The sequence below is a fragment of the Salmo trutta genome, chromosome 27 (genome assembly GCF_901001165.1).
Source record: "Salmo trutta chromosome 27, fSalTru1.1, whole genome shotgun sequence".
Classification (NCBI taxonomy): Eukaryota; Metazoa; Chordata; class Actinopteri; order Salmoniformes; family Salmonidae; genus Salmo; species Salmo trutta.
Genome location: NC_042983.1, coordinates 4357568 through 4645925, shown reverse-complemented (window position 1 = coordinate 4645925; position 288358 = coordinate 4357568). Strand labels below are relative to the sequence as shown.

The following is a 288358-nucleotide window of genomic DNA, read 5'->3' as shown; positions in this document are numbered from 1 at the left end:
TCAGCAGCGATACCAACCCTAATTATGCCATTAGTGAAAAATCAGCCGAAATTGCGAACGCTGTCCAAAATCAACCATCAAACACAGGCTTTGTGACGGTTCTCTCCACTTTAGCACTTATGTATCGCCATCAAAGGTTGGCATCGATCCAATACCACAGTGCACAGCTGAAGCACGTGCAAGACATGGCTAACATGAGGGCACAGGTGGAGAGAACTGAGCAACTATTGACAAAAGCAGGAAATGGAAACATTCTGCTAGTCGAGGAACTGCGTTTGAAATCGGAAACAATTAAAAGTAATTGCAAATACTTATGACGATGAACGAGCACAAGCTCTTCAACAAAATCATATGCTACAGGAACAACTCGATTTAGCTAAAACTAAATACGATGATGTCCACGCCAAACTAGATAAATCTGAAGAGTTATCTACAAACAGGAGCGCTCAACTTGACAACATGCATGCTGTTTTGTTGAATGTTACTCAAAATAACACGGTGCTCCTCAAAGCGCTGCAGACCAAAGACGATCAGTTAATGAACACAGTGACAAAGTTGGATGATAAATCAGCAGAACTTATTGAAGTTGCTGACCAATTGAATGATGAGAGAACTCAGGTGATGAGGATGGAAATATTGATTTCTAAGCAAGCAGAGGAAATCTCATCACTGAATCTCTCGCTCCGTACTCGAGACCTCTATCTGCAAACCATGACAGATAAGTTTGAGACCGAAAGGAGCAGGTGTGACACTCACGTGTCCAAAATTGGTACTCTAAGCGCTCAAGTGGACTCTGCAATGCAGCAGAAGACCACCCTTAGGTACCATCTGGAGGAAATCCAGAATAGTCACGCTCTACAGCATGACTACCCATCCAAGCAACCGGAGTCCGGTACTCAAAGGAGTGAAGACGATAGGTTTCAGACATTGCATCCATCATGTGTCCCTCAGTCTTCTCCTCTTGGCCAACAAAGCCAAAGCTTGGCTTCTCCTCTTGGCCTTTCGGCCCCAATTTCTCCACAGGATGAAGCCAACCCTCTCCGCCCGCTTGGCGCGGAATACCTTGACAAACTCGTCAAGAATTTCCCCACCTTTGACCCCGTTCCAGGTCAGCCAAACGATACTGAGACGTTCCTAGCTGACATAGAGGACGCGTTGGATGGCTACCCGAACGCTACGGGTTCTGACAGGGTTTACCTGTTGAAGCGAACGTCGAATAGACACGTGACGAGGTTCATTCGCCTACAACAGCAACACGTGCTAAATGACTACGCTAAACTTGCCACAGCTTTGAAATTAGAATTCAGTGGTTCTGCGACTCGCAAACACGATAGCTCACTGGCTAACACGGTCAAACAAGCTCGAAACGAACACCCACAAGCTTTCTATCATAGGCTTCGTTCAGCTTACTTTGGCCTACTCACAGAAACAGGAATGGAAGAGCTGTTACCATTCAAACAAATGTTTCTGTCGAACATGTATCCCACCTTCATTACCTACTTGGGCCCTGCAGCCCACGTTGGCTTGCCTATCTTACAACTCAGAGAGCTTGCAAGCACAGCTTTTGAGGCATCAAAAGCTCGCAACGCTAAGAGCCCTGACCACTCGGTTTTGAAGTTTGACCAGGAGCACTCACTCCAGTTAGAGGGTGCATTATCAGGTATTGGAGCGTCGAGAGCTGACGCACAACAACAGTTTCTACCACGAAACCATGATTCCAATAACCGCCGCGGTCGAAATAACTGTAAAGTACGTCGCCTTCAAAACAACTACCGCTACAATCGACCTGTTCGCTACGTTCCTGTACCCAACCCACACAAAGTGTCAGAACACAAGGGTAACAAAGGGTTGAAGGACGATCAAAACGTAGACCAATGTTCTCCAGAAGTCCCACTACGGGAAGAACTAAAGCGAGAACAATTTGAGAAAAGGGTAAAAGATAAGTCACAAGGACTAGACGGGGAATTACCGGACACCAGGTCCGCAGGAATTAACACCCATAGCAAGGACGTTAAAGTTCAAATTTCTCCCGCTCTCATTCAAGACCCTATCCAGGGCCCGCTTGATCAAGAAACAAGCCCCCGGGCTCGGTCTATAGACTCCGATACAAAAGTTGCGAAGGTAAAGGTCAAACGCTTAGTTAAAGCCAAGCCCACTCAAAATCGGAAAAGTCAATCTGCTTCCATCTTGAACAGACATGGCACATCACGTCGTTGCGAACGACCACTCCACTTTGTGGGGAATATGTCCACTAACCACGAATCTAAACGGCCATACCTGGAAACAGTCCTGGAGGACTGCTTAGCTTGTCAGGCGCTAATTGATTCGGGTGCGACAATATCACTCATCTCTCAAACATTGTTTGATGAGCTCAAAAGGGCTTTGAAGCCAACTAAACGTTGGTTAAAAGTGGAACGATGCGACACTACACTTCGAGGGGTCACTCAGACTACCTCGCCTCTCACATTGAGAGTCATGCTGAAACTACACTTCCAGGACGTATCGCTCGTTCATCCTGTGTATGTTACCAGCCTCGAAACTGTAACCCTGCTACTTGGAGCAGACTTGATGGATCGGTTACTCCCATTGATGGATTGGAAAACCAACCAGGTATGGCCACAGGCCACAGTGCCTTCTCCACTGACCACACTGTCTTCCCCTAACGCTAGCTGCAACGCAGTCCTTCACGAGGGGTATCTGTCAAAAGCACCCCTTGGGAAAAAGACGTGTAGAAACCTCTTGGTGCAGAATCCGATCCAAGGAGATATTATGATATCTCGACACATTCCATCAGCCAATCTGATTGACCATTCTTTTCATGATTTCGAGCCAGCTGTCTCTGTGAATGAGCAACTTCCCTCCTTCTTGCAGTCGTGCAATACGGTAGTTGAGATGAACTTCTCTGGCCCTTCGAACACTTCCGCAAGCACTGCGGCCGTCTCAGCAAGAAAAACATTGATGTGCAGAGTACACTCTGCTTCCGATGATACACCTTCTGCTTTGTTGGGGACTGTCACCCCTTACAATGACACTAATGGCGTCAGTCCAGCAACTGACCCGATGACTCCCACTGGTGAAACACTTTGCGATATCACAGACCGATATCCTCGTCTCAGTTTGCAGGTACTGAAGAGGTTGCCACACGCGGAAGCGGTGGTGACTGACAGACCTCGACAGCCACTGAGGGTGTTGAAGCACAAACACCAGGAGATTTGGTTGAAAGGTTACAGCCATTCTCATAATAACGCGGCCACTGACAACTCGTACATAGGGTCCGACCTTCTCGTTTGCGCCTCGGACACCAACACCACCCACTGGTGGGGGGGTCCCGAGACACAAAGGGGGGGAATAGTAGCCCAGACCCATGATGAGCCTCATCGAGGCCGGTGGGGGGGTTGAGACTACGGACAACACCGTACGAGGCCGCCAGAGCATAAATCAAATCTAGTTGTAAACTCCCCTATGAGAACAGTGAGGAGCAGACAGGCCCCTAGACGGGGATTATCTTAGAACACATCTAAGATAGTACTGAGGTGTACCACACTGGTCGTAAAGGAAGTCCAGTGGACTTGTCCACCTCCAAAACAAATGGCAACAATAATCATTCCTTGCCATGTGTAGGTTCAACTACAATACAACTAGTAATATGCTCCAATCATGTGTTCCGGTAGATAATATTTCAGAATAAATCGGTAGGACAACTGGACCCCTTGAATACCAGTACCAATACCACAGTCAGTCCAGCAACACTCAGTAAGAGGATTAGTAACCTCACAAGTTAAATTGCTATTGATAATAGCGACATAGGAGTCACTCAGAGTGCAACACGGGGAAGGGAATCTCCATTGCACTCCTCCAATGGTTAACACATGCCACTAATAAATAGAACCCTCCGTTCAGGAGAAAAGTTATTAGAAGTCATGAACCATGATCACACCACGTACGACTGGTCTAATACTTAGAGTACTTCCGTCGTGAGGTTAGCTCCTCCGTGGATAACATAGCTATGAAATAGACTTCATACCTACCGCCACTACAATAGTGGAAGACACCGTGACTTGTAGAAAACTACTACAGACTCCCTTGACACCAATTCTGACTGACCTCCAGGCATTGACCTGAAAATTACCTGACTATGTCAGACTCATTCTGAACAAGTTGTAATCTGCCAGGATACTTGGTTATCTTCCCTTGACATGCGCGATTGTGTAAGCATAAACGCACATGCACAACGGAACATCCAATTAGGATTTATGCTAGGATCACTTAAGGGTCCAAACAAAATACCAGCCTTAGTAAAGTTGAACATTTACTTCTAGGCCTTTGACTCTACAGCACTCACCAGTTTTCTAACCAGAAGTCCATAGGTCATCCTGTAGACTGCCCAAAACTAGTGCCTCACAGCTGTAGACTTATCATATAGTTGTCAACTTAGGATAGTACCCTAAGCGCCACCCCGCAAATTAGGAAAGCCCTAGATATGACATTAGACAATGCCATGATAGGGTCATTTTGCCAAGACCATGGACGTAGATAGAATACAGTCCAATTAGATGATTAAGGTGGCATAACTATTTTGTTTTGTTTATGCTTTCATTAATTTTGTTTCATTTTCTTTGGCACATAGAAAGTGATAGAGCCATAAACAACTCCCCCATACAACCATCAGTTAGTGCCACAACGCCGCTCATTTGGGAGGAAATGTAATGATATATTTCATGAGTGTGTGTGCGTTGTTAACCTCTGCCTAAGTTACTGCCCAGATATTCCAGTCTGGACGACCAGACGACGGGTCCGGAACGGCGATCCCAACCCGGACATCCGCTGCCGAGTCATGGAACGGACATCTTCATTTGCAGAGACCCTACCCGGGTCGACCACCAGAGGGGGGACTGCAATAGCAACCACCAACTGGACATCTGCTGCCCAGCCTTGGAGCGGACTTCTTCATTTGCAGACACCCTACCCGGGTCGACCGCCAGATGGGGACCACAACGATGATCCACAACCAGGACAACCCACGTTCATTTTTATGTTGGTTTACAACATGCAGGTTAATCGCAAGATTGAACCCAACATGGGGGGACTGTCATGATGTTGGCCTGTGGGTAAGGTTTATGACCCCCCCATAAATACCTTCTCCCTTCCCCTCTCTCTCTGACCCAACTGAAGGACTGGAATAGCCTGTGTTAAATATAGAGAGTCTGGGAACATCAAACAAATAGGGAAAGGAACCATCTTTTGTTAATAAAACCAGTTGGAAATATGCTTGATAACGTAATGAGTATGTATGTCAGTTCATTGTTATCTGAGACATTATGATTGATGGCAGGACGATATAAACTGTACCGGAGAAAGTATACACCCTCTAGTTATCAGAGTCACATGGAATTGTTATGCAATTGAAATGTTTGATACTGAAATTGTTTGTTAGGAGATTAAATGTAATTTTAGCTTCCAAATGAGAGAATTGGGTTTTCATAGGGAAAGTGCCCTGCCGATCAGTGGCCAACCCTGTGAAGAGACATGGGGTTATAAACGATGAAACCCCTCCTTTCCCCCTCTCCTCTATATAAGTCTTTGACGAAAAGACAATTCGGGGTTCCAGTACGGGAGGACTGCAGCCTCTACGTTATATGGACAGACACATATCAAGAACAGAACTAAGCCAACCTCGGCGTGAGCTATGGTATGAACTGGTATGAACTTTGAGCTTATTCACTACAGAAGTGATACTTCCTAGCCGTTGAGTTAGCCGCTGCTAACGTGGGCTAGGAAAGGACGGACGACGGATCCAGTCTAACAACCAGACGAAGATACCACCACCATTGACATTCTTCCACTACACAACAGGAAGATCTGTTGGCCAACCACGGCCAGCATCTACGACCAATCTACCGAAGCGCAGCTCAGAGTAAATATTTATTGCATTTTCCTTTTCCAAATGGGCGGTAATTTAGAATGCATAAGATAATGTATTTACGATAGCATAGCTGCTGTTTCTGTGTTCCTAAATCTTCCCGCTCTTTCATTCAAGCCCAACCCCCTTTTCCTTTGTGTAACCAGCCATGATACAGGCTCAGTCCACCAGGACGTTTTCTGTATGACATCATATGAATTCTGTGTATTTGTAATTCTGTGTGATTAGTTAGGTATTTAGTAAATAAATAATTAAACCCAATTTTGTATTGCTGATTCAACTTGTTAGCCAGGGTTCGTGAAGATAACCAAGAATTTATAACTTTCATGATGAGATTGAAAATAAGATAAGATTGACTGCTATCGATGTAAAATATTACTAAGTATTTTAAGAGTTTATTCAGAAGATAACAGCTCTATAAACGTTATTCTGTGGTGCCCCGACTTTCTAGTTAATTACATTTACATGATTAGCTTAATCAGGTAATATTAATTACAGAGAAATAATTTTATAAGTTAGCATGTCATATCACTTAATCCGGCATAGCCAAAGACACGACATTACATTACAGCCTTCTTCTAAAATGTATTTTAAAAAATCCACCTAATCAATCTACACACAATACCCCAGAATGACAAAGTAAAAACAGGTTTTTAGACATTTTTGTAAATTTATAAAAGTAAAAAACTGAAATATCACATTTATGTAAGTATTCAGACCCTTCACGCAGTACTTTGTTGAGGAAACTTTGGCAGCGATTACGGCCTTGGAGTCTTCTTGGGTATGACACTACAAGCTGGGCACACCTGTATTTTGGGAGTTTATCCCATTCTTCTCTGCAGATCCTCTCAGGTTGGATGGGGAGCGTCGCTGCACAGCTATTTTCAGGTCTCTCCAGAGATGTATGATTGGATTCAAGTCCGGGCTCTGGCTGGGCCACTTGAGGACATTCAGAGAATTGTCCGGAAGCCATTCCTGCAATGTCTTTGCTGTGTGCTTAGGGTCGTTGTCCTGTTGGAAGGTGAACCTTTGCCCCAGTCTGTGCGCTCTGGAGCAGGTTTTCATCAAGGATCTCTCTGTTCATCTTTCCCTCGATCCTGACTAGTCTCCCAGTCCCTGCCAGCTGAAAAACATCCCCACAGCATAATGCTGCCACCACCATGTTTCACCGTTCACCGACTTGCCTAGTTAAATTAAATTAAGGTTAAATAAAAAATAAAAAACCGTATGGATGGTTCCAGATTTCCTCCAGAAGTGACGCTTGGCATTCGGGCCCAAGAGTTCAATCTTGGTTTCATCAGACCAGAGAATCTTGTTTCTCATGGTCAGAGTTCTTTAGGTGCCTTTTGGCAAACTCCAAGTGGGCTGTCATGTACCTTTTACTGAGGAGTGGCTTCCGTCTGACCACTCTACCATAAAGGCCTGATTGGTGGAGTGCAGCAGAGATGGTTGTCCTTCTGGAAGGTTCACCCATTTCAACAGAGGAACTGTAGAGCTCTGTCAGAGTGACAGTCGGGTTCTTTGTCACCTCCCTGACCAAGGCCCTTCTCCTCCGATTGCTCAGTTTGGCCATGCAGCCAGCTCTAGGAAGAGTCTTGGTGGTTCCAAATTGCTTCCATTTAAGAATGATGGAGGCCACCGTGTTCTCGGGGACCTTCAATGCTGCCAACATTTTTTGCCACTCCTCCCCAGATCTGTGCCTCGACACAATCCTGTCTCAGAGATCTACAAGACAATTCCTTCGCCCTCATGACTTGGTTTTGCTCTGACATGCACTGTCAACTGTGGGACCTTAAATAGACATGTGTGTGCCTTTCCATTTCATGTCCAATCATTTGAATCTGCCACAGGTGGACTCCAATGAAGTTGTAGAAACATCTCAAGGATGAACAATGGAAACAGGATGTACCTGAGCTCAATTTCGAGTTTCATAGCAAAGGGTCTGAATACTTATCTAAATAAGTTATTTCCGTTTTTATTTTTAATACATTTGCAAATATTTCTAAAAACCTGTTTTTGCTTTGTCATTATTATGTATTGTGTGTAGATTGATGAGGATATATCTATTTTTTTAAATCCATTTTAGAATAAGGCTATAACGTAATGAAATGTGGAAAAAGTCAAGGGGTCCGAATACTTTCCGAATGCACTGTATGTGTGTTGCAAATGGACAAGTACTGACAAGTACTGAAGGAGCCTGTCTCTGAGTGCAAGTACGATTCTATAAGAGTTGGATAGGAGCCATCTGTCTGGGATTAGAACATGCTTTGCAGTTGGACAGAAGCCATCTGTCTGGGTTATGATAAGGTCGTGGTTGAGTTACTGCCCACCAGTCTAGTTCCTGTGGGAAGATGGGAGATGGTCTTCAACGTCGAAGTTGGGGAGCGGAGTGAGAATAACAGGATGCAGAGAGAGGAACTGTAACTCAAGGAGGAAGAATAGCCATCCGGACCAGCCTGTGCAATCCTCCTGTGACATTTGCTACATGCACTGTATATAAAGAACTGTGTAACAGTATGCTATCCAGCTGAAGCATTCAGTTGGGAGAATACATCTGGTTTGATCTTTTATCAGTGTCCGTCTAGATCTGTACCTTGAGAAGAACCGAAGACCAACAACAATACATTGACTCATAATTACCAGGTTCCTAACATAACAAGCTGAACCCATTCAAAACTTAATAAGTAAGACAACACAACCCTATTTGTCTGCCCTTCAGAGACTCCTCTATTCAGGCACAATTAGCAGCCTGCTGAGCAATAACCACCAAGACCAACATCCATATATTTAGATATACTTAAATCATATCTTAATATATGATTCTGCCAAGGCCCAACCATTCTAAATCCCTCATTTTGAGGCAAGCATTTTGAGGCAAGCAAAGAGAAACTTCAAAAGATAAACATATCCAATACAAGAAATGTTTATTTAATAAAAAATATCTATTCATATTTTGACTCAGTATTTGATTAAATAAATGACTGGACATGTTAACTTTGAAAAACAGTTTTTTTCCTTCTAAAGTGATCCAAAATAGCCTAATTTTCTTTGACTGTGTTGAAAAAGGTTCTTTATTTGGTCTTAAATTATACATCAATCAATTCTGAATCCTCTGAAAGGGCTTTTATTTTGCAACAACAGAAAGCTGCAGGTTGTGTTTTCAAGTCTGACTGGGTGAAATCAGATGGCATTTGCCATACAATGTCTTGTGACAGACAGCCTGACGAACACAGACAGCAGCACTGATAAAACACACCTGCTGTGACAACAAAAGACCCCACTGATAGCAACCACACAAATAATGTCACTATGTGAAACACATTAATTTTCCTGACTAGATAAGAGAACCAGGCATTACACTGTCTGATTGAGTCCTAAATGGCACCCTATTCCTTACAATGCACTAAATGGCAAAAGTAGTGCACTTTATAGAGAATATGTAGCCATTTGAGACACACACTCTCACTCTGCTGCCTGTATTCATCTCCCTCCATTCCACTCCACTCACCCTGCCCCCTCCACTTTACGTTCCACTTACAAGTCCACTTTAAATTTCATACTACTTTTAGTGCACTATATAGGGGATAGGGTAACATTTGGGACTGCCCCAGTATCTGCACTATACATTCAGCTAAGATCGCATTGGAGACACAGGCCATGGTAGGGAGCATGAATCTGTGATCAGTGATGTAGAATAAAATACAACATTGATTTTGATGGGATTAAAACTAGCGTCTTAAACTGGACCTTAAGCAACTGATGTAGTATCCCACATGACACTCTCTGTCGCTCTGTTTCAGCAGACAAGACTACATTACTAGTTTGCTTTTCACTGGTCCTGTCCTTTTTCCTTAAAAACTTCTTTGGGATAGGGGGCGGTATTTTGACATCCGGATGAAAAGCATGCCCAAAGTAAAGGATATGCATATAATTGGTAGATTTGGATAGAAAACACCCTAATTTCTAAAAGTTAAAAAAAAATGTCTGTGTGTATAACAGAACTTATTTGGCAGGCGAAACCCCGAGGACAAACCATCCAGGAAAAAAAACATTTGAGTTCACTGTGTTTTCAATTGGATTTCTATGGTCAACTAGATTTGAGAGACCTGGTTGCAGTTCCTATAGCTTCCACTAGATGTCAACAGTCTTTAGAAAATGATTGATGTTTTTCCTTTGAGAAATGAAGAAGTACGGCTATTCAGAATGAGAGTCAAGCTAAGTGGACTGTTTTGTTTGGGGTGCGCGACCTGTAGCTCGCTCCACTTTGATTTTGTCCGCTATTGAACACAGTATATTCCGTCTTAAATTTGATCGATTATTTACGTTTTAGGATACCTAAGGATGGATTAGGAAAGTTGTTTAAAATGTTTGGACAAAGTTTACAGGTAACTTATTAGATCATTTGTAGTCATGTTGGGCGAGTTGGAACCGGTGTTTTTCTGAATCAAACGCGCCAAATAAATTGACATTTGGGGGATATAAAAAAGAAGTTTATCGAACAAAAGGACCATTTGTGATGTTTCTTGGACATATTGGAGTGCCAACAGAAGAAGATCCTCAAAGGTAAGGCATGAATTATATCATTATTTCTGACTTTTGTGTCGCCACCTGCCTAGTTGAAAATTATTGTTATGCATTTGTATGGTGGTGTGCTGTCCTCAGATAATCGCATGGTTTGCTTTCGCCGTAAAGCCTTTTTGAAATCTGACACCTTGGCTGGATTAACAAGAAGTTAAGCTTTATTTTGACATATTGCATGTGTATTTTCAAGAATGTTAAATATTTACAATTCTGTAGTTTGAATTTGGCGCCCTGCACTTTCACTGGATGTTGGTCAGGTGGGACGCTACCGTCCCACCTAGCCTAGAGAGGTTTTAACCTGTTGGGACTAGGGGGCAGTATTTGCACGGCCGGATAAAAAACGTACCCGATTTAAACTGGTTACTACTCTTGCCCAGAAATGAGAATATGCATATAATTAGTGGATTTGGATAGAAAACACCCAAAAGTTTCTAAAACTGTTTGAATGGTGTCTGTGAGTATAACAGAACTCATATGGCAGGCCAAAACCTGAGAAGATTCCATACAGGAAGTGCCCTGTCTGACAATTTGTTGTCCTTCTGTTGCATCTCTATCGAAAATACAGCATCTGTGCTGTAATGTGACATTTTCTAAGGCTTCCATTGGCTCTCAGAAGGCGCCAGAAAGTGGAATGGGGTGTCTGCGGTCTCTGGGCGAAGAACAGCAGGAGAATTTGGGAGTGGTCAGCCTGGGGACAGTGAGACTGAGAGGCGCATTCACAAGAATTCTAAATTTTTTTCTTTCAGCCTTTGAATGAATACAACGTCGCCCGGTTGGAATATTATCGCTATTTTACGAGAAAAATAGCATAAAAATTGATTTTAAACAGCGTTTGACATGCTTCAAAGTACAGTAATGGAATATTTTGAAATGTTTTGTCACGAAATGTGCTCGCGCGTCACCCTTAGGATAGTGACCTGAACGCACGAACAAAACGGAGCTATTTGAATATAACTATGGATTATTTGGAACCAAAACAACATTTGTTGTTGAAGTAGAAGTCCTGGGAGTGCTTTCTGACGAAGAACAGCAAAGGTAATCCAATTTTCTAATAGTAATTCTGAGTTTAGTGAGTCCCAAACTTGGTGGGTGTCAAAATAGCTAGCCGTGATGGCCGAGCTATGTACTCAGAATATTGCAAAATGTGCTTTCGCCGAAAAGCTATTTTAAAATCTGACACCGCGATTGCATAAATCCTCTTGCGACTCTCATCCCGTTAGCGGGATCATTTTCCAGCTAAAACTCCTAGCGACATTAGCATAACGAAATTCAATATATATATTTTTTCAAATATAGGACTGTCTCATATCGTTTTATAGATACACCTCTCTTGAATCGACCCTCGTCGTCCGATTTCAAAAAGGTTTTACAGGAAAAGCACAATATTAGATTATGTTAGAGGAGTACATGGTAAAAGTAGCATCATTTGAATTTTCCGACCAACCACATGCATCACAAATAACCAAAAAACAGCTAAATGCAGCACTAACCTTTTACAAACTTCATCAGATGACACACCTAGGACATCATGTTACACACAGCATGCATTCTTTTGTTCAATAAAGGTCATATTTCTATATAAAAACAGCATTTTACATCGGCGTCTGACGTTGGCTAACTATTTTCCCATAAAATGCGTCCCGGGAAACAGTGCTACAATTTCATAAATTACTATTCGAAAACGATTTTTTTATTTTATATTGTCAATCTAAGATTTATAGATGAATATCTCTTAAACACCCGTCATAACAGATTTTAAATTAACTTTACAGGGTAATCACACTTTGAGATAAAAGGGGATGCGATACTCAGAAAATGAGCTAGAAAACCTAGCTCGGCGCCATCTTGGAACAATCGCAAATCACATCTGATCTTGTATAATATTGTCAATAATCCCTCACCTTTAGTTGTCTTCATCAGAAAGCACTTCCAGGAATCCCAGGTCCACGACAAATGTATTTTCGGTCGAAAAAGTCCATCCTTTATGTTCCATTAGCTTGCTGTTGTTAGCGCGTCTGAAGGCTGTATCCAAATGTTGATCCGGACTTAGGTTACGAAAAATAACTTTTTTCCCTCCTTTAGGTTCGTTCAAACATGTCAAACGTTGTATAACATTAATCTTCAGGGCCTGTTTCAACGAGAGCCAATAAGATTCGAGTGGGACGATTGCAATGTGTTTCAAAACGTTTCCAAAGGTGGGGGTAGACACGGCCGCCGACGTCACAATGCTGATGGCCCTCCTACTGTGACCAATTGCCACATCGTCTCCTTCACTGAGTTTCGACAGTAGAAGGCTCAAAACACTTTGTAAAGACTGGGGACATCTAGTGGAAGCACTAGAAAGTGCTCAATGAACGATTTTTCACGTTGTGAATTACAGGGAAGGCTGTGAAGTCGAGTCCACAATTCAGAATCCCACTTCCTGTTTCAATCGGTCTCAGGGTTTTGACTGCCATATGAGTTCTGTTATACTCACAGACACCATTCAAACAGTTTTAGAAACTTTAGGGTGTTTTCTATTCATATAAAATAAGTATATGCATGTCCTAGCTTCTGAGTTTGATTAGTAGGCCGTTGAAAATGGGAACAAATGTTTTCCAAAATGCGCTGTGGCGCCCCCTATGGTAGGATATCCTCAAGAGGATAAAGGAGTTCTGTATCTATAATTCTTAAAATAATTGTTATGTATTTTGTGAACGTTTATCGTGAGTAATTTAGTAAATTCACCGGAAGTTTTCGCTGGGTATGCTAGTTCTGAACATCACATGCTAATGTAAAAAGCTGGTTTTTGATATAAATATGAACTTGATTGAACAAAACATGCATGTATTGTATAACATAATGTCCTAGGAGTGTCATCTGATGAAGATCATCAAAGGTTCGTGCTGCATTTAGCTGTGGTTTTGGTTTTTGTGACATATATGCTTGCTTTGAAAATGGCTGTGTGATTATTTTGGCAGGGTACTTTCCTGACATAATCTAATGTTTTGCTTTCGCTGTAAAGCCTTTTTGAAATCGGACAATGTGGTTAGATTAACGAGAGTCTTGTCTTTAAAATGGTGTAAAATAGTCATATGTTTGAGAAATTGAAGTTATAGCATTTCTGAGGTATTTGTATTTCGCGGCACGCGATTCCACTGGCTGTTGACTAGGGTGGGACGCTTGCTCGCCCAGACAGGTTAACAGACATGAATTGTCTCCCAAATGGCACACAATACCTTATGAGAGCACTACAGTTGACGAGGGCCTTTTATGGCTCCTGGTCAAAAGTAGTGCCCTTTTATAAAGAATATTGTGCCATTTGAGATGTAAAAAGAGCTTTTTGTGTGTTTATTAATGTCACATTATGGTGTATAGGAACTGGGCATCATTGCTACTACTACCCTGTGTCTTGGTTTCTTCTGTTTTATTCAGCTTCTCTATTTAGCATATGCACTATGGATAGGGACAGTGGCGACCCGTCATTCAGGGCACGTGGGGTTTTTGCCTGTTTTGCATGCTATTTTGGCATTAATATGTGTCACATATCAGTTAGCAAACAATGTAATTTTTTAAAATAACATTTTGTTAATATAGCTGCATACAAACCAGTGGCGGTTCTAGACCATTTCAACTGGGGTGGCCATACTATTAGAGGGGCCAGTTACATTAGATGTTATTGTTGTCATATCGTGTTCTTCACTGCATTGCAGGCATTAGCAGGCAAGAGACCATGTTCATAATCAACATCGTTGCCACTGTCTAAATGCAGGTGTTTCAGCCTAGCTCAGTGCTTTCTGTGGTGGTGGGGCAGCCAGCGGAAAATACGGAGTGTAGGGGTTGGTAATGTTCTCATGGGGACACTACATCACTGCAAAATCTACGGGTAGAGCTTAAAAATTAAAGCACTTTGGGTGCTGCCATAGAGTTACATTAGAAGTGTCCATCCAAGAAGGCTCAAGGTCATTGGCCACAGATACAATTATGTCAAATTACGTTATATCTACAGTAGCTTTGATTGGACTGATCATGTCGACATCATACTTTCAAAATATTAGCTAGCAAGCTACGACTGGGAAAATACATGTTCAATGGTCATCCAACTCGGAATTGCAAGTTGGGAACTCGGGCCTCATTCTAGAGCTCCGACCTGAAGATCACTGAAGTCATCAGGATTCAACCTTGTTTTTTTTCCCCGAGTTCCCAGTTGTCTTGATAGCACCGTAAATTCAGAGAATGCCAAACTTTGATGACAAAGACCGCTGCGCCACCTTCCTGTTGAAGTGAGCACAGCACAACAAGTTGAGTCCAAAAATGTCTTGTATGCTCCAGCTGCATAAATGATGTAATATTCCAGGGAGAAATATATACTGTAGCTAAGAAAGTAATACTAAGTGTATGTTGTGTAGTAAGCTGTCAATTTTCCCCTCATAATTTAGCCTACTGTTCTGACTTGGTGGTGCACATGTAGCCTATAGCCTGTTTTAGAGAAATGTAAGCATTTAATATTGTAAGAATTTTCACTGTCTGCTTATATGACCCCTTTATTTATATTACGGTTCTGACTTGGTGTATAGGGAGAATACTGTAATAAAGGTCCATGTTCTGAATTCTGTCGCTGTACATTTCAAAAGTGAAGAACAAATAGTTACATTGACTAGGTTCATCCTTGCTCGCTCATTAATGTATTAATCAAAATTACAGATTGCCTCTTATCCGCACGTCACCCCCTATGCCATCGTTTGTACATCTCAATTGTCAGTGGAAACTGGAAAAAAAATTTCAGCAAGTCAGCCATATGTTTTGCTAAAAGGCAGTAAATGAGGCTGAATGAACTGTTTTGCTGCCAGACAAGGCTCTACTGATAGCCAGGCGTAGAAGTGGTAAGGTGTTGGGACTCTTTATGCAGGCCCTAACAGTTTGTGGGCACCGTTTGTCACCATTATAGAGCAATTAATGTATTGTTTAATGTTGTGTTGTGTAGTGGCTTTGCTGGAATGCATTAAAAAAAAAGTTTGTTTTCCCCACCAAGATTTACATGCTAAAATCGCCACTTGATAGGGATATCAGTGTACACACACACACACACACGAGATTTGAGGTGGCAACCAATCTATCCCTGCTTCAAGGAGGCTGTCCCAGACACACAAACACACACACACAGCCTACCTTGACTGCCTCCATGTGTGAGAGTCTGTCAAACAGCATGTCGTTAACAGTCACTATCTGATCACCGACCCTCAATCCCTCGTTCTCAGCGAAAGATCCGGGTTCTACTAGCGACACATATATTCCCACATCGTGCTCGGAGCCTCCCCGGATGCTGAACCCTAAACCCTCATTGCTCTTTCTGCGTCTCAGTGTCACTTGGCGGATCTCTCCAAAAGCCTCCCCCTGGATGAAAGCCTGGGGAGCGGTCCCATCAGCAGTGGTGCTGAAACCATCCTTGCCGGGACACGCTCCTGGTGATGCATAACAAGAGAGATCATGAGGGTTCATACAGTGAGCAGTGGGAATTGGGACATGGTGGTTTGCAGCATTGCCTACTTCTCCTCCAGAGCTTTCGGGGTTGTTACCACTGTTTTGCGGTAGATGGTTCGTTTTAAGATATAGGCCCTCGGAAGTATACTGGTCAAACAACAGCTGGTCTGAGCGCGGAATGACCAACCGCAACATGGGGAGGAGTTGTCTTTTGTTTGGCGTGTTGAGGATTATTTTGAGAGTTTGAACTAAATCGAAGACGTTGCGCTTTGCATGGTAGATATTGAGACAGTGTATGAACTGTTCTCTCTCGAATTCTGTGAGCAGCAGGTTGAGCGCGTTGTGCAGCTTCCGAACGTTTGCTGACAGCGCGCGGCCACCCGACCCAGTTCCCGAGTTAGCCGTCGTTGAATTGAGTGAAACGCGCTCCAAATCACTGCTCATCATGCTACAGCTTTACCGTAAACAGCACACCCCAGTCAGATCATGCATTTGAAATACTGCTATAGAAGTCTCTCCGCTCCGAAAACACATGACCGCACAGTGATTCTTGGAGGAAGTCAGCTTTGAAAAGTGGCATCTTTCCAATAATGCCTGTCGGAAGCATCAAATAATAACAGCTCTCCATTGCCGCCGCATCTTCGATATTCACCTATTTATGGAGAGTCCGGTTTGTGTGAAGGTGCACGGTAGATCCGTAGATGATGGTGAGAAAATAATTGCTTCAAAAAGTTGGCAAAAATACTCGTGAAGCAGAGGAATATTTCTAGACTTGTCACAACAACAACAACTTTTATTCAACTGAATATGATCCTGGATAACAAAGAAGACGGACAAGATGCGCGCGCTCTTGCGCTACAAACACACGCTATCAAAACGTGGCACCTGAATGTGTTCTTCTGGGTTGTCTGGGAGCAAAATAGTTCGCAATTGGTCATCTTTGTAGCCTACCTATGTCATCATTTTCATTTTGGTCAATAATAATAAAGCTGGTTGTTTCTCGTTCGTTTCAGTGTCCCCTTCAATTGCAAGGTAGCTGGTCTTCCTCTATCGGGGAAGAATATTTCATATTGTTACTTAAAAGCTCCGCACTTGCTCATTCACTCAGATCTTTTCTGATTAGGAAATGACGCAGGTGTGTGCAGTATGCGTGTGTGTTGCTGAAAAACTGACAGAGGTTGCGAGGCGTTACACATCCACACATCCAGATGCTTGGCAATACGTGAGTTGTTCTCATTGAAGTAACGCACATAAATAATGGAAGTTTCCAGCTACAGTATCCCTACGCTCCAGTTCATTTACCTTACATAAGATAGTTCCATAATGTCCATGAGATCTACCCGGCAAGTGAGAGTGGCATCAAGAGTTCACTACGTAATTTCAATCACGTGTAGGCCTATGGACTAAATGCAGGGCTACATGTCCCCATTCAGTGTATTATAATACATCTCTGATAATTATATAATTTTTTAGGCCAATATTTGGGGCTCCTCTGTATCTGAAATCTGGTGGCTCTCTATTTGTAAGGAGCTAGATAACAGTAGGTTACTAAGCATTCAGCCGACTTTAAGACCATACAGCTGCATTAGCCAGGTCCCTACACAGACCTCATCTCATAGCTGCACACCTGACTATGGGCTAATTATAATCGTTATCTATTTTTAGGTCATTGTCTCCACCAGCAATAACACAGCAATAAGCCTTCTCTCTCCTATCCACATATTTCCTCATCCTGATGCACTCCATGGTATTTGCTATGGATAGAGTGAGCATGGAAGCTTTAACGCTAGAATCCTTAGAAAAATGCATTGAAAAATGAAAATATGCCAAGACTGTGCAAAGCTGTCATCAAGGCAAAGGGTGGCTACTTTGAACAATCTAAAATCTAAAATATATTTTGATTTGTTTAACACTTTTGTGCTTACTACATGATTCCATATGTGTTATTTCATAGTTTTGATGTCTTCACTATTATTCTACAATGTAGAAAATAGTAAAAATAAAGAAAAACCCTGGAATGAGTAGGTGTGTCCAAACTTTTGATTGGTTCTGTATATATACTGTCACGAATCCCACCGAAGGTGGCTCCCCTGCCTGCTCGAGCGGCGCTCGGCGGTCGTCGTCGCCGGCCTACTAGCCACCGCTGATCCCTTTTTCCTTTTCTGTTTGTTTAGTCTTATTGGTTGCACCTGTTCCCTATTGTGTTCTTGATTTGTGTTTATTTAAACCTGTTTAGCCCGCCCAGGTTTGTGCGGGATTACGTTTACTGTTGTGTTTATTTTGGATGTGCTGGTTTACGCCTTGTATTCGCTCTCCGGACTGTTTTGCCCGTTGTACTGGGTTGGTCATTTGTGTTACGCGCTCGTTGGTTTTGGCGTTGACCGTTTTGTGCCGGGAAGAATAAAGGTCGTTATACTTCACCTCTGCTCTCTGCGCCTGACTCTACCACCACTCCTCGTATCCCGTGACATATACGGTATATGGATAACATGGGCTCATGGTAGGCCTATCAAAACATGCGACACCAACACATGAAAAAGCGAGCAGGCGTATTGCAAATCTCACTGACTTTAGTAAGACCCAGAAAGCAAGAGCCAACAAAAACGGAAACCTAGAAAAAGTTTTTTTAAATGCTCCGGAGTTGCAACTGTTGGGAGGTAAGTAGCCTTTCCAGAAACGGTCAAGTAAGCAAATGTCTACAAAAACAGTAGCCAACAACATGTTATTTAAATGGTCCGGATTTGAGAATGTTGTTAATTAACCTATTACGAGACAAAAAAGCTGAACAGATAAATATAGGGTATTTAATTTACAGGAGGGGGGAATTGCATTGAATCTAAATATTAATGTCCAATGAGTTACCACCCATTAGGCTAGTCATAATAAATATGCTTTAGAATAGATTCATATCTCAATCATGTGCATATACTTTATTAAGGACAAATCGAACATAAACTCAGCAAAAAAAGAAACTTCCCCTTTTCAGGACCCTGTCTTTCAAAGATAATTTGTAAAAATCCAAATAACTTCACAGATCTTCATTGTAAAGCGTCTAAACACTGTTTCCCATGCTTGTTCAATGAACCATAAACAATTAATGAACATGCACCTGTGGAACAGCCTTTAAGACACTAACAGCTTATAGACAGTAGGCAATTAAGGTCACAGTTATGACAACTTAGGACACTAAAGAGGCCTTTCTACTGACTCTGAAAAACACCAAAAGAAAGATGCCCAGGGTCCCTGCTCATCTGCGGGAAAGTACCTTAGGCATGCTGCAAGGAGGCACGAGGACTGCAGATGTGGCCAGGGCAATGAATTGCAATGTCCATACTGTGAGACACTTAAGACAGTGCTACAAGGAGACAGGACAGACAGCTGATCGTCCTCGCAGTGGCAGACCACGTGTAACAACACCTGCACAGGATCGGTACATCCGAACATCACAGCTGCGGTACAGGCACAGGATGGCAATAACAACTGCCCCGAGTTACACCAGGAACGCACAATCCTTCCATCAGTGCTCAGACTGTCCGCAATAGGCTGAGAGAGGCTGGACTGAGGGCTTGTAGGCCTGTTGGAAGGCAGGTCCTCATCAGACATCACCGGCAACAACGTCGCCTATGGGCACAAACCCACCATCGATGGACCAGACAGGACTGGCAAAAAGGGCTTTTCACTGACAAGTCACTTTTGTCTCACCGGGGGGGTGGTCGGATTCACGTTTAACGTCAAAGGAATGAGCGTTACACCGAGGCCTGTACTCTGGAGCGGGATCAATTTGGAGGTGGAGGGTCCGTCATGGTCTGGGGTGGTGTGTCACAGCATCATCGGACTGAGCTTGTTGTCATTGCAGGCAATCTCAATGCTGTGTGTTACAGGAAAGACATCCTCCTCCCTCATGAGGTTCCCTTCCTGCAGGCTCATCCTGACATGACCCTCCAGCATGACAATGCCACCAGCCATACTGCTCGTTCTGTGCGTGATTCCCTGCAAGACAGGAATGTCAGTGTTCTGCCATGGCCAGCGAAGAGCCCGGATCTCAATCCCATTGAGCACGTCTGGGACCTGGTGGATCGGAGGGTGAGGGCTAGGGCCATTCCCCCCAGAAATGTCTGGGAACTTGCAGGTGCCTTGGTGGAAGAGTGGGGTAACATCTCACAGCAAGAACTGGCAAATCTGGTGCAGTCCATGAGGAGGAAATGCACTGCAGAACTTAATGCAGCTGGTGGCCACACTAGATACTGACTGTTACTTTTGATTTTGACTTCCCCCCTTTGTTCAGAGACACATTATTCAATTTCTGTTAGTCACATGTCTGTGGAACTTGTTCAGTTTATGTCTCAGTTGTGGAATCTTGTTATGTTCATACAAATATTTACACATGTTACGTTTGCTGAAAATAAACGTAGTTGACAGTGAGAGGACGTTTCTTTTTTTGCTGAGTTTAAGAATGATGTGTAATGGTGTAGGTTCCGTCCCTCTCTTCGCCCCAACCTGGGCTCGAACCAGGGACCCTTGCACACATCAACAACTGACACCCACGAAGCATCGTTACCCATCGCGCCACAAAAGCCGCGGCCTTTGCAACACAAGGGGAACAACCACTTCAGGTCTCAGAGCGAGTGACGTCACTGATTGAAACGCTATTAGCGCGCACCACTGCTAACTAACTAGCCATTTCACATCGGTTACAGATGCATGTTTCGGAGAGTGAATGTTTGTTTCGAAATCAGCACGGTGAAAAGAGCTGGAACTAAGGGTTGTCATTGTAAAACATGAGCTGACAATTATGCAGTGACGGGTGTTAAAGACTAGTGGCGACCCGTCCTTCAGGGGAAAAAACAAATTGGAATAAAGGATTTTATTTTTTACAAAATTGCCTGTTTTGCATGTTAGTGTGGCATTAATACGTGTCACATCAGTTAACAAACAATGTAAAAAATGTTTTTTTTAAATGCATCAGTTAATAAATCCACATACAAACATGGTCTCTTTAACTTTCTTGAGTAAGGCAGCTCCAAAATGCAGGTGTTTCAGCCTAGCTCAGTGATTTCTGTGGTGGTGGGGCAGCCAGCGAAAAATACAGAGCATAGGGGTTGGTAATGTTCTCTAGTTGTGCCATGATTGGCTCAGTGTTCTGTCACTCATGGGGACACTACGTCACCACAAAATCTACAGGGAGAGCAAGAAAGTTCGAGCCCTTTGTGTGCTGCCATAGATTTACATTATAAGTGCCCATCCAAGAAGGCTCAAGGTCATTGGCCACAGATAAAATGACGTCAAATCACGTTATACCTACCATACCTTTGATTGGACTGATCATGTCAACATCATACTTTCAAAATCTCAGCTAGCAAGCTAGACAAGCAGTCATGATCATGAATTAAGTCGACAATCTCTTTGTAAATCCTTTTCAATCCTTGTCAAATGAAGAGAAATTATAGATAAAACGTATCAAGCATTGGACATAAACATTACAAGTTGGAAAATGCTAATTCAACAATGAGTGGTTTGGAAGGGATCACTGCAAGCATTGCAAGCAATCACTAGCATGCTATTCAGTGGAGAGGGTGTGTGGTCCAAGTATGGGTTTAAGGGTCTCTTCTAAGCTTAAAAGGATAAACATTCACATGCAACACCATGGGCCAGAAAAGGTTGAATACATTGGCCAATCCAGCATGACTTATGCTATGTTGAAAGCATCATCAATCTAGAGAATGCCAGACTGATGACAAAATTTGCCCACAAGAAGGAACGCTGTGCCACCTTCCTGTTCAAGTGAGCACAGCACAACAAAGTGAGTCCAAAAATGTATTGTATGCTGCTGCATAAATGATGTAATATGCCAGGGAGATATGATATATAAAATGTATCAGTTTTAAAATGTAGCCTATTTCTGTTGATAATACTCAATTGATTTATTAGTGATAATTAATGTGATTGATTTAATAGAGATAAACAGGGAATTCATTTCAGGGGTGAAGTAGAAGAGGAGAAGGGGATTGTCTATCAGCAAAAATATCGATAGCCACGCTAGCTTCGCCCTCATGTGAGTGCTAGCAAGCAAGCAAGCATACTAGGTAGTGCTAGGTATCTATCAACAGCCAATCCAGTAGGGGCTGGAAGCTATAGTGAGCTTTGATTGGTTAATAGCGCTGTGATGTCACAGAGTATTGCTCTCCATGGTGCTGACACCTGGTCAGATCTCAGTCTCCAGTATCTATGCTGCAATAGTCTATGTGCCGGGGGGCTATGGTCAGTCTGTTATGTCTGGTGTAATTCTCCTGTCTTATCTGGTGTCCTGTGTGAATTTAAGTATGCTTCCTCTAATTCTCTCTCCTTCCCCTCCCAGAGGACCTGAGCCCTATGATCATGCCTCAGGACTACCTGGCCTGATGACTTCTGGCTGTCCCTAGTCCACCTGGTCGTGCTGCTGCTCCAGTTTCAACTGTTTGGCCTGCGGCTAGGGAACCCTGACCTGTTCACCGGATGTGCCACCTTGTCCCGGACCTGCTGTTTTTGACTCTCTCTACCACACCTGCTGTCTCGACCTCTGAATGCTCGGCTATGAAAAGCCAACTGACATTTACTCCTGAGGTACTGACCTGTTGCACCCTCTACAACCACTGTGATTATTATTTGACCCTGCTGATCATCTATGAACGTTTGAACATCTTGAAGAACAATCTGGCCTTAAATGGCCATGTACTCTTATAATCTCCACCCGGCACAGCCAGAAGAGGACTGATCACCCAGTCCTCTCTAGGATTTTCTAGGTTCCAGCCTTTCTAGGAAGTTTTTCCTAGCCACCGTGCTTCTACATCTGCATTGCTTGCTGTTTGGGGTTTTAGGCTGGGTTTCTGTATAGCACTTTGTGACCTCTGCTGATTTGATTGATTGATTGATTTCCCCTCCTCCACTGGTGGTGGTGCTAGCAGTTTTTCCCTTCCCCCAACTAGCTGCAGCCACGCAGATCAACTTCCCCAGCAACACTGGAAGAATGCCCAAAAGCTTCCCTGGCTCAATGTCATGATGACTTTGCTGCACGCACTCATGCGAGTAGAGAATGTCTAACTATCTAAAATGTCCATTAATTATATGAAAAATAATCATTCACATTTCCTGTTGCTGTAGAATTGTTTTCCTGCTGTGAGAAGCAGGGTCAATTCAAACTCTGTCATGGGTTCTCACTTAGCCCTGGGCTACTCTTTTGAAACTTTATGTCAGCGGGACTTATAGGTATCATAAATATCATTAGTATATGACTGACAACACACCGCCCTGTTGCCCAAAGAACCAATCTCAATAGATGTGGGGTTATGTCATAGACTGAGGTTAGGGTGCAATAGGGTTAAAGGTGCTTACCTGCAGAGGGTTGTTCTCTGTGGAGCAGCATTGCCTCTCACTGACCACAGCTGGAAGCCTCAGGCCAGGTTCTTGTACGAGTAGGCTACGACCCACTAACGACTCCAGAGCTTCCCTGTTGAGAAAATACAAGTATTTTGAATTGGAGCGTTTTTAACTCTGGCCTAGCTGTATTTTAGATCTGCTACCTGTGGAATCTCCACAGACTATTATCCAAAATCTATTTGAAATACTCATCCAAACAGGTGTTCTATCATCATCGCACTGACTCGTCTCGCAGATTAAGTTCAAAGCCTACACAGACCTAATCGGCTCAAATCCGCTTGCTAAAGTAAAATGATTCAATCATGGATTTTACGCCATAATAGACCAAATGCCCTGTGCACGCTCCCTGTGGTGGCACTAACCAGCTAGCTAGCTAGCCATTTCTACCGTATCTAGAGGCCAAGTGTTTGAAACTTTTGGCAGTAACCTACAGTAGACTATTGCATCAAACATTCTTAACATTCTTCTATATCTCTCTTGCTACATGGACTGGGAGACAGAATTATCTTTATCAGCTGTCACCAGGTCCGGTTCATTTTAAATTTATGGGGGGGCACAACTAGTATTACTTTGGAGCCATAATAACACAAGGTAAATTGGTCCTACTACTGTTCAAAATTGGTCCCACTACTGTACAAAAATGCATCCGAAATGTAGCCGTATACATCAACAACCGCCGTTTTATATAATAATACATGAAAGATATGCGCCCCCCCCTCATACTACATTCAAGTGTATCCGAAATGCAGCCATAGCTGCACTGGAATACCGGACCCCCCTGCAACCCACACAAGGCGTGGGGGGGGGGATGAGCTCTGAGTGCCCATGTGCCTGTCATCGATAATTTTTTATATTTAACAAATCATTTTGACAGTAACACTACGAAAAGTAAATGATCAATCTTTTTAATTTCCACATGTACTAGGAAGCTAAGTATTTCTTTCTAGGGCTTCAAGAATGTGACTGATCAAAGTGCCTCATGCCTTGAAAAATAAATCATTGAACTGATTGAAAGTAAGGGGATATCGGTGAACAAATGCCGTGGTCAAGGCTACGACGGCGCCAGTGCAATGAGTGGCTTACTCAGGTGTCTAAAAGCGCATATCAGACCAAGAGCCTAATGCTTAGTTCTTAGGTAGTTCTTTATGAGTTTTAGTTTAGAAAACAATCTCTCTGTAGATGTAACAGTTACAGGGATGGTTAAAAACTGCTTGATTACGGTAGAAACGGCAGGGAAACTGGGCAGAAGGGAGTGGTGATTCAAATACAGCAGCTCTGCAACATCTTTGTTTTTTCTTTATGATACTCTGATATTAATGTGTATTGATTGGTAAGAGCTAGATTTGTACTAGCTATGCTGAATGCTGATGATCATTAAAGTTTTTCTTCTCTTTTAGGTCTCACTGAGACTGGATTCCCCAAGAGACATGCTATTCAGCTGTCCATGATTGTCTGATCTTAGTGTATGTAGATCCAATTGAAATAGCACTGCTTCTAATAATATGTTTGTAAAGCAAAAAAACAACAACATTTAACTCGCCTTTTGTTCAGGTGCAAAACCCTTGTGTCCTGATTCAACAGACACCTCCCTTGGTGAGTCATGTTAAGTTTCTCCCCTTTCTCTCTTGCTCATTCTACCTGCCACTGACTCAAACTCACAAACATGCACAGTTGCAGAGAAGAGATTTGCCAATTAAACACATTTCTAACGATGTTTGTTGCAGGAATGATGACAGAAAACATTTTGAAAATATATGTTATTGTCTGTTTACTGTCCCTTTACACACACTTTAAAGAAACATTTCAACATTTCTCAACTTCATATTCATCATCTCCAGCACCACCCCAATGACATAATCTGTGTGCATCATGTGATTTTAACCAATTATGATTAGGCATTGCTTATGTTTTGTCTATTTATTGTCTACTAATTGGTTGATGAAATCAATGGAAACACTTACCTCCCTCGCTCTTTTTTTAGTACAAAACATAGAAATGTGCCATTTTCACATATGTTTATGTTGGGGTGATGCATTCTTAAACCCTTTCTTTGTTTAAGACTGCCAAGCTGTCCTCTGTCTGGTACAATGTCCTCAGGATTATGGAGAGAATATAACAACATGTATTAGGTTTAAGCAAAACTTTACCATTTAGAGATGAGTAAAAAAAAGTGTCATTATCTAACTACTAATTTCAGATTGATGACCAATTAATTAATGTCCCACTTCAATATGAAGGGACAGAGGAGCAAACATGCATTTGCTACCACTCGTGTGTGCTCCATTGTAGTTGGTAAGTAAATGTGAGCAGTTGAGACATTTGACATAGACAATTACACTTTTTTTGTACATTCTAACTGTTATTGATATTTTACTGTGCATTACTGTTTTGTGTGTCCTGCATGCCCACATTATGCCAATCGTTAATAAATGTTCTTCTCTTTTTATGCTTACAGTAAAGCCGTGTGTACACTACACGACTTTCAAAATCTTAACATTGCTGAGACTCTCACATTAAACAACCTTCTTTCCTGTAGTGTGTTTTATCTTGTTAACGTAGTGGTACACACACAAGATTCTTCACTAGGTCGTGATTAGATTTAACGTAGTTACGAGCTGTGGCTCAAAGCAGGCTCATAAACGTTTTCAGTCAGACATTCACGCTTATCAAATCAAATGTATTTATATAGCCCTTCTTACATCAGCTGATATCTCAAAGTGCTGTACAGAAACCCAGCCTAAAACCCCAAACAGCAAGCAATGCAGGTGTAGAAACCATACAGTTGAAATATCTAGCCAACATTTTGAATTGAATAACTGCTGGTGAACTTCAGAGTGGGAATGATTTGACACTTTGGCTTTGGTTAAAGGCAAGTACAAATGTGTACTAGTAGTAGTCATCGCTCCTGCTCGAGAGTCTACACATTCTGGGTGATGTGAAACAACCTCATCTCACTGGTTTCTTCTCTGGTGAGCTCTCCTTGGCTATTACTGATCACCGTTCTCATAACTTGTCGTTGCACATCTCACACGACAAGAGCACTGCAGATTTTCTGCCGATGAAATCGAACATGCTTGAAAATATCAGGACATCTGGGACTACTCAAAGACGAGATCGGCAGCCCTCAGATTGCATCTCTGACCCCGCTTACGTTAAATGAGCATAGGTGACGGCCGCGCGCCCTGAGTCTCCGATTTTTGTTCGGGACTGCTAAATCGATGGCCAAAATCGTGTAGTGTACACCTGGCTTAAGTGTCATGAAAGTGTTTCTGGGCCGCTTGAAAGTCCTAAAATATTCCCCTGAATGCTGTGATAGAAGAAGACACAAATTTTGTATATGAGCAAGTTGCTCTTTTTTAATGATATCTCTAAGCTATAACTGCCACAAACTTCTTCAACTAGTACCATGGAAATACTTTTAGCCAGCTGAGTCCACAAAGTTTCTTCAGGAATGTATTTTTCTAGTTTTCTTTTAAAATCTCTAAGTTATAAAGTTTTAATGTGCTGATTCTCTTCACTGCAGATCTGACCCATCACACCACTCTTCAAGAGGGCCACTACGCTCCAGATCACATTCTGTGCTCATAGGTCCTTGATGAGGATCTACCCCATCACACCACTCGTATTAATCATTAATCAAATAAAACAATGGGCCTTTATATACTCTGCATCCCAATAAGCTGTAGTCGGGTGGTCATTACCAGTTTATGATGAGGTCTTAACTATGACTAGTAGAACATAATATAGTGGTCAGAATTATGACCAGCTGGCCAGATAGATTTCACAATTATGGCCAACTGGTCGTTTGGTGATCAGAAAAATACGTTATATTCTGGTCGGTAAAAATACTTGATTTTTTGCTCTTGACAGTGCCCAGCCATTTTCGGATATCCATGCTGATCAAAGCTTAGCCAACTAGCTATAATTATTCAGTGCGCCGCTACCAAAACTTTACGAAGCTAGTAGCTGCTAGCTAGCCTATTATTAACTGTCGCTGTCTGGAAAAGTGAACAACTTTTTTTCCCTCTCAGTGAGAGAAAAAATATATCAATTTTACCCCTCCCTGGGATCCAATGAGCTTCTTAAACAAGGTCATGAAGACAGTACCTTGTGACATTGCATAGCTAGGTGCCCAATTAGAATGCATTTTTGGGTTTTATCTACTAAATATTACACTGTAAAAAATGACCTACGGGCTTAGTAAATATTGCAAAAAAAATCAATGATTTTTACTTAAAATAATAGGTTTCTGGTTTTACTTAGATTTTTGGATATAGTAATTTATGTGTTGTAAAATACTGGCATTTGCAAATAAAAATCCAAGGTAATATGCTACTAAATTTGAACGAATATTTCTAAGTAACAACCAACAATTTAAAAATATGATATTCAAATGATCATTATTATGTTGGACTGACACGCTAGATCAAGTTCTGAACTTAAATTGTGCTTGGAACAGCTCAACGGACCTCGTCTTGATCTTTCTCTTCTGGAATGGCCATGCAGCAGGTACGGACCAAATTATAACTTGGAATGTAGTTTGGAACTCTACACATAGTTGACGAAATTTCGACAATATTTGTGGAAAACTTTAATATTCTTCAAGTACGAAAATCTTTTAACTGGCAATATTGCCAGAGTACGTTATATATTTGCACGTTGATAGCTAGCTAGTTAACGGCCGTGATGTCTGTATAGTTAGCTAGTAGTGGGCATGCTACTAGCTAGTAAGTTAACAGTGCATTTACTTGCCTCAGCGCTGTTTCTATTTGTCATTTTTGTGTAAGTTTTATATTGACCGAAATAGCTATGTAACATATTAGCTACCTAGCTTACCAAAAAATGCATCGTCAGCAAACATTAGTAGAACTGAACACACGGTTCCCCTGCAATTTAATGTGAGGAACGAACAATACGTAGCTAGCTAACTACACCTAGCTATCTAGCTACACCTGTCCTTGCGCAAACCTTGTTCACTATCCACATGTTCAAGCCAGCACTGCAAACGTTGACCTTGTGCAGTAGTTATCTTGTCAATAATCTAACAGCCAATAATCTAGCTAAATGAAATAACTGGGCTGTCTAGTAAAATAGATAACAAGCAGCTCTTCCAAGTCACCTAGGATTGCGATGTTTCTGCTAGCTATCTAAAGCTGAAGTCATTCAAGTTTTATTTTCCTGACATTGTCATAGATTTTAATACAACTCCTCTTCTTTTGGTATAGCTATTCACGTATTTATACGTTTCTGAGTACTGGACAGACCACATTTTCCAGAATACATCGACAAGGTATGTAAATATATTCATATGTCTGTGTGTTGGCTTGTAGGGCCCTAAATCTCAGACGGAATCCAGAAATGTAAACAGAATACACAGGATATTTTTATTACAGTAACCCAACATTAGCGTGAATAATAGGTATTAGATATATCACCCAAATGGATTGAACACGTTAGGCAACAAAAAGTTAACACAGAATTCCGGAAAATAAAACGGCATTTGGGAAAAAAGAACAATGATTTCATAGTGCCCTATTAGTGTTTTACACAATGCGTTGTCGCCCAGGCAGGTATTGACAACGTGTGTCTTTTAGAATGAGATGGCATATGGGATGTGTAAGTAATAATGTTTTAAGCTTTTGTAGTGCTTATGTATACACAAAAAATAATAGATTTTTTATCTTAATTCCGTAGGGATCAGGCAGCACATGCAATGTAAGATCTGCAGTACTGCTGCATTCAAGTACAAATACGTGACAACCACAACATTGAGTGCTAAAATGGCAAAGACCTTCTCATATCGAAGACAAGATGTCGTTCAGGCCCTTCCTGTGAAGAACTTCAAAGAAAGATGGCTAGCCCTATTTGAGCCCACTCAGGTACAAAATACAGCCAAATGAAAATAGTCAATGTAGGTAAAACATTGATTTAAATATTTTGTTGTCTTGACCTAATATTCTAATCTACAATTCGATATGCATTAAAGATTAGTCTGAACATTCTCACTCTGCACAAGCCTTGGAAGGGGTTTCCCAATAGTATTCTGGCTCTCAGATTATCTTTTGTTCTTACATTGAGGGAAAAAAGTATTTGATCCCCTGCTGATTTTGTACGTTTGCCCACTGACAAAGAAATGATCAGTCTATCATTTTAATGGTAGGTTTATTTGAACAGTGAGAGACAGAATAACAACAAAAAATCCAAAACAACGCATGTCAGAAATGTTATAAATTTATTTTCATTTTAATGAGGGAAGTAACTATTTGACCCCTCTGCAAAACATGACTTAGTACTTGGTGGCAAAACCCTTGTTGGCAATCAGGTCAGACGTTTCTTGTAGTTGGCCACCAGGTTTGCACACATGTCAGGAGGGATTTTGTCCCACTCCTCTTTGCAGATCTTCTCCTAGTCATTAAGGTTTCGAGGCTGACGTTTGGCAACTCGAACCTTCAGCTCCCTCCACAGATTTTCTATGGGATTAAGGTCTGGAGACTGGCTAGGCCACTCCAGGACTTTAATGTGCTGCTTCTTGAGCCACTCCTTTGTTGCCTTGGCTGTGTGTTTTGGGTCATTGTCATGCTGGAATACCCATCCACGACCCATTTTCAATGCCCTGGCTGAGGGAAGGAGGTTCTCACCCAAGATTTGACGGTACATGGCCCCGTCCATCGTCCCTTTGATGCGGTGAAGTTGTCCCGTCTCCTTAGCAGAGAAACACCCCCAAAGCATAATGTTTTCACCTCCATGTTTGACGGTGGGGATGGTGTTCTTGGGGTCATAGGCAGCATTCCTCCTCTTCCAAACACGGCGAGTTGAGTTGATGCCAAAGAGCTCCATTTTGGTCTCATCTGACCACAACACTTTCACCCAGCTGTCCTCTGAATCATTCAGATGTTCATTGGCGAACTACAGACGGGCATGTATATGTGCTTTCTTGAGCAGGGGGACTTTGCGGGCGCTGCAGGATTTCAGTCCTTCACGGCGTAGTGTGTTACCAATTGTTTTCTTGGTGACTATGGTCCCAGCTGCCTTGAGATCATTGACAAGATCCTCCCGTGTAGTTCTGGGCTGATTCCTCACCATTCTCATGATCATTGCAACTCCACGAGGTGAGATCTTGCATGGAGCCCCAGGCCAAGGGATATTGACAGGTCTTTTGTGTTTCTTCCATTTGCGAATAATCGCACCAACTGTTGTCACCTTCTCACCAAGCTGCTTGGCGATGGTCTTGTAGCCCATTCCAGCCTTGTGTAGGTCTACAATCTTGTCCCTGACATCCTTGGACAGCTCTTTGGTCTTGGCCATGGTGGAGAGTTTGGAATCTGATTGATTGATTGCTTCTGTGGACAGGTGTCTTTTATACAGGTAACAAGCTGAGATTAGGAGCACTCCCTTTAAGATTGTGCTCCAAATCTCAGCTCGTTACCTGTATTTATACAGACACCTGGGAGCCAGAAATCTTTCTGATTGAGAGGGGGTCAAATACTTATTTCCCTCATTAAAATGCAAATCAATTTATAACATTTTTAACGTGCGTTTTTCTGGATTTTTGTTGTTGTTATTTTGTCTCTCGCTGTTCAAATAAACCTACCATTAAAATTATAGACTGATCATTTCTTTGTCAGTGGGCAAACGTACAAAATCAGCAGGGGATCAAATACTTTTTTCCCTCACTGTATCTGTTCAGAAGATGTTTTCTCTCTCTCTCGCTCATATTAAGGAAGAGTTCAGAAGAATTACAACTGTTGCTCTTGAGTCCACCTTTATGCAGAAGCTGGACAAATATACACCAAAACTATTGGACTTGTTTAAGTCAAAAGGAGGTGCTGTAAAGGCGGACAAGCAGAAAATATTTGAAGTTCTGTACAGGGTATGCACAGTAACACCTTCACAATAATATATAGGTTATACTGTATGTATTTAGTTGCCGGTATTAAATGCAATTATTTGTATAACATCATATTACAGTGCGACACCATCCAGGAAAGGAGACAGTGTGATCTGTGGCCTGATCATATACCTCAGCGAGAGGGTTGAAGACCTTATCACAGAATACAAGGTAAAGGTTTTTATTTTTGGATCCTTATTTATCTCAAAATTAGTTATCTTCCTTTCCCTCCTTTTTATTTTATCTTTATTTAACTAGGCAAGTCAGTCAAGTTGCACAGTTAATCTAGTAGCCTAGTCTGTTATTTCTTAATATTTTCACTCAGGATGCTGACGACACCATGATCCGAGAGGACCTCGTTCAGCATGTGATGAATGTGTTCACTGTGAAGGATCTGCACCAGAATATAGAGCATGGGATCTGCGTCGAAGGAGCAGAGGTGCTGGCTGGTATTCCCAGTGTTATACAGTCATGTACGTTGCTTATGGGCCTCATCTAAGGCATAACTTAAGGTACCCCAAAGAACTGAAATATACATTTGAGGTGTTCCAAAAAGTATTCTTGGAAGTTGAGGATCTCAGGACATCCCCACGGGTCCAAGCTCTAAAGATTAAGTTACTTGTTTTCAGAGATATCTAAATATATCTATGAGAACTCTCAAAGGACCACGCGCAAACTGTGGTCTAAACCCTACTCAGTAAGCTGAAGAGCTAGTTGCTAGGTGGTATAGGAGCTACAGTTTATATGATGCTCGTTGTCAGGTGAAGTCATAAGAGACATTGTCCATTCCTGTTTAAAAAACAGCTTTGTTTTAAAATTTACTCCATATGCACTAGTGGATATCTGAGATTATTTGTCAGGTGCAAGATATCTGGATGTAACTTTACCTAAGGAGGCAAGGTGGAGTTATACCCAGAATGCTTATACCTGTCAAAACAATATGCCCATATAGGCTTCACTAGTGCATGGGCTTCACTAGTGAGTCAGGTTTTTAAGGGATAATTTGCCATATATTTTGTAACAAATGTGCAATGTATGTTTTGAAAACCCATGGTTTGATTCATCTAAAACAGTTTGAATGAGGTTGTATTTGAGCTAAAGTTCATATTGTGCTTTGTGTAAAGTCTATTAAGACAAATCGTTAATTTCTGTTTCTGTTAAAATATTGCATTGTTGTTAAGGGGCACACAGACCACCAGAAAATTCTTGGCAAACTGTACATGATGTGAGGTCAAAGTGCTAATCCCAAACTATCACCTTAACTTTATGCAGTTGTGAAGATTTAAAATGATTTGTAGTCAGGTGCAAGCTATCTTGATGTAACTTTACCTAAGCAGGCAAGGTGTACCCAGAATGCTTACAGATTACAAAATACGAATGCCTAAGGAGTAGGGTTTAAGGGGCAATTTGAGATTGAAGTTTGAAGAAATTATAAAATCATAATTTATTTTATTCAAAATAAAGGTGTGGAAATTTGAAGTTGAACACTGTTGTTTCTTTTTGCATATTCCCTTGTATAGAAATAATCATTTTTAGTAAATTATCCCAAGGATATTGAGGTAACGATTTGCATCAGCTTTTTAAGTATAGTTGTGAGTATATATTTGAGTAGTAGGAACCCAATTTAAATACATTTTACTAACCTGAGTACCATAAGTAACTGAGCAAAAAACATTTGTAGATAAAACAGAATATCAATTACGATACGTACAATATTAGTTCTGTAACTGATTACATTAAGTATATCAAACGTATAACATTAGTTCTGGGACTTTAGGATTTTTAAGCAGGTCAAACAAAAAAAAAACTGTTCTGTACCTGATAAAATTTAAGTTGAATGAAAGGAATTTTTGAGATCCAGTTAGTTGTTTGCACTTCATATATTTGAGTTTGTAATACACTAAAAGCGAAGTATATTATCGGATCATTCTCCGGTATCATGCTTAATTACAACAACAGAAAATACACTTGGCGACAGAATATGGAGAGTGAACAGAGCACATCTTCAAGACCCAAAATGTATGAAATACGTAAATGAAAAAATAAAAACATTTACCAATACAAATGTAGACATAGAGGACAGAGAAGCCGACCCCAGTATCATTTGGGATGCTTTTAAGGCGTATGATAATCTGTAATTTGTGTAATTAAGTATGATACCGGAGAATAATCCGATATCACTATGTCGTGAATTTTTGGAAATAAAAATTAATTCTTGAATAGCTTTTCTTACTTTGAGAAAAAAGGAGTAGTCTTTTGTAGTTGGGAGAGTCCCCTTATTGATTAAATTGTGACAATAACATAATAACAAAGCTCATAAGCAATAGAAATAGTCACTAACAAATACAAGAACATGTTTTTAGTTTAATACAATACACTAAAAAACAAGATTTATCAATAATGGCTGATGATGCCGACGATTAATAGCCTTTTCTATTCAACGCTTTGGAAGCTTTCAACTTTCCAGCTAAAATAATACATTTCATGAAAATATTATATAAATATCCTAAAGCAAAAATATACACATAATGCATGATCTGATGAAATTGCTTTAGAAAAGGGCACAAGACAGGGATATCCTCTCTCCTGTTTTCACTGGCACTTGAACCGCTTGATTCAAGAAAGAATTAGACAGGACCCAAACGTAACAGTATTGGTAAACATGAATATAAATTAAACTTATTTGCAGATGATCTCCTAATAGACCTAACCAATATTTAAATCTCAATGCCGCCCTTAAAAATAAAATCTGAATACTCTCAAATCTCAGGATATAAAATTTAAGTGAAAGAAATATACAAATAATGGCAATAGGAAAAAGAATAACTCATGATCTACAGTAATCCTTTTAAGATAACTTAAACCATTACTTAACAATATGAACGCAGATCTAATTAAATCAAACAATCTTCCCATAAAACTTTCAGGTAGAATAAACCTCTTCAGAATGGCATGGCTCCCAAAGTTTATATATTTATTCTCGGTAATACAAATTACCCTACAAAGACATTATTTAAAAAGGTATACTTGGTCATAACCATCTTTTTATGGGCAAATAAAATTCATAGAATAAAAAGGAAAGTTTCATTACTTCCTAAGTCTGAGGGTTTCCAGACTTGGAATTGCATCAACTCGCCATCCAAGGCATTTACTTGCGATCTATACAGTACCAGTCAAAAGTTTGGACTCACCTACTCATTCAAGGGATTAATGCTTAACTGGAAACCACATATCCTGAGGCTGCATTTATTGTAGCTTGGGATTTTAACAAAGTACCGTAAATTCCGGACTATAAGCCACAACTTTTTTCCCAGGCTTTGAACCTCGCAGCTTAAACAATGACGCGGCTAATATATGGATTTTTCCCGCTTTCAATTTTTTTTCTTCCAAAAAAACATTCTATGACGTGCTCAGTTTTTTTTTTTCATTAGATCAATGAAATTGCCGAACGGGTTAAGGTCAAACAACTTTTTTGTTTACTGTTTAGATTAAATCGAGCGCTCTCAAACTTCCCATCATTTTGATTACGGTAGTCATTTTGTCACCCTCATCATGGCAAAGACACGGAGAAATGCATATGATGCAGCTTTCAAGTTGAAGGCGATTGATCTGGCTGTTGGAAAAGGAAATAGAGCTGCTGCACTGGAGCTTGGTCTTAATGAGTCGATGGTAAGACGTTGGAAACAGCAGCATGAGGAATTGACTCAGTACAAAAAGACAACTACCGGTAAAGCTTACTGCTAATTTTCTTTTTTGTTACAAGCCGTGTTTCGTTAAAGCCTGTGTAAAGTTCATTTGTTTCAATGTACCGGTAGGCACCTGTGGCTTATAGACATGTGCGGCTTATTTATGTTCAAAATAATACTTTTTTTTTAAAATTCAGTGGATGCGGCTTATATTCAGGTGCGCTCAATAGTCCGGAAATTACGGTAAATCTGAGGACTAGGCTGCCGAAATTCTACTAACATATTGACTGTCCTACTCGCGCTACTAAGACTCTCGACCATTGCTATTCAAACTTTCGGGATGCTTACAAGGCCCTCCCATGCCCTCCTTTCGGCAAATATGACCACGACGTCATCTTGCTCCTCCTGTCCTATAGGCAGAAACTTAAACAGGAAGTACCCATGCTTCGTACTATTCAACGCTGGTCTGACCAATCAGAATCCATGCTTCAGGATTGTTTTGATCACGTGGACTGGGATATGTTCCGGGTAGTGTGCGAAAATAATCTAGACACATACACGGATACGGTAACTGAGATCATAAGAAAGTGTATAGGAGATGTAGTACCCGCTGTGACTATTAAACCTACCCTAACCAGAAACCGTGGATAGATGGTAGCATTGAAAGCGCGATACACCACATTTTAACAATGGCAAGGCGACTGGTAATATGGCAGAATATAAACAGTGTAGTTATTCACTCTGCAAGACAATCAAACAAGCTAAACGTCAGTATAGAGAAAGTGGAGTCGCAATTCAACGGCTCAGACACAATATGTATGTGACAGGGACTACAGACAATCACGGACTACAAAAGGAAAACCAGCCAGGTCGCCGAGACCGACGTCTTGCTTCCGGACAGGCTAAACACATTCTTCACACGCTTTGAGGATAACACAGCACCACTGATGTGGCCCGCTACCAAGGACTGTGGGCTCCCCTTCTCTGCGGCAGACGTGAGTAAAACATTTAAACGTGTTAATCCTTGCAAGGCTGTCGGTCCAGACGGCATCCCTAGCTGCGTCCTCAGAGCATGCACAGACCAGCTGGCTGGCGTGTTTACGGGCATACTCAATCTCTCCCTATCCCAGTCTGCTGTCCCCACATGCTTCAAGATGGCCACCATTGTTCCTGTACCCAAGAAGGCAAAGTTAACTGAACTTAAAGACTATCGCCCCGTAGCACTCACCTCTGTCATCATGAAGTGCTTTGAGAAACTAGTCAAGGATCATATCACCTCCACCTTACCAGCCACCCTAGACCCACTTCAATTTGCTTACCGCCCCAATAGATCCACAGACGATGCAATTGCCATCACTCTGCACACTGCCCTATCCCATCTGGACAAGAGGAATACCTATGTAAGAATGCTGTTTATTGACAATAGTTCAGCATTCAACAGCATAGTACCCTCCAAGCTCATCATCAAGCTCAAGGCCCTGGGTCTGAACCCTGCCCTTTGCAACTGGGTCCTGGACTTCCTGATGGGCCGCCCACAGGTGGTGAAGGTAGGAAACATCATCTCCACTCCACTGATCGTTAACACTGGGACCTCACAAGGGTACGTGCTCAGCCCCCTCCTGTACTTCCTGTTCACCCATGACTGCATGGCCAAGCACGCCTCCCAACTCAATCATCAAGTCTGCAGACGACACAACAGTAGTCGGCTTGATTAGCAACGATGACGAGACAGTCTACAGGGAGGAGGTGAGGGCTCTGGGAGTGTGGTGCCTGGAAAACAACCTCTCACTCAACGTCAACAAAACAAAGGAGATGATCATGGACTTCAGGAAATAGCAGAGGGTGCACCCCCCTATCTGCAGTGGAGAAGGTGGAAAGCTTCAAGTTCCTTGGCGTACATATCACTGACAAACTGAAATGGATCACCCACACAGACAGTGTGGTGAAGAAGGAGCAACAGAGCCTCATCAACCTTAGGAGGCTAAGGAAATGTGGCTTGCCACCTAAAACCCTCACAAATGTTTACAGATGGACAATTGAAAGCATTCTGTCGGGCTGTTTCACCGCCTGGTACGGCAACTGTACCGCCTGCAACCGCAAGGCTCTCCAGGGGGTGGTGCCCAACGCATTACCGGGGACAAACTACCGGCCCTCCAGGATAGGACTGGGCGGTATACCGTATTTTATGATATACTGGTATTGATGCAGGGACCGGTTTGGGTTTTTACTTTTCCTTATATACCGGTATTTTGGTTTGTTAAATGTGATACGCCATGTGTAATTTCAATTTTTATAGTTTACTTCACTACTTGAGTCATCTCTCTCTGCTCTTTCTCTCCATGCCACTTTCCACACAGACCTAGCCACGCCTCCTGTCACTCAAGAAGGGAATTTGATGTTCCTCAACCACGAGACACTTGTGTTCAGTCTGCATGGTCAATGCAGCACATGCAACAATGTTGATGACAACAATGCTGTTTTCACTTTGCTTCTTAATATAAATCCACTAGCGTTCTATAATGGCACTATTAGTTTGTGTTTCTTACATCAGCAAACAGCTAGTTTGTCTTTTCTAAGCAAGTTGCCCTAAATCTTGTGAGATGCTATTTGTTAGCCGCTAATAGCTAGCTAGCTAATAAATGTACTGCGTAAGAGCAAACGCAGCTAGCTAATACAGCCTGATAATACTAGTGATGGTGTAGACCTAAATCAGCATGTTGTTTGTGCAACAGTATCTTCTAAATCAAAGAGGAATATGCAAAGCAAGAGAATATGTTAGCTACATGAAGTAGCTAAGAGAAAACATGGAATGTAGCCAAAGCATATAGGGCAGTGTTGCCAACTCCTCAGTAAGGAAAGTAGCTATTGGCTGTCCTAAAAGTCGCTAGAAGTTGCTAAATGATGTCATCACATAATTTGCATAATTGGCCATGTGCATGTAATTGTGATGGACTCTGTAGGAGAGAGGAATAACGTCGTGAGACAAAAAAATTGTAAAAAACACCCTAAATATGTTTAGAACTACAAATGAGCAAGCTGCAGAGAGTGGCACACCAGATACTTGATACCATACTCCTCCTTCAGCACTTTACCCCATTGTTAATCCCTGTCATAACAGAGGCATTGTCAGTCCCTATCCCCAGGAGTTTCTCTTTTTTAAGACAACACTTCTCGAGGAAAGCCACAACAGCACGGACTAAAGATTTGGCATCTCCTCCGTCCAACTCAACAAGCCCCAGAAATGTTGATACAACTGTCTGCTTGGTGTCACTAAAGTACCTTATCACAACCCCCAGGTACTTAGAAACACTTACATCCGTGGACTCACCGAGGAGGAGGCTGAAAGGCTGGTCACCCACATCTGCGACCAACATTTTCAGAAAGTATGGTGCTAGAACACCATTAATCATTTATGTGCACTTTGAAGTGGGTAGCAGCAGTGGAGTCTGAGAAAGCAGCTCTACATGCTTCTCCAATGTGATCACATGCCAGCATGGAACAGTGTTCAGCGATAGCTAATGCCATGGAGGCCTCAGCCTTTTTTGCAGAGACATTTTTTTTTAACCATAAATGGCAGCTTGTTTTGGGTGGAAGTATTATAAGGTCTGAGTATGTTTTTGAGTTGTCATGTGTTTTTTTACATCACTAAATTTGGCGTAGAAATCAGCCTTACAATACAGGCAGTATGCCCGTGTATCATCTCCAATAAACGGCTTCAACCAGCCTTTCAATTCAGAGTTTGATTCCCACTCCTTTCTGTATTTTTGAGTGTACAGTTTAGACGGAGACATGATGAGCTAGCGAGCTAGATGTTTGGCTTATGTCACAGAGAGGCACACACACACAGTGGACAAGGTGAGTAAGTGACTGAGGCTGTGAGAGTCAAATGCAGTGATTTATTTTAGACAAAGAATATTTTACATTTACATCCCGCCCTGAATGTAAGCCAGGGCGGGATCAGCCAGCGGCGGCTTCCTGCATGTGCGATTCATTTTCAGTCTGGACGCGGAGGGGTGACCATCTCCTGCTCTGACTGCAGCTGGGAGGGACTGCTGCGTAAGGACTGAACCACCTGTGAGTGCTTTGGGACGGGGTGGGGCCCACGGCAGCACCCGCTGCTCATTGAGAAGAATAAGAACGATACTTGCTTTCACGTCAGTATCCAATAACACCAGAAAAAGTCGCTAGATTTGTTGCTAGTCAATTTTTTTGAAATGTGTCCCTAGAGGGGTCTATAGGGTCCCCTAGGAAACATTTATCAACACTTCAGTTCCTATCATGTCACAATAACTCCTCCCTGCCATTTTAATTTGTTGTCATCTCAAACTACACTATTCAAAGTGCCCACTACTATATTCTAACTATAGAATTAGAATAGTCATTCTATTTCCATGATTCCAACATGGTTTTCGCAAGTCAAATCGCAATTGCAACATTTGGTTAAAAATAAGTCCTAGAATATTTGCCCATATCGTGCAGCCCTACATGGCAGTGTGGAAATACTTTAGTAAAAATATTTTCAGGTACTACTTAAGTAGTTTTTTTGATATCTGTACTCTACTATTTTCATTTTTGACAACTTTTACTTCACTACATTCCTAAGGAAAATACTGTACTTTTTACTCCATACATTTTTCCTGACACCTAAAAGTACTCGTTACATTTTGAATGCTTAGCAGAACAGGAAAATGGTCCAATTCACGCACTTGTCAAGAGAACATTCCTGGTCATCTACTGCCTCTGATCTGGAGGACTCACTAAACACAAATGCTTTGTTTGTAAATTATGTCTGAGTGTTGGAGTGTGCCCCTGGTTATCCATAAATAAATTTTAAAAAAATAAGAAAATGGTGCCATCTGGTTTGATTAATATAAGGAATTTGAAATTATTTATACTTTTACTTTTGATACTTACCGTAATTTCCGGATTATAAGCCGCAACTTTTTTCCCATGCTTTGAACCTCGCGGCTTAAACAATGACGCGGCTAATATATGGATTTTTCCCGCTTTCAAATTTTTTTTCTCCAAAAAAACACATTCTGTGACGTGCTCAGTTTTTTGGCGGCATGAAGCTTTCATTAGACCAATGAAATTGCCGAACGGGTTAAGGTCAAACAATTTTTTGTTTACTGTTTAGATTACGGTAGTCATTTTGTCACCCTCATCATGGCAAAGACACGGAGAAATGCATATGATGCAGCTTTCAAGTTGAAGGCGATTGATCTGGCTGTTGGAAAAGGAAATTGAGCTGCTGCACGGGAGCTTGGTCTTAATGAGTCGATGATAAGACGTTGGAAACAGCAGCGTGAGGAATTGACTCAGTGCAAAAAGACAACTAAAGCTTACTGCAAATTTTTTATTTTTTGTTACAAGCCGTGTTTCGTTAAAGCCTGTGTAAAGTTAATTTGTTTCAATGTACCGGTAGGCACCTGCGGCTTATTTATGTTAAAAAAATTAAATTAAATTCAGTGGGTGCGGCTTATATTCAGGTGCGCTCAATAGTCCGGAAATTTCGGTAAGTACATTTTATCAATTACATTTACTTTTGATACTTAAGTATATTTAAAACCAAATACTTTTAGATGTTTACTCAAGTAGTATTTTACTGGGTGACTTTTACTTGAGTCATTTTCTATTAACGTATCTTTACTTTTACTCAAGTATGACAATTGGGTACTTTTCCCACCACTGCAATTGAGTGCAGGAAATGCAGAAATGATAAAAGGGCTGAAATTTGTTTTGGTTGAAGTTGAAGTGAACAGTATAAAACAATCAGAATGGAGAAAGACTAATTGAAATCACTTAGAATGTATATGTTGCCACCCTAGGATCACTCACTACTCATAAAGCAAACGTAAAACCTTTATTATTCAAAAACTAAAAATACCGTCATACCGTCCAATTTTTTTTAAATATTGTGATATAATATTTTGGCCATATCGCCCAGCCCTACTCCAGGACACCTACACCACCCGATGTCACAGGAAGGCCAAAAAGATCATCAAGGACATCAACCACCCGAGCCACTGCCTGTTCACCCCGCTATCATCCAGAAGGTGAGGTCAGTACAGGTGCAACAAAGCTGGGACCGAGAGACTGAAAAACAGCTTCTATCTCAAGAACATCAGACTGTTAAACAGCCATCACTAGCACATTAGAGGCTGCTGCCTGTAGGCATAGACTAGGAATCATTGCCCACTTTAAGGAATGGAAGACTAGTCACTTTAATAATGTTTATGTATCTGGTATTACTCATCTCATATGTATATACTGTGTTCTATACTATTCTACGGTATCTTAGTCACTTAATAATGTTTACATATCTTGCATTACTCATCTGATATGTATACTGTATACTGTTTTTCTATACTATTCTACTGTATCTTAGTCCGTTCCGCTCTGACATCGCTCGTCCATATGTATATAGTCTTAATTCATTCCTACTTAGATTTTTGTGTATTGGGTATCTGTTGTGTAATTTTCTAGATATTACTTGTTAGATATTACTGCACTGTCGGAGCTAGAAGCACAAGCATTTAGCTTCACCCGCAATAACATCTGCTAATCACGTGTGACCAATACAATTTGATTTGATGCAGCACTCCATCACTCTCCTTCTTGGTCAAATAGCCCTTACACAGCCTGGAGGCCTCTTGGGTCATTGTCCTGTTGAAAAACAATTGATAGCCCCACTAAGCGCAAACCAGATGGGATGGTGTATCGCCACTAGCGGTTCTGGGGGGGCAGGGGGGGGGCCAGTGCCCCTGTGACAACAATTTTGGACCCCCTTGTGGCCCCCCTAAATGTGGAGTATGAAATCATTTTTACATAACTCATTTTTACTATCGTTCTTTTTTTACATCCGTTATTAGACAGTGGCAACGATGATGATTATGAACATGGTCTTTTGCCTGCTAATGCCTGCAATGCAGTTTAGAAAACGATATGACAACAATAACGTCTGTAACTGGCCACTCTAACAGTACAACTGGCCCCAGCTTGGCCCCCCCAGTTGAAATGGTCTAGAACCGCCACTGTGTATCGCTACAGAATGCTGTGGTAGCCATGCTGGTAAATGTGTCTTAGTGGTAGTAAGTGTGTCCTCCTCCATGCTTCACGGTGGGAACCACACGTGAGATCATCCGTTCACCTACTCTGCGTCTCACAAAGACACGGCGGTTGAACCAAAAATCTCAAATTTGGACTCATCAGACCAAAGGACAGATTTCCACCGGTCTAATGTCTATTGCTCGTGTTTCTTGGCCCAAGCAAGTCTCTTATTATTATTGGTGTCCTTTAGTAGTAGTTACTTTGCAGCAATTCGACCATGAAGGCCTGATTCACACAGTCTTCTCTGAACAGTTGATGTTCAGATGTGTCTCTTGAACTCTGTGAAGCATTTATTTGGGCTGCAATCTGAGCTGCAGTTAACTCTAATGAACCTATCCTCTGCAGCAGAGGTAACTCTGGGTCTTCCTTTCCTGTGGCGGTCCTCATGAGAGCCAATTTCATCATAGCGCTTGAAGGTTTTTGCGACTGTACTTTCAAAGTTCTTAATTTTCCGCATTGACTGACCTTCATGTCTTAAAGGAATGATGGACTGTCATTTCTCTTTGCTTATTTGAGCTGTTCTTGCCATAATATGGACTTGGTCTTTTACCAAATAGGGCTATCTTCTGTATACCACCCCTACCTTGTCACAACACAACTGATTGGCTCAAACGTATTAAAGAAGGAAATAAATTCCACAAATTAACTTTTAATAAGGCACACCTGTTAATTGAAATGCATTCCAGTTGACTACCTCATGAAGCTGGTTGAGAGAATGCCAGAGTGTGCAAAGCTGTCATCAAGGCAAAGGGTGGTTCTTTTGAAGAATCTAAAATATATTTTGATTTGTTTAACACTTTTTTGGTTACTACATGATTCCATATGTTTTATTTCATAGTTTTTATGTAATCAGTATTATTCTACAATGTAAAAAATAGTACAAATAAAGAAAAAACCCTTGAATGAGTAGGTGTGTCCAAACTTTCAACTGGTACTGTATATATATATTCTTTGCTAAACAGGTGGGGCTCAAAACAGGTGGGCTCTGGGATGCAGACAAGGTCCTCTGCCCTTATACATTTAATTCACACAGACTCAAGCTTCTATCTTTCTGCCAGTCCACAACCCTATTAAAAGAATATCATCATTAAAAGAATGTCCCAGGGGGGGACCCCACATACACCTCAAATATACATTAACACACAGAAACTGCAAATCCTCCATATAATTAAACTCATAGGCCTAATAGTACTGTAGAGCTCTTTTTACTTGCACACATTATAGCTGGGTCGCCCCATCCTGTCCCTAGGGGTCCACCACCCTGCAGTGCCCCAACTCAACACACCCCACTCAGCTTTAGGATCTTAGTGAAACATTCATTTATTGGTTTTGGGTGTGTTAGGCCAAGGCCAGAGTGAAAAGCAACAGGACAGCAGACCCCCAGGGTCAGGACTGAGCAGCCCAGCAGTTAGGGATTGCCTAAATAGGTATCTCCCCTGACATGGGCATGTTTTCAATACAGACTCCTTTACCTGTACTGTATTCCATATAAGGCATCCAGACCCTATGAAAGTTGCCCAGTATACTCATAATCTTGTAATAAATCAAATTTAGTGATACATAAACTTGACATTTCTGCCATCCATTGTGACATTGTTGGAGGATAACCAACCTTTTCTTAGCTGCTATAAATGCTTGGTTACACAGTTTCTTCAGACAACGGTCTCCAGTATCAACATTGCCAAGCAAACAAAAACAGAGAAGGGAGAATCTATAGACATGCTGAGATAAGAGAACATACTCTTTGCCAGAATTCAGCCAGCCTCCACAAGATCATAACATATACAAACATGTCCCATTTTTTGTTTTACACCTCCAGCAGAGTAACGAGACTTTTTTTTCCTTCAGTTTCACTGGCATATAGTACGTTCTATGGATGGTCTTAAACTGCAGTAATTTATGTCTGAGATGATATGAACATGACTGGGCATTCAAACATATCTGTGTCCATTCATCATCATCAATAGCTTATACCAGGTTTTCCTCACATTTTTGTTCTACATGTCTGAAAAATGCCTGCGGGTCGCGACAGAGATCATTGCGACGCGGTCTGCATCTTTCATGCTGCGGGCGGTCAGACAGACGTCTTTGGGATGGAAATATTTTTGTTGTCCCACAGATTATTTGGAAAGGGTCCGCTTTCTGCTTTGTATGCGTTAGCCAACCTATGGTATTAAAAACACATATTTATTCACACTCAGAATTCGCTGTTTTCAATTTAGGTAGCCTACCTCTCCTAGTTGGGCGTGAGTGTTCAAGTGCGCCTAGTAGGTGTGGTCTCGTTAAAATAGAGTAGGCTGCATACATGGGCGAAGAATCACGTGGTAGTTAACTTAAATTATGATTAGACTGTAGTTTACTACAGTGTCTAAGTAAATAGGCTTTTGATAATGGAAAGAAGTGGAGGGTGAGTCAAAGTGCAATATTGTTTTAAAATCATTGAGGAAAAAAGAAAAGGCACACAACACACGCATAGGTTAGACTACTATGTTAAGCGAGCGTTGAACCTTTTCATTTTCAATAAGTATTGATTATCCATTTATTTGTCTCTGTTTTGTAAATGGTAGACTATATCCTATAGGCCTATGCAAAATGTAGGAAGTGTCGCTGTCATAATTCTTGCTGCTTCAAGTTCAGTAGCCATACCTGTGAGATCAGGTGCGCGTGTGGTCTGAATTAAATAGAGTAGGCTATAGCCTATGCATGGGCGGAGAAGCACGGGGCAGTTATCTTCCCGAGGAAATGTACTTCCTAAATACTTTACTACATTGCCTAGAAATAGATCACCCATATTTCTCCATATAGCTCAAGAGAAAGTCTCTCCTACTCTGCTCTCTTCAAACTACATTTAGCATACTGACTGCCCAGTAATACAGATAGCCTAATATTATGGCAGCTACAGTACTAGCTAGCTAACATACACACTGAACTATGCTCAACTCTCCCGTGCCGGTCCAGCCAGCCTCCCAGAAGCTTTGCCTTCAGACAGCCTGTCAGCCCGCTCTGTGGTATCCAAGCGGTCCTAAATCCAGCTGGCTGAACACTCCAAACAGCCTACCTGACCACTCGGAGGCATGGTCCTAAAGCACACCATTGCCTCTTTTTGTATCACATTGCAAAGATAAAACTGGGGGGGGGCAAAAATGCAATTTCAGAATGTGGGGGGGACATGACCCCCCCCGTCCCCAGTGAAAGTTGCACCCCTGGTTGTGGGGGTCTCTTCTTCCCGATAGGCAAAACAGCTGGGGAAGATGCCAATGTAACCAGCACAGTGTCCCTCCAGCCACTCCTCGTTGACTGGTAGACAGAGGGAGGGGGGGGGGAATAGAGTAATTTGTCAGAACAGGAGGTTACGTACTTACTGTGCACTTAAAAAGCACAAGACTTCATAATTTCTCATGCTCCATTACCTTCACTGAGAATGTCAATAGAGTCTCCCTCACTGAACTCCAAGTCCTCTGGGCCGTCTGCTGCATAGTCATACAGTGCCACCATCTGGTAGAGAATGGTACGGTTGTCCAGGCGGTCCTCAGTCTGACACAGCGAGAGCAGAGGAACATACGGGTATATTAGTCACACAATCCATTGATGAATTTACATTCAAAATGGCCCTGTGCTACATACAGTATATTGTACTATTGATTATTCCAGAGGCATACACTATAGGTCTTTGTCCAAAATGGCACCCTATTCCCTATATACTGCAAAACTTTTTTCCTGAGCCCTGTGGATCTCACCTGGCACCACAGTGTGGTTCTGCCTGCCTCTGCCACCTCCAGCAGGGCCCTGAGCCCCTCCTCCCCATCCAGAGGCTTCAGCACCTGGGAGCCATGCTGCCTGTGTCTGGGGGGAGAGGAGAGAAGGAGAGGAAGAGGAAGGAGGGGAGAGGGAATGGGAGAAAGGAAGAGAGGGGGAGAGAGTGGCAAAGAGGGAGAGGAAGAGAGAGGAGGGGATAAAGTGGGCACACATGAGGGTGAGTGGTTATATTTTTAGTGCGGTAGCAGCACTTGTTAAAATTGAAGGTGACAGAAATGGGTTGGCAGGTCTGCAGTTACCTGAGGCGCAAGTGTGAGGCTGGCTGCCCCAATTTGTGTGCAATTCTCTCCTGTAGTTCATCGTACGGTGTGCCTAAAGGGACACTCAGAGCCACGGTGTATCTGTAATGCACCTTTACCACCACAGACCCAGCCTCTGCTCCCTGGGGTAAAGTGGGATCCTGTGAGAAAACATGTAAATTGTATGGCATGGGAAGTATCTGCACCAAAAAAAGTAAAACAAATTCTACAAAAAGCACTTTCTACATGATTGTATAGGAAACAAACATGAGTGAATGATCCTAAGGAAGCTTTCAGAATTTTTTTTTATCTCCTGACTGTATAACTGGATTGGCAGTTTTTGCCTGGACAGAAATGGAGAGAAGTCTAGTCTAGTCTAGAACACTCTCACTGAAACCTCTCTTTCCCCTAGCCAGCCAGTCAGGCATCTTATGGGAAAGTATAGCAGCCTTCACACGAGAAGTCCATTAAATTTTGGCACAGGCATCAGGGAGATTTTAAGAGGTAATTTCTTCTTATGAAACAAATTCAGGTCACTGACATGCTGAGTCATAAAATAACATATTTTTTTTATCTCCCTCCCCTAGGCATTCTATGGACTTAATCAGGGCACATCATCAGCATTCTACTCATTACACCACTACAACGCTTTATGAGTCGTAAAATGATTTTCTATTTATCCACAACTCCATCAGAATACTGTATATGTAAACCCAGCTGGAAGGAAGTATAGTATAAAATAGTTTGTGGGTGTCAAGTGATTACTCCTGTACACCTGCACATTGAATAAGGTGCTGGCACTGACCTGTATATACTTGCATTCTCATGCTTCTTTAACTCACATTGTAGTTGTTGTGCGTTTGAAAAAATATATATATTTCTGTTATTATCTTCATCATCACTGCTTTGTTGGGAAATAGCTTTCAAGGTAAGAATTTCCCTGTACTGTTTTACACCTCTTGTTTCCTGTGCAAATAAACGTTGAAACCTTGACCCTTCTTTGAATCACGCTGATAACCATTCTAGTTATCCTGTGAGACACGTACATATCCTGCGGTACAACCTGAGGACACCTGCTACCTTTAGAGGAATAAAACTGCATTATCGTAATCTTCATTTTATCTTTAAATGTATTATTTCGCTGGTGATTAACAGTTACAAACTCAGATACAAACACTGATTAAGTCAGGCCCTTTACTCACCAGTTCAGTGGGGCTGTCTACTGTGGATGTGTACTTGCGTAGCGGGGTGGAGCTGTTTGGTGAGTGGGTGGCAGAGGCATAGGATGGTGGTGGTGCCTGTCTAACTGGGCTCTCTGCAGATGAATTACAGTACAACATTAAAACACTCAGTGAAGAGGTTTTCAAAATGATCAAATTTATACCAGTAGTACTGTACATGGGCATGCCAGAATGACATAATTAAATTAACAACAAAAGGTGCTTTAGTTTAGATGGATGCTGGCCTGGCCTGGCTCTATCCCCTTGTCCTGTCCTCTGCCAGAGGGGTTAAATGAGTTGAGCCTACCCTGAGGAGATGCTATGGGGCCGGGCTGGTTCTGCGGGCGAGTGGGCGGTCTGAGGCCCGGTGGGAGGGGGATCCCACTGGGAATACTCTGTGGAGGACACATCAGAACAGGGTAGTCAAGGTAACAGATCTCTCTCTGTGCTTGCCATTACAGCAGTGAACTATCCAGATCGTCTGGGCTAATAATTGCTATTCCTTTTATGACACCTTTCTCCCTCATCGTTAAAATCCAAGGGAATTCAACAGGCCTGTCTGTCCTCTACATCTAGAAGCGTTAAGCAGATGCAACTTTAGTACATTGTGATACAGCAACTTTTTCCCTGACACATCACTTTTTCCCCACTAAGTCCTGGGGGGGGGGGTGCAGTGAAGAAAAAAAGCTCTGTTCAGCATTACTCTAAAACTGAAAATTGAAAAGTGTAAATGAAGCTGCTCCTAAATGTAGTGGCACATTTAGTTCACCTCTATAACAGACATTGTCTTTGTAAAATAATAGAAACACAAAGTCTTACTTTAATATTTCTTCTGCCTTTGTATTTCTTGACATCCACTGGGTCTAGCAGTGTCATGGGGACAAGTCCTTTCTAAAGGAAGAAAGAAATTCAAAATGAGAGATGAGTGGTAATCAAATATTGAAAGGCATAGATACACAATCATACAGAAAGAAGACAGGCCACAATAAAAGGAGTAGGTGCACTGGCGTTGAGGAAACCCCCGCAGTCCCTGTTGTCTCATTTATTTGTAAATGTTTTATAAATCATTTTGACATTTTTTCATTTCCACACGTAGCAAGCGAAGTGTTTGTGTTGTCCAGTCTAGATGGTAGTAGGTGAGGCAGACAATATAGTTGTCATGCATCTAGCTAGCCTATTTCTCGGCCGCCTCGGCCTTCTCACCTGATTGGCTATCGAATATCAAAAAAGTTAAGTGAATCAGGTCGGACTCGGGTGGAGAGTGAGTGCGTTGTTCAAGATGGATAAACAAAAGGCAAGATAGACCAAGTGGTGCACAAAAACGCTGTAAAAAAAATCTATCTTGTGCCAAATTACTGAAGATAAGCATCAGCAAAGCTACCACCTCGTCCTCAAATTACGAAACACCATCGCAGGTGGATGCTAGTAGGCCTAGTTATGCAGCAGCTAGCACTAGCAGCCTCCCAGTCCCGACAGAGCCCTCACTGCCCTGGCCTGGCAATGACAGTGGCCTTGCTCCTCCTCTTCTTCCTCCCCTCAAGAATAGTGACAGTTCCTCTAGTGATAGTCCCTCCTTCTCCTCCTCCTCTCCCAGAAAACCAAGCTGATGACTGCCAGAGACCCAGCGGCGCTCATGAGAGCAACCTCCATTCTGTGAACACTGGTAAGCCTACGAGTGATGTAACGGATAGCCCCGACAGCATGGAGTCCAAGTTCCAATGTGTAATATAAATAGTCTACCAGTTAAATACTGTATATAGCTATAGATAGGCTAGGCTATCAATTGCCAGACAGCTCTTGTGGGCAGCAGCGCCTCCTGTGGAATATGGAAGTATTGCATTGCAAAGTGCTTTGTAATTCAAGCATCATTGTTAGCTTCTACTATGAAGTAGCGGCCACTAGTTACAGGGGTCTTTCACCTGTCCATCGTGTATGACCGTGGCCAGTCCATCTCTTTCCATATCACTGAAGACAAACACCATGGCTCCCCCTGGCACCGTCAGCTGACCAGGGCCCCCGGATATGTAGGGGGTACGCAGACGCATGTAGCGAGAATCCCTATGGGGAGGCAAATACACCATTAGAAGTAAAGGGTAAACATGCACACTACCATGCTTTTCTCACTTGTAGTGCAGAGAGTGAAAAACCCAAAATAAACACACCCAATTTTACTTTTGGACACCATGTCACTCAATCCACCATATTAACAATGAACATCTTCTTTGGATTCAAATATCAGCTCTGAGCTTTTTCTATGATGTCCCTGATCATTTTTCTGTTCCAATGACATTCATTTAGGGAACATAATGAAATATCAGTGTGAATAATGTAACTTACTCCACTCTATCCACCTTGGGCTCGTAGTATCCAGGTTTCTGTTCAGAGGACAGAGTCACAGTCAGAGGGAGAGGCAGAAGGCATGGGCTTTGGGCTGTGTCCCAAATGGTACCCTATTCCCTTTATAGTGCACTACTTTGGGTGGGGCTTGGGGGGCAGAAAATAATAATAATAATGTGTACATTGCAAATTGACCACAACTAATCCCAAAAAGAGATTGTATTTGAAAATAATAATAATTTCATACCTTGATTACATTGAGACATACAGTATGTCTATTTTCTTATTTGTGGGAATACTCGGGAACAGATTTCCTAAAATAAAGTCGATTTCTGCTGAGCTACTGGTAATTTTACAGTCATTTTTTACCCAAAACTGTATTTTTTCAAATATTTGAGGGGATAAAAAAAAAACTGTTGCCGACCCCTGAAATAGTGTGTAATTTGGGATGCACAGAAGGTTCTGTGTAATTCCAATGCTATTCTAACAGCATTATTCAGCCTTACCTGAACCCTGAGAGGTTCAAATCCACCAAAGTCATCATTGGGAATCATAGAGGAAATGACCTGAAAGCACAGGAAAGGCCAATCTGTGATTAAATCTGATTCAATTGACACACACACACACACACACACACACACACACACACACACACACACACACACACACACACAGACAGACAGACAGACAGACAGACAGACAGACAGACAGACAGACAGACAGACAGACAGACAGACAGACAGACAGACAGAGAGAGAGAGAGAGAGAGAGAGAGAGAGAGAGAGAGAGAGAGAGAGGTGTGGATTTACTGTACCTTTGGTTTGCCCAGGAAGTCTCTCTCTCCCAGCTGTTCTATGTCCTGTTTCCTGGGGCGGAACACCTGCCCCTCTGGCACCAGAAGGACAGGCAGCACCTCTCCCCTCTGGGGATGGACACACACGCACGCATGCGCACACACAAAGAGAGAGAGAGAGAGAGAGAGAGTATCTCAGCACAAAGAGAAATGTAGCCATGTAGGACAGGACACCACACACCATCATGCCAATGTCAAAGGATTATGTGGGGATATAGCCAGGACTTTTTCCTGGTCATGTGACTTGATCAGTGAGAAACCACCTCTGGTCCTATGTGGGGAGATTCCGATGTCTTACGTGAATGTTTCTGATAGTGTACTTACAGAGATCATGTCTAAAGCCACCTCCATGTTCCCTCCTCGCCCCCCTCTTCCTTTCTCCTGGGAGGCTGAGATCAGGATGTCCCGGGCTTTGTCCAACTGGTCCAGTCTAGAGTGGGCAGCTGCTGTGTTATACAAGACCTGGACAACCATAGAGAAACTGTCACAAATGGCACCTTATTCCTTATATAGTGCACTAGAATCCCTATCTAGTGCACTATTTTTAACCAGAGCCCTATGTGCACTGGTCAAAAGTAATGCAGTATAGGAATAGGGTGCCATAATAACAAAATCAAATCAAACTTTATTTGTCACAACATAACAAGCCCTTAAGTAAGCATTTCATGGTAAGGTCTACACCTGTTGTATTCGGCACATGTGGCAAATAAAGTTTGATTTGATTTTGTTGTACACTCCATATGCTCACACAGACACGTAATACTCAACAACAGCCCATGAGAGAGCTAAATTATGCTGCAATTGAAAACTTAGGGGACGCCTCATCTCTTAACAAAAATATATAGATTTGTCTGGGTGCTACAGCCAATACGTAATTCAACTTGAATCAATAAAGGTCTCACAAATGTGGTTAATAAACCAAAAACAATAAACACATTTGTTCTAGCTGATAGATTTGGGGAAATAAATTCCTATGCAATTCCTATGTCAAGAATGCCTTCGCCTGACAGACAGACACATAGTTGGTTGCCCAGATTGAGACAAACACAGCCACAGGTGTACATGGGGTAGGAATGTGTAATATGTCTTATCTTTTATGAGAGGTATTTAATATTGTGTAACCTCAGAAACATTTCCCCCTTCCTTCATTGAGGCTTTGTCAAAGATCCCTACCAGGTGGTGTATCTGGCTTCTGAACTGCACAATGAAAGTGTTGACATATTGGAACTGGGGATATTCTCAGTCATGAATTTCTCAGTGTACATCCCAAATGGCACCCTATTTCCTATATAGTGCACTTCTTTTGACAAGAGCCCTATTATAACAGAATGTATGCCCTTTAAAGAGAATAGGGTTGCATTTGGGATGCAAACTTAATTCAAATATCTGACACCATTATATCTGACACTATATACATTTGGATTGTCATAGATCCATTTAGAATCTTGTTTAATCATACTTTACTCCACTACTGGTACATGGTGCACACATATAAGGTAAAAACTACACCTACACAGAGATCCTATTATATTAGAGTTCTAATACAGTATGTAATTATATGTACACCTATAAGACTGTGGTGTAAGTCTACACCTATAAGTTACAAGTCCACCTATAGGATCATGGTGTTGGTATGATACAAGTCCACCTATAGGATCATGGTGTTAGTATGATACAAGTCCACCTATAGGATAATGGTGTTGGTATGATACAAGTCCACCTATAGGATCATGGTGTTGGTATGATACAAGTCCACCTATAGGATCATGGTGTTGGTATGATACAAGTCCACCTATAGGATCATGGTGTTGGTATGATACAAGTCCACCTATAGGATCATGGTGTTGGTATGATACAAGTCCACCTATAGGATCATGGTGTTGGTATGATACAAGTCCACCTATAGGATCATGGTGTTAGTATGATACAAGTCCACCTATAGGATCATGGTGTTGGTATGATACAAGTCCACCTATAGGATCATGGTGTTGGTATGATACAAGTCCACCTATAGGATCACGGTGTTAGTATGATACAAGTCCACCTATATGATCACAGTGTTAGTATGATACAAGTGTACGCTTTTAAGAGCATGGTGTAAGTCTGTTGTACCTGCCAACTGTAGAGCTTGTAGCGTAGCCCCAGCTGTTTGTAATCAATGACCATGTTCCCTCTCATGTGTTTCTGAGATGAGATACAGTCATTCAGAGCCTCCTCCAGCCTGCACACATACCCACACACACGCAGGCACGCACCAGACCCACACACACGCAGGCACGCACCAGACACACACACACACACACACACACACACACACACACACACACACACACACACACACACACACACACACACACACACACACACACACACACACACACACACACACACACACACACAGCAGCAAGGAGATGTCGGATATAATGGCCATCAGCTAAATGTCTCTTGTAATCCAAAGAATGAATAAACAGTAATTTGCCTTCATAGGTTAATCAATGTCTAAAAACTGTACAGACTCAACCTGTTGTTTACTTTAATAAAAGACAGAACATCAGTAGACCGAAGAGGAACCATAATGTTGTACAGTGATCACTTACCTGCTAGCCATCATGAATGCTCCAGCTCTTTGGAAAAAGCCAACTGCAAGTCGCTCATCCTTTGCTATGGTCTGGTCTAGAGCCTTGGCAACACAGGGTGACAGATAAATATGACACACACACACGTGCACACCCATACACTCCAGATATTGATTAATCACTCTCCTCCAGACTGACCTGGATGGCAGGTTCCAGCTGCCCCAAGGCGAGGTGAGCGGAGGCGGTCAGAAACAGAGTCCGGGAGGTAGGTTCAGTGATCTGGTTGAGTTTAGACAGGGCTCCCTGCCAGTCTCTGGCATCCACTGCCTTTACCGCCTCATCCCACAACCGCAAAAACTCTGTGTACAACATCCTCCTCCTGTGATAGGAAGTTTAATATAAAGGACAAGTTATACCACAAAAAAGTTAGGACAAGTGGGAAGCAGAAGAATTGTATACACTGCAATTTTATAGAGAATCTGGTACATCCATTTTCACATTTTTAAATGATTGATATAGAGCCATTGTAGTTTATATCGCCTCTGTTGTTTTTCAAAACCCAGACAGCCTAATTAACCGATAACCTAGACAAGTCTGAGTGTAATGAAGAAAATAACAAGATTACTCAGAGAATTTAAGAAAGTTATTTATATTTTCAACATTTCATGTAGGCCTACAATGTAATAACTGGACTAACTGCTGTGGTAGCCTATAAGAAGGGGGGGGGATAACACAACAAATAAAATAATTAGCTGATCTTCATCATTAAACAACAACAACCAGCTCTGTGCTCACACTCAGCAAAAACAGCAGGGAGATTTTGATTGGGTGACTTTTAAAGAGTATGCCAGTCTTTCACATGTAATAATCAACCACATGCAAGCTAGAAGGACTTCCTTAAATATATCTTGCCTTTAAATATGTATTTAAATCATTGTTAAATATATTCCAAAAAATTGTTACTTACAGGTTCTCCCTCCAACACTTAAAACATAAACAAGAAGAGAATCCTATGGTCAGTTATAGGTTCCTGGTAAAGTATTCCACCTGAGCACCTTGAATCTCCCTCAAGATGGTAGTGAGAGCTGCATGCTTTGGTGACAGCAGTGAGTGAGCCACAACCCTGCTCTACAAGGAAGTCAGTCGCATTCCCCGGGGTGGGGAGGGGAGCAAGCAAACAGGGCATGGAATGCACCTGGGCTGTTTCTCAAATGGAACCCTATTCCCTAAATAGAGCACTACTCTTGACCAGGGTCCATAGGGCAAAAGTCAAAAGTAGTGTATTATATAGAGATTAGGGTGCGTGCCATTTGGGACAAACTCCAGGAGACAGTGACAATAGCAAGTACACAATAGCTTCAATAACAAAGTTTTACTGATTCACAAAGGGCGAGACTACAGTGGAAGGCACACACCCACTGAGGTTGACTTAGGTCATGGCTGATTCACACTTTTTTAAAACACACTCATTATGAAACAAGGACACATTCATTTACATTCCGTTTTTACCTGTCTACAGGAGGGGCTTGCTTTAAGCGCTCACCTTTCCAGTTGGCTTAACTGCTTTACAAGCTATGTTGTGATAAAGAACAGGTTCTGCCCATAGCTTTTTTTTATTTTTATTTCACCTTTATTTAACCAGGTAGGCCAGTTGAGAACAAGTTCTCATTTACAACTGTGACCTGGCCAAGATAAAGCAAAGCAGTGCGACACAAACAACAACAACAACACAGAGTTACACATAAACAAACGTAGTCAATAACACAAAAGAAAAGAAAAATAGAAAAATCTATGTAGGCTGGGTTTCTGTACAGCACTTTGAGATTTCAGCTGATATACGAAGGGCTATATAAATAAATTTGATTTGATTTGATGTACAGTGTGTGCAAATGTAGAAAAGTAGGGAGGTAGGCAATAAATGGGCCATAGAGGTGAAAATAATGACAATTTAGCATTAATACTAGAGTGATAGATGTGCAGATGATGATGGGGCGGCAGGGTAGCCTAGTGGTTAGAGCGTTGGGCTAGTAACCGAAAGGTTGCAAGTTCAAATCCCTGAGCTGACATGGTACAAATCCTGGATAAAACGTTCCACTGTAATAGTGAAGGTGGCAGTAGAAAATCTTAACAGTATATTTGACCTATCAAATCTCAAATATGAAAATGAACAACAATGACAAATGGTTTGATGAAGAATGTAAAGAAATTGAGAAACCAGTCCATCCAAAAACATAGAGACCTGGAAAATCTCAGTCTACCCCAAATTGGAAAACACTGAACAAACAACATGAAGAATTATTTATCCAAAATGGAGATGTATGGGTAAACCAGTTCTTCTATCTTTTTGGCTCTATAACAAAGAGCAAAAAATATATACATGATCAAATACAAATCTTATAATGAACTATTAAAGACTACCAGAACCCACTGAATTCTCCAATTACCTTTAATGAGCTACAGGACAAAATAAAAACCCTCCAACCCAAAAAGGCATGTGGTGTTGATGGTATTCTGAATGAAATGATCAAATATACAGACAACAAATTCCAATTGGCTATAATAAAACTCTTTAACATCATCCTTAGCTCTGGCATCTTCCCCAATATTTGGAACCAAGGACTGATCACCTCAATCCACAAAAGTGGAGACAAATTTGACCCCAATAATTACCGTGGGATATGCGTCAACAGCAACCTTGGGAAAATCCTCTCCATTATCATTAACAGCAGACTCGTACATTTCCTCAGTGAAAACAATGTACTGAGAAAATGTCAAATTGGCCTTTTTACCAAATTACCGTACAACAGACCATGTATTCACCCTGCACACCCTAATTGACAAACAAACAAACCAAAACAAAGGCAAAGTCTTCTCATGCTTTGTTGATTTCAAAAAAGGCTTCGACTCAACTTGGCATGAGGGTCTGCTATACAAATTTATGGAAAGTGGTGTTGGGGGTAAAACATATGACATTATAAAATCCATGTACACAAACAACAAGTGTGCGGTTAAAATAGGCAAAAAACACACAGATTTCTTCCCACAGGGCCGTGGGGTGAGACAGGGATGCAGCTTAAGTTCCACCCTATTCAACATATATATCAACTAATTGGCGCGGGCACTAGAAAAGTCTGCAGCACCCGGCCTCACCCTACTAGAATCTGAAGTCAAATGTCTACTGTTTGCTGATGATCTGGTGCTTCTGTCACCAACCAAGGAGGGCCTACAGCAGCACCTAGATATTCTGCACAGATTCTGCCAGACCAGACTTCAGACGGTCCTGTATATGTATTCTTAGAGCAGGGGGACCTTGCGGGCGCTGCAGGATTTCAGTCCTTCACGGCGTAGTGTGTTATCAATAGTTTTCTTGGTGACTATGGTCCCAGCTGCCTTGAGATCATTTATAAGATCCTCCCGTGTAGTTCTGGGCTGATTCCTCACCGTTCTCATGATCATTGCAACTCCACGAGGTGAGATCTTGCATGGAGCCCCAGGCCGAGGGATAGTGACAGTTCTTTTGTGTTTCTTCCATTTGCGAATAATCGCACCAACTGTTGTCACCTTCTCACCAAGCTGCTTGGCGATGGTCTTGTAGCCCATTCCAGCCTTGTGTAGGTCTACAATCTTGTCCCTGACATCCTTGGAGAGCTCTTTGGTCTTGGCCATGCTTCTGTGGACAGGTGTCTTTTTTACAGGTAACAAGCTGCGGTTAGGAGCACTCCCTTTAAGAGTGTGCTCCTAATCTCAGCTCGTTACCTGTATAAAAGACACCTGGGAGCCAGAAATCTTTCTGATTGAGAGGGTGTCAAATATTTAGTTCCCTCATTAAAATGCAAATCAATTTCTAACATTTTTGACATGTGTTTTTCTGGATATTTTTGTTGTTATTCTGTCTCTCACTGTTCAAATAAACCTACCATTAAAATTATAGACTGATCATTTCTTTGTCAGTGGGCAAACGTACAAAATCAGCAGGGGATCAAATACTTTTTTCCCCCACTGTATATATATATATATATATCTATCTATCCAGTATATGGCGTCTTATATTTTTCCATTCTATAATTTATTTAGTATTATTACTATTATTGTTTCACTCACTTCTCTTTGACCTACATTGTTGAAGCTTGGAGCATAAGCATTTCACTGTTCCCTGCAATTACAACTGCGACCCAGTGCATGTGACTAATAAACTCTGAGTTGTATTTGTATTTATTATGGATCCCCATAAGCTGCTGCCAAGGCAGGGGTCTGTCAAAATTAAGGCAGTTTTATAATTTTAAAAACATTACATTCATAACAGATTTCACAACACACTTAAGTATGCTCTCTCAGGCCCCTACTCCACTACCACATTTGTACAATACAAAATCCATGTGGGTATAGTGCGTACGTTATCGTGTGTGTATGCATGTGTCTGCCCCTATGTTTTTGTGTTTATTTCATAGCCACTGCTATTCTATAAGATGTACTTTAATCTGTTTTTTAAATCTGACTCTACTGCTTCCATCAGTTACCCAATGTAGAATAGAGTTCCATGTAGTCATGGCTCTATGTAGTACTGTGTGCTAGTAGTTTAAACAGACAGCTCGGTGCTTTCAACATGTCAATAACTCTCACAAATACAAGTAGTGATGAAGTCAATCTCTGCTCCACTTTGAGCCAGGAAAGAGTAACATGCAGATTATTAATGTTTGCTCTGTATACATCCAATGGCCAGACGTGCTGCCCTGTTCTGAGCCAATTGAAATTTACTAAGGGTTGGTAAAAAGCTGATTGGTCGGCTATTTGAGCTAGTAAAGGGAGCTTTACTATTCTTAGGTAGCGGAATGACTTTTGTTTCCCTCCAGGCTTGAGGGCACACACTTTCTAGTAGGCTTGAATTGAAGATATGGCAAATAGGAGTGGCAATATCATCCGCTATTATCCTCTAATTTTCCATCCAAGTTGTCAGACCCCGGTGGCTTGTCATTCTTGATAGATACCAATAATTTTTTCACTTCTTCCACACTCACTTTACGGAATTCAAAATTACAAATTTTCCATGGCTTATGTGTGTTCATATGATACCAGGAGTCGAATCCCGACTGAAGGCCCCCCCCCCCCCCCAAAAAAAAAACAATTGTTGTGACCCGCAGTCCTTATTTTACCCATTCTGGGTCGGGATTATGACCTGTGGTCCACCAGTTGAGAATGTGCTGTGACCTTGCCATAGAGCAGCCATAGGGGAAAATATATTCTTTATCACATTTAAAGAGTTGTAGCATACACCTGCAATTGACACAAACTTCCATGAAAGGATGGAGGCACTACAAGGACAGGAAGCAGTTGGTTTTCAGAAAGCAGTGAATGGTAAACACACATAATTAGCACTGCCGCGCTTCAGGTAAATTCAAAACCTTTATTGGTATTAACAAACTTGAGAAGTGATGTTTACAAGGCTTTTCATTTTCCACAGTTGAGGAATATACACATTCACATTAAGATGACCCAGCGTGACAGCTGAATTGTGTGAAACTAGATCAGATAGTTTGTGAGGACCTGCTCAGAGCAACAGTTGGTCGCAATGTGCTCCATAGCCCCCTCCCTTGGCACTAACCCATTGATGTCTGCGGATCTGAAGGCTTTGGAACGGTATAAGCAGTGTAGTGGTGCAGGGTCCACCTTACAGATCTGCAGACATCCAAGGGTCAGGTCCACATACTGGTTAGGACCAAGAGCGTAGCAGTAGGGAGCAAATTGGGACCAGCTGCAAGACAAGAGTTGGGCAAATAGAGGTGTAAGTACATGAGCAGACAATCACCAGACAAATACCAAGTCACTGTGATGATACTTAAATCAACAGAAGAGTCGTGTACGTGTCAGTGCTGTAGACAACATGCATCCTGAGATCTCACAGCAGCATAGGCTAATAAGTGCTTAAAGTGGTTTAACAGCAAAAATGGCAGTCTGTTTTAGCATTAGATATCCTGCAGCATAGTCTGGGCTGGCTAATGCTAGAACAGAATACCACCTCGGTTAGTAGTTTGTTTCACATCTAAAACAACACAAAAGCTTGTCGGTATGAAATGCATTGAGCACCTATGATTTTCTCTCTCAGGTCAATACTATCTCTGGGAGTTGAAACAAAACGTACTCCCCATTTCACGTAAACAAAGCACAGGATTCAAAAAGAATACTGCAACAGAAATGCTCTTAATGTAATAACGATTTGAATGACTGTAGCCCCGAGGGCTGTTGTGAGTACTGCAATGGTCCCGTGTGGCTCAGTTGGTAGAGCATGGTGTTTGCAACACCAGGGTTGTGGGTTCGATTCCCACGGGAGACCAGTACGGGGAAGAAAAAAAATGTATGAAATGTATGCATTCACTACTGTAAGTCGCTCTGGATAAGAGCGTCTGCTAAATGACAAAAAAAAATAAAAAAAGGCGAGGCTAGTCGGTTTAACAGAATGAAAGAATATATTGCATTGGTTGTTGGTACTGGACAGTACTGTATGAACACCCAGTGAACCATCCCAACTGCCAAAATGACGAAGACACCCAAGCACTGATCAAAGGTAAATCGTTAAAGAATGGCGCTGGAGGGGATGGCTGCGGTTTTACGTGCTCTTCAACAATTGTGCTATTTTGTGTGTTTTTTCACATTGCTTGTAACTTATTTTGTACATAATGTTGATGCTACCATGTCTTATGAATGAAAAGAGCTTCAGGATAAGAACAGCGATTACTCACCTCAAACTGGACTAATATTTTTTCTTTAATGAGTCTGACGAGAAGGATATAAAGCTGCTCTCAAGACAAAAGCCCAAATCCCTGTCATTCGCATGAAGAAAATAAAGAAATACAAGGGGCAGAGATCAGGGTGCCTTGTGAGAATTTGTAGGCGAGTGGATAACCCACCTCTACCATCATTCTATTGGCCAACATGAAATCACTGGAGAATAAACTGGATGAGCTCCGTTTGAGACTATCCTACCAACGTGACATTAAAAACTGTAATATCTTATATTTCACAGTCGTGGCTGAAAGAAGACACGGATAATATACAGTTGGCTGGGTTTTCCGTGCATCGGCAGGACAGAACAGCTACGTCCGTTAAGACAAGGGGTGGGGGTGTGTGACTATTTGTCAATAACAGCTGCTTCGCAATGTCTAATATTAAGGTCTCGAGGTATTGCTCGCCTGAGTTAGAGTACCTCATGATAAGCTGTAGGCCACACTACCAAGAAGGTTTTCATCTATATTTTCGTAGCCGTCTATTTACCACCACAAACCGACGTGGCACTAAGAAAATGCTGATCCAGAAGCGACGCTCCTAGTGGCCAGGGACTTTACTGCAGGCAAACTTAAATCCGTTTTACCTAATTTCTACCAGCATGTCACATGAGCAACCAAAAATGCTAGACGACCTTTACTCCACATACAGAGACGCGTACAAAGCTCTCCCTCGCCCTCCATTTGGCAAATCTGACCTTAATTTTATCCTCCTGACTCCTGCTTACAAGCAACAACTAAAGCAGGAAGTACCAGTGACTCGCTCAATACAGAAGTGGTCATATGACGCGGATGCTACGCTACAGAACTCTTTTGCTAGCACAGACTGGAACATGTTCTGGGATTCATCCAATGTAATTGAGGAGTATACCACCTCAGTCACCGGCTTCATCAATAAGTGCATTGACGACATCATTCCCACAGTGACCGTACTTACATATCCCAACCAGAAGCCATGGATTACAGGCAACATCCGCACCGAGCTAAAGGCTAGAGCTGCTGCTTTCAAGGAGTGGGACACTAATCCGGACGCTTATCAGAAATCCCGCGATGCCCTCTGACGAACCATCAAACAGGCAAAGCGTCAATACAGGACTAAGATTGAATCCTACTACACCGGCTCTGATGCTCGTCAGATGTGGCAGGGCTTGCAAACTATTATGGACTACAAAGGGAAACCCAGCCACGAGCTGCCCAGTGACGCTAGCCAACCAGACGGGCTAAATGCCTTTTATGGTCGCGTCAAGGCAATCAACACTGAAGCATGCATGAGAGCACCAGCTATTCCAGACGACTGTGTGATTATGCTCTCCGTAGCCGATGTGAGCAAGACATTTAAACAGGTCAACATTCACAAGGCCGCGGGGCCAGACGGATTACCATGACGTGTACTCCGAGCATGCGTGGACCAACTGGCAAGTGTCTTCACTGACATTTTCAACCTTTCTCTGACCGAGTCTGTAATACCTATACGTTTCAAGCAAACCACCATAGTCCCTGTGCACAAGAAAGCGAAGGTAACCTGCCTAAATGACTACCGCCCCGTAGCACTCACGATGGTAGCCATGAAGTGCTTTGAAAGGCTGGTCATGGCTCACCTCAACACAATCATCCCGGAAATCCTAGACCGACTCCAATTCGCATGCCGCTCCAACAGATCCACAGATGACACAATCTCAACCCACATTCCCCTTTCCCACCCGGACAAAAGGAACACCTATGTGAGAATGCTATTCATTGACTACAGCTTAGCGTTCAACAACATAGTGCCCTCAAAGCCCATCACTAAGTTAATAAGGACCCTGGGAGTAAACACCTCCCTCTGCAACTGGATCCTGGACTTCCTGACGGGCAGCCCTCAGGTGGTAAGGGTAGGTAACAACACAGCTGCCACGCTGATCCTTAACACGGGGGCACCTTAGGGGTGTGTGCTTAGTCCCCTCATGTACTCCCAGTTCATCCACGTTTGCGTGGCCAAACACGACTCCAACACCATCATTAAGTTTGCTGACGACACAACGGCTGTAGGCCTGATCACCGACAACGATGAGACAGCCTATAGGGAGGAGGGCAAGAGGCCTGGCAGTGTTGTGCCAGGACCACAACCTCTCCCTCAACGTGAGCAAGACAAACGAGATGATTGTGGACTCCAGGAAAAGGAGGACCGAGCACAACCCCCATTCACATCAACTGGGCTGTAGCGGAGTGGGTCGAGAGTTAAGTTCCTTGGTGTCCACATCACTAACAATCTAACATGGTCCAAACACACCAAGAAAGTTGTGAAGAGGGCATGACAATGCCTTTTCCACCCTCAGGAGACTGAAAAGATTTGGCATGGGTCCTCAGATCCTCAAAGGTTTCACAGCTGCACCGTCGAGAGCCTCCAGACCGGTTGCATCACCACCTGGTATGGCAACTGCTCGGCATCTGACCATAAGGCACTACAGAGGGTAGTGCATACAACCCAGTACATTGCTGGTGCCAAGCTTCCTACCATCCAGGACCTATTACACTAGGCAGTGTCAGAGGATGGCCCAACAAATTGTCAATGACTCCAGTCACCCAAGTCATTGACTGTTCTCTCTGCAACCGCACGGCAAGTGGTACCGGAGCACCAGGTCTAGGTCCAAAAGGCTCCTTAGTAGCTTCTACCCCCAAGCCATAAAACTGCTGATCAATTAATCAAATAGTCCACCAGGACTATTTACAGTGCATTCTCAACCTGTATACAGAAAGGCTGCCAATATAGTCTGTAGCCTCTATACAAATGCATTGAATATTCAACACTGCTACATTTTCTCAAGGTTTATCTATTTTGTAAAGAAATTGTATTTCAATAACTTGAAGGGCAGATTTCAGATTCTCGCAAATGTAATATTATTAATAAGAGCAAGTAACTATTTTTGCTTAACTATAAATACACACACAATTCAAGGAAATACTTCAAAAAACAACAACATCTAAATCATGTTCAAATATTGCATTTGACCAAACCATACTTATTGACGCTCTGTTCAATAAGCCACGTTACCATGGATTAGTTAAAGCCATAAAAGGAGTAGAGGTTTGGCCTCACAGTGGCATAGCTAGAAAAAACAACATCAGCCTCCCTGAGGACAGTCACATCAACAGCACATTTCAAATATTGAATACAAAAACTCAAAGCTTGCAAAACACACCTCCCATCAGCCATGTTCTTCTTATAGACGAAACTCAAAATTAAATTAAGGTTGCATCCCACCATTCCCTAATATAGTGCACTACTACACTGAACAAAAACAAAAAACACAACATGTACAGTGTTGGTCCCATGTTTCATGAGCTGAAATAAAAGATCCCAGAAATGTTCCGTATGCACAAAACACTTACTTCTTTGTGTGCACAAACTCGTTTACACGCGTTAGTGAGCATTTTATCCTTTGTCAAGATAATCCTGACAGGTGTGGAAATATCAAGAAGCTGATTAAACAGTATTATCATTACACAAGTGCACCTTGTGCTGTGGAAAATAAAAGGCCACTAAAATGTGTAGTTGTCTCACACAACACAATGCCAGAGATGTTTCAAATTTTGAGGAAGTGTGCAGTTGCCATGCTGACTGCAGGAATGTCCACCGGAGCCGTTGCCAGAGAATTGAATGTTAATTTCTCTAGCATAAGCTGCCTCCAAGGTTGTTTTAGAGAATTTCGCAGTACGTCCAACCGGCCTTACAACCACGTGTAGCCACGCCAGCCCAGGACCGCCACATCTGGGTTCTTCACCTGCGGAATCGTCAGAGGGGGGAGGAGTATATCTATCTATAATAAAGCCATTTTGTGGGGGAAATCTTATTCTGATTTTTACAAATTTTATTTAACCTTTGGCTGGGGCTGGCTCCCCAGTGGGTTGGTCTGGCTCCCAAGGCAAAGGGTGGCTACTTTGAAGAATAAAATATATTTTATTTGTCTAACACTTTTTTGGTTACTACATGATTCCATATGTGTTATTTCATAGTTTTGATGTCTTCACTATTATTTCTACAATGTAGAACATCGTAAAATAAAGAAAAACCCTTGAATGAGACGGTGTGTCCAAACTTTCGACTGGTACTGTATACATTTTAGGGAATGGGTTGCCATTTGGGATGGAGCCTAAAATAATCAGTCCTATTGATTCATCAAAAGCAGTACTAGCGCGTCTGAGTACTTACTTACTATAAATTATTGTAAAAATATATAGAATAAAGACATAGCCTTACTAACTCATTTCAATTCACACATTTCTGACACACTAATGAAATATATTTCTACAGGTCTTGCTATTGCACAGAAATGCACCATTATTATGGGTCAATCTTATGACAAGGCAAGTCATCACACAGTCAATAATAAGTGCATGATGTTTTGGTTAAACAGCTCACATGTAATTTACTCTCAAAAGAAAACTGGCCCACTATTCAACTATCAGTTTTACTTAGCTCAGTATACCACTGCATGTCAAATTTTTCAATGCATTGGCTTGTATGTTTATACTAAGATAGCTTGTTTCATTGCAGGAAGGAATGATTCAAGCATCAATTTCCCCTGAAACCTATCATATGTAGCCTGGTCCCAGATCTGTTTGTGCTCTTGCCAACTCCAACGCTCAGTGTCATTGTCTGCTATTGAAATCTTTGTAAAGGCCGCGTAAGCATCCAAACTGTGTAAAAAAAGATAAACAGGCCGGTTGCGCCCATTGTCACGTCCACCACCTAAGACACTTCTTGATCCAGAAAAACCCCTGCAATCAGTGACAGGAGTTGGTCTAATAGCACAAACAGACAGGCACTCAGACTAATCATACCGCCCATTGTCAGAAAATACGAGTACTATTGTTCCTGGTGTAGTGAGTTGTTTTAAGAGCATTGAGAACAGGCGCAGAATTAGAGCAACATGATAACATTCAGAGCACAATGACAACTAATTAATACATACAGTACCAGTCAAAAGTTTGGACACCTACTCATTCAAGGGTTTTCATTTTTACTATTTTCTACATTGTAGAATAACAGTGAAGACATCAAAACTATGAAATAACACATATGGAATCATGTAGTTGCCAAAAAAGTAGCCACCCTTTCCCTTGACAGCTTTGCACACTCTTGGCATTCTCTCAACCAGCTTCATGAGGTAGTCACCTGGAATGCATTTCAATGTGCCTTGATAAAAGTTAATTTCCGGAATTTCTTTCCTTCTTAATGCGTTTGATCAGTTGTGTTATGACAAGTTAAGGGTGGAATACAGAAGATAGCCCTATTTGGTGAAAGACCAAGTCCATAATATGGCAAGAACAGCTCAAACAAGCATTGCACTGACACAATGTCCATCATTACTTTAAGACATGAAGGTCAGTCAATACGGAACATTTCAAGAACTTTGAAAGTTTCTTCAAGTGCAGTCGCAAAAACCAAGCGCTATGATGTAACTGGCTCTCCCAACACAGGAAAGGAAGATCCAGAGTTACCTCTGCTGCAGAAGATAAGTTCATTAGAGTTACCTGCACGTCAGATTGCAGCACAAATAAATGATTCACAGAGTTCAAGTAACAGACACATCTCAACATCAACTGTTCAGAGGAGACTGCGTGAATCAGGCCTTCATGGTTGAATTGCTGCAAAGAAACCACGACTAAAGGACACCAATAACAGACTTGTTTGAGCCAAGAAACACAAGCAATGGACATTAGACCGGTGGAAATCTGTCCTTTGGTCTGATGAGTCCAAATTGGAGATTTTTGGTTCCAACCACTGTCTTTGCAAGATGCAGAGTAGGTGAACGAATGATCTCTGCATGTGTAGTTCCCATCTTGAAGCATGGAGGTGGTGTGATGGTGCTTTGCTGGTGACATGGTTGGTGATTTATTTAGAACTCAAGGCACACTTAACCAGCATGGCTACCACAGCATTCTGCAGCGATACACCATCCCATCTGGTTTGCGCTTAGTGGGACTATAATTTGTTTTTCAACAGGACAATGACCCAAAACACAACTCCAGGCTGTGTAAGGGCTATTTGACCATGAATATTGATGGAGTGATGCATCAGATGACCTGGCCTCCACAATCACCCAACCTCAACCCAATCGAGATGGTTTGGGATGAGTTGGATCGCAGAGTGAAGGACAAGCAGCCAACAACTGCTCAGCATGTAATGTAGAAAATAAAAAATATATAGAAAAACCCTTGAATGAGTAGGTGTCCAAACTTTTGACCTGGTACTGTGGGTCTCTAGATAGATATATATTTTTTTAAATCAAGACCATTACCAAGACAGACTTGACTTCAGACACCAAAAAGACAGCACATAATACACTTTTCTAAAAAGAAAGCAATTGAATAAATATTTGGGAGAAGGACAATGTCCTCCTTTACTTTCCCACTTCTTTGAGTAGTGTCACACTGTGACTCACAGCAGGCAGACCACTAGGCTCCCAAGGTTGAACACACAGAGAGAGATTGTGAGCAAAAGCAAAAGATAAAGTCAGTGTGTCTGACCACCCAAATCCACCTGTACCTCCACACTCTAAGTTCTGGACTTAATGTGATAAGCACAACCATTGCCATCACAGCAAGTGCATCCCAATACTTCCTACAAATCTAAAAGCATCAGATTTGTGGAGGCATGGACGAGAGGGAGTTTCAACCACATTTCTTAAACCAGTCATTTCCTTTTAAACCACAGAAGGGAAATTAACAAGTGCACAATTTAGAAGGAAGGAGAGGTTAACTGGAACATAGCCATAACCTGGGGTTTAATCATTCAGGAAGGGTGGAACGTTACACAACTTTATGATAGAAACACGTCATTTAGAACAGACGTTATTTGTCACAGAGAATAATCAAATCGGATCTGCTCTATACATTACATGTCTATCTACAACCTTTGGAACGTTTTGACGTTCTGAACAAACCCCTGGTTAGTACTGAACACTCATTTCATCATCACGCAACAGTTTGATGCATGTTCACTTGCAGTCTGACTTGTCTTCAACCAAATTATACAGACTGCCTGGAGTCATTCAACTCTCGCTAGAAACATTCACCTTTGAGGAAATGTAACAATTTAAGGAGACAAATTAAACTAATTGATATTTGAATATGGCAAAAAAGGAACGTTGTTGAAGAGTAAACATTGGTTTGATGCCTGATGGTCTTTTTTTGTATATGGAGAAATGTATCAAATAATTTTTTAAATGTAAAAAAAAAAAAAAAAATGTATTGTAATAATCATGTTAACATAGTTTTGTACAAGGTTATCTGTGGTATAAATAAATATGTATTTTACACCCCCCCCCCGGCTTTGACTTAAAGGCAAAAAAACAATACTTGTCACAGCCGTGTGCACACTCACACACACACACACACACACACACACACACACACACACACAGTCTCTACGTGCGGTTGAGTGTCTGGAAGATTCTGGAGATCTGCAGCATGACAGGCCCAGTCTCAGGGTCATTCATCCATTGGGTGCTGTTCAGAGGGTTCTCCAACATGTCCTCAAACGCTACACACAAACAGAAGGTTTAAGAGGGTTTTAGAGACTACACAACAATTCAATAAGTAGCCTCGTCTGAGCCAGAACAGCCCATAGGACTGAAGCATGTTTCTGTAGCGTGACGCTTGATGTACAGGTACACCCCCTCCCCTTATCCTCTGAGCTTTGTTATTTTTAACTGTACAATTACTTTTTCTCCAAACCTACCGAGCAGTGTTTTGGGATTGGTGAGGCCCAGCTGGACCACAGGGTTCTCCAGGATGGCCTGGAAGAGAGAACTGTTGATGTCGATGCCTTTATCCAAGTCCTCCGGAGACGGCTTCCTGTCCCCCAGCAGCCACTCGCACTGTGGGTTTAGATCGGTTAGTTAACTTCTCTTAAACTAGGACGGTCAATGGAGAACCAGTTCTTATTCCAAATGACAACATGGGTAATAGGTGTAAAATGCAGTCCATTCATAGACAGGAAGCAATGACTTATTTTTTTACTCAATAAGTGTGTGCTTCATGTTCTTTGATCCTTTATTCCTGTGTGGACAGTAAACCTACTGCAGCATCCTGTTGGTTGTTATTGACTCTCAGGGCATCGACCACCTCCTTCTCATCAAAGCCCATCTCCAATAACGCAATGACAGCCTGCAGAGACAAAGAACGATACGGAGTTAGTTTATCATTACACACTACACTGTCATTCTATAAAAGGACAAATAGTTTATCACAGTTTGAAGCCAACATTCAGTAAGAGAGTAGCAGACACAAATTTTACGACATTTTAGGTAAGCTAGCTAACAGCTATATACACAGTGTTCAAAACATTAGTAATTGCTCTTTCCAGGTGAAAGCTATGATCCCTTATTTATGTCACTTGTTAAATCCCCTTCAATCAGTTGATGGATTCTGTTAAAATGTAACATGTTTCATTTTAAACTATAGTTTGTTTGTATACTGTTTAGTGAATAATCATTAACAAGTGAGTATAAATGGAGTTCAGGCCATGAAACTGTGGGTATGCTAATTTGGAAAAGTTGACCTAATCAGATAAGAGGATATTGCCTAGGATCAGAGAGCAGGGTCAGGCCCAGGACAATAAAGATGGACGGGGTGTGATTCTGACATCTAGCTAAACAAAGAGAGGACCATGGACATTCCACAGTCCAGATATGGGATACTCATTGGGGTCATAAAATGTATAGCTGGGGTGGTGACTAAAAGGAGAGAAGAGTATAAGATGTGTTGTGAACTTTCTAAATGTATGCACTCAGCTGACGGCATCCCTGGTAATAAAATCTTTAAACTTCTCTTGAGCTTTTGGTCTCAATTCCAGGCTGCATCACATCCGGCTGTGATTGGGAGTCCCATAGGGCGGCGCACAATTGGCCCAGCGTCGTCCGGGTTTGGCCGGGGTAGGCCGTCATTGTAAATAAGAATTTGTTCTTAACTGACTTGCCTAGTTAAATAAAGGTTCCATACATTTTATTTTTAAACAATTCCTTATTGCAAAGAGGTTGCAATAGCAATGGAGAGGAGAGACAGGTTAAAGGATTTTTAAGCCTTTAGACAATTGAAACATGGATTGTGTATGTGTACATGTCAGAGGGTGAATGGGCAAGACAAAAGATTGAAGTGCCTTTGAACGGGGTATGGTAGTATGTGCCAGGCACACCATGTGCCAGCATCCCTGTGAAACGCTTTCTATATCTTGTAGAGTTGAGGCTGATGAATTGAGACTGTTCTGAGGGTAAATTGGTGTGCAACTCAATATTAGGAAGGTATCTTGCCTGGTCACAGATTTGTTTGTCGTCTTGCCAAAACCAGTCTAACATGTAACAGTTTTAGCTTGGTATATCCCAGGGCATTGGGACAGAAAGATCACTCACCCGTGAGTCGGGCCTGAACTCTCTTTTCCTTCGGATCCTCTTGAAGATCTCAGTGAGTTCGTCCTGCCTGGCGGCGGCATCTGTGTTGGTCTGGGAGAGGGTGCGGAGGAGGTTTGGAAATGAGGCGGAGATAGATGGGATCAGGGGTGGTGCTGTGGCTCCTACTGCTCCTGGGGTGTCCTGGCCGGGCAGGGTGGTGTCCACCGTGGGGTCGTCTACGTGCTCAATCAGCCACTCCATGGCCTGGGTCACTGACATGCTGCAGGAGAGGCAGTGAGGGAGGGGCATGGTTAAATTTGTTGTTTCAGACTCATCTGATCAGACTGGATTAACCTGTTGTGATGGATAGAATCACAGGCTAAGTGTCTAATTGATTCTTTATAGACTTCACTGATATGACCACTGACCAGTATCATTGACTCAGACTATACTCCAGGGCAGTTGTCCTTCCTCAGTGAATTTCTTTATATATTTTTTTATGTCAGACATTTATCCTTTATTGATAAAACTATACTAAATATAATCACGTCACCAAATAATTGATTATAACACACTATTCTGCAAATAAGTTCTACAGTAGCCTCAACAGCACTCTGTAGGGTAGCACCATGGTGTAGCTGGAAGACAGCTAGCTTCCATCCTCCTCTGGGTACAGAGGAGGATGGAAGCTAGGAGGCTCGTGGTTCTTACCTCCTTCCATAGACTTACACAGTAATTATGACAACTTTCAGAGGACTTCCTCCAACCTCAGAACTCTTGCAGCATGAACTGACATTTTGTCCACCCAATCAAAGGATCAGAGAATGAATCTAGTACTGAAAGCATAAACTACAGCTAGCTAGCACTAGTGTATAAAATGTGGTGAGTAGTTGGCTCAGAGAGAGAAAGACAATAGTTGAATAGTTAAATTAATTTCTTCCAAAAGCAAGAGAGAGTAATTTCTCTCTCACTTTGCTAGCAAATGCAGCTAGCTAGTTTAGCCTACTGAACACCCTGCTCAAACAGAGGGATGCTATGTTAGCTAGCTGGCTATGACTTTCCAACACATTTTACATTTACATTGAAGTCATTTAGCAGACGCTCTTATCCAGAGCGACTTACAAATTGGTGCATTCACCTTATGATATCCAGTGGAACAACCACTTTACAATAGTGCATCTAAATCTTTTTTTTTTTTGGGGGGGGGGGGGGGGTTAGAAGGATTACTTTATCCTATCCTAGGTATTCCTTAAAGAGGTGGGGTTTCAGGTGTCTCCGGAAGGTGGTGATTGACTCCACTGTCCTGGCGTCGTGAGGGAGCTTGTTCCACCATAGGGGTGCCAGATCAGTTAACAGTTTTGACTGGGCTGAGCGGGAACTGTGCTTCCTCAGAGGTAGGGGGGCCAGCAGGCCAGAGGTGGATGAACACAACACTGGAACTCAAGGTAAGCTTTTGGTTTTACAAATGTATTGTCACCAGGGTCGCCGGTGTAACTGCTTAGTGACTATACAGTACACTAACATTACTGCATGATTGTAGCGGGTTTACTAACGCGTTAGTTGTATTAGCTTTGCTGACTATGACGTTACTTTAGCTAATATGGTGACAATGATGTAGGCTGAGTGTAGCGGTTTGGCTTGGAAAGGTTTTTTCGTAGCTGATGTGTTGCACATTGAAGTACATAAGCGAAAGGGAAGAGGTGAGTGCATAGATGCGAGAAGGAATACAACGTGGCTGCTATGAAAGCGAACTGTGTTTATGTGTGATCAGGGGTGAATTTATTCTGCCGATTCTGTTAAAGATTTTTCTTAAAAAGGAAGCAAACGGAACAAAACGAGTATAAACATAGCTGAATTTGTCGATTAGAAACTCTCGTTTGCAACTGTTGGACTAATGATTACACCCTATATCAGCTAGATGCAGGCAAGAGTGTGCAAGGCAGTATTTAAATGACACTGTCTGTCCATGTGTCAAAAAAAAAAGTATCACTGTCTGTCACCCTAAATTTGGTGTCTCGCCCTGTGTGCACCTACGTTGTAAACTTTTATTCATAGGCTAGGTTGTAGCAACCTCATGATGGGTAAAGGGAAAATGTGCGTATCATGTGGCAGCCTAAACCTATCGCAGTTACATTGAACATGAATGTGAATGTCAACATGAATGTCATCCAATATGCTGTAATAGAAATAAGGCCATGCTCACAAAAAAAAATAAAAAAATCTTCCCTCATCTTAAACACTCCAGGTTTTTTTGTTTTGCATAGAAAAGTCTTGGGCGAACGGCCTAATCATTTGTTTAGGTCCAAACAGTGTTTTCAGGGGAGGGGGATTCATTTTTGGGATGGAAAAACGTTCTCGGTGTTGTTGGATATAGAAAAAAACAAACCAGTTAGTATCAAATATGTAAAAAAAAAAGATAATGGACCTATATTTTTAAATAACAAAATGAGAAATAAAAAAATCACTCAAATAAAAGCTAGACAAAAACAATGAATTCAGGAGTATTGGTTTTGTTATCATGTTTGAGCAAAAGAACACTGCATTAGCCATGGCAAAATGCATAAAAATTGCAGGTGGAAACATGCAGGAAAATAGCTAAATGTTCTCTCAGCTCCATAGCAGAATTGCAGAAAATTGGCTTACAAACGGCAAAAGTTCTCTCAGCTTCATGGTAAAATCTGCAGAATTGCAGGAAATAGCCCCGCGGCCAAGATGGGCGCCTCAAATGTTCTTGCCCAGGGCCTTGACCAAATACAGCTGGGCCAAGATAGCACTAACCATGGGCTGAGCATGCCCATTGCCACACCCCCACCACGCCCCTTTTTGATTCAGAAAAAACCCTGCACTCGTTGTGTCAGTGATTCTGATTATCTCATTTGACTTCAGGTGCTGATAAGTATTATTGATTGTGACTCACTGGTTGAGTCTGAGAGCTTTGATGGCTTTGCTCTCAGGGAAACCCATCTCAGTCAGCTGCTGAAGGGTCGTCTCATCCACCCGGTCCTCCTCCTCCTCATCCAGCATGGCTGACAAACCACACACACAATATTAGTGAATAATAGTTTAACTATAATAATACTTTATGCCATGGCATTGCTACTGATTGCCTTGAAGGGAATTCTAGAGCGTGCATTATTTAAGTGATAATGCCCGAGAAGCCGGTGTTTGAGATATATTGGCAAACCGTGCCAATATATCCTCCAAACACCGGCTTCTTTGGCATTATCACTTTTATACAACGGGTTACCAAAATAGACATTTTTATTTTGATTAATTTATTCATACTATTTAATCATTCCACAAGATATAGTACTGACACAAATCTAGGGTTGCTAGCCAAGCTGGCTGGTCGTTCGTTCTATCGGTTCGGTTGCCAGAGACGTGACCCAGTCATTTAGTCTTTTTGCTCTGTATCTACAGTTGAAGTCAGAAGTTAACATACACATTAGCGAAATAAATTTAAACTCAGTTTTTCACAATTCCTGACATTTAATCCTAGTAAAAATTCCCTGTCTTAGGTCAATTAGGATCACCACTTTATTTTAAGAATGTGAAATGTCAGAATAATAGTAGAGAGAATGATTTATTTATTTCATCACATTCCCAGTGGGTCAGAGGTTTACATACACTCAATTAGTATGTGGTAGCATTGCCTTTAAATTGTTTAACTTGGTCAAACGTTTCGGGTAGCCTTCCACAAGCTTCCCACAATAAGTTGGGTGAATTTTGGCCCATTCCTCCTGACAGAGCGGGTGTAACTAAGTCAGGTTTGTAGGCCCCCTGGCTAGCACACGCTTTTTCAGTTCTGCCCACACATTTTCTGTAGGATTGAGGTCAGGCCTTTGTGATGGCCACTCCAATACCTTGACTTTGTTGTCTTTAAGCCATTTTTCTATAACTTTGGAAGAATGCTTGGGGTCATTATCCATTTGGAAGACCCATTTGCGACCAAGCTTTAATTTCCTGACTGATGTCTGGAGATGTTGCTTCAATATATCCACATAATGTTCCTCCCTCATGATGCCATCTATTTTGTGAAGTGCACCAGTCTCTCCTGCAGCAAAGCACCCCCACAACATGATGCTGCCACCCCCGTGCTTCACGGTTGGGATGGTGTTCTTTGGCTTGCATGCCTCCCCCTTTTTCCTCCAAACATAACAATGGTCACTATGGCCAAACAGTTCTATTTTTGTTTCATCAGAGCAGAGGACATTTCTCCAAAAAGTACGATCTTTGTCCCCATGTGCAGTTGCAAACCATAGTCTGGCTTTTTTATGGCGGTTTTGGAGCAGTGGTTTCTTCCTTGCTGAGCGGCCTTTCAGGTTATCTGGATATAGGACTTTTTTACTGTGGATATAGATACTTTTGTACCTGTTTCCTCCAGCATCTTCACAAGGTCCTTTGCTGTTGTTCTGGAATTGATTTGCACTTTTCGCACCAAAGTATGTTCATCTCTAGGATACAGAATGCGTCTCCTTCCTGAGCGGTATGATGGCTGCGTGGTCCCGTGGTGTTTATACTTGCGTACTATTGTTTGTACAGAATTTACCTTCAGTTGTTTGGAAATAGCTCCCAAGGATGAACCAGACTTGTGGAGGCCTACCATTGTTTTTATGAGGTCTTGGCTGATTTCTTTTGATTTTCCCATGATGTCAAGCAAAGAGGCACTGAGTTTGAAGGTAGGCTTTGAAATACATCCACAGGTACACCTCCAATTGACTCAAATGAGGTCAATTAGCCTATGAGAAGCTTCTAAAGCCATGACATCATTTTCTGGGATTTTCCAAGCTGTTTAAAGGCACAGTCAACTTAGGATATGTAAACTTCTGACCCAATGGAATTGTGATACAGTGAATTATATGTGAAATAATCTGTCTGTAAACAATTGTTGGAAAAATTACTTGTGTCATGCACAAAGTAGATGTCCTAACCGACTTGCCAAAACTATAGTTTGTCAACAATAAAGTCGTGGAGCGGTTGAAAAATGAGTTTTAATGACTCCAACCTAAGTGTATGTAAACTTCCGACTTCAACTGTATTGGCGCAACCCAGTCGTTCGTTCTAAATGTTCCATTGCCATACTGGCTGGCAACGTTCTTATCCCTTGCTTGCTTGCTATTCAACTACGGCTAACTTACAGTCACGTCAAACAGTGCAGCCAGAATAACATCTGCATTTGCGTTTGTTTAAGCTGTTTTCTAGTGATAATTTTTGGGATACATCCATAACAATGAGCTAATGATGCGTGATTTCACCTGGCATAGAAAATGTACTCTCATCTGGACACTGTTGTTCAGAGGAGCTAGCCAACAACACAGCTAACACAATCACTTCAAACTGAGCTGGAAAAACTGCAAACTAGCTGCACTTCATTTAGCTTTACCTGTTTATTGACATTTCTTTGTACCCATAAAAATGTATGCTGATTCATGATTTCGACTGGCTGAGAAAAGCAGCCTGTCTGTCTCAAATTTGAATATTGAAATGTTGCAAATGTCAGAAAGCAAGATGTATACAAATCTCTGCTGATGAAAACTAAATGTTAGTCTAAAAGAAAGGTGAGATAATGTCTAGATCCTTTTTATAGTAGAGATCAAGTTTAGAAATTGCCTGGCTGGGCTGATGAGACAGTGGATTGCGCAGTCAGATGGAACAGATAGGCATTTTAACGGCATAGATTTAACCAGTGGTAACTTGTGGAATAGACTCTGACCTCAACACAGTTTTAACCAATCAGCATTCAGAATTAGACCCACCCGCTGTATACTTAAGCAATAAGGCACGAGGGGGTGTGGTATATGGCCAACATATCACTGCTAAGGGCTGTTCTTAGGCACGATGCCAACCCACAAAGCCCAGAGGTGCCTTATTGCTTTTATAAACTGGTTACCAACGTAATTAGAGCAGTAAAAATAAATGTTGTCATACCCGTGGTATACGGTCTGATATACCACGATTGTCAGCCAATTAGCATTCAGGGCTCGAACCACCCAGTTTATAATTCCCTATAATGCACAGTATAATTCAGTGGCTATGAAATTCATACTTACATGTTCTGTTTGAGCTGCTTTTGAAAGCAAAAGTTGATTTGAAAACATTATTGGCATTGTTGAATTAGATTTTCATAATAGCAAGCTAGGACTAATGCTTTGGCCATAGAAATCAGAATCAATCATACTGATTTATATGGGTTTGGTTAGCTGAGCTAGCAAGTCTATTTGTTTGGTTACAAAGGCAACTACTATAGATATCTAGTAAACTTGCTAGCTACTTCAGTGGATGTTGAACACATTTCTAGCATCAAATGTGTTAAATTATAGCCATGGTATAAAAAAAGGGATAATCAACTTGGGAGCTCTAATGCGTACTCTGGAAAATAATGCAACTCTGGAAGGTGAGTTCCACGTCGCACATTATTTTCCAGAGAATGTATAGCCACTAGTTGATTATCCCTTACATAATGCACTATTCTGTCACTCATACATAAGCTCAGTGACAATATGACTGTTACAGCTCCAACTTGTTGTTCATTAAAAACGGCAAGTGACCGTTGGGGCGGCAGGTAGCCTAGCGGTTAGAGCATTGGGCCAGGTTGCTAGATCGAATCCCCGAGCTGACAAGGTACAAATCTGTCGTTCTGCCCCTGAACAAGGCAGTTAACCCACTGTTCCTAGACCATCATTGTAAATAAGAATTTGTTCTTAACTGTCTTGCCTAGTTAAAAATAAACTAATGCAAAAACCAGCCTCTTACAGCAAGGCAGGTGCCAAAAACAATCTTTGATAATTAAATAATGTCTGCACTGTGCACACTGTACCATTGGCCTTTTTGAAGAGCTCCACGGCATCAGGGTTCAAGGCAAGAAGCTTCTGGGCCACTTCAATGAGAGAGACAAGGATTTTCCTGAGCTCCGTCTGAAACTGATGGAAAATGTACACACACACATAAACCAGAATGAATAACCTCTCTTTAAGAATGAGGTTCTTTGGGAATGAGGTCGGAACTTCCTGGTTAAATAAAAAATCTGGGATTTAGAACAGGCTTAATATGACCAAATTCACTCATTTGAATAAGTCTCTGATAAATTTGCAGGCCCATGCATTTTAGGACTATAGTTGAATTTCAGTACAATAGTCAGTGGAAAGCTCCTGCAGTGCCTTGAACTATGCATTCTGACAGGCTATTTACTGTATTGTGCTGTACTTACATCTCTGATGTTATGCTGGGTGACAGTGCGGTCTGTGTGGCGAGTGGACAGCCCGGCGGTGGCCTTCAGGATGGCATCTTTATCTGGAGCCTTGTTATCCTGCTTCTTCTGACAGACAAGGAGGAAACACACATTAAGATAGGAGGAAACAGTACAACTAGTTGGATGTAATATGTTTCTTGATGTGTTGTCCCTGTTTCTAGCAGTCTTAGCAATTCATTAAACATTTTTGTCTGATGATCAGTGCCTATTGAGTTTAAGTGCCGAGTTTGATAAGCCACAAACCAATACAATTAGGGAGAGTATTTAAATCTGTTGTTTGGCCTACCTTTTCCTCTGCAGTTATGTCAGCCATTTTCGGAGGGGGTGGCAGTGGTCTCTTCTTAATCAGTAAAAGAACATCTAAAACCAAAGGAAAACATTCACTTAATGGCATGTAGTAGCATTGATCATATTGGCTAATTGTTTGATTGGAAAATATAAACATTGAGACAACTTCAGACCTTTAAATCCATAGGAGTACCTTTATCTTTTAGACTTTCATCTGCAACCGTTTTAGTTTCTGTGAGGATCCTCTCCGTGGCAGCATGGACAAGTTTATGGTGTGTGATTGTTTTGGGGTCTTCGAGGCTTCCATGTACATACTGCAAAACAAGCAAACCCCCCCTCCCCAAATTATCCCACCGACAGTAACAAGTAGCAGTACTTTTACCCTAGTAATTATTTTACTGTTTTTTTTATTTAACCACGCAAATAATTGGTAATGGACAGGCTAGCTAGACCTATATCAATAGCTAAACCTATTTCTAAAGGTACCAATGATTTCTGCATTAGCTGGGTCTCTTACTGTTATCTCGCTCATCTAAACTTGTACTAGAAGGATGCAGTTCAGAAAGAGACTGGCACCCATATGGGGTAGGCTAGCTGCATGTGGGGCATCACACTGGCACTTACAGAAGAATCAAGTGTAAAAATGGGTAGCCCTAACTAGCAACAGTACAGTATAGTCTGTGGAACAAATAAGGGAAACTCAAAAGGCAGGAGCCTAGGAACATAAGTAACTTACATAGCTACAGCAATAGACACGAGCATTTGGGCTAGGCTAGCTATCACATTTTGCCAGGGAGCTCATGGGGTGCGCCTAGCCTGCAGGGATTCTAGGCTCGCTAACTTGTGAACCAACTTGCTAAATTATAAATAGCAGTGTCTACCCAGTTACTATAAATACGGAACGACTGACACCGACACTGACTATTTCAGCTAGGGCTGTAAACATCAGCGATACAGTTACACAATTACGTTACAATTTCACCCGAGCAAACACCAATCAATGAGCAAGTAGGAAAATAAACAAGCATACATGTTTCAAGCACTTCTCTTTGAGTTGTTCAATAGTGGTATCCTCTGTTACTTCTTCCAACCACTCTGTACCCTCCATAGTACAAATGTGGATTTTTAATATTTTTCCAGCGAATATCTTCTCTTCTTGCACAAACATAGCTGTAGCTTTGTGTGTAACTATCTAGCTAGCGAGCCAGTTCAGTGATGGCTACGTTAGTTTGCTAACATTAGCTGGCGCCTTCGAAAAACAGCGACAATAGTGCAAACACCTACACTTATGATTTTCAGACAGTTTGATCAGACTTCAATGCTATAGCAGTCGAGTGCTGTTAATTTCGCAAAGAAGAGTTGTTTATCTTTCTCCAAGAGCCGAGCCGCTAGCCAAGTATACTATTGTGTTGGTTATGATTAACCTTTGAACCTGGGCAACGTTTCTCCCTGTGCAAAATGGGAATTGGAGTTTTTTTGCGCTCAATTAGCTTAGCTGTGAATCCTAAAAGATACCACCAGAAGAGGGAGACAAAGCCTGCAGTGCCTGGGCCTACTACACAGAACATACATATAAATGCAACATTTAACAATTTCAAAGATTTGACTGAGTCACAGTTCATATAAGGAAATCAGTCAATAAAAAATAAAAAATGAGGCCCTAATCTATGGATTTCACATGAATGGGAAAACAGATATGTATCTGTTGGTTAAAGGTAGGGGCGTGGATCAGAAAACCAGTCAGCATACACACTGCTCAAAAAAATAAAGGGAACACTATAATAACACATCCTAGATCTGAATGAATGAAATAATCTTATTAAATACTTTTTTCTTTACATAGTTGAATGTGCTGACAACAAAATCACACAAAAATAATCAATGGAAGGTCTGGATTTGGAGTCACACTCAAAATTAAAGTGGAAAACCACACTACAGGCTGATCCAACTTTGATGTAATGTCCTTAAAACAAGTCAAAATGAGGCTCAGTAGTGTGTGTGGCCTCCACGTGCCTGTATGACCTCCCTACAATGCCTGGGCATGCTCCTGATGAGGTGGCGGATGGTCTCCTGAGGGATCTCCTCCCAGACCTGGACTAAAGCATCCGCCAACTCCTGGACAGTCTGTGGTGCAACGTGGCGTTGGTGGATGGAACGAGACATGATGTCCCAGATGTGCTCAATTGGATTCAGGTCTGGGGAACGGGCGGGCCAGTCCATAGCATCAATGCCTTCCTCTTGCAGGAACTGCTGACACACTCCAGCCACATGAGGTCTAGCATTGTCTTGCATTAGGAGGAACCCAGGGCCAACCGCACCAGCATTTGGTCTCACAAGGGGTCTGAGGATCTCATCTCGGTACCTAATGGCAGTCAGGCTACCTCTGGCGAGCACATGGAGGGCTGTGCGGCCCCCCAAAGAAATGCCACCCCACACCATGACTGACCCACCGCCAAACCGGTCATGTTGGAGGATGTTGCAGGCAGCAGAACGTTCTCCACGGCGTCTCCAGGCTCTGTCACGTCTGTCACATGTGCTCAGTGGGAACCTGCTTTCATCTGTGAAGAGCACAGGGCGCCAGTGGCGAATTTGCCAATCTTGGTGTTCTCTGGCAAATGCCAAACGTCCTGCACGGTGTTGGGCTGTAAGCACAACCCCCACCTGTGGACGTCGGGCCCTCATACCACCCTCATGGAGTCTGTTCCTGACCGTTTGAGCAGACACATGCACATTTGTGGCCTGCTGGAGGTCATTTTGCAGGGCTCTGGCAGTGCTTCTCCTGCTCCTCCTTGCACAAAGGCGGAGGTAGCGGTCCTGCTGCTGGGTTGTTGCCCTCCTACGGCCTCCTCCACATCTCCTGATGTACTGGCCTGTCTCCTGGTAGCACCTCCATGCTCTGGACACTACGCTGACAGACACAGCAAACCTTCTTGCCACAGCTCGCATTGATGTGCCATCCTGGATGAGCTGCACTACCTGAGCCACTTGTGTGGGTTGTAGACTCCGTCTCATGCTACCACTAGAGTGAAAGCACCGCCAGCATTCAAAAGTGACCAAAACATCAGCCAGGAAGCATAGGAACTGAGAAGTGTTCTGTGGTCCCCACCTGCAGAACCACTCCTTTATTGGGGGTGTCTTGCTAATTGCCTATAATTTCCACCTGTTGTCTATTCCATTTGCACAACAGCATGTGAAATGTATTGTCAATCAGTGTTGCTTCCTAAGTGGACAGTTTGATTTCACAGAAGTGTGACTGACTTGGAGTTACATTGTGTTGTTTAAGTGTTCCCTTTATTTTTTTGAGCAGTGTATATATATATATATATATTTTAAAAAATTGTTTGTTTTTGACCTTTATTTAACTAGGCAAGTCAGTTTAGAACAAATTCTTATTTACAATGAAGGCCTACCCCGACAAACCCTAACCCGGACGATGCTGAGCCAGTTGTGCGCTGCCCTAACGGACTCCCGATCACGGCTGGTTGTGATACAGCCCGGGATCAAAGCAGGGTCTGTAGTGATGCCTCTAGTACTGAGATGCAGTGCCTTAGACCGCTGCGCCACTCGGGAGCCCTAGTATATTGTGTGACCATCATTTGCCTCATGCATCTCCTTCGCATAGAGTTTATCAGGCTGTTGACTGTGGCCTGTGGAATGTTGTCCCACTCCTCTTCAGTGGCTTTGCGAAGTTGCTGGATATTGGCGGGAACTGGAACATGCTGTCGTACACGTCGATCCAGAGCATCCCAAACATGCTCAATGGGTGAGTATGTAGGCCATGGAAGAACTGGGACATTTTCAGCTTCCAGGAATTGTGTACAGATCCTTGTGACATGGGGCTGTGCATTATCATGCTGAAAGGTGAGGTGATGGCGGCATGACAATGGGCCTCAGGATCTCGTCACGGTATCTCTGTGCATTCAAATTGCCATCAATAAAATGCAATTGTGTTTGATGTCCGTAACTTATGCCTGCCCATACCATAACCCTACTGCCACTATGGGGCACTATGTTCACAATGTTGACATCAGCAAACTGCTCGCTCACATAATGCCATAGGATTCATCCATGAAGAGCACACTACTCCAGCGTGCCATTGGCCATCGAAGGTGAGCATTTGGCCACTGAAGCTGGTTTACGATGCCGAATTGTAGTCAGGTCAAAACCTTGGTGAGGATGATGAGCACGCAGATGAGCTTCCCTGAGACGTTTTCTGACCGTTTTCTGACGTTTTCTGACAGAAATTCTTCGTCTATTCAAACCCACAGTTTCATCAGCTGTCTCAGACAATCCCTGCAGCGGTCTCAGACGATCCTGCAGGTGAAGAAGCCGGATGTGGAGGTCTGAGCTGGCGTGGTTACACATGGTCAGCGGTTGTGAGGCCAGTTGGACGTACTGCCAAATTCTCTAAAACGACACTGGATGAGGCTTTTTGGTAGAGAAATTAACATTTAATTCGACGGGAACAGCTCTGGTGGACATTCCTGCAGTCAGCACGTCAACTGCACGCTCCCTCAAAACTTGAGACATCTGAGTAACAAAACTGCACATTTTAGAGTGGCTTTTTATTGTCCCCAGCACAAGGTGCACCTGTGCAATGATCATGCTGTTTAATCAGCTTCTTGATATGCCACACCTGTCAGGTAGATTGATTATCTTGGCAAAGATAAATGCTCACTAACAGGGATGTAAACATGGAACATGTTTGTGATTTTTGATTTCAGCTCATGAAATATGGGACGGACACTTTACATGTTGTGTTTTATATTTTTGTTCAGTATAAATATTGCCTTACTGAGGCATCCCATTTTTGCCACAGAAGGATCAGCCTTTCATGAGAAACACATTACAATTCAGATTCTACACACTTCACTACTTCCAGTATCCCCTTAACTTTTTTCTGTAGGCCAATATGTATTTCATAAACAGTGTAATGCATTGGGATGAATGGGCCATGGAAACACACTGGGTCCATACTTGCCAACATTAGAAAACATTTAAAGGTGCAATATGCAAAAATCGCTCCGCCATTTCCTGGTTTCTAAAATTTTACAGTTTAACTGACAAAATAAGTTGTGTATAAACAGTGTAGAGAATCATTGTACCATCTAAACCGGTGAAATATATTTTCAATAACCAAAAATATTTTATTTCCAGCTGGTGTACAAAACCGACATTAAAAGACTCAAAAACTAAACTTAAAGTCAATTCATGCTTGATCCGAAAATGTTGTCGGAGACTTGGTATGGAGGATGTGACGCAATTGCGGTGCCTCCGGAGGCATGCAGCGGCCAAATAAAACTCCTTACTGCATTACTGTGCACCTTTCAAATGTTGTAACAATGTGGAGGGCTCTGCATTGTTCCGCATTGACATGATTGGTTTATGGTAGGTGGGGGCAGTACATCCTGTATAAACACAAACTCACTCCCTTGACAACTTCCTTCACAATAGCTCTGCTCAGCTCAGCTAAGTGCAAGAAGTATGAAAGCCCTGATGTCTTCGGAGGCTGCATCGCAGTAAATGCTGTATGGCCACTTCAGACTGCTGATTGACCATGTAGAGCAGGGGTTCGTAACCCTTGTGTGGTCTTAACATTCTGTATACTCCCTTGTCCTGAGGGTAAAAAAAATGACCCGCCTTCACTCAACCCCTAAAATAAAGCAGCTTAATTGAATTTTAAACTACAAATCTATTTGCATGAAGAAACAACCTGTCATTCATCACAAACTTTGTGAATATCTGGGTTTTCCCTCTTCACAATGCAGAAAGACTGCATTTAATCAGTGGACACCACTCATTTTTATTATCACACACCTGTCATAATTGTTTTCTTTACTAAAGTAGAGGTTTATTATTATTGCTAAAGGTACTACATAGGTGTAAACATACATTTTTTTGCAAGAAATAACACTTGTATAGCCTAAGAAAGTAGCAGAAATGTGCAGAAAGTAGTTTTGAATGCATTTTATTGAAGGGAAACAACAGTCTTGAACTTTTTTGGCAACATAGTGATATATTCTTATATACTGTACAATGAGGAGTTCAACTACCAAATACTAGTCTTCTCCCATTTTTTAACCATTATACACCTTGTGGGTGGGGACAAACAACAACAATAAATAAGAATAAAATAACGTAATATATACAAAACAAAAATGTGAAGAACATCTAATTAGCTCTAATTAGCACATGTAGGACAGTATGCAAGTGTGTGTGCATGGACGTTGCAGGTGTATTTCTCACATGTGCAGCACATAGTATTTGTTTTACAGTCCTTCTTTGGGGGCAGAATTGGCATCTCCTACTCTTGCCTGCCCCAGCTGCAGCCTCAGGTGGATCAGGACAAGATTCAGCCCACTGAACAGCTTTCACAAGCGCTGCAGAGGCTGCTGTGTGGGGAAGGCGCTCCCTTCTTCGAATGTGTGGGGTTACAAGTGCCTTTCCCAGCTGCTCAAGGAAACCCTCCTCTTGTTCCACTTATCAGGCATCCAGGTAGGGTTGATCTTGTCATTTTATGAGGACACATCAATGATATTATGGAAGATGACCAGGGGCCAGCGGGCAGTCATCCTCCTGCAGCTGTAAGTTCCAATCACCTTGTCCAGGTTGTCCACGCCTCCTTTGTTGTGGTTGTAGTCCAGGATGACGGCTAGCTTCCTGTCCTCACGATTACTGGTCTCAGCCATTTTGTGCAGTGTGCTCAGGAGGACCACATTCTTGTTCCTGGTGAAGGCAAACTTTGATGAGAAGGCCTCTCTCCCCCTGGTTGCGAGGAGTGCACGGGGGGAGCTCAGGCTTGTTCTTTCTAACTGTGCCAACCATGGTGATCTTCCTCTTCAGGAGCTGCTGGCTGAGTTAATAAGAGGTGAAGAATTTGTCACACGTGACATTGTGCCCCCTAAATCCATCTGTCACATCAAGCACAACCCAGGACTGTCATCTGGTTCTTCTCCAGGCCTCCACCGGTCGGCTTCCCTGTGTAGACTTGCATCTTCCAAGCATAGCTGGATTGTGTGTCACAGGCCACCCATATCTTGATGCCATACGTTGCTGGCTTGCTCGGCATATACTGCCGGAAAGGATAGCGACCTTTTGACAAAAGAGATTACTATCAGTAATTAGTATCAGTGTCACAGAAAACAATCACATAAATCAATGATATTACAGCAATACATAATAAAATGAACAGTGAAAATCACTTACATTACAGATATGAAAATAGAAATGTACCTCTGAATGGAACCAGTTGCTGATTCACTGTTATTTCAGGCCCAGGGTTATAGAGGTATGGCAGACGCTCCAACCACTTCTCCCAGACCTCTCTTATGGCCGCCAGTTTGTCTCTCACATGTCTTGCAGGTTGTTACGGATACAGGTATCCTGTGTATGTATCCTGGGTGTGTATTTCTTTTCTGGTGACAATCATCATTCCCCAATCAGTCACCAATCAGTCAGTAATCAGAAGACACCTGCTCCTTTACCATAACCCTATCACATCCCTTTCCCTTGGTTTAAAAACCCAGTCAGTTGTTTTCTCTGATGCTCAATCTCTCTGTTACTCAATCTCTCTGAATCTCTCCTTCTCGCTTTGTATGCAGAGATCTCTCTTTTGTTTTACACCTACATGGCACATTTGTCCGGTACCTGTGAGTTTTGTTAAAGTGTTGACTGTTTGTTTGATGGTGGGAAAAGGGGGTACCAAGACCAGTCGCCCATGGGCCTACATTACACGCGTTGTAAAAAAGTGTCTAAATACACTAGTTAGAATTGGGCGGACCACCCACTGTATTTTTGGTTAGTTAGTTAGTTAGCTGTATTGAAGAAGGCTTAGGGGTGTTTTTGGATTATTGTTTATTTCCTTGGGTCCAGCTCAGCCCCTCTTCCCACACCCCATTACCGTGTGTTTAAAAATAAACCTACAGTGTTTGACGGTAGATTTAAGTTGTCTGTGGTTATTAGTTCTCACTGTTTCTCTTCACTATTATGATTTGCATGAGTTATGTTACAGGTCTCGTTTCCATCCCCCCCTAGACTGCAGGGCCAAAGGGATTCTTGACTCACGGTTATCAAATCGTAGCATTCTTGAGGAAGTGTGAAAGACTTTCAGTGGCATTGTGGCACAGAAAATCGCCCTTCCACTCTCTGCATCCCAGAGACTACATGTAGCCTAGCCTCGGGACCGATACACACCCTGTAAGATTAGCAGCCCTATGTAGGCACGCAGGTCAATCTCATCCATCCTTTTCCAGTTGTCTCCATATTTACAGAAACCCTCCAAATTTGTCATCTCCAGTATTTTTTCGATGGCTGGTGTGATGAACATGTAGAATGTTTTGGCGATGGCATGGGCAACTGCATGTCTTGTGGGCCCTGGGGTCATCCTTATGACATTTTGTCCTGCCATCTTGCCCTGGTTGTCATATGGTGACAAGGACAATGTTATTTTGATGTTCTTTGACAAATGTCTCTTTCAGCTTGGGGGATTTCTTCTTCATCTGAAGATGATGCATCGTGCTCTGGGTTGTATTCTTCCCCATCTTCTAATTCAGTTACCTCCTCCTCTTCTACACCATTGCTCACTTGTTCCTCCTGGACATCTGAAAAAATCTGATCTACGACCTGTTGGGCACTGAAACGGGCACTCATGGCTTCAGCAAAGCGAGAACTGGGGGGGACTGTCATCTGTAGTACCTTTATAGCCTCTGACTGCATTCCCCATTAGTAAACAATGCTTTCAAGAAATGTTTATTTAGTCTGAAATTGTATTTTGTCTGAAACTGCTTTTATTTTGTCTGTGAACTTGAGTCATGTGTTGGGTTGTGGAGGGGAGATGCTGCACATGCACAAGAAAGTTGTAATTTTCTGAGTTCAATCAGTAGCACCCAATCTCAATTTCTCATTGTGTGTGTCTTTGTGGTGTGTAAATGATTTTATAACTGCTGAGTCAAAAATGACCCTAAGATAATATTTGTACCCTGGTGGTGTACAGCTTTCATGGAAATATGAACAAATGCGATGTTTAACTTTATCTAATGTTGGGGTCACTCTAGGAAAAGTCATCCAATTTCAAGTTGAAAAAATATAATTTAGGGGGTTTTCTTTGCTGTTAAACATAGTGGTGGGTCATTTTTGACCCTTAAGACAACACAAGGGTTTTAAACTTTTCCTGGGACCCAAGCTTTGGAAAATATGCAATTATATTACGTCAATATCGATACATTTCATTGCCCTTATGCCTAAAACAAATGCAATATAGACATAATAATTAAATTAAATACCCATTAAAAACACTCTTACATATGGGGTGACAGGTAGCCTAGTGGTTAGAGCATTGGACTAGTAACTGAAAGGTTGCAAGATCGAATCCCCGTTCTGACAAGGTAAAAATCTGTCATTCTTCCCCTGAACAAGGCAGTTAACCCACTGTTCCTAGGCCGTCATTGAAAATAAGAATTTGTTCTTAACTGACTCGCCTAGTAAAATAAACATCTGTCTAGGTTGGAACTGTTGCTGTTAAAATACAATAAATCATTTTAATTCTGAACTGGAATAAACTGACTGATCACATCACACAGATGTGGACCAGAAAACACACACACAGTCATAATGTGGCTGGTTGAAGTTTTCAATAGGCATGTCTATTCTGGGCTCAGTTTTTGACAGTGCAGGTCATGCACAGCATTGAGACTGTTTCTGTACACATAAGCACAGTTGAAGTCGGAAGTTTACATACACTTAGGTTGGAGTCATTAAAACTTGTTTTTCAACCACTCTACAAATGTCTTGTTAACAAACTATAGTTTTGGCAAGTTGGTTAGGACATCTACTTTGTGCATAACACAGGTCATTTTTCCAACAATTGTTTAGACAGATTATTTCACTTATAATTCAGTGGGTCAGAAGTTTACATACACTAAGTTGACTGTGCCTTTAATCAGCTTGGAATATTCCAGAAAATTATGTCATGGCTTTAGAAGCTTCTGATAGGCTAATTGACAGCTTAAACAAACGCAAATGCAGCTGTTATTCTGGCTGCACTGTTTGACATGACTGTAAGTTAGCCGTAGTTGAATAGCTAGCAAGCAAGGGATAAGAACGTTGCCAGCCAGTATGGCAATGGAACATTTAGAACAAACGACTGGGTTGCGCCAATACAGTTGAAGTCGGAAGTTTACATACACTTAGGTTGGAGTCATTAAAACTCATTTTTCAACCGCTCCACAAATTTCTTGTTAACAAACTATAGTTTTGGCAAGTCGGTTAGGACATCTACTTTGTGCATGACACAAGTAATTTTTCCAACAATTGTTTACAGACGGATTATTTCACGTATAATTCACTGTATCACAATTCCCTTGGGTCAGAAGTTTACATACACTAAGTTGACTGTGCCTTTAAACAGCTTGAAAAATTCCAGAAAATGATGTCATGACTTTAGAAGCTTCTCATAGGCTAATTGACCTCATTTGAGTCAATTGGAAGTGTACCTGTGGATATATTTCAAGGCCTACCTTCAAACTCAGTGCCTCTTTGATTGACATCATGGGAAAATCAAAAGAAATCAGCCAAGACCCCAGGAAAAAATTGTAGACCTCCACAAGTCTGGTTCATCCTTGGGAGCAATTTCCAAACGCCTGAAGGTACCATGTTCATCTGTACAAACAATAGTACGCAAGTACAAACACCATGGGACCACGCAGCCGTCATACTGCTCAGGAAGGACACGCGTTCTGTCTCCTAGAGATGAACGTACTTTGGTGCGAAAAGTGCAAATCAATCCCAGAATAACAGCAAAGGACCTTGTGAAGATGCTGGGGGAAACAGGTACAAAAGTATCTATATCCACAGTAAAACGAGTCCTATATCGACATAACCTGAAAGGCTGCTCAGCAAGGAAGAAGCCACTGCTCCAAAACCGCATAAAAAAGCCAGACTACGGTTTGCAACTGCACATGGGGACAAAGATCGTACTTTTTGGAGAAATGTCCTCTGGTCTGATGAAACAAAAATAGAACTGTTTGGCCATAATGACCATCCTTATGTTTGGAGGAAAAAGGGGGAGGCTTACAAGCCGAATAACACTATCCCTATTGTGAAGCACGGGGGTGGCAACATCATGTTGTGGGGGTGCTTTGCTGCAGGAGGGACTGGTGCACTTCACAAAATAGATGGCATCATGAGGGAGGAAAATTATGTGGATATATTGAAGCAACATCTCAAGACGTCAGTCAGGAAGTGAAAGCTTGGTCGCAAATGGGTCTTCCAAATCGACAATGTCCCCGAGCATACTTCCAAAGATGTTGCAAAATGGCTTAAAGACAACAAAGTCAAGGTATTGGAGTGGCCAACACAAAGCCCTGACCTCAATCCTATAGAAATGTTGTGGGCAGAACTGAAAAAGCATGTGGGCGAGCAAGTAGGCCTACAAACCTGACTCAGTTACACCAGCTCTGTTAGGAGGAATGGGCCATAATTCACACAACTTATTGTGGGAAGCTTGTGGAAGGCTGCCCAAAATGTTTGACCCAAGATAAACAATTTAAAGGCAATGCTATCAAATACTAATTGAGTGTATGTAAACTTCTGACCCACTGGGAATGTGATGAAAGAAATAAAAGCTGAAATAAATCATTCTCTCTACTATTATTCTGACATGTCACATTCTTAAAATAAAGTGGTGATCCTAACTGACCTAAGACGGGGAATTGTTATTAGAATAAAATGTCAGGAATTGTGAAAAACTGAGTTTAAATGTATTTGGCTAAGGTGTATGTAACTTCCGACTTCAACTGTATGTGGTGCCAAACTGGATCAGAACATCTACTGCTTCCTCAGTCAGGCAGCAGACTGCTTCTTGTAGATTAGCAACCCAGAACTGTGTGAGTGTTTGCCTCAAAAAGCATCTTGCTTCAATCAGTTTATTCCAGTTAACAATACAATTATTACTTGTATTTTAACAGCAACAGTTCCAACCTAGACTTGTTTTCAACAATAATTTCTACAGTAAGATGTACAGTAGGCCTGATAATTTTTCATCATCTGCACTGTTATTAATGTCGCTAGCTCGCTTGCTTTGGCTAACGCTAGCTATTAGCTGTGTACAAGGCCAGGGAACTGTTTGAAAGAGAAACTCAAATCTACTACGAGAGATAATACTCCCTTATTTCACCTGTTTTAAAATGACAACAATGCCTCTCCGCTTTCGAAGCACTGTTTCCTGAAGCATTCTGCACTGTTTAGTAAGAACTCCCTGGGTTTACCGTCATGCTGTGGATGTTGTGTCATTTTAATTTGTTTGTTTTAAAACTCATTACTAGGCACTTCCCCGCACGAAACACATTGTGGGCGCCCCTCGTTATTTCTCAAAGTTTGTATGAAAGAGAAACTCATCGCTGTATTTGCGTTTCATGACTGCTGCTGAACGACAGCGCTGCAGCGTGTGTCGCGGAGTTAAGTTCAAGAAAACGGCAGAAAAACAGATCTGGTAAACCGCGAAACACACGGGCATCTCCCACTCGCACAGCTGCCAAACCGAGCAGAGATCGCTGCTAATCAGAGAGTGCACTGAACAGAGAGCGCAGTTACACTTGGCCAAATCAATTCCAGTAATTCATGAATTATTTATACATTTACTCTGACACCTCGCGACCCACTTTGGAATGACAGATCTGTAACTGTCATTTCTATGTGAATTTGGTCGTGTCTCCCCAAAAGTTACAGCTTTAAGTTAAACTTTTTTCTTCTCAAAATGTGCATCAGCCAATTAAAATCGTCAACGGTGGTCTATGAAAACCCCTGTGTTTTTCCCTCACTGTGGGGAAATTGTGAATAGCGACTTGGAGGAGGCCTATTGGCTGATGCAGAATTTGTTACGGGAAATAATACATGTTCAATGTGTTGTTAGAATATAGGGCTAAGTGTGCCAGGTTTAGGCTATCAGATGGTAAAAGCTAACATTTAGCGTTTTATCATGTGCAACTGCCAATTAAATGTTGTACGTGATCGAACCGCATGTCTATGGATCAAAACTGAGGGGATTCTATTAATGCCCCAGGCCTGCCCGGGTGAACAGGGTTACACTGAACCCAAACCGCCTGCGCGTGTGCGCCATCGTGCATTAATGTATTTTGTCCCCATACAACAAACGCGATCACACGACACGCAGGTTAAAATATCAAAACAAACTCTGAACCAATGACATTAATTTGGGGACAGGTCGAAAAGCATTAAACATTTATGGCAATTTAGCTTGCACTTGCGAGCTAATTTGTCCTGGGATATAAACATTAGGTTGTTATTTTACCTGAAATACACCAGGTCAACCGAATCGTTTCTAGTAGAGGTCGACCGATTATGATTTTTCAACGCAGATACCGATTATTGGAGGACCAAAAAAAGACGACCGATTAATCGGACGATTTTTATATATATATTTGTAATAATGACAATTACAACAATACTGAATGAACAATGAACACTTATTTTAACTTAATATAATACATTAATAAAATCAATTCAGTCTCAAATAAATAATGAAACATGTTCAATTTGGTTTAAATAATGCAAAAACAAAGTGATGGAGAAGAAAGTAAAAGTGCAATATGTGCCATGTAAAAAAAGCTAATGTTTAAGTTCCTTGCTCAGAACATGAAAACATATGAAAGCTGGTCGTTCCTTTTAACATGAGTCTTCAATATTCCCAGGTAAGAAGTTTTAGGTTGTAGTTATTATAGGACTATTTCTCTCTATACCATTTGTATTTCATATACCTTTGACTATTGGATGTTCTAATAGGTACTTTAGTATTGCCAGTCTAATCTAGGGAGTTGATAGGCTTGAAGTCATAAACAGCGCAATGCTTGAAGCATTGCGAAGAGCTGCTGGCAAACGCAGTGAAGTGCTGTTTGAATGAATGCTTACGAGCCTGCTGCTGCCTACCACCGCTCAGTTAGACTGCTCTATCAAATCATAGACTTAATTATAATATAATAACACACATAAATACGAGCCTTAGGTCATTAATATGGTCAAATCTGGAAACTATCATTTCGAAAACAAAACGTTTATTCTTTCAGTGAAATACGGAACCGTTCCGTATTTTATCTAACGGGTGGCATCCATAAGTCTAAATATTGCTGTTACATTGCACAACCTTGAAGGTTATGTCATAATTACCTACAATTCTGGCAAATTAGTTCGCAACGAGCCAGGCGGCCCAAATTGTTGCATATACCCTGACTCTGCGTGCAATGAACACAAGAGAAGTGACACAATTTCCCTAGTTTAATATTGCCTGCTAACATGAATTTCTTTTAACTAAATATGCAAGTTTAAAAATATATACTTCTGTGTATTGATTTTAAGAAAGGCATTGATGTTTATGGTTAGGTACATTCGTGCAACGATTGTGCTTTTTTTGCAAATGCTCTTTTGTTAAATCATCCCGTTTGGCGAAGTTGGCTGTCTTTGTTAGGAAGAAATAGTCTTCACACAGTTCGCAACGAGCCAGGCAGCCCAAACTGCTGCATATACCCTGACTCTGTTGCACAGAACGCAAGAGAAGTGACACAATTTCCCTAATTAAAAGAAATTCATGTTAGCAGGCAATATTAACTAAATATGCAGGTTTAAAAATATATACTTGTGTATTGATTTTAACGAAGGGGTTGATGTTTATGGTTAGGTACACATTGGTGCAACGACAGTGCTTTTTTCGCGAATGCGCTTGTTAAATCACCCGTTTGGTGAAGTAGGCTGTGATTCAATGAGAAATTAACAGGCACCGCATTGATTATATGCAACGTAGGACAAGCTAGATAAACTAGTAATATCATCAACCATGTGTAGTTAACTAGTGATTATGTTAAGATTCATTGGTTTTTATAAGATACGTTTAATGCTAGCTAGCACCTTACCTTGGCTCCTTGCTGCACTCGCATAACAGGTTGTCAGCCTGCAATGCAGTCTCCTCGTGGAGCGCAATGTAATCGGCCATGATCGGTGTCCAAAAATGACGATTACAGATTGTTATGAAAACTTGAAATCGGCCCTAATTAATCAGCCATTCCGATGAATTGGTCGACCTCTAGTTTCTAATCATCTCTCCTCCTTCCAGGCCTTTTCATCGTTTAACTTATATGGTGATTGGCATCTAAACTTTCATAGTATTACCATGACAACCGGCAACAGTTTGTCTTTCAATCACCCATGTGGGTATAACCAATGAGGAGATGGCACGTGGGTACCTGCTTCTATAAACCAATGAGGAGATGGGAGAGGCAGGACTTGTAGCGCGATCTGCGTCAGAAATAGGAATGACTTCTATTTGCCCTTGGCAACGCAGATGCTCGTTGACGCGTGCGAGCAGTGTAGGTGCAATAATTGAATAGCATAGATTCCTACATATATTTTGCGACGCGAGCGGTGTAGTCAGGGTATTGGCGTTGATTGCATTCATCTTGAAACCGGGCTGCCTCCCAGGGGTGAGCTGGGTCGCCTGGTAAAAGCCAACGGCAAAGTCATTTGAAAACAAAAGTGACATATGCCAAGCACGTGGAGGATTCAGTGTTTTCACATGCAAAAGTGTTAACCCTTATAAAAATGCATATATCGCTTTACCTGCCTTCCCAAAGAAAACTACTTTGAAAATTGTAACATATATTTAGAAAATGCATGTTTTGTGTTTCGGAACAGTTAATCAGGCTATTTTGTTGACATTATGGCCCAGTGATGCTCAATTTGTACCAGGCACTCCTCCTTCACCGCTTTTGCCCGGTGATGTGACGGGCCATAGCACGGTTTACCATGGTTCAGTGTAATTGAACTCGCTCACTATTTCATTTAAGCCACACGCCACGATTTTCCCCCGTCTTTATTTAACCAGGTAGACCAGTTGAGAACAAGTTCTCATTTAAAACTGCGACCTGGCCAAGATAAAGCAAAGCAGTGCAACAAAAACAACAACACAGAGTTACACATGGGATAAACAAACGTACAGTCAATAACACAATAGAAAAATCTATGTACAGTGTGTGCAAATGTAGTAAGATGTAGTAAGATTAGGGAGGTAGGGCAATAAATAGGCTATAGTGGCAAAATAATTACAAATTATCATTAACAGTGGAGTGATAGATGTGCAGATGATGTGCAAGTAGAGATACTGGGGTGCAAAAGAGAATAAATAAATAAATAACAATATGGGGATGAGGTAGTTGGGTGTGCTATTTACAGATGGGCTGCAAATAAAAGTGACTGAATGGCACTGCGTGTTCAGTCCGAAGTCTGCATTAGCCATATAGCATTTACTGTGATGATGTGACCTCTGCAATGTTCCCTAAAAAAATGTGGGCACTGAGCAAATTTCAGGTCTGCTGAGGGCAAACATTGTGAATATTCTGTGTAATTTCTAGCATGCGTTTACTGTGAACACTAAGGTTGTACCCGGTTTCAGTTTCAGACAGTGGTCAAGTTGGCTACTGTGTATGATCATAATGTAGGCCTACCAGAGTGGCCTACCATCAAAACAATGTATAAAATGCATTACATAACATTTGAACTGTTCTATTGTTCATCCTACAGTTGCAGCCAATCAACAAACAACACATGCAAAGTTGTATAGCGGCAGAATAAGATAGGGAGTGGGCAATTTTGTTAAGTTTTTCACTCACCACGTTTATTCCGAAAATATTCTGTCCTCACTCTGGTAGCCTATTGACAAACATTAAGAATAAGCTACGTGGTGAGTTGATGCCTATTCCTCAGCTAGTTAGCAAGGTGAATTGATCATGCTACTTTGTATGCATTGTATGTTGGCATCCTTGTTATTTACAAAGATTTGGAATAGATTCCTGTTGGAATGTTCCACAAATTATACCCACCCTTCTAAAAATGTACATGTCTTGTGCTCTTGTAAGAAGCAAATCACTCCCCCCCCCATTGCTGACAACACATTATTTATAACTGGGATAATAACTCACTAACTGGTAAAGGAAATTAACAAGATGTGCACATCTGGCTACATGCAGCTCTTACTTTGATCTCATTACAAGCACATCTACTAATGACAGCTCATGCTGTAAAAACAGTCCAGTTCAAAGTGAATGGCACAGATCCATATATGGCAATGGTCTATTTGCATATAGGCCTACTGCAGCTCTGATTGGTTATACCGCACTGGTTTGTGTCGAGTATGGGTTGAGTCCTGCCTGCCAATGCAATAGAATCCTACGATGCGTTCTGCCGACAACAAAATCTCTTGCATAGTTCGTTTTGTTTCTGTATGTTGCATCGAAAGTGGCTAATATTGCGTTGATTCGATCACAATTCCCACAGTAAAGGGAAACGTTGATAGTGTGAACTAAAGGGGGAAAACTAGAAAGTTCAGTGAAGTTCAATCTCGTGCTTCTCTGTGTAGGCAGTCCGGCAGCACTGCACTCCTGCGCACACACGCATGCAGATTAAAGGCGCTGAGTGGTCATTCCGGGGTCTGCATTGGCCTTGCAGCATTTAGGGTGATAAGACCTTTGCAGAAATCAGGTCATTCATACTTTTGTGCAGAGCTGTTGTGAACAAAATTGTCAAGGAAGTGAGTTTGTGTTTATGCAGGACCTCCCGCCCTCACCTACCGTCAACCAATCATGTCAATGCAGAGCCCTCCACATTCTTAAAAAAATTAAGAGGTGCACAGCGATTCTGTACGGAGCTCAATTTGGCCTCTGCATGCCTCCTGAAGCTCCGTAATTGCATCACACCATACATACGGCGCTTCCGACCACATTTTCAGATCAAGCATAAATTACCAGGAGTCATACTCGCTATACTGTGATCAAATAACATGGTATTTGTTACATCATTCGTAAACAACAGGTGTACTAATGCCGCGTTCAAAACAACTGGGAACTCTGAAATGTCCAACTTCAGTGCATTCAAGATAATGGTGCTTTTAAGATGCACACAACATTTCAGCTTTACACATAGTTCACTTTTATGATGCGTTCAAGAAAACTGAGAACTCTGAAAAATACGAGGTTGAATCATGACGTCAGTGATCATGAGGTCAGAGTTCTAGAAAGAGGCCTGAGTTCCTGAGTTGGAATTCCAAGTTGGATGACCATTCAAAATGTTAAAAATGTTGTGGGTCGGGGGCGACCGCTTATGTCGCCTATGCCTGGAACCGGCCCGGGTTCCACCTGAGCGAGTCTGACTCTGACCACAAGTCAGAGACCACTATGATGACCAAATGCGTTGGATGGATCCTTTTTTGGCTTGGCACCTAAAACCCTCACAAACTTTTGCAGATGCACAATTGAGAGCATCCTGTCGGGCTGTATTACCACTTGATACAGCAACTGCAGGGCTCTCCAGAGGGTGGTGTGGTCTGCCCAACGCATCACCATGGGCAAACTACCTGCCCTCCAGGACACCTACAGCACCCAATGTCACAGGAAGGCCAAAACGATCATCAAGGACAACAACCACCCGAGCCACTGCATGTTCACCCTGCTATCATCCAGAAGGCGAGGTCAGTACAGGTGTATCAAAGCTGGGACCGAGAGACTGAAAAACAGCTTCTATCTCAAGGCATGTTAAATAGTCATCACTAGCACATAGAGGCTGGCCACTTTAATAAATTAAACACTAGTCACTTTAATAATGTTTACATATCTTGCATTACTCATCTCATATGTATATACTGTATTTTATACTATTCTACTGTATCTTTTTTCTTTTTCTTTTTTTTCTTAGGGGTGGATCAGCTTTAATATTGCGGATAGATTGTTGCTTCCATCAATGTAATTGTCTGCATCATTTCCAATCTATTTAATCATTTCTGCCCTCCAAATTCATATTCATTATATAAATAGGCCCTTTCAATTTTGTCTGCCTTGCCATTCCAAATAAAATTTCATATTTTTTGCTCATAAAATTTAAAAAGCAGGTCGCTGCTGCTCTGACATTGCTCGTCCATATATGTATATATTCTTAATTCCATTCCTTACTTATATTTGTGTGTATTGAGTATACGTTGGGAAGTTGTTAGATATTACTTGTTAGATATTACTGCACTGTCAGAGATAGATAAACAAGCACTTCGCTACACCAGCAATAACATCTGCTAAACACGTGTATGTGACCAATAACATTTGATTTGATTTTGTCTTCTAAGGAGAATGTAATCCAAAAGTAACTGAAAGTAATCAGGTTATGATACTGAGTTTGGGGTAATCCAAAAGTTGTTACTGATTACAATTTGAGTGGTAACTAATAAATGTAGCTGATTACATTTAGAAAGTAACCTACCCAACCCTGTTCAATATACTATAATTGATTGATAAGTTGAAGGGTCATATAAAGTACTTATTAACAAATGCAGTTTATATTACACTGTTTCATTACATTTCCAGGGACTAATTTCAGAACATAACAAAAGTTGTTGGTATGGGCATACACACCATATACAGACCGTATTGCATACACATGGGCTGGGTCGTTCCTGATACTTTTTTTGCAAAAAAACATACAATGTATCATTGTTTCATATCTACCTTCATACGCCCTTCTTTGTCACTGAATGAATGGTTACTCTGAATCTCGGTTGGAGTGTTGCGTGATAGTTTCAGCATCCACGCAGGCGTAGTGATTACTGGTTACCTAGCTATGTATGTATTGCTAACCGACTGACTATTAGATTTGTATGGGAAAGCGCAGACACGGAGGTACACAAGGTGCTTATAGCGAATAAGTCAAATTCTTCGGCCTAAAATGAGCCATAAAATAGAAGGGATAAACGGTAAAACGCCGAATAATTAAATACTGTGTTCCGTAACCTCCGTACATTTATATCGGGCATTGGTAGTAAGTAAGCGCTCCTCGGGTTGCCGTGGCCGCAAATTTCTCAGGCCGCAAATTTGTTTTTTTTGTTGCTGGGGAGGAGACCGTTCGTTCACCTCGCTGCTGTTATGTGCTGCTTGGGCTTTGCTCGAGCAATTGCATAAGAACGTCCTAATGTTGAATCTATTATCCTGTCGGATCTAAAGGGTGCATTGAGGACACATCGCGGCTTTGAAGGTATATTGAAAATATTGTTTGATTTAGCTAGCGAATGTCCGCTTGATTCACCCAGTTGCTGTAACCTAGCGTAGATACTATCAGACAGGCTGTTGTTTTTAACCTCCTAGGTAGCTAACGTTAGCGTCTGTGTTGGCCAATGTGCTTTCTAACTTAGCTAGCAAAGCTATTTTGTAAAACATGTAACTTACGACACATTTAACATAACAGCCCACCCAGTTGTCAGCTCGCTAGTTAGCCACCTGTCCAAGGATGGGCGCCCAATGAAGCTACGCTAGGAAGCTAGCGTTAGTGGGTTAGTTAGCTGGCTACAGTAACCACTTAGCTAGCTAAGAACATTTCTTCAGTGACTAGCTAACATTAGCTAGTTAACGTATTGCACTCATGAAATCACTTGTCGTATGTTTGATGTAAAAAGGGCTTTATAAATACATTTGATTATAAGTACATGTGATTGAATTTGACTGTTTTATAGGATGGATATGGAATTGTGTGCTGGCGGGCACAGCACCCGAAGAAAGATGGATTCAGCTGGCGAAGGGACAGTGGAGGTTGTACCTTTGGAATTGTACGACTCTGCCAGAGCAAAAATAGACGCCAACCTACGGTGGCTGTTCGCCAAAGCCTATGGCATTGGTAAGTTATTACACACACACACACACAACATAGGCATTGAAAAGTTCCAAAATAGTCACCTGTCACACAGCGCAAATGTCTTGGTGCATGTAACGTTATACTGAAGAAAAATATAAAGGCAAAAGATTTTACTGAGTTACAGTTCATATAAGGAAATCAGTCAATTGAATAAATGAATTAGGCCCTAATCTATGGATTTCACATGACTGGGAATACAGATATACATATGTTGGTCCCAGATACCTGGGAAAAAAACTAGGGGCGTGGATCAGAATCTGGTGTGACCATTAGTTGCCTCATGCAGCGCGACACATCTGTCGCTTAGGGTTGATCAGGCTGTCAATTGTGGAATGTTGAACTCCTCTTCAATGGTTGTGCTTAGATATTGGTGGGAACTGGAACACGCTGTCACGTAGATTCAGAGCATCCCAAACATGCTCAACGAGTGACATGTCTGGTGAGTATGCAGGCCATGGAAGAACTGGGACATTTTCAGCTCCAGGAATTGTATACAGATCGTTGCGACATGGGGTCGTGCATTATCATGCTGAAACATGAAGTGATGACGGAAGATGAATGGCACGACAATGGGCCTCAGGATCTCATCCCGGTATCTATGTGCATTCAAATTGCCGGTTGGACCTACTGCCAAATTCTCTAAAACAACGTTGAAGGCGGCTTATGGTAGAGGAATGAACATTCAATTCTCAGGCAAGAGCTCTGGTGGACATTCCTGCAGTCAGCATGCCAATTGCAAACTCCCTCAACTTGATACATCTCTGGCATTGTGTGACAACATGTGCACATTTTAGTGGCCTTTTATTGTCCCCAGCACAAATCAAATCAAATTTATTCATATAGCCCTTCTTACATCAGCTGATATCTCAAAGTGCTGTACAGAAACCCAGCCTAAAACCCCAAACAGCAAGCAATGCAGGTGTAGAAGCACGGGTGCATCAGGTGCACCAGTGTAATGATCATGCTGTTTATCAGTTTCTTGATATGCCACACCGGTTAGGTGGTTTGATTATCTTGGCAAGGAAAAATGCTCACCAACAGGGATGTAAACAAATTTGTGCACAACATTTGAGAGAAATAAGCTTTTTGTGTGAATGGAACATTTCTGGGATCTTCTATTGGAGCTTTTTTAGTTAACCTTTAACTAGGCAAGTCGGTTAAGAACAAGTTCTTATTTACAATAACAGCCTACCCCTGCCAAACTCTTCCCTAACCCAGGTGATGCTGGGCCAATTGTGCACCGCCCTATGGGACTCCCGATCACGGCAGGTTGTGATACAGCCCGGGATCGAACCAGGGTCTGTAGTCACGCCTCTAGCACTGCGACGCAGTGCCATAGACCGCTGCGCCACTCGGGAGCCCAAGAATGACACATGGGACCTACACTTTACATGTTGTTTTAAAATTTTGTTCAGTATAATTTTCTTTTACTGTTCTCACTAAGGCACTTCTGGGTGTTTACCCTATATTTACATTTACATTTAAGTCATTTAGCAGACGCTCTATGAACCAAAATGTTATTGAGACGTGAGGTTTTTAATTACCAGAAAAACAGCACTGCCCTAGCCAGTGTCCATTGAACCTGGAATTGAAAGTAAGGATCAGCTGTCTTTATTCCTCATCTGCAAGGCTGGCAGAGTTGGGCCTAAATGTTGTTGGGCAGGAAACGTGTCTGTGTGTTTGTCCACACCCCAGGCTAACCGTTAGCAGTTAAGCTAGTATTAATGGGCCACGCCTGGAACAGACCTAGATAGTGGGATCCATTCAGAATGGTTCCCACCGTCTACATTTTCTGTTATTCATCAAAATGTGTGTGTGTGTGTTAAACTGGCTGCCCCCCCCCCCCCCCCCCCCCCCCCAGTATGACTTGGCAAATGATCTGCCTCCCCACTGACTCACCAGATTTTGCCATTCTGTTTTTGTGCAATGGCCTTTAGCAGCAGTGAGACGGGAGTCGCAGGAAGCTGATATATAAATCCACAGAATCTACTGTCAGACTGTCATCAGGTCATGGAAAATGCAGAACAAGACATTAGCCTTTCTCACTCTCTTGTGAAGATAGCTTGGCTCGTTTTAATGATGCTATATTTAGGTAAAGAACATAATTGACAAAAAACAGGCTACCTGGATCTAGTGCTAACTCCAACCGAACCCTCTTTTGACCCCAAGGCCAACCCACCCATCCCTTCAGACACAACGTCTGGGCTCTGCCTGGCCAGAGGGGAGCACGGACATTGGGGTGGCACTCCAGGCCTGGCTTACTGTTAGGGACCACTGTAGCAAGTGTTGACCTTTAGTATTACCCTTTTCCAGGTACCCAAGTTCTCTGAGATGTTGAGGGTAACCACTAGAGCAAGCAATAGTTCATGGGCGGCAGGTACCCCAGTGGTTAAGAGCGTTGGGCCAGTAACCGAAAGGTTGCTCGTTTGAATCCCAGAGCCGACTAGTTGAAAAATCTGTCTGTGTTCTTGAGCAGGTCACTAAACGCTAATTGCTCCTGTAAGTCGCAATGGTTAAGAGCGTCTGCTAAATGACACATGTACATTTGTCAAACTTCTTCATAGCAAAACAACCTAAATATTTTGACGCTTCTGGATTTCTAGTTGGTTGCATGATTCCTAATCTCGTTCCCCGACACTTCCGCCGAAAAGCACAAAGTCTTGTGGACCAACGTGTCAGACTTGGCCTTTGTTAGCCAAAACAGAGCCAGGATGCAGAGAGAACTTTGTCTGTGCATTCATGTGATATGAGTGACACACAAATTACTACAATTTCTATGGGCAAAAAAATGAAATAGAAACATTCGCTGACATGGGCTAGTTGACCTGGACATTTCTGACAAGTTATAAATAGCTCTCTAAGGTATGCAATGACTAACATGACAAGAGGAACTGATGGTGCACTACCCAATTTATAAATTGCACCTTGTGCATTCTACTATTACAACTTTCAATAGTAGTTTAAAGTTCCTTAAAAAGAAAAACCTGCGTGCCCCACAGATTGGGAACAACTGTCTTAAAGGACCAAAGAGTTCGGTCTGCTTTGTGTTTTCATTTCTGCCATGGGAAAAATATTGTGATACTGGTATCGTCAGTCCTAAAAGGCATCGGCTTACTCTACCAACCAATCATCTCCCACAACACCTTCCCCTGCACGCTAGCATACTACAAGCACAAAGCTACGCCTCAAACGTGTGATTCGCTGAAATGAAATGACAAATACTTTACTCAGTAGTTCAGTTCCACTAAGGCCAACTGAATGAGTGATTATCCCAGGCTTAGGCTCTATAAAATAAAATAGTTTTTGTCACATGTGCTGAATACAACAGGTGTAGACCTTACCGTAAAATGCTTACTTACAAGCCCTTAACCAACAATGTAGTTTTAAGAAGAGTCAAGAAAATATTTATTTACTAAATAAGCTAAAGTTAAAAAATAATAAGTAACACAATAAAATGACAATGAGGCTATATAGAGGGGTACTGGTACTGAGTCAATGTGCGGGGGTACAGGTTAGTTGAGGCTGTGCGTAATAGCTTGGGGAAGAGGTTACAAGATTTCAATGACTCACTTTTCTGTAGCTCATCAGTTACCCTCACCTCCAGTATTTACATTTGTTTGTTTGGGAGCATAATTGCATAGATACAGGTAGGAAATCCTTTAAAATAGCAATCAGGCCTAGCATTGTTATTGGAGGCCTGTGGCTGTGGTTACATGCAGAAGACATGCTAAGATGTTGTGGAGGAGCCAGAGCTAGGTCTGTCTATCAATAGTAGAGAACCTGTCATGTGTGAGACGTGTGACCTAATTTCACCGAAAGAGCACTTACTCTGGCCATGAATGTTTAATTGCTGAACAGTCATGTCAATGGAGTGTGTCGTCTGTGCCTGTTGTCATTGGAAGAACAGAATGGCTCCATCCATTGTTTTCATATTATGGCTTCTTTGGATTGCCGTTCATATTACCACTTCTGGCTTCAAGGGTCTATTTATTTTTGTATTAACTTACTGTTCAGGCCTTACTAATGCTGAGATCTATCACCTCCCTTAGTAATATATAAGCACCTGCGTCTTTGCAGTCTATTGTAGTATATCATAGCCTACATTGTTCTTATTTAGGCCTAGGTTCAATTTCATGATCCTACCCTTTAGATTTCTGCATTCATTGCTGTGATTTCATGATGTCACTCAGACTCGAGACTGCACAAAGAAAGCAAATTATCCTAGATTTAGTTTATAATGGTTATCTATATGGATGGTTTGAATGCTGTTCACCCATTTTTAAGGATGTTTTCCTGCTTACTCTCCTAAAAGCTCCCTGTGTTCTAACAGCTCCCTGTGGTCCCAGAGAGCTCAGAAACAGTAATTGGCTTTTGTCCTGATGACGAACTCTGCCTGGCACTCATCCTCCTCTCCACTCCTCTTCTCTCACTCTGAGGAGGCTCCCCACTGTCTGTCTGTCATCTGCTCTAAGGGCCCTGGCTAACAAAGCCATGCAGGCAAATCAAAGTTTATTTGTCACGTGCGCCGAATGCAACAGGTGTAGACCTTACAGTTCAATGCGTACTTAAAGGCCCTAACCAACAGTGCAACTTTTAAGTAAAAAATAGGTATTAGGTAAATGATAGATAAGTAAAGAAATAAAAACAACAGTGAAAATAGCAGTAGCTTGGCTATATACAGGCACCAGTTAGTCGGGCTAATTGACGCAAAATGTAGGTATAGTTAAAGTGACTATGCATATATGATAAACAGAGTAGCAGTAGTGTAAAAGAGGGGAGGGGGGACACACAAGGCAAATTACATGTTCAGGAGTCTTATAACTTGGTGGTAAAAGCTGTTGAGAAGCCTTTCGGTCCTAGACTTGATGCTCCGGTACCGCTTGTCATGCGGTTGTAGAGAGAACAGTCTATGACTGGGGTGGCTGGTGTCTTTGAGAAATTTTAGGGTCTTCCTCTGACACTGCCTGGTATAGAGGTCCTGGATGGCAGGCAGCTTAGCCCCAGTGATGTACTGGGCCGGACGCGCTACCCTCTGTAGTGCCTTGGGGTCAGAGGCCGAACAGTTGCCGTACCAGGCAGTGATGCAACCAGTCAGGATGCTCTCCATGGTGCAGCTGTAGAACTTTTTGAAGATCTGGTGAACCATGCCAAATCTTTTCAGTTTCCTGAGGGGGAATAGGCTTTGTCATTCCCTCTTCACGACTGTCTTGGTTTGTTTGGACCATTCTAGTTTGTTGGTGATGTGGACACCAAGGAACTTGAAGCTTTCAACCTGCTCCACTGCAGTCCCATCATTAAGAATGGGGGTGTGCTCGGTCCTCCTTTTCCTATAGTCCACGATCATCTCCTTTGACTTGATCACGTTGAGGGATAGGTTGTTATTCTGGCACCACCGAGCCAGGTCTCTGACCTCCCTATAGGCTGTCTCGTTGTTGATCAGGCCTACCACTGTCACTCAGTTGGTAGAGTATGGTGTTTGCAACGCCAGCATGGTGTGTGCAACTCCAGAGTTGTGGGTTCGATTCCCACGGGGGGCAAGTACAAAAAAAAAAAAAAATGCATGAAATGTATGCATTCACTACTGTAAGTCGCTCTGGATAAGAGCGTCTGCTAAATGACTAAAATGTAAAAAATGTAAAGATGGGCCTTGAAATACATCCACAGGTACACCTCCAATTGACTCATGAGGTCAATTAGCCTATGAGAAGCTTCTAAAGCCATGACATCATCTTCTGGAATTTTCCAAGCTGTTTAAAGGCACAGTCAACTTAGTGTATGTAAACTTCTGACCCACTGGAATTGTGATACAGTGAATTGTAAGTTAAATAATCTTTCTGTAAACAATTGTTCGAAAAATGACTTGTCTTGCACAAAGTAGATGTCCTAACCGACTTGCCAAAACTATAGTTTGTTAACAAGAAATTTGTGGAGTGGTTGAAAAACGAGTTTTAATGACTCCAACCTAAGTGTATGTAAACTTCCGACTTCAACTGTAAGTACATCATTGACTGGAGATTAACTAGGGGTAAAGCACTGTTTGTTAATGGAGAGAGTAGACTAAAACCTTGGTCTATGCTCAGGTGCAGCAGTAATCTTCTCCAAATGGGAGTAGCGTGTATTAGGCCTATTAGCTTTTTTTAGCCCTTGTTTTGCAACAGCCATTGTAGAGTAGGGATGCACCGATATAACATTTTTGGCCGATACCGATATTTACAATTTTAGCAGCCTTTTAAGCATTCTAGTAGAGTTAAATAGTTGAAACACACACACTGACCAAAAAGTTATTTGTTGGCATGTATGTATGTCCCCATTACCAGTAAAACAAATAAAAACCTATTTCTTTCACTTACTTGCTTTTTTGTTGTTCTTTTGTTCAGTCTCAACCAGGATTTCATCATACATGTCAAGCAGGGAAGTTTCAGCTCTGTCGGTCCGTGGCCTCTCTTCCTCGGTGCACACTGTCACTGTGTCCGTTTCCGTCTTATCCAGCTGTGTCTGTAACATTTCACGTAAACCCTGTTTCTTGTTTGCATCGAATTAGCGGGCCTTGTACCTAGCATCGAGCATGGTGGCGACACAGTAAAGAGGCTCAGAGAGAATGCCACCGACTCGCTTGTTCACAGCCTCTAGTAGAGAACTTTTCCAAGTTAACCCGACGGTCTGTTTGCATTTTTGTTGAGCAGGCGTTTCAATGCCATGACAGAGGGTATCACGTCTGCTGCAGACGCAGTTGAGCTTATTTTCTCCAGTCAGTTGTTCAAATGACGCTAGAAGTGTGTTCATGTTTCAAACATGTTCTCAAATGCCATTAAAATGGCAGCAGCGGTATGAGAACCAGCACATTCTTGAGCATGCAATACAGCTTTCCTCAGTACGAAATCCTCGTCGACCCGACCCACTGTGCTGTCAGACTCCGCGTGCTCATGGGGCTGACATCGCTGGTCCAAATGTCAGTTGTGACGCTAATAGCAGTGACGCCCATAGCAAGTAGCTCATGGATGTGCGTTTCAACAATACTGTGTAACTCCGGTAGGGCTACATCATCTGAAACACAGCGCCTACTTGGTAGTGTGTACTGGTGCTCGACCAGTTGGCGAAAGCCAACATCATCCACGACAGAGAATGGTTGATTGTCAAGGGCAATGAATTCCATTTTCTTGGCGTAAGGGATTTCGCCTCTGCGTTTTCTCGCTAAAATCTTTTCAAATGACTGCTTGACTTGAACTTGTTTAGTTGTTGGAAGTGCGCACTTAGAAATTTTCTGCTTTTGTTTTGTGTAGCGCTGTATTTTTCGTGGCGTCATTACGTCATCTACCTGCGTCAAAGTATGCACATCAGCTTTGATATCAGTTTTGCACGTCAGTGTTAAACTAGACATCGGGCCGATGTCGGCATTTTTAGCTAATATCAGCCGATTCCGATATACTTACCGATTTTTATTATTATTTTTTTAAATTTTATTTATTTATTTAATTTATTTTTTTATATTGTGCATCCCTATTGTAGAGTGTATTGGTCATGCTGCTGCACCGATGCTGGGCTGGCCCTATGAAAAATACTTCACAGGCAGGAGATGGGCTGCCTGCCCATCCCTGTCTAGTTGACAATTCAGCCTCTCCCACCAGAGATGCATCTTGGAAGGTGTGTGTGTGTGTGTGTGTGTGTGTGTGTGTGAGTGAGAGAGAGAGAGCGGGTGGCTGCGTCATGTGTGTTAGCATGCCTGTGTATCTGTTTCTCCCTGTGTAGTGTCTGTGCGCACGCATACTCGCGCCTGTGTGTTTGTATCCACCCCAGTGCCGACACAGACAGAACATGGCTGGCACAGCTCCTCACACCAGCGGCCAGCCATCCAGTCAGATTGCCACCCGTTGGGGCAAGCTGGTGTTCTGCTCTCCTGACTGGTCTGATGGTGATTGGGGGATGCACTACAGCTGGTCCTGGCAATGGAGCGAAAGGGTGTTTACAATGCAGAGCCCTCTCCCTGTCCCAGTAGTTGGCTATCCCAGCCCACTGTGCAGAGGGGGTAGGAGAGGGGAAGCTGCTGTCACACAGTATCAGCGTCTCCAGGGGGAAGTCAAACATGAAGACCCATTCGGGTCTCAGCCAGGCCCCTTTTGTTTTCACTCAATGCATTATATAAAGTGCAACACTCACACACATCTCTCTCGGAATGACCGACTGTTATACAATAACAGGATTATTATTGAATCTGTTTTAATGCCCAGACAGATACAGGAATCACACGTTGTTATTCAATCCCAGGTGTATTATCCATACATCCCTACTTCTCATAACAATATTGATATGGGCATTGAGCGCCTACTCACACTGTGTATTGCAGTAAAATCCAAATCAGATCAGACTAGATCAGACTATCTTACCTGCTGTGTTGTTGACTGGTTCAAGGAGACCTCTGCTTGCCTCAACCTGTATGTCTTCCTGTTAGTGTGGTCGGATGGGAGAATACTGACGATCCGATCCCTTCGGATCGGATTTAGGCTCTGCCTCTATGCAGTCAGTCAGTCATGACTGGAGCTGGGAGGGTGTCATAACACGCAGATGTAGGAGTTTAGATATGGAGATGGAGTTCTGTTAGCTCAGCCTCACAGCCACAACTGAGAGCGAGCTGTCTGAATAATGGAGTTCATCAGGGTTATTTTTGCCGTGAAGAACATAACACCTTCCTGAGAGTGTGTGCATGGGATGGTCACATGCAAGGGGCCGCTGTGGCTTTCTGTTTTAGGCCTCCGCTTTACTGCTTTAAGATTATGAAGACATGGATTGTATGCACGTTTCCTATTAGATGACCAGAGTATGACATCAACAGACATCAATTATCATGATCCGATTCCTATCCTTCAACACTGGAGTCATTTAGCCTAATATGGTGGGTTTTCAAGTCATTGCAAATGCAAAACAGACTAGGATAACTCCTAGATCCGTGTTTATTTTCCTCCTCTGTGGTGGAAACTGGAAAGGCTTTGTTGCAGACGAGAACAACCAGAGAACCCAACTCTGCTCTCATTAGTGTTACTGTAGCCCATCTGTTTCTGAGTGGAACTCCTGAGTGGAAATATAGGTCCCACGCCATGACTATATTTACACAGAGTAAACTGAGCCCTCTTGCAGAACAAATACACTACATGGCCAAAGGTATGTGGACAATTCATCTGAATGGTGTTAGATGGGGATGAGGTCAGGGCTCTGTGCAGGCCAGTCAAGTTCTTCCACACCGATCTCGACAAACCATTTTTGTATGGACCTTGCTTTGTGCCCGGGGGCATTGTCATGAGGAAACGGGAAAGGGCCTCTCCCAAACTGTTGCCACAAAGTTGGAAGCACAGAATCACCTAGAATGTAATTGTATGCTGTAGCATTAAGATTTCCTTTAACTGGAACTAAGGGGCCTAGCCCGAACCATGAAAAACAGCCCCTGACCATTATTCCTCTTCCACTAAACTTTACAGTTGGCACTATGCATTGGGGCAGGTAGCGTTCTCCTGGCATCCGCCAAACCCAGATTCGTCCTCCAGACTGCCAGATGGGGAAGCGTGATTCATCACTCCAGAGAACGCGTTTCCACTGCTCCAGAGTCCAATTGCAGCGAGCTTTACACCACTCCAGCTGATGCTTGGTGGTGATCCTAGGCTTATATGCAACTGCTCGGCCATGTAAACCCATTTCATGAACCTCCCGATGAACAGTTCCTGTGCTGACATTGCTTCCAGAGGCAGCTTGGAACTCGGTAGTGAGTGTTGCAACTGAGGAGAGAATTTTTTTTTTTACACGCTTCAGCACTCGGCGGTTCCGTTCTGTGAGCTTGTGGCCTTCCACTTTGTGGCTGAGCAGTTGTTGCTCCTAGACGTTTCCGCTTCACAATAACAGCACTTACAGTTTTACCGTTGCAGCTCTAGCAGGGCAGGAATTTGACGAACTGACTTGTTGGAAAGGTGGCATCCTATGACGGTGCCACGTTGAAAGTCACTGAGCTCCTCAGTAAGGCCATTCTACTGCCAATGTTTGTCTAAGGAGATTGCATGGCTGTGTGCTCGATTTTTTTTTTTAAATTTATTTAAAAAAAAATTTTTTTATACACCTGTCAGCAATGGGTGCGGCTGAAATAACCAAATCCACTAATTAAGGGGTGTCCACATACTTTTGGCCATGTGGTATATTTGTACACAGCGAGCAGTTGCTGTTGTCACATTCCCTTTCATTGTTGAAAGGTTTGATCTTCCCTAAGAAGCTTAATACTATAGAGACGCTTCTGGAGTTTTCAAAGTAAAAAGTTACGTTTCACATTTGGCTATACATGAGGCTCATGTGTATATAGCCCTATGCATCTTAGTCATCACAGCAGTGTTTCCCCTAGATTATTCCTGAAGTAGGCAAAGGGCCGCACGCACCAAAATATTCCATTGAAACCAATAGCAACCAAATATTTTCATGCAGGTTGCTATACAAATAGATTTAGGAATTTGAGCCAAACCAGTCTGTTACAACATAACTAACCACGTCTCTTCCCCTCCAGACCACATCCCAGAGGACCTGCGGGACCCATTCTACACAGACCAGTATGAGCAAGAGCACATCAAGCCCCCCGTCCTCCACCTACTGCTGTCCTGTGAGCTCTACTGCCGCGTGTGTGCCCTCATCCTAAAGACGGACCAGGCCGCCTCGCTGCAGTCACACCTGTCAGTTATCCAGGCCCTGAGCCGTAAAGGGATCTATGTCATGGAGAGTGATGACACACCTGTCACAGAGGCCGACCTCGCCTGTGTGCCCATCAAAATGGTGAGTGGTAGAGAATGGGTAGTGTGTGTGTGTGTAGGAAGGATGAAATAGGCCTACTGTTCAGAAGGTAATGGCAGCATCTCAATAGTCTTAAAGGTCGACTTTGGGCATGAAAAACAGTCCAACTCTGCCTCTTTTGGGATTTTCAAACAGAAATGGGGGGGGGGGGTGCCTTTGGTGGTTCATCGACGTGTCGTTCTAGTCATGCGCACCGCGACTGACGTAGTGCACAATAACTCTTCCAGTATGTGTTGATGTCATTTCTCAGGATTTATTTTTGGACGGGGTCTGTTGTGATCGGTAAGATATTGCACTTCTGAAGCCAAAAATCTCATGCATCCATTTTTTTAATTTTTTATATAATTACATTTCATGGTATAACGGTGCGTTTGTCAGTTATACAGTTTAAAGCTGTTATTTTTGCCCAAGATCGAGCTTTAAGTGGTTCAAGTATTTCTCATTGTCTCCTCTTCTTAATCTGCACTGAAAACATTGGAGAGAGAAAGGCAATATGGTGGATGCCTCACATGAGTACAGATTAAGGAAAAGAAGCGATTGAGATGCACCCAATGGCCTCTTCATCACAGACCAGGAGCGTCCTATTTGGGGCGTTGGGACTGATTTGGTAGGCGATCTATGGTGTTTGTGGGAGTCTTTGCCAGAAGCTGCTCATGATTTGTGGTCGAGAGAAGTTTTTAAAATGAATTAGCCCCTGTGCAAAAAAAACGGATATAAATCAAGTCAGAAAAGCACACACTGCCTTTCTGCTGGTGCAGTGTTGCCTTTTAACTGGCCAAGGATGAGCGAAGTCGAGAACCTCCGACTTCTGTTTGGTAAATCTTTGTGTAGGTACACTGCCCTTTTTATATAGACGTCAAGCTGGCCAAGGCAATGTGAGGGAGAGGGAAAGGAGTTTGGAAATGTTACAGGTGCCAGTATTGCCAGTATCAGTATCCCTTCCTGCTGTAGGCCTTCTCTTATCTCTTCTGATTTATCCAATGAAAGTAGCCATTGTTCTCTTCTCTCTATCAAACTATGGCATCTCTCTACAGCCCTAAGCCTCTAACACTGGAATACCTCATCTACTAGATCTGAGCAAACAGCTTTTAACCTCTAGTCTTGCCTTTGACCTCGTGTCTTTGTTGTTGACGATACTTTCTCATCATAACATTCCGGCTTACAGTAATTTACATGCTGTTCATTTGTTTGACCTATTAAATTACTTCCAGACCATTTGGCTGCTTCCTTATCTTTGGCTACCTTGGTGATTCAAATTTGTCTCCGATTCATGTCCATATAAAGTCATTTCCTATTCCTTGTACATTCACAACAAAGCTTTTGGCCCATTCTGCTTCTTTAGGTCATTGTGAAGTGAACACTGATTCAGTTGATCTCGTTGATAATAATTTTGGATGGAGAAAGGCTAGCAGGCCTCTCCATGGTGAGAGGAGAGTGCAGTGTTGAGTTAGGCCTAATATTAGCTAAATGACCCAGTGGGGTTCCTTCTGTCCTGCACGACCTTTTCCACTCTTCTGTAGTGTACCCTTGTTCCTAACATGGCCATTTTCCATGTTGACTAGTCAATATGGAAAGTCTGGTGCAGCAGTTGCATAATGATTGATTGAACATTTTAGCGCTCTATTCTGTCTCCACTAGCTCATGTAGCCTAGTTCTCATGAAGCACAAAGCTTCTCCTTTATGACTTTAAAATCTGTGACTGGTATTTTTTTTTTTGGGGGGGCTTGTACTTTGCTGAGGTCTCGATTTTTAATTCCTGAGATGGCACAGGAAGGTGAATGTTTTGACACGAGTCACCCTGCTGATGTCTATCAGGTCAGGAAACACAGCTTTGGACTACTGACCCATAGCAACATCTCCAACTAGCTTTGTGGAATGAACGCCACTTCCTCCATGCATGTAATGTTGAATTGAATACATTACACCAGTATTTCCTTTCATAAGAGATCCAATAATATGTCTCACTGAAAGCACTTAGAGTACCAACACCGGTGTTCGGCAGCGTTAAAACGTTCTACCCTGTCGTTGCCACGGAGACACGTTGTAGCTGAGGCAGCTTCGTACTGGTGCGTGATTAGTCAAGTGTGTGTGTGTCTCTAAGTCTAGGTTGGTAATCCAACCAAGGTGCTATGTAAGCAACCAGACACACATGCTTAGGAAAAGTCTGAAATCCTCCTGACCAGAGAGAACAGCTTGTCTTTGATAGACTAGGCAGGTCTGTGTAAGGGTTGAGAACCCCCCCTGGTTGCTGAGTTGGCAAGGAGGTGTTTCCATGGCAACACCAGTGTTCTTCCGCCACTCCTCATGTGCAGCCCCTGGGCTCTCGTGTGTGTGTGTGTGTGTGTGTGGAGGCTGAAGAAATTTGGCTTGGCCCCACAGACCCTCACTTCTACAGATTTACCATTTGAGAGCGTCACGACTGACATTCGGACCAGCGATGTCAGCCCCACGAGCGTGCGGAGTCTGACAGCACAGTGGGTCGACGAGGATTCCGTGCTGAGGAAAGCTGTATTGCATGCTCTAAGAAAATATCCGATATCGGTATCGGCCAAAAATGTCATATCGCTGCATCCCTAGCGATAACATCTGCAAATGTGTAAGCGACAATTCAAATTAGATTAGATAGAGAGCGATACCTGCTCAGTGCTCTGCTTCCTGTTTGACTCCTGCTGCCTAGCAGCTGGGGCTAATAAAACAGCAGTGCACTGTTTCCTGGGTCTACTCCAACAGGTTGGAGGAAATGCATTGTCTTTGTGAGGGGGAGAGAGACGGGAGACTTGAAAGTCAGCTTGGGGCAATATAACAGTAGTAGTCCATCCATACTCTCCTGGGTTCCTTTCTTTCAGACAGGTCTGGGGAAGGGGATTGTTGGTTTAATGTGTGTCTAGCGTATTCATTGTCTTCTAACACTAGCACATGACAGTTAGGCTATGCTGTTTATGCTAGTATTATGATTTGACTCAATATTTTTTTGTTTAGATACAGCGTCCTGAGGATGAATCCAACAACATTGTAGTTACTCCAAAATAATAAACTAATTGACAGGGAAAAGAAGGAAGCCTGTACAGAAATATTCCAAAACATACATCCTTTTTGCAACAAGGCACTAAAGTAGTACTGCACTTTTTGTTCTGAATACACAGTGTTATGTTTGGGGCAAATACAAAACATTACCGAGTACCACGCTCCATATTTCTAAATAAAATCAAATTTTATTTATAGAGCACATTTCAGACATGGAGTGCAACGCAATGTGCTTCACAGGAAAAAACAAATAATGAAAATAAAAACAAATGTACTACAAAATAATACAAAACTGAATGACAAAAAAAAGCTAAAAACGTGTGTTTAAAATCTCTTTTTAAATATGTCAACAGTTTCGGCCCCCCTCAGGTTCTCTGGCTGGGGCAGAATCTGATTCTTCAGAAGGGGTTTTGCCATAGCAATGTTTACTGCATTGAGGAAAGTGCCTGTGAACAGGGAGTAGTTAACACTAGCTTGCAATTCTTCAGAAATGCAATTAACTGTTTTGAAGAAGGTGGTGAGGACCGGGTCGAGAAGGCAGGTAGAAGGCTTCAATTGTGATATCACTTTCCTGAGAATGTCTGTGTCAACCAGAGAAAATCAATCAATAGTGCCTTTGCGTGGTATGCTAGGGCACATATAATCTAAGTTCTCATCTGGTCTTGATTGACTGATTCCCAGCCTAATGTTTATCTTCTCTGAAATAGGTTTGCGGGGCTAGGATTTATTAGGCCGACAATGGTCGATAAGAGTGCACTCAAATGATTCGGATTAACAGGGATCAAGTTTGAAAAATGAGCCCGTCTGGCATTTCGAATTGGCTTGTTATACAGTACCAGTCAAAGGTTTGGACAAACGTACTCATTCAAGGGTTTTTCTTTATAATTACTATTTTCTACATGGTAAAATAATAGTGAAGACATCAAAACTATGAAATAACACATATGGAATCATGTAGTAACCAAAAAATGTTAAACAAATTAAAATATATTTGAGATTCTTTAAAGTAGCCACTCTTTGCCTTGACGACTGCTTTGCACACGCTTGGCATTCTCTCAACCAGCTTCACCTGGAATGCCTTTCCAACAGTCTTGAAGGAGTTCCCACATATGCTGAGCACTTGTTGGCTGCTTTTCCTTCACTCTGCGGTCCCAACTCATCCCAAACCATCTCAATTGGGTTGAAGTCGAGTGATTGTGGAGGACAGGTCATCTGATGCACTTTCCCTTTTGGTAAAATAGCCCTTGCACAGCATGGATGTGTGTTGGGTCATTGTCCTGTTGAAAAATAAATGATGGGAACCACACTACTCGGCGTCTCAAAAAGACACGTTTGGAACCAAAAATCTCAAATTTGGACTCATCAGACCAAAGGAGAGATTGCCACCGGTCTAATATCCATTGATCGTGTTTCTTGGACCAAGCAAGTCTCTACTTATTGGTGTCCTTTAGTAGTGGTTTCTTTGCAGCAATTCGACCATGAAGGCCTGATTCACGGTCTCCTCTGAACAGTTGATGTGTCTGTTACTTGAACTCTGAAGCAGTTATTTGAGCTGCAATCTGAAGTGCAGTTAACTCTAATGAACTTATCCTCTGCAGCAGAGGTAACTCTGGGTCTTCCTTTCCTGTGGCAGTCCTCATGAGAGCCAGTTTCATCATAACGCTTGATGGTTTTTGCGACTGCACCTGAAGAAACTTTCAAAGTTCTTGACATTTTTTAAAGTAATCATGGACTGTTTCTCTCTGGTTATTTGAGCTGTTCTTGCCATAATGTGGACTTGGTCTTTTACCAAATAGGACAGTCTTCTATATTCCACCCCTACCCTCTCACAACACAACTGATTGGCTCAAATGCATTAAGAAATTCCACAAATTAACTTTTTAACAAGGCACACCTGTTAATTGAAGTGCATTCCAGGTGACTACCTCATGAAGATGTTTGAGAGAATGCCAAGTGTGCAAAGCCGTCATCAAGGCAAAGGGTGGCTACTTTGAAGAATCTAAAATATATTTTGATTACGGTAAGCACTTTTGGTTACTACATGATTTCATGATGTCTTCGCTGTTTTTCTACAATGTAGAAAATAGTAACAATAAAGAAAGACCCTTGAATGAGTTGGTGTGTCCAAACTGGTACTGTATATGCCAAGATGCTCTCTCAGAATATCATAATGGAAGTGCAACTTTGACTTTCTCCACTTCCGCTCTGCCTTTCTGCAATTTCTCTTGTAATTGATTAGTTTCCTCATTCATCCAAGGGGCTTTCTGTTTGGATGTGGCCTTTTTCAACTTTACCAGACAATGGCATCAATGGTTGCCCTTTTTAATTTGCTATTAAAGTTATCAACTAAATGATCACAAGAGGAAGGCAGAATAGGTGATGCTAATTGTTCATAAATCTGCAAGTTAGTGTGTTTTAATGTGTTCAGTATTACCCTGTGCTATGGTCAACAAGGTAGTAAAAAACACACAGTGGTGATCAGATAAAGCAACATCAACAATAGAGGATATGTCAATAGAAAGCCCCTTGGTAATAATCAGGTCCAGATTTTGGCTGCTGTTATTGGTGGGCCTAATAACATGTCGGATAATGTCCATAGAGCTCAAAAGATTAAGTAATTCAATGACCTTGGAGTCACTCTTTGTCAACATGAATATTAAATCGACCCTTAAGGACAATAGGTAATAGTAAAGAGATCAGTAAAGAAAGTGGGGCAGTGCATAATTATTTTCTTCTCTGTGCTAACAAGGGTGTGTTAAAAAATGTTTTTGTAGTCCTTCCTGGGTTTGGACTGCCTCGGGCAGGGGGGATGGAGGCTTCAAGCCAGGCTAGCCTGAACCTTGGCAACAGCAGATGGTGTCGGAAACCCCAGGAAGGTGGAGGATGGCCCAAGACCCTTCTGGGCTCCTGAGTGGCGCAACGGTCTAAGGCACTGCATATCAGTGCTAGCGGTGTCACTACAGAACCTGGTTCGATTTCAGGATGTATTACAACCGACCATGTTTGGGAGTCCCGTAGGACGGCGCACAAGCCGGGGTAGGCCGTCATTGTAAACAAGAATTTGTTCTTAACTGACTTGCCTAGTTAAATAAAAAATACAAGTAAAAGTCAGCGACCTGCTGAACTGTGGGATTGCGACAGATCAACCACGCCCGACTCATAAACATCTTTGCTATAGGAGGCATTTAATTCTAAGATTCGTTTTGCCTGGGTTACAGCAAGGTCAGTGTACTTAGAAAGCAGGTTATCCTTTTCTCGCAGCCGAGCAAACAGCCGGAGGATCTCTTCCCTAAGCTGCTTGCACGTGGCGCATTTAGGGCAAACAAATCTGTGTCCATTTCCAGTTCCACCTGATCCTTCATCTTGTGATTGTCATTTCTGCTCAGCGGTGGATACAAGCACCGGTTGGCTAGCACTGCTAGCGTTAGCCTGCTCCTTTTTCGTGATGGCTAGCAGCTAACTGCCAAGGACAGGCAAAATCCTAGACACTGGGAGATGAATTAACCTTTTCAGCAGGACATCCTATAACACAAGGCCAAATCTACACTGGAGTTGCTTACCAAGAAGACAGTGACTATTCCTGACTTACATCTGCTTGATGTAATTTTACAGCGCTTAAAGAGCTTTGAAAATAATTAAAGGCAAATATTGTACAAACCTGTTGTGCAAAGCTCTTAGAGACTTATCCAGCAAGACCCACAGCTGTAATCACTGCCAAAGGTGACTCTAATATGTATTAGCTCAGGGGTGTGAATACTTACAGTGCGTTCAGAACGTATTCAGACCCCTTGACTTTTTCCAGATTTTGTTACGGTACAGACTTATTCTGAAATGGATTAAATTTGTTTTTTTCCCTCATCAATCTACACCCAATACCCCATAATGACAAGGCGAAAGCAGTTTTTTGTTGTTGCAAATCTATAAAAAAAAAAAAAAAAAAAAACCCACCTTATTTACTTAACCTCTCTGGGCTAGCGTCCCACCTACTCAACAGCCAGTGGAATCCTGTGGCGCGTTATTCAAATACCTTAGAAATGCTATTACTTCAATTTCTCAAACATATGACTATTTTACAGCATTTTAAAGACAAGACTCTCGTTAATCTAACCACACTGTCCGATTTCAAAAAGGCTTTACAACGAAAGCAAAACATTACATTATGTCAGCAGAGTACCCAGCCATAAATAATCAGACACCCATTTTTCAAGCTAGCATATAATGTCACATAAACCCAAACCACAGCTAAATGCAGCACTAACCTTTGATGATCTTCATCAGATGACAATCTTAGGACATTATGTTATACAATACATGCATGTCTGTTCAATCAAGTTCATATTTATATCAAAAAACAGCTTTTTACATTAGCATGTGACTAGCATTCCCACCGAACACTTCCGGTGAATTTACTAAATTACTCACGATAAACGTTCACAAAAAGCATAACAATTATTTTAAGAATTATAGATACAGAACTCCTCTCTGCACTCTATGTCCGATTTTAAAATAGCTTTTCGGTGAAAGCACATTTTGCAGTATTCTAAGTAGATAGCCCGGCATCACAGGGCTAGCTATTTAGACACCCAGCAAGTTTAGCATTCACCAAAGTCAGATTTACTATAAGAAAAATGTTATTACCTTTGCTGTCTTCATCAGAATGCACTCCCAGGACTTCTACTTCAATAACAAATGTTGGTTTGGTCCCAAATAATCCATTGTTATATCCAAATAGCAGCGTTTTGTTCGTGCGTTCAAGACACTATCCGAAAGGGTAAATAAGGGTTACGAGCACGACGCATTTTGTGACACAAGAATTCTAAATATTCCATTACCGTACTTCGAAGCATGTCAACCGCTGTTTAAAATCAATTTTTATGCAATTTTTCTCGTAAAAAAGCGATAATATTCCGACCGGGAAATCGTTTTTTATTACAAAGAGAGTGCAAGTAAAAGCATGCTATCCCCTCATGCACGAGCCTCAGTCTGATGGCCCTCTGATAGAGCACTTGCCAAACGCGCTAGTGTGTTTCAGCCTGGGCCTTGAATTACGTCATTCAACTTTTTCCCGGGTTCTGAGAGCCTATGGGAGCCGTAGGAAGTGTCACGTCATGCCAGAGAGACCCTGTTTTTGTTAGAGATGATCAAGGAAGGCAAGAAATGGTCAGACAGGCCACTTCCTGTAAGGAATCTTCTCAGGTTTTGGCCTGCCAAATGAGTTCTGTTATACTCACAGACACCATTCAAACAGTTTTAGAAACTTTAGGGTGTTTTCTATCCAAAGCCAATAATTATATGCATATTCTAGTTACTGGGCAGGAGTAGTAACCAGATTAAATCGGGTACGTTTTTTATCCGGCCGTGCAAATACTGCCCCCTAGCCCCAACAGGTTAAGCATTCTCAGACCCTTTGTTATGACACTCGAAATTGAGCTCAGGTGCATGGTGTTTCCATTTACCATCCTTGATGTTTCTACAACTTGATTGGAGTCCGCCTGTTACATTCAATTGATTGTACATGATTTGGAAAGGCACAAACCTCTCTATATAAGGTCCCACAGTTGACAGTGCATGTCAGAGCCTCCCCCTTCTGGGGAAGGGTACAAAAACATTTCTGTCGCATTGAAGGTCCCAAAGAACACAGTGGCCTCCATCATTCTTAAATGGAAGAAGTTTGGAACCACCAAGACTCTTTCTAGAGCTGGCCGCCTGGCAAAACTGAGCAATCGGGGGAGAATGGCCCAAGAACCCGATGGTCACTCTGACAGAGCTCCAGAGTTCCTCTGTGGAGATGGGAGAACCTTCCAGAAGGACAACCATCTCTGCAGCACTCTACCAATCAAGCCTTTATGGTACTGTGGCCAGACGGAAGTCACTCCTCTGGGAAAAGGCACATGACAGCCCGCTTGGAGTTTGCCAAAAGGCACCTAAAGGACTCTGGCCATGAGAAACATTATTCTCTGGTCTAATGAAACCAAGATTGAACTCTTTGGCCTGAAAGCCAAGCGTCATGTCTGGAGGAAACCAGGCACTGCTCATCACCTGGCCAATACTATCCCTATGGTGAAGCATGGTGACTAGTCGGGATCGAGGGAAAGATGAACAGAGCAAAGTACAGAGATCCTTGATGGAAACCTACACCAGACCACTTAGGACCTCAGACAGGGGCGATGGTTTACCTTCCAACAGGACAATGACCCCAATCACACAGCCAAGGTAATGCAGGCATGGCTTCGGGACAAGTCTCTGAATGTCCTTGAGTGGCCCAGCCAGAGCCTGAACATCTCTGGAGAGACTTGAAAATAGCTGTGCAGCAACGCTCCCCATCCATCCTGACAGAGCTTGAGATGGTCTGCAGAGGGGAATGGGAGAAACTCCCCAAATACAGGTGTGCCAAGCTTGTATCATCATACCCAAGAACACTCGAGGCTGTAATCTCTGCCAAAGGTGCTTCAACAAAGTACTGAATAAAGGGTCAGAATACTTACAGTACCTGTCATAAGTTTGGACACCTACTCATTCCAGAGTTTTTCTTTTTTACATAGTAGAATAATAGTGAAGACATACAACTATTAAATAACACACACTACTAAAGGACACCAATAAGAAGAAGCGCAATGGACATTAGACCGGTGAAATCATCTGTCCTTTGGTCTGATGAGTCCAAATTTAAGATTGTTGGTTCCAACCGCCGTGTCTTTGAGACGCAGAGTAGGTGAACGCATGATCTCCGAATGTGTGTTTCCCACCGTGAAGCATGTGGGAGGAGGTGTGATGGTGTGGGGGTGTTTTTCTGGTGAAGCTGTCAGTGATTCATTTAGGATTCAAGACACACTTAACCAGCATGGCTACAACAGTATTCTGCAGCGATGAACCATCACATCTTGTTTGGGCTTAGTGGGACAATCATTTGTTTTTTAACAGGACAATGACCCAACACACCTCCAGGCTGTGTACGGGCTATTTGACCAAGAAGGAGAGTGATGGAGTGCTGCATCAGTTGACCTGGCCTCCACAAACACCTGACCTCAACCCAATTGAGATGGTTTGGGATGAGTTGGACTGCAGAGTGAAGGAAAAGCAGCCAACAAGTGCTCAGCATATGTGGGAACTCCTTCAAGACTGTTGGTAAAGCATTCCAGGTGAAGCTGGTTGATTGAATGTCAAAAGTGTGCAAAGCTGTCATCAAGGCAAAGGGTGGCTACTTTTGAAGAATCTCAAATATAAAATATATTTTGATTTAACACGTTTTTGGTTACTACGTGATTCCATATGTGCTATTTCATAGTTTTGATGTCTTCACTTTTATTCTTCCCTGGAATGAGTAGGTCTGTCCGAAGTTTTGACTGGTACTGTATATAAATGTGATATTTCAGTATATTTTTAATAAATGAACAAACATTTCTAAACCTGTTTTTGCTTTGTGCTATTGTGTGTAGATTGGGGTGTGTAACCGAACAAAATGTGGAAAAATGTAAGGGGTCTGAATACTTTCCGATGGCACTATGAACCACATTGACACATCCATCCCAAAGTGGGAGGTTAAAAATCTGGAGCATGTCTTTTAATTAGACTTATGTGCCCATGTCCCCAGATACCCCTGATTTTTGTTTTTCTGTGTCTCTGCCCCTCCACCCACCCATCCCCATCACATGACCATAATTTTTGCCGTGATGGACCTGCTCTTTGCCATCCCTGTCCCCTCACACAGAGTGCCCACAGTCGATGCCCTGAGTTTGGTGTGACGTGATTGTTGTTCTGGCTTGTCCTGCCCCCACACAATGCCAACATACCCATGATTGATCAATACCCTACTGTTTTCTGAACTGACCTATCCCATGATTGATCAATAACCTGGTGTTTTCGGAACTGACCTAGACCTATGTATCCCTCGCTCCCCCTCCATCTACCAGAGTTCCCACATGCCCCTACGATGACCTACCTTTACACAGTGTGTGTGTGTTTTCTGATCTAATCTGTGCCATCGTTTCCCTCCTCCAGAGTGCCCACATGCCGATGGTTGATGCCCTGATGATGGCCTACACGGTGGAGATGATCAGCATAGAGAAGGTGGTGGCCTGTGTTAAACGCTTCTCCACCTTCAGCGCCTCCAAGGAGCTGCCCTTTGACCTGGAGGACGCCATGGTATTCTGGATCAACAAGGTATGGTGGGGAATACACAAACATGTATTTTCCACACACACACACACACACACACACACACACAATATTATAAGAGTGTGTGTGTGTGTGTGTGTTAACATGCAGGTTCTTATTTTAGTTGTCTATTAGCAATTATTACCTAGAGACATTCAGAAAATAGCACTTTAAGAACTAAGAGTGAATGTTGCTTTTGTTGCAGGTGAACCTGAAGATGAGGGAGATCACAGAGAGAGAGCTTAAAGTCAAGCATCACCCGCTGGAGTCTCCCAATCACCAGAAGGTAAGGCTGGAGCAGCACAGTGCTCTCATGGCACTGCCATAGATAGAAGATGAGGAAACTGAAGCGCTAGAGCCAAAATGGCCCCCATGGAGCTTGCTGCTCTTGATGCATCATCAGTCTCTAGACTGCAGTCTATACATCCAGGACACATTACAAGAATAATTGCTGTTGTAAAACCAATTTATTTGTATTTATGCAGGTTAGTCTCATCGACATAACTTGGACCAGGTCTTTCTTGAAAAAGAGTTAACGTAGCTCTTCATCTCCTGCCATTTGGGGTTGAACCCTGATTGACCTCTGTTCTCTTAACCCTTAACCCGGAAGCAGATCCAATCCTGTCTGACCTTTGACCTTTCTGCTCCTATTCTTCCTGTCTGTCTCCTCCTCCCCCCCTCCCCTCTCTCCTGCTACTTGGATAGTCTCCCTCCAAATGGTATTGGAAACTAGTACCTGTAAGTTGGCTGCTAATAGTCCCCCCTCTCCTCCCTTTTGCACGCATAGTTCTGTGTCTATGTGCACACGCACCACACCACCCCACCATGGCTCATCCAAGCCCATTCTGTGCTGCTTGTAGCCAGTGGGAGAAGGCTGGTGTTTCTGGTTATTCCATTCTTTAGTTGAGAATATCACACACTTGTCTAGTCCGGTGGTTTTGGATATTTGGTGACACTGTTTATTTTGGGTGAACAATGTTTTTTGCCTTTCATTTCAAGCTGCTGCAAACTGTGGAGTCATAATGGCGTGTGGACAAGAGAGAAAGATGTGTGTGTGTGTGTGTGAGTGAGTGTGGAAAAACAGAAAATGTGTAAGTGTCTTGAGTGAGAGAGAGCCATGTATCCATCGCTCAGCCCTTGCTTTCCTTTGCTCATGTGCTGAGATATTGATGCCATTTCCACCTGTGCCCACAACCTTTACCATGCCCACCCCTCCTATGCTGCCTCTGTCTGCTGTACCCATGTGGTCTCTTCCTGGCCTCTCACGGTGTCTCTCTGCTCTGCCCACGGTCTCCTTCTTACACTGCTGTCTGTGCGACTCAGTCTGATTTCGTGCACGCCCTGGCCCACTGCACGCTGGAGCCAGAGGAGCTGGAGCTCGCCACAGTGGTAGTACACCTGCAGTAGTCCTCCTTACTGTAGATGTCCCTGCCTCCCTAGAGATCTGGAACCTTCTAGTAATCTTTTTCTCTGACTTGTCACTCTAGTTAGGCCTAGCCATGTAGAGTTAGCTACTTCCCAATTAAAGATTAGTGTGTTTTATGTTAGTTACACTTGAATAATTAGCCTCCACCACCCCCACCCTGAAGATTTGTATATTCAGATTGCAGGATGGGTTGTTTTATTTACTACTACTGTGGCCAAGTTGTGATTAGACTGGGAGGCCTATGGATTGTGATCCATTCAGTATCCCTTATCACAAATTCAGTCTGTAGTCCTTGCATTTGGTTGATGGTTGGAGTTTAGTTTGACTAATCATTAAGTTAATGTAGTAATGTGGTTCAGGCTGTTCAGCTAGTCCTGGCCATTAGACTACAGCATTGATGAATACAATAGGCTAGCTCAGGTTTTTGTTTTTACACCACACAGTTAGCCAGCAGAAGTGGGCCAGTGATTCCCATGTGACCCTCTTCTGTATGCTAGTGGCCTGGTTTGACTGTGGGGACAGTGACACCGCATTCACAGAGGGGTTTGTGAGGGTTGGTGGCAGACCAACCATAGCTCCATGTCACTGCTCTATGAAGGACCACTCCACCCATCTCCACCCTCACACAGACCGATTTGGGGCTTATTCAGGGAGTGCCACTGAATTAATTCCGATAGAAATGCATCGTCTAGACCGGACATGATTCTGTTTTATTCAATAGGGAACCGTGTCTGCCTTAGAAATGTAATGACAATCTACTCTTGTCATTATATTTCTATCTGCAACCTTATAAACATTGCCGTCCACTGAATAAGCCCTAGGCTGTATGGTAGGACTATAATAACTCAGAGGGGCTCAAGCCATAGAGATGGGCTGACTCTCTCCCTCCCCCTGGTGGTCAGGTGCGGTACCGCAGGGAGCACACGTCAGGGCGCCAGTTGCCCTTCTTCCCCCTACTGGAGGACCTGATGAGGGATGTGTGTGATGGAGCCGCACTCCTCACCGTGGTCCACTACTACTGCCCCAACCTCATGAAGCTTGACGGTAGGACATGGACGCCATCCCACTCAACAAACTTAGGCTAATCATTTAGATATGCTGAATTACTTTGTTGGTCAGAGGAAGCCTATGCCATTTGTTTCCCTGGTTAGGCCTAGTTAGAAGGCCTTGACTGAACTAAGCAATCACGAATGTCTTTCATCTGATTTATAATTGAAATAGACTATGGCAAACTAGTGTTGTTCTCTTACTGTAGTATGCCGAGTTGTGTAATCCTGTGCTCCTTCTATGTGATATCTTAGCAGCAGGTCTTTCAGCTCCATCCTGACCTTTTGACCTGTGTGTCTCCTATCAGATATATGCCTGAAGGAAGTGACCTCCATAGCTGACAGTCTGTATAACATCCAGCTGCTCAAGGAGTTTGCCAACGAGTATCTCAACAAGAGCTTTTACCTAACGATAGAAGATATGCTCTACTCTCCACTGGTGCTCAAGGTAAATATTCCATATATTAGTGTTTATGAGCTGTTGCACGTACCAAACTACTTCTGGGATTTGATACCATACAACAGTACTCTGCTAGCCCACAAAATATTGGTTGTTAGGGCGACAGTACTTAGTCTCTCACGGGGAAAGGCAATGCCATTGTGCGATGCTAAGCTAGCCACAGATCGCTGGCTGCCAGGGCGTTAGGTTTTATGTCTGTTGTCTAACATGGTCCCTATTCTCTCCCTGCAGCACAATGTGATGGTGTTCATTGCGGAGTTCTTCTGGTGGTTTGAGACGGTCAAGCCAGAGTTTGTCCAGCCCAGGACTGAGGAGTTCAAAGATGGTGAGCATCATCTGCTCTTCATCTGGTTCAGTTGGGGATTGGGTGGGTGTGTCTGCTGTAACCAATAAGCTTGATCTTGCATGGTAGCTACTTAGCTAGCAAGTTAGCAAGCCAAATGCATAGCTGGAGCACTGAGCCTGAGATCATATATTTGGCACATCTTAGATGGTGAACCTATATTTTTAATCAGTGGCGTAGCACGCACCCCCTGAGCTTCAGGGGGCCCCAAATCCTATATATTACGTTTTGACGATATTGAGAACTATACCATCGGTGTTTCAAAATACCCCAGTATACGGTGTACCGCCAAAGCCTAGTTGAGATATAGTGATGTACTGTGCAGTATGTTTTATTTGTATGAGCAGGGAGGGTAGTGCCAACTGGGTGGATCAACTAAAGCTGTTGAACCTGTAAGACAAGGTAGAACAGTATTAATGGTTTCTTACTTATAGAACATGATTTGGTTAAACTGAAGTGTCACTTGTCTTTTTACATTTTTTACTGTAGTTCCCACAATTTTTCATTGCACATTTGTAGGTAATCCCCTTGCAATTTACAATCGTCTGTTATGTATGATGACTTGCAGATTCTGCTGACCTTAACAGAAAACATTTAGACAGAACTTGACTGGGAATGAAAAATGAGCAGCTGCAGTTCAATGAGACAATTTACATTATTCTCCACTCCTTACCCACCCACCTCTGTTTTGATTGATGCCTCACCCCTCTCACAACAGCCCGAGCCATGGCTCAGCCGAAGAGTGCCCGCCCCTCAGTGCCCATCTCCAACGCCACCAAGCGTAGCTTCCAGGTGACCCCTGGCATCACCGAGGCCTCTCTGTCCGTCTCTGCCCAGAGCAGCCCTGATGTCTCCAACAGGTACTTCCTGCACCCTGCTGAAGACTCTGACCCTCTGTAAGTCTCTCCTTCCTCTTTCTCCACCCTTCTCATTTCATATTTCATCAACCTGTGTTTCCCATATAGAGATCTTGGAAAATATTACATTGTTTCCTCTCACCTTTCACATGCATTTGCTGGCCCTTCCAATGTTTGCACACACTTTCTCCTCCACTGTGTTTATCGATATTAGTTAATTTATGTTCCACAATCATTCCAGCCTTGAAGAAAACATGTTGCGTGAACATTGTGTATCGTGTTTGTTGGTTGATCAGTGAGAGGGTAAAAGATTAGGATTAATTAATGGGATTAAAGGGACAGTAGGTCGGGATAAACAACGACCATAGTGTCAACTGACTGGGTTGTTTATCCGTGTGGAGGGTGGGTGGTTATGGGGTGTCTCTTCCTGATGCCTGTTTACTTTTAGTACTCACTTTCACTCATTCTTAAAGGCCCAGTGCTGTCAAATAAATAATTTTCCTGTGTTTTATATATGTTTCCACACTGAGGTCGGAATAATACTGTGAAAGTTATGATAATGCCCTTTTAGTGTAAGAACTGTTTGAAAAGACAGCCTGAAATTTCAGCCTGTTTTGGTGGGATGGAGTTTTGGCCATCCATGGTGACATCACCATGTAGTAAATTAGTTGATAGACCAATAAGTGTTCCAAACCCCTCTGCTAATAACAGCTCATTTGAAGTTTTCCCCTCCCCATTCAGGCCACACCCAGACAGTCCTAGCAACATTTTTGCCTAAGAAATTGCACTTTAAGACATCTTTTGACCATTTAAAAAAAACAATCACAGTAAGGTACTTAATTGTTACCCAGAAATGATTTGATATTGAGATAAAACCGTTGCATTGGACCTTTAAAAATGCAAGCAATAAGAGACGGCTAAACCGATAATGTTCTAGGGAATGTGGGTCAATCTGCTTTACCGAAGGTGTAAGAGGGGCTAATCCCATAAACTGTCTGTGTACTTAAGACCTGAATGAATCACGTAAGGCCTCAATGAATTCACATAGTCTAGGAAAGGATATACAGTGCCTTTGGAAAGTATTCAGACCCCTTGACTTTTTCCACATTTTGTTATATTACAGCCTTATTCTAAATTTAGGAAAAAAACAATTTAATCAATCTACACACAATACCCCATAATAACAAAGCAAAAAACAGGTTTAGAAATGTTTGCAAATAATTACAAATAAAAAACTGAAATTACATTTACATAAGTATTCAGACCCTTTACTCAGTACTTTGTTGAAGCACCTTTGTCAGCGATTACAGCCTCAAGTATTCTTGGGTGTGACGCTACAAGCTTGGCACACCTATATTTGGGGAGTTTCTCCCATTCCTCTCTGCAGATCCTCTCAAGCTTTGTCAGGTTGGATGGGGAACATCACTGCATGCACAGGTATTTTCAGGTCTCTCCAGAGATATTAGATTGGGTTCAAGTCCGGGCTCTGGCTGGGTCACTCAAGGACATTCAGAGACTTGTCCCAAAGCCACTCCTGCGTTGTCTTGGCTGTGTGCTTCGGGTCGTTGTCCTGTTGGAAGGTGAACCTTCACCCCAATCTGAGGTCCCGAGCGCTCTGGAGAAGGTTTTCATTAAGGATCTCTCTGTACTTTGCTCCATTCATTGGCTTCCGTCTGGCCACTCTACCATAAGTGCCTGATTGGTGGAGTGCTGCGGAGATGGTTGTCCTTCTGGAAGATTTTCCCATCTCCACAGAAGAGCTCTGTCAGAGACCATCGGGTTCTTGGTCACCTCCCTGACCAAGGCCCTTCTCCCCCGATTGCTCAGTTTGGCCAGGCGGCCAGCTCTAAATCATGTCCAATCAATTGAATTTACCACAGGTGGACTCCAATTACGTTGTAGAAACATCTCAAGGATGATCAATGGAAACAGGATGCACCTGAGCTCAATTTCGAGTCTCATAGCAAAGGGTCTGAATACTTATGGCAATAAGGTATTTCTGTTTTTTCGATTTGTCATTATGGGGTATTGTGTGTAAATTGATGAGAAAAAATAAATATTTAATCAATTTTAGAATAAGTCTAACATAACAAAATGTGGAAAATGTCAAGAGATCTAAATACTTTCTGAATGCGCTGTAATCCTACAAAAATAGAATTTTAGCTGTACAGCAGCAGACAATATCCAAAGACTGACTAGGTAGGTAATCGAAAATGGTTTGTGTGCGTGTGATTCACAGTACTAAAGGAGGTCCTGCTGCAGCCTTCAGCACCTCCCACCCACTCCTCCCTCTGAGGCAGAGACAACAGAAGCAGCAACAGGGAGAGGATGGATCAGGTGAGGGTACCACACTACACAACACACCACAGTTACCATTTACCATAGAAGACTATCCAAAACCACCCATAGGCACATTTTAGAAATTACATTTATACTTTGGTTATACTGATGGCTTTTCTCTAGTTGTGTAGCTTTTGTTGTAGTGGAATAATACTACAGCGCACATTTCAATATCAGAGATGGCTTTTCTATTGTGTCTTATAGGTAGCTGTATGGTCAATGTTTTGTCTGTGTGGGTCTAGGAATTAGAAACCGCTCCAACTCCTTGGAGAACAGACAGCCACGAGGCTCAGTGCAGGCCTGGCCTGACAAGAGACAGAGGTATAGTATGACCATAACACCTTTCTTAATGAATAATGCATATGTGTATCAGAATCAGGAATCTCCGATTTTATTTTAACTCCAGAAAACCTGATTTCTCCCCCCCCCCAGGCCAATGTCAACTCTCAACCCGTACACGTTTGGTATCTCAGCCACCGACAGCGATGCTGATATAGCCTCTGGGGACAGTGTGAGTCTGGCCCGCTCCATCAGTAAAGACAGCCTGGCCTCTAACGTAGCCAACCTCACCCCCAAACACCAGGTTCTCACCCCCCAGGGCCACACCCTGATCGGACCCGCCCAGGTAGGCCGTGCCCCAGTCAGCCCAGCACCCCGCCGAGTCAACGGCCACGGCCTGCTGGGAAACGTCAACATGGAGGAGGAGCAGCTTGTGTCGGTGATGAGGACTGATGCGTCAACAGCTCTCCCCAGTCAGGGAGAGGCGATGCAGCCACCTGCTGGGGCCAGGCCCAAGGACAGCTTTTACTTAGAACCACTGATGCCTGCTGTGTTGAAATCGGCAAAAGAGAAGTCTGTATGCCTGAATAAGGAGGAGGAGAGTGGAGAGGTGGGTCGATCGTGGGGAGCGGGGTCTATCCGGAGAGTAGAGGGGGTGCCTGGACTCGCGGCGTCGGCCAGGAGGAAAATCCCCACCAGCCTAAATCGGACATCTACTCCCACTTCTAGTGGGGAGTTTGCCGTGTCTGCTGAAGCTTCAGTGGCTGGGCCACCCCAGGGCCAAGGAGCATGCAAAAACCTGGTCACCAGTAGTGTGGACCCCTCCTCCAGAGAGCCACCTGGGGGCTTCTACCTCCACTCTGACAGTGACAACCAGAATCCTGGTCAGGACCTGGAGCCAGACCTGGAAGAGGCTGATGAGGAGGACCTGGATGAAGCTCTCACCACCAAGGACCCAACCAGGCCTAGGAAGGCCTTCGACGAGGAGGAAGAGTCAGCCAAGCTGCAGGAGGACCTGAAGGAGAAAGAGGACAAGGATAAAGGGGATGATGGTGGTAGTGGACGCTCCAGCCCCTGTCTCAGCACCCACTCCCAGGCCAGCAGCCTGGCCAGCGGCAGCGTACGCATGACCAGCTTCGCTGAACGCAAGGCACAGCAGCGCTTTGGCAGCAACCATGACCTGCGACCCAGCGCATCCAGCTCCCAAAGGACGACTCCAGATGGCTCTGAGTGCAGCGGGCCCCTCTCTCTGCCCACCTCCTGGAGGCTGAAGAGGGACCAGAGCCCCTCCTCGCCTCAGGGGGGGCGGGGGGAGGGTGGCACCAACTTGCTGGCTTCTGAGCTGGTCCAGCTCCACATGCAGCTGGAGGAGAAGAGGAAGGCCATCGAGCACCAGAAGAAGAAGATGGAGGTGCTGTCAGCCAGACATAGGCAGAAGCTGGGCAAGGCTGCCTTTCTGCACATCGTCAAGAAGGGCAAGAGCGACACCCTGCCCCACCCGCTCAAACCAGACTACTACTCCAAAGAGGAGCTCAACGGGGACAAAGGGGGGAGCTCGAAAGATGACTCGTGCCTGGACGCACTGAGAGGGGCCAAAGAGACAGAGTCTGCCACCTCGCCAGTCCCAGATGCCTTAGAGACAGTGGAAAGGAAGTGCAGCGGTAGCCCCGGTCTGCTGCTGGACGAAGAACTGGACCTGAACGAATGTAACCGCTCCATTGAGATGCTGAATGACGCCATCGGCAGCATCCAGCAGCAGATGATGCAGCTGTCCCTCCAGCAGGACCTACTGATGAAACAGAATGTACAGTCCCCTCCCGGCCCACCTCCTCCCAACGACAAGACCAGCGGCTCTGAACCAAAGGCCCAATCTGCCGTCCACTTTGTGGAGATGGGCAGCGGCGCACCAACCACAGGTACCGCACCAACCAGGAAACCCCCCAAGCTGACCTCGGCCAGAGGCCCAAGGTCCAAGCCGTCTGAGCTGAAGCTGGTCAAGGAGCACGGGCGGCAGGGCCTTACCTCCAGCAGGGCAATCACCCCCACCCACAGCCTGGAGACCCTGCCCCACTTGAGGCAGTTCCCCGGGGGCAGGTCCCCCAGGGCAGACCCCCCTGACACCAGAACCCCCTCTGTTGGAGGAGAGACAATCGGTGTGCAGGACAAGCCTGGACGGAGTGCCACCTTTAGGCTCAACGATGAGGCTAACCTGCGCACAGTGGCCCGTATCGACCCGGTAAATGTCACCCCAGAAGTGTCCTTTGAGTGCCTGTCCAGTACCTTGAGGGAGGGGGAGCTGAATTCCTCGGACAGCTCGGGGAAGGAGAACGTCCCTTTGGAGGAGGTGTCATGGAGCAAAGCCCCCCTGATAGAGGTGGACCTGTCAGACCTGAAGGACACAGAGGAGATGGAGGGAGGCTGTGGTCAAAACAGCACCATGGATGGGGAAGACGGAGAACAGAAGTCTGGCCTGGGATTCTTCTTCAAGGTGTGTGTGTGTGGTTTTCTGTCAAAAATTTGCCGCTGGACAATGTGACTGGAAAGATTTTAATTTACCGGACATTTTAGAAATTTACCGGACATCCATATGCGTTCAGATCTGAGAGTAGAGAGAGAACGAAAACTCTTACTTGGCCAAATGATCCATATTTATGTCTCCTTAAAAACAGCCTATTACAAAAACACTAGGCTTTTCTGTTTCGATGTGTATCATATGCAAAACGCTGTAGCCTATTGTTTTTTATTTTTCTAAAATAATGATTGTCCACCTCTAAGATTTGAGCACTAAATGGATCAGGGCATTGCATGCGGCCTATTGGCTTAGCGGTCCACTGTATGATATTAATATTTAAAATATATAAAGGAAGAAAAGCTTAGGCCTAGTTCCAGAGAGATAGAGATATGCTTGCGGCATGCTACGACACCAACGTTAATTTCTTTATCCTTGTCAGATAGGCTACTGTGTCTGCAATAGAGATAAAGACGTACAGAAGGAGGCTAATTAGTTCATTTTTTTTATCTGAATATTTGTTATAAAGATGAGCATTTATATTGTTAGATTATAGGAGTAAATCTGGTAGGCCTAAAACATTCCTAACCTCAAGTTCAACTGTCGGACTCCGTTGGATTGCCGGTGCGCACTGCCTTCATATCATAGGCCTGCAGTAGCTAAAGCATAGCTTAATTTAGCCAATGAAAATGTCTCAACAGAATGAAACAAAACATGCTATATTGGCCATATATCACAAACCCCCGAAGTGCCTTAATGCTATTATAAACTGGTTACCAACGTAATTGGAGCAGTAAAAATAAATGTTTTGTCATACCCATGGTATATGGTTTGATATACCACAGTTTTCAGCCAATCAGCAGTCCAGTTTATAATAAGTGATATACAATAATAATGATCAAACCAATGATTATACATTCACCCAGGATGCAACTTTCCAGTGGAACTATTTTTGCCCTGTAATGTTAAAACAAAATCAGACAACCCTATAGTAGAATAGTTGACATATTTACCTAGTCGGGTTGTTGTGTTCTATGCGAGATAAATATTATTCTCTAGGCGCTTTCAAGTTGAGAGCCATAGGGAGGGAAACATGTATTCTGACAAGCAGTCAATGCACACATTTTTTTTTCCCCCCTCCAGCTTTAATTTTACTTCAATGAAAAAGGCCTCCATCTTCGCAATAACAGTAGCCTAGGCCAGGGGTAGGCAACTGGATTCAGCCACGGACCGTTTTTTTTTTTTTTTTTTTTTTTTTTTTTGGCCCAGCGGATGGTCGGGGGCAATTATAAAATTTGTAAGCTGCAAATTGACCATAACTAAGCCTAAAAATAGATTGTATTTGAAAATACAATTTGAGCAGATTTCCCAATTTATTTTGTTGCTAAATTATTGTGGGCCAAGGCTCCTCACTTGTTTTTTCTCTCAGCAGCAGGTGCAAGTAAGGCAAGGAGTGCGGGAATGGTGCTGTAGCACGAAATCACGGTGTATGATAGGTAGCCTAATTGGGGGATTGTTTTTCTCCCAGACATTTTGGCCGGCTACAATTTTATACTTTTTTTTTTATCGGCCAAAAGCCGGCAATTACCGGCTAACTGTGTGTGTGTCATAAAGTAGACAATATATAGGGCATATTCTCATCTTTTGGGGGGGCGAATGTCTAGGACAGGGAAAGGTATTATATCATTTTTATAGTACAATATTTTCCGGGAAGGAATAATATAAAATTCTACATTTTACTGAATAAATAAAGCAAGAGACGAGGGAAGAGACACAGGCAATTGTTTGTGGCATAAATCAAGTTTTATTGAATGTAATTGAGTAAGATGCTACTAGTAAGTGTGTTGTATTGTGCTACAGGATGAACAGAAGGCGGAGGATGAGCTGGCTAAGAAGAGGGCAGCGTTTCTCGTAAGGCAGCAGAAGAAGGCTGAGGATGCCCGGTTACGCAAACTACAGCTGGAGGCAGAGACCGAACAGAAGCGGGAAGAGTCCAGGTAACAAACATAACGTCTTTACAACCAAATCAAAACTATGTCTGCTAGATAAGACATAATGCTCAGGTAGGATAAGACTGTCTAAGCACTAGCTTAATAACCACCAAAACCCTCCCACAAAATCGTGTGTTACCGGTATAGTCACAATTTTTGCACACCTGTGTATTTGCTCTTTACACCTCAAATGTAGTGCGTACGGCCCAGTACATCACTGGGGCCAAGCTTTCTGCTATCCAGGACCTATATATACTAGGCAGTGTCAGAGGAAGGCCCCAAAAATTGTCAGACTCCAGTCACCCAAGTCATAGACTGTTCTTTCTGCTACCGCAAGGCAAGCGGTACCGGAGCACCAAGTCTAGGTCCAAAAAGCTCCTTAACAGCTTCTACCCCCAAGCCATAAGACTGCTGAACAATTAATCAAATGGCCACCTGGACTATTTGCGTTGACCCCCTACCTACATGTACAAATTACCTCGACTAACCTGTACCCCCGCACATTGACTCGGTACCGGTACCCCATGTATATAGCCTCTTTATTGTTACTTTTTATTTTATTTTTTACTTTAGTTTATATTGTAAATATTTTCTTAACCAACAAAGCAGTTCAAGAAATAGTTAAGGGCTTTTAAGTAACCATTTCACGGTAAGGTCTACACCTGTTGAATTCAGCGCATGTGAAAAATAACATTTGATTTGAAATGTTCATTCATCGAAAAACACAGAAAATGGCAATATTGTCCCTCCTCCGTCCTCTTCCGTGTTAAGTCTGTTCAAATGCTGCAGTTGTTGAGCCTGTGGTCTGTCTCTCCCCCTAGGCGGAAGGCGGAGGAGGACCGGATGAGGAAGGAGGAGGAGAAGGCCCGTAGGGAGCTGATCAAGGAGCAGTACCTGAGGAGGAAGCAGCAGGAGCTGATAGAGGAGCAGGGCCTTGGCACCCCAGCCAAGCCCAAGACCCCCAAGACCAAGCCTAAGAAACCCAGTCACCAGACTCACAGACCCAAGTCTGCGTTCAGCAGAGAGGAGTCCTCCAGCGACACCTTCTCTTCCAAGTGCTCTTCTTCTACACGTAAAAACCACCACACTTTTGTTCATCAGACTAGGCCAGGGGGTAATAACTCCTGTCCCAGAGGGCTACAGTGTGTGCAGGCTTTTGTTCCAGTCCTGCACTAATACATCTCATTCAGCTGCGCTGGGGGAAAAAAAACATGTTAACACTGTGGTTCTCTGGAACCAGGATTGGTTGACATCCTTGGTCCAGGTCAGTTTCATGTCTCCCAATTCCCTTTGAGAAAATATTGCAGATTTTGCAGTCATGCATTTCTGTGTTTGAGAATAGGAGTGTGATAGGAAGAGTTAGCTATACTAAGATGGAATCTATATTTTGGTTCTCGGTAGCTGACAACCTGAGCAGTGCCCAGTCAGGCTCCAGCCTGTCCCTGGCCTCCGCTGCCACCACTGAGGCGGACAGCGTTAACTCTGGAGGAGCAGGATCCCAACGGTAAGTGCCCCAAATATGTAGGTGGGTGCTTGTTTAAGAATTTTGGTTTGGGTGTAATTGATGTCAGTGTTATCTATCTCTGCCATTTTTAAACCTCTTTTTTTTTAATCATCTCTGCTCTGCTATCCGTTGCCAGTGGTGAGTCTGAGTTTTTCCCAGGCCTGAGTCGGAACGCCAGTCGGAACACTGAGAGAGACTGGGACAACGGCTCCACTGCATCTTCAATCAACTCCATGGCAGAATACACTGGTCAGTACACATGAAAATCAGTCTCTTGTCATACTGGGAAACAGTCTTTCCCATAATGTTCCAATAATATTCCCATAACACCCCTACAATGTTCCCATAAAACCATTGCTCTGCTCACGTTCTCCTCGTCTCTATTAATGTTAGCATTTAATGCTAAGACTTGTCGTTCCACTCTGTCCTCAGGTCCCAAGCTGTTCAAGGAGCCCAGTTCCAAGTCCAATAAGCCCATCATCTTCAACGCTATTTCTCACTGCTGCCTGGCTGGCAAGGTCAATGAGCCCCAAAAGAACACCCTCCTAGAGGTAAAGCTTTACCTAACTGTGAAATGCTATTAACGTGCACTCCAGAGCAAATGGTCACGCGCACACAGGTCAGCCATCATCTCACTGTTGTGACTTTTGGCTATGGATATTCAAGATAATTTACTGATTTCATTACTGGAATAATTGATCTAATTTAATTGATTTGGTTATCCTATCCAAATTAATCTGAGGGGCACCATTTAAGGGTTTTGATATATAAAGACCCCTTGAATTAACACTATCAGTAGTTATTAACCGTTATACCATTTAATCCTATATCAACAGTTGTCATAATCAACACTCAATTTACTATATTTTCATTCTGAACGGTCATCAAGCTCTGACTTAAAGAATCAAATTGCTCCTTAGGGACTTCAATGCAACAGATATACTTCAAAGTTGTATTGCTAGACTCAAATGGATTGAAACTAAGGTAGGTACAGTTGTCTTAAACCTCTCTAGGACAACAGCCAGTGAAATAGCAGAGCGCCAAATTCAAAACAACAAATGTCATAATTCAAATTTCTCACACATAAACGTATTATACACCATTTTAAAGATTATCTTCTCGTTAATCCAACCACAGTGTCCGATTTTCAAAAAGGCTTTACAGCGAAAGCATACCATTAGATTATGTTAGGACAGCACCTAGACAAGAAAAACCACACAGCCATTTTCCAAGCAAGGAGAGGCGTCACAAAAACCAGAAATACAGCTAAAATGAATCACTAACCTTTGATCTTCTTCAGATGGCACTCATAAGACTTCATGTTACACAATACATGTATGTTTTGCTCGATAAAGTTCATATTTATATCCAAAAACCCATTTTACATTGGCGTGTAATGTTCAGAAATGTTTTGCCTCCAAAACCCCCGATGAATGAGCACATCAATTTACAGAAATACTCATCATAAACGTTGATAAAAGATACAAGTGTTATGCATAGGATTATAGATGCTCTTCTCCTTAATGCAACCGCTGTGTCAGATTTCAAAAAAGCTTTACAGCGAAAGCAAACTTTGCAATAATCTGAGTACAGCGCTCAGACATCAAAACAAGCCATACAGATAACCGCCATTTTGGAGTCAACAGAAGTCAGAAATAACATTATAAATATTCCCTTACCTTTGATGATCTTCGTCGGAATGCACTCCCAGGGATTCCCAGTTCCACATAAATGTTAGTTTTGTTCGATAAAGTTCATCTTTATGTCCAAATACCTCCATTTTGTTCGCGCGTTTAATCCAGCACTCCAAATTCACTAAGCGCGCGAGTTTAGTCCAGACGAAAAGTCAAAATAGTTCCATTACAGTTCGTAGAAACATGTCAAACGATGTATAGAATCAATCTTTAGGATGTTTTTATCATAAATCTGCAATAATATTTCAACCGGACAATGCCATTGTCTTTAGAATTGAAAGGAAAGGCTGCTCGCTCTCACGGCTGCACGCATGTTTGAGCTCATGCCAATTTTCCAGACACATGACTGAATCAGCTCTTATTCTCTTCCCATTCAGAGTAGAAGCCTGAAACAAGGTTCCAAAGACTGTTGACATCTAGTGGAAGCCTTAGAAAGTGCAATATGACCCCACAGACACTGTATATTGGATAGACAATCACTTGAAAAACTACAAACCTCAGATTTCCCACTTCTTGGTTGGATTTTTTCTCAGGTTTTTGCCTGCCATATGAGTTCTGTTATACTCACAGACATCATTCAAAAGTTTTAGAAACTTCAGTGTGTTTTCTATCCAAATCTACTAATTATATGCATATTCTAGCTTTTGTGCCTGAGTAGCAGGCATTTTACTTTGGGCATGTTTTTCATCCAAGCTACTCAACACTGCCCCCCTTTCCTAGAGAAGTTAATATACACAAGATACAAATAGAATGCAGTACAATCATTGAAGTAGAAAACTACAGATTAGTTTCAGGCTTATGTACTCACAGGCAGATATGATAACACTTGAACAGGACTTTGGACAATTGGAGAAAAAAAATTTATTTGTGAAAACAGGAGAAGTGAAAGAGGCTACATCAGTAAAGTTTCACAGCCGTGAAACTATAGGCTCCCCAATCAGGGGTATACTGGCCCGGTTACAGGTTAACACCTGTTGTGGGCAGCGCTAGGACAGTATTGGTTATTAATTCAGACTAACAGTCTTACAATAATCAATTACTGTCATGTTTACACACACACCGTCACCCAATGGGAAATGAAATACTATGTATACATGTGTTTTAGCTGAGTGTCATCTGGTTCAGTTGGATTTCTGTTATAACCGAGATGAAAAAGGTCAGTAGTCCTGGCATTGGAGTTTGCAGCCGAAGAAGCTTCTTCCCTCATCGGAGCTCTTTCTTTCTCAGTCCTCAATTACATTCGGTCCAAAGAGATGACGTTTAAGGCACTAGGATGCAGTAGAATGTTTGTGTCCTCATTGGGAGAGCGAGAAACTCAGCAGGAGCAGAGTGTGTTCAGCCAAGTTCCTCTCAGGAGATGGCCACCTCTGTCAGAGTTGGATTGTGCAAGTCAAAGTTGCATTAGGTTCTCAAGGAGATGGATCATTACCTCTAAGGCGTGGCCGCACCTCATGAAGAGCTGATCTAATTTCTGTTTAGTACGTTTTTTAATTTATAGGGATAGTCGCGGAAGGTTGGCTCAAATGGTCGGATAGAGTGACGTGGGAACTCGTATCTCATAATTTTCACATGAGATAAACCTGAGATTTCCTCATAAGTGTTCACAGAATGTTAAAATGTGTTTATATAAGAAAAACTATCTCTTGGATGAAGTACATACAGTAGTCCCCCCCCCCCCAACACACAAAAAAATAGGCCATTCAGTCGTAAAGGGAGAGCAGTTTATTTTTCTTATAATAGCCTTTAAAGGGGCGCTGTCTAATACAGAACTGTAACTTTTGACCTGGAATGTGGTACTTAAGGATCTTTGTTCTCCGTCACCCACTCCGCCCCCCCCTTGTGGGCTCTTTGTCACAACATAGTCAAATTGCAAGGTAGGGATGTGAACCACGAAACTCAAGAGTTTTTAGTTCTTCTGTCCTATTTATCAGTAATTTAGTCCAGCCAAACCCCATGCTGTGGTAATGAGAACAGTAACATGTAGGTCACATTTAGTGGGCCAGAATGAGCTGCTCAGCTCAATATTATCCAGCTGTAGTACAGCATGTTCTTGTCCTAAACACATACTGATGTCCTGTTTTAAAGTGCTCTGAGTTTTCCTGACTACAACTTAAGTCTAGGGTTTTTGCGGGTCAATCAGGTGGTCAGGAAGGGAAAACTCCCGACCCTTCCCAGGTACATCACTGTACCTGGGGGTATCAAATTGCTTAAAATGTGAGACTGCTTCTCAAGATATTTGTCAGCCATACAAACTAACAATCCCCCCCCATCTCATCCCAGGAGCTGGAGAAAGTTGAGGCCCACCACCTGATGATCCTGTTCAGGGACGGGGGCTGCCAGTTCCGGGGAGTCTACTCCTTCTTCCCAGACACGGAGGAGATCCTCAAGCTGACTGGCACGGGCCCCAAGAGCATCAGCAAGAAGATGATTGACAAGCTCTATAAGTACAGCTCGGACCGCAAGCAGTTCACCGTCATCCCCGCCAAGACTGTGTCGGTCAGCATAGACGCCATCACCATCCACAACCACCTGTGGCAGGCCAAGAGAACCACTGTGCCAAAGAAGAGTGGGAAATAATCTGTGGAGGCCCTTGGAACTCTGGGGTTCCATTCCACTCTATGGTTGTCCTAGGTTCCATTCCACCCTGCTCTCCTGGATAAACTGCATTGATGTCCACAGCCAATAAACTCCCTCTATCAATCTGAAGGAGAGGCCACATGTATGGACAGACACGTGGCCCCTTCAGTTCACACTAATGTGGGGGCATGGATGGATGTATGCATCTGTGCTGGTGGCCTGCGAGTGGGATTGTCATCTGCATGAACCAATATGGAGGGTCCTCTTTGTCTGGATCTCAATGTATTCTGTTCAGGGTGTCCATCGATCAATTCATTCGGTTCTGTTTTTCTAAAGACTCTTAAGAGAAGCATGTGGCGTTTTTTTCATGTGGTGGATTTCTTTTTACTTGAAGTATTTATTGGTCTGGCACTGAATGGTTGAGCTCAGCTGCAGCGTACATACAGTAGTCCACACAACACTACCCCCCCCGCTCTTATTGGACTGGTTATGACCCTACGAACACCCCTCTTGCTCTTGTTGGAGGGGGTGGGTTGTTCAAAATTTCTCTACTGCAAAATCTGACCTGAAAGGACCTTGTGTCCCTTCAGGATTTAAAGGACCGTTCCGCTGCAACAAAACAATCTGCAGTCAAACAAACTAGAACTTATCTACCAGACAAGCATCGCCAACCTTGCCTCTCCAGTTATCTTTCTGTCCAATGTGCTGCTTTGATCTCCTGTTTGTTACCTGGGCTCCTCCCAGACCATCTGCTGGCCTTCTTCATGTGTCATAGTGGTACTGTCAACTGTCTATTTATTCAAACTTCAACCGCTTTTAAATGCATATCAGCCTGTTGTAGCACTGTCTATCTGGTGTGTAGGATTATGATGGTCGTTTTTAAACTACTCGTCTACTCGCCTTTTAACCCTCAAAAACGAGGGTGTGAAGACGGTGAATAATAGGCTTTGGTACTGTAGAAAAATGTCACGATGCTTATTTTTTTGTTTTTGTGTTACTATTTTTTTTTTATATTGAGCAGTGTGGTTGGTTATACGGCAATTGAGCTGATGTTATGTGTTTTTCATCATAACATACATGAATCTGTCTGACATACGTTAGCTAGTTAGAGCTAGTCGTGTTTCTCTTCACTGGGCACTACTATGTTCCTGTATAAAGGTGCACTCCACTCATGATCACGTTTCAAAGGCTTTTATCATGCAATGTAACCCCCCCCCCCCCCTCCCTTCTATTCCATGAGTGATCGGCTACCCACCAGGTGTGGGGTCCATTCCATTTCAATTCAGGAAGTAAACTATCATTTCAAGTCCATTGGAATTAAAATGTTGTCTTAGTTCCTAAATGAACTGAATTGACCCCAACCCTGCTACACACCCAGCTTTCTCCCCTCCCCTTCTACAGCCCTTTCCCCAGAGAGCTGCATGCTCTTGTTCTGAAGAGTGTGTGCGCCCTGCTGTAACCGGTTTGAATGACATTATTTCATATATTCATAATGGGTTACTCTGTGGGACTGTGGTCTATTTATTTACCTACCAACCAACATTAAAGAACATTCCTGAAAGGTGTCAACAAACACTGCCACCATTTTCCATTTTTCTCTGTCCAAGTGCTTATTATTAGATACCATATGTTGGCCTCAAGAACAACTAATAAGTGTTGCACGTGCACTTTACTTACTGAGTACAAAAAGTGGAATTCAACTTTAAACGGACATTTGAAACGTATTGCAAACAAACAGAACATGGTCGAGTTTTTAAAAAACTGAACTCCTGTACACTCCCAACAGACAAACACTACCCTTCCTGAACTTTAAACAAAACACTAAGATTTAACACTGAGCAGTCGATTTAAGAAGTCCTCGTTTCTTCACTACTACGGCTGTCTCCAAAAATACGTAGAATACTTGATTATAATTTGCTGCATTTGGTTTATTTTTTTAATATATATTTTCAATGTTAGTGTTTTTATGTTTACTAAAGATTGTATAGGCATTGATGACCATTTGTTGTTACTGTATGCAATTTCCATCCCTGTTCATTTTACTATTTCTTTCAGATCATACCATCTATTTATTTTAAACGGACGCACTGAAACTGAATAAAATTTTGAAGTTAATAAAACACATTTTCATCTTTTTTGTTCACATTGCTTGTTGAATACATTTGACTTAAAATACATGTTTCAGCCTACATCAACAGTTCAATTTATAGTTTGGCATTCATGTGCATGTTCACGACTATTCAGCCGCCTACAATACATATTTGCAGTATATTTTTGCATGCCCTGTTTTCACTCCCACACCAGTTACCTAGGGATGGATTATTGATGGCATCTTTCACTTAAATTGAATATCATGTAGATCTAAAGTTCTTCACCGGTGCTGGGCCAAAAATACTAAAAAGTGAAGTTAAACCCAGATCACAAGTAACCTACAAGGGTGTTAGTGAGATGTGCTGCTATCCCCCAAGCCTCCCTGGTGTTAACTGTCTCCTCCACCACCCAACTGGAACAGCGGTGCCCGGCATGCTTCGATGGCAGCAGGACTCATAACCATGGTAAACACCTACAGGCCTGCCATGGCAACGGACAGTTTATTCTCTGCAGGTGGCTCAGTGTCAGGTATTCTGTCACAAGATAATCTGTGACTTGCAGGTCCCATCTGAGAGACTAGTTCTAACTCTGTTCTGTGTCTGAAGAAAACTATTACAGAAGCAAACCAGATGCCTGTGCATTTGAGGCCACATTGAATTCATCATGAACGGTGAGTTCTTATTCCTTGTTTGGATGGTTGTCGCAGCCATGTATTTGTATTGAAGGTATGCTATGTGCTGAGGTTCCCTTACTGTTGCATATCCCACAGTGTCTGCTGCTGGCCTTTCTGTGTTGATGCTGTGTGGGGTTCTGGTCTCGGTGCGCTCTAACATTTGTACTCTGGAGGGTAAGATTTACATCTGTCAAGAGATCCCACAAAGTAAGTCCTTTAGAAACAAAGATATTTGATCACAAAACTAAACATTAATATGGATCTTTTGGCTCTCATCTATGGCATTTATATTGTATATTTGGGTCAATCTATTCTCTACTTTATGATCAACATTCTATAAAATACCTATGAACAAGACTTAACGCCACGACACACTTTTCTTTTTATTACCTCAGGTTACCCTGCTGGCCTGGCCTCTCTGGTGCTCTTTGTAAGTAATGTTGGAGCAATCAACCGTACTGTGTTCAGTAGTGACAACCTGGCCTCAATCACCCGCCTCACCATCAACAACGCTGGTATCACCGACATCGCATCCAGAGCTCTCTGGTTCTTCCGCAGCCTCAAAACCCTCAGCCTGGACCTCAACAACATCTCCCAGCTCAACCCAGCCTGGTTCAGCCAACCAGCCATCCTCCAAAACCTCACCCTTATTCAGAACCATATTGAGGTTGTAGAGGACTCCATGCTTAGTGGGTTAACTGGTCTAATTAGCCTAAACCTGACCAGGAATATGATCAAGAGCATTGCTCCTGGTAGTTTTAGCACCCAGACACATCTGGCCAGTTTGGACCTGTCTGGTAATAGGATCGTAACCATCAGTCCTGGTAATGTAGCATGATGTACTACATTACCCATAATGCACCATGTATGATATCCTGTTTTATCTTAGTAAAGAAGTTCCTGAAGCTAACAATGGTGTACTGTCTTATCAATACAGGTAGTTTCAGTGGACTCACTGGCCTAACTAGTCTAAACTTGGCCAGGAATAGGATCAAGACCATCAGTCCTGGCTGTTTTAGCACCCTGACCAGTCTGGCCTACTTGGATCTGTCTGATAACAGGCTGACCAGGGTTAACCCCCAGGACCTGCTCCCACTCTCCCCCGCCACACAGATCAGGCTGGATGGCAACCCCTGGGACTGCTCCTGTGGAGTGGAGGACTTTGTCATCTTCCTCAGAGGTAGCGTTTTCTAGTCATTTGTGGGTAGGGGTTATGGTGTGGTATAAGTACTGCAATGCTGTAAAGTGATCATATTTAGTGTATTTTTATTGCAAAAAGCTTCTTTAATTCAATTTTTTTTAAATCTACAAATGCTATGAAAATTGAAGTGAAACGAATGAATTGGGCTTGAGCCACCCACACATTGTGTTCGAGATGTCACTATTGTGTGTCCAGGTCTGCAGAATGCCTCTCTGCTGGAGAGGGAGATGGAAGTGACGTGTGCCAGCCCTTCAGCCCTGAGAGGCCAGCCTGTGTGGAACGTGTCCAAGTGTTTGATACCTAACCCACAGCCCCAAGAGAATACCCACATACAGCCCCCAGCCATGTCCATCACTGTCTCCACACTCATAGCAGTGATAGGTAGGTTCTGGAACAATGCTGTACAGTGTACACTACAAAGAAATCAAATAGAACACAATAGTATTGCCTATACATATCTATGGTACAGTACAGTATGTTAAGACTGGTTTTAGTCAATCTCAAAACGAACAATTTACACTTATGCTATCAGGCAAAATATGTATCGTGGTCCATTCTGCATATAACACAACAGAATCAAGTGTGGACATAGTCTTCACTAACTCTAACTTGTCTTGTCTTCCAGTGGTGCTGTGTATCCTGATATGTGTGGTCTGTGCCCTGGCTGTAGTCTGGAAGCGAAAACGTGAGACCAAACAGGTGAAGCCCAGTCTGGAGACAAAAGAGGAGGAGGAAGCCGCAGAGCAGCCAGACAGTTCCACCCTCCACAGACAGGTGGCTTCAATGTCTGACTGGGATCCAGAGCTTGCTGCAAGGATTTACAGATCTGGAGTCAGAGCCAAGTCTGCTGATGCTGTCCTCTCCACGTCCCAGTTCTGTAGAGCAGAGAGAGAAGCACACAGGGCGGTGGTGGACACTGAGAGAGAACTATACAGGACGGAAAGTGTGAGAGAGCGCCCGTTAAAAGAGATGAGGAACTCAGAGGAAGAGAAGAGCAAAGAGCCAGAAGATAATGAGTCCCAGGGGGTAGATAGAAACCTGACAGGAAAAGATGATATTAAGGGTGAAGTGAGTCAGGAAAATGAGAGAGATGATGATGGAACTGTGAATCTACAAGATGGCGGCCAAAACATAATCTGTGTATCCCAGGATTCAGAGACCATACCGTACCTGACCATCGGTGCTGACCCGGCCGAACCAAACCTTGAACGCCACAAAGGTCCAAGTCCACAGAAAGTCATGACAAGGATTTCCACTTGGCCCCCCACCTCAGCTCAGTGGCAGACCCACATCGCCATACAGAGAGAGGGGCTCTGTGTCTTCCCTGAGAATGACCCTGGCCAAGAGGTCGAAGGTGGAACAGAGAACCAATCACCTGACCAAGAGGTCAAACAGATCCAGTCACCTGACCCTGGTGAAACCAAGAACCAATCACCTGACCATGAGCAAGAGTTTAAAGATGAGACAGATAAACGTTCAGCTGATGTTTCTGTCAGTGTTCTGGAGTCTTCACCCCCAGAAGGGGACATGGGTGAGGAGAACTGCAGTACGTCTCCAGAGTATGATCCAGTCTCACTGGATGATACTGAACCAGAACCTCTCATTGAGACAAGCGAGACCCTGCCAGACCTGGTCGACACTTCCCTGTCTAGTAATGTCCTGACCCAGACTGAGACCAATCCTGGTCAAGAAAATCCTGAAGAATTGGATAACAAACCCACACAAATTATAAACAGGGCTGTACAGAGTGAAGGCAAATCGAACAGAAATGGGCTGCCAAAGAGAGCACAGAGAGCAGGCAGGAGCAGAGAGAGTACAGCGCATAGTGGAGCTCCCCCTAGTGGTGTCTCCCCCAGTGACGACAACCTGCTACTGGATAATGAATACGCCTATATTGACTTGCTGCACGAGGTGGTTCAGAACCAGGGCCGATGGACCAGAGAGAGGTGGAAACAGACTCACCTCAACAAAGCAGCAAGCAAGAGAAGCAAGCACCAGGGACATTAAACTACAGACTGTGGCTTTTATCGTTCAATATAGTCTTTTTTATATGATCTGGTGTTGTTTTATGTTTTTACTTGTCCTGTCTATTGGTGTATGTAGTGTTTTGAAAAGTGCTATACATAATAAAATGTATTATTAACTAATGTGTTTCTCCCCTTTCCTGTGGTGACAAAGGGTGATCAACCCCACCATTAGAAGTGTTTGAACAAACTACAGGAGTATTTTTCCATTTCAATGTTTCCGGCTGCATGCAGCATTTATTGTTCATAGTTTACATCATGGTAGAGAAGTACACATACTTCGGAATAAGAAAAAGTACAAAATGGATCAAACCTTTTTGACAATTAACTAAAAATATGATAAAGGTAAACAGAAGATTTTGTCTGGAGGACATGCATGGTCCCATATAAAGATATCAAATGATATGCTGACAAATAACAAGCGGGAGATGTGATACTTCACACAGTTCACCTAAATGTAGGAAAACATATCTGGTTTGGCAAGCTTTCTCTCAAAACATGCTTTTTTGTGTTTGCATGCCCCTTTCTATAATACAGTATGAACTTCAAAAACTAATTTTTTTACTGAACTTCTCCAATAAAGAGAATTCCCTTGGGGTTCTGTTTACATACAACAATGATGAGGGGGGAGGACACAAGAGGTGATGATCTGTAAACTGCCCTTCTGGGGGCCTGGCTAGTATGGAACATATTTTATCTACACATACATACAGTACTTCAATGGGAGTGGGGACACATTGCATTACATCCCAAAACACATCAAGGACTACTCCAGAGATCTTCAAACTGCAAAATAATGTAAAAGCCTGACTTGACCCACTTTTTTCCTATCTAACCTTTCCATCAACTTAATCTCATTCATGCAATCAGGCAATGCATGTTCAGAACTACTTCCCTATTACATTTTATAACAAACGAGCAGAAATGGCACATATCAAAATATATTCTGTTGTTTACAATGACAATGATCATTTAAAACTTTGCAAATGTACTTAACAAAGGCCTAGGGCTCTATTCAATCTTTACAGATTCCGCGATAGAAATGTAAAGGTAATTTCCGATTGAGCCGCCATATGCAGTGTTTACCGTGAATGCCGTCTCCGCTAAATTGGGAACAGCCAATGGCAATGTCCTCTTTAGGTATAATGCCAGAAGCTGCTTGTGGATTTGACAGCTCTAACAGTTCCACCTCTGACACCGAAAAACAACCGCTACGCAGATGTCGTCTAAAGCGGATCGGATTGAATACAGCCCTTAAAGTTGATATACTATATATATATATAACACTTCTGACTGTATGGAGACTGTGCGAATACTAAAGTATTTTATTGTACAGTTAAAGTTTCGGGTTAAAGGGTCATGCTATAATGCTCTATTAACAACCACAGAGCTTAGTGCAAAAATATTTCAAGTCCCATTTGTTTTCATTTTACTAATAATGACCAAAAGAACACTGAACCAAACAATGCGGATAAAAAATGTTTACAATGATATAACCACACATATTAGTCCAAGCAAACACTACCAGAAATTACAACAGATAAATAATTATTAAAATATATAAAGCACACACAATACTACATTTACTGTACAAGTGAAATGCCATATTGGAAGGCAGCTTGCAACACTGCACTCCAAGCCCAGGTACTGGCCATATTAACAGACTTGAAGTAATAGTTCACTCCAACTCATCTTAACATCAGATTACTTTTGATATCTGAAAACATGTTCATTTTGGAGTGAACTATCACTTTAACTATGCCTGTCTCTTATTGTGCAAAATAAGTACTTATAACAAGTGTTCATAACGTAGGGTTGCCACTGTAAACAGCTGTGAAAGATTATTAATTACAGTAGAACAAAGTCCTGTCAGAAATGTGGAATGATTGAGCATTGGCTTTCGTAGAACATTGACTGATACATAAAGAAGAACCAGAAACTGTATGGCACAAATAGAATGACGTAGGTGCATGGCGTAATTTATTAAGGTTCATCAATCCATTAAGTATTCTGTACTTTTTAATAACAAATAGCATGATATTCGCGAGAAAAAAAAAAAGATACAGAATGAGCAGTAAAAGATAGTGTTTAAAAAAATTGCTTATAAAAGTCTTCCCACTGGCCACATGCTGTTTTCACATAATTCCAGTGAAATTACGTTGAACCAACGTGGAATAGATGTTGAATTGATGTCTGGGCCCAGTGGGTTGTGCTCATAGGGAAAATAATAAGTTCTCATGTACTTTCATGATTGATGTGTATGAATACTGCCAGGAATTCTTGTTAAGGAATAACAATTTCTGTACATGACTTGATTTTGCAACTGATATTCACAGTCTACACACACACACATGCCAAGTGTGCTTGGTGTAGCTCGCAGGCGCGCCATTTGGGCAGAGTTTGCCCTTTTGACACCTTTCTATTGGTGCTAAAGTGCAAGCAAGCTCCACCCACCTAGTATGCCGATGAGCTAAATCAAACAAACCTCTAAATATTCAGAGCATCACATGACCTCCGACATAATCTGTCTCTCCTCTCCTTTGGTTGGTTACCAGTATGTTTCCATCGACTGGTGCATTGTTCATGGTCTATCTTTTGCAAAGAGGGCCATGTCTGAGTCTTTGTGTCTGATGCTCTCTAAGGGGTTAGGTTAGGTTAGGTAATGACGAGGCACTCTTCATGCATCCTCCCATAGCAGCTCAGGACACATGTCTCTCTGTAAGTCTGACACAGGGTGGAGGGGGATTGGAAGGTAAGGGTGGGCAAGGGCAGTGGGGATCTTCCCCTTGTATGGCACAAATAGAATGTATCGTGCAAAGGTGGTGAGACAAGGGGGCGAGAGGTCCGGGGGTGGTGAGGCGAGGGTGCCAGGGGGGGGCGAGGGGATTTCAGAGGTGGGTCTCATCCCTGGTCTCTGTGCCAAAGTCCTGCCTCGTCCGGCTGCCGCCACCGCCGCTCTGCCCCTGAGCCGCATCCTCGGGCACGTCGGGCCCCGCCAGCGGGTCGGACCGGATAATGTAGCTAGCGAGAGAGGAGGACAAAACCAACTCTCTTGGGTCACATCCAGATACTTATAGAACACACTACTAGATAACTGTACTGTCCTATACCCAGGCTAGTGACCAGTCGACACAGCTTGGTACAGTATAGTACCGATACTGTAAAGAAGAAGGGATGAAAAGAGAAGAGACGCCTCTCCTGCTGGTACTTACACAATGTCATTGAGCTCCAGCATGGTGTCTGGAGGGGGGTTGATGAGAACGTAGGACAGAGTGTTCTGGTGATCGTTCATCTCATCTGGAACAGAACAGATGCAGGAACAGCTCTTAGCAGCAGCTCTGGCTGTACCAGTACCTCAGAGTCACCAATTACACACAACATTAGACAACTAATGGTCCATTTAGAAAATGGAAGTATAGGATTCCCTGATCTTCAGTAAATAAATCATATACAGCAAGAGCCTTTTTAAGGGCCGTTCTGGCTGGACAAGGCTTATTTATATATATAGTAAGCCTACAAGTCCTGTATGATATAAGTCCTGTGTTCGTTTTCTTAATATCTATTCAAATACAGTATAATCAATGGTGTGTAACTGAATATCCCTTGACATGGGATACTTTGATGTCCTGTGCTTGTCTTGGAGTAGGATCAAGTTGCCCCTGGACACTGATCTAAGGTCAGTTTCCCCCTGATCTTAGACCTTTGCCTAGGGGGGGGCAACGTCTATTCAGAGTGAGTGTCTGTGAGTGAGAAGTGATTGTGTTTTACCTGTTTCGTGTGTATGAGTGAGAAACTGTGTACCTGGGACAGAATGAGGCTCAAGCTTGGGGGGTAAAGTGCATCTGCTTCTCCAAACCCACCTGTGTTTGCCCCTTATAATGCCAGGCGGGGTGGGTAGGAGAGAGAGAAGGTCTATCTGTTACTGACAGGGCATGGCTGGTACAGGGTAGCCCCATGCTGCCACAAGGCAAGCGCATCCCTCCATGCGCAGTTTAAGAAAGACATGCAGACACTGTCCGCATCGATTCACCTTCTGCGCATTCCACACGTCGGCCTGGTCACTCACGGCGACAGGTCACCATGGTTGCCATGCCAACGACACTCAGCCCCCATATAAAAATGTTGACACACCCACAAACACAACTAGAACATGCTCTTGCATCCAGCAGGGCAGACTCAACCAAACAAAGTGAGGCTCAACCAATCTTAAGAGTGAAGCAAAATACATTGGGTGTGTGGGATTAGAAGGGGTCCTAATATAGAGTCAATCTAGGATAGTCTTTCAGAGGGACTAAAATGTGATGAATATTTTGAAATCATATTGTATTTAGGCTAATACAATGCTAAATGTTTTTTCTGTTAGCAACCATTGTTATATTCTACAAGATTCTCAGTGTAGCTTGGGTTTGTTGATAGTAATGTACTGTTGACCTTCCCGAACAACACAGTCATAATGCTTTCTGCTCCACTCTGTCCCATACCGCTGCACTGTAGTGTATCCAACACTCTTCTGCCCTGCAGTAACTTGGTAGTCTGTCTGGCCGTCTCTCACCTTCCATCATCAGTCAATAATTCCTAGTTCACACAGGTTGTACAACTGATGTACAATGCATTTGAAACAACTGTTTGAACTAGGCCTAAGTCTCCCACTTCAGTCCACACAGCGCAGAGGACAGAGAGAATGAAAGACTGCTTGTCTGCCACCCACCACTGCCATCATCATTATCACACAGAGTCATGCAGCAGTGCTGTATGATTATGATTCTCCATCTAACCTGTTCTGGTCTCTTCTCTTAACGGATGCTCTGAAATTCCCTGCAACTCTAAGACAGTCAACACTGTTAACTCACAGGCTACTGTCGTACTTTCATTCAATAACACAACATTCTGACTGCCTATACTAACATACGGTAGCCTAGCTATTCAAAACAGGTACTAAACTACTAGTATGACATCGATCCATCCACTATGTATTGTAATGAATATGGTACCATCTTCACCGATCTCGCCTTTTAAAAGGGATGGTGGTATACCACCACTTGAGATGTCTTACAAAGTAGAATATTAGAAGCATATACAGTGCCTTCGTAAAGTATTCAGACCCCTCGACTTTTTCCACATTTTGTTACGTTACAGCCTTATTCTAAAATTGATTAAATTAAAAATAAATCCACAGCAATCTACACACACTACATTATGACAAAACAAAAACAGGTCTTTAGAAATTGTTGCAAAAAAAAAAAAAAAAAAAAAAAAACAGAAATACCTTATTTACATAAGTATTCTGACCCTTTTCTATGAGACTCGAAATTGAGCTCAGGTGCATCCTGTTTCCATTGATCATCCTTGAGAGGTTTCTACAACTTCATTGGAGTCCACCCGTGGTAAATTCAATTAATTGGACATGATTTGGAAAGGCACACACCTGTCTATATAAGGTCCCACAGTTGCATGTCAAAGCAAAAACCAAGCCATGAGGTCGAAAGAATTGTCCGCAGAGCTCCGAGACAGGATTGTGTCGAGGCACAGATCTGGGAAAGGGTACCAAAAAATGTCTGCGGCATTGAAGGTCCCCAAGAACACAGTGGCCACCATCATTCTTAAATGGTAGAAGTTTGGAATCACCAAGACTCTTCCTAGAGCTGGCCGGCCGGCCAAACTGTGCAATCGGGGTAGAAGGGCCTTAGTCAGGGAGGTGACCAAGAACCCAATGGTCACTCTGACAGAGCTCTAGAGTTCCTCTGAGGAGATGGGAGAACCTTCCAGAAGGACAACCATCTGTGCAACACTCCACCAATCAGGCCTTTATCGTAGAGTGGCCAGACGGATGCCACTCCTCAGTAAAAGGCACATGACAGCCTGTTTGGAGTTTGCCAAAAGGCACTTAAAGTCTCTTAGAACATGAGAAACAAGATTCTCTGATGGTCTGATGAAACCAAGATTGAACTCATGTCTGGAGGAAACCTAGCACCATCCCTACGGTGAAGCATGGAGGTGGCAGCATCATGCTGTGGGGGCGTTTTCCAGTGGTAGGGACTGGGAGATTAGTCAGGATCGAGGCAAAGATGAATGGAGCAAAGTACAGAGAGATCCTTGATGAAAAACCTGCTCCAGAGCGCTCAGGACCTCAGACTGGGGGCGAAGGTTCACCTTCCATCAGGACAACGACCCTATGCACCCAGGAGTGGCTTTGACAACCCAGGAGTGGCTTTGGGACAAGTGTCTGAATGTCCTTGAGTGGCCCAGCCAGAGCCCAGACTTGAACCCAATCTAACATCTCTGGAGAGACCTCAAAATAGCTCTACAGCAACGCTCCCCATCCAACCTGACAGAGCTTGAGAGGATCTGCAGAGAAGAATGGGAGAAACTCCCCAAATAGAGGTGTGCCAAGCTTGTGTAGCAGCATAACCAAGAAGACTCAAGGCTGTAATTGCTGCCAAAGGTGCTTCAACAAAGTACTGAGTAAAGAGTCTGAATACTTTTTGAAGGCACTGTATAATTTCCCTAACAACATTCTTCTCTGAGCAATGAGCATAGTTTTCAGGAAAGTAGCACTACACTTAAACATATAGAATGAAATTCTAATTTCACACCACTTGAAATATTTAAGAGATGGGAGTGATGACGAAATGAAATGTGTTGCATTGCATACCGTATGTGAACACTACTGTATGTGGGATTACCTTGTAAATATCCTAGATTTACTCGGTTCATGACATCACTCGCAGTAAGATTAGCAACATCTTCTACAAGACAGAAAATAAAAAGAGGAGAATGAAAAGATTAGGGAAGCAGCAAAAATGCAATTGCAGTTTTCAAAAGGGGATGCAAAAATGACCTAACATGCAAACAAATGTTTTTTTGAATTATTTCATAAATATTAGATCATTTATTATGTAAATATTTACAGTATTTGTCTCAATCATCCAATTTAAAATCACCAGTAAATAATTTAAGTATTTAATTCTTCAGTATTTTTTTATGCTTCTCTGGCAGTATTACGTAATAAGCATTTTCCCTCGACAGGGATTATATGAATGAGTCATCATAATGTTTTGGCATGAGGTATTGTATGCAGAATTATATAGGGAAATATTTTGGGTTTTGCAAAAGAAGGCGAAGGAAATTGAGGAGAGTGAAAAGAAGTGAGGGGAGGCAAAATGCAGTCTGAGGGGAGGCAAAATGCAGTCTGAGGGGAGGCAAAATGCAGTCTGAGGGGAGGCAAGATGCAGTCTGAGGGGAGGCAAAATGCAGTCTGAGGGGAGGCAAGATGCAGTCTGAGGGGAGGCAAGATGCAGTCTGAGGGGAGGCAAGATGCAGTCTGAGGGGAGGCAAGATGCAGTCTGAGGGGAGGCAAGATGCAGTCTGAGGGGAGGCAAAATGCAGTCTGAGGGGAGGCAAAATGCAGTCTGAGGGGAGGCAAAATGCAGTCTGAGGGGAGGCAAAATGCAGTCTGAGGGGAGGCAAAATGCAGTCTGAGGGGAGGCAAAATGCAGTCTGAGGGGAGGCAAAATGCAGTCTGCGATTAAATTCTTCATTATACTTCAGTTGTCCATCCATCCATAGGCTACAAGTCACATGAAGGTTTACGCACATTCATAAAGAGGTTATGCAGGTACATTATCACACTATGTAGAATAATGGAGAATAGTCCTCAATATTTACAGTAAGTTAGGCGTTGTGAGGTGTTTATATGGTTATTGGTGTTATGGTACTTCTTGTACACCCCTTTGAAATGGTGTTCAATGAAGTGAAGTGAATGGATGGACAGATTGCATGGTGAAAACAACAGTCAGAAGCTATGTAATACATCTTTAAAGAACTAACACAACTCAATAATATTACTATGATAGAATTTTCATCTGCTGAGATAATTAGTAATTGACAAACAATCAGATTTAACATACAGCAAAATATATCCCAAACATCTCCAACAATATATCCCAAACTAATCCCCCATCATTGTCATTCCATACAACACCAATTCCCAAACTATGACAGTTGACTAGTGTTGCAAAATTCCGGGAACGTTTAATAAATTCCATGGTTTTCCAGAAATCGGGAAAACCAGGGAATTTATTGAAAGTTCCCGGAATTTTGCAACCCTACAGGTGACACATAAGACCACCAAACTAAATATGACACAGCACCCTATAATGTCACTCAGTATTACCAGGGTGTCCTGTAACTTTCCACTCACCGTATCCGACAGTGGGTAAGCCTAGGTGCTTCATGCGGTTCTTGACCAGCTCAGACAGCTCCTGTCTCTCGGAGCGCCGGTACAAGTTGAGGCGCTGCTGGGAGATCCGCTCGGTGCGACTCGGTGGCTTGGTGTTCTTACGGCTCAGACGCCGTGCCCACTGGAGGCTCTTCTTCCTCAGCAACGGATGTTCTGATTGGTCGCTGGTGGTGGAGTTCCGCTGAGCTGTTTTCTCCTTCCACGACTCGCGACGATTGTTTCTCTGGTCGTCACCACCAGTGTTCTCTACGTTGATGGATACTTGAGACTAGGGGAGGGTGAAGGGTTAATACCAAATGAACTGTGTGGACAGTATGAGGATCCAATAGGATGTCTTGGTGACACTTTACATCAGTAATAGAAGCTCTAGATACGCATTTATAATGCATTATGAAGAAGCGCTTGACTGACAGCATTACTGAAGTGACAAACAAAACACAACGCATACTTTCATTTTGTTGTACTGCAAATATGAGCAGATAATGACAGTCATGTTATGTAAAATGTCAAGACAAGGATGTCATCTTAACTGTGGGTAACTAGGAAGGAGGATACTTGGACAGACCAACAAACAAAAACACACAATGATGGATGAAATAAAAAAACTTGCACAGAGTAGCAGTGGCAAAAGTAAATATAATTTACTTGACCAAGAATGTTTGTTTGTGAATGGTTGCACCAAATAGTTCAATGATGCATATAAAGCATAATTACAATGACTAGCAGCACAATTATAGCACAAATACACTGAGTGTACACTGAGTGTACTTTCCATGACAGACTGTCAAGGTGAATCCAGGTGAAAGCTATGATCCTTTATTGAGGTCACCTGTTAAATCCACTTCAGTCAATGTAGATGAAGGGGAGGAGACAGGATTTTTAAGCCTTGAGACAATTGAGACATGGATTGTGTATGTGTGCCATTCAGAGGGAGAATGGGCAGGACAAAAGATTTAAGTGCCTTTGAACGGGGTATGGTAGTAGGTGCCAGGCACACCGGTTTGAGTGTCAGGAATGGCAATGCTGCTGGGTTTTTCACGCTCAACAGTTTCCCGTGTGTATCAAGAATGGCCCACCACCCAAAGGACATCCAGCCAACGGCAGGCCAGTAGTCGAAAACGGGTAATTGATGAAAGAGGACAAAGAAGGCTGAGACAAATTGTGCAGAGCAACATACAGGCTACAGTTAGTCAACTGATGGTCCAGTACAACATTGGTGCCCAAAGACCCATAAAAGAATGCACAACTCGTAGTACCTTGACATGAATGGGGTATGGCAGCCAACGACCTTACAGAGTTCCACTTCTTTCAGCAAAAAAACAAGAAATTGAGGTTGCAGTGGGCTAAGGAACGAAAACACTGGACACTGGAAAAACATGCCTGGTCTGATGAATCCCGGGTCCTGCTGTTTCACGCTGATGGGAGGACTAGGGTATGGAGAAAACCACATGAGTACATGCATCCATCATGCAGCGTGTCAACATTGCAGGCTGGTGGTGGTGTGGGGAGAATTTTCATGGCACACAATGGTCCTCTTGAAAAAACTGCCGCAACATTTCAATTCCACATGATATCTGAACATCATTGCCAATAAGTTGCATCCCTTCATAGCAGCAGTGTACCCATCTGCAAATTGATTTTTTCAGCAGGATAATGCCCCATGCCACAAGGCTAGGATTGTCCAGGAATGGTTCTACGAACATGACAGTGAATTCAACTTACTACAGGGGCCTGCCCAGTCACCAGATCTCAATCCATATGAGCATCTGTGGGATGAGATGAAACAATCTATTCGGAGTAGAGATCCACTACCAGCTAACTTGGAATCAATATGGGCCAGCATCCCTGTGGAACGCTTTCGACATCTTGTAGAGTCCATGACCCAACAAACTAAGGCTGTTCTGAGGGCAAAATGGGGTGCAACACAATATTAGGAAGTTGTTCCTATTGTTTTATACACTCAGTAATCTATTGATGACTCAGAGGTGGCTTTGTTCAAATTATTATTTTTAGAATGCATCCTTCTTTCTTTCCATCCTTCCTTCCTTCCTTCAGCTAATCATTTATCATTCTGTGATTTGACAAGCTTTCGCTTGTCAAATCATTTACCTCAAGGAAGAAATTAAGAGAAAAAATAAATAGGGGAAGAAAGGAAGGAAGGAAAGAATAAAGTTAGGATGCCTCTCCAGACTATTTGAACAGGGACTGTCTCTATCTTGTCTTACCTCTGAGGAGGAGAACATGTGTGACTCTGTACGGTAGATGCCTATTGGAATCTCTGCACTGGAAGAACACAGCTTTTGGAATAACCTGCCATACGTCCTGATCCACAGGTCCTCCTCTGTCACCTTCATCTGGGAAGGAGGAGGGAGCACATTCAGTATACACATCACATGTATATAAGCATGCACACCCGCCCGCCCACGGGAGCAGGCACACGCACACGCACACACACACACACACACACACACACACAAAAAAAAAAGGAAGACCCAGTTGTGAGTTGACCTATGATGCCTCCCTCCCAGACGAACTCAATACCTTCTATGCTCGCTTCGAGGTAAACATCAATCCATGCATGAGGGCTCCCGCTGTTCCGGATCTTGCTCTCCGTGGCTGACATGAGAAAGACTTATAAACGGCTTAAAACTGGTAAGGCTGCAGAACCTGATGGAATACCAGGGCAAATCCTCAGAGCATGCGCAGATCAGGTGGCAAGCGTCTTCACCAACATTTTCAACCTTTCCTTGACCTTGTTGAAAAACGAGTTTTAATGACTCCAACCTAAGTATATGTAAACTTCCGACTTCAACTGTACAAATTACCTCAGCCTCCACCATATCCCTGCACATTGATATGGTACTGAACTGACCTTGAAAACACAGATGAAGTCGGAAGTTTACATACAATTAGGTTGGAGTCATTAAAACTCATTTTTTCAACCACTCCACACATTTCTTGTTAACAAACTATAGTTTTGGCAAGTCGGTTAGGAGATCTATTTTGTGCATGACAAGTAATTTTTCCAACAACTGTTTACCGACAGACTATTTCACTTATAATTCACTGTATCACAATTCCAGTGGGTCAGAAGTTTACATACACTAAGTTGACTGTGCCTTTAAAAGGCTTGGAAAATTCCAGAAAATGATGTCATGGCTATAGAAGGTTCTGATAGGCTAATATTACATAATTTGATTCAATTGGATGCATTTCAAGGCCTACCTTCAAACTCAGCGCCTCTTTGCTTGACATCATGGGAAAATCAAAAGAAATCAGCCAAGACCTCAGAAAAAAAATTGTAGACCTCCACAAGTCTGGTTCATCCTTAGGAGCAATTTCCAAATGCCTGAAGGTACCACGTTCATCTGTACAAACAATAGTAAGCAAGTATAAACACCATGGGACCACGCAGCCGTCATACCACTCAGGAAGGAGACGCGTTCTGTCTCCTAGAGATGAATGTACTTTGGTGCGAAAAGTGCAAATCAATCCCAGAACAACAGCAAAGGACCTTGTGAAGATGCTGGAGGAAACAGGTACAAAAGTATCTATATCCCACAGTAAAACAAGTCCTATATCGACATAACCTGAAAGGCCGCTCAGTAAGGAAGAAGCCACTGCTCCAAAACCGCCATAAAAAAGCCAGACTACGGTTTGCAACTGCACATGGGGATAAAGATCGTACTTTTTGGAGAAATGTCCACTGGTCTGATGAAACAAAAATAGAACTGTTAGCCCATAATGCCCATCGTTATGTTTGGAGGAAAAAGGGGGAGGCTTGCAAGCCGAAGAACACCATCCCAACTGTGAAGTACGGGGGTGGCAGCATCATGTTGTGGGGGTGCTTTGCTGCAGGAGGGACTTGTGCACTTCACAAAATAAATGGCATCATGAGGCATGAAAATTATGTGGATATATTGAAGCAACATCTCAAGACATCAGTCAGGAAGTTAAAGCTTGGTCGCAAATGGGTCTTCCAAATGGACAATGACCCCAAGCATACTTCCTAAGCTGTGGCAAAATGGCTTAAGGACAGCAAAGTCAAGGTATTGGAGTGGCCATCACAAAGCCCTGACCTCAATCCTATAGAAAATGTGTGGGCAGAACTGAAAAAGCATGTGCAAGCAAGGAGGCCTACAAACCTGACTGTTACACCAGCTCTGTCAGGTGGAATGGGCCAAAATTCACCCAACTTATTGTGGGAAGCTTGTGGAAGGCTACCCAAAACGTTTGACCCAAGTTAAACAATTTAAAGGCAATGCTACCAAATTCTAATTGAGTGTATGTCAACTTCTTACCCACTGGGAATGTGATGAAAGAAATAAAAGCTGAAATAAATAACTCTACTATTATTCTGACATTTCACATTCTTAAAATAAAGTGGTGATCCTAACTGACCTAAGACAGGGACTTTTAACTAGGATTAAATGTCAGGAATTGTGAAAAACTGAGTTTAAATGTATTTGGCTAAGGTGTATGTAAACTTCCGACTGCAACTGTAGCTTACATTCTTGTGTGTTTTTATGTTTATCTGACCTGTTGTTGCTTTTTTTAAAGATCCTATTCTTGACCCTATTTCATACATTTGATATTGAACTCTGCATTGCTGAGGAAGAGCTTGTAAGTAAGCATTTCCTGGTATGGTTTACATGTGTGCATGTGACAAATTAACTTGGATTTCATTTGAAACACACACACACACACACACACACACACACACACACACAAAACAGGTGTGCTGGAAATGTTTCTGCTTTTCTAATAACCAATTTCTATGTTCTTTATTTGTGGTTTTCTAATAACCAACTTCTGTGTTCATGCAAGTGACTGATTGAACGTGCCTGGGATAAATCCTCACGCTAGTATTTGCAATTTGGCAGTACGCCCAGACCCTTGTTTGGAGAACAATATCTCAGTTTCTAGGTCTCAGCTTGGAGAGGAAGAAGCCTCGTGAGGTATTGGTAGGCCACATTCACGAACCAGTATTGGTCGGTCACATGAACGAAGCAAACATTAATGCTGAATTAAATATGAATAATGAATATGCTAAATCATGCAAATATTACTTTCTGTGTAAGTATATAAGAGAACTAACGGGACTGCCCCGTTAGAACTAACGGGACTGTACATGTTGCATTGAGATGGTTGGAACCTCTCCAGCATGCTGATAATAAAGAATGATTAATTTAAGATCGACTTTGAGTGTCCCTGTGTAAGAACTTCCACGACAGATATCCATACTTACTGCACATAGGTAACCAGACCCTGGTGTGGTATCCAGGCCTAGTAAAAGTCTTGCTATGGGAATCATATAGTCCTTTACAAATGACTGTAAAAAAGCAAGAGAATGTATAAGCAAACAAGAGGAACCAGAGACTGAAAACACACTCGTGTAGTTCCAAAGAAAACACTATTGAGGAGAGGTGAGAAACTACTGAATATCATGGCGCTCAAAAATACTTTAGCTCTCTCTCTCTCTCTCTCTTCAAAGAGTGCAATATCAGATGATTTTCTCAGTAAGAACTGGAGTAAGATTATATCATACACTGATAAGCTCCACACACCCCTGTGAACAGAGTATTCCCTCAAGACACTGATCTAAGATCAGTTTTGCGGTTCTCCACCTAATAGTTAAGGGTTACAATTTAGAGAAGTTAAACTGATCATAGCCTAAGGGAGTGACTAAGTGATCAAACAGTCCACTCTGCTGGCTGAGAAGGTGATACACTGCAGATAAGCTCCCTAGCTACGTCTCAAATGGGACCCTGGTCAAAAGTAGTGCAGTATATAGGGAATAGGGTACTATTTGGGACTCCTAATATCCTAATACATTACATCTGGTAACCCACCTGGTAGAGCAGCGTATCCAGCATACTGATACTGAACACTCTGCCTGCAGCGAACGGCAGGCGGAACATGAAGGCCAGGTTGGAACCCTTATCACGCTCTATCTGTAGGGGGGAGAGGGAAGAGGAGGGGAGGGAGAGTGTGTGGGGGGAGGGGAAAGAGTTAGGAGAGGGAGGGGAAAGAGTTAGGAGAGAGAAAGAAAGAGTGTGCACATGAAATGTCACCAGCTGGCTTGCTAACCCAGCCCCAGGGCTCTATATCTTCATGTCTGAGTCTGTATAAGAGCGCACCTCCCACACGACATCCACAGACAGATAATAATTAGGGCTGAAGCCTGAGATCAAAAGATGGAGGAGTGACATGCCCCTGAACTGCTCTGCTCACCTTCTCTAGCTTGGAGAGAGCCAGGGAGTAGCAATCCTTAGCCCTGAACTGCATAAACCTCATGTTGGAGGGGTGGGTCAGCTCGGTGATGATACTGAGACTGGGGAACAGCCTGGACAAAATGGAGAGAGAGAAAGAGAGAGGTGGAGGAGAGAGGGAGAGAGTAGGGAGGGGGTGGAGGGAGGGAGAGAAAGAGACCGAGAGAGAGCGAGAGAAGAGGGAGGGAGCAAGAGGGAGAGAGAGCAGTAGGGAGGGGGTGGGAGGGAGAGAAATAGAGAGAGAGAAGAGACAGAGATTAAATTGGGCTCATGGGTAGGACCAACCTGGCAGTGATGCATAGTTTACATTTTAGGATGTTGAAGAAGAAAACCTTGCAGAGGTTTTCTACCCTGATAGATGCTGTTAAATATAGTTTCACCCAGGGTTTTAATAACTTTAGAGACTTTTCAGGGAAAAGCAACTACAGTGGCTTGCAAAAGTATTCACGCCCCTTGGCATTTTTCCTATTTTGTTGCCTTACAAGCTGGAATTAAAATAGATTTTTGGGGGGTTTGTTTGTATCATTTGATTTAAACAACATGCAAAATATTTTTATTGTGAAACAAACAAGAAATAAGACAAAAAAAACTGAAAACTTGAGCTGCATGACTATTCACCCCCCCAAAGTCAATACATTGTAGAGGCACCTTTAGCAGCAATTACAGCTGCAAGTCTCTTGGGGTATGTCTCTATAAGCTTGGCACATCTAGCCACTGAGATTTCTGCCCATTCTTCAAGGCAAAACTGCTCCGGCTCCTTCAAGTTGAATGGGTTCTGCTGGTGTACAGCAATCTTTAAGTCATACCACAGATTTTCAATTGGATTGAGGTCTGGGCTTTGACTAGGCCATTCCAAGACATTTAAATGTTTTCCCTTAAACCACTCAAGTGTTGCGTTAGCGTTATGCTTAGGGTCATTGTCCTGCTGGAAGGGGAGCCTCCATCCCAGTCTCAAATCTCTGGAAGACAAACAGGTTTCCCTCAAGAATTTCCCTGTATTTAGCGCCATCCATCATTCCTTCAATTCTGACCAGTTTCCCAGTCCCTGCCGATGAAAAACATCCCCATAGCATGATGCTGCCATCACCATGCTTAACTGTGGGTATGGTGTTCTCGGGGTGATGAGAGGTGTTGGGTTTGCGCCAGACATAGCGTTTTCCTTGATGGCCAAAAAGCTCAATTTTAGTCTCATCTGACCAGAGTACCTTCTTCCATATGTTTGGGGAGTCTCCCACATGCCTTTTGGCGAACACCAAATGTGTTTGCTTATTTTTTTCTTTAAGCAATGGATTTTTTTCTGGCCACTCCTCCGTAAAGCCCAGTTCTGTGGAGTGTCTGGCTTAAAGTGGTCCTATGGACAGATACTCCAATCTCTGCCGTTGTAACAGTCTTCTCCTTCATCTGACGATATGTTAAAATCACTGTCAGAAAAGGTGGACCAATACGCAGCGGGTTGCGTGTTCATCATGATGATTTATTAAATAAACGTGAACACGGAAAAACAAACAAAAAAGAGAACGACAGACCGACAGTTTTACAGGCTAAGTACATACATACAGCAGTGCAAAATCAACTACCCACAAAAACCCAAACCAAACACACACCTATATATAGGACTCTCAATCAGAGGCAACTAGAAACACCTGCCTCCAATTGAGAGTCCAACACCCAAACCTAAACATAGAAAAACTAAACTAGACAGAATGTAGAAATACATACAAAACACAAACCCTCTGCCACGTCCTGACCAAAACTAATACAATTAGTCCCTCTGCTGGTCAGGACGTGACAGTACCCCCCCCCCCCCAAAGGTGCAGACCCCGAATGCACCTAAAAGAAAAGACAAAAACCCCCAAACAACAAAAATATCCCCCTAAACTAAAGGGAGGGAAGGGAGGGTAGGGTGGCTGCCGTCAACGACGGCACTGTGCTACACCCCCCTCCCCAACCCACCTATATCGGAGGCGGCTCAGGTACGGGACGTGGACCCCGCTCCACCCTCGGCGTCGCCCACTTAGGTGGCGCCCCTGGCCGCGTCAGAGGACCGGTGGGCGACCCTGACTGCGCCCGGCTGGCGATCCTGGCTGCGCCCGGCTGGCGGGCGACACTTGCTGCGCTCGCCTGGCTGATGACCCTGGCGGCTTTGGCCTGGCTGGCGACTCTGGCGGCTCCAGACTGGCTGGCGGCTCTGGCGATTCCAGACTGGCTGGCGGCTCTGGCGACTCCAGACTGGCTGGCGGCTCCAGACTGGCTGGCGGCTCTGGCGACTCCAGACTGGCTGGCGGCTCCAGACTGGCTGGCGGCTCTGGCGACTCCAGACTGGCTGGCGGCTCCAGACTGGCTGGCGGCTCCAGACTGGCTGGCGGCTCTGGCGGCTCCAGACTGGCTGGCGGCTCCAGACTGGCTGGCGGCTCTGGCGGCTCCAGACTGGCTGGCGGCTCCAGACTGGCTGGCGGCTCTAGACTGGCTGGCGGCTCTGGCGGCTCCAGACTGGCTGGCGGCTCTGGCGGCTCCAGACTGGCGAGGCTGGGCTGACGCACTAGAAGCCTGATGCGTGGGGCTGGTACTGGACGTGCCAGCCTGGAGACACGTACCTCAAGGCTCGTGCATGTAGCGGGAAACACTGGACCGTAGAGGCGCACTGGCGGTCTTGAGCGCAGGACTGGCATCACCCCTACTGGCTGGATGTCCACTTTCCCCTGGCACATGAGGGGCGCTGGTACTGCACAGCCGTGGAGCTTTGCATCTCCTTCAGGGTTATCTTTGGTCTCTTTGTTGCCTCTCTGGTTAATACCCTCCTTGCCTGGTACGTGAGTTTTGGTGGGCGGCCTTCTCTTGGCAGGTTTGCTGTGGTGCCATATTCTTTCAATTTTTTTTATAATGGATTTAATGGTGCTCCGTGCGATGATCAAAGTTTCAGATTTTTTATTATAGCCCCACCCTGATCTGTAGTTCTCCACAACTTTGTCCCTGACTTGTTTGGAGAGCTCGTTGGTCTTCATAGGGCCTCTTGCTTGGTGGTGCCCCTTGCTTAGTGGTGTTGCACTCTGGGGCCTTTCAGAGCAGGTGTATATATACACACTGCGATCATGTGACAGATCATGTGGCACTTAGATTGCACACAGGTAGATTTTATTTAAAACTTCTTAGGGATAGGCGGTACGTCAACAGGACAGTTGTAAATCATATAGCGCCGTGTGTCATGATCGCAGATTTTAGAGAAACAACAAATGCCAGTACATATAAGTGTCTTATATCGTCTGAAAGCTTAAATTCTTGTTAATATAACTGCACTGTCCAATTTACAGTAGCTATTACTGCGAAAAAATGCCATGCTATTGTTTGAGGAGAGCTCAAAACAACAAAACACTTTTTTCACTGCGACAGATTCGATGAATTCACCTGTGTACTTACATTCTGAAATCTTGCTCTGATTTATCATCCCAAGGGTCCCAGAGATAACATGAAGTGTCATTTTGTTAGATAGAAATCCTTTTTCATATCCTAAAAAAGGTCCATATAGCATGCACGATTGATAAGAGAATTATCTAATAAAGGTAAATGAATCAATAAACCATGATGTATTAGTAGTCATACAGCATGGATAATGAATAATCAATGTAATGATCAATGTAGGGATCGATTAGTCTGATTAGTTCCGGAAAGTCCAGGAACCACTGGAGAGGGAAAGAAATGTGTGTATGCAATTAGTATAGAGAGATAGAGAGACAGATGGTCAAGGGAGTAAAAGCTTCAAAGAGTTCCTAACCTTCAGGGAAAAGAACAGGCTGAGCTCTGGATAGTGATAAACAGTGTGAGAAGTTTATGGGGGTTGCAGGTCACCAATGGATTGTGTGTAAATGCATGTGCGTAAGTAAGCAAGAACTATATAATGACTGTTTTGTTATCCTGACGCCAGAACGTTCTCTGAATAAAGCCACAGAAACCTTTTGCAGAAAGCTGAGTCCTTGCCTAATTATTTTAACCCATTGTCTTAGAAACCTTGGGCATTAGTCAAGGCGAATTGATTATTGATTATTATCATAAAGATATTAAATTCTTATAACAACGATTGATTTTGTATTTCCACTAGTTCAATTTGCAAAGAAAGGAATTTGTAAAGAAAGGAAGAAAGGAATTGTTTTTCTGTCAGTTCCATGCTTGCAAAACAAATGTCCCTCTTGGATAATAAGATTGTTGTTCATAATAAAGCTTTACTAGACTACTGCTTTACTAGTAGTCCACACAATAGTTTATTCAAAATGGAGAGCTAAAACTCTATGTGCAGTCGATAATTTAACATGGGAGAATGCCTCCCATACCATACCTGAACATGGTCTGTACGTTGACGATAGTCTTGGCATCTGCCATATAGTCCTCCTCAGCACTCATGGTGCTCTCCTTGTCCACCACCACCAGGTTATCGGCATAGATGATGCCACACTGTAGCAGATTGTCCAGGCTGCCACAGAGAGAGCAAAACACAAAATAAACGCATAATGAAAATCTGCCACAAAGAGAACCCAACACAATACACCATATTATGATATTCATGACTTTGAAATTTAGCAGCCTATAAAAGATGCACATGTGTAATTGATTTCACTTGATAATTGTAAATCCCTGGGATGTAATAATATGGTACGTCATAGAATGATATGTGCTTTATTGTTACCTGTCCGTGCATGATGTCATTTGAATAGAGAAGAGTAATTGTAATTCTGTGAGGAGGGGCATTATGTTTATAATGATTGAGTAATGAACACCTACTTATCTATGGTTCCGGCCATGAAGTAGACCATTGGGAAACAGCAGATGGCTTCTAGGAAGTGGTTGTCAGGCCTGCAAACAGGAAACACACATCAATAGGGACAGGACAACTGCAACCACATACAGATTAAATACAGGTAACTGCCAAAAATAAAGAAAACACCAACATAAAGTGTCTTAATAGGGAGTTGGGCCACCACAAGCCACTAGAACAGCTTAAATTAGACCTGCCATAAATTCTACAAGTGTCTGGAACTCTATCGGAGGGATGCAACACCATTCTTTCACAAGAAACTCCATAATTTGGATTTTTGCTAATGGTTGTGGAAAACACCGTCTCAGGCGCTGCTCCAGAATCTCCTATAAGTGTTTAATTGGGTTAAGATCTGGTGACTGACACACACACACTCTTTAAACCCCCTATGCTCCTTTGAATCCCCTTTTTCAAAGTCACTGAGATCGCTTCCTCTAGCCATGGTACCAAAAAGATTGGGCAACTGGGCATTTTTATACATGACCCTAATACCCTGACTACACCGCTCGCGTCGCGTGTGCGAGCGTTGCAAAATAAACGTAGAAATCTATGTTATTCAATTATTGCACCCACACTGCTCACGCGAGTCTGCGTTGCCAAGGGCTAAAATAAGTCCTTTCTATTTCTAACGCAGATCGCGCTGCAAGTCCTGCCTCTCCCATCTCCTCATTGGTTTATAGAAGGCAGGTACCCACGTGCCATCTCCTCATTGGTTATACCCACGTGGGTGATTGAAAGACGAACTGTGTTGCCGGTCATCATGGTAATGCTATGAACGTTTAGATGCCAATCACCATATAAGTTCAAAGATGAAAAAGCCTGAAAGGAGGAGAGATGACTAGAAACGATTCGGTTCACCGTTTTATGTGTGGATTAATTGTCGGAGTAGAGGACCTTGTGCATTTCAGGTAAAATAACAACTCAATGTTTATATCCCAGGACAAATTAGCTAGCAACAGCAAGCTAGCTAAATAGGACAAATTAGCTAGCAAGTGCAAGCTAGCTAAATTGCCATACATGTTTAATGCTTTTCGACCTGTCCCCAAATTAATGTAATTGTTTCATAATTACATAATGCCCTAAAATGCGTATGTAACAAACATGTATTATGTTAACTGTTTGCTCACTGGATTACAAAATACTGCTTCCTCCTAATTACTCAGGATATATGCAATATGGCCAATTAGACTGTTGCCATTATAAAAGCTGCCTACTGTATGAGGGGTTAAGTGGCATTTGGCTAGATAAACAGACAGTGTTAGTCTCTCTGCTTCAGACTCCTACCCATCTTTCCGATTTGGTCCTGCCGTACATACCTACACGTACGCTACGGTGTCGTGTCTTTGGCGTCATTAAAGGTGAATTTTATCAAATCAATTCTCTAATTATTATTACGTGATTAAACTAATCATGTAAATGTAATTAACTAGGAAGTCAGGGCACCACAGAAAATCTTCAGATTACAAAGTTAGAATTTTACAAATATAACTTCAGATATTTTAAAATCTGATCAATTAGTCTTCTATTAATGAACTATTCTTAACCTCACGTCAGTCTCATCTGAACGTCGAAAATTGTTGGTTATCTGCATGAACCCAGCCTTTACTATAAATCATCCATACACCAATTGGCTTAATCATTTATTTACTAACTAAATAATCACAGAAATGCATAAACAAACAAACACTAGATATTGGTTACTAACAAATGATAGGGAAGATTCCCTAGTGAGCTAAGCCGATATGACGGCTTGGTGGATAAAGGGAAGTGGGTGTGGACTGAAAAAGAAGCGGGAAAGACAAAAAGGGATCACTACACACAGTTGATAATTATATTAATTGAAATTCTAATCCGTTGCACATGAACGCTCACTCATTCGGGAATAATTGTAATCAATATATATTTACGCCCATGTGTCGTTGTGATCTTCTATGTTGAAATCCGGTCCGTCTGCTGGAGAGTTCAGAGTCTCTCTCGCTCTCTTTCTGTTTCCCTGAAGATCAAAGTCTTTCGTGGTTAGAATGGATACTTCAGAGTACCATTCAGAAATGTTCTCCTAGAATAGCTGTTTTGGCGGTTGTCGGTATTCTCGTCCCAGGTGTACATAATTTCTAGCTTCAGACTAGTAATTAGTATCCAAGATTTGCTCTTATTCTGTAGGGGTCGATAGACTCAGAGTTTAACCATTTCCAGCCATGTAGCCAATGCTCCACGTGGTATGGTTAGCAATTCAATAACTATTCACAATCACAGCTCACGCTGTGGGTTTGCTCAGTCTTGGTACTCAAACCTGTGCCACCTTAGCTTATACCGAGGTATGCGTGGTCTAAACTATTCGCAATCACAGCTCACGCTGTGGGTTTGCTTAGTCTGAAGAGAATTTTCTCTTGACGCCTGATCATGTCTGTGCTCACGGGGGCGGACCAATGGCTAATGGTTAGTTAAACTTTAAAGGGAATACAATTCTCTCACATTAAAAGGTTTAACATCACATAACTTCACAAACAGTTTCATCTTTACTCATTCATTTTATACAATAATTAGATGCAAGCCTCATAACTGAGGAACCTGTCTCTCCATACTGCATGGCCAGGGGGAGAGAGTCTCCGCCAGGAATTTACGACCTGAGATAACAGAACCTGGGTGTAGGAGAGAGTGAGAAGCCACGATCTATACCCAGAATGGGCCACATCATGACAACGGTCACAAGACGCAGGCCTCCTTATTGTCCTTAGAATTTCTAAGCAAACAGCTGGAGGCAGGGCTTTCTCCTATAGAGCTTCAATTTTATGGAATGGTCTGCCTATCCATGTGAGGAAGGCAGACTCGGTCTCGACCTTTAAGTCTTTATTTAAGACTCATCTCTTCAATAGGTCCTATGACTGAGTAGTCTGGCCCAGGGGTGTGAAGGTGAATGGAAAGGCCTGGAGCGACGAACCACCCTTGCTGTCTCTGCCTGGCCGGTTCCCCTCTCTCCACTGGGATTCTCTGCCTCTAACCCTATTACGGGAGCTGAGTCACTGGCTTACTGGTGCTCTTCCATGCCGTCCCTAGGAGGGGTGCGTCACTTGAGTGGGTTGAGTCACAGATGTGATCTTCCTGTTCGGGTTGGCACCCCCCCTCGGGTTTGTGCCGTGGGGGAGATCTTCGTGGGCTATACTCGGCCTGGTCTCTGGGTAGTAAGTTGGTGGTTGAAGATATCCCTCTAGTGCTGTGCTTTGGCAAAGTGGGTGGGGTTATATCCTGCCTGGTTTGCCCTGTCCGGGGGTATAGTCGGACGGGGCCACAGTGTCTCCCGATCCCTCATGTCTCAGCCTCCAGTAATTATGCTGCAATAGTTTGTGTGTCGGGGGGCTAGGGTCAGTCTTATATCTGGAGTATCTCTCCTGTCTTATCCGGTGTCCTGTGTGAATTTAAGTATGCTCCCTCTTTCTCTTCTCTCTGAGGACCAGAGCCCTAGGACCATGCCTCAGGACTACCTGGCCTGATGACTCCTTGCTGTCCCCAGTCCACCTGGTCGTGCTGCTGCTCCAGTTTCAACTGTTCTGCCTGCGGCTATGGAACCCTGACCTGTTCATCGGACGCGCTACTTTGTGCAGGACCTGCTGTCTCTTAACTCTGAATGATCAGCTATGAAAAGCCAACTGACATTTACTCCTGAGGTGCTGACCTGTTGCACCCTCTACAACCACAGTGATTATTATTATTTGACCCTGCTGGTCAACTATGAACGTTTGAACATCTTGGCCATGTACTGTTATAATCTCCACCCGGCAAAGACAGAAGAGGACTGGCCACCCCTCAGAGCCTGGTTCCTCTCTAGGTTTCTTCCTAGGTTCCTGCTTTTCTAGGGAGTTTTTCCTAGCCACCGTGCTTCTACATCTGCATTGCTTGCTGTTTGGGGTTTTAGGCTGGGTTTCTGTATAGCACTTTGTGACATCGGCTGATGTGAAAAGGGCTTTATAAATCAATTTGGTTGATTGATATTACCATAGACTAGGCCTGGGCGATAAAGCAATAATTAGAGGTAATTACATCGCTCAATAACGATATAAAAACGTTTAGATTAATTTTCGATAATGTCGATATAGAATAATTAGGTACAGCAGTCAATTTGACCTCTGCCGCAGCAGGAACATTCGGAGAGGTGACAAAATGCACGTGGAGAGGTATACGCCCACTAAAAACAACTTAGCACCTCGAGTGATGGAGTAGCCACTATTAACCACGGAAAATTAGTGATGTAGGCGAAAACAGTGGCAGTGATAGCCATGGAGCCATATGCCGAGTGTAGGGGAAAAGTTGTGGAACAGCTCAAGACAGATTTTACGTATTTTGCTACTACTACCGATCGTGGTCTAGTCGCACGTCAGAGCCTTATATTGGCCTCACTATCCACTATACTGACAAAGACTGGAATCTTCTAAATAAATGCCTTCAAACATCATACTTTCCCGACTACCACACAGGTGAAGCTATAGCAGAGGGGCTCATTGACGCTCTCGCCTCCTGGGGACTCAGTCAAGACAGACAGGTCTGCATTACAACAGATAGTGGTGCGAACGTGGTGAAGGCTGCTCAAATCAACAAATGGACCCGACTGCAATGTTTTGGACATTGTCTGCACTTGGCCATTGGTAAGTAACCTTGTCAATTGTGTATATTGAAGTGATTTTTTTTTTCATCAACTGATTAAGTTAAATATTACATTTGTACATAACTAAAAGGGATTATTGTGATTTGAACATTTTATTAAAATCTCTTGATTTCTCTTAGAGTGGGTAAGACAAGCGGGTGGCTCAAGCAATTGGAGTATGCGAGAAAGCGGTAGGTGCCTTTTCCTATTCGTGGAGAAAGCAGAGAGACCTGGCAGTTGCTCAAAAAGAACACAACCTACCCCAGCACAAGTTGGTGACAAGTCACCTACCAGGTGGGGATCACGTCAAAAGATGGTGCAAAGAGGGCTGGAGCAGGAGAACGCCATTTCACAGGTCTTGTCCAGTGACAAGAAGACCCGGCACTTAGCTCCCACCTATACAGATATAGATGTTCTTGAGTCCATCAACCAGGCATTGACCCCACTCCTAGAATTCACAGATGCTCTGTCTGGTGAGTCTTATGTCAGTGTGTCTTACCTGAAGCCAGTACTACACCTGTTCAATACAGAGGTCATGAAACCTGATGATGGTGAAACAGAGCTCACCCAAACCACCAAAACGATAGTCATGGACTATCTGAATGAGAAATATGATGACCTCCTGGACTTATCCTCGTTGGTCGACCCTCGGTTTAAAGCACATTACATCAAAGAGAAGGTGGGCCATCTCAGAGATGGTCAATGAGGGACATGAAAACACAAGCCCAGCATAGGGAGACATTGCTGCTTTTTCACCACAACTGACAGCTAAAAAGAGAGTCACTGGGCAGTTTTTTCAAAAAGCCATGCTCCACCACCACAAGTCTTACTGAAATCCAGCTGATAGAAAAGGAATTCAGCTGCTACCTTCAGTCTCCTGATGCTGACAGTGAAACCAATCCACTGAATTGGTGGAAGATCTACCCAAAAATACATTCCCAAAGTCAGCCACCTGGCAAAGCGCTACCTGTTCATTCCTGCGACCAGCTCCCCCTCAAAGCGTGTTTTTAGCACAGGTGGCAACATAGTGACCTGCCATAGGGCAACTTTAAAGCCAGAGACCGTAGACAGACTTGTCTTTCTTGCTTGTAACTTGTAAGACAACAACCCCAACTGTGAAGTGCCATTAAGCTAACAGTTCTAATACATAGACTTGCACTACTTTGTTTTAACTTTTTTATTTCTTGTTCATAACTTGTAAGGGTTTATAGCTTTAAAAAAAAGTGGAGTTAATGTTATTTGTGAGTTCTTCTACTTCTAAACATTAAAGCCTTCGGTTTGTTCAGGCAGGCTTGAGTCTGAAGCAAAAATGACCCTTTTAAACATTATTTTATAAAAATTGTGACAATTATCATTAAAGCTAGAGACAGTGGATAGACTGGTCTATCTTGCTTGTAACTTGTAAGACAACAACTACCCCAACTTCAACTGTGATGTGCCATTAAGCTAACAGTTATAATGCATATTGACTTGCACCATTTTATTTTTGGATTTCTTGCTCATGAAATGTTATTTGTGAGTTCTACTTCTGACAATAAATAAGAAACATTAAAGCTTTTGGTTTGTTCAGGCATTCTTGAGTCTGAAGCAGAAATTACCCTTTTAAACATGATTTGATTAATATCGTGATAATTACCATTATTGAATGAAATATATATATATATATATATATATATATATATATATATATATATATATATATATATATATATAGAGTAGGGCTGGGCGATATGGCATATATGTGTGTGTGTGTGTGTGTGTGTGTGTGTGTGTGTGTGTGTGTGTGTGTGTATGTATGTATGTATATATACACACACATATATATGCCATATCGCCCAGCCCTACTCTACCCTACCATAGACTGTATGTTATTACAGAGCAACATGGCTCTCTGTTTATCTACACAAATAAAACTTCACTGGAGAGTCTTTTGAAGTTATTGTAATGAAATCCCTACTGAATAATTAGTGGCAAAAACATTATACACTTACATGCGCACGCACACGCACACACCCGAAGGCTCCCCAAGTGCTCCATTAATCCAACAGAGGCACTGCCAGCAATGAATAATGCAGAAATCATTTCTCAACCTGCGTCACTAAAGTTAACCCCAGGCTGCTGCTGTATAATAACCCCTCTCTCGCTCTACTGAGGTAACACTGGCAATTCCTTAATGTACACTTCATTCATCTTCATGTAGCCAAACAATACATCTTGGTAACACTTTCTTTTAAAGTTACCATCTGTGTGTAATGTATTTTACTGCTATAATTAAGCAATAAGGCCTGAGGAGGTGTGGTACAGCATATGGCCAATATACCACAGCTAAGGGCTGTTCTTAGCACAACGCAACACGGAGTGCCTGGACACAGCCCTTAGTCATGGTATATTGGCCATATATCACACACCCTCGAGGGTATGTTTTGTCATACCCTTGGTATACGGTCTGATACACCACAGCTTTCAGCCAATCAGCATTCAAGGCTCGACCCACCCAGTTTCTAAGTAGTTTACCAACTGAATGTAATGCATTATGAAAAGAACATACAGTATATATATAAGCAGGAATACTGCGTTATGCATTTATAAAGGCTTTTATAAGATTCCATAAGTCATTACCAATGCTTACAGTCTTAAAATGCACTTTGAGTGTCCTATAAAGCACTATAAATACATTATAAACAGGTGGTTTCAAGGATGTGTTAGCTAAAACCCTTATAAAGAAGCAGAGTGATTTCTTACGGGTAGTCTAGTAGCAGTACAATAGGGTTGAGCTCTTTTCTGGGGCGGTAGTAAGCACGTAGAGGGACGATAAAGTTATAAAGGCCGTTCCCTGCCGTCTCCGCGGATACTATGATCAGCTTGTTCTTAAAACCATAGGCCTTGGCATCCTCAAAACTGTTGTGTCTGCAACCCTGGATATGAAAATGAAAAATATATTTTTTATTATGTTTAAAGGTTTATTGAAGGTTGAAGGTTTATTGAATAAATCCTAAGGCAACTTTTGTTTCCATAAACAAACTATTCCATAAACTATCCAGAGCGACTTAAATGTATGCATTCACTACTGTAAGTCGCTCTGGATAAGAGCGTCTGCTAAAATGTAAAATGTCAAAATGTCATTGTGTTGGCAATATACAATTATATTTTTCTGCTCTATTCTATTATTCAAAGCTACAAAGACTTTCTATTATATTATTCATACAGTCAACTTTACAAAAGAGGAGCCATACAATTGTTTAGACACGGCACAACACAACACAATAGGATACAATATAATTGTTTACTGTCTTTGGAATAGGATTATGTGGCTTAACAAGAGAATAAAAACAAGTTTGTTTTTGCACAGTAGGCCTCATGTCCTTGTCTCTACTTACCTTGTCCAGCCGAAGGCAGCAGAATGAGGCTTTCTGAGGTAGGAGATGGCACAGGGTTGGAGAGCTGCCAATGTATGGGGAGTTGGGAGGGTATCCTTTCACAAAGCTGAGGTAAAATAACAGCAAAAACACACATTCAGAGAAAGGCTTGAGAAGAGGCAATAGACCAAAAACTTTAGCAACAAGGCAATCGATTGAATAATCAAACTGTATTCGTCACATGCCTCGTAAACAACTTGGTGCATCCGTACTGCTTTTCGTGCGGTAGCACAGAGATCAGTCTATGACTTGGGTGGCTGGAGTCTTTGAAACATGTTTGTGCCTTCCTCTGACGTCGCCTAGTATAGAGGTCCTGGATGGCAGGGAGCTCGGCCCCAGTGATAAACTGGGTCTACCCTCTGTAGGTGTCCAAAATCTTTAATGGTACTGTATATATTCAAAGCGTTGTTGTATTGAAGGTTCACACAGAGGAGTGATGGATTGCTACATACAGTATTGAGACTGGGTGAGTGCATCCTTTTTCCAAAGGCTTGTCTATCACATGACCACGCAGGGGCACTGTAGAACAAAAAGCTCAATTTTAGTCTCATCTGACCAGAGTACCTTCTTCCATATGGTTGGGGAGTCTCCCACATGCCTTTTGGTTAACACCAAACGTGTTTGCTTATTTTTTTTCTTTAAGCAATGGCTTTTTTTTCTGGCCACTCTTCCGTAAAGCCCAGCTCTGTGGAGTGTATGGCTTAAAGTGGTCCTATGGACAGATACTCCAATCTCCGCTGTGGAGCTTTGCATCTCCTTCAGGGTTATCTTTGGTCTCTTTGTTGCCTCTCTGGTTAATGCCCTCCTTGCCTGGTATGTGAGTTTTGGTGGGCGGCCCTCTCTTGGCAGGTTTGCTGTGGTGCCATATTCTTTCAATTTTTTTATAATGGATTTAATGGTGCTCCGTGGGATGATCAAAGTTTCAGATATTTTTTTATAGCCCAACACTGATCTGTACTTCTCCACAACTTTGTCCCTGAACTGTTTGGAGAGCTCCTTGGTCTTCATGGTGCCGCTTGCTTGGTGGTGCCCCTTGCTTAGTGGTGTTGCAGACTCTGGGGCCTTTCAGAACAGGTGTATACATACTGTGATCATGTGACAGATCACGTGAGACTTAAATAAAGTCCACCTGTGTGCAATCTAACCAATTATGTGACTTCTGAAGGTAATTGGTTGCACCAGATCTTATTTAGGGGCTTCATCGCAAAGGGGGTATGTGTATGTATGTATGTATGTATGTATGTATGTATGTATGTATGTATGTATGTATATATATATATATATATATACACACACACACACGCACCACTTTTCAGTTTTTTATTTTTTAGACTTTTTTGAAACAAGTAATTTTTTTTTATTTCACCGCCAATTTGGACTATTTTGTGTATGTCCATTACATGAAATCCAAATAAAAATCGATTTAAATTACAGGTTGTAATGCAACAAAATAGGAAAAACGCCAAGGGGGGTGAATACTTTTGCAAGGCACTGTAAGTGACCGTTGAGAGGGTGTGAGGGGGGAAATGAACATAGGGGGAGTAGGGGGAGTAGCAGGGACTAGGTAGCTGACTAGTGATGGCTATTCAGCAGCCTGATGGTCTAAGGGTAGAAAATATTGGCCAGTCTTCCAATTTTTGTCATGATGCTCCTGTACTGCCCACGTCTGAGTGATTGAATAGGGGAGAACAGGGCATGGCTTGGGTGGCTGGGGTCCCTGATGATATTCTTGGCCTTCCTGCGACACCTGGTGTTGTAGGTGTCCTGTAGGGCAGGCAGTGTGCACCCAATGGTGCGTTTGGCTGCACGTATCACCCTCTGAAGCACCTTGCAGTGCGCGGTGGTGAAGTTGCCATACCAGGCTGTGATGCAGCCCAACAGTATGCTCTCGATGGTGCTCCTGTAGAACAGGATTCTCCCTCTCTCTCTTTTCCAGCCAGCAGTACATCCAGCACCACTCAAAGCATGGAAGCTAAACATGCACCATGCATGGAAGGCAGAGAGCATAAAAGAGCCTGGAGGCTAGGAGAGGCTAAATCATGTCTTGCTCTGTGAGAGGAGAGCGTGTAGTGGCCAAGACTGCCCTAAACTGCTGTCTGCTGAGTGGGGTTGTATGGGCTGAGACAAGCACTGTGACATTGCCAGACATTGCCAGTGACATTGCCAGAAGCACAGCCAGACACATGCAATATGTTCTGAGCAGTAGCAGTCTCTTGCCGCAGGATGCCATGGCAGAGAGTGTTATTTATGTAACTGTGGTCTAAGGGCTCAATGTTATGCACTGAAAGACAGAAAGAAAGGAAGAAAGGCATAGACAGAAAAAGAGAGAGAAAAAAATTCAGAAAACGAACGAACGAAAAAAGGAATCCAATAGTCTAGCCTACTCCAACACACAGATAGGATCTGAGTAATCTAGCCTACTCTAACACACATATAGGATCTGAGTAACTTGTCCTGTCTCAATCTATGAGTTATGAGTTGAGAAGGAGCCATATCAGGTGGAAAAGCATGCTACCTTTCATCAGACACATCCATCACCCACATGCCACCTCAGTACCTTAAGACATCACCACACAGGTTACTTGTCATTACCTACACATTCCAACTCAATCCTTTCAATCTCACACCCATGACCTTTGTGATATAAAGACAAATGAGCGTAATCCAAAGTCACCCGCTCTAACCCCCATCCATCCATCCCACTCACCTCCTCTCTCCTTCTGTCATTGAATGGATAGAGTAGATATGGTTCAACCTTGAGCTGAATGGACTATTACTTCTTGTAACCCTACAGAATATTTAAATAATGTTTCTAGGTACAGCCTAGTCATAATCCATCAAGTAGGAATTTACTGCAATCCACCAATCTATTCCCGACCCGCCAAAGAAACTCCTACACCCCTCCTCTGTGATTGGACACTCACTCTGACACCGACGAGCCCTCCTCGTCTGAGTGGTTGGTCTCGTCCTCTGATTGGTCACTGAGCAGGTCGCAGGGCAAAATGGAGGAGGAGTCAGCTATCTCCAGGACGGGGGCTATGCTGGGCCGTCTGCTCCCAGCCCCGTTCTCTGTAGGCAGGGTCAGCTTGCTGCAGTCCTCTGGGGGGTCCGCCGGGTTCTGGAGGTCCATGGCTACCGTCCCTGGAAAAGGTGGTAGAATGGAGGGTGAGACAATTATATGTATGTGGTGGTGCTGAGGTGTAAAAAGCCCTAGTGTTAGATAGATGGACTTCATTGTCAATGACATTGTCTATTTATTGATAACTGTTTGACTGTTTGCAAAACACTTTGGTGATACTTCCTATTAAAACACTATACATAGTGCATTTTAAGCACATGATGTTGCCTAGCGATGATACTCATGATTATTTTTATTATTGAAATTAACCCGCACAGCAGCCATGCTGTCATTACTTTTGGTTGAATTAGAAATCTTTGTCTTTTGTCCTTCCGCAAAGCGGCACACTCATCCATCAAACTCATATTTCCTCTCTACATTTAATTTTAGTGGACTTTAGTGGACTGTCTTCTACTCAACAATATCTGGGTCGTTCCACGAAATGGATGCCTTTGATATTTTAAGTAGAAATGATGCACCAATATTGAATATACATTTTATTTTAAAAGCATGTTATACTAAAATGAAGTGCACTTTACTATAGACCACATTCAATAAGAATTCAATCAGATGTTTTATATAATTAAAGGCTTGCTAAAGTGCAAAATTCAGCATTTTCAACCCACTTGATCCAAAAATGTCTCCAAGTTTCACCATCTATGCAAAGGCCTAGTTATTTTGCTGCTTTGATTCAGATTAGTGATGCATTTGTCTGTCCTTCATTTTAAAGTGAAACCAATTTACACCTTTAAAATAATGTACCATTCCTCCAAGATAAATTATTCACAGCAGGTGACATCATTTGGGTCTTCTGAACAGCATGGTGGAAAAGGAAGTCAGTCTTCTCTCTCTTTTTGGTCTATTTACAATTGTTCATGCTAGGAAAACTTAAATTTGATTATATTTTCATTATGTGTGGAACATACAGTATGTACAGTTGAAGTCGGAAGTTTACATACACTTAGGTTGGAGTTATTAAAACTCGTTTTTCAACCACTCCCCAAATTTCTTGTTAACAAACAATAGTTTTGGCAAGTCGGTTAGGACATCTACTTTGTGCATGACACAAGTCATTTTTCCAACAACTGTTTACCGACAGATTATTTCACTTATAATTCACTGTATCACAATTCCAGTGGGTCAGAAGTTTACATACACTAATTTGACTGTGCATTTAAACAGCTTGGAAAATCCCAGAAAATGATGTCATGGCTTTAGAAGTTTCTGATAGGCTAATTGACCTCATTTGAGTCAATTGGAGGTGTACCTGTGGATGTATTTCAAGGCCTACCTTCAAACTCAGTGCCTCTTTGCTTGACATCATGGGAAAACACAAGTCTGGTTCATCCTTGGGAGCAATTTCCAAACGCCTGAAGGTACCACATTCATCTGTACAAACAATAGTACCACGGGACCATGCAGCCGTCATACCGTTCAGGAAGGAGACACATTCTGTCTCCTAGAGATGAACGTACTTTGGTGCGAAAAGTGCAAATCAATCCCAGAACAACAGCAAAGGACCTTGTGAAGCTGCTGAGGGGAAACGGTACAAAAGTATCTATATCCGCAGTAAAACAAGTCCTATATCGACATAACCTGAAAGGCCGCTCAGCAACGAAGAAGACACTGCTCCAAAACCGCCATAAAAAAAGCCAGACTACGGTTTGCAACTGCACATGGGGATAAAGATCATACTTTTTGGAGAAATGTCATCTGGTCTGATGAAACAAAAATAGAACTGTTAGCCCATAATGACCATTGTTATATTTGCAGGAAAAAGGGGGAGGCTTGCAAGCCGAAGAACACCATCCCAACTGTGAAGCACATCGCTGCAGGAGGGACTGGTGCACTTCACAAAATAGATGGCATCATGAGGGAGGAAAATTATGTGGATATATTGAAGCAACATCTCAAGACATCAGTCCGGAAGTTAAAGCTTGGTTGCAAATGGGTCCAAGCATACTTCCAAAGTTGTGGAAAAATGGCTTAAGGACAACAAAGTCAAGGTATTGGAGTGGCCATCACAAAGCCCTGACTTCAATCCTGTAGAAAATTTGTGGGCAGAACTGAAAAAGCGTGTGCGAGCAAGGAGGCCTACAAACCTGACTCAGTTACACCAGCTCTGTCAGGAGGAATGGGACAAAATTCACCAAACTTATTGTGGGAAGCTTGTGGAAGGCTACCCGAAACATTTGACCCAAGTTTAAATTGTTTAAGGCAATGCTACCAAATACTAATTGAGTGTATGTAAACTTCTGACCCACTGAGAATGTGATGAAAGAAATAAAAGCTGAAATAAATCACTCTTATTATTCTGACATTTCATATTCTTAAAATAAAGTGGTGATCCTAACTGATCTAAGACAGGGAATTTTTACTATGATTAAATGTCAGGAATTTTGAAAAACCTGAGTTTAAATGTATTTGTCTAAGGTGTATGTAAACTTCAGACTTCAACGGTATAATTTCTTATTTCATTAACACTATGTGGTCACATGCTTTTCACCACATGAGGAGTAATGTCCGATCTTCACCTAAAACTAAACCCTGATATTGTCAACCCTGTCAGAGGCCCAACGGTAACTTTATCGGTGTGATATGTGAGTTTATTTGTACACGGGATGCTTAAACAATGAGAACATTTTGGATTTCTCTCAAACATGCTTTTAATAGTGAGAAAGTAACATAAGTGTCCGTAATAGGGTTGACAGACATTGTAGTACAAATGCAGATAAAAGACTCTTAGTTCATAGGATTTTTTATGCCTGAGATGGGAAACAGTGTTTTTATGTAGACTAAACCATCTTTGATGGACTAGACTATCTTTGATGGTTGTACAGTCATCTCAAATAAAACTGAAGGACCTCGGCGTTACTCTGGATCCTGATCTCTCTTTTGACCAACATATCAAGAATATTTCATGGACAGCTTATTTCCATCTTCGTAACAGTGTAAAAATAAGAAACTTTTTGTCCAAAAAGAACAATCTGGCGTTAAATGGTATTGTACTCTTATCTCCACCTGGCACAGCCAGAAGAGGACTGGCCACCTATCAGAGCCTGGTTCCTCTCTAGGTTTCTTCCCAGGTTCCGGCCTTTCTAGGACGTTTTTCCTAGCCATCGTGCTTCTAGATCTGTATTGCTTGCTGTTTGGGATTTCTGTATAGCACTTTGTGACATCTGCTGATGTAAAAAGGGCTTTATAAATAAATTTGATTGATTGATTGATCTTCCATGCAATTGAATGTTGAAAGGAGATATATTTTAAAGTTAATTTCTTAAAAGTTTGAATGTCCAAAAGGCACCCATTTCATGGAACGACCCATCTACACTGAACCATCTACCCTCCTTCTATAGAATTATAAAGTATCCGTCACAGCTGTGCTATACACTACCTTGACAAAAACAGTTGAATACAAAATTACTTCAATGCCGTGACTGAATGGATGGATGCCCTTGAGGTCATTGTCAGCATGGTAAATTACAAGTTCTAAAGCCATCCATTCAGAGCAGATGTGTCCACCTTTTGCATCTCATTTCTGAAAGGCTACAAATGCAAGCAAAACTTTATCTTGTTATAGTGGGGAGTAGCTTCATCACCTGACTTTAGGATTTTAAAGGCACTATGCTGAAAGTAAAGGAACCCTACAACACATGCAAAACCACATAGATGTGCTTATGTCAAAAGTATATGGACTGCATACTGTATGAAAAGTCATCCATTCGTATCACATACAACGTTTTGACAGGACAGTTAATGCTTATTTGAAAAACAGAACTAAAATGATGCAAAATGATGTGCAAAAACCTGTCAAGAAAACACTGATTAACAGCAAATACATTTACAGAACATATCAAGCTTTAAAAATCACAACAACAAAAGCAGAAATTACCCTACATAATACATAGCACAATGATATGGTAGCAACATGCACAAACTTACCATAAAAAGTGGCCTGATCAACTTTAACAAGTGATAGTAGAAAAAAAAAATATATAAAAAAAAAATCACAACATTTTAACATTCTGTCAGAAAGAGCACATGTTCTACTTCATAAAAAACATTTTTTCCATCTCAAGAGGTCGAATAAATAAATAACAAATACCATAGTAAGTGTCTATTAAGTTCCAAATAAGGTAACAAGGTTGAACGTAACAGGGTTGATGATTTCTTCGTAAATCATCCATAAATCCCCTTGTGACGGGGGAATGGAAGCTTGTTGTGCGGAACAAAGAGTGGCAAGCTTCACAATAAAAAAAATGTAAAAATTGGTATAACATTTCTAGCCCGTCTATCTATGGGTAACAGGGTTGACGTTATGCTCGACCCGCTCAGTATTCCACCACAAAACACCAGTAAATGGCCAAAAAGAGTAGAACCAACTCACCTGCTTGTACTCTATGATTTGACTATTAGATGTTCAATGTTTCTTTAGAAATAAATATTTAAAAATTCATAGTTTCACCATCTTAAAATAGAATTCAGTTCAAGTTACAGGGTTGACCTTAAAATGAGGGACGGACATAAATAAATCACTAATCGTGAAATAAATAATAATCTTCAGAAATTAACTTGTCAAAGCAACAAAATAACTAGGGCTTTACAATGATGGTGAAACTTCAATCAATTTTGAGATGAAGTGGGTTACAATCTTCCTAGAAGTGATACAGGGTTGACGGAGGGACATGTCAAAATGCTGAATTTTGGAACTTTAGCAAGCCTTTATTCATATAAAAACCTTAGATTTAAATCTTCATGTGGTTGTAATGGATTAAAATGTACTTTGTGCATCTTATCTTTGGTGTCATAAACAATATTAGGGTTCCTGTCTGTGTCTGGTCATGAGAGGAGGGGGAGGGCCCCTCCGAAGGAACTTCTGGCAGAACGGCCAGAATATGTGACCAGATTCTGGAAACTAGGCGTATGTCACAAGTCACCACTACACAGGAGAGCCGTTTGAACTTTATTTTTTTAAATCAAAATGCGTTTTTTTGCCAGAAATGCCTTCTCGAACATGTGAACTTTCATGTGCCTTAAGGTTAGGTTTAGGATTTAGGGTTAAGTTAGGTTTAGGATCTAGGGTTAGGTTAAGGTTAGGTATAGGATCTAGGGTTAGGTTATGGTTAGGATCTACGGTTAGCTTAAGGTTAGGTTTAGGATCTAGGGTTAGGTTAAAATTAGGTTTAGCCGTGGGAAGTAGGGGTGCTGAGGGTGCAGCACCCCCTCAATTTCTTTTTTTTTAATATATAAACTTCTTTGGGATAGGGGGCGGTATTTTGACATCCGGATAAAAAGCGTGCCCAAAGTAAACTGCCTGCTACTCAGGCACAGAAGCTAGGATATGCATATAATTGGATAGAAAACACTCTAAAGTTTCTAAAACCGTTAAAATAATGTCTATGAGTATAACAGAACTGAAATGGCAGGCGAAACCCCAAGGACAAACCATCAAAAAAAGAAAACAATTCAGCATACCACTGATTTCAGTGCCTGGCACTTTTATAATAGGGCGAAATCGTCCCCGATTGCAGTTCCTAGGGCTTCCACTAGATGTCAACAGTCTTTAGAAAGAGTTTCAGGCTGATTTTTGGAAAAATTAGGGAGAAGTTGTAGTTTTTCTAAGTGGCTCCCATTTTGGCTGTAGTGTTTCCAAGCGCATGGCCGAAACAGCGCGTTCTTTTTGTTTGTCTCCGGTAAAGACAATAACGATTCTCCGTCTTAAATTTTCTTGTTTATTTGCATATTAGGGTACCTAAGGATTGATTATAAATGTTGATTGACTTGTTTGGATAAGTTTATTGGTAACGTTTGGGATTCATTTTGTATGCATTTTGAAGGAGGGAAACCGAGTGGATTATTGACTGAAGCGCGCCAGCTAAACTGAGTTTTTATGGATATAAAAACGGACTTTATCGAACAAAAGGACCATTTGTAATGCAACTGGGACATTTTGGAGTGCCAACAGAAGATCTTCAAAGGTAAGGCATATATTATATCGCTATTTCTGACTTTCGTGTCACAACTCCCTAGTTGAAAATGATTTGTTATGCATTTGTGTGCTGGACGCTGTCCTCAGATAGTCGCATGGTTTGCTTTCGCCGTAAAGCCTTTTTGAAATCTGACACCTTGGCTGGATTAACAACAAGTTAAACTTTATTCTGATGTATTGCACTTGTGATTTCATGAAAGTTTAATATTTATAGTAATTTCATTTGAATTTCGCGCTCTGTAATTTCACCAGATGTTGGCCAGGTGGGATGCTACTGTCCCACCTATCCCAAAGAAGTTAATAATAAACTTGTATGCCATCTGTAAATACGAATACATTTAGTATTTTTCATATGTTAAATTACGAGCCTTGTTGGTTAAGCCACAGAAAAAGTTGGGAAACCTTCCCACTAGTCATGATTGGCTGAGATAATGAATAGGCTGGACATGCCAAGAGAGGAGTTTGGATTGGTCTGCCATATTGAAGGCGTCTGTCTATTTGAGCTCGTCAGTCTGTTGGTAATCCTGTCAAACGCGGCTTTTACATTTTTTTTATTGTGTAGTGGAGCTGCATAAGTGTTGCTCTCCATTTTCTGGAGGATCAAGTTTTGAAAATTAGTGGAATTAGAGTATGATAGCTAAAGAGATGGTGAAAACACCCGTCTCTGGATTACATCTTCAAACTAAGGGCAACCGTGGTATGGCATTCCTGACAGGAAGACGCGTCCATGATGCATGTTGATGTATGCTGGTAAGATAGCTAGCTACATATTCATATATTATACGTTTCTAATTTTGACAGAAAGTGGTTTCATTTCAAGCTAAAGTGTACTGTTAGCTCCCTAGCTGATGTTATTATTTGTTTCCCAGAGCTGTTTGCTTTTGTAGTTAGAGCCTAATGTTAGCTAGCTAACATTGGACCTGGTTGGTTAGCTCCCAGCACTGTGGCATTGTTGCCATTTTGTTCATTGTTGTTTAACTAGCTAACGTTAGCTAGCTGCCTCGTTAGCTAATGTTACGTGACGTGTGGTCTTAAACATTGTTTACCTAGTTAGGTTCATTGTTTACCTAGCTAGCTAGCTATACGTCTTAAGCTAAAGTGTACTGTTAGCTAGCTAGCTAATATTAGCTGGCTGGCTCCCTAGCGGACGTTACTATTCATTTCCCAGAGCTTGGGACTTTGTTCATTATTGTTTAACTAGCTAACGTTAGCTGGCTGGCTCGTTAGCTAACATTACGTGACGCGTGTAAAACCCCCGTTGAATATGGCCGGTGTCAGTAAACATCTGCAAAAAAGCGTAATGAAATTGATGCCAACAGAGGCTGTTTTCATGTTATCCAGAGGTAAACAAATCGTCGAGAGCGTCACGTGTGCGCTCCGAGATGGGTGGGGATAAAGCTAAGAGGGTGTAAATGATGCTGAATGGGTGTAGACAAAGAAGAGCTCTTAACTAGATACCAAAACATTCAAAGGCGATTTTCTCAAAAGTGAGTTTACAAGTTCATCAACTTTCAAAGAAAAATTACTTTCCCATTGATCCTCAAATGCAGTGTATGATATACCATTTTGTAGCGCTGAGTCTACTTTTATCAAATGTAAAAAACACCATTTCACATTTTACTATATAAGACCGAATGTGAGTCACATATGTTCTTTAAGTTAAGATAGACGGAGCCAGTCACGTGTAAACCGATGTAGGTGTCACGCCCTGATCTGTTTCACCTGTCTTTGTGCTCGTCTCCACCCCCTCCAGGTGTCGCCCATCTTCCCCTGTGTATTTATACCTGTGTTCTCCGTGTCTGTTGCCAGTTCGTCTTGTTCGTCAAGCTTACCAGCATTTGTCCTGTCAGCTCCTGTTTTTTCCCAGCCTCTTTTTCTCACCTTCCTGGTTTTGACCCTCGCCTGTCCCGTCTCTGTACCCGCCTGCCTGACCACTCTGCCTGCCCCTGACCCTGCCTGCCGACCTGTACCCTTGCCCCAACTCTGGATTATTGACCCCTGCCTGCCTTGACCTGTCTCTTGCCTGCCCCTTGGACTGTTAAACCATTGTTTATTCTACGTGTCTGCATCTGGGTCTTACCTTGATTCCTGATAATAGGTTTAGATAGCAGTAGATAAGGCTTTATGTAAGGAATGCCCTTTTAGAGTTCACTTCAGACTGGTACTTATGCATCTAAGTTTGACTGTGACCTCTCCAGCTTGCTGACAATAAAGAGTGATTCATTTAATACTGACTTTGAGTGTCCTATATAACAATTTCCATAACATATAACAGGCTTTAAAAAAAATTATTGGTGCACAACATCTAATTCAATTATCAAATGGACACAAAAGGCACTCATTTCGTGGAATGACCTTACAGCAGGTGCACTGTGAAATCTATGACCCGGCAAAAGGTGTAGCTAAACTCATACACAGCAGTGAAGAGTGAAGAAATAAAACAAAACTCAGTCATCCCTCTCCTTCACCCTCGCCATATCTTCCCCAATCTCTTCTTCCTTCCTCCAATAATAGAACCCCCCCATTCCCCCCACTTACCTCTACATGAGACTTCCCCTCACCCCCCCTTCCTCCCTCCCCACTAACCCCTTTATCAGACTCACCCATCCCTCTTCTCTAACCAACATAGAAGATATAGACCCTGCTCTCTCACTCTCCTACCTCCCACCATCCCTCTCCCCGTTTCTCACCCATGCTGGCGATGATGCTGTGTACAGGCAGCCTGGAGGGGGCGTCATACAGCCCGGTCACCGGCATGCCCTTCTTGTCTTTCTCCTCCTGTTTGAATATGAACGCGGAATTCTCTTCCTTGGTGATGTTGATGTAGTAGCAGGTGTCTGGGGCGGACATGATGTGGCGAGGACCTGGGTTCAGCAGGATGCTCTTGTTGTCTTCCCTCTTCACCCCGATCAGACACACACCATATCTGAGGGGAGATGGACTAGTCATCTGATATGCTGCAGTTTAATCCAGTGGTGTACAACTCCGGACCTAGAGGGCGCCTGCAGGCTATCCTGGTTTGTCTTTTATACAGAGACTGATACATTCCTGGGTTACCAGGATAATCAGTAAGCCTGTCTACTCACTTTTTGTGTGCGTGGAAGGAGGCGTAGGTGAAACTCTTCCCGTCGTACTCCCCGAAGAACTTGCTGTCGCACAGACGGATGTGGTAGACCTCGTTCCCAGAGCAACGTCCATACGTCCTCTGCCACTGCTCTGGTGACAGCTGGCCCTCCCTGTAGTCAAGGACAGAAGTCGTCGAGGAAACTCATTGTGGCCTTATGTCCCAACAGGGATGAAGATGATTGAGCAATTAATTGACTCCCTCTGTAATAGCAAGCAGTACCTGAGAAGAGAGACTCAGTGGTCTTATACCTGACAACAACTTGACCTGAGATGCTAAGACAATGTTAGACAGTGACGAACTACTAGCTATTATGAAGAGAATCTGATACACTTTTCACAGTACAGTCTCCGCCTGAACCGTAATGTGCTGGCTCAGATATTTTATTTTCACATTGTCCTTTCCAGCAACTTTGGTGTATGGATGTGTAAATTGGCCAGCACAGTACAGCTCAGAACGGTATTGTTCGCCTCAGTAGTGTGAAAAATAGATGGTTCTTCTTCTTCTTTATGTATGAAAAATGGCAGACTGAACGCTTTCAGACTGAATGCTTTTAGGGGTATTGATATACACTCTGGTTTGGCTCAGTTACCTCCACTCCCGTAGTACTCCTTTGGCTTGATTTGCAACTCAGCACTTTCCCTTGAATAATTGCTCCATCTGGCCAAACAAAATGTTTCTGACCTTTTATGAGCTTGTACTCATCCATACCCTCCTTCCATTGTTCTCTCTCTCTCGCTTCTCTCTCCTTCTCGCTCTCCCTTTCACATTTTTACTTTTAATCAATCTGATGACTTCAGAGAAACTTTTCCATAAAAACCTGACACATAAAAAGAAAATAGCCTATCCAAGTTTCCATAAAGAGGATTATGATAGCTTTTCTGCGGTGTTGAAGTTTTTATCTCCTTGGCTTGGTGTAGATGGAAGCACACTGTGAGATTTATGAGTGTGGAGGCACAAGGTAAACTCTATGGCAGTGCAGTAGTTTTCAGGAAGGAGACCATAATAGGGTAAGGCCTTTGGACAGTGCCACATTTGGTTATTGTTGTTGTGGCTTCCTGGCACTTGTTTAGAAAGAAGGACACCTCAATGTATAGGTTACGGTTTCACACGTCAAAACCTGCATGTATAATAATGTATTTTATTTGTATAGCACTTTCTCACAACCCCAAAGTCTGAGGTTTATGGTTTCAATATTTATGCTTATTTGCAGTGTTTTCAGTAGGAGGGAGAGTATCATTAGTGTTTTAATGGGAAGTTAATGAGGTGTACTTACTGTCCTCTGGAGGTGTGCACCAGGAGTGTGACCAGTGTGGATGTGGCTGGACATACACAGTTCAGAGCCAGCATGGCATACTTGAATTCCTCCTCACAGACCACATGATCTAACAAAGTCAGAGCAAATAGGTGTTGTAAGGACTTGTTTTTTGTAAGGCTTGCAAATGAAGGAGACAGAAATTGAGAGAAAGAGTTGTGGGGTGGGGAGGGAAGGAGCGACCAAGTTATAGAGATAAAGTGAAGAATGGAGTGATTTGGAGAATGGAGTGGAGAGAATGTAAGAGAAAGCGACAAAGGGAGACAGGGAGACAGAATGAAAGAGACAGGGAGACAGGATGAAAGAGACAGGGAGACAGAATGAAAGAGACAGGGAGACAGAATGAAAGAGACAGGGAGACAGAATGAAAGAGACAGGGAGACAGAATGAAAGAGACAGGGAGACAGGATGAAAGAGACAGGGAGACAGGATGAAAGAGACAGGGAGACAGGATGAAAGAGACAGGGAGACAGGATGAAAGAGACAGGGAGACAGGATGAAAGAGACAGGGAGACAGAATGAAAGAGACAGGGAGACAGAATGAAAGAGACAGGGAGACAGAATGAAAGAGACAGAATGAAAGAGACAGAATGAAAGAGACAGAATGAAAGAGACAGAATGAAAGAGACAGAATGAAAGAGACAGAATGAAAGAGACAGAATGAAAGAGACAGGGAGACAGGATGAAAGAGACAGGGAGACAGGATGAAAGAGACAGGGAGACAGGATGAAAGAGACAGGGAGACAGGATGAAAGAGACAGGGAGACAGGATGAAAGAGACAGGGAGACAGGATGAAAGAGACAGGGAGACAGGATGAAAGAGACAGGGAGACAGGATGAAAGAGACAGGGAGACAGGATGAAAGAGACAGGGAGACAGGATGAAAGAGACAGGGAGACAGGATGAAGAGACAGGGAGACAGGATGAAAGAGACAGGGAGACAGAATGAAAGAGACAGGGAGACAGGATGAAAGAGACAGGGAGACAGAATGAAAGAGACAGGGAGACAGAATGAAAGAGACAGGGAGACAGAATGAAAGAGACAGGGAGACAGAATGAAAGAGACAGGGAGACAGAATGAAAGAGACAGGGAGACAGAATGAAAGAGACAGGGAGACAGAATGAAAGAGACAGGGAGACAGAATGAAAGAGACAGGGAGACAGGATGAAAGAGACAGGGAGACAGAATGAAAGAGACAGGGAGACAGGATGAAAGAGACAGGGAGACAGAATGAAAGAGACAGGGAGACAGGATGAAAGAGACAGGGAGACAGAATGAAAGAGACAGGGAGACAGAATGAAAGAGACAGGGAGACAGAATGAAAGAGACAGGGAGACAGAATGAAAGAGACAGGGAGACAGAATGAAAGAGACAGGGAGACAGGATGAAAGAGACAGGGAGACAGGATGAAAGAGACAGGGAGACAGAATGAAAGAGACAGGGAGACAGAATGAAAGAGACAGGGAGACAGAATGAAAGAGACAGGGAGACAGAATGAAAGAGACAGGGAGACAGAATGAAAGAGACAGGGAGACAGAATGAAAGAGACAGGGAGACAGAATGAAAGAGACAGGGAGACAGAATGAAAGAGACAGGGAGACAGAATGAAAGAGACAGGGAGACAGGATGAAAGAGACAGGGAGACAGAATGAAAGAGACAGGGAGACAGAATGAAAGAGACAGGGAGACAGGATGAAAGAGACAGGGAGACAGAATGAAAGAGACAGGGAGACAGAATGAAAGAGACAGGGAGACAGAATGAAAGAGACAGGGAGACAGAATGAAAGAGACAGGGAGACAGAATGAAAGAGACAGGGAGACAGAATGAAAGAGACAGGGAGACAGAATGAAAGAGACAGGGAGACAGGATGAAAGAGACAGGGAGACAGGATGAAAGAGACAGAGAGACAGGATGAAAGAGACAGAGAGACAGAATGAAAGAGACAGGGAGACAGAATGAAAGAGACAGGGAGACAGGATGAAAGAGACAGGGAGACAGGATGAAAGAGACAGGGAGACAGGATGAAAGAGACAGGGAGACAGAATGAAAGAGCACTATTTGCGAGGAGGTAAGCTCACCAGCAAACTTTACATGGAATTTGTTCTCTGGTTTGAGGATCTGGACATACAGGGGGCAGTTTGGGGCAAAGTCCTTCACAGCCCATGCTCTGAGGATGGTCTGGTGGTCCTGCAGGAGAAAACAACATCCCTTACCATCTGACACTTCTGCCATTTCCACCTTCAATATTGTCATCATCCCTCAACCATAAATGTAATCCAGATTTTATGAGCCGAGAATTGGCGAGCTAGGCTGTAATGTGTGACCAATATGGTTATATAAATCCAATACATATTTTTCATTTTCTTCTTATTTCTGTCCATCTTGAAAAATCAGCTGATTGGAAAAGTAAAAGAGTACTTGAGCCACAGATCCAATCAGCACGATCTAACTGAGAGGGAGTTGGAGTGGAAATATTCAGTTCATTGCAATCGTAACTCTATTCATATTTAGACATGTGTTGAGTTATGATTGCAATGAGCTGAATATGAAGTCATGAATCTGATAATAAACTTACAGCAGCAGTGCGGTCCACCTCGTTCCTACTGCTCAGGATAAAACAGGCTTCTGCATCATCCATCCTGTAGGAAACACACTGTATTAACAGAAACACACACACACACCAAGCCAAGCTAGCTTCAGACAAGTAATATTAGTGAGAACTACCTGTGAGAAAAGCCAATAGGCTAACAGCATCATGTTGTTGTAATATGAACTGTACCATTACTGTATTTCTGTATCATCCTGAGTCATTTCATGTGTGAAAAGGGCAGAGTGGAGGGATGAGCTGCTGGAATTATGACTCCGTTTTCACTGAATGGCCATGCAGCGCTGCGCTGCAGTTGATAGGGTAAATTTTCACTCCATCTCAGTTTTCCCTCATGGGGACAAGCAGTATTACCACAATTCAACCACCATTCCATAACATCCACTCTATGGCCACAATACAAACTGGAGCTATACATTAGACCAGCTGCATATATCAATGAATACCTGTATTGTGTTATTGACAGGTCAGCCCGTGCCACTGCCAACACGTTATGGTGTGATATACCCAGGCAAAAATGTGTGCTGATGCTTATGAACTTGGCTGTTATGACGAGGATGAGCAGTAGTGAGAAATCCCATCACACTGATAAACTGTACTAGTAGTGGACAGCCAGCTAAATGAATACCGTCGGCCGCCATTTTCCTGACTTCACTGTTCTCAAATCTGCCAGCACCACAAGGTACACAGACGCTTGACTAATATCTGAGATCAGAAAGCCTATCAGCCAGTAAGTATGAGGACTCAATAACAGGTTCATGAGAGGTTGGTCCTTATCTGAGGTAACCACAGCCGACCTATGTGACCTCAACTGATGGTGTCATTAACTTTTCTGATTCCCCCCTTATCATTGCTATTAGAAATGCTATAGAATGGAGCTGACCGAGAGACGTGATATTTGTATCTATAACGCACCACAACATTGGGCCCTGTTCAATGCTGCCCTTCTCTCCCATTGAGACTCTTTACTCCCCGTGGGTTGTGGGTCACTCACTTGGCCCTCATGAGGTCTGTGTCTTTGAGTGCTGAGCCCTGGAGATAGATGACCCTCTGGGACCACAGGGGGATCTGGAGGATACGACGCACCTGGATGTCCATCTCTGTAGGACACAGGATCACGACATAGTAGTCCTGCAGGAGAGCAGGGTAGATACCTGTTAGATACCTTACATCTAGACTGAATGTTTGCATTTTTACATATGATATTTTGCAAGCTAATTGCACATGTTGTTAGGCATAATTTGATTGTCTTAAAGACAAGGGTGACAAATAAAACGTAAATATTGAGCGTTGTCCTTTAGCGCTGTCTTTGGACTACACACCAAATAACATAGCCTTCCTCTATTCCTGTAGACGTACCTGTAATCTAGGATGAGCGTAGAACTCGTTGAGGAAGTCCATGAGCAAGTCTATCTTCAGAGAGCTGACACACAGGACAGCATGTTTCTCTGTCTGGGCCCGGTGTCTGCTGTAGTTCCCTCCTGACTTCTGACGCTCCATCCACAGATAGGCCAACTCCTCAAACTGACACACACACACACACTTGGGGTTACAACAACCTGCTGTACGCTACTGTAAGTAATACACTTATAGCCTAATGATGTGCTTTTGGATGGTGCGAGGAGTTAAAATGCTGATGCAGAAGTTAAGTTCATGAAATGGATTTCTATGGATTCTATTCATTAGCTAATGTATACTGCAGGGATTTTGGCCTTATATCAAAGTGCTTTATGAGGAGGGTTGCTGCTCTGTGAAGTCCTTCGTTCTTTTCTTTCCATAACTCTTGAGCGTGCGGTCTCTGATCAACTCTCTCGTTATCGCTCTCAGAACAAGCGTCTTGACCCTAACCAGTCAGGCTTCAAGACAGGTCACTCAACAGAGACTGCTCTTCTCGGTGTCACGGAGGCTCTCTGCACTGCCACAGCTGACTCTCTCGCTCCTCTGTTCTCATCCTCCTAGATCTATCCACTGCCTTCGACACTGAGCACGCACCCGAGGGGCTCCAGTGTTGAGGATCAGCGTGGCAGAAGTGTTGCTACCTAACCTCACCACCTCGGGGCGGCCCGTCAGGAAGTCCAGGATCCTGTTGCAGAAGGTGTTTAGTCCCAGGATCCTTAGCTTAGTGATGAGCTTTGAGGGCACTATGGTGTTGAACGCTGAGCTGTAGTCAATGAATAGCATTCTCACGTAGGTGTTCCTTTTGTCCAGGTGGGTAAGGGCAGTGTGGAGTGCAATAGAGATTGCATCATCTGTGGATCTGTTTGAGCGGTATGCAAATTGGAGTGGGTCAAGGGTTTCTGGAATAATGGTGTTAATGTGAGCCATTACCAGCCTTTCAAAGCACTTCATTGCTACGGACGTGAGTGCTACGGGTCTGTAATTATTTAGGTAGGTTCTTGGGCACAGGGACTATGGTGGTCTGCTTGAAACATGTTGGTATTTCAGACTCAATCAGGGACATGTTGAAAATGTCAGTGAAGACACCTGCCAGTTCATCAGCACATGCCCTGAATACACATCCTGGTAATCCGTCTGGCCCCGCGGCACTGTGAATGTTGACCTGTTTAAAGGTCTTACTCTCGTCGGCTACGGAGAGCGTGATCACACAGTTGTCCGGAACAGCTGATGCTCTCATGCATGCCTCAGGGTTGCTTGCCTCGAAGCGAGCATAGAAGTGATTTAGCTCATCTGGTAAGCTCGTCACTGGGCAGCTCGCAGCTGTGCTTCCCTTTGTAGTCTGTAATAGTTTGCAAGCCCTGTCACATAAGATGAGCGTCAGAGCCGGTGTAGTACGATTCAATCTTAGCCCTGTATTGGCTCTTTGCCTGTTTGATGGTTCGTCGGAAGTCATAGCAGGATTTCTTATAAGCTTCCGGGTTAGAGTCCCACACCTTAAAAGCGGCAGCTCTACCGTTTAGCTCAGAGCGAATGTTGCTTCTGGTTGGGGTATGTACGTACAGTCACTGTGGGACAACGTCCTCGATGCACTTATTGACAAAGCCAGTAACTAATGTGGTGTACTCCTCAATGCCATCGGAAGAATCCCGGAACATGTTCCAGTCTGTGCTAGCAAAACAGTCCTGTAGTTTAGCATCTGCTTCATCTGACCACTTTTTTATAGACAGTCACTGGTGCTTCTTGCTTTAATTTTTGCTTGTAAACAGGAATCAGGAGGATAGAATTGTGGTTACATTTACCAAAATGGAGGGCGAGGGAGAGCTTTGTATGCGTCTCAGTGTGTGGAGTACAGGTGATCTAGAATTGTTTTCCCCTCTGGTTGTGCATTTAACATGTTGATATTCGATTATTTACTTATACAGCTGACTGAGTGCAGTCTTAGTGCCAGCATCTGTCTGTGGTGGTAAATAAACAGCCACAAAAAGTATGGATGAAAACTCTCTTGGCAAATAGTGTGGTCTACAGTTTATCATAAGATACTCTACTTCAGGTGAGCAAAATCTAGAGACTTCCTTAGATTTCGTGCACCAGCTGTTGTTTACAAATATGCACAGACCCCCCCCCCCCCCCCCCCCCCCCCCCCCCCCCGTCTTTCCGGAGTGTGCTGTTCTATCTTGCCAGTGCAGCGTATAACCCGTTAGCTGAATATCCATGTCATCATTCAGCCACGATTCCGTGAAACATAAGATGTTACCGTTTCTGAAGTCCTGTTGGTAGGATATTCATGATCGTACCTCGTCTAATTTATTATCCAGTGATTGCACGTTGGCAAGAAATATTGACGTAACGGCAGCTTTCCCCCTCGCCGTCTGTGGATCCTTACGAGGTACCCCGCTCCGTGTCCTCTGTTCCTGCGTCTCTTTCCCTTGTCAATGACGGGGATGTTGGCCTTGTCGGTGTTCGAAGTAAATCCTGTGCGTCATGCTTGTTGAATAAAAAAAATCTTTGTCTAATCTGAGGTGAGTGATCGCTGTCCTGATATCCAGAAGCTCTTTTTTGCCGTAAGATACGGTGGCAGAAACATTATGTACAAAATAAGTTACAAATAACGCAAGAAAAAACACATAATAGCAAATTGGTTAGGCGCCCGTAAAACTGCTGCCATTTCTTCTGGCGCCATTTTAGGTATACTTCACACAGGAAGCAGTGCAGGTCCTAATCGAGGCACTTGTAATCTCCCGTCTGGACTACTGCAACTCACTGTTGGTTGGGCCTTCCGCTTGTGCCATCAAACCCCTGCAACTTATCCAGAACGCTGCAGTCCGCCTGGTTTTCAACCTTCCCAAGTTCTACCATGTACCCCATTCTTCTGCACACTCAACTGGCTTCCAGTCGAAGCTCGCATCCACTACAAGACCTTGCCTACAGAGCAGCAAGCGGAACTGCCCCACCCTACCTTCAGGCTATGCTCAAACCCTACACCCCATCCCGAGCACTCCGTTCTGCCACCTCTGGTCTCTTGGCCCTCTCACCAGCTCCTGCTTAACCCAGTCCAAGCTCTTCTCTGATATGTCACCCCAATTGTGGAACCAACTTCCCCTTGAAGCTAGGACAGCAGAGTCCCTGCCCATCCTCTGAAAGCACCTGAAACGCTACCTCTTCAAAGAGTATTTTAAATAAATCCCCTCCTCAACCCCCCCCACCCAACAGTTAGTGAATGCAATAACTGATCAAATGTGTCCTCATTTCTGAGCTCCAAAAACAGATGGACAGTGCATGAGGTCAGAGTATGACAAGTAGATTAATTTCAGTTTTTACACCAGATGCAACTACGTCCGTTTCTTTTTTGTTCTAGATCATGATGTTTGTTCAAGCCGTCTTAGCATTGAGGATGTTACTTTATGGTTACTACTACAGGTATACAGCTATCATTTCCAAACAGCTCTGATCAGGTACTTCTTAAATCAAATGTTGTGATACAGTGTTTGAGAACCATCAACAGTCAACCCAGGAAACATTATGGGAAATCATTTTCAGCCTCAATTATCTTTCAAAAAACATCTGGGGCCACACAGGCTATTTTCCCATTGTATAAGCTCTGTTATATTCAGTCTCATACCTGTAGCGGGAGCACCACGAGGGCCACACAGATGAGAATGACCACCAGCAGCTGAGAAGGCCAGATATGAGGTGTGACGTCACCATAGCCCACCGTAGAGAAGGTGACGATGCAGAAATACAGAGAGTTGAACAGAGTCAGGTTCTTTCCGGCCCTCTCTAGATGCTGGATACCACACGCCCTGGAAGGAGGAGAGGGATTTCACATTTAGGGGGCAACATTTTGCACGAGGTAGTCTTGCGAGCATAGACGCTCAGTGCTCAATGTTGTACGTTTCTGAATCTGTATTATGGAGAACCACTAGAACGCTGGAACTAGGCTATGCATGAGGAAATAGCAGTGTGCTTATGTAACCGATGTGAAATGGCTGGCTGGTTAGCGGTGGTGCGCGCTAGTGGCGTTTCAATCGGTGACGTCACTCGCTCTGAGACCTGAAGTAGTTGTTCCCCTTGCTCTGCAAGGGCTGCGGCTTTTGTGGCGCGATGGGTAACGATGCTTTGTGGGTGTCAGTTGTTGATGTGTGCAGAGGGTCCCTGGTTCAAGCCCAGGTTGGGTCGAGGGACGGAAGCTATACTGTTACACTTATTAGAATAAGGATAGATTTAATTAAAATATGGATATGTTGAATTAACAAAGAGAAAGGTGAATTACACTATCATGTAATGATAGTAGGGTGATGAGCCAATATGACCTACTCATTTCTACCGGCTTCATTACCGATAATATTTCAGAGGCTTTGGCATACATCTACCTTAGAAATTCAGCCTGGCAGATTAAAGATCAAAATCCTACTTTCCCCATGATCAATGCACCACAACACTTCTGCTCTGATCTGTGTAATCAGTGAGAATGACACCATTGATTCTGCTGTCTGTTCTGACTGACTTCCTCAGTTAGTTCTCTGTATTGGATAATGACATGTAGAGGTCGACCGATTAATCAGGGCCGATTTCAAGTTTTCATAACAATCGGTAATCGGTATTTTTGGCCACCGATTTGCCGAATGACAATTACAACAATACTGAATGAACAGTTTTCTTTTACCTTAATATAATACATCAATAAAATCAATTTAGCCTCAAATAAATAATGAAACATGTTCAATTTGGTTTAAATAATGCAAAAACAAAGTGTTGGAGAAGAAAGTAAAAGTGCAATATGTGCCATGTAAAAAAGCTAACGTTTAAGTTCCTTGCTCAGAACATGAGAACATATGAAAGCTGGTGGTTCCTTTTAACATGAGTCTTCAATATTCCCAGGTAAGAAGTTTTAGGTTGTAGTTATTATAGGAATTATAGGACTATTCCTCTCTGTACCATTTGTATTTCATATACCTTTGACTATTGGATGTTCTTTTAGGCACTTTAGTATTGCCAGTGTAACAGTATAGCTTCCGTCCCTCTCCTCGCCCCTACCTGGGCTCGAACCAGGAACACATCAACAACAGCCACCCTCGAAGAATACTACTCCAAGTCTCAGAGCGAGTGTCATCACCGATTGAAACGCTATTAGCGCGCACCCCGCTAACTAGCTAGCCATTTCACATCAGTTACACCAGCCTAATCTCGAGAGTTGACAGGCTTGAAGTCATAAACAGCTCAATGCTTGAAGCACAGCGAAGAGCTGCTGGCAAACGCACAAAAGTGCTGTTTGAATGAATGCTTACGAGCCTGCTGCTGCAAACCATCGCTCAGTCAGACTGCTCTATCAAATATCAAATCATAGACTTAATTATAACATAATAACACACAGAAATACGAGCCTTTGGTCATTGATATGGCCGAATTCGGAAACTATCATTTCGAAAACAAAATGTTTATTCTTTCAGTGAAATACGGAACTGTTCCGTATTTTATCTAACGGGAGGCATCCCTAAGTCTAAATATTGCTGTTACATTCTACAACCTTCAATGTTATGTCATAATTATGTACAATTCTGGCAAATTAATTACGGTCTTTGTTAGGAATAAATGGACTTCACACAGTTCGCAACGAGCCAGGCGGCCCAAACTGCTGCATATACCCTGACTGCTTGCACAGAACGCAAGAGAAGTGACACAATTTCCCTGTTTATAACAAATTCATGTTAGCAGGCAATATTAACTAAATATGCAGGTTTAAAAATATATACTTGTGTTTTGATTTTAAAGAAAGACATTGATGTTTATGGTTAGATTTGGTGCAACGACAGTGCTAAATCATCACCCGTTTGGCGAAGTAGGCTATGATTCGATGAGAAATTAACAGGCACCGCATCGATTATATGCAACGCAGGACACGCTAGATAAACTAGTAATATCATCAACCATGTGTAGTCAACTAGTGATTATGTTAAGATTGATTGTTTTTTACAAGATAAGTTTAATGCTAGCTAGCAACTTACCTTGGCTTCTTGCTGCCCTCGCGTAACAGGTAGTCAGCCTGCCATGCAGGCTCCTCGTGGAGTGCAATGTAAGGCAGGTGGTTAGAGCGTTGGACTAGTAACCGGAAGGTTGCAAAAACGAATCCCCGAGCTGACAAGGTAAAAATCTGTCGTTCTGCCCCTGAACAAGGCAGTTACCCCACCGTTCCTAGGCCGTCATTGAAAATAAGAATGTGTTCTTAACTGACTTGCCTAGTTAAATAAAGGTGTATACATATTTTTTTTAAAATAATAAAATCGGCCAAATCGGTGCCCAAAAATACCGATTTCCGATTGCTATGAAAACTTGAAATCGGCCCTAATTAATCGGCCATTCCGATTAATCGGTCGACCTCTAATTACGACCAATTTGGCCCATTTTAATAGCGTCACCTTTTTTCAATGTTTCTTACACCTAACCAGATTCTATCAGATCTGTGTGTGATGGGAGGGAACATTTTTGTGGAATGAGATGCTGCCCATGGTGCCAGATCCATGGAGTTTCAAGGGAAAAGGGTCTGGGATCAGGGAGAACATACCCAGTGAAGACCAGACAGAGAAGGGTGCAGATAAGTATGAGGACCTGGTTGAACATGGCAGAGTGGGTCCTCTGGATGGCACGATGGAGATCGTTCTGAGGAGAAAGAGGGGTAGAGGGAGAGTGGGAAGGAGAAAGACAGTGAGAAGGAGTGTTAATATTAAATCGGTTGGTCAGTCAATTGGTCTGCTGGTCAGCCAGTCTGTCTGCTTATCTATCTACGCCAGTGTCACGACTTCCGCCGAAGTCGGTCCCTCTCCTTGTTCGGGCAGCGTTCGGCGGTCGACGTCACCGGTCTTCTAGCCATCGCCGATCCACCTTTCATTTTCCATTTGTTTTGTCTTCCCACACACCTGGTTTCAATTCCATCATTACATGTTGTGTATTTAACCCTCTGTTCCCCCCATGTCCTTGTCCGGAATTGTTTATTGTACTGCTTGTGCACGTTATGCTGGTGTGTAATGGGTTTTGTTTACCCATTGATTTATTGTTCTGTTTACGGTGGTTTTGTTATTTAAACTGCGCCGTTGTAAATCAGTTTTTGCTCTCCTGCGCCTGACTTCTCTGCCGCCAGTACGCACCCCCTGCAGCCAGTGGTATTTAAACATTTTCACCGGGCATCCCATTTTTTCTGGCAGAACTTCTGGGGACCCCATTTTTTCACCAAGAACTTCTTGCGACCCCACCCCACCCTAAATCTAATGACACAACCTTAAAAATCGGTACATTTAGATTTTTACACCAATAAATACAGTAACCTTTAATTCAATTTTCAAAATGAAAAGAACCCAATAAATTTACTTAATAACATTTTATTTTCAAATTATCTTTCTCAAAAACTTGTGTACAGTATATTGTCCCATTTTAATTTCAAAAATATATATTTTGGCGAACACGACTTTGAATACCACTGATCTACACCATCTCTGTCTGTTTATTTCTATAGCAAACATATCTGGTTACTTTGATACTGATGCAACCATTCATTAAACATGACCTTTCCTCAGATATACCAGTGGGCATGCAGTCCATGCCACACCTTGTTAAATGTTTCTGCCTGGCTGATTTGCTACCCACCATCTCCCCTCCAATCTCTTCAAGCTACCTACCCACCACGTCTCTTCATTACGTATTAATGTTTCTGCCTGTCTGACTAGCTACTTCCCTCCAACCTCTCTAGGCTAGATCTGTTCTCTGTTCTCTCTCACAGCACTGGTCTCCTTGGCCCTGGACCTAACCATCTGCCCACAGAGAGATGCTGCTGGCTCTGCCTCAAATCTACACTCATTGACGGTTTGCTTTACTCAATACAAATAGAAACTGGGTGTCTTTTGACTATTTATAACTAGAGAATTTCTACCCACCAATGCTTTGGACTGTCTTCTCACATAATGCAGACAGAGTTTGGCTATTCTACTGGTAGACTACTGTATATAATCTCTTAGAACTGATTCATGTATTGTCACGTGTGCTTCCTGACCGGCCTCTAGGTCACCAGCGTTACGCTCATAACGACACTCAACTGGACTCACCTCTTTGATTACCTACCCTTTATATGTCACTCCCTTTCGTTTCTTCCCTAGTCGTCATTGTTGCTGTTTCATGTCAGTGCGCTGTTTGTGTTTCTTGTTTTGTTCATTTATTTATTAAATGTATTCACTCCCTGAACTTGCTTCCCGACTCTCAGCGTACATCGTTACATGTATTCTCCGCGAACGAAACTGGTTGAAATGACGTCATTGCAACTAGTTTTGTCCGGTTTTGCCTGCTGCGTTATGGTTATAGTATATACTCACAATCATATTCTCCAGGGCACACTTGGCTAACCAGCAGTTGAGAAACACTGGGATGAAGATGTTTCTCAACGGCGGCCAGAAGATCTGAAAAGACAATTGAATGAGTGAATACTCGAGCCTAGGGCAATATGCACATGTACAGTGTAGGCCTATGCTCCCATCATCAAGTTTCGATACTCATAGTCTTGCGTTACGATACTCCTAAGTCTCGAGAGCCTGAAATCGACACCATAAACACTGCAAAAAGTAATGTTTGCTAATGGGCCTTGTTTGCTTGTGGAATATGGTGTGTGTGTGTGCATGCGCATGTGTGTGTGTGTGTGTGTGTGTGAGATCAGATAGAAGAAGACTCACAGTAATTATAAATGGCACGGTATTAATCATCTCCAGGATGAAGGAGATCTGGAACATCTGCTCCCAGATATTCCCCTGGAACAAAGAAACAGGGTCAATGCAGTGTAAGCCAAGGCTGTGTATTAATTACAGTAATAGTGACCAGATCAGAACTATTATATTTTATTTAACCTTTATTTAACTAGGCAAGTCATTTAAGAACAAATTCTTATTTACAATGATGGCCTACCGGAGAACAGTGGGTTAACTGCCTTGTTCAGGGGCAGAATGACAGACTTTTACCTTGTCAGCTCGGGGATTCAATCCAGCAACCTTTCGGTTACTAGCCCAACGCTCAAACCACTAGGCTACCTGCCGCCTCGAATGCGAAAATAACTATGATCATCACACCTGGGTTCAAACACTATTCTAAATAATTTCAAATACTTTAGCTGAGCTTGACTGAGCTTGCCTGGTGCAATGGAACCAATAAAATAGGGACAAAACTGCGAACCCCGCCCATCTGGTAGACTGAGCGTTTGCTCTAAAGTGTTAGCCGTGGCATTAGCTCTGTCTGTGTACTAATTACAGTAATAGTGACTAAGTCCGAATACCAAAACAACACCAATATCGTTGTAGTAATGACAAGTCCTCATAACTTATCATAATAAAAGGATTCATTAAAACAAATGGGGATGGGATCTATCTGCCAAAACAAACTAAAACTAAACCCAATGTACTTTGCCCTCCTGAAGTAGATCAAACTTCACCTAATTCATCAAAGAGACATAGCACTGTAGCACTTTAATTAATGGGTCATTTAAGGAAATAAAATCAATGTAGGATGGAGACCTAATCTTTTATTCATTGGGATTCCAGGACTTTGCTCAATGGGATAGCGTATTAATTATCTATTCTCTGGCTCAGGATAGAGCTAAGTGAAGGTGCATTCACACTGGTCGCTGTAAAAACTTTGCCAGAAAGTTCACCAATTAAACAGACATGCCTCAGGACTGCTCAATGAAATTACTTCCTTCTAGCTTATACGACCCTGACTGAGTACAGCTGAGGGGGCTTACCTTGTAGCTGAGATATGTGAGGAGCATCGCCTCCAGGAAACTGATTAAGGCCACGGTCACCTGGAGCAGAACAGACAGAAGAAACATACTACCTGGGCTGCAATCTAACCAAGGCACCTAGGCAATTCATTACTTGAGAGAGATGTGTTGTAAAGTCGTTCCTGTTCTAAAAACTTTCCGGCTGTAAAATGTTTTCAGTTTAAATGCTGTGTGTTAAGATGCTACGTTTTACTTGGACTACAGTACCAATAAAGATGACTCTTGGTAGGGTCAAAATTCCAAAATGTTTGGAAAGGCATAGCGAGGACGGAATCTTGAAATCTGCGTGAATTCCTACATTGGTGTCAATGGGAGATTCACAGGGATATGTACGCATATGGGTTCGGCCCAGAGTGATTGTGTGGCTATTGTTGAATGAAAAACATGAGATGCTATGTTTGTGACTCTCAGTCTCCTCTTACCTGTATCGCCCAGACAGGAACCCTTCTGTTCACCCAGAAAATCAACTCCCTTTCACAAGACAAAACAACCTTATTGATTATACAGTATGTACTGTATATTTATTAATATTATCATCATCAGACAACATTAATTCTCCCTTTCACAAGACAAAACAGTATTATTGAGTAGGCTATAAATACACCATATGGGTTAGACAATACTAATTCCAAAACACCACCTGATAGCTATGGAATTAGCTGAGCACATTACAATCCAAAACACATTCAAAGCCCAGGGTCAAGTCAATGTGCAGTGACCCTCATAACTTACCAGTTGATTTCTGTGATTTCTGTGGATTCTGCTGTGGCTGTGCTTGTTCTATTCTGACAGTTGACACTGCAAATGAAATGCATAGGAAAGGTGGGGGGAAGGAAGTCATTCAGAGAGTGTGTGTGTGTGGTGAAAAATATACCCTGTGGGTAATAGTCACCATCACTCACTCAGTACTGTATGGTGATGGCCAGGAGGCAGAGGGACTATGTCATTAAGAGCTTCTGGCGGCGGGATACACAAACAAACATATCCTGCTTCCACATCACTACACTAAGACTGAGAGAAAGGCTGCCCCATCACCAACACTGCTCTTTCAGGCTTTGTGTCTCACACTCACAAATAAAAAACTCATTTCAGAGTCATAGAAACTCTGAATCTTTTTTATCTGGACCAAATAGTTCTCTTTTCAACTGTGTGAAAGTTAGATTCTCTGAATCAAACTATACCCACATGGATGAATACCACATTTATCAATCAATAGGAATAAAATACATAATCAGTAAAGTATGTATGTATTCTGTCTCCTAGCGCCCACACAAGTCTGTATTCACCAGCTAAATGACAAATCACAGTTTAGCATACATGGTGAGTCACTAGTAAGAGGTGAAATAGCAGGACTCTAGTAAGAGATAGATGCAATTGCAGGAGTCTCACCATACTCCAGTGACCTGTTCAGGGTCGTCCAGAGCCACCCTGATGACGTAAAGGGCACACGTCAACAGCTTCAAGGAGAAGTTAAACAGACGGATTCTCAGGCCTGCAGGGGAGCAAACACAATATAACATTAAAGGCCAGATTTACTAAGTAATTGCATTGGGAGCAAATCTGTTCACCTGTTTCCAAGAGGGAATTAAACGATTATAGCTGACAAAGGTCAAATCAAGCTTAATAACTTATTATGGTAAAGAGTAACTGAATTTGTGCTGATTTATCACCTATTAAAAAAACGAATACGCTTAATCCGGGCTATTGTATATTAATAAATCTGGATGATGTTTGCAGTAAAGTTTTTGTAATGCAAGACACATTAGTATAGGGATATACTAGTTTAGGAAATGCGTTTTTAACTCGGAAACTGACCTCATCCTGGGCCAATGAAATAAGATGTGGGGACATTTAATCGAATATCCAGATATCCAAGCGGACGTTAGTATTCGATTACTTGAGTGAGTGTTCATTTTCGGAGAACAGAAATAGTAGGCCTATTTTGACAATAAAAAAGATTTGTTATAAATTAAATGATATTATCCTTGTGACATTGTTACCTACCATGACATTTGAAATACTTAATAAAATATATTCTATTTTTATAACCGTGCTGAGCTAATGCTGCACATTTAGACTTCCAGTCAGAATCAGTTCTATCATGGCAAAAAATCAGACTTCTTTCATTGTTGCTTTTAGCCAAAAACTACAGAGAAAAGCAGTCAGTCCTCTGTTAATTACCTCTGCCATGTGCATTTGCGGCATTCTGAATGGTCAAGAGTCGAGAGCATTTTTTATTTCAACTACACTTTACAAATTTCCGAATGTTTTAAAATGATTCTACCTGACAGATGTATCATCTCTCACCTGAACCTATTAAAGTGCTGCCCTTCTGTTTTCTTCTCCGTCTGTCTGTGGCCAGAAATAAGTGATTATATCCGTCTACGGACAGAGCCAGTGATTCTGCCCTACCGGACAACTCTCCTCCCCTGAACCCTATCTGTCTAAGTGCCCAGACTGTGCTTTCTGCTCTCTCTCTGACCAGTCTAAAGTGACAATATATGTCTATGCACAAAGCCATGACTGACACGGCTTCATGCTGGTCTGGCAAGCCTTCACAACTGATTTAGCCCGACTCATCTTTTTTCACACACAGCTCCCAGCAACAACACAGCACAGGTGTCACTGCTTTGAAGTAGGGATTAAAGACAAGGTTCAACAACTATATGGCAACCTGTGGGGGAGGTCGTGTTTGAATGCTGTATGTTGTGGCAGGTATATAAAGCAGTGGAATAGAGGATTAATTATTATGATAATTGGGGAAGAATAACACAACCCAGAGTACGGTGACAGTAAAGTCATTACAACAACACTGTGTTTGCACAAGGCTGAACACACACACACACACACACACACACGCACCCCCCCACCCCTTGCCTGGCTGCAGATACACATGCAAGTCAGAGGATGGTGCTAGTTGCTTTACAAAGACAATTTTCACTTTTAAATCCTCCAAGCCTGCCTGCCATTGAATCTCTTTGCAATATAAACTCACCAGGGGACCCAGTTACAACATCGACGCTTCACAATGGTTCTAAACTGAACAGGCCAAAACAATCATTGTAAATGGCTTGCTGGCTCAGCAGTAGGCTCTATACAGGTTGGATTTGCATGACATTTCTATTTGGCCCTGATGCTTTTTTTCTATAACAGATGGGAAGTTGCTCAGAGATAACGACTAATACATTGCAAACAGTAACAACATACTGCCACCACACACACACACAGACCGAAGATTGATGTCTAACACACACATTGTGCATGGCAAGTTGGACAGATATGTCCATTTTAGAAAGCCTACGGTACCTTATGTCCTAATCAGAAATGATAATACCTTCTCCCTCAACAAAAAACCTAAAGTATTGTCCTCCTTTCACACTTACATGGTGTGTAGATACAGCACCATGTGTCGCGACAACTAATTGAAAACACTGACTGGAGCTGAAATTGGATATGCAATGCACCTTATCAATTAGATTAAAGTTATTATCCTTCTCGTTTCCAGGTCTCTGACTTCCTTGTTATGTGACAGTACTGTCCTTCTCTGTGCTGTAATCTACTTACTTGACCTTTGGTTTTTGATGAAGAACAGCTTGAGCCTCTCCTTGAAGGTGTTTTCATTCACATAGAACTCCACCTGCACCCTGGACAGAAGAGAGACAGTCAGTACAACTACAATGGAAGGTCACATGCATCCATATAGATACAAGGACCATGGTTTTGTGGTTAAATTATGAACGGTGTCATGATATTAGTGAGTACATTAACTTTATCAAGATGCATTCTGGTGAATACTGGGAAGCTCTGTTTTTTTTTGTATCTGTGACATCCAATGTTGCATTAGAGTACCATATGAGGCATTCAACAGTGTGAGACAAGGAACATAGCTGGTCCTGGATGGGAGACCAGATGCTGCTGGAAGTGGTGTTGAAGGGCCAGTAGGAGGCACATTTTCCTCTGGTCTAAATAAAATACCAATGCCCCATGGCAGTGATTGGGGACATTGCCCTGTGTAGAGTGCTGTATTTCGGATGAGAAGTTAAACAGGTGTCCTGACTCCCTGTGGTCACTAAAGACCCCATGGCACTTATCGTAGAGTAGGGGTGTTAACCCTGGAGTCCTGGCTAAATTCACAATCTGGCCCTCATACCATCACGGTCACCTAATCATCCCCAGCTTACAATTGGCTCATTCATCCCCCCGCCTCTCCCTTGTAACTATTCCCCAGGTTGTTGCTGTAAATGAGAATGTGTTTTCAGTCAACTTACTTGGTAAAATAAGGGTTAAATAAAATAAATAAAAATGGGTCACAATTACAAAACCAGTTGATTCTGTTTTCCTGGAATGGGTAGCTAGACAGATAATGCTTCGATTTAAAGAAGTAATACATCATAATGGCCCCTTTATAGTCTGTTATTACCCACAGTGGTCCAATTACGACCACAAAGTTTAATAAATTATTAAAGAGATGAACAGTAACCATGGGAATTTGGAAACATATTAGAGGTTGAATATTGTTATAGGACAGAGCAATGGATCTGATGTGGCACAACAACACATTGAGAATGCAATCTGTTTTAACATCAATGCCTTCCCTGTCTGCAGGGATGCAAATTGGTGAGGGCCCAAAAAGGTGACACTTTTTTGTTGCACTGAAACATGCAAAAACAATCCCTGCTAGGGGGAAATGCAGGTTAACTAATTAAACAACAAAGAATATGATCTACATGATCAGTCTCTGTGTGAAAAATAAAGTGGTTAATGTGAACCTAACTCACAGCTAAAAAATATAAAGAAAGCAATCCAATGTTATTTGTTGCCTAGACTTTACTGCAAATGACACTAAAGTCTTGAGAAAAAAACAATACACTAATATTGCAGTTAGCCATGACAGCCTTTATAATAGAACACTTGTGACCACACACGTCTAAATATCGCACTTGGGGAAAAAACATCTTAATTCAAAGTAGAAATAGAATGAAAAAAACAGCCATTCTATTTTTGCTCTATTAAACTGCCCACATGTGTGCAAAAATTACGTTCACTGAGTAAAGAAAATGTAATAACACCCCCTCATTCACACGTGTTACTGTCAAGTTCAACACAACAAAAGCAATATCTTTGGGCTACACATTATTACATTGTACACTTTCTGCTTGTAAGAGGGAAAGTGTGTGGTGTTCCTTTCACCTCTATGTTGGCATCCAGTTTAAGCCAGGCCCAGCTCCAGCTACACTTCATCATCCCTGAATCCACTTGTTTAACAAGCAACGCCTCATTTTCACCTAATTCTCTCATTCAGAAAATTAACCACACAACGTTACTTTAGAGGAAAAACATCAGTTCACAGATAGTTCGTTAGCTAGTTAACGTTTCACAGATGGCCAGAATCCAGTAAGCAACTAACGAGTTATAACTTAAGGCAAGGAGTGGTATACGAGTTAATACTATTGCGAACTGGTTAGCAGCCAGCTAATTTTCACACCATGAACTAAATTATTTGATCAGTCAAAGTTGGCAAATGTTGCTCAACATTTCTCTGGCTAGCTAACGGAGAATTCAAACCAGCGAGCAAGATACTTAATGCTAACAACACTTGTTCCACCACACTTTCTCCCTCACCTCAAACTTTCCAAATGCCAGCTGTTTTTCTGTTATAGCTCAAAAAGTACGCTTCATCACATTCTCACCCCCATCTCTGCGGTCAGGCTTCTCACCTACCTCTTCGTATCGTTCAGCGGACGAGCAAACTGCCTTTCCTCTCTCCCGCTGTCTTTCCAGAGTGCGCGCTGGATGACGTAAACTAGCAAATTGGTTGTCTTTTCTCTCTCTTTCTTCTGTTATGTGTACGATCGGATGAGCCCCCCCCCCCAAAAAAACTATTCTCATCGGATCTACACGAAGCACATAGCACACATATTTTGGATTCAAAAAGGCGAATTTCGCCGAAAGGTGACTAGTTTGCATCCCTGCTGTCTGGAAGAACCGTTGCCTGTCTGTTGAAATGTGTGGCATTTAAGCTACACGCCACATTAATCTTCAATTTGACACTCTGATAGCTATGGAGTGACATCGTTCCCGGTGGAGGATTTGAACAGACCTTAAATAATGTATTTCTTTAAAGTGTAATGGATCCTCCTACTTATTTCGCAGCCTTGAGCATAATTGTTCTCCATGATGCAATTTAAAACCACATATCCTACATCCTTAGGGAGCCTAGAATTTACCCTAACAGCTTCCACACATAACTGTATGTGGTTTAATAACTTAGGAACATCAATAAATGAGTCATGTTGACTTTCTGTGATTGTTCCTCCAACTTATTTCTTTATTTTACACCGACCACCTTGAGCACCATTTTGATCTACTTCTTCTCCCATGATGCAATTTGCTAAGCCACCCCCTTAGTAGGCCTACAATACAATTTATCCAAGGAAGTTACATACTGTACTAGTGTGAGAAGTTCAGTAATGATAGAAGTAGGAACTCTCATTAAGTTCAGTCATATGTTGATTATAATGCATATTACCTAATGATCAACACATTACATAGCTGTGGCTCCTATATGTAGAAAGCTTTGTTGTGGTGCGAAGAATTTTAGTGTACTAAAAAAGGAAGAGGCGAATGCAGTATTTCTGGTGTTCCTCAGGGTAGCACATCCCTACCCATCCTTTCCTGTGTGTGACATCCTCAGAGACGAGAGGTTCTTAATATTTATATCCTGCACTGTTAGAAAGAAGGTTCTGGATAGAACCACCAAGGGTTTTATGCACACTTCATATATATCACCCTGAAATTGGTTCCATATGGAAAAAATGTTGTTCAGTGAAGAAGAACCCCTGGGGTTCTGATCAAAGAACTCTACAAACGGTTCTATATAGAACCTTTAGGGGTGGCATATATGCAGCAAGCACTATAACCTTTATTGGTTCTATCCAGAACCTTTTTTTCTAAGAACATGCACTCTGATTGGTCCCTCAGCTATTCCATGTATTCCAATTGGACTCTCCTAATCCATCATGTCATGAATAAGTAAAACGGAAAGGTGTAGTCACTGTGATTTATGGATCACCCATGTGGTACCACTTATTCATAATTGACAAGCTAGTCACTCTAAAAATATATATTTCATTCTATACAGTTGCATAAACATATACTGTAGCTATCTAATGAAACACATTGACGTTCATGTAAAGCAATTACATTAATAAGGGCCCATGGACTGAACACTGGGGTGTGTCTGGGAGGTTACAAATGATGGGAGAGCTAACTGTGACTAACTGTGAGTCAACTAATCTAAAGTGGGGGTGAAACAGATCTATTTGATCTCTTTCTGTAATAAAATGGTTGCCTCCCCTAACTACTGCAGAGGGTAAAAAATAATGGGCTCTAAGCTCCTGCAGGGACCTTGGAACCTTGTTTGTGCCTGACAGAGGTTAGATTGTATACTACGAGATGTGTAGCTATTGAGCCACAATCTTCCTCTGCATCTCGCTTTCATTCATTTCATGTTTCATGAGCTGAAATAAAAGATCCCAGAAATGTTCCATATGCACCAAAAACATATTTCTCTCAACTTTTGGCCACAAATTTGTTTACATCCCTATTAGTGAGCATTTATCCTTTGCCAAGATAATCCATCCACCTGACAGGTGTGGTATATCAAGGAGCTGATTAAACAGCATGATCATAACACAGGTGCAACTTGTGCTGGAAGAAGTTGCACCTGAAGAAGTTGCACCTGAGAATTTAATGCTCTTTTCTCTCCCATAAGCCGCCTCCAATGTCGTTTTAGAGAATTTGGTAGTATATCCAACTGGCCTCACAACCACAGACCGTGTGTATGGTGTCGTGTGGGCGAGCGGTTTGCTGATCTCAACGTTGTTTAACAGAGTACACAATGGTGGCGGTGGGGTAATTGTATGGGCAAGTTCCAAACACAATTGTGTCACACCCTGATCTGTTTCACCTGCCCTCGTTATTGTCTCTACCCCCTCCAGGTGTCACTTGTTTTCCCACTGTATCCTGTGTTTCCTGTCTCTCTGTGCCAGTTCGTCTTTTATGTTCAAGCCTACCAGCGGTTTTCCTGGTTTCCTGCTTTGCCTTTTCTCCTTTTTCTAGTACTCCCGGTTTTGACCCTTGCTTGTTCTGGACTCTGTACCCACCTGCCTGACCATTCTGCCTGCCCTGACCTCGAGCCTGCCTGCCACTCTGTACCTCCTGGACTCCGATCTGGTTATGACCTTTTGCCTGTCCACGACCATTCTCTTGCCTACTCCCTTTGGATTTATTAAACATCTTAAACTCCAACCATCTGCCTCCTGTGTCTGCATTTGGGTCTCGCCTAGTGTCATGATACAATTGCATTTTATCAATGGCAATTTGAATGCACAAGAATACTGTGATGAGATCCTGAGGCCCATTGTGAGGCCAATTTATTTTTAAGGTATCTGTGACCAATAGATGCATATCTGTATTTCCAGTCATGTGAAATCCATAGATTAAGGCCTAATGAATTTGTCAATTGACTGATTTCCTTCTATGATCTGTAACTCAGTAAAACCTTTGAAATTGTTGCATTTATATTTTTGTTCAGTATACATGCACACACAAATGTATATTTCATTAGAATTCACAATGTAACTTCAATATTTAATTTTCATTCACATTGAACGCACGCACATGTGTGCGCGCAAAGACATGCACACACACACTATTGCCTACGAGAAGATTACGATTTCAAGCCGCTTTGAAAATGACACACTGAAGTGAAGACTGTGCACTGTATATAAACATCAAACAGCTTTTTGAAGAGAACAAAGCTGCTTTAAATGCTCTGTTATCTGATTCACTATCATCTGTTGGGAGAAGTGAAACCATGATAAATGAAAGGGACAGATGTTTCATTCCATATGTCTTGTTACTTAAAAGGCGTAGAAGTAACACACACAGATGACAGTGTCAGTGATTGTTACTTCTCTGAGGTAGACAGGACAACCATGGGGGGGAGTGTGTCATGATTTCCACCGAAGGTGGCGCCTCTCCCTGTTCGGCTTTTGTGGCGTGATGGGTAACAATGCTTCGTGGGGTGTCAGTTGTTGATGTGTGCAAGGGTCCCTGGTTCGAGCCCAGGTTGGGGCGAAGAGAGGGATGGAACCTACACTGTTACACTTGGTCCCACCTGTCGGTGGATTTCCTTACTGATCTTCCTCCATCACAGGGGAACACTACGATCCTGGTCATTGTGGATAGGTTTTCTAAGTCCTGCCGTCTCCTCCCTTTGCCCGGTCTGCCTACGGCCCTGCAGACCGCAGAGGCCCTGTTTACACACGTCTTCCGGCACTATGGGGTGCCTGAGGACATAGTTTCTGATCGGGGTCCCCAGTTTACATCCAGGGCGTGGAGGGCGTTTTTTGGAGCGTCTGGGGGTCTCGATCAGCCTGACCTCTGGTTTTCACCCCGAGAGTAATGGGCAGGTGGAAAGAGTTAATCAGGATGTGGGCAGGTTTTTGCGGTCATATTGCCAGGACCGGCCAGGAGAGTGGGCGAGGTTCGTCCCATGGGCCGAGATGGCCCAGAATTCACTCTGCCACTCTTCCACGAACATGTCACCGTTTCAGTGCGTGTTGGGCTATCAGCCGGACCTGGTACCATGGCATCAGGGCCAGACCGAGGTTCCTGCGGTGGAGGATTGGGTGCAGAGCTCAAAGGAGAACCTGGAGAGCCGTCCAGGAGTCTCTTAAACAGGCTGGGGGACGGCAGAAGGTGAGCGCTGACCGCCACCGCAGTAAGGCTCCAGTGTTCGCGGCGGGAGACCGGGTCTGGCTCTCGACCCGAAACCTGCCCCTCCGCCTGCCCTGCCGGAAGCTGGGCCCACGGTTTGTAGGGCCATTTAAAGTCCTGAGGAGAATAAACGAGGTATGTTATAGGTTAAGGCTCCCCCTCACTATCGTATTAACCCCTCGTTTCATGTGTCTCTCCTCAGGCCGGTGGTAGCTGGTCCACTGCAGGACGCTGAGATGTGGGAGGTCCCTCCGCCCCCCCGGACATCGAGGGGACACCGGCGTACACTGTACGGTCCATCCTGGACTCTAGGCGCCGGGTGGGGGGCCTGCAGTACCTCATGGATTGGGAGGGGTACGGCCCGGAGGAGAGGTGCTGGGTAAGGAGGGGGGACATCTTGGACCCATCATTGCTAAGTGAGTTTCACAGCCGCTGTCCAGATCGCCCTGCACCTCGTCCCCCGGGTCGTCCTCGAGGCCGGTGTCGGCGCGCTGAGGGAGCCGCGCGTCGGGGGGGGGTACTGTCACAATTTCCACCGACAGTGGCTCTTCTCCCTGTTCGGGTGGTTTGGTCGTTTGGTCTGGTTTGGTTCGTTTGGTCTTGTCTGCTTTGATTGTGCACCTGTTCCTTGTTTAGGTTAATTAGTGTGGTTATTTATTTTCTCCCTACCCGCTTTGTTTCGTGCGGGTTTATTTTCGTTTCCCTGTTTCTATGTTGGGCAACGTGATTTTTGTTCATGTATATTCATTCAGGTTTTTCCCTAGATTGTTTCTTCTAGTGGTGTTAACAGACTGTGTATTTAGGTCCTGGGCCTGTATGTTTTGGATGGACTCATTAAACATTTTTTGCATCCACTCCTCTCCTGCGCCTGACTCCTACACCCACCTCTCGTAGAGAGTTCTGACAGAGTGACTGAGATGCAACCAAACAGTTGGACACTTGGAAAATTGTCTAGGTAATTTCCTACACATTCTAAACACGTTCAGAACAGTTATCCCATTGGCTGAGCCGAGGCTTGTTTGATAGGAGACACACAGCTGTGTTGATTTCCCATGTTATCTTCCTACATACATTTATTTGCATACTGAACAATATTCTATATATCTCTCTCTCTTTCTCTCTCTCTCTCTCTAGTCAACCAACTCCACTGCACTAGTCAACCTATTTCTATCTTTGATGGCTGTGGATAGAGTAAAGTCAGACTATCCATAATATACACAAAGTGATCAGAAATAGAAATAGCAGTTCTTACTCTAAGCACAATGTCTGTTGAGATATGTTGCAAGTAGAGAATCAGGTGCTCATGCATAGGCTATGTTTAGCTTTCAAATGTACATTTATTGATCAACAGAACCAGCCTTCCATAGCCTTCTGGTTTGGATCGTCCAGCCCAGGCTGACTGGAGGTGTATTACAACACAGAGACTACAGCTTTCAGGGAAACAACCGAGCCAGTCCCTGCATGTCTAACAACTCTTGTTCCGTGGTTGCCATGGCGTGTTGAGGAAGCCTAGGCAGAGAACTATGTCAATATTGTAATATTTTAGTGTTTTTTTAAGTGTTTTTTATTGAATTAAAAAAAAAAAACTTTATAGGGGGCTTTTCCGAACAACCACCAAGTGTGGTGGTCTTACTGCCGCTTTTACAGTCACTGAGGCATCACCCAGGTGGGTGGTACACTTTGATAATGGATGATCCAGCCTACTTACTGTCATGCCTACTCCCTCTCTCCAGCGCTCGACGTCACCGGTCTACTAACCACCGGCCCTGGCAACCATTATTACACACACCTGCTCCCCATCATTACGCCTGGACTTCATCACCTTGATTATATTCCCTTTATTTAGCCCTCAGTAGCCTCAGTCACCAGGCAGTATTGGTTTGTTGTCCTGTTCAGTACGAATCCCCTGTTTTTTTGCACCTGTTTCCTGACTCGTATTCGTGACAGCATACTGCCTCGCAATATGGAAGCAGCAGAGGAGAAAACCATCTTCTAGAAGGTCCAGGAACAGGGTCATCTGCTCCACCAACCCCGCGACCAGCTGGCGCAACTGGGTAAGGCCATGGAGGAGGTTCTCCACCGCCTCAACACTACCAGGGAGGCTATCCATACCCCTATCAGAGGGCCTCCTACCAAGGGTCATCACAGTGAGCCAGTCCCCAAGCCTACCCAGCCGTCCACCCAGGTCAGCGAAGCCCTATTGTCCCTTCCGGAGAAGTATAACGGTACTTCATCAAAATGCCATGACTTCCTACTCAAGTGCTCCCTCTATTTCGCCCATCAGACGGGAGCCCCAACCACCGAGAGGTCCAAGGCACGGTCACGCACATCACAGCACCACTCACCTTCACCGTGGGACCCATGCACCAGGAAAGACTCCCCTTCCTCATCATCACTCCTCATAATTTATTTAGCCCTCAGTAGCCTCAGTATCAGTGTAACGCCCTGGCCATAGAGAGGGGTTTTTGTTCTTTATTTTGGTTAGGCCAGGGTGTTACATTGGGTGGGCGTTCTATGTTCCTTTTTCTATGTTTTGGTATTTCTTTGTTTTGGGCCGTGTGTGGCTCCCAATCAGGCACAGCTGAAGCTCATTGCTGCTGATTGGGAGTCACACATAAGGAGCATGTTTTTCCTTTGGGTTTTGTGGGTAATTGTTTCTGTCAGTGTTTTGTACCAGACAGGACTGTTTGCTGTCGGTTTACTCTTTTCTTGTTTTGTATAGTGTTCACGTTGTTTATATTACATTCTAATAATGAACACTAACTCCGCTGCACCTTGGTCCACTTCTTCAGACGACAGCTGTTACAGAATTACCCACCACCAAGGGACCAAGCAGCGGAAGAGGGAGGTCCGGGCGATGGAGGAGACGCCGGCCAGCAGACGGGGTCGCTGGCGTCGGTCGAGGAAGCCCGGAAGACACCCCCAAAATTTTTTTTGGGGGGGGCTAATGGGGTGGTCCGGAAGGGCAGAGGAGGAGCCCAGACCACTGCTCTCGTGGGGGATGACGGCGGAGGAGGAGACGGAGATGAGGTGGTTTATTGAGGACCTGCTGAAGGAAGATCTGGAGGAGGAGCCATGGGATGCGGAATTGCGCGCTGTGTCGCCAGTGCGTCCGCACAGCCCGGTGCGTCCGGTGGACATGCCCAGCACATGCCGTGCTAGGAAGGGCATCCAGCCAGGACGAGTGGCAAAACCGGCTCCACGCTTCAGTTCACCAGTGCGTGTTCACAGTCCTGTCTGGCTCGTCCCTGCTCCCCGCACCAAGTCCACAGTGCATGTCCCCAGTCCTGTCCGGTCCGTCCCTGCTCCCCGCACCAAGCCCAAGGTGCGTGTCCACAGTCCTGTCCGGCCCGTCCCTGCTCCCCGCACCAAGCCCAAGGTGCGTGTCCCCAGCCCTGCCAGTCAGCAGTCGTCAGAGCTGCCCGCCAGTCAACAGTCGTCGGAGCTGCCCGCCAGTCAACAGTCGTCGGAGCTGCCCGCCAGTCAACAGTCGTCGGAGCTGCCCGCCAGTCAACAGTCGTCGGAGCTGCCCGCCAGTCAACAGTCGTCAGAGCTGCCCGCCAGTCAACAGTCGTCAGAGCTGCCCGCCAGTCAACAGTCGCCAGAGAGGCCAGACTGCGCTGAACTGCCGGAGTGGCCAGACTGCGCTGAACTGCCGGAGTGGCCAGACTGCGCTGAACTGCCGGAGTGGCCAGACTGCCCTGAACTGCCGGAGTGGCCAGACTGCCCTGAACTGCCGGAGTGGCCAGACTGCCCTGAACTGCCGGAGTGGCCAGACTGCCCTGAACTGCCGGAGTGGCCAGGGACGCCCGCCAGCCCGGTGAGTCCTGTGCCTACGCCTAGGGACAGGCCTCTGTCATGTCTCCCCAGCCTGGTGAATCCTGGGTCAGTGCCGTCGGAGCAGCCAGGGTCGCCCGCCAGCCGGGCGCAACCATCGCCGCCCGCCAGCCGGGCGCAGCCAGGGTCGGCCGCCAGCCGGGCGCAACCATCGCCGGCCGCCAGCCGGGCGCAACAAGGGTCGCCCGCCACCCGGGCGCAACCATCGCCGCCCGCCAGCCGGGCGCAGTCAGCGTCGCCCACCAGACCTTCGGCGCGGCCAGGTGCGCCACCTAAGAGGGCGACGTCAAGGGTGGAGCAGAGGCCACGTCCCGCACCTGAGCCGCCGCCGTAAGAAGGCCCACCCGGACCCTCCCCTTCAGAGTCAGGTTTTGCGGCCGGAGTCCGCACCTTTGGGGGGGGGGGGTACTGTAACGCCCTGGCCATAGAGAGGGGTTTTTGTTCTTTATTTTGGTTAGGCCAGGGTGTTACATTGGGTGGGCGTTCTATGTTCCTTTTTCTATGTTTTGGTATTTCTTTGTTTTGGGCCGTGTGTGGCTCCCAATCAGGCACAGCTGAAGCTCATTGCTGCTGATTGGGAGTCACACATAAGGAGCATGTTTTTCCTTTGGGTTTTGTGGGTAATTGTTTCTGTCAGTGTTTTGTACCAGACAGGACTGTTTGCTGTCGGTTTACTCTTTTCTTGTTTTGTATAGTGTTCACGTTGTTTATATTAAATTCTAATAATGAACACTAACTCCGCTGCACCTTGGTCCACTTCTTCAGACGACAGCTGTTACAATCAGGCAGTTTTGGTTTGTTTTCATGTTCGTTTTGCTAATTTGCCTTGCATCATTGTAATTAAACTCTCCTACTGCACCTGCTTCCTAACTCCCTGCGTATACGTGGCACTTACGAAGGAGGAGCTGTAAACATCGAAGATGACAAGGTGCCCGATGAAAAGCTCCGGCGCCGTTCTGTCAGATGTTTTCCAGCCAATTCCTTGCCTGGTTGCACTATCAATGCTCCCTCCGCTCAAGACACTAATTTTCCAAACCCGCCTAGCTTCATCTGAAGCTGTGGAAGACCATCGCCCAAAAATCACCAGATCCCCCAAATTATTGTAGCGCCTTTGAGATTCTACTTGGAATGAAATGTATAATTATTATTACTTGTACTGTAATTAAGACTGCTAGCTAATTGACTTCTTCACATGCTCCACATTCATTAGGGAGGAATTTATGAAGCAGGACATCACCTATTTCCCGTGTTCAGCCCCCTGCATTAGACAGTGATGATGATACATCTTAAAGAAACACTGTCGCTGTGAGTGGTAACACAATCAAGATTGATTATAATCATGTTTTCCATTCTAAATTGGTGTTTCTGAGTCAATTCCAAAGCCTGGTCAGATCACATATCACATTATGTAGGACCACTTTGCTCTCAAATATCCACTTTGACCACTTGAGCAAAATACAATTTGTAAGCTATAACTGCTTGTTTTTTTTAACCAAAGTTATTTTATGATACAAGATACTGTTTCAAAAGCGATTTGACTTTGAACTATTTTGGTACATGAAATTAACAAATCGAGTACCAAACGCTCAAAAGCAGAATGCCATCATATGGAAATATTGTGAGGAAAACCCTGTTTTGTTTAAACATTTTGCCACCCACTGCTCGATTGATTCTTTCTCCATAAATGGCAAACAAATAGGGCTGGGAATTGCCATGGACCTCACGATACAATATTATCATGATACTTAGGTGCTGATACGATGCGTATTGCGATTCTATATGTATCAGTGATTTATCACAATTCTATATGTATTCCATTTCGATACTGCAGTTTTATTGCGATTCAATGTTCCAAACATATTGCTCACTATATGTCTGCTGCAGAGGGACAAGAAAGAACCATCATAAAAACGAGTTTTGATCGGTCATGGATATAAAAGTGCTGAAAACATGTTGACTCACCATTTAAAAATAAGACTGAGGGCCAAGCTATAGGTGGAGAATCCTTTTTGGCGCAGGTACAGCCGACTGGCGCTAGCTAACGTTAACTACGTTTTTTGAGAATCGATACGTGGAATAATAGAATCAATATAATATCGTCCAAAATAATTTTGCGATACCTTCCTCCTTCCCTCCCTTTTCCTGCCCCACCTCTAGAGGGGAAAGACCATGGGAGAGAACACTTGTGCCAACATTTAAGCTCAGCTGCATGCCTCTGACACCGCACCATCAGCACTTACAGCATCCCTAAGGAAACCTATTCACCGTCCATCTCCTCGACAGACAGACAGACAGACAATACAGAAACCACAGAGAGCACAGAAAGCATGTTATCAGTTATAATTTCCAGCCTGCCAGGCATAGCAGCCCACAAAAAAAATGAACCACACACGCACTACATCAAAATTGCTGTTTGACTTAGTGGCGTTGGTGATTGTTCTGCGGGCCGGATCGCTGTATTGATATTTTTTTTAATACGCGATTATGTGATTTTAGTAACCAGTAGCCCGTTTAGCCCACTTTGATAATGATCTCTCTAAAAAGTAATTTGCAATAAAATGCTGAGGGAGCACTTATCAAACCGGCTGACAATGGTTGATAAGCGTTCCTCTATGAAGACAATCAATTACTAATTTGCAGTTCTTCAATATGTACATTGTAATGCCTACGGTACACTGCAATAATGTATAGGCAGGCAAGCAGACAGTCAATGTACTCCAAACATATCCACTGACTGCATCACTGAACAAAATCAAATAATCTGGAGGTTTTAGCACCTAAAGTACTTCTCTAAACTCCTCCAGTGGTTGATGACACAAGCTCAACGGTTTTATCTGGTGCTGTGACTAAGGCAACATCCCAAATGGCACCCTATTCCCTATACAGTGAGTGCACTACTTTTGACCAGGTCCCATATGGCTCTGGTCAAAAGTAGTGCACTCACTGTATAGGGAATAGGGTGCCATTTTGGACGCATACTCAAGTCAAAAGGGAGGGATAGAAGAACGACAAGCTGTGTGTGTTTATCAGTCTCCCATAGTGGACAGAGTCACAGGACACATGCCATGCCATGCTAGCATGATGCTGGAGTTGTGTCCCAAATGGCACCCTATTCCCTACATAGGGCACTACTTTTAAGCAGAGTCCTATGGGCCCTAGTCAAAAGTAATGCACTATATAGGGAGTCGGGTGCCATTTGGGATGCACCCTGGGACTTACTGGGCGTTGGTAGAGTCCATACTGTACTCCTCCTGATACCTATAGGCACAGCACACATGGACACAGATAGGGAGATGTTAAGAGGAGAAAAGGAGGAAAGGAAGAGAGGGAGGGATGGGGGGCAGCGGCATGCTTTTATAGAGGACACATAACACCAGAAAGACAAAAGGGTCTCAGAGTAGGAGTGCTGATCTATTAGCAGGTGCCATGATTTACAAAAATGAAAAACTGATCATAGATCAGGATCACGATCACACATTAGGATTGACAGGGATTCTCGGATACAATGCTTTGATTGGTTTAAGAACAGACGGGAGACTCTCATTGCAAACCACAGGAGACTACAGAACAGCAGGAAGGAAACCCACTGGGTCAATCGCAATGGCTTCAGCATTCAAATGACGACAAATTGGACAGATTATACTTCGTTCTGTAGCAGGTTGAATGAATGTACCATGGTGACATTGAGCCGAGCGGTGCCATGGACACATTAATAACATATGGTGACAGCAAACAGAGAAGGATAATGTTGAGAATCAAAGGCTCAATGTCAAACATGGAGGATATGCGAATAGTCATGGAGGATATAAGAAAAGTGAGTCAATTAAATAAGAATTTGTTCTTAACTGACTTGCCTAGTTAAATAAAGGTTACATTTAAAAAAATATTTAAAAAAATCGTAATGAAATCGTATAGGAACAGATTTATATAAAATGACTGTACCATACTTTATACTGAGCAATATGCTAGCTAAAGTTATAGACTTCCTGAAGTTTGCTAATGAGAATCTTAGTTATAAGAATCAACAGCTTATAGAGAGAGACCTTGGGGAGAGACCATTACTTTACTTACAATGTACTTTTGATCAAACATAGTCATAAAAATAAATTCATATGGACAGATTGAGTTCTTATTAGGAGGGGCATGGTAATTCCCTAGATATAGTACCTGACAAATTAAAAAGACAGAATCGGACAAATACCTTTTATGGATTTGTCACTTCCTATACTTGTAGATGGATAAAAATATTCCAATCTTTTTTGGAACCCGTACCTGATCTAAGCATTTTCTCAAGCGACACTTAAAATAGGCCTACTACACTACCGTTCAAAAGTTTGGGGTCACTTAGAAATGTCCTTGTTTTTTAAAGAAAACCACATTTTTTGTCCATTAAAATAACAGCAAATTGATCAGAAATACAGTGTAGACATTGTTAATGTTGTAAATGACTATTGTAGCTGGAAACATGCTTTTTATGGAATATCTACATTATCAGCAACCATCACTCCTGTGTTCCAATGGCACGTTGTGTTAGCTAATCCAAGTTTATCATTTTAAAAGGCTAATTTATCATTAGAAAATCATTTTGTAATTATGTTAGCACAGCTGAAAACATTTGTGCTGATGAAAGAAGCAATTCAACTGGCCTTCTTTAGACTAGATGAGTATCTGGAGCAAACACCAGTCTCGACGTCAACAGTGAAGAGGCGACTCCGGGATGCTAGCCTTCTAGGCAGAGTTCTTCTATCCAGTGTCTGTGTTATTTTGCCCATCTTAATATTTTCTTTTTATTGGCCAGTCTGAGATATGGCTTTTTCTTTGCAACTCTGCCTAGAAGGCCAGCATCCCGGAGTCGCCTTTTCACCATTGACGTTGAGACTGGTGTTTTGCGGGTACTATTTAATGAAGCTGCCAGTTGAGGACTTGTGAGGCATCTGTTTCTCAAACTAGACACTCTAATGTACTTGTCCTTTTGCTCAGTTGTGCACCGGGGCCTCCCACTCCTCTTTCTATTCTGGTTAGAGACAGTTTGCGCTGTTCTGTGAAGGGAGTAGTACACAGCGTTGTACGAGATTTTCAGTTTCTTGGCAATTTCTCGCATGGAATAGTATTCATTTCTCAGAACAAGAATAGACTGACGAGTTTCAGATGAAAGTTATTTGTTTCTGGCCATTTTGAGCCTGTAATCGAACCCACAAATGCTCCGGATACTCAACTAGTCTAAAGAAGGCCAGTTTTTTGCTTCTTTAATGAGCACAAAAGTTTTCAGCTGTGCTAACATAATTGCAAAAGGTTTTTCTAATGATCAATTAGTCTTTTAAAATGATCAACTTGAATTAGCTAACACAACGTGCTATTGGAACACAGGAGTGATGGTTGCTGATAATGGGCCCCTGTACGCCTACTCTATGTAGATATTACATAAAATATCAGCCGTTTCCAGCTACAGTAGTCATTTACAACATTAACAATGTCTACACTGTATTTCAGATCAATTTGATGTTATTTTAATGGACAAAAAAAGTGATTTTCTTTCAAAAACAAGGACATTTCTAAGTGACCCCAAACTTTTGAACGGTATTGTACATCAGAGGCAGATTACAATGTTGTCCAGGCCACATACTTTTGAGCTGAACCTAAATCCCTGAGCTCAACTACATTCAGGTCACTCAGTGTGGATGAAGAGAATAGTGTGTTGCGCATCACAATCAGGAAGTAGTCAGGACCCTGGAGAGGTCCAGTAACCACTTAGGTGTGAACAGAGATGTTTTATCCACACTACTCTAAACTGGAACTCATCACCTATTGAGTCTGTAAGGCGAAAACTTTTGACTGCCAAATAAAAAACCCTATTTTAGTATTCAGTCTGTCCCTGACATCGTTGTACACTGCAACATTTTTAGAAGCAATTTATTTGGACAGTCTTCAACAGATGATCTACACAGGTGTTTCTCAACTGCAGTCCTCTTCTACCCTTTTTTGTTCATGCCCCGTACAAGCACCCCTGATTCAACTAATCAAGGGTTTGATGATTTGCTGGAGAATATACATTTGCAACCTTGGGGAACTTGACAAACTTCACACTGATATACAGTATAGATGTTCAATCAATCAATAATTTACACGCTGTCTGTTTGATTTATTAAGTTTCAGTTGACATTTAAAGAGCGACTGCCTTTAAAAAGCAACAAATCCCTTTGAAAACGGCCTATGTGGCATCGATTCGAGTCGGAAACACTTATTCTAGTGTCAGAATTGACTACAAAGCGTAAATAGGATAATTTTGGTCATAAAGTCAGTCTTGTCTAAAATGGAGTTTGGAACATCTGTATGTCACAACAGGGTAAATGAAAGTTGGGTTTTGGTTTGACGATGTCCATTTGCTCACTATCATGGGGTGAACAGCTATGGTGATTGCTCTCTATCCAATAGCATAGCTAGTGAGACAGACCTGCCCAGCAGCTCCGACTTTGTTTACATAAGACAACACATCGCACATTTTTTGACATGAGCAATACTGCACCAAACACCTTCGTTAGATATAAAATTGCGCAACTAAAACGACCTCTGCAGAAACATCCAAATTAATTACAGATTTCTTGAGTTATCTTAGATTCATTCTGGTTATTTTGAGGACGTGAAATAGACTTCTGCATCTACAGTGTGTCATGGGGGACAAACGTCATTAATGAAATGTGTAATCGGTCAGGAAACACACCCCAAAGACTGAAATCTCATTTTTCGAATGAGATTTTCAAAAAACACACTTGCCAATCAGCGTGTTCAGTGGCTGTTTAATACAAATCCAACTGAAAGTCTGTTGATAGTCTGAGCATTTCTAAGGTATACATCATATGTAGAGGTTGGGACAATCCAAATACAAGTGAGACTGGTGTCTCCATGGCAATGGACAGAGTGGTTTTGTCAACATCTCTCTAGGTGAGTGTCGGTCTGTTTGATGGCTGTAGTTGAGGGCTGTGAAATGAACAATAAAGATGGTATCTAATTAGAAAGCACTTATCTGGTACTCAAGCGGTAGGCCTTACACAGATGTTCTTCCTCTCATCAGCTCTGTTGATTACATATCTACTGCTACATCAACAACCACTCGATCTCTGCCTCTGGTATCAGAGGCGTCACAGGCCCACTGGAGGAGCCTGCAAGTCTCTGTTGTCTTGGTAATCATGCAGGTGAGGTAGTGTATCATAAACACTGTCACATTCTGTTTAGCCCCTGAGGCATGCAATGCAGGAACAAATTGATTCTCACCTCACCTTGACAGTAGATCCGGCAAACCAATTTATATAAAAAACAGCAACTGCTAGTGCTAAACCAGTGCTTATCACTGCATGTATTTGTGAATTAATGCAGATCCATGCTGCTAACACTGGCTGAACCCTCTGTCACTTGTTCCCTCAAGGACCTATTGAAATGTTGTGGGGCCACATGAGTCTCTGCAGTAATTTAGAGGGATGCTGGAACTTGTAGTTTTGATTCCGTTTCCCAAAAGTGGTAGCTTGCCAGTGGGGCATAAAACTACACCCCTCCTGAAGTCATACCTGCCTCTGCCAACACCTCTGGGGAATTACTCTGTCCTTATAATCCAAAGGGACAAACAGTGACTTAAACATGTAAGGCATTTGCATTTAGTGTTTGTAAGAATCTCCACGCATGCACACACAAACATATACACCCTCCTGAATGTTAATGGCAGCTTTTAGCTCCACTCAACTACCAAAGTAGGGATTGTGGGTAGGAACTCACAACGCACCAATCACGACAATGCTTCCATGGGGGCTACTTCGCTTTTCAAGTCAACTGATGAGCTACTGCATCCGCTCCAGAACACATCCCTAATGATAACAATTGTGACATAATTTACCATGAGGACCACGTTAAAGGGTGACTGCACTTCCTGATTTGGCCTCGTTTTGAAGATTGCTGATTAAGAAATGCTAGTGGACATTGAATTAAACCAAACAAGAGTTGTCTTGGGGGTGTAGTTTGATGGTGGTGTTTTATGTTTGCATACACTGGCTAATACTGTTGTGTCCCCCCCCCCCGAGTCATCATAGTAACAACATAGCCACTTCCTTAAAATAGTCAGAAATAATTTAGGATAAATCAAGACATCTGTCATTAATTTAGACGTTTTTGCCAAGGAGGTCTTAGTCACGCAATTTTACACCTAGCTAAGGTGTTTGGTGCAGTATTTCTCAAGTAAGTAAGTGTGCATAAAAACGAGTCAGCGCATTGCATACAGTCTATCGAGTCGGGAAAGTATGGTAGCGTGCTCAGGACTGATTTTTGAGAACAATAACATGTCTACAACTTCATCATCTGCAAACTGTCAAGCTATCGTAAATAAAGCACAAGTTACACGCTGTTTATCAGTACTCAAAATCACTTGCTAGCTAGCTAAATGCCAACTCTGTGTCAATTAAGCTAGCAAGTAACGTTAGTAGCTAGCATGCTTCCGTGCAGTTTAGTTTTTAACAACTTTCTCACTATCTATTACCAGAGTGTGCATCTGTCTGGCAGTGTCTAGTAGGGAATCATGTAAAAAAAAAACGGGTTTGGGTTACTTATAAATTGTAGTTGGGATACAAGTGCAAACTGATCATCTCAACTCTCATTTTGCACCAAAAAGTGGCAGACTCGAGTGATTGACACTGTCAAACAAATCAGAAAATGACCACGCTTAAAGCCAAGGGTTATTTCAACATCGCCTTGGTGACGTGTTGTCTTATTTAAACAAGTCTGAGGTGCTGTGTAATGTGCAGGTCTGTCTGACTTCTTGGAGATTTTGGCTGCTATGTTTGGATGGAGTGTGCAGCACAGCTACTTCTCTCGTGTTAGTGGGCACTGGGCAAGTGGGCATGATCGTAATCCATACCCAACCCTCGAGTAAACAGTGACAAACTCACTTAGAAAGCTCAGCTTTGGACGAGACTGGAATTATGCTATTTACACTTTGTAGTCAATTTTGACACTAGAATTAATGTTTCTGACTCATATCGATGCCACATATGCCGTTTAAAAACAGAGAAGTTGGTTCTAAGGGGCAGTTGACTTTTAAAACAGCTCATTAAGCAAGAGTTGCTAAAAGGCAAGGAAATCATAACTGAACAGTTATATTAAGATAGCTAGAAATAAGCACCAACACAACCCAAGAGATGGAGATTTCAGATGCACTTCCCTTTATACAGTGAGCTCCAAAAGTATTGGGACAGTGACACATTTGTTGTTGTTTTGACTGTGTACTCCAGCACTTTGGATTTGAAATGATACAACAACTACTGGTTAAAGTGCAGACTGTCAGTTTTAATTTTAGATAATTTTCATCCATATCGAGTGAACCGTTGGGAACAAATTCAGTTATATGTATATTAAAGTAGTAAAAAGTGAACTATTTGGTCCCATATGCATAGGATGCAATGGCTACATCAAGCTTGTGACTCTACAAATGTGTTTGATGCATTTGCTGTTTGGTTTGGTTGTGTTTCAGATTCTTTTTGTGCCCAATAGAAATTAATGGTAAATAATGTATTGTGTCATTTTGGAGTCACTTTTATTGTAAATAAGAATATAATATGTTTCTAAACACTTCTACATTAATGTTGATGCTACCATGATTACGGATACTCCTGAATTAATCGTGAAAAATTATGAGTGAGAAAGTTACAGACGCACAAATATCATATCCCCATGATATGCTAACCTCTCACAATACAATAACAGGGGAGGTTAGCATTTTAGGGGATTGATATTTGTGCATCTATAACTTTGTATATGTGAATTTGTCCCACTACTTTTGTTCACCTAATATGGGGGGACTATGTTCCAAAACTGCTGTACTTTCTAAACAATTCACCCGATATGGATTAAAATACCCTCAAATTAAAGCTGATAGTCTAGTCTGCACTTTAACCTCATAGTCACTATAATTTCAAGTTTTGGAGTACAGAGCCAAAACATCAACTAATGTGTCACTGTCCCAATACTTTTGGAGCTCATTGTAGCTAGCTTCAGTAACATCTGCTATGAGTATACTGAAGGCAGCAGCTAATGGAGTGTGTGTTAACTTCCAAGATCTTGATGATTAAGTAGTACGCTAATTAGGGCACAGTTAAAGGTGCAACCAACATTTCTATTAAATTGAGTAAATAGCCAATTTAAGTACAGATATAGAGTAATGGATTAGAGATGGATTGATAAGAAGACATCCCAGAAGGGATCCTGGTTAATAACTTGGTTCATGTTCTCCCTCCCACTAAAGGAATAAAAAATACAGCATCGAGTCCAATCAACTAACAAGCTCCTGTATTTTAACTAAGTAACCCCTTGGAAAGGTGCTCTTGGATTTATTAAAAAGGTGCGCTTGAGGTATGGGGATATCATTTGCATTTACAAAAATGAAAAACAATCTGCCAACTGTATGGGCAATTTGCACTAATAGATCATGTCTGGCACAATATACAGTGTTTGAATGACGAGAGTGGTGGCCCTACATTGAACAACAGCTGAATAGGATAAGCCTATACATAATCAATTATTGTGGTACAGGGGGCTTAAGAGAGGATTGGTGAGGTTGTAAGAGATTAAACTAAGGCAGAGAACTAACAAAGAGAAAGAACATTGCGTTCAGTCTTTTCAAGCACAGCAATCTCCTCATTTCAATTAGAAAAGCAGCAGCCTCGGCCTGCAGAGCAACAAATCCCCCTGCAATCCGTCATCAGCATCCTCCAGCCATCCCCTAGACAAAAGTTGTTATTACTATTGAGGCCAGAGCATTGTGGCCAAGCCATTGCTTTTTGTCATTTAGCAGACCCGTAGCAATTAAGGTTAAGTGCTTTGCTCCCAAACTCGATCCTGGGGACCCCAAGGGGTGCACATTTAGATTTTTGCCCATCATCAAGCTTTAAGTATTTGAATCAGCTGTGTAGTGTTAGGGTAAAAACCTAAACATGCACCCTTTGCGGTCCCCGGGACTGAGTTTGGGAAAGCCTGATCTATATGGATACAGTTACAAAAAATATTTTGATTTCATAACATTAAGGGACAGACTTTGGAAGCGTAGAACATAGCATATTCCCATAACCATTATATAAATGATGATTTATCCCTAATGTATCAAACCTGAGTAACATCTCAATTGATTCTATAGGGATAGAGATGCACACAATTAATCTATCGTTTTAATTTCATGATATAAGGCACATGCTTTGAAAGCGAGTACTATTAATCCTATAATCGCATAATCATAATAGTCCCATAATCAGAATATCGTACAAATATTTTACAGTATAAAAGAACAAGATCTTACAGTATCAACTTCCTGTATCCTTGGAAAGAAAACTACTATATTAGCTTACTGTAAGTTTTGGTTACACTGTTTGTTTACATCCTACATCCTTCCGACCAGCTGTTGGTATGAATGTACCGTGAAGCATCCTAGCACGGCACTGAGGGGGTTCCTAGGCATTTAAATAATGCCGTAATGAATAACTAAGCAGAGAGGAGTGAGGAGGAATGGAGCGGTGGGTCAATGGAGATGGGTCATATTATGGATTCTCACTCCTTCCTTCCATCCTCTCTGGAGCTGAACACTGAACACGTAGAGGACAGGTCTCCCACTGATCATGTTTCATTGCCTTCCCATGGAAAACTCTGATCTCTGACTGACTGACTGACTGACAGCATCCTTTCTGTCTGAAGGAAGTGAATTAAAAGTGATGGGAAGTGGGAATTTTGTTGCAATCACAGATACAGTAATGTAACGTTTTTGTACTATAAAATGTTTGTCACACAATACATGGACATGTAAAATGAAATGATATGGACACTATTATGCAAATGAGAGCCTCGACGTGGATGTTGATTAAAGGCAGCCCCCCCGCACCTCTCTGATTCAGAGGGGTTGGGTTAAATGCGGAAGACACATTTCAGTTGAATGCATTCAGTTGTACAACTGACTAGGTATCCCCCCTTTCCCTTTGAATTTCATACAAGATCAATGCATAAAAAATCAGCACACCAGACTAACTATCTAATGTGTGGTGCTGTTTGACTATCTAATATGATAACGGATATTACACACGCCTCAGACTATCTCTGCTATACTCTGCTGTGTCTATCATTCCATGCTGCAGCAGTAAATCAACACTGTAGGCTCTTCAGTGAAGACTGCTGTGCCTGGCTGCATGCAGTACACTCAACAACAGTGGGCCGATTTACTCTCATTCTCACTCCAGTGTATTTAGATCAGCGCACGATGACTCTGAGGCTTTTGTGAGTATATTAAGCTGCATGGGCTTAGAGTCATAACCACCATTATCATAATCATCTGAGGAACACTATTTTGTCCCTGCACGCAAGCACACACACATGAATGCACATACACATGCACAAGCGCTAGTGATGTACGGGTTGACTCATAACCCGCAGTCCCCGCGGTTATATCCACGTGGATGAAGGGTGGGTGCGTGGTGGGCAGACGGGTTGAATATAGAGAAAACAATGCATTAAAAATCCATAAATGTATAATTCTTGTGCAATTCATATCTATAGGCTATATTGAGGTTTTTCATTAGGTCTTAAATATATTTGCTGCATGAGAGAAACAGAGATGAAAGTGAAAACAAACTTTATCACTGTCAACTATATTTAAGCATTCATTCTGTCAATGTTTTATGACTTTTATTGTTGTGAGCAAGGGTTTATGTAATATTCTAGGGCACCAAGTAATGACAGAAGAGAAGCTGCATCTAATTATAGACAAGTTGACTAACAAATAGCCTACCAAAATGTCGGAAATTATAAGCAGAAACATAGGCCTATGTAAAAAGGCCTGTCAAAAAATTGTTCCGCCACCTCTGACTGTACAGCACATTATCTATATTTGGGGGTTAGGGTCAGGTGTAGGCCTTAGATTTTCACATATAGTCTGGCAGTTGTGGATGTGTTATTAGCAATTGCGTGCGCGTGCGGGTGAAACAGTTGACGCGGATCACTAGCACGTGGACACACACAAACAGGGCTCTTTAAACTTCCCAATCATCTCTGTCTCAGAGCCTAAGGCTGACAGCATGGGGAAACAACAACAGGGGATAAAAAGTAGGCAGGGCAGACAGGAGAAGAAGATCTGCAGAGGCCTGGTAGCTTCTACTGTTGAAAATTAATAGAAGAGAGGACCAGAACAGTAGTCTAATGTTTGGAAAAGATTTGGTGAAGTGGTAAAAGAGGATGATATGTATGATGATTGTGAGGCGCTATACAAATTCGACAGTCACAAGAGGGGGAATTCAAATTGAATCAGCTGTGTTTTGTTAGGGCAAAAAACAAAATGTACACCCCTTGGTGTCCCGAGGACCGAGTTTGGGAAACTCTGACCTAATATGATATTAACTCCTGCAGAATTAAGCATTTCTTACAGTAAAATCATACACCAAATGTACATTTTGAATCAGGAACAGGAGTGGAGAAATATTATTAATTTATTATAGGATGTTGAGAGAATGAATGCGCGGTTAGGGACTGTGTGTAAAGGGTGCCAGCTTTATCGGCATCATAAACGCTGATAGTATTTCAACCACATAAAATATGCATCCAAGCTGAACTGAAATCTTATAAACAAGCATGTTGAGTCGTTTTAACAGCTTTTAATTTCCTTAAAACTGGTCAAACTGATGAAATTTGGAAATTTTACATGGAAAGGCTTTCTCGTTGTTTTAGAGTTAGGCCTATTGCGTTTTCTCTAAACGTCTTTGCTGCGCGAGAGAAGCAGAGATGAAATAGAAAGAGAAAACAAACTTTCCGATGTCAACTGGATTGAAGCATATCTATTTATGACATTATTCTGGTGAGCAAGGATATATTTAGCGTTCTAGTAATAACAGAAGAAAAGCTGCATGTATCTAATTATAGTGATTGTGCAAAGCACCTCACACCATATTTGTATTTAACCAGGCAAGTCAGTTAAGAACACATTCTTATTTACAATGACGGCCTACCGGGGAACAGTGGGTTAACTGCCTTGTTCAGGGGCAGAATGACAGATTTTTACCTTGTTAGCTCGGGGATTCGATCGAGCAACCTTTCGGTTACTGGCCCAACGCTCTAACCACTATGCTACCCGCAACCCCTAACAAATAGCCTGACTAACAAATAGCCTGCATAAATGTTGTAAATTATAAGCAGAAACATAGATCTATCTAAAAAGGCCTGTCAAAAAAATAGTTCCACCATCTCTGACAGTACAGTGCATTTTCTATATTTGCGGGTTAGGATCGAGTGCGGGCCTCAAATTTTCACTTTAAATCAAAAACATGAAGTGCCTGTGGCCCCACAGGACCAGGGTTGTCTACCCCTGCTCTATGGTATACCAGCTACAGTACTTTAGACTCCATAAAAAGCCCCCTGATGCATTTTTGCTGGTGGTGCAGCAGTGGGCCTCTTGAGTTCTGCCTCAGTCTGTATTATTGATGAGAGATAGTGCCTTTGAAATAGAAACATATACTGCCTACAAACTATACTGTCCTATTTTCACAGGCAGTAAGGCAGTATACTATAGCCTCAGCAATATTGCATTCGCTTTGACAGAATTATTGTTGTAATGGTATACAGAAAACGATTAACATACACGTGTCAATGTTTCTGAATAGTTAATGAAGCCAGTGACATTGGAAAATCACATGTAAGTGGGTCCAATGTGCATAAATGTCAGAACTAAACATTACAGGCATATGTAACTGTTAATAATGTTAAAACTGCTGTAATTAACTGTATTGACTTGGCACAACTCTCTGCAACTATTAAAAGATTTAACACCCTGCACCAAGCTCAACCTTACTTTGCCCCTCTGGATTTTGCTACACAGCAAAAATACTGTAGCAGACTCAAAACATTGTTGCAAGTTTCTGCCCAACCAACATCATTAATTGAACTATGCAGTAAAGTGCTAAGAGAAACGGCGAGAAGGGATGAGAATGTTAAAGAGAGCATTTTAACACCCATACTGACTTTTATTCAGGCAGGCCATTGTAGGCTGCCTGCATATCCTCCCCCTTAATGAAACCGTGCAGTCCCATTCAGAGAGAAGCATCTCATGTGACTTGGCTGGGGAGTAAAGGTAAGGCTATTCCACTGTAGTTGCTGATGTGCTCTGACACACATGTAGCCTAGGCTACACACATAGGCGACACACACAGACGACACACACACACACACACACACACACACACACACACACACACACACACACACACACACACACACACACACACACACACACACACACACTCTCATAATCCGCTGTGGTTTGCATTGGAAAGCAGACAGTAACTGAAAGGTTTCTGGTTAGAATTCTAGAATCCCCGAGCCGACAGGGCTCTGTCGATGTGCCCTTGAGCAAGGCACTTAACGATCATTGCTCCTGTAAGTCGCTCTGGTTAAGAGCGTCTGCTAATTTACTCAAAAGTAAATGTCTATCATGGAAATTGAAATCGATTAAATCACTTGAATGAGCAAAATATTAATACAAATGTGTCAATATCCTCCATGCAACCAATAAAGCAATTGTACGGTCTATAAAGAGCAGCAGCATTCTCGGAGTTATGTAAGCGATGCACAGGAATCAAACTGCAGACATAAAGAAAAACCCAGAAAAACCTTAAACAGGAGGCTGAGAAAAAATATGATTTACAAGTGGGTGGCACATACAGTGCCAATTTCCGCAAATGTAACAAACAGTGCCATTGCGTGCATAAATCAGTTTCATAAATCGCGCATAATATGTGTCAATATAGCCTTAACCTATCAACAGACTGGAAAACAGAGATCGCGATTTGTTATTTTCATTTTTGCAAAAGGATATAATCGACTAAGGAATGTAGGCTATATATTCGATACGAATGTATCATTACATAGGCTAATTCATATCCTTTGCCTAAATATAATAATAAATAGCTTATATGGGATACAATTTGACTGCGCTTTGCACCGCGCGCTTGAAGCATCACACGGGTTTGAGGATGCTGCAGGTTTGATATCGAACTGGTGCTCTTAGTCTGAAACATGCAGCGGCTTCATGCGGGTCAATGTGCGGTACCTTTGCCCAGCATCACTCCCAAAAGAGCCCATCGTCCGTATCGGCTTCAACGGGTTGACCCAAGTCGGCTCCTCCGGTGTTTTCGTCGCCTCGGTCTTCACGTCTGGGTCTATCTCCGAAGGAGACGGCGTGAGTTTAGCGCCTGCCATCGTCCACCCTCTCCCAAGTTACCCCCTGCCGAGAATGACCAATATGTTACCCCTCAGTTGTCAATACCAGCCTATGGAGCGACTGAAATTCAAAACTGCATCCTGAACGCACTTCTGCGGCAATATAGACCGAGGTAGACTTGTTTTCCATTCCTTTCTGCATCACACAATCATGTGAGAAAGTGCTGGGAGCTTATTGTTATTGAGCAGCACTCCATCCTTCGGAGATGTGAGGTCCATTGCATCTCAGCCTCAAGACGTCATCAAACCATTCTACCCAGTAGTCGCGTGCCTCTGTTGCTAGTGTAGCTGTACTAATTGTTACATCATTCGCAAGATGTGCAAAGGGGGGCATGATCAAAGATTTATTTTGATCACTGCACATTGCCACAGCTGTCATTCTGTGCACCAAAATATAATGTGTATTAACAGTTTTGTAGTGTAAAGTGTCTTTACCCCATTATGAATTAATAACCTCTACAAGATCGGTGGGTCCCCGCAGGAAGGTTGAGCTAAAGTAGGCTAATGCGTTTAGCATGAGGTTGTAAGTAACACGAACATTTCCCAGGACATAGACATATCTGATATTTGCAGAAAGCTTAAATTCTTGTTAATCTAACTACACTGTCCAATTTATAGTAGCTATTACAGTGAAAGAGTTATGAGTTATCAAGACAGTTATGAACTTGAAAAGTTATTAATAAACCAATTAGGCACTTTGGCCAGTCCTGATACAACATTTTTAACAGAAATGCAGTGGTTCATTGGATCAGTTTAAAACTTTGCACATACACTGCTGCCATCTAGTGGCCAAAATCTAAATTGCGCGTGGGCTGGATTAATACATTATGGCCTTTCTCTTGCATTTCAAAGATGATTGTACAAAAATAGCATTTTTTTCCCTTTGTATTATCTTTTGCCAGCTCTAATCTGTTATATTCTCCTACATTCATTTCACATTTCCACAAACTTCAAAGTGTTTCCTTTCAAATGGTATCAAGAATATGCATATCCTTGTTCAGGTCCTGAGCTACAGGCAGTTAGATTTGGGTATGTCATTTTAGGCGAAAATTGGGGAAAAAATGGGCGGATCCTTAAGAGGTTTTTAATGGATAGGATCACTAAGGTGAGGTTTATTAATTTCCAAAACAGGAGTGATGGATGACTTATTCATACTGTGAAATCTCAGTAATGCTTGACGCTCGCAGTTGCCACCAGATCTGACACTCCTATAATCAGTAATCACTCCCATGTCTCATCTAAAGTGAGTAGTATTTTACAGTGTAGACACAACGTGGCACCACCAGACCAACAGCCACAGGTGCACTGCAATTAACGAACACTAGGATGCTTGTACGCACTTAATATAGGAGCTCATTTATAACACCAAAACAAAAATGGAACCTCCACTCCTCACCATGGCCTACAGTATATTAACCAACATTACGGAACCCTCAAAACCTTTTACGTTGTCCTACAGTGAAGAGGATAATACAAGGAAAGACAAAAAGACAGCCTGTCACAAACACTTTAGAATGATCAATAGATAGCAACTCTTGGGAAAAGCAATTGCAAGAAGAAAAGTGAAGGAGGACTGAGTCCAGTAAGGGAAGAAAATTATATATGTAATGTAATAAAAAAGTGATAGAGATTGAAGGGGGTGCAAGAAAAAAATAAAGATTTAGAATGAAGGATGGAAAAAGGATGAGGAAGAAAACAAAGGAGGAAACAGAGGAGAGGACCGTACTCAGTCTCCACAGAGTCACCTTGTGGTGATGGAGAGAACAACAGCCATACCTCCAACAGACACTGAGCAAGAGCAGCAGTTTACTACAAGGAGCAGACAGAAACAACTGAATGATCAGTAGTATTTTCTGAGCAAAATATAGCTCTTAGTATAAGTTGATGCTTTGTCAATGTGTGTATGTAACAGGGGGACTTCGTAACCAGGAGCTATTGCCATTAGATCAAAGGGAAATTACTCTGGTGCAAGGACTACTATTGGGTTTTATACATAGTCAAGGCCAATAATTGGCAGAGTGTGATTTCAAATTACCTCCGCTACATGTACCTTTTTGGAAAACAGCAATATATAGCACTAATAACACTACCACAGTCTGTGACAATAAAAAAAAACACTAGCTATAAAAACATACATACTGTACTGTAGTGTTGTTAGAAGATTGAACAGTCAGCAGATAATAGGCACTTTGGGAGAGGGTCAAAAAGGTCCCCTTAAATCTCATTCCAATACTGAAAATAAGACTGGTGACGGTGGGAATGGAATGGCAGTCTGGGGGCGACAACACACACACGGACACACACGCAGACACACTGGCGTCGGAGCGCCCACAGTCCACTAATCCCTCTGGTCACGCACCACTACCTCCTTCACACTGCAGATGGCAACCGAGAGCCACAGTAACACTGCTCTGTCAAAACACATTAGAACAGGAGCAAGCAGCCTCGAGCTCCACAGGCTACACAACACCACAGCTGTCTGCTTCAACATAACATGGCCAGAGAGGGGAGAAAGGCTGACAAGTCAACACCACTGGCACACTTGGACACACACATTCATGACCACATACAGTACGCACACACATATACACACATACTGTATGTGCATGCTTGCACACACACACACACACACACACACACACACACACACACACACACACACACACACACGCGCCTGTGCATGCAGCAGAGGGACTGCGACCCAAGGGCTAACCTGAAAAAGAGCACTTTCCTCTATGTGGTCTGAAATAGACTATGCCTCAGGGATCATGGGGGCACATATGGACATATCTTGTTGTACAGATATGTGACAGAAGTGGAAACTGGTTGTTTATTTTAATGGCATAATAGTCACGTAAAGTATGTGCTGATATAGACATTTTATATATATATATATATAAATGTAGTACCAGTCACCAGACACACCTACTCATTCAAGGGTTTTTCTTTATTTTTACTATTTTCTACATTGTAGAATAATAGTGAAGACATCAAAACTATGAAATAACACATATGGAATCATGTAGTAACCAAAAAAGTGTTAAACAAATCCAAATATATTTTATATTTGAGATTCTTCCAATAGCCACCCATTCTTTGCCTTGATGACAGCTTTGCACACTGTTGGCATTCTCTCAATCAGCTTAACCTGGAATGCTTTTCCAACAGTCTTGAAGGAGTTCCCACATACTGTATGCTGAGCACTTGTTGGCTGCTTTTCCTTCACTCATCCCAAACCATCTCAATTTGGTTGAGGTCGGGTGATTGTGGAAGCCAAGTCATCTGATGCAGCACTCCATCACTCTCCTTCTTGGTAAAATAGCCCTTACACAGCCTGGAGGTGTGTTGGGTCAGTGTCCTGTGTCCTCATATTTTGATTTATTTATTTAACCTTTATTTAACTGGGCAAATCAGTTAAGAACAAATTCTTATTTACAATGACGGCCTAGGATCAGTGGGTTGACTGCCTTGTTCAGGGGTAGAACGACAGATGTTTACCATGTCAGCTCAGGGATTTGATCTAGCAACCTTTTGGTTACCGGCCCAATGCTCTAACCACTAGGCTACCTGCCGCCCACCACTAGGCTACCTGCCGCCCACCACTAGGCTATACCCACATTACACCACCACTAGGCTAACCATAACACCTCCTCCTCCATTGTTTACCATGGGAAATACACACGTGGAGATCATCTGTTCACACACACAGCGTCTCACAAAGACACGGCGGTTGGAACCAAAAATCTCAAATTTGGACTCATCAAACCAAAGGACAAATATCCACCGGTCTAATGTCCATTGCTCGTGTTTCTTGGCCCAAACAAGTCTCTTCTTATTATTGGTGTCCTTTAGTAGGGTTTCTTTGCAGCAATTCGACCATAAAGGCCTGATTCACACAGTCTCCTCTGAACAGTTGTTGTTGAGATGTGTCTGTTACTTGAACTCTGTGAAGCATTTATTTGGGCTGCGATTTCTGAGGCTGGTAACTCTAATGAACTTATTCTCTGCAGCAGAGGTAACTCTGGGTCTTACATTCCTGTGGCAGTCCGCATGAGAGCCAGTTTCATCATAGCGTTTGATGGATTTTGCGACTGCATAAAGTTATTGAAATTTTCTGTATTGACTGACCTTCATGTCTTAAAGTAATGATGGGCTGTTGTTTCTCTTTGCTTATTTGAGCTGTTCTTGCCATAATATGGACTTGGTCTTTTACCAAATAGGGCTATCTTCTGTTTACCCCCCTACTTTGTCACAACACAACTGATTGGCTCAAACACATTCAAAAGGAAAGAAATTCCACAAATTAACTTTGAACAAGGCACACCTGTTAATTGAAATGCATTCCAGGTGACTACCTCATGAAGCTGGTTGAGAGAATGTCAAGAGTGTGCAAAGCTGTCATCAAGGCAAAGGGTGGCTATTTGAAGATATTATTTTGAGTCAATAAGTATTTAACCCCTTTGTTATGGCAAGCCAAAATAAGTTCAGGAGTAAACACTTGCTTAAAATTTGCTTAACAAGTCCCATACTGTAATAAGTTGCATGTTTAATAGTGTTAAACATGATTTTTGAATGACTACCTCATCTCTCTACCCCACACATACAGATAATTGTAAGGTCCCTCAGTCGAGCAGTGAATTTCAAACACAGACTCAACCACAAAGACCAGGGAGGTTTTCCAATGCCTCGCAAAGAAGGGCACCTACTGGTAGATGGGTAAAAAAACAAAAAAACAGACATTGAATATCCTTTTGAGCATGGGGAAGTTATTAATTACACTTTGGATGGTGTATCAATACACCCAGTCACTACAAAGATACAGGTGTCCTTCCTAACTCAGTTGCCGGAGAGGAAGGAAACCGGTCAGGGATTTCACCATGAGGCCAATTGTGACTTTAAAACAGTTACAGAGTTTAATGGCTGTGATCGGAGAAAACTGAGGATGGATCAACAACATTGTAGTTACTCCACAATACCAACCTAATTGACAGTGTGAAAAGAAGGAAGATTGTACAGAATAAAAATATTCCAAATCATGCATCCTGCTTGCAACAAGGCACTAAAGTAATACTGGAAGAAAATGGCAAAGCAATTCACTTTTTCTCCTGAATACAAAGTGTGATGTTTGGGGCAAATCAAATACAACACATTATTGAGTACCACTCTCCACATTTTCAAACACAGTGCTGGCTGCATCATGTTATGTGTATTCTTGTAATCTTTAAAGACTGGGGAGTTTTTCAGGATAAAAAATAAACAGAATGGAGCTAAGCACAGGCAAAATCCTAGAGGAAAACCTGGTTCAGTCTGCTTTCCACCGGACACTGGGAGATGAATTCACCTTTCAGCAGGACAATAACCTAAAACACATGGCCAAATCTACACTGGAGTTACTTACCAAAAAGACCGTGAATGTTCCTGACTGGCCGAGTTACAGTTTTGACTTAAATCTACTTGACAATCTATTGCAAGACCTGAAAATGGTTGTCTAGTAATGATCAACAACCAATTTGACAGAGCTTGAAGAATGCCAAAAGGTGCTTCTACAAAGTATTGACTCAGGGGTGTGAATACTTCAGATATTTCAGTATTTCATTTTCAATAAATTGGCTACAATTTCTAAAAAACGGTTTTCACGTTGTCATTATGGGTATTTTTTTAATCCATTTTGAATTCAGGCTGTAACACAACAAAATGTGGAATAAGTCAAGGGGCATGAATACTTTCTGAAGGCACTGTACTAGCCAATTATTTTCTATGTATTCCACTTGCCTGCACAGAGAAGAGAGAAGCAGAGTAACTCTTCTACTGTTCTGCCATGTCTCATAGAAACCAATTCCCATTTCCCCTTGTCCCCACATCAGCCTCCAGTCCAGTGTGACGATGCTGTGTCTCTATAGACACACCACCTGCGCGCAAACACACACACACGCACGCACACGCACACGCACACACACACACACACACACACACACACACACACACACACACACACACACACACACACACACACACAGTCCCTTTGCTCGCTGACGAGCTCGTCACATCCCAGTCATTACAGCAGCTTATTAAACATGACAACCATAGGGCTCCAGCCTCCACCAACGGCAGCTAATTAAACAAGGGAAGACAAACGCCTGAGTGATACAATTTCCCACCTCAAATAAGTGAAGGAAAGCAATACAGAGGTTATAAAACTCAGTTCTCCCCTGACAGTTTTCCTTTCTCACTTCTGTGAAGTCTATACTTATTGCAGTTGCCACTAGGATGAGCCTCGTGAGACTGTGCTCGACAACCAATTAGTATCCTCTGCGTTGGGGCTCTATAAAACAGCCTAACTATTCATACTGTAGGCAAAAACTAATTTTCTAGCTAGGAGATACTGACTAATACCAGATATTAAAACACTGAAACAAGTGTTAATCATATCAGAGGGAAGTACAAATCGATTCTCAAAGACACATTTAACACATTGGGATTCTCATACTGATTGAGCTATATTCCGCAATCCAGATGTACAGATCGAGACAGTGCAGCCAATTTAAATGGAAAAATGTCTAGTGCCGATGAGGGTGAGAGGCGAGAGCTATAACTGTGGGCCACCCACACACTAGCATGATGACTAAGCCTACCTATGGTCTAGACTCCAGGCTCTGAGTCTGAAAGTGTGTGTGTGTGATGCTTGTGCACGTGTGTGCGTGTTCATGTGTGTGCCATGCGTTTGTGTCTAACCTGTAGGTGCCCTGTTTTGGAAGGAACATTTCCCAACACTCCACTCCAGGCACATCACATAATGTATCTTCACACATTAGGTGGCAGAACAGGGAAAAGTTCACACTAACCCTGGCCTTCCCTGAGGCTCATACAGCCCTTGATGCATTCAGAGGACTTCTGCTGGCTCATCATCATCATCATCATCATAGTCATCGTCATCATCATCAGTGCTACACCCTGCCATAACACTGTTATGTACACCATCCAGTTAGAGTCTTGTCCACGGCTGCCTTGTTGTTGCCTTGTTGAGAGGAGCATTTTCAAAGTATTAAACGCTTATTTCTCTATTAAACAGGCTATAGAAAGCAAGGTCAGTATTCGAACAGTGATTCTTCCTCAATGGAGCAGTTATAGTTGATTCATCATCTAATTACCTCCACTCATTCCATATAGCTCCCATCAGCATCATGAAAAGCGGCAGAAGGGGGGAGGAAAACAAAATTATTAATCGTAAGGGAAGATACACTACTGTTCAAAAGTTTGGGGTCACTTAGAAATGCCCTTGTTTTTGAAAGAAAAGCTAATTTTTTTGTCCATTGAAATAACATCAAATTGATCAGAAATACAGTGTAGACATTGTTAATGTTGTAAATGACTATTGTAGCTGAAAACGGCTGATTTTGAATGGTATATCTACATAGGCGTACGGAGGCCCATTATCACCAACCATCACTCCTATGTTCCAATGGCATATTGTGTTAGCTAATCCAACTTTGTCATTTTAAAAGGCTGAATGATCATTAGAAAACCCTTTTGTAATTATATTAGCACAGCTGAAAACTATAGGCCAGTCTGAGATATGGCTTTTTCTTTGCAACTCTGCCTAGAAGGCCAGCATCCCGGAGTCAAACTATAGGCCATATCTCAGACTGGCCTATAGTTTTCAGCTGTGCTAACATAATTGCAAAAGGGTTTTCTAATGATCAATTAGCCTTTTAAAATGATAAACTTGGATTAACTAACACAAATTGCCATTGGAACACAAGAGTGATGGTTGCTGATAATGGGCCTCTGTACACCTATGTAGATATTCCATTAAAAGTCAGCCGTTTCCAGCTACAATAGTCATTTACAACATTAACAATGTCTACACTGTATTTCTGATCAATTTGATGTTATTTTAATGGCCCCAAAAAATAGATTTTCTTTGAAAAACAAGGACATTTCTAAGTGACCTCAAACTTTTGAACGGTAGCGTAGATAGAACCAATTTTCACAAACATTACCCCGCTGCTCGTTTGGGTTTCAATCAAGAGGTGGGCGCACATAAAAGCCGAGCTACATAGAGAATCTGACTTCTGTTTTCTATTTCTGAAATGAGCATTTAACAACCCCTCCTCCTCCTCCTCCTCTGCTCTGCCGGCCCTCCTTTCTCCCATCCCCCTGTCAATCATACACGTGTGTATACACACACACACCTCCACACAAACACACTCCCATCCCCCATCATATGCGTGCCCCTGGTGTGCCTGTTCCTCTTCAGCAGTAATTGTCCCCCCCCCTGCACCCCCCAGCCCTGGAGATAATGACAGCCAGTGAGGGGATCCCCTCTGAGAAGGACACCAATGCTAGCTTGCCAGCAACACCAGCCAGGAGCAGCAGCCAGCCTGGGAGAATGACAGCACTGACAGAGCCCACTAGCCTCACTTTACCTACTACTCAGACAGACACATGGTGGAGGGAGGGAGAAAGCACTGACAGAGCCTGTTGGACCGCACAACTACCCCTACAATCCCATCCACTAGCCTGCATGCTAGTAATAATAATAAATATAGCTATTTTCTAAAAACTGCCAGTTAGAGTGGGGGAAGAAAGAGAGAGAGAGATAAAGAAGGTGGGAGGGAGGGAGAGAGAGAGAGAGAGAGAGAGAGAGAGAGAGAGAGAGAGAGAGAGAGAGAGCGCGAGCAAGCTGGGGACGGTGTTGCATGGGAGTCTGGGGGTCATCCTATCATCCGTGCCTTACTATAACAAGGTCAGACTGAATTGCATGACAACCAACCTTCGAGGAATTGACTACAACACAAACAGATCAGACCGCTACCAGGCAGGTACATTGGGGAGCTGGTGGTTTTGGAGATGTCCCCCTCAACAAATCACAGACACGTCGGCTCGGTAATCACAGCACTTCAAAACTAAATACATTTAAAAAGCAGACATTGAATATCCCTTTGAGCATGGTGAAGTTATTAATAACACTTTGGATGGTGTATAAATACACCAAGTCACTACAAAGATAATGGCTGTGATGGAATAAAACTGAGGAAGGATCAACAACATTGTAGTTACTCCAAAATACTAACCTTTTGACAGAGTGAAAAGAAGGAAGCCTGTACAGAATAAAAATATTCTAAAACATGCATCCTGTTTGCAACAAGGCAGTAAAGTAATACTGCAAATAATGTGGCAAAGCAATTAACTTTTTTGTCCTGAATACAAAGTGTTATGTTTGTGGCAAATCCAATACAGCACATTACTGAGTACCACTCTCCATATTTTCAAGCATAGTGGTGGCTGTTATGGGTACACTTGTAATTGTTAAGGACTTGGGAGTTTTTCAGGATAAAAAAAAAATGGAACGGAGCTAAGCACAGGCAACATTCTAGAAGAAAACCTGGTTCAGTCTTCTTTCCACCAGATACTGGGAGATTAAATCACCTTTCAGCAGGACAATAACCTAAAACACATGACCAAATATACACTGTAATTGCTTACCAAGAAGACAGTGAATGTTCCTGAGTGGCTGAGTTAACGTTTTGACTTATATCTGCTTAAAAATCTATGGCAATACCTGAAAATGGTTGGCTAACAATGATCAACAACCAATTTGACAGAGCTTGAAAAATGTAGAAAATAATCATGTGTAAATATTGCAAAGCTGGTGTGCAAAGCTCTTTAGGTGATTTCAAACTTGGTCCCTTTCAGATAATTTTTGCGAACTCAGTGTGGTTCGCTTAATTTTCTGTGCAGCGTGAACACTCAAAAGGAATTCAGGCCCCTCAAAAGAGCCCCCGAAGTGAACCGAACTGAGACCATCTCGAGAGGTGGTCTGAGGTCGGTTCGCTTGAATTCCGCGGTCTGGTTCCCTTTTTTAATACAATGTGAATGCAAAGCTCCCCAGGTACTCTTGTCATTATTCCTGCACCACACACTAGACTACTGCAACACCGTTTCCCCTGCCATAAACCCTCACATTGTTGCCACAAAAGAGAGAAGATGATGATGTGCAGATTTGCAGGGGGCTGTTTTTGGATATTGATTAGCGATTGTCAAGGATGCACAGAAATTCCAAAATGTGTGGAGAGAGCTATATAAGCTGTTTATTGATTGTGGGGTTCGAATAATGTGAGAAGACAATATATTTGGTACAAATCACAACATAGCGTACAAAATCGATTCCAGCTCTTAAAGGGTCAGGTGCCTGCCTACCTTGTGTGTACAATTTTCAAATACAGCATTATTTATTCTGCAGTTTTTATATTGCTATTTATTCTGTTACCAATCAAATGTACATGTTAATAGTATATTCTGTATGTTATTATTATGTCTCATATTTACCTAAATTACATCTATTAGCTTCCAAAATGTAAGTAGGTATATCAAGCTGTCTGATAACACATTCTGATTGAATGGCTTGTCCTGCACTTTGTAAAAACCCAGTGTGTATGTTGGAAAAATATCTTGGTTCCTTTCTAAACAAATCAAAGTGAATGCAAAGAGGACTCAGTCCACAAAATAGGTAACGAAACTGGCAAAAGAGTTTAGTCCTCATTCAAAGGCAAGGGCAGTGTGAATACAAAGAGAACTGAGTTTAGTTTTTTTTCACTTTAAAGAGGACTATATGTGAAAACACCCTTAGAGACTTACCCAGAAACACTCACAGCTGTAATCGCTGCCAAAGGTGATTCTAACATGTATTGATTCTGGGGTATGAAAACTTACAGTTGAAGTCGGTAGTTTAAATACACCTTAGCCTGTCATGCATATGTGTAGGAACGGACCAAGGCGCAGCGTGAGTATCGTTCCACATCTTTTATTAGAATGTGAAACTTTGCAAGACAAACAATAAACCATAAACAAAAACACAAACCGTGACGACAGAGGTGCAACATGCACTAACTCAAAAATAATCTCCCACAAATACAAGTGGGAAAAACAACTACTTAAATATGATCCCCAATTAGAGACAACGATGACCAGCTGCCTCTAATTGGGAATCATACAAAAACCCCAACATAGAAAAAAGAAACTAGATAAAACCCCCCAGTCACACCCTGACCTACTCTACCATAGAAAATAAGAGCACTCTATGGTCAGGATGTGACAGTACCCCCCCAAAGGTGCGGACACCGGCCGCAAAACCTGAAACCAAAAGGGAGGGTTGGGGGGGGTGTCTAGTGTTGGTGGCGGCTCTGGTGCAGGACGAAGAACCCTCTCATCCTGCGAATCCGCCAGCATCGCTGGAGGCTCCGGGCCGCCGACCGTCTCAGAAGGTTCCGGACAGTGGGCCGTCTCAGGAGGCTCCGGACCGTGGGCCGTCTCAGGAGGCTCCGGACTGTGGGCCGTCTCAGGAGGCTGCGGATTGGGAACTGTCGCCGGAAGCTCTGGACTGGGAACTGTCGCCGGAAGCTCTGGACTGGGAAGGCGCACTGGAGGCCTGGGGCGTGGAGCTGGAACAGGTAGCGCCGGACTGGTGACACGCACTTCAGGGCGAGTGCGAGGAGCAGGCACAGGAGGTACCTGACTGAGGACACGCACTTCAGGGAGAGTGCGAGGAGGAGGCACAGAACGTACTGGGCTGTGGAGGCACACTGGAGACCTGGTGCGTAGAACCAGTGCAGGATATACTGGACCGAGGAGACGCACTGGAGGTCCGTAGCGTAGAGCTGGCACAACCTGTCCTGGCTGAATGCTCACTTTAGCCTGGCAAGTGCGGGGCGCTGGCACAGGACGCACTGGGCTGTGAAGGCGCACTGGCGACACAGTGCGTAGAGCCGGTGCAGGATATCCTGGGCCGAGGAGACGCACCGGAGACCAGGAGCGCTGAGCCGGCACAACCCGTCCTGGCTGAATGCTCACTTTAGCCCGGCAAGTGCGGGGAGCCGACAATGAGCGCACCGGGCTGTGAATGCGCACTGGAGATACGGTGCGCATTATCGCATAACACGGTGCCTGACTGGTCACAAGCTCCCCACGGTTAGCACGGGGAGTTGGCTCAGGTCTAAAACCTTACTCCGCCAATCTCCCCGTGTGCCCCCCCCCTTCCATTTTTTTGGAGCTGCCTCTTGGGCTTCTGTCGTTGCCGTGCTAATTCCTTGTATCGTCGCCGTTCCTCTCTCGCTGTCTCCGCCTGCTTCCATGGCAGGGTCTTGTCCCCTGCCATTACCTCCTCCCAGGTCCAGGATGTCCTCCACTCCCTTTTCTCCCGGGCCCAGGGTCCCTGCTCCTCCTGGGCACGCTGCTTGGTCCTTTGGTGCTGGGAGATTCTGTCACGCATGTGTGTAGGAACGGACCAAGGCGCAGCGTGAGTATCGTTCCACATCTTTTATTAGAATGTGAAACTTTGCAAGACAAACAATAAACCATAAACAAAAACACAAACCGTGACGACAGAGGTGCAACATGCACTAACTCAAAAATAATCTCCCACAAATACAAGTGAGAAAAACAACTACTTAAATATGATCCCCAATTAGAGACAACGATGACCAGCTCCCTCTAATTGGGAATCATACAAAAACCCAAACATAGAAAAAATAAACTAGATTAAAAAAAAACAGTCACACCCTGACCTAATCTACCATAGAAAATAAGAGCACTCTATGGTCAGGACAATTCCTGACATTTAATCCTAGTAAAAATTCCATGTCAGGTCAGTTAGGATCACCACTTTATTTTAAGAATGTGAAATGTCAGAATAATAGTAGAGAAAATTATTTCTTTCAGCTTTTATTTCTTTCATCACATTCCCAGTGGGTCAGAAGTTTACATACACTCAATTAGTATTTGGTAGCATTGCCTTTAAATTGTTTAACTTGGGTCAAACGTTTCGGGTAGCCTTCCACAAGCTTCCCACAATAAGTTGGGTGAATTTTGGCCCATTCCGCCTGACAGAGCTGTTGTAACTGAGTCAGGTTTGAAGGCCTCCTCTCTCACATATGCTTTTTCAGTTCTGCCCACAAATGTTCTATAAGATTGAGGCCAGGGCTTTGTGATGGCCACTCCAATACCTTGACTTTGTTGTCCTTAAGCCATTTTGCCACAACTTTGGAAGTATGCTTGGGGTCATTGTCCATTTGGAAGACCCATTTGAGACCAAGCTTTAACTTCCTGACTGATGTCTTGAGATGTTGCTTCAATATATTCACATAATTTTCACAATGCCATCTATTTTGTGAAGTGCACAAGTCCCTCCTGTAGCAAAGCACCCCCACAACGTGATGCTGCCACCCCCGTGTTCCACGGTTGGGATGGTGTTCTTCGGCTTGCAAGCCTCCCCCTTTTTCCTCCAAACATAACGATGGTCATTATGGCCAAACAGTTCTATTTTTATTTCATCAGACCAGAGGACATTTCTCCAAAAAGCTGAGCGGCCTTTCAGGTTCTGTGGATATAGGACTCGTTTTACCGTGGATATAGATACTTTTGTACCTGTTTCCTCCAGCATCTTCACAACGTCCTTTGCTGTTGTTCTGGGATTCATTTGCACTTTTCGCACCAAAGTACATTCATCTGTAGGAGACAGAACGCGTCTCCTTCCTGAGCGGTATGATGGCTGTGTGGTCCCATGGTGTTTATACTTGCGTACTATTGTTTGTACAGATGAACGTGGTACCTTCAGGCATTTGGAAATTGCTCCCAAGGATGAACCAGACTTGTGGGGGTCTACCATTGTTTTTCTGAGGTCTTGGCTGATTTCTTTTGATTTTCCCATGATGTCAAGCAAAGAGGCACTGAGTTTGAAGGTAGGCCTTGAAATACATCCATAGGTACACCTCCAATTGACTCAAATGATGTCAATTAGCCTATCAGAAGCTTCTAAAGTCATTTCTGGAAATTTCCAAGCTGTTTAAAGGCACAGTCAACATAGTGTATGTATAATTCTGACCCACTGGAATTGTGATACAGTGAATTATAAGTGAAATAATCTGTCTGTAAACAATTGTTGGAAAAATGATCTGTGTCATGCACAAAGTAGATGTCCTAACTGACTTGCCAAAACTATAGTTTGTTAACAAGAAATTTGTGGAGTGGTTGAAAAATGAGTTTTAATGACTCCAACCTAAGTGTATGTAAACTTCCGACTTTCTAAAAACATGTTTTCACTTCGTCATTATGGAATACATTTATTATTCAGGCTGCAACACAACAACATGCGGAACAAGTCAAGGGGTATGAATACTTTCTGAACTCATAGAGCGTAGCAAAACCAAATGAGTTCTTCTTTCAGTTTACACTAGGTCTATGCTCTGGAGCTCAGAAACAACCAATCACGCTAGGGATAAGCTAATTGCAGTTGTTTCCATTTTGGCTAATGTTCTTAAGACACAATCTGCTAAAACCAGCAAGTGCGTGAAGATGCTTTTCACATAAATCCCACCACAGCCATGAGAGAACAGACATAGAGAGATTTATCTCCCTCCTCTGGAGGGATTATAGTGAATTATAGTGTCTAAAAGGCCAGCAAAACACGGTAGCCCAGCAACCAGGTACGATTATCCTCAACAATGAGACGGTGAATAGCTCCACAATGACCTTTCTGAAATACTCAAGTGAAAATATACATGAAGATGTATGCATTGGTGGGCATTGGTCTTCATGTTATTGTGGTTTTAAAGATATATGCTGTTACATATGAATAGGCAAACATGTTATATGATATTCACAGTGCAGTGAGATGAAACATATCAACAAATCTGCTGATTTGCACAATATTTTTGTAAAGCAATCTCTATGTGCTTAGAATCAACATTCTGCAGATAATAGGCGGTGGGCCGAAGCATCGCATTTGCTTTATTTAAAAAAATGGTTTTTAATGTATTTCTAGATTTTCAGATATAACAACAAAAACAGTACAACCCCAACCCCTCATTCTCCCTCCCTCCCTCCCTCCCTCCCTCCCTCCCTCCAAGGCATCTATAATAGTAAGTTTAATATGAAAGAAAAACAAAAACAAACAGTAATAGAAACAAAAACAATGGAGAAAAAAGTTAAATAAAAGTATTATCAGCATAAACAGCCACTAGAACAGACATGACTGCTTACCAAACTATGCAAGTTACACTTGGTAAAAGACAGGCTCTCCACGTACTGTATTAATGGGGACCAGGTTAAGTCAAACTTCTGTCGGGACCCATGCACAGTATACCTAACCTTCTCCAGAGGCAGAGATGACATCACTTCCTTAACCCACTGCATAAAGGAGGGCGGCTTTGCAGACTTCCAGTGAAAGAGGACAAGGCGGCAAGCTAGCAGCGAGGCAAATGCGATGACGCGTAGTAGCATTTTGGTCTAGGGGAAGTACCCCAAAAATGGTAGTGACCGGGTAGGGGCTAATAGTCGTTCAAAAGTTTGGGGTCACTTAGAAATGTCCTTGTTTTTGAAAGAAAAGCACATTTTTTGTCCATTAAAATAACATGCATTTTTCTGAAATACAGTGTAGACATTGCTAATGTTGTAAATTACTATTGTAGCTGGAAACTGCTGATTTTGAATGGGATATCTACATAGGCGTACAGAGGCCCATAACTGTTGGTTAGGGACTCGTAAGTAAGCATTTCATTTACGTCACTGTTGTATTCAGCGCATGTGACTAATACAATTTGATTTGAAATTTGATTTGATCTAATCATCTCTTCCCAGTGTCACAGATTGACATGGCATTCCAGTTCTGGCATAGGAACGGTCTGGTGTTTTTTTGTGACATATTTGTTGATAACACATTTGTCTCAGTTGATACTCTGAGAGTTGAACATAATATTCCCAATACCCACTTTTTAGATACCTGCAAACTCACAGCTTTGCCAAAAAACATGTCCCTACATTTCCACTCAAGCCTCCTAAGTGTCCAGTCGAGAGGTGCTTAGAGCTTAACCCTTATCTGAAAGGCACAATCTCCAGACTATACCGTGTGGAGGCAGAGAGAACAGTCTATGACTTGGGTGGCTGGAGTCTTTGACAATTTTTAGGTGAATCAGGTGAATCCAAGCTATGATCCCTTATTGATGCCACTTGTTAAATCCACTTCAACCAGTGTAGATGAAGGGAAGGTAACAGGTTAAATAATAATTTTTAAGCCTTGACAATAATTGAGACATGGATTGTGTATCTGTGCAATTCAGAGGGTGAATGGGTAAGACAAATGATTTAAGTGCCTTTGAACGGGGCATGGTAGTAGGTGCCAGGTGCACCAGTTTGAGTGTCAAGAACTGCAACGCTGCTGGGTTTTTCACGCTCAACAGTTTCCCATCAAGAATGGTCCATCTGTCACGCCCTGACCTGAGAGAGACGGTTTGCTTCTCTATGTGGTTAGGTCAGGGTGTGGGGTGGGCATTCTATGGTGTCTATTTCTTTGTGTTGAGCCGAGTATGGTTCCTAATCAGAGGCAGCTGTCTATCGTTGTCTCTGATTAGGAATCATACTTAGGCAGCCTTTCCCCACCTGTAGTTGTGGGATCTTATTTTTGTACTGCTCGTTGTAGCCTGCAAGACGTGACGGTCGTTTGTCATTTGTTTATGATTTTGTTTAAAGTGTTCTGGTTTATAATAAATGAAGATGAACACTCACCACGCTGCACTTTGGTCTACTCCTTTGGATGGTCTTTACACCATCACCCAAATGACATCCAGCAAACTTGACACAACTGTGGGAAGCATTGGAGCCAACCTGGGCCAGCATCCCTGTGGAATGCTTTTGACACCTTGTAGACTCCATGCCCCGACGAATTGAGGCTGTTCTGATGGCAAAAGGGGCTGCAACTCAATATATATTCATAATGTTTGTACACTCAGTGTATAACTATGCCAAAACATGGTTAAAAAATGTAATTCAGAGACAGAGAGATAGCTAATGAAACACTAGCTAGCTTCCTGAGCAGGCAAATGTATAGTAGCTGGCTAGGCTAGTCAAACTATAACATTGGCTAGCTTTCAATAAATTTGCTAAGTTACCTTTTCATGTGATCAAGACAATTCTCGTTTCATGCTGCATTTCAAGTCCACTCGAAAAAAATATATATCTTATTACAGTCTTCATCACCCACAGACAGCAGCTCAAATTTTTATGCGAGGCTGTGTTTACTTAGATAGAAGCAGGTCATTGGCTGCCTTCATCACGAAGGGTATATACGGGAGTTCGATTGGTTCCAAGTTATGCAGTTTGACAAATTTGCCTGAGCAGACAGTGCTGAAATATACTTTTTAATGAAAAAAAATTTGCAAGAAAAGAAGGTGCCAAAAAATTCAATAGTCATCAAAAGAATGTTTTACTGTGAAATACAAAACCTCAGCTCCTCCCTCGACGGCGATCGATCAACTTCATGTTTTTCGGCTTCGGTCCACCGCTTATAAAACGAAGGACCACCGCAGAGAGAAAACACATTGTGTGCATCTTCTCTCAGTATGTAAAGGAAATACTGAGAAAATCAGTGTCCCGAGAGAAAACATACTGTCCAATTTCAACTGGAAAAATACTACAATATTTAGAATGAGAACAGGCATCAGCTTCACAACTCTGATATAAAACATACTGACAGCAATATCCTGCTGGAAGGCTGAGAGAGAGAGAGAGAGTGAGAAAGATTGAGAGAGAGAGAGAGAGAGAGAGAGAGAGAGAGAGAGAGAGAGAGAGAGAGAAAGAAGGATAGAGAGGAAGATGGAGATGGAGAGACAAAGAGAAAGAGAGAGAGAGCAATGTGAGAGAGAGAGCAATGTGACAGAGAGAAATGAGAGAGAAAGAGAGAAAAATGGAGAGAAAGAGAGTGCAACGTGACAGAGATAAATGATAGTCGTCACATTGACTCTCACAAAAGCCACTTTACCTTGACATTTCAGGCAGAAGCAGAAAGGGATTTCACTCTTTCTCCATCAATAAAAAGACATGCAGTTGATCTACAAGCCACTAGGCCATAGCAATATTGGACATGTTCAGAAGAGATCTACAGATGGTTATCGACTTCTGGGTGAGACATTTGTGCTACTGGAATTTACTTTTTGAACCAGGAATACACAAAGAACAGTGTGCTCCGTTGGTCTGTGATGTCTCTGTCAAATGCAAACTTCCAAATCAAATCAAAAATCAAATCAAATTTTATTAGTCACATTTATTTTTTTATTTCACCTTTATTTAACCAGGTAGGCTAGTTGAGAAAAAGTTCTCATTTACAACTGCGACCTGGCCAAGATAAAGCAAAGCAGTGCGACACAAACAACAACACAGAGTTACACATGGAATAAACAAATGTACAGTCAATAACACAATAGAAAAGTCAATATACAGTGCGTGCAAATGAGGTAAGATTAGGGAGGTAAGTCAATAAATAGGCCATAGTGGCGAAATAATTACAACTTAGCAATTAAACACTGGAGTGATAGATGTGCAGAAGATGAATGTGCAAGTAGAGATACTGGGGTGCAAAGGAGCAAAAAATAAATAAATAACAATATGGGGATGAGGTAGTTGGATGGTCTATGTACAGGTGCAATGATCTGTAAGCTGCTCTGATAGCTGATGCTTAAAGTTAGTGAAGGAGATATGAGTCTCTAGCTTCAGTGATTTTTGCAATTCGTTCCAGTCATTGGCAGCAGAGAACTGGAAGGAAAGGCGGCCAAAGGAGGAATTGGCTTTGGGGGTGACCAGTGAAATATACCTGCTGGAGCGCGTGCTACATGTGGGTGCTGCTATGGTGACCAGTGAGCTGAGATAAGGCGGGGCTTTACCTAGTAAAGACTTACCTAGTATGACCACATGCGTCGAAAACAACAGGTGTTCACCTTACAGTGAAATGCTTACTTACGAGCCCCTAACCAAAAATGCAGTTTAAAAAATACAGATAAGAATAAGAGATAAAAGTAACAAGAAATTAAAGAGCAGCAGGAAAATAACAATAGCGAGACTATATACAGGGGGTTACAGATACAGAGTCAATGTGCGGGGGCACTGGTTAGTTGAGATAGTATGTGCATGTAGGTATAGTTAATTAAAGTGACTATGCATAGATGACATCAGCGAGTGGCAGTGGTGTAGAGGGGGGGGTCAATGCAAATAGTCTGGGTAGCCATTTGAATAAATGTTCAGGAGTCTTATGGCTTGGGAGTAGAAGCTCTATAGAAGCTCCGTTACCGCTTGCTGTGCGGTAGCAGAGAGAACAGTCTATGATTAGGGTGGCTGGAGTCTTTGACAATTTTTAGGGCCTTCCTCTGACACCACCTGGTATAGAGGTCCTGGATGGCAGGAAGCTTGGCCCCAGTGATGTACTGGGCCATTCACACTACCCTCTGTAGTGCCTTGCAGTCGGAGGCAGAGCAGTTGCCTGTCCTAGGCAGTGATGCAACCAGTCAGGATGCTCTCGATAGTGCAGCTGTAGAACCTTTTGAGGATCTGAGAACCTTTGTCAAATCTTTTCAGTCTCCTGAGGGGGAATAGGTTTTGTCATGCCCTCTTCACGACTGTCTTGGTGTGCTTGGAACATGTTAGTTTGTTGGTGATGTGGTCACCAAGGAACTTGAAGCTCTCAACCTGCTCCACTGCAGCCCCGTCGATGAGATTGGGGGCGTGCTCGGATCTCTTTTTCCTGTAGTCCACAATCATCTCGTTTGTCTTGATCACGTTGAGAGAGAGGTTGTTGTCTTGGCACCACATGGCCAGGTCTCCCTATAGGATGTGTCGCCGTTGATCAGGCTTACCACTGTAGTGTCATCAGGAAATGTATTGATGGTGTTGGAGTCGTGCCTGGCCGTGCAGTCATGAGTGAACAGGGAGTAGAGGAGGGGGCTGAGCACGCACCACTGAAGGGCCCCTGTGTTGTGGATCAGCGTGGCGGATGTGTTGTTACCTACCCTTACCACCTGGGGGCAGCCCGTCAGGAAGTCCAGGATCCAGTTGCAGAGGGAGGTGTTTAGTCCCGGGGTCCTTAGCTTATTGATATTCTTTGAGGGCACTATGGTGTTAAAAGCTGAGCTGTAGTCAATGAATAGCATTATCATATGTGTTCCTTTTGTCCAGGTGGGAAAGGGCAGTGTGGAGTGCAATAGAGACAGCATCATCTGTGGATCTTTTGGGGCGGTATGCAAATTGAAGTGGGTCTAGGGTTGATGGAGTTGATGTGAGCCATGACCAGCCTTTCAAAGCACTTCATGGCTACAGACGTGAGTGCTACGGGTCGGTAGTCATTTTGGCAGGTTACCTTAGTGTTCTTGGGCACAGGCACTATGGTGGTCTGCTTAAAACATGTTGATATTACAGACTCAGACATGGAGAGGTTGAAAATGTCAGTGAAGACCCTTGCCAGTTGGTCAGCGCATGACCGCAGTACACGTCCTGGTAATCCATCTGGCCCTGCGGCCTTGTGAATGTTGACCAGTTAAAAGGTCTTATCGGCTGCGGAGAGCGTGATCACAGTCTTCCGGACAGCTGGTGCTCATACATGTTTCAGTGTTATTTGCCTCAAAGTGAGCATAGAAGTAGTTTAGCTCGTCTGGTAGTCTAGTGTCACTGGGCAGTTCTCGGCTGTGATTCCCGTTGTAGTCTGTAATGGCTTGCAAGCCCTGCCACATCCGACGAGCGTCAGAGCCATTGTAGTACGATTTGATCTTAGTCCTGTATTGACGCTTTGCCTGTTTGATGGTTCGTCGGAGGGCATAGCGGGACTTCTTACAAGCTTCCGGGTTAGAGTCCCGCTCCTTGAAAGCGGCAGCTCTAGCCTTTAGCTCAGTGTGGATGCTGCCTATAATGTGGGGACTATGGGGACGACGTCATCGATGCACTTATTGATGAAGCCAATGACTGTGGTGTACTCCTCAATGCCATCGGAGGAATCCCGGAACATATTCCAGTCTGTGCTAGCAAAACAGTCCTGTAGCTTAGCATCTGCTTCCTCTGACCACTTTTTTATTGATCTAGTCACTGGTGCTTCCTGCTATAATTATTGGTTGTAAGCAAGAATCAGGAGGATAGAATTATGGTCAGATTTGCCAAATGGAGAGCGAGGGAGAGCTTTGTGTGTGTCTCTGTGTGTGGCGTATAGGTGGTCCAGAGTTCTTTTTCCTCTGGTTGCACATTTAACATGTTGATAGAAATTTGGTAAAACGGATTTAAGTTTCCCTGGATTAAAGTCCCCGGCTAATTGGAGCGCCACCTCTGGGTGACCGTTTTCTTGTTTTCTTATGGCGGAAAACAACTCATTCAATGTTGTCTTAGTGCCAGCCTCTGACTATGGTGGTATGTAAACAGCTACAAAGAATACAGATGAAAATTCTCTTGGTAGGTAGTGTGGTCTACACCTTATCATGAGATACTCTACCTCAGGCGAGCAAAGCTCGAGACTTCCTTAGATATCATGCACCAGCTGTTGTTTACAAAAATACATACACCACCGCCCCTTGTCTTACCAGACGCCGCTGTTCTATCCTGCCGATACATTGTATAACCAGCCAGCTGTATGTTGATATTGTCGTTGTTCAGCCACGACTCCGTGAAGCCTAAGATGTTACAGTTTTTAATGTCCCGTTGATAGTTTAATCTTCCGCGTAACTCGTCGGTTTTATTCTCCAAAGATTGTACGTTTGCTAGCAGAATGGAGGTAAGTGGGGGTTTATTCGATCGCCTACGAATTCTCAGAAGGCAGCCCAACCTTCTTTCTCCGCCTCCTCTTCACGCAGATCGCAGTATATCCTTCACGTCGGGCTCGTCAGAGTCATGAAAGGAAAAAAAGGATTCTGCTAGTCCGTAGTGAGTAATCGCAGTCCTAATGTCTAGAAGTTATTTTCGGTCATAAGAGACGGTAGTGGCAACATTATGTACAAAATAAGTTACAAACAAATAAACGAACAAAAACCACAATCGGCTGGGGGCACTCCGGAAAAGGTTTGTCCAATCTTGATAAGTCAGAACTCCTCAGGCAACAGGCAGCTGCTGATATTGATGATAGAACACTGCTTTCAAATTCTATTCTCAGAGTTTTTACATGACCTTCACGCATTCCTCCTCTGGATCATCCAGATGGTCATTGGCAAACTTCAGACGGGCCTGAACATGCGCTGGCTTGAGCAGGGGGACCTTGCGTGCGCTGCAGGATTTTAATCCATGACGGCGTAGTGTGTAACTAATGGTTTTCTTTGAGACTGTGGTCCCAGCTCACTTCAGGTCATTGACCAGGTCCTGCCATGTAGTTCTGGGCTGATCCCTCACCTTCCTCATGATCATTGATGCCCCACGAGGTGAGATCTTGCATGGAGCCCCAGACCGAGGGTGATTGACCGTTATCTTGAACTTCTTCCATTTTCTAATAATTGCGCCAACAGTTGTTGCCTTCTCACCAAGCTGCTTGCCTATTGTCCTGTAGCCCATTCCAGCCTTGTGCAGGTCTACAATTTTATCCCTGATGTCCTTACACAGCTCTCTGGTCTTGGCCATTGTGGAGAGGTTGGAGTCTGTTTGATTGAGTGTGTGGACAGGTGTCTTTTATACAGGTAACGAGTTCAAACAGGTGCAGTTAATACAGGTAATGAGTGGAGAACAGGAGGGCTTCTTAAAGAAAAACTAACAGGTCTCTGAGAGCCGGAATTCTTACTGGTTGGTAATTGATCAAATACTTACAGTATGTCATGCAATAAAATGCAAATGAATTACTTAAAAATCATACAATGTGATTTACTGGATTTTTGTTTTAGATTCCGTCTCTCACAGTTGAAGTGTACCTATGATAAAAATTACAGACCTCTACATGCTTTGTAAGTAGGAAAACCTGCAAAATCGGCACTGATGGCGCAAAAGCCATGACAGGGAGACATAGTGGTCGCGTATGCAAGCAGTTGCTCCTGACGCTACTCTGGTACACTGCAGCATCCACCGAGAGGTTCTTGCTGCCAAGGGAATCCCTGACAGCTTGAAATACTTTTTGAAAACTACAGTGAAAATTGTTAACTTTGTTAAAGCAAGGCCCCTGAACTCTCGCGTCTTTTCTGCATTATGCAATGATACAGGCAGCGACCATGTAATGGTTTTACAACATACTTATATTTACAATAAAAGTGACTCCAAAATGTCACAATACATTTACCATTCATTTTTACTGGGAACAACATAATCTGAAACGCAACCAAAACAAACCGCAAAAGCATCCAAGAAGTTTGTAGTCACTTGATGTAGTAATTGCATGCTAGGAATGCAGCCAAATACTACAATTTTGATTACTTTAATACTACAGGTGAATTTGTCAAAATACTTATGACACCTTCAAAATTGGGGGACTAGATACATAGTGCTTTCATCTCTAAACAGTTGGTTATCAAGGGGCAAAGTATTGACATGTTTTTAAAAATTGAGAGACGAGCTGAAAGTTTTCTTTACAGACCATCATTTTCACTTGTCTGACCCCTTGCATGATGACGAGTTTCTCACATGACAGGCCTATCTGGGTGATGTTTTTTCGCAACTATATTCAATGTGCGGGACAAAATTGAGGCTATGATTAAGAAGTTGGAGCTCTTCTCTGTCTGCATTAACTTGGACAACACACAGGTCCTTCCATCATTGTATAATTTTACGGACAATATCAAATATGGTATAGCGAAGCACCTGAGTGAGCTGGGTGTGCAATTACGCAGGTACTATATCGAAATGGATGACACAAACAACTGGATTCGTTGTCCCTTTCATGTGCTGCCTCCAGTCCACTTACCGATATCTGAACAAGAGAAAGTCATCGAAATTCTGTGAAAATGTAATTTAATCAGAAGCCACTGCCAGATTTCTGGATAGGGCTGCGCTCAGAGTATCCTGCTTTGGCAAATCGAGCTGTTAAGACACTGATACCCTTTGCCACCATGTACCTACAGTATGTGAGAGTGGATTCTCAGCCCTCACTAGCATGAAAACTAAATACAGGCACAGACTGTGTGTGGAAAATGATTTAAGACTGAGACTTTCTCCAATACAGCCCAACATTTGCAGAGTTATGTGCATCCTTTCAAGCACACCCTTCTCATTAACCTGTGGTGAGTTATTCACAATTTTTGATGAACACATAAGGTTTTATATTTAAGATGGCTAAATAAAAAGCAAAATGATTGATTATTATTATATTATTATTTGTGCCCTGGTCCTATAAGAGCTCTTTGTCACTCCATGAGCCGGGTTGTGACAAAAACTCACACTCATTCTTATGTTTAATAAACGTATCGTATAGTGTGTGTCGCAGGCTTACAATGACGGCAAAAAACAACATTTGAGAGTGCGCTGACTCTAGTGTTAGAGGGGGTACGCAGCTATAGGTTGAATGTTTGAAAGGGTACGGGACTATACAAGTTTTGGAACCACTGCAATAAGGCATAAAGGTGAAACTGCAAAAAATGTAATTAACTTCATGTCCAATACATAGTGTTATGTTTGAGGCAAATCCAACACATCACTGAGTACAATTCTTCATATTTTCAAGCATGGTGGTGGCTGCATCATATTATGGGTATACTTGTCATTGGCAAGGACGAGGGATTTCTTTACGATCAAAATAAACATTATAGAGCTAAGCACAGGCAAAATCCTAAAGGTAAAACTGGTTCAGTCTGCTTTCCAACAGACACTGGGAGACAAATTCACCTTTCAGCCGGACAATAACCAAAAACACTAGGCCAAATACACTAGAGATCCTTACCAATTACATTGAAAGTTCCTGAGTGGCCTTCATTTTCAATTAATTTGCAAAAATGTCAAACAAAATGTTTTAACTTTGTCATTTTAGGGTATTGTTTGTAGATAGGTGAGAAAAAATATATTTAATCAATTTTAAATTCAGGCTATAATACAACAAAATGTGGAATAAGTCAAGGGGTATGAATAATTTCTGAAGGCACTGTATTTGCTAAGGGGATTTAATTCCAGGTGTCTTGGCCAATAGCTTTTCTTCCAATCAACCAATGAAATACCTCTGCAGCTATGATACCTGGAGAGCCCCTAGTCAATATTATAGGACCAATTATGTGGTCAATTAAGTGAAAAACATGAGGAAGAAAACAACTGCACACATAGCCCACGCATGCAACACGCACATGTCGCATGTAAACACACACATGCACACACCGTGGCCATTCCAGGACTTTTTAATGAGGGCCATATTATGTCCTGGCCAGAAGTATCATAGTTGATTGTGGTGGCTACCTGTCGTCATTCTGAAAAGACTGGTCCCCCAGCAGCAGGTCCCTGAAGCGGTAGCGGGGCGGTAGAGGGGGGACCTCAGAGTCCACTTCCGCCATCTTCAGGGCTGAGATGTCCAGAATAACTCCAGTGTTGCTGCTGTTGTTCTTCTGCAGAGTCTCAGTGGACGATGACCTGACAGGATTATAGAGATATAGAAATATAAGAAATATGGATTGTTGGCTGGCTTTTAATACGCACTCTGATTGCTGCATGGCTTTTGACCTGATCTCTGACACTCAGACATGTTGATTTCCTGACAGAGCACTGAGGATGTTAGAATAGTCTCACATTGGGAATATGATATTTTTTGAGTTGTTGACATCACAGACATAAAATTATGACCTATGTGACTCGTTTCAGGAAACTAGGCGTATGTCGCGCGTCACTACTTCCCAGGAGAGCCATTTGAACATAAACGTATTGTTTTTATCAAAATGCGTTTTTTTGCCAGAAATGCCTTCTGGAACATGTGAACTTTAATGTGCCTTAATAACAAACTTGTATGCCATCTGTAAATACAAATACATTTGTTAAATTACAATCCTAGTTGGTTGAGCCACAGAAAAAGATAGCAAAGTTCGGATGGGTCTGCCATGTGTAGGTAATCTTTTCTAATGCAGCTTTTGTTTTGTTAAGATTTCACGTAGTAGAACTGCATAAGTGTTGCTCTCCACTTTCAGGAGGACCAAGTTTTTAAATCAGTGGAATTAGAGTATGATAGCTAAGGAGATGGTGAAAACACCTGTCTATGGATTACATCTTCAAATTGAAGGCAACCAAGGCATTTGTGACAGAGGGAGAAGCGTCCATCCATGTATACGGGTAAGATATTCTAGCTAGCTACATTTTCAGATATTACGAGTTTCTAACATCATGAGTTGGGATCATGGTTCATTATTTAGATAGCTAGCTAGCTAGCTACATGTCTTAACAAAAGACTCCACTATGCAAGTAACCATTTCAATAGAATGTTCATGATGTCACTGCGACAACTGTTTATAGACGTAGCTTCTCAATTTGCTCTGGCTATGTACTCCGATTTCAGAGCACTCTTGTCTGAGTGTGCCAGAGCGCAGAATAACTGACGCATTTACCAAAGCTCAACAACTGTTGAATATGGCCGGTGTCACTAAACGTTGGCAAAAAAGCGTAATTAAATTGTTGCCAGCAGCACAGCTGCAGTCACCAACGCTATGGATAACAACAAAACAGCTTAACCAGCTCTGCTAGGGCGAGTAAAATGGTCAGAGTGAGCTGTTCTCTCATTTGTATCTTGAAGTAGCTAGCAAGCTAGCCAACGTCAGTCATTTAGCTTGGGTGCTTGACCGCTGTTGTTAGGACAGAATTCTCGGATCAACCCTACTCCTCAGCCTCACATGTGAATCCTTAAAGAGATGGGTGGGGCTAAAGCTTAAGAGGGTATGAACGATGCTGCATGGGTGTAGACAAAGTTCTCCAGTAGTAGGTGTACCAAGACATTCAAAGGCCATTTTCTCAAAAGTGAGGTTACAAGTTTATCAACTTTCAAAGCATTACTTTCCCATTGTTCCTCAAGTGTAGTGTATGATATACCATTTTCTAGCTCTGAATCTCTACTTTTATCCAATGTAAAAAACCTCATTTCAAATTTTGCTACATAGGACTGAATTGGCCTGTCGGTCACATATCTCAATGGTTGGCAACATGCACAACCAGTATACTTTCTTTCTTCTTATTCTGTAACTTTCCATTGCAATGAAAGGGAACGAGATGACAAACAAGCAGAAAAGGAAATTACATTTTCATCAGGAGATTTGTTCATATCTGGGTAGATGCAAGAGTGAGTATGTGTGTGTGTGTGTGTGTGTGTGTGTGTGTGTGGATGGGGCACATTTTCATTACGTGGGCAAACATTTATACTGACCAAAAATATAAACGCAACATGTAACGTGTTGGTCCCATGTTTCATGAGCTGAAATAAAAGATCCCAGAAATGTTCCATATGCACAAAAAGCTAATATCTCTCAAATTTTGTGCATGAATTTGTTTACATCCCTGTTATTGAACATTTCTCCTTTGCCAAGATAATCCGTCCACCTGACAGGTGTGGCATATCAAGAAGCTAATTAAACAACATGATCATTATACAGGTGCACCTTGTGCTGGGGACAATTAAATGCCACTCTAAAATATGCAGTTTTGTCACACAACACAATGCCACAGATGTCTCAAGTTTCGATGGAGCGTGCAATTCGAATGCTGACCTGAAGGAATGTCTGCCAGAACTGTTGCCAGAGAATTGAATGTTAATTTTTCTACCATAAGCCGCCTCCAATGTTGTTTTAGAGAATTTGGCAGTACGTCACATGTGCTTACAACTGCAGACCATGTGTAACCACGCCAGCCCAGGACCTTCACATCCGGCTTCATTTATCGGGGAGTCAGGTAATCTAGTGGTTAGAGCGTTGGGCCAGTAACCGAAAGGTTGTTAGATCGAATCCCCGACCTAGTTATGTGAAATCCATAGATTAGTGCCTATTTCCATTGACTGATTTCCTTATATGAACTATAACTAAGATAAATCTTAGAAATTGTTGCATGTTGCGTTTATATTTTTGTTCAGTAAAGAATGTGCTGGAAAGAATTACAACACTTTTGGCATTAGATGGGAAATGAAAAAACGCCTGTTGGAGAGTGACGATGCTAAATCCATTTACTTATGCAGTAATTGAATGGTAAGATTACCCTAAGCAATTTTATCAAATTCAAATTAAAAGAAGGTCATTTTGTCCCTCTGCATTAGATAACTGCACCACAAAGTCTGCACATTTGATCAAGTGGAATTTGATGTCTGAGAACCATTTGCACAGCAACAATACAGTATGTATTCATTATTACTGAATTCTGGGTCTCGGTTTCTGTGACAAACGTATTTATAATAGAAAGCTAATCATTCTAATAAAATAAATTGGATTTGATTGTGGAGGGCTAAACATTATCTAAACTAATACTCTGATTCACATCAAGTCATGCATGAAAACCCTCCAGAGGATACAGAGAGTCCATCTGAGGCTAGATACAGGTAACTGCCAAAATAAAGGAAACACCAACTAAAGTGTCTTAATAGGGCTTTGAGCCGCCAGAACAGCTTCAATACACCTTGGCATAGATTCTACAAGTGTCTGGAACTCTATTGGAAGGATGCGACACCATTCTTCCACAATAAATTCCATAATTTGGAGATTTGTTGATGGTGGTGGAAAATGCTGTCTCAAGTGCTACTCCAGAATGTCCCATGATTGTTCAATTGGATTGAGATCTGGTGACTGAGACAAACACACACACACCCTTTAAACCCCATATGCTGCTTTGAGGCCCCTCTTTCAAAGTCTTCTTCTAGCCATGGTAGCCAAAATAATTGGCAACTATGTATTTTTATACATGACTCTAAGCATAATGGGATGTTTTAATTGCTTAATTAACTCAGGAACCACACCTGTGAGGAAGCACCTGCTTCCAATATACATTATGTTAGTTTGTGTCACATTGAGAGGAATTAAACAGGTCGGAACATTACCTGTCTCCATTGGAACTCGAGGATCGACGTTGCGGGCTCTTAGTCACCTCTTGGCGAGGGATTTAGGGAATTAAAGAGAAAGAGGGGGAGGGGGGAGAGAGAGAGATGAATAATTCATATATTAAGGTGTGAAGGCATGATATGTATCATTATTATTACAGACACAGCATTTCCAGTAATTTAGCTTAAATCTGTGCTGCTGCTGCTAAGCAAGCCAATCCCTCTGAAGTTAGCTCTCTTCCCTTGACTTTCTTCCTCGGGATTACTCCAATACCCAGCTGATGCTTGAGACTTTTTGGGATAAACCCTCTGGATGGTTTATGTCTCACTGTAAACACACTGTTTGATGAAACCCTGTGCATGTTCAAAGTACTGTTTTAGTTTTAGCCAATGAACTGTACTAAGTGGAGTGTTTGATGATCAACAAGCAGTAAAGTGACTCTCAGATGTTCTGTAATAATAACAGACTGCGTAACACAACGTGTGAATGTGCTGTTCCTCAAACACAAGGGAATATGATGGGTTATGAAAATAAGAAGACAAGGCATTGATTTTGAAGTCTATCACATCTCTGATTGTGATGGATTCCTGATCTGGTGAGCCATGTTCTGGGCTAACAAGCATGTTCAATCTATGGCAAGCTATCCTATAGTTAAATCTATAATTAGAAGCTTAGGTGTTGGTGATTCATCTGTAACAGCCATGGTGACTCTATCGCAATCAATTATTTGCGAGACAACCCCACTCACTCGCTCTTTCTCTCTCTCGTTTTCTCTCCACAGAATTTGCTCTTTGCTCTTATCACTTTGCTCAAGTGGACAATATGGCACTCAAATCAATTGTCTGCTGATCCCATGTGTGACAAATGCTCCACTCCATGCTATTAGTTCACCCATGTCAGGCAGCAAGATGGACATCCTGCATAAAAAGCATACACCATGTAATGCATATATATTCAATCTATGCACTGTGCTCAAAGTCCCCTACCTACCATCTCACGTCTCTCACATACATACAGTACATTCTGTACATCGGGCTATCCAGTGGCTAATGACTGTATAGTTCAGGGGGTCATCATGCTAGAGAGTGGGCCCGAAACACACAGAGACAGGGATTTTCCTTGATTAGCAGCCCAGAGGACAGACCCTGAGAAGCTATTCTGTCAGACTGGGGGAAGGGAGAGGAGAGCATGTGGAGATGATAGTGGGCCAGAGTGGAGTGGAGGTGATGGAAGTGGAGGGGAAGCGAAGTGTTTGTGAATATGTGGTATGTCTCTTGCTTATGAAATTCCTGCAATGTAGCCTCTGAGAATGGGTACACAGTGACACACACGTAATAGATTTGGTCACTGGTACTGGCAGTCTGTGAAACTGAGTCTCTTGATAATTAAGCAATAAGGCCCAAGGAGGTGTGGTATATGGCCATTATACCACAGCTAAGGGCTGTCCTTATGCATGACACAACGCGGACTACCTGGATACAGCCCTTAGCTGTGGTATATTGGCAATATACCACAAACCCCCAAGGTGCCTCTAAACTGGTTACCAACGTAATTAAAGCAGTAAAAATAAATGTTTTGTCATACCCGTGTTATATGGTCTGATAAATCACGGCTGTCAGCCAATCAGCATCCAGGGCTCGAACCACCCAGTTGATAATAGAGAATATAGTACACGGTGGAGAGAGACTAGAGCAGATTGGGCAAATACAAATATATGGAGGGAGGAGGAAAATATGGTCCTGAGGTAGAAGAGAAATTTGGGGAATGATGACAATTAGGATGAGGAATACTGGGTATTCTTATTAATAATTTATGCTTTGAGGCCTCTGGAAATGTAGTCAGTCCTATTTTGTTTGAATGAAGTGACGATGCGTATTCTGCTCCGTACTGTTATGATTTATATTTACCTACAACATGAAACATGAGTGTCCGCCTGCAGCGGCAAACTGATAATCAGCTCACTGAATAATAAACACATCTGGATTTTCTGGAAAATATGAGAACTTAAAATTGTATTCATGTTTCGCAATATCAGTGGCTCTTTATGATTTAATGAAGTGAAGTAAATACATAAACCACTACTAAATAAAACCCTGAGACAATGCAATCAAAGTAATATTGACCATAAACGCCAAACACTGAATTCTCCTTCCTTATCTCTACATTTTTTGTTTTCTCCAGAAATACTTGGAATTATGGTAACAACACACAGCACAGCAGCCTCAAAGCAAAAGCAATGCTGTTCATTTAACTCTGAAAGCGTCAAATGTACACTATTTTCAGTGAACATATGAGTCCCACTGTATTGGGGTTAAAATAACACTTTTGAAAGTGTTAAGGATCTAACTATGTTGCAGTGTTCTACATTTAAGTCTGAAAGTGTAAAATGTACACTATTTCAGTGAAAATATGAGTCCAACTGTACTGGTGTTAAAATATCAACTACAGTGTAAAACACAACACTTGATTTAGAGCAAACTGGACTTACTTTGCTTTGTGCTGACGCTGTTACACTATCTCAGTGTAAGATATTAGTGTTACAGAAAATCAGTTTTGGGTGTTGTTTTAACACTGTATGGTGTAAAGCCTAATTTGCATTTTTCGCAGGGTGCCTTTTCTTTTTAAGCAAATTGTAGAGCTAACACACAAGACTGTATCTGTTAGTGACAGAGACATGGTTGTTGAATTATTTTATTTTAAAGCCTGTGGCTTTCACCAAGTGAGTTCCTAGGCGAATGTTATCAATAAAAATTTAACTCTATGAAAATACATTATGTATATCATAAGTCCTTAGAAATTGGCCTAGTTTTACCCTAACACAATGGTGTTAGGAAACTCCTGGTTTACAGGCCACATTAGGCTTGCAAGTTACATTATGCTGGCTTGCAAAGGGATGTGTAATTTCTATTGGAATCCAGCCAGAGTAAGGATAGCCAATAGTAATGTGAAGCCTGCGAACAATTCGTTCTTTTTGAATGACTCTTTTTACTGACTTGAGAGTCATGCTTCATTTTTATGAGTGATTCGTTCATGTTGACATTTATTTGACCTGCTGGCCGCGGGATTAATATGTGCTCCTCCAGCTCAGCCGCTCCGGAGACGTGCTCAGATCAACTACTGTAAAATAGATCATGCAGCTGGCAGCAATAACAGCATAGGTGAGAAAAATACATGTTTAGAACTTGATATTGATCGCATGGTGCAAGAATAAATGAAATTAATTGATTATTGAATGTTTTGATAGACACAACTTTGTAGAACAAAACACTCACAGTCTCTGCTCAATAACTCGAACTCGAAAACAAATTGTTTGGGGCGCTGCAGTTCGTGAACGTCTTTGTGCTTATCGCCCTCACGGCAGTCAATCAATGCATTCCACCAAGAGTTGTTCACAATCTAGTCTGGCCACAACTAGACTACGTTTAAAATGCATCAAGCGATAATCATATTTGTATGACTAGCAAGCAACAAATTTACATTGTTTAAAGCACACTTTTACAAGTCTCAGTCACAAATGACAGCTCCAATAACCCACTTATGGTGAACGACATGTGAACTGGAAGCTTGTAGAATCATGACTCTTTCGAGTTTTCAGTTCATCGTTCGCCGGAATGGGGTCCTGCGTGCTCTGGACATTACGGATTCAAATGAATATTAAATATTAAATATTTTTACTGAACGAGTTGAAAAGACAAGTCAGCAAAAAAAGCCAAACTTCCCATCACTAATATTCATAAATTGAATTTGTATTCACCCGTAACATACATTGAGAATGACTGTCAGGGTTAGGAAACACTACCGAAACCATTTAACCCAGAACAACCATTTCCTTAACAGGTGCAATAAATCTAACTAACTGAATGGATTAGTTTAGTAAAATGTATGTTCTTAATCTTTGTGTAGCATAAGATTATTAATCAATCAATCAATGTACATGCAAAAACACAGATATTAAAAACAATCCTCAAAGATCTACCTGCAGTAGAGCATACTGGGAAATATGATAATGATGTTTAGATGGGATTATTTTACTCTTCACAGTGTAAAACAATAACTTTGGTTATTAACACCAATACTGGCGGTATTTTACACAACTGAGTGTTAATTTCACTTTTACAGAGTGACTTTAACTCCTGAATCAACACTAGAAATATTACAATGAAAAATCAACACAGGCAAATGTGCTGTGTACAATATTAAAAGTTGAATAGACTGCAGTTGATGACAACAATGCATTGCCAGCCAACAGATGTTTGGCTCTCAGTCAATTCCAATCAACGTTGGCCAAGCCAAGACTACTACAGCTGGCCCCAGTTTAGTCCTTACCTGGATCTGTCGGTGTCCGTGGTCCCATCATCGTAAACACACGTCTTGTTTATGATAAAACATCCGCTGCACATTGTCCGTGCAGCCCCGGTCGAGTCGCAGAGGTGGCGGATGTCTTCCGATTTAAATGTTGCCTTGAAAGCTCCGTCTTCTTCATGGATACATTTAAATTAGCCTACATTAGAAAGGGGCCGTCCCCGCTGAAGCCCCTGACAGAGGGTCCACGCATCCAGGTAGAAGTATCTTCTGGTCCTCATGGCGTAGGTAGATTTAAATGTTGCCTTGAAAACTCTGTCTTCTTCATGGATAAATTAGCCTACATTAGAAAGGGGCCGTGCCGCTGAAGCCCCTGATAGAGGGTCCACGCATCCAGGTAGAAGTATCTTCTGGTCCTCGTTGAGAAATATTTCTGACACTACATCTCCGACGGTATTTTCCTTTTTATCTTTAGATTTTACAAGGCTGCTGTTCTTGTTGAACGACAACTTGAAGTAGAATTTTTTCTACTTACGTTTCTTTTTTTAGTTAGAAAATGCCATGTTTTCTTTGTAAAACAATCAAACGCATATCAAAGCAGATACAGGCTAGTGACAGCATCAGATTCAGTGGTCCTAATTGTGTAGCATAATCCATGCGTTGTGTCCACTGCCACACAGGAACTGTCTCCCTCCTGTGTGCATGTGTAAGGGCAGGGTATTGCATGTGGAACGACGGTAAGACGCACATTCACAGTACCCAACCGACGCTCCATGCCCACACACATACATCCATACACAACTCGCCATCTAACGGACAACCTTGAAATCATTTTTATGTTTTGTATCTTCTTCGAAGTAGGCGTGTAATAAATGGAGCTATTGCGTAGTAGACTGAATAGGGACGTGTAAGAGCAAGACCTGCCATTAAAAACTTATCAGAATTAAGTTTAGGAGCCTTCTTAATAATTGTCAATATCTGTAGATGTGGGCTTTTACTTGAACTCATCATCAGTTCCATAGAAAGCTTGTCTGTAGGGAATTATATGACTAACATTCAAGAGAACGTTGTAGGCTACTGTATACAGCTGGATTTCCAGAGGTTACTTTTGTGAGGTGCACTTCATCCTTTCTCAAGTCCTCTGGTGGCGTTGGAGGAGATTGCAGCTCTCCCTTCTCTGAGAATGAAGAGATTTATTGTTGACACTGCAGCTGGTTATGGAATAACACCATAGAATAAATAGCACGGACATGCAGATGTAGTGGTAGGCTATTGTCTGGTGTGGTGTTTTGCATGTACATAAGTATTAATTTATTGTGTTTCCTGTTTTAAAATGTTTTGATCAAAGGAAATAAATGATTGCGATTTTTGTGAAAATTCAAGAATGCTGTACTATTTGTAAATACTGTTTGATTGAGCTTTGAGATGCAGTCAAACATTTAGAACCATAAACATGTAGGCCTATACAAACACAGGTAACAAAAACAGGAAACACAATAAATTAATACTTATGTACATGCAAAACACCACACCAGACAATAGTCTACCACTACATCTGAGAAATAACATTGTATTTGTTTCACCTCCAACCACCCTGTCCTCAGTAACTATTCCCCTTAAAATAATATATTAATGTTCTGTGTAGGGTGTCCAATCAAAACGCATATGATGACCAAATAGTCCAAACCTCATGTCTCTATCATACTCCGTTGAAAGGCTATTGGACTTTCTACCCTTGTAGGGTGGCCAAAATTAGGGTGACTAAATCAATGGAGGCAAGAGAAAATAGGCAATATTGCACAGCATCGCGTCAACTAGGCTGGATCCTGTGCGAGAATGAAGGATGCCTGACAGGCTCACTTTCACGTTGAACTCCGCATCTTTCTTTTCGAATCTGCAGGACCTAAAACTAAAAATCAGTAAGATAGATATCAATTTTGAGACATGGCATGTAGGCCAAGTATTTTCATACTTTAGTATACACTTTTCATATTAATGCGAAATTCCTGTACTTTTTCGAAGATTACCCACAAAAACAAGGTATCTCTGAAATGTCAATGGAGCACCGAGTTTACCGCTGGCTTTTTATTTATGCTACCTGCGAAAAGAACTTTGAAGACGACCACCACAACATTTCGAGAAAGTTGCGTCGAGAAAGCCGCACCGCTATGTCAACAGAGCTCAGTGCTTATTATCGGGAGGGGTCCACCTACGGCATCATCTCTCAGAGCAGTCATCCCTCAGGGTCTCTATGCTGCCATCTTTTGATGTCATCTCTCAGTGCAGTGCATCTTTCAGCAAAAGTGGGGGTTTCGAAACGAGTGGACGTTTCGAAAGGGACCACATAAGGAGAAGTAGGGGGTTTAGAAAGGTGCAGTGGTGTAAAGTACTTAAGCAAGTGTAACCGATGTGAAATGGCTAGTTAGTTAGCGGTGGTGCGCGCTAATAGCGTTTCAATCGGTGACGTCACTCGCTCTGAGACCTGAAGTAGCGCGGCTTTTGTGGCGCGATGGGTAACGATGCTTCGTGGGGTGTCAGTTGTTGTGTGCAAAGGTCCCTGGTTCGAGCCCAGGTCGGGGCGAAGAGAGGGACGGAACCTACACTGTTACATTGATGCTGTTAGTTATGGTCTGCAGAAATGACAGTAAGGAATTGTCTATTCACTCACTGTGAGCTATGTTTTTGATTGTTACCTACTCTTAGCCATGTATGTAACGTTAAGTGTTTCATAAATACAAATGCTAGCGAACGTTAGCTACTGTAACTTGTAAAAAATGCGTTCATTTTACTATGTATTATTAATAATTGAATATTTAAATAATAATAATAATAATTTAAATATCAAGTCATGGCGGTTCGAGTAGTTATGGAATTCCAGCGCTTCTAGTGTTGACTCTTTTTGAAATTCCCACTTCTCCTTAAATGGTTCTTTTTCAAAACCCCCATTTCTCCTAATATGGTTTCTTTCTAAACGCCCACTCCTTTCGAAACCCTCCTCTTTTTCTGATAGATGCACTGCACTGAGAGATTACATATCAGTAGGTGGCAGCATCGAGACCCTGAGGGTTGACTGCACTGAGAGATGACATCGTAGATGGACCCTATTGTTATTAACAGACGTATTAGCTTATAAACTCCGACTTGTTGGATATGCTGTTAATTAAATGTTAGAGAAAGACCCCACTGGACAATTCAGAACATTAATAATCATATTTGTCTTGGTAAAATGTATTTTATAACATACTGTAAGGAAGTAAAATTTCATCACCAAAGCCTGTTTTTACCTGACACCCTATTCTGTGAAAAAGAAGTCACTGAGACTGAACTGAATGAATGGTACAACACTTGAGAAAACAGCAAAATGACTTCAAATGCTGGATATTTTGTCAATGCTAAGGGGGGACTGCTTGATGATTCCAGCATTATTACTTTCAAAGCCTCTCAACCACTCAGAACTTTCCCATGCCAACTATTCAGCCATCACTCACTTATCTTCCTTTAAAACCAATTTCTTCCACAGATATCTTTCTCCCTGGATGCAGTTGTCTTATAGTTACAGTTTACCCAGGGCCATTGTTTGCTTTTAGCAAGTGTTTATGTAATTTACAGCATATCGAATGTTGTAATTTCTGATTGCTAGGGTGTGAGATCAAGGCTGTGACACACGCACGCACGCACGCAAATACACACACATGCCTGCAAAAAAACCCCCACTTTCTGTGTATTTACATCGATTAGAGCTACAACAACAGCTCCATTTACTGCAATCAACAATCTGAACTCTAAAACACAACAGTACTCAAGGTGACATAACCCAGCTAGCACATAAAGTTCTGAGAACAGTATGTTTCTTAGAGCTTGGTGAGGGCGTGGTTGTCCTATGGTTAAATTGCATACAACCTCCCCACAACTTTCTGGGAATGGTGCAGGATAGTTGTTTGGCTATGGAACATTCTCAGCACATTTAACCTCTACAGGATCGGTTTAAGGAACTTGAAAAAAAAAATCTTAGTATTTCATTACTTTTAAAGTTGAAACACGGTTACATATAATTTACATGTTGGTAATGTTTTAGGAACGTTCTCCAACTGGTTTGAAATTGGGAATGTTCTCAAATAGTTCAGAGAACGTTAATAAGAAACAACGTTCTTCTGTGGGAATTTCAGTACTTCAGCATAACGTTTCCTACAGGTTTCCTCATGGTTCTATTTAAAGTCATGCTCTCAAATTGTTCCAAGAATGTGAAGAAAACATTTTATAAAATCCACAAGAAAACTTTTTAGTAACGTTCAGAGAACATTCTAAGAATGTTATTTAAAAAACATATACATTCTGTTCTCAGCATTAACAAAACTCTCTGTATCCTCTATCTTGCTAAGTGTGTTCAAGTGTGTTGTCCTTGCCCACTAACTGGCTACACCTGATCTTAATGAGTGCTTGTTTCCTTTGAAATGGGGTCTGTTTGAATATATAAAAATAAACAGATTTTTATGCATTAAAAAACATGGCATGTTAGCTCCATCCTGGTGGCGCAGTGGACTAAGGACAGTTGTTTGCATGATAAATGCCTAAAGAAATTAATTTCCATGTTTTCTATCTGTGCTTGGAGTTCAAAAAAGTTAAACCAAAATAAGCTAGCAGTTTTATTAAAAGTGTTATTGAAACATTAATTTAAAGTTTTAAGGAAGTTATTCAAAAATAACCTATAATTTCTGTTCTCAGAGCATTAATTAAACCTCAGAGGAAAACATTCAAGGAACCAGAGTAAAACATTCTCAGTTAGAACCTCCATGCAAACAAAAAAATAAATGTTCCCAGAACAGGCAACATTTTTACTTCTGTTCTCAGAACTTTTAAAAAGCTTTCAGTTTTACCGGTCAGGAAAAGTATGGCTTCGTTCCCGCAACCAATATAAAACCAAAAACATACCAAAAACATACATTCCCACAACTTCCAAGGAACCAAGTGTGCTAGCTGGGTAAGGTGTCATTTGGGACACAGCCATACACATCCTAACTGACTTTTCTCAATCATCCTTCAATGTTCCTATCCTGCCTTTCCCTTCATCATACACTTATCAATAAACTATTTCTATTGAAGAAGCATAACTCTATTTACAGGAGTCTAACAGTTGCTGTCGCAGAAATTCCATACAGCTTCCGCTGTAATCGTCCTATGTTACATAGTCATATCATTTTATAAATCATATTTGTGGGTATGATTACTACTTGGACATACACTTAATAAATTATAAATAAATAAATAATATAATAAATATTATGAATCCATAAGGTATTGTCCATCAACGTTATATCCAGTTACAGGCTGTAACCATGTTTTGTGTTCAACATGGCAACATGGCCTCCTGGATGCTTGGTCTTCATGCTCCCAAAGTGTCTGAAAACAAAGCAGGGGGAAGAACTTACATTATTATCTTAAGAAAATAACCAAAAGAAATATACTCCCCAGTCTAACTGCATAAAATATGTATAAGAGTCTCCTCTTTCATTAGAACTTGGCTGATGATGAGCCAGAGCCGCAGAGAGTATGCAAATAGAACAGTCTTAAAAAGCATCTGCAGTGCACACTACAGTAGTTACTAGTCTTTCTCTTCCCACAAAATAAAGCATATTTCTTGATCGACTAGATACAACTGATTGTGGCCACTCCACCTAATACTGTACATACTGTACCTCCATGTGTTTGACTCGTGGTTGTATACTTCTATTGTTTTCAGATTGGTAATGCCATCAGAGCCTCCTACAGCCAACAACGACCCATTGAACACCATCAGGGACATCTGAAAAGGACAGACCGGATAGGAGCACCAGTGAGCCACTAGAGCTAATGTGAAAGGTTGACTCAGCAAGATGATATCATCATAAACAAGGAGACAATTTCCCACAATTTCCCACTTACAGACATCAACATTAACAGTAAACAAATCTGACAAGGGTGTAATTATTGTCTCTTAGAAAGGATGTGTGCTAAGAGACAGTAATGGGCATCTTAGGAGATCTGGGAACTGTTGATATGGGAAGTCGTCCAATAACCAAGAGGGTGGCCAAAAAGGGTGTGTGTGACCAATCACTTACGTTGTTCCTCTTGCACCTCATGTGTTTGACGGGGGTCCATCTCAGAGCGTCTGGATCAAACTTCTCTGCAGCGCTGAGCTCCAGGTTGAGGTCATCCCGTCCTCCAGACACAAACAGACGTCCCAGGTACACACAGCAGCCAGCGTTCTCTCTAGCGGTCAGCATGGGGGGGCACACATACCATATCCCGTCCAAGGGATTAAAACGCTCCACTGGGGATCACAGAACACAGACATATACAGGTCATAAACAGATACAGCCCACAAAATACGTACGGACCTTGAAAAAGACACAGGGCAGACACATGGTCATGGATGAGGTCTTTTAGGGGGAAATACAGAGACAGCACCAATGATACTGCAACAACAGCACAATTCAAGTATTGTCGTTTTCTTCATCTGTTTCTGGTTAGTGGGCTAAATCTCACTGAAATAGAATTAAACAGGTTATTGGACTCTTACTGGATTCTTACTAGTTTATCTGCAGTAACTGTAACCTTTGTTGTCAGATTCTTGCCCAGCTAGCAAATAACGTTCTGAGAACCATATGTTTCTTAGAGCTTGTTGAGAGTGTGGTTGTCCTATGGATATTTTGCATACAATCTTCCCACAACTTTCTGAGAATGGTGCAGGATAGTTGGTTGGCTTAGGAACATTCTCAGCACATTTTAAGGAATTACTTTAACAAAATGTTTCCTAAAAGTTCAAACATTGTTACATTTAATTCCATTTTTATTAATGTTCTAGGAACGTTCTCCAAATGGTTTGACATTGTTAATGTTCTAAAATTTTTCGAGAACGTTAAGAAACAGCGTTCTTCAGCTTCAGTTAGTACTTCAGCATAACGTTTCCTACAGGGTCCCTCATGGTTCTATTTAAAGTCATGTTCTCAGATTGTTCCGAGAAGCTAAGAAACAACGTTCTTCTGTGGGAATGTCAGTACTTCAACATAATGTTTTCTAGAAGTTTCCTCATCCTTCTATTTAAATGTCAGTACCTCCACAGAACATTCCACACAAGTTGGATTGTGAGTTCTAATAACAACATGTATATAAAAATTATAGCATGTTGGATGATATTTCTTTTATAATAAATACATTTTCGATCCAACCTCCAACTAAAAAACTGAAGTAAATAAAGTCCTCGATAAAGGACTACAAAATAAATGGTGGACAAAACAGGAATTTAAATATATATCTGTCCCAAAACATACAGTTTCAATCATTTATGGTCTGTTTAAGGTTCACAAATCAACCACAGACCCCCAATTAAGACCTATCGTTTCAGGTATTGGCTCCCTAACAGAAAAAAGTGTCTTGTTATGTGGACTTTCACATTTATCCATTAGTCAAACAGTTGACATCTTCTTTAAAAGACACCTCACATCTAGTGCTTAGTAAAAACTATTTTCTATTTGATACATATTATTATCTACAGTACATACTTTTGGAACAGCAATGGGAACTCCACTAGCTCCCAACTATGCAAATCTCTTCATGGGGAAATTCAAATTGTATTTATTTATGAAAGTATCCTTACAAAGATTATGTTAAATATTGGACCCGCTATATACAGTGCTTTTGGAAAGTATTCAGACCCCTTGACTTTTTCCACATTTTGTTTCGTTGAACTCTTATTCTGAAATGGATTAAAAAAAAGAATCCCCCTCATCAATCTACACACAATACCCCATAATGAAAATGCAAAAATAAGTTTTTAGAAATCTTTGCAAATTCATTACAAATAAAAAACTGAAATATCACATTTACATAAGTATATAGACCCTTTACTTAGTACTTTGTGGAAGCACCTTTGGCAGCGATTACAGCCTCAAGTCTTCTTGGGTATGACGCTACAAGCTTGGCACACCTGTATTTGGAGAGTTTCTCACATTCTACTCTGCAGATCTTCTCAATCTCTGTCAGGTTGGATGGGGAGTGTCACTGCACAGCTATTTTCAGGTCTCTACAGAGATGATCGATCGGTTCAAGTCCGGGTTCTGGCTGGGCCTCTCAAGGACATTCAGAAACTTGTCCCGAAGCCACTCCTGCATTGTCTTGGCTGTATACTTAGGGTCGTTGTCCAGTTGGAAGATGAACTTTCACCCCAGTCTGAGGTCCTGAGCTCTCTGGAGCAGGTTTTCATCAAGGATCTTTCTGTACTTTGCTCTGTTCATCTTTCCCTCAATTCTGACTAGTCTCCCAGTCCCTGCCGCTGAAAAACGTCCCCACAGCATGATGCTGCCACCATCATGCTTCACCTTAGGGATGGTGCCAGGTTTCCTCCAGACGTGACGCTTGGCAATCAGGCCAAAGAGTTCAATCTTGGTTTCATCAGACCAGATAATCTTGTTTCTCATGGTCTGAGAGTCCTTTAGGTGCCTTTTGGCAAACTCCAAGTGGGCTGTCGTGCCTTTTACTGAGGAGTGGCTTCCGTCGGGCCACTCTACCATAAAGGCCTGATTGGTGGAGTGCTGTAGAGATGATTGACCTTCTGGAAGGTTCTCCCATCTCCACAGAGGAACTCTGGATCTCTGTCAGAGTGACCATCGGGTTCTGGGTCACCTCCCTGACCAAGACCCATCTCCTCCGATTACTCAGTTTGGCCGGGCAGCCAGCTCTAGAAAGCGTCTTGGTGGTTCCAAACTTCTTCCATTTAAGAATGATGGAGGCCACTGTGTTCTTGGGGACCTTCAATGCTGCAGAAATGTTTTGGTACCCTTCCCCAGATCTGTGCCATGACAGAATCCTGTCTAGGAGCTCTACAGACTATTTCCATCGACCTCATGGCCTGGTTTTTGCTCTGACATGCATTGTCAACTGTGGGACCTTAAATAGACATGTGTGTGCCTTTCCAAATCATGTCCAGTCAATTAATTTACCACAGGTGGACTCCAATCAAGTTGTAGAAACATCTCAAGGATGATCAATGGAAACAGGATGCACCTGAGCTCAATTTTGAGTCTCATAGCAAAGGGTCTGAATAGTTATGTACCTTATGTTTTTACTTTGTCATTATGGGGCATTGTGTGTAGATTGATGAGGACATGTTTTTATTTAATACATTTTAGAATAAGGCTGTAATGTAACAAAATGTGGAAAAAGGGAAGGGGTTTGAATATTATCGGAATGTGCTGTAGATGATTGCTTTAATGATCTGGACTGGTTCCGATATTAAATTAAGTGAATTTCTTAACAAAATGAACTCTATAGAGTACAATCAATTTTCTTCACTATGGAAAATAACATTAACTCTATACATTTCTTAGATGTACTTGTTACAAAGAAGGGACAATCTCTAAGTACTACAGTTTATAGAAAACCAATAGATAAAAATGCCAAATTGACAGCTGATAGTTATCACTCTCTCCCCCTAAAAAGAGGTTTTACCAGTAAGCCAACATCATAGAGTGCGTTACGTCTGTGACACAGAGAGGGAATATGATAGACAACCAAATTCTCTCATTGAGCGTTTTCGCTTGAAAAGATACCCCAATATCTGCCTTGATAAAGCTCAAAAACAAGTTAAAAGTTTGATCAGAATCCAGTTTCTTAATAAATCTCAACAAAAACAGAATAAACAGTTTTCTGTAAACTTTATTCTGTACTTACTTTCAATGATAGCCGTAATGGCATCAAGTCAATTGCCAATAAACATTGGCACATATTATCATTTCTCCTCTTTAAATTCTGTCTTCCAGAATCCATCTTTATTCACCTATAAACGATCAAGAAATCTATCAAACATATTGGTTAAATCAGAGGTATTCAGAGAGAGTAAAGAGGCATTCATAAAATAATGCTTCCTTTGTAGATCTTTTACCCCTTGTACCACCATAAGGAAATGTTCTAATTTTGTATGCTATCAGACTTCTAGGACCTATGAGATAAAGTCATGTATAACTTGCACTACTAAAGGAGTTATTTATATGTTACAGTGTTCTTGTGATAAGATTTACATTGGAAAAACATCATGTGCCTTGAAAGTACGTCTTGGAGAACAAAGATCCACTATTAGATGTCAAGATATCACCTCGCCTCGAAAAAGTTATTTCCATCACGTAGAGGAGGTGACTATGACAACAAAATACTCCAAAGAGAAGCCATGTGGCTATATCAATTCAATATCTCCACACAGTTTAAACAAAGAATTAGATTTTACCTCCTTCTTATAAACCACATTTAAGACTGTTATACAAGAATAATGTCCTGATGTCTTTTGTTGTGGGCTATATCAGGAATTGATATTATGTATTTAGGTGAGGGGTCACCTGGGGCGATTGATTTGTGAGTTGCCTTTTGTGCCTGCTCCCATACCCTATAATTCTGTATTTCTTTGTGACTAAGTTGTATACAGGTAGACCAGAAAAGCCACATCCCTGATTGGCAGATGAGTAGCAACCCCGGTTAGAAGAACCTGCTGTTCATCTGTTGTTCTTTACAAATTCAGTTTTGAATTAAAATAAATGAAGAAGGCTGTGAAGCTGAAATGTTTGTGTACGCCATCCCCGATGCAGTGGAAATAATAAAAAACATAGAATAATGATGTAAGCTTTACACAAAATCTTTTTGAGTGCGAACCCATTACACCCCTTGGTCATTTCACACAAGTTCACATGGATGTGACTCTATTTAATGTCTTATTTTTACTACATTCTGGGTTCTCAAAAATTGTGACTTAAGCAATGTTCTCAGAACGTTCAGAGAAAGTATGGTTATCTTTTATGTCTGTTCTACATATTAACATCAATTAGCTCTAAATTTCGTTCTCAGAACATGAAGAAAACCTTCCATGAAAACCACAAGAAAACATTAGTAATGTTCAGAAAACGTTCTAAGAATGTTATTTAAAAACATATACAGTTGAAATCGGAAGTTTACATACACCTTAGCCAAATACATTTAAACTCAGTTTTTCACAATTCCTGACATTTAATCCTAGTAAAAATTCCCTGTCTTAGGTCAGATAGGATCACCACTTTATTTTAAGAATGTGAGATGTCATAATAATAGTACAGAGAATGATTTATTTCAGCTTTTATTTCTTTCATCACATTCTCAGTGGGTCAGAAGTTTACATACACTCAATTAATATTTGGTAGCATTGCCTTTAAATTGTTTAACTTGGGTCAAACGTTTCAGGTATCCTTCCACAAGCTTTCCACAATTAGTTGGGTGAATTTAGGCCCATTCCTCCTGACAGAGCTGGTGTAACTGAGTCAGGTTTGTAGGCCTCCTTGCTCGCACATGCTTTTTCAGTTCTGCCCACACATTTTCTATAGGATTGAGGTCAGGGCTTTGTGATGGCCACTCCAATACCTTGACTTTGTTGTCCTTAAGCCATTTTTCCACAACTTTGGAAGTATGCTTGGGGTCATTGTCCATTTGGAAGACCCATTTGCGACCAAGCTTTAACTTCCTGACAGATGTCTTGATATTTTGCTTCAATATATCCACATAATTTTCATGCCTCATGATGCCATCTATTTTGTGAAGTGCACCAGTCTCTCCTGCAGCAAAGCACCCCCACAGCATGATGCTGCCACCCCATGCTTCATGGTTGGGATGGTGTTCTTCAGCTTGCAAGCCTCCCCTTTTTTCCTCCAAACATAACGATGGTCATTATGGCCAAACAGTTCTATTTTTATTTCATCAGACCAGATGGTGTTTATACTTGCGTACTATTGTTTGTACAGATGAACGTGGTACCTTCAGGCATTTGGAAATTGCTCCCAAGGATGAACCAAACTTGTGGGGGTCTACCATTGTTTTTCTGAGGTCTTGGCTGATTTCTTTTGATTTTCCCATGATGTCAAGCAAAGAGGCACTGAGTTTGAAGGTAGGCCTTGAAATACATCCATAGGTACACCTCCAATTGACTCAAATGATGTCAATTAGCCTATCAGAAGCTTCTAAAGCCATGATGACGTTTTCTGGAACTTTCCAAGCTGTTTAAAGGCACAGTCAACTTAGTGTATGTAAACTTCTGACCCACTGGAATTGTGATACAGTGAATTCTAAGTGAAATAATCTGTCTGTAAACAATTGTTGGAAAAATTACTTGTGTCATGCACAAAGTAGATGTCCTAACCGACTTGCCAAAACTATAGTTTGTTAACAAGAAATTTGTGGAGTGGTTGAAAAATGAGTTTTAATGACTCCAACCTAAGTGTATGTAAACTTCCGACTTCAACTGTACATTCAGATCTCAGCATCAACAAAACTCTTTATCCTCTATCTTGTTAAGTGTGTTCAGGTGTGTTGGCCGCGCCCATTAAATGGCTTTGGGAAACCATGGCTAGTGGACTAATTCCAGGGATAGAGAACAGAGGATCATAGGTTTGACTCTCACTGACGCTGTGTCACAATTTAAAAAACTGTTCCCATGAATAATGCCTAAGCAAATGTATTTCCACGTGTCCTACTGTATCTTTGCACGGAATTCAAAAGGTCCAATGCATACGTTTTTATCTCAATATCAAATTATTTCTGGGTAACATTTAAGTACCTTACTGTGATTGTTTTCAATAAAAATTGTTAAAAATAAACCAAAATAACTTCTTAGCAAAGAGCAATTTCTCAAACAATAATTTTGCTAGGACTGTGTAGGAGTGGTCAGAGTAGCAGTTATTGGCAGAGAGGTTTGTAATTCTTTCTTTCTTTTTTCATTTTTACCCCCCTTTTCTCCCCAATTTCGTGATTATGATCTTGTCTCATCACTGCAACTCCCCAACAGGCTCGGGAGAGGCGAAGGTCTAGTCATGCGTCCTCCGAAAATCTAACCCACAAGCCAGCTGCACCAATGTGTTGGAGGAAACACTGTTCCTGACGACCGAAGTCAGCCTGCAGGCGCCCGGCCAAACACAAGGAGTCGCTAGAGCGTGATGAGCCAAGTAAAGCCCCCCCCGGCCAAACCCTCCCCTAACCGGGACAACACTGGGCCAATTGTGCCCGGCCTGTGGGACTCCCGGTCATGGCTGGTTGTGACACAGCTGTACTGACGCCGCAACACTGCAATGCAGTGCTTTTGACCGCTGCGCCACTTGGGAGGCCTCGGAACTCTCTTTCTTATTGGTCTATTAACTAATTTAACGCATGGTGTTGTCACCAGGCAGGCCAAATCTCCATCCCAACAAAACAGGTAGAAATTTCAGGTAATCTTTTCAAGCATCTCTTACACTAAAAGGGCATTATAATAAATGTCACAATTTCACATTATTATTCCAACCTCATAGTATGAAAATATATATAAAACACAGGAAAATCACGTTTCTGATTACACTGGGCCTTTAAGAAAATTATTAATAATAACCATAACAAAGCTTTCACAACATTTAGAAAATGTTCTCAGAATGTTATTTAATTACCTTCATATAACCTATAATTTTCGTTTTCAGAGCGTTAATAAAACCTCCCAGGAAAACTTTCAGGAAACCAGTGTAAAACGTTCTCAGAACCTTCCTGCAACCAAAAAATGAAAGTTCCAAAACAGGTGAAAATTTTACTTATGTTTTCAGAACTTTTAAAAACATTCCGTTTTACTGGTCAGGAAACGCATGGCTTAGTTCCCACAACCAATGTGAAACCAAAAACATACGTCCCCAAAACTTCCAAGGAACCAAATGTGCTAGCTGTGTGTGTTCTTTCTAGCAAATCCCCTAGTGTCTGGGTTTTGTGAAAGCTGAAATGCTTATGGGAATTTTCACAGACAGAAATAAGCACTGACAAGTGGCAGCACAACATAACCCTCCCATGTGTATTTCTGGCAGACTCAGAGGGTTCAAGTATGTGCTTGTGTGTGTGTGTGTGTGTGTATATATGTATGTATGTGTGTGTGTGTGTGTACTGTGTGTGTGTGTGCTCTCTGTCTGTGTATGTGTGTGTACTGTGTGTGCGTGTGTGGTGTGCGTGAACGCAAGTGTGTGTGTGTGTGTGTGTGTGTGTGTTGGTACCAGATAAAATGTCACATTGTTATGCATGACCAAAACTCTGCTACATTTTGAAGAGTGGTTCAAAGCAAATTAATTCCTCTGGATAGCAACAAATACAAACAAACATCTACAACCTTAAAATGTAGAGGCCTTAGGCCTTATACTGTAAGTAGGACCAGGAGTTTTTTCTGACTACATGACCTCACCAAGGCAAACTCTGGACCCTTCCTGTGATGCGTCCAGAGATCAGACATCGAAAGACCCCTGAAGCACAGACACAGGTCAACCATGCAGTCTGTCCTAATTAGAGTTAAAAAATTCCGGTAACTTTCCCAAAATCCAGGTTTTCCAGGATTCCTGCTTGATGGATTCCACATTTCTTTCTTCCCTCCTGATTCCAGGAATCTTCCAATCTGGTTTTCTGGAAAACCTGTCATTTAGGAAAAGTTACCAGACTTTTGCAACCCTAGTCCTAATGTTGTACGTTGAGTATGCCTATCTGTTATCTTATTGTTTTATTTATACCTGTGTTCATGGGTACGTCTTCATCGCTGCCTCCAATCACGTACAGCTGACCCTCCATCACAGCAGCAGCTGCCCCACAACGCTTGCTCAGCATCGGAGCCTGCTTCGTCCAGCTGTTCATTTTGGGATTATACCTAATGGTATACGAAGAATATACAAACATTATGTTTCCAGAACAAAAGTAAGATTCATATGAGCATTAGATAGACGGAGACACAGAAACTATGTCTAAATACATCGTTCAATTCTCCCTTTCCTCTGTCTGTATTCAGGTAAATCACAGAAAACAGGAAGTACCTAAAGAGTATTTAGACATGGCTCTGGCCTTTGTTATTATTTGTCTATCTTGCAACCATCATGCAACAACTGATGATAATATGGCCATACCTGTCAACAGTGTTGGTGCAGACCATGCCGTCATACCCTCCAAGGGCGTACAGGTATCCATCCATCTCCACCAGACACACTCCGCTGCGGGGGCTGCTCAGTGGGGCCACGTCGTTACTCCAGGTATTAGTTTGTGGGTCGTACCTGCAGAGGTAGGGAAGGGAGACAGAAAGGGGGGGGGGATTAGCCTCATGTTTTAGATAAAGCTGGTAAAGACCTGTCTGGTGAACAGAGTTAGCTGTTAATAATTAGTTATCAACATCTCGATCAATGTGATACAAAAAGACTGAAACGTGCTGTTTAGGGATAGTAAAGAGAAATCCCCAAAACACTAACTTAGGTATGAGGAGAAAAATAAACTGTCAATGATGTGTCATAAATTATAGCTCTACTGCAGAAGTGGCAGAGTAAACCCTCAGTTGGAAACCAACATTGTGTTGAGTGACAGAGTGTGTTAGTTTGAGCATGCAATCAGTTAATTGTTCGGAAGTAGCACAGATTGCCGCCAGAGACACATCTTTTCCCTCTTGCAGGGCTCAAAAGGGAAAACGTTTTTAAAAATGTATGCACTCACAACTGTAAATCGCTCTGGATAAGAGTGTCTGCTAAATCACAAAAAAATATAATAAAAAAAATTATGGGAAACCCAGCATGAGGCCTAATCAAATGATGAGATCCCTGAGAGCCAGAGCCCAGGACTTGAATGCTACTCTTTACTGCTCTATGCTGCTGTCTGCTTTCTCTGCTCTGCCTTCAAGCAGACATATGGAAGTAACCATCCAGACCGATAAGAAAAGGTTGAGCTCCGAGGGAACACTACCCACAAGGGATTGTCTTCTAGGAGGTGGAAGATTGTGAAGCAGAGAGGGGGATCACTAGTCTGCAGAATAGTATCACAATTAGCTTCCTTTTCTCCTGAAGTGCTGGATGTTTCCAGGAGACATAATGTCATCCCCACCCCTCACCCCCTTTACCCCACCATGCAGAGGCCTCCCTCCCTCCCCAGTGTCAACCTGTCCCCACATCTATCACGGATCCATCAAAATAACACCCCAATCATGGGGATTCCTCTCTGACTACCCAGCCCCTCTGGACCACCCTCATGCTAGATTACCTCTCAATAATAATCAGTTATCATATCAATGCACTGAAAATAAATGTGCAAATAAAAATATATTTTTGGCCAATTTCTAATATTTAGAAATATATATTTACACACATACTATAAATATGAGTCAAACCTGTGACATATATTTATATTTATTTTCTACAACATAAATTTACATTTCAAAATATCAGGACATAATATCACAAACATTTAATGAATAAAGACATAGAAAAACATTCCTCAACATAGATAATGTTCTAATTACTGACTGTGTGCACCTGCTAGAAAACTATGTGAGCGCTCTTCAAATCAACAATCTGCGGTGGTGAGTACAGGTCAGCAGATGCTTTTAAACTTTGTTATAATTTATTCTTGCGTGTGATCTTTTATATTACCAATGTAGGATATGTCTAGCATTAAGAATGTGTGCTTGAAATCATTAGCAACATGAGCAAACATTAGGAAACATTTGCAAATTGCTTTGGCACAATAATGAAGGAATGGCAATGGAGTAGAATGTTCAATGTGAATGCTGAAATAGGAAATACAAGTAAAGCATTACCAACAGTTCTATGGGCAGCCATCTTAAAACGCCTTTACCTGTCCACATTGCTTTTGTAGGTGACGCCATCGGACCCGCCCACTGTGTAGATCTTCCCATACAGGCCGCACACGGCCACATTACCACGGTGATTGATCATGGAGGCCATGTTCTTCCACTCATTCTCCAGGGGGCAGAACTGTTCCACTGGGCAGGAGGGGTCCTCCTGGGTCCAGCCGCCCACTGACAGGAGATACGAGGAGAGATGCATTTGTGAGTGAAACCAGTTGAGGAGTTTGTTACTTTATGGACAGGCCTGTATTTACCTGGTAATATTGATACTCGTAATTAGAATTGTAATGATTTCCTTATGACTGCTCCTCTGTTTCTTTGAGATTCATTAACGGGTACTGTATATCTTTTCATCTATTTTTAATTCCACTATTAACATGACTGCTCACAACTAAGGCTCACTCACTTACTACTACCTAACTGTTTAACCTAGGATATCTAAAGCACGAATAAAAAATCTTTGCATTCTCAAAAACACTGCAGAGTTTATTTTAGTTCATCATTCACACCCATAAGCGCCAGTTCCTTATTCAGACAATTAATATGATCCGTCCTCTCCAAAAATACCAGTCCTTAATGCCTGAGGGTAGGGATAATTTATGATGTGTCACCCTCTCACTTTCAGGCCTGAACACTTAGCACTTAATGCCCTGGTCCAATCTTCTAGCTCAGCTGCCTGACGTGTGACTGTAAAGCAGAGCTGTCATTCCTCCATGTCAAGTGAACATATCCAGCGAGGCCCCGCACTAAGTACAAAGATAATGCTGTTTAATTTGGAGTGCTTATCCCAAAAACTATTGCAGACTGAAGTTCAGAAATGTGTTGATAGATACGGTGCACTTTGTTCTTTCTTTACATTTATTGAATTCAATATATTTCAGCCAGCCCCCCTGATCATATCCACCAAGTGTCAAACTGAATCTAAGATAGCTATGACTTTTACTCACATCAACCAATGCCAGACACAATCTGCATACCCATGGCATTGCAAGAACATATCACATTTTAAAAATGTTATTTTTAATGTCCAATTAAACCTTAAACCAAAGAGCATCTTTATTCAACATTTTTGAAGATCTAGTACACATGCCGCTTTCCCCATTTTTCATATTTTTTTTTTCTCTATAGGATTTCACATTTATCCAAATTGTCATGACATGCCATAGACACAAACATACCTGCATATAACATTTGGCATCCACCCTTTCCTGTGGAGTTAAGCAATGGCATTTTCCTTGATACAGTGGAAGTCGGAAGTTTATATACACATAGGTTTGAGTGATTAAAAATCGTTTTTCAACCACTACACACATTTCTTGTTAACAAACTATAGTTTTGGCAAGTTGTTTAGGACATCTACTTTGTGTATGACACAAGTCATTTTTCCAACAATTGTTTACAGACAGATTATTTCACTTATAATTCACTGTATCACAATTCCAGTGGGTCAGAAGTGTACATACACTAAGTTCATTGTGCCTTTAAACAGCTTGGAAAATTCCAGAAAATGATGTTATGGCTTTAGAAGCTTCTGATAGGCTAATTGACATCATTTGAGTCAATTGGAGGTGTACCTGTGGATGTATTTCAAGGCCTATCTTCAAACTCAGTGCCTCTTTGCTTGACATCATTGGAAAATCAAAAGAAATTAGCCAAGACCTCAGAAAATAAATTGTAGACCTCCACAAGTCTGGTCCATCCTTGGGAGCAATTTCCAAACACCTGAAGGTACCACGTTCATCTGTACAAACAATAGTACTTTTGTGCGAAAAGTGCAAATCAGTCCCAGAACAACAGCAAGGGACCTTGTGAAGATGCTGGAGGAAACAGGTACAAAATGATCTATATCCACAGTAAAACGAGTCCTATATCGACATAACCTGAAAGGCCGCTCAGCAAGGAAGAAGCCACTGCTCCAAAACCACCATAAAAAAGCCAGACTACGGTTTGCAACTGCACATGGGGACAAAGATCGCACTTTTTGGAGAAATGTCCTCTGGTCTGATGAAACAAAAATAGAACTGTCTGGCCATAAATATCCACAAATTTCTTGTTAACAAACAATAGTTTTGGCAAGTCGGTTAGGACATCTACTTTGTGCATGACACAAGTAATTTTTCCAACAATTGTTTACAGACAGATTATTTAACTGAGAATTCACTGTATAACAACTCCTGTGGGTCAAAAGTTTACATACACTAAGTTGACTGTGCCTTTAAACAGCTTGGAAAGTTCCAGAAAATGTCATCGTGGATTTAGAAGCTTCTGATAGGCTAATTGACATCTGGTCTGATGAAATAAAAATAGAACTGTTTGGCCATAATGACCATCGTTATGTTTGGAGGAAAAAGAGGGAGGCTTGCAAGCCGAAGAACACCATCCTATCCATGAAGCACGGGGTGGCAGCATCATGTTGTGGGGGTGCTTTGCTGCAGGAGGGACTGGTGCACTTCACAAAATAGATGGCATCATGAGGCATGAAAATTATGTGGATATATTGAAGCAACATCTCAAGACATTAGTCAGGAAGTTAAAGCTTGGTCGCAAATGGGTCTTCCAAATGGAGAATGACCCCAAGCATACTTCCAAAGTTGTGGCAAAATGGCTTAAGGACAACAAAGTCAAGGTATTGGAGTGGCCATCACAGAGCCCTGACCTCAATCCTAAAGAAAATTTGTAGGCAGAACTGAAAATGTGTGTACTAGTGAGGAGGCCTACAAACCTGACTCAGTTACACCAGCTCTGTCAGAATAAATGGACCAAAATTCACCCAAGCTTGTGGAAGACTACCTGAAACGTTTGACCCAAGTTAAACAATTTAAATGCAATGCTACCAAATACTAATTGAGTGTATGTAAACTTTTGACCCACTGGGAATGTGATGAAAGAAATAAAGCTGAAAGAAATAATTCTATCTACTATTATTCTGTCATTTCACATTCTTAAAATAAAGTGGTGATCCTGATGGTGGTGAACTGACTCTACGGCAGTCTGCAGAGTAACTGTCCACATAAATTGAACATAAGTGAGCACGTCTTTGAGGGAAAGTTACTGACCTATGTACATGACGTTGTTGAACACCTCTTTAGGGGGGAGTTTGGAGTGTTGTCTACGCAGGGACATGGAGCTTGGGATGCCATGACGACCACCAACACCCCCTTGTCTGTCTTTATGCATCATGACCTCCTGTGTGTCTGCTTCCCCAAGGGCCTCCCTCACACACACACACACACACACACACACACACACACACACACACACACACACACACACACACACACACACACACACACACACACACACACACACACACACACACACACACACACACACACACAGGATCAGAATGAAAGTTCATGTAATGGTTAGTAATAATTTACGTTTACCATCTTCAAATTACCTGGTATTTACTCATATCAGATTTATTACAGACTTTATAGGCTGTCACCAATAGGTCAAATATGCACACCCTGTACATACCAACATACTGTACTCATCATAATTCATTTTTATTAAGCATAACATTTCTCAGCTTTCGAAAAAGTTCATCCCGAGAAACAGGAAAATGTCTCTGTACTGTGGCATTTTCTTGGACACTATAAACTGCACCGTCTTACCAGTAATACTTTAACTACCGCAACAGACATCACTGCATGTGTTTTCATTCACCATTGTGCTGTCTCTCTTAAGCAGAAGAAACTCTGATTAGAAAACATCCACATTAATATTCAGAGATCAAATGAAATTGTATTAGTCACATGCGCCGAATACAACAGGCGTAGACCTTACAGTGAAATGCTTACTTACGAGCCCCTAACCAACAATGCAGTTTTAAAAAATACAGATAAGAATAAGGAATAAAAGTAACAAGTAATTAAAGATCAGCAACAAAATAACAACAGCGAGACTATGTACAGGGGGGTACTGGTACAGAGTCAATGTGTGGGGGCACCGGTTAGTTGAGGTAATATGTACATTTAGGTGGAGTTATTAAAGTGACTATGCATAGATGATAACAACAGAGAGTGGGAATGCAAATAGTCTGCAATAGCCATTTGATTACGTGTTCAGGAGTCTTATGGCTTAAGGGTAGAAGCTGTTTAGAAGCCTCTTGGACCTAGACTTGGCGCTCCGGGAACCTCTTCCCGTGCGGTAGCAGAGAGAACAGTCTATGATTAGGGTGGCTGGAGTCTTTGACAATTTTTAGAGCCTTCCTCTGACACCGCCTGGTATAGAGGTCCTGGATGGCAGGAAGCTTGGCCCCAGTGATGTACTGGGCCGTTCGCACTACCCTCTGTAGTGCCTTGCGGTTGGAGGCTGAGCAGTTGCCATACCAGGCAGTGATGCAATCAGTCAGGAGGCTCTCGATGGTGCAGCTGTAGAACCTTTTGAGGATCTGAGGACCCATGCCAAATTTTTTCAGTCTCCTGAGGGGGAATAGGTTTTGTCATGCCCTCTTCACGACTGTGTGCTTAGACCATGTTAGTTTGTTGGTGATGTGGACACCAAGGAACTTGAAGCACTCAACCTGCTCCACTGCAACCCCGTCGGTGAGAATATTTTCTTGAAGTCCACAATTATCTTCTTTCTTATGATCACATTGAGGGAGAGGTTGTTGTCCTGGCACTGCACAGCCAGGTCTCTGACCTCCTCCTTATAGGCTGTCTCGTCGTTGTCTGTGATCAGGCCTACCACTATTGTGTCATCTGCAAACTTAATGATGGTGTTGGAGTTGTGCCTGGCCGTGCAGTCATGAGTGAACAGGGAGTACAGGAGGGGACTGAGCACGCACCATTGAGGGGCCCCTGTGTTGAGGATCAGCGTGGCAGATGTGTTGTTACCTACCCTTACCACCTGGGCACGGCCCGTCAGGAAGTCCAGGATCCAGTTGCAGAGGGGGGTGTTTAGTCCCAGGGTCCTTAGCTTATTGATGAGCTTTGAGGGCACTATGGTGTTAAAAGCTGAGCTGTAATGAATGAATAGTGTTCTCACATAGGTGTTCCTTTTGTCCAGGTGGGAAAGGGCAGTGTGGAGTGCAATAGAGATTGCATCATCTGTAGATCTTTTGGGGCGGTATGCAAATTGGAGTGGTTCTAGGGTTTCTGGGATAATGGTGTTGATGTGAGCCATGACCAGCCTTTCAAAGCACTTCATAGCTACAGACGTGAGTGTTACGGGTCGGTAGTCATTTTCGCAGGTTACCTTAGTGTTCTTTGTCACAGGCACTACGGTGGTCTGCTAAAACATGTTGATATTACAGACTCAGACACGGAGAGGTTGAAAATGTCAGTGAAGACACTTGCCAGTTGGTCAGCTCATGCTCGCAGTACACGTCCTGTTAATCCATCTGGCCCTGCGGCCTTGTGAATGTTGACCTGTTTAAAGGTCTTACTCACATCGGCTGCGGAGAGCGTGATCACACAGTCTTTCAGAACAGCTGGTGCTCTCATGCATGTTTCAGTGTTATTTGCCTCGAAGCGAGCATGGAAGTAGTTTAGCTCGTCTGGTAGGCTTGTGTCACTGGGCAACACTCGGCGGTGCTTCCATTTATAGTCTGTAATGGTTTGTAAGCCCTGCCACATGATGAACACATGACAGTCATTCATTCATTACACACATAAAAATGCACACATTCACCACACAACTCCAAGAATTACTAGAATTACCCTGAGATACATATATGTCTGCCCCTTCTACCCTACCCAGCAGCCATGCCAGCCTCCAGCTGTGTCATTCTGACTCATACGTCCCAAAAGCCTGCTGAAACCCTAACCCCTGTTAATGCTTCTTTACAATCCTCATGCTTCTTTAGACACTGTATGAAACACAATTGGCCGGATTCCTTTCCAAAGAGCACCGACAGGAATGTCTCTGTTTAGACTTAGAGGACTAGTGGTGTCATACATACAGACATAGAGTAAAGAGATGGATTGAAGAAGAGATATAGAGAGTGTCTGTGTTGAAGATATACTTTATATTGCTGGACATTACTGGAGACCTTTTGTCCTTTTTGAGATACAGTACAAAGCAGTGGAGTGGTGAAATTCATAGTCACCATATCGTCACAGGGGCATAGAGCTGTTATTGTCTGACCTGACCCTATCAGCTCTCGCTCTGAACCTCTCACTCTCCCTGATCCTCCCTTAAAGCTCCAATAGCGACCTGTATGTCCATTTATATTTCTATGGACACCGCAGAAATACCTAAAGTTGTCTGAATATTTCCTTTAATGTGAGTCAAAAGAGGCACGGCTAAAAAAAACAGATCAGTATCACTGTTATCTACCCACACAGAAGATAGCTTCACCATTGCAGCAACTACTGACCAGAGAGTTACTGTTCAGAGCAGATGGTGAAGTAGCTGGAATACGTGGCTTACTGGGTAAGATCGACATTATGCTTAATCAGCTTTGAAAAAATCTGCTGAGCCAGACAGTGACACAACATGTTGGTGTAGTTGGCTTCCAACTCCTACTCATATTTTACATTAGGTTAAAATGTTAATTCACCTTTGAAGCAAGTGCATCAGTTAATATGAACTGCCAATACTGGATGAAATATGAATTGTGCATCAGCCAGCCTCAAGGGATTGACTTTTTCAGCACGCCTTAGACTGTAAAACAGCAGAACCAAGGACTCCCTAGTTTGGGAATTTCAATATTCATGCAGATTTAAAAAACATAGCATTCACAACTTCTAAACATACATGCTCAAGTCATCATCATTTATAGACATACTTTGGGGAGAGTTGGAAGAGTTGTATCCTCTTGGCAGAAAATGTCTTAATAGAAATTAACACATAGACAAACACTCACCAGGAAACAACACCTCCGGTATATTGGCCAAGGACTCAACGAAGCCTGTAATATGAATCCTATAAGACAGACACCCAAGGTCTGAAAAATAAAGTGTGAAAGTAATATCTAGTTCCTGTTATTCTCCAGGTGTAAATAGTAGTTTAGCCTCTTGTAGATGTTCCCCAAAGCCCCACGACAGCCCTGAGCCAGAGTCCTGGGAACCATCAATGAGCCCCAAACCCTCGTAAGAGGCCTTTAATGTTGTCACTTATGCAACCCTGGCCCTTGGCAGCACCCAGCTCAAGGCGTAGTCTAAGTATCAAGTCTTTCCATTTCCATCGTAAACCGGGCACTATTTTTATTTTTCAGGAGGCCAAAGGGTTCGGTGGAGGACGTTAAGTTAATGCTGACACTTAAATTTCATAAGATTTTACAGGTGGAAAAAATGCAGATGGTAAGGTACTCTCTGTTGAGCTATTAAAATCTTACTCTGGCTGGAAAGAAAGGCACACACCTGTATAGTGCCAGCTTTTCCACCCTCTTCAGTGGTTTTCATATGGAAATAAATATTATATATTGAACAGAATGAGGGAAAGTTATGTGTTTCAAACAATCTGAAAAATAGGGATTTAATATAGTTTAATAGAGGAAAAGGGATAGTATACTGTCCCACCGCCATGTGCGATGGAGTTTCTCAATCACACCCTGGCACTCCCACACTCTTTTTTGCTTATTTATCAGCGATAATAAATTGATCTTTATTGTACATGAACGCTTCTGTAGATTATTTTGGATTACTTTATTTGGAAACCGCGAAGGTTGCACAAAGGTCAATAGAGGGTAAATTAATTTACAAAATATAGCTGTGAGCAGCAATGAACGGGATTCACAGGATGACGGAAAGGACACAAGATCAGTTGGATAACAAAGCAAGCACTCTATCATGTAGGAACTATCTTCCTTCATGTGCAATTAGTGAAGCACTATCATGTTTATCTCTAAATACCACAAGGATGACAAAAGTGAAGTTTAGTTTAGTGCTATAGGTTGGTTATCTTTGAATGCAGAAGGTATTCATTCTTAAAGTCATTACTTAATGTATTGAGTTTATATACCAATTCTGGGGTTAATTTGACTAATGGTTCATGTTAAGATTATGTTCATATTGTTCGCCTACATATTTTTAATATTTGACATTTTAGTAATTTACCAGATGCTCTTATTCAGAGCAACTTACAGTTAGTGCATTCATAGTATGTACATTTTTCCTCAATAAAGAAGTTATCAGCAAAGTCAGTGCTAGTAGGAAAAGTCAACTATCTAATTTAGGACCGCTTTCTGGAGTCTCTTTGCATTTCCAATGTATCATCACGTGTTTCTCTGTCTGTACCTCCTGTGCCTCTACCTGTTGCTTCGGCATGTTGTTTTCCAAAGTTTTACTTTGTTTTATAAAAAAATAATAATAACTGTTTGTGTCAACACCTGCTACCAACTAGCGAGATAGCTAGCTAACTAGGTTGCAATGGAGACCGCTTCGCCTGGAATAGCTAACGAACACTTGCAGCACTGTAGAAGCTGTGTTTATTACATTCTTGTCCGGGACAATTTGACAATCCGGAGTTTCAATGCGGCAATTGTTTGCTAGTGGAGGATTACAGGAATGAGGTGAAAGAGTAAAGGGGGCTATGCTTAGCAAGCAAATCTTAATTCTGTGTGAATTTAATGGGAAAACACAAATTGGAATAGCTTCGCTGCACTGGTGCTTGATCTACCTGCACCTACATCGCTGGGATTGCCTGTGTCCTATACGCTGACTGTGAGTATGTTTATAAAGAAGTGCATTGGAGATGTTCTACCCGCTGTGACAATTAAAACCTACCCTAACCAGGAGCCGTGGATGGATGGTGGCATTTGCGGAAAACTGAAAGCACGGTCCACCGCATTTAACCATGGAAAGAGGTCTGGGAATATATCTGAATATAAACAGTGTAGCTATTCCCTACGCAAGGCAATCAAACAAGCTAAATGCCAGTACAGGGACAAGGTGGAGTCGCAATTCAACGGCTCAGACATGAGACGTATGTGGCAGGGTCTACAGGAAATCACAGACTACAAAAAGAAATCCAGCCACATCACGGACACCAACGTCATGCTTTCAGACAGACTAAACACCTTCTTTGCCCGCTTTGAGGGAGAGGTCGTGGCCCGCTAGCAAGGACTGTGCCCCCACTTCCTCTCCTTCTCCGTGGCTGACGTTACAACATTTTAACGTGTTAACCCTCGCACGGCTGCTGGCCCAGACAGCATCCCTAGCCGCGTCCTCAATGCATGCGCAGACCAGCTGGCTGGTGTGTTTACGGACATATTCAATTGCTACCTATCCCAGTCAAATCAAATGTATTTGTCACATACACATGGTTAGCAAGTGTTAATGCAAGTGTTAATGCAAGTGTTAATGCAAGTGTAGCGAAATGCTTGTGCTTCTAGTTCCGACCATGCAGTAATATCTAACAAGTAATCTACCAATTCCACAACAACTACCTTCTACACACATTTTTACATTTTAGTCATTTAGCAGACGCTCTTATCCAGAGCGACTTACAGTAGTGAATGCATACATTTCACACTTTTTTTTTTTTTTGTACTGGCCCCCCGTGGGAACCAAACCCACAACCCTGGCGTTGCACACACCATGCTGGCGTTGCAAACACCATGCTCTACCAACTGAGCCACAGGGAAGGCCTTCAAACTCAGGAGGCTGAAGAAATTCGGCTTGTCATCAAAAACACTCACAAACTTTTACAGATGCACAATTGAGAGCATCCTGTCAGGCTGTATCAACGCCTGGTACGGCAGCTGCTCCGCCCATAACCGGAAGGCTCTCCAGAGGGTAGTGAGGTCTGTACAACGCATCACCGGGTGCAAACTACCTGCCCTCTAGGACACCTACACCACCCGATGTCACAGGAAGGCCAAAACGATCATCAAGGACAGCAACCACCCGAGTCACTGCCTGTTCACCCCGCTAACATCCAGAAGGCGAGGTCAGTACAGGTACATCAAAGCTGGAACCGAGAGACTGAAAAACAGCTTCTATCTCAAGGCCATCAGACTCCTAAACTGAAATCATTAACTCAGAGAGGCTGCTGCCTACATTGAGACCCAATCACTGGCCACTTGAATAAATGGATCACTAGTCACCTTATACAATGCACTCTAAATAATGGCACTTTAATAATGTTTACATATCTTACGTTACTCATATCACATGTATATACTGTATTTCATACCATCTATTGCACCTTGCTTATGTTACTCGGCCATAGCTCATCCATATACTTACATGTACAAATTCTCATTCACCCCTTTAGATTTGTGTGTATTGGGTAGTTGTTGGGGAATTGTTAGATTACTTGTTAGATATTACTGCACTGTCGGAACTAGAAGCACAAGCACTCGCATTAACATCTGCTAACCATGTGTATGTGACAAATACAATTTGATTCGACTTGATTTTGATTTGATTCATATGCGACGGCGGTGCCAACTACAACTATGCTGTCAACTATGCTGACTCCAGCAGTGGCTACATCATCAAGGCCAGCTCCATTCCCTTTCTCTGGATCTGACAGGGCACTGCCTGCTGTGGGAGGTCTGGAACTGTTGCCGGTAGCAGCGACGTACGCTATCCTGCTTCTCGTGGGCCCGTGAAAGGTTTAACAAATTGTGTGAGGGGTAGGAATGGGCGGATTTCTCTATTTCCTTCTCCGGCCGTTGTACTGTGCAGTTCGATGGTGAGAAGTGTCTCAGTCCCTGGAGCAAAAACGTTGTGCTATACAGGAGCACGAGTACAGGACATCAATAAGCTGCTAACAAACATTTTAAACCAGCATAGGGAAATTGAGTCTATCATAGTTCATGTGGGATTCAATGACATTATGTAGGGCAGGTCAGAACAGCTAAATATGGATTTTAAAGAACTGATTGGGTCACTGCTTGACACCAACAAAGGCCCAATAATTTCTGGCCCTCTGCCCTCCCTAAATCGTGGCATTGAATGTTTCAGCAGACTTTTAGCCATCCATAACTGGCTACGAGACTATTGCAGCTCTGTGGGTGTAACATTTATTGATAATTTTGATACCTTCTGGAAACAAAGCTCTTTTTATAAGGAGGATGGCATCCCCCCAAATCATTTGGGTTCCTGGATCCTTTCACAGCATTATAAAACTGCATTGAGATACTCTAATGACTTATCAATGATCCAAGCCCAGCTCAGTTAATCCATACCATTGTGTTGCTGAGTTTTCATAATGGTTCAGCAAATGTACATTGTCACATTGGGAAGACACAATGTAAGCATTCTAATTTATGTCCCTCTAACTGCCCTGAATGCCTCTGCTGATCCCACAGCTATTGTATGCACCCCAATGGTGGAACAAGCTCCCTCACGATGCCAGGACAGCGGAGTCAATCACCACCTTCCGGAGACACCTGAAACCCCACCTCTTTAAGGAATACCTGGGATAGGATAAAGTAATCCTTCTAACCCCCCCCCCCCCCTTTAAAAGATTTAGATGCACTATTGTAAAGTGGTTGTTCTACTGGATATTATAGGTGAATGCACCAATTTGTAAGTCGTTCTGGATAAGAGCGTCTGCTAAATGTAAATGTATGCAGTAATTATTTGCCTATGAACCAGAGTTATACTGTTAGCACTGAGGCAGTGTG

At 42.5% G+C, this 288358-nt stretch overlaps 7 protein-coding genes and 2 long non-coding RNA genes across 29 annotated transcripts in view; 4 read left to right on the top strand and 5 right to left on the bottom strand.

The window, feature by feature from the left end:
* Positions 1 to 15979, bottom strand: part of LOC115164040 (whirlin-like) — a 103107-nt gene extending 87128 nt beyond the window's left edge. The window contains exon 1 of the mRNA XM_029716170.1: positions 15650 to 15979. Within this exon, the coding sequence (XP_029572030.1) occupies positions 15650 to 15979 (330 nt within the window). The remainder of the gene's footprint in view (positions 1 to 15649) is intronic.
* A 6532-nt stretch (positions 15980 to 22511) lies between these two features.
* On the top strand, positions 22512 to 32743 carry LOC115164164 (uncharacterized). 2 transcript variants are annotated; one of them, XR_003869884.1, is made up of 9 exons: positions 22512 to 22561; positions 24772 to 24837; positions 24926 to 24967; positions 26898 to 27883; positions 28600 to 28664; positions 29069 to 29253; positions 31095 to 31244; positions 31343 to 31433; positions 31588 to 32743. It is a non-coding gene; the product is annotated as an uncharacterized LOC115164164 (long non-coding RNA). The 2 variants fall into 2 exon arrangements; XR_003869883.1 differs by having other exon boundaries at positions 24926 to 25666.
* Positions 32744 to 43008: 10265 nt separating this feature from the next.
* Positions 43009 to 54332, bottom strand: LOC115164163 (NADPH oxidase activator 1). The gene is made up of 16 exons (XM_029716391.1): positions 54067 to 54332; positions 53298 to 53478; positions 53121 to 53203; positions 52636 to 52744; positions 50848 to 50985; positions 50485 to 50592; positions 50177 to 50236; positions 49671 to 49708; positions 49253 to 49391; positions 48153 to 48224; positions 47641 to 47728; positions 47316 to 47428; positions 46114 to 46274; positions 45796 to 45901; positions 45469 to 45592; positions 43009 to 45355 (listed from the first exon to the last, which is right to left on the bottom strand). Exons 2-16 carry the CDS (start codon positions 53469 to 53471, stop codon positions 45210 to 45212), a joined length of 1659 nt encoding a protein of 552 aa, XP_029572251.1. The 5' UTR covers positions 53472 to 53478; positions 54067 to 54332; the 3' UTR covers positions 43009 to 45209.
* Positions 54333 to 66595: 12263 nt separating this feature from the next.
* On the bottom strand, positions 66596 to 78233 carry LOC115164162 (ubiquitin-associated domain-containing protein 1). Of its 2 annotated transcripts, none has more exons than XM_029716390.1 (10): positions 77814 to 78233; positions 76977 to 77097; positions 76782 to 76855; positions 76454 to 76558; positions 76064 to 76166; positions 72164 to 72272; positions 69268 to 69526; positions 67940 to 68026; positions 67599 to 67737; positions 66596 to 67400 (listed from the first exon to the last, which is right to left on the bottom strand). In XM_029716390.1, the coding sequence occupies exons 1-10, from the start codon at positions 77949 to 77951 to the stop codon at positions 67285 to 67287; spliced, it is 1251 nt and encodes a 416-aa protein (XP_029572250.1). In that variant the 5' UTR covers positions 77952 to 78233; the 3' UTR covers positions 66596 to 67284. The 2 variants fall into 2 exon arrangements, with proteins under 2 accessions (XP_029572250.1, XP_029572249.1); XM_029716389.1 differs by having other exon boundaries at positions 76454 to 76561; positions 77814 to 78232.
* An 18137-nt stretch (positions 78234 to 96370) lies between these two features.
* On the top strand, positions 96371 to 138643 carry camsap1b (calmodulin regulated spectrin-associated protein 1b). 3 transcript variants are annotated; one of them, XM_029716388.1, is made up of 19 exons: positions 96371 to 96853; positions 97329 to 97489; positions 108039 to 108301; positions 119342 to 119503; positions 119703 to 119783; positions 120203 to 120235; positions 121826 to 121967; positions 122278 to 122417; positions 122661 to 122754; positions 123491 to 123632; positions 125869 to 125966; positions 126212 to 126290; positions 126402 to 128736; positions 130618 to 130754; positions 131570 to 131820; positions 132150 to 132252; positions 132389 to 132501; positions 132685 to 132803; positions 136227 to 138643. In XM_029716388.1, exons 2-19 carry the CDS (start codon positions 97330 to 97332, stop codon positions 136521 to 136523), a joined length of 4749 nt encoding a protein of 1582 aa, XP_029572248.1. In that variant the 5' UTR covers positions 96371 to 96853; position 97329; the 3' UTR covers positions 136524 to 138643. The 3 variants fall into 3 exon arrangements, with proteins under 3 accessions (XP_029572248.1, XP_029572245.1, XP_029572246.1); XM_029716385.1 differs by having other exon boundaries at positions 96372 to 96853; positions 123491 to 123668; XM_029716386.1 differs by lacking the exon at positions 120203 to 120235 and having other exon boundaries at positions 96372 to 96853; positions 123491 to 123668.
* Positions 138644 to 139158: 515 nt separating this feature from the next.
* Positions 139159 to 142632, top strand: LOC115164160 (uncharacterized). Its single transcript, XM_029716384.1, has 5 exons — positions 139159 to 139284; positions 139384 to 139494; positions 139683 to 140467; positions 140684 to 140869; positions 141114 to 142632. The coding sequence occupies exons 3-5, from the start codon at positions 140122 to 140124 to the stop codon at positions 142493 to 142495; spliced, it is 1914 nt and encodes a 637-aa protein (XP_029572244.1). The 5' UTR covers positions 139159 to 139284; positions 139384 to 139494; positions 139683 to 140121; the 3' UTR covers positions 142496 to 142632.
* An 89-nt stretch (positions 142633 to 142721) lies between these two features.
* On the bottom strand, positions 142722 to 260492 carry kcnt1b (potassium sodium-activated channel subfamily T member 1b). Of its 8 annotated transcripts, XM_029716376.1 has the most exons (35): positions 260199 to 260492; positions 255872 to 255920; positions 252277 to 252447; positions 200800 to 200879; positions 198625 to 198727; positions 197968 to 198033; positions 197658 to 197706; positions 197197 to 197256; positions 196139 to 196213; positions 195785 to 195868; positions 193990 to 194084; positions 191050 to 191230; positions 187392 to 187556; positions 187027 to 187163; positions 186003 to 186066; positions 185506 to 185614; positions 183387 to 183495; positions 182073 to 182222; positions 181677 to 181912; positions 176940 to 176960; positions 172804 to 173020; positions 169841 to 169946; positions 169206 to 169378; positions 161794 to 161865; positions 161351 to 161485; positions 156986 to 157097; positions 156604 to 156705; positions 156000 to 156083; positions 152977 to 153105; positions 150713 to 151019; positions 149196 to 149258; positions 147288 to 147335; positions 146373 to 146384; positions 145725 to 145809; positions 142722 to 145533 (listed from the first exon to the last, which is right to left on the bottom strand). In XM_029716376.1, exons 1-35 carry the CDS (start codon positions 260227 to 260229, stop codon positions 145401 to 145403), a joined length of 3813 nt encoding a protein of 1270 aa, XP_029572236.1. In that variant the 5' UTR covers positions 260230 to 260492; the 3' UTR covers positions 142722 to 145400. The 8 variants fall into 8 exon arrangements, with proteins under 8 accessions (XP_029572236.1, XP_029572238.1, XP_029572237.1 ...); XM_029716378.1 differs by lacking the exon at positions 147288 to 147335; XM_029716377.1 differs by lacking the exon at positions 176940 to 176960.
* A 2881-nt stretch (positions 260493 to 263373) lies between these two features.
* Positions 263374 to 283961, bottom strand: LOC115164155 (kelch-like protein 20). 10 transcript variants are annotated; one of them, XM_029716366.1, is made up of 9 exons: positions 283646 to 283961; positions 280449 to 280515; positions 279888 to 280041; positions 276819 to 277002; positions 275111 to 275254; positions 274724 to 274857; positions 266270 to 266481; positions 265868 to 265974; positions 263374 to 265571 (listed from the first exon to the last, which is right to left on the bottom strand). In XM_029716366.1, exons 2-9 carry the CDS (start codon positions 280494 to 280496, stop codon positions 265493 to 265495), a joined length of 1062 nt encoding a protein of 353 aa, XP_029572226.1. In that variant the 5' UTR covers positions 280497 to 280515; positions 283646 to 283961; the 3' UTR covers positions 263374 to 265492. The 10 variants fall into 10 exon arrangements, with proteins under 10 accessions (XP_029572226.1, XP_029572232.1, XP_029572230.1 ...); XM_029716372.1 differs by having other exon boundaries at positions 279888 to 280025; XM_029716370.1 differs by lacking the exon at positions 280449 to 280515 and having other exon boundaries at positions 279888 to 280045.
* Positions 266307 to 270810, top strand: LOC115164157 (uncharacterized). The gene is made up of 2 exons (XR_003869882.1): positions 266307 to 266395; positions 270615 to 270810. It is a non-coding gene; the product is annotated as an uncharacterized LOC115164157 (long non-coding RNA).
* Positions 283962 to 288358: the final 4397 nt, after the last annotated feature.

Excerpts from the sequence above, each read along its gene's own strand:
- LOC115164163 (XM_029716391.1), bottom strand. The coding sequence starts at position 53,471 with ATGTTGTACACAGAGTTTTTGCGGTTGTGGGATGAGGCGGTAAAGGCA. Across the intron at positions 52,745-53,120 it reads GCATTCATGATGGCTAGCAG|GCTGGAGGAGGCTCTGAATG; the intron begins GTAAGTGATCAC and ends GTATGTGTGCAG. Across the intron at positions 50,986-52,635 it reads ACAAGCTCTACAGTTGGCAG|GTCTTGTATAACACAGCAGC; the intron begins GTACAACAGACT and ends ATGGTTGTCCAG.
- kcnt1b (XM_029716376.1), bottom strand. The coding sequence starts at position 260,229 with ATGATGGGACCACGGACACCGACAGATCCAG. Across the intron at positions 198,728-200,799 it reads CATCAAAAACCAAAGGTCAA|GCCTGAGAATCCGTCTGTTT; the intron begins GTAAGTAGATTA and ends GCTCCCCTGCAG. Across the intron at positions 197,257-197,657 it reads TTCCTGTCTGGGCGATACAG|GTGACCGTGGCCTTAATCAG; the intron begins GTAAGAGGAGAC and ends GTTCTGCTCCAG.
- LOC115164160 (XM_029716384.1), top strand. The coding sequence starts at position 140,122 with ATGATGTACTACATTACCCATAATGCACCATGTATGATATCCTGTTTT. Across the intron at positions 140,468-140,683 it reads CTTTGTCATCTTCCTCAGAG|GTCTGCAGAATGCCTCTCTG; the intron begins GTAGCGTTTTCT and ends TTGTGTGTCCAG. Across the intron at positions 140,870-141,113 it reads CACACTCATAGCAGTGATAG|TGGTGCTGTGTATCCTGATA; the intron begins GTAGGTTCTGGA and ends CTTGTCTTCCAG.
- LOC115164162 (XM_029716389.1), bottom strand. The coding sequence starts at position 77,951 with ATGTTTGTGCAAGAAGAGAAGATATTCGCTGGAAAAATATTAAAAATC. Across the intron at positions 68,027-69,267 it reads AGTTCAGGCCCGACTCACGG|GCTGTCATTGCGTTATTGGA; the intron begins GTGAGTGATCTT and ends TTGTCTCTGCAG. Across the intron at positions 67,401-67,598 it reads CAATCCCAAAACACTGCTCG|CGTTTGAGGACATGTTGGAG; the intron begins GTAGGTTTGGAG and ends GTTTGTGTGTAG.
- LOC115164155 (XM_029716366.1), bottom strand. The coding sequence starts at position 280,496 with ATGAAAACACATGCAGTGATGTCTGTTGCGGTAGTTAAAGTATTACTG. Across the intron at positions 265,975-266,269 it reads TGAGGTGCAAGAGGAACAAC|ATGTCCCTGATGGTGTTCAA; the intron begins GTAAGTGATTGG and ends TGTCCTTTTCAG. Across the intron at positions 265,572-265,867 it reads CACGAGTCAAACACATGGAG|ACACTTTGGGAGCATGAAGA; the intron begins GTACAGTATGTA and ends CTTTGTTTTCAG.
- camsap1b (XM_029716385.1), top strand. The coding sequence starts at position 97,330 with ATGGATATGGAATTGTGTGCTGGCGGGCACAGCACCCGAAGAAAGATG. Across the intron at positions 122,418-122,660 it reads ACTCTCCACTGGTGCTCAAG|CACAATGTGATGGTGTTCAT; the intron begins GTAAATATTCCA and ends CTCTCCCTGCAG. Across the intron at positions 125,967-126,211 it reads ACAGGGAGAGGATGGATCAG|GAATTAGAAACCGCTCCAAC; the intron begins GTGAGGGTACCA and ends GTGTGGGTCTAG.